Here is a 204,328-nt window from a genome sequence, read left to right on the forward strand (position 1 = left end):
CAAAGCAGAAGGCCTTCCTAAAGCACCCCTTCTCCGAGCAGCCTCCGGAAAGGGCGCATCCCACTGCGGCTCTGCGCCTTTCTTCTAAGACAGACGCCCGGCTATGCTTTCGCGCTCGCAGGTCCCTTGGCAGCCTCCAGCAGTGGCTCTCATGGAGAACGGTCGTAGAAATCAAAGCCAGTGCTGGCCTGCTCCTTTGCCTTCCCCAAGGAAGAAGCAACAGCGAACTCAGTGCTGCACTCTATACTTCCCTCCTGCGCTGCATCCTACATGCATTCGTGTTCTCCGAAACTCGGAGACTGAAGGGAAGGGCAATTGCTTCCCCAGAGAGCTGCAAGGGGACCAGGCAGCAGCAGCAGCACGGCTAACTGCTGTGGAACTTGCCACTGTGAATTTGGCACTACACGGTGCAGAACCCAGGGGCCCCTGTGGTGCCCTCCTTTCCTAGGGACTGCCTGGCTCTGCTGCGTCTCAAAGACACTGAGGATTAAAGCTGAATCCGCAGCAAGCCCGCCTGCAACCTTGCCCTCTCCACCCGACATTAATTTGTCCCTCTGAGGTCTGGGTAATATACTCCGAAATAATTGCACAAACAAGGCCTTAAAGGCAGTTGCCCCGGTCAGAGGCCTCTTTCCCATCAAACTGATATCAGCTCGCAGAGGCTGCAGTAAGAACCCGCATTTGAAGCTGTTCCTGTTTCTGCACGGTACAGGAAGGCAGCAGAGCCATTCGTGGCTGGCCCGATTGCCCCCGTGCAGCCAAGGGGAGAATCACCTGGCACAAGCGGGCCTTGCGGGTGAGGAATGCCTCCTGGAACGGCAGTGCCGCTGCCAACAGGCCCTCTGGCCAAGGAATGCCTCCGGGAATGGCAGCCGCGCTCGCTCCGTGCCGCTGCAGCCCGCGGGGCGATTCCCGAGGACGCTTCTGCCGTTGCCATGGCCCCGGTGGCAACGGAGCGTCACAGGCACCGCCGGGGCGGTGTCCAGGTGCCCAGGGCGGGGCTCAGAGGGCAGGGAACCCTGCTGGAGCCCCGCCCTCACCCCCTGCTGCACATGGGAACCCAGCACTGCCCGACAGCCGCACACGGGCTGTGCCCGAGGCGGGGCCCGCACGGCCCTGTGCCGCCGAGCCGCAGGGCCCTGCCCGGCAGCTGAGAAGGAGCCACTGAGGGAGCCCTCAGGGCCCAGGGCCAGAGCTGCAGCTGCTTTGTCCAAAGGCTCAGGGGCGTCCCATGAGCAAAGGTGGAAAGAAATTCACTGATGTGACTTGCACGTCTTGTGGCCCTTGAGCACTGATGGGAAACTCAGGGAGGCTATGTCCCGGTCCAAACAGGAGAGCCCCTGGACTGGGGCCTCTGCAACAAGAATTTCACATGTCAATTATTTGGTAAATGGGATAAAAAATCAAGACACCAGAACAAGCCAACTTATGTATATCATTTGCAAGTTCTTTATGATTCTTTCAAGTAGAGATAAGTCTTGAAAGACTTCATGTGAGAAAGCATTCTGCACACTGAGTAACTCCATCAGATGGGGAATGCAGTCTTAAATCCTCTCGGCCAAATAGACACAATTAATCTAAAAAAGTCAATTTTCCTGAGGCTCTCTCTTGGCACTGTGGTCTCTTCTCTGGCTGCAATCTGGGCCATACCTTTTTTTTCCCCCTCTTGAGTATTTTATCCCAGTGGCATTACTGCCATAGCTGATGGGCTCCTTTATGGCCAGCGGTGGGCACGTCTTGGTCTTATTTTTAAGGGAACTATTTCATTTCTGGCTAGGAAAAGGAAAGTGAAAAATGCTAGAAACCAACCACATAAAGTCAAGTTTTAAAATGATGGAAGGCAGTATGTAAATAAGTTGAGAGTGTTCCATCCTAACCTGTTTTTTCATTTCATTGTATTAATTCACGTTGGTTGATGCTCTGATACGAAAAATATCTTCCTTTCTTCTGCTGCTTCTGACATTTGAACATCGCTGTGAGAGGTTTTGGTTGTACTCTAGGGCCCTTGTGGAGCCCTTCCAGCACAGAATATTCTATGATTCTGTGACCTGGAGCAATGTTCCTGTGCTCGGCACTGCTGAGGGTGCATCTGGAATCCCGGGCCCACTTTTGGGACCGCACCGCGAGGCTGGGGCATGTCCAGAGATGGGCATGCAGCTGGTGCAGGCTCTGGAGCACAGGTGTGATGAGGAGCAGCTGAGGGAGCTGGGGGTGCTCAGCCTGGAGCAGAGGAGGCTCGGGAGGCATCCGCGGGAGTTGGCAGGTGCTGGCAGAGGCCACTGCTGTTCTCCCTTGCAGCCTGAAGGCAGCTGTGGCACCCGGCCTCAGGAGGGCTGAGTGGCTTTCCCGGGAGCTTCCTGCCGCATCCCACAGCACCAGGGCAGGGGCTGCTGCCCTGCTTTTGGGTAGAGAGGGCTTCAAAGGTGCCCGGGAAGAGGCCGGGGGTGCGGGGGGCCCAGGCAGGCAGCCCGGGGGCCGCCGGTGCCACAGAGGGAGAGGGAATTGTGTGTGGCCAAAGGGGGAAAGCTGCCAGCGGCGTCCGGCTGTGGGCAAGGCCTGTGGCCACCATGGAGCCGGGAGGGCTGCCGGGAAAGGGGACGGGGGCTGCTGCCCTGTGCCTGGAACCCTGCCAGCCCTGGGGCTGAAGCACCTGGGTGACACCAAATCCCGCCTGGCACACGGCGTGTCCCTGCAGCCCCGTGTGCCTTGGCAGAGCTCGGAAAGTGTGTGGGATACAGAACAGGCCCATTTCCTGCCTTTGCCGTAAATCCAGTGCATTTCCCGGCCTCCTTGGGATGTTCCCTATGGCACAGTGCCGTGACACACTTACAGGGCTGTGGGGAGAGAAGAAATCTGGAAGTCTTTCATGGAACAATACCCTGTTCTTTCCAGCCAGCTCAGTGGCTGCCCTTCATGAAGTGGGATCATTTGTGTTACCACACATTATTTTGAAAATGGACTGACATAGTTGGATTCTAGCTAGGAAATCTCAAACTTATCTCAGCTAGACTTATGGAACAAAATAATTTCTATATAAACCAGCATTTTTTTGTTCTAGTGTAATTGTGGAAAGCTGGGAAAGAAGAATCCAAATTCTTATGCTTGATCTTGACATCCTGCAAGTACAGCTATGGTATACTTCAAATAACTTCCTTACAGAGGGAAAATATCTTCTATTATTCAAATCCTTGCGATCGGATTTCAATTTATGACTAAACATTTGTATTTATATATTCTGTGTAGCTGAATCACAAGGCATGTGTGTATATTCAGCCTGGTGATGGTGGGAGTAACAGTGATAGAGAACTTAGGGAATGATCCAACCAGGAGCTGATGTGACCAAGGAATTATAATTGATGTCAGTAGTTTGAATTCTTGTCATCTACCTACATGATCCTAATGCTGACAGCCTGTGGAATGTGATGCATGGGCAACTAGTGGGAAATGATTATTTATTTTTTAATGGAACAGGTGGAGATTTCCTTTTCCACCTTAAAAACCCTCTGGAGCAACTATTTCTGCATTCTTCTGTTTGCTTGCTACGTTTTTTGGTTTTTTTTAATTGACCCAGACATACAACTTGACGAGCCAGCTGTGTCTGTTGTGCTGCACCCAGGTTTGGACTGTCTCCTAGCTATGAATTCCTTATGCTTTTATGTGAATGTTGAGCAGAAACATTCTTGAGCCCCATTTGGAATCGGGAGTATTAATGAAAGAGATGTACAATGTGGAGGAAAAATGGAAAGCTTTCACCTTTTAGTTGTATTTCTGCTGCTGTAACACTGGACTAGCATGGTGATAAATGAAGATTCCAGAATCTCTCACTGATACCAAGCATCCATGTTTTATTGACCATCTTATGACCATTACTGATAACTTGCTTTCATACTGAAATACAGTGGATTGTGGGGGAATACAGGGGAATATGACTGTAGTAAGGAAGCTGCTCAGCTGTGTTTGAGGCACAATGAAACTACTTGTGCCGATGAAACCTTTTGTTTAACAGTTCTTTGAACTTGACTCTAGATACCTTAATGTAGCGGGTTGAACCTGAGTTGATGGACAGTCTTTAGACTAACGACGCGTCTCACAACTTACATATTTAAACCGCTTGGAAAGGTGGGAATTGCCTTTTGTCCCAGCTCGCCTGCCGGAAGGTGGGGGTGGCCTCGGAGCCTCCGGGCCCCGCCGGGCCGGGCCGGGGCCTCTACCCCCCTCCCCTTTTCCCAACGCCGCAGCACGGACCCTGGATCTCTGGGGGAGGAACTATCCCAGAGCCGCAGGCAGCTAAAACCAGCCATAGTCTGCCACACAGCTAAACCCATCTGGCGCGACTTCTTGGGACTGGTGGGTCCCTCTCCTCTCCACGCGGAGCTGGTGGAGCCAGCAGGAGCCAGTGGAGCCTCCTTTCTGCAGCCAGCACACTTGGCGCTAAACTGAGGAAGACACCATGCAGCCAGCAGCACAGAGGGAGCGAGGCTTTCTTCCACTGTAAAGCCAGAACAAGAACACTCTTCAGCATGGTGGTTTCAGAGCCAGAGAGAAAGAGAAAGTGAGTCATGTGAGACAAAGCTGAAAATGGCAACCGGAGAAAAGAGGGTGGTGCCGCGTTTTTCGCGCGTAGCTTAAAAAAACTTTCTTGCCTGCCGTGGTAAGAAACTGTAATACCACAATCTGTTTGTCTCTTTAATCCATTTGAAGTACATGGGGGGATGGAGAATTCATGTGTGGCCCGTGAAGACTCTGAAGAGTGCCTATGCCAGGCTATATAGAAGCAGCGAGAGGCTTTTTAGAGACTTATGGCGAAGAAAGCCTTTGTGTTCGGGTCAAAATAACTTATCCTTAAAAAGATTAATAACCCCATGTGATGGCCCATGTTTGGCAGTGTAAAGGAACTGAGATTTTTCATGGAAGAGATGTTTTACACCACAGCAGATTGTTTCTTTCCGGGTGGGTCTGTTGTTGGTGGCAGTTTGGGAACCATGTGCAGCTGAAGAAAACCCTTTTTCCCTTAAGCATAAGAGAGAGACTTATCAAGAACTGTAACACTGACTAACATCCCATGTTCTGTTACCCTTTGTGTGAGTTGGATAAAAGGAGGAAAGTGCTGGAGAGTGGGAGGGGGTTTGCTTTAATTTCTTGTTATTTCTCTTTTAAGTCTATTAGTAATAAAACTCTTTCTTTGTTCTGCAGCTGTTTAAGGTTTGTGCCTGCTTTGCTTTCTCCTAGTTCTTATCTCACAGAAGGAAAATAAGTAAGTAATAGATATTTTGAACCAAACCACTGCACTTAATTAGTGTTTCTGCCCGGTTTCTGAACTAAGCCCACTACACTTATACAAATGGCGTTGATCCAAAACCTGTCAAAGTCAACTGAAAGGTGACTGTGGGACTTGGAGGGTTTGGGGTTTTTCTTTTTTTTCAGAGAAGCGTAACTTCCTTCAAAATAAAGACAAAAACGGCCTAGATCCCAGCAGACTCGCATTTCCTGACCTGCTTTCTGTCTCTTGCTGAATAGTCTTTGAAGTTTTTTTGGTTTTGGGGGGATGAGGCCCCATTTTTTACTTTACCAAGCCTTAATTATTTAGCTAAAGTTACAAATTAATTTAGATTTTATACTCTCTCTCATCTTCCTTTTGAACTTTTTCAGCATTTGCAACTGTTTCCCTTTCATATAGGTTTCTACTTTCTTTTTCAGACCTGGTGGGTTTTGGTGTTTTCTTCCTTTTGTGTTTCTCCAATGTTTCACTCCTTTTATCTCCTTCACTGTTTATTCCCCTGAACTGCTTTCTATCTTTCTGACCTCTTTCAGTAAATTTTAACTATCCAGCAAATCAAAGCCAACAGCAAATATTCTTGCATTCACAGGACAGCTGTTGTAAATAAATATAATTTCACTTGAAGGAATTGATAGGGACAGTGCCAACCACCCAAAATAAACCAAAGTTTGAGATGCTGGTGGGATGGACTGTTCATCAGAGAAATAAGAAATGACCTGTCATTTGGATTATTAATGTACTGTTCTTTACTAGTTTAGTACTGGTAAATATATATATTCATACTGTCTCTAAGGGTTACAGAAAGAAAATCCATTTTTCGTAGTAGCAGGATCCATGTGCCAAGCACATGGCCAGCTTTTACCTGCTCACAGCAATGTAATCCTTTTCCTCAAGGTCTTGTAACACTTGGCATGACATCAACTCCTGCTTAGGAGTAATAAAACCAAGAAAGCAGTAAACTAGGGCAGTACTTTTAGGAAAACACTAAAAAGAGGCGTCTGTCTCTTATGAAACTCAAGGTTTTTATGAAATATTTTTTGACAAGAGGAAAACATGGAGAGAGGCTATTTAGAAGAGCATGGCAAAATAAGGGAGAATGACTTCAAACTGAAAAAGGTTTAGATTAGGTATCAGGAATAAATTCTTGTGAGGATGATGAGGCACTGGAAGAGGTTGCTCAGAGAAGTTGTGGATGCCCCACTCCTGGAAGTGTCCAAGGCCAGGCTGGATGGGGCTCTGAGCAACTTGGTCTAGCGGAAGGTGCCCCTGCCCATGGCAGAGGGTTGGAACGAGATGATCTTTAAGGTCCCTCCCAACCCAAACCATTCTGTGATTCTATGGTCATAACTGCAGAATGGCAACCTTCTAATTTCATATTGGCCGGTTTTAAAGATACCGTTTGTTGTCATTTTCAATGTTGTTTCTCTGAAAAATGCAAGTGTAAAGTACATAATGTGAATGCTTCTTTTTCCTAGCAGTTGCCCCTTCATATTCCTCCTACAAATTACCGAATAGGAAGCTGAGAGATTTTTCAGCTTTATGGAATAAAGTTTTCCCATTTGTTATTTTTAGACTAAAAGTACTAAAGTCTCAACATAAAGAATGGATTCCTTAGAATGCACTTAGTATCTCTTAAAAACTCTGGAAAATGTTACTGTAAAAAGGGTAATATACCTGCTGTTCCAGCCTTTTCCCAGTTCTGAAATAAGGACTTGGTGAAGAATTAGTGAGACATTAAACAGGTGTTGAAACTTACATTAGTATTGTGCATAGTAAAAGTTGCTCAGCAATCTTTGATTTTATTAAATGGTCTCTTTCAGTAAGCAGAGGCTTCTGGAGTACTTTTTTTTTGCAAATTTTGGGAAAATCATCAGATAAATGGAGGACAGAGTCAATTCTTGATGTGAGCCACTTTTATCTTGTTTATTTCTTGTCTAGACTTTGTCCATTACCTGTAAGCAATGAAAATTTTCTGAAATTAGATGTTATAATCTTTTACAATAAAGCATACTTCTTGGAAAATAAGGCCTAATTTTGCTAGAAAAAGAAAGATAATTAATGAGCTGGTAGCTTATGCCTTCAAGACAAGTTGTTATTTGGTTACCTTTGTTGTATGAAAACAGATCACATAAGAATTGTACAGAATACTTCTAAAGATGTAATGCTTCTCTAAAGAGTTAATTTTCTAAAACAAGGAAACTGCTGTTTAAAATGCTTTAACTGCTGTTAAAGTTTGTTGTCTTTGTATATTTTAAATAGCGGGACTTTCGTCTTTTTTTTTTCTTTTTGGTAAGTTTTCCTTTGGGGAATACAAAATAGCTACTGTTCTAATAAATTATTTTCCTGAAAGCAAACTTCATTGCTTAGGTTGTTCCTATCAGAAGTGCAGGAATCAAACACTTGCACACTGAGGCTCCTTGACTTGGTCATGCAGCTATTCTCAGTTGCAGATGGGATGCAGAATAACTCATCTAAAACACAGAATCATTCTTGGTCTTATTCTGAGTTCTGGCCCAGGGCATGTGCTCACACCCACTGAACTCACTCACTGATGGGAACTGTTATCAGGTTCCAGGGAAACTTACAGTAACGGCAGTATTGGACCAGAAATAATTTTGGTTTTAACTGGTCCCTAATTTATCAGTCTAAAACTCAGCTGTCCTTAACTTTATTTTGCTTGCTGTAATGTTATCAGGCTGGTAGTTGCTTATATGGGGTTATCGGCTGCCCTCTAGTGAAGAGAAGGGAGAACTTCCTTAAAAAGAGCTGCACTGTAAGAGCCACAATTCAGGATGAATTCTAACAGAAGGTAAGACTAAAACCCATGATCAAACAGTAGTGATGGTCATGGAACACACTGTCTTTACATACAAAAAGAAATACGCCTAAAGTTAGGTAATTCCTCTCCTGAGAATTTTTGAGAACAGCTTAGTAACAACTTGATTTAATAATTTTAGATTGACTGGTGTAATGTAAAAGGTGTTAATCTGCTTTACCAGGATCTGAAATCTATGGGTGAGTGATGGTGGATCCAGTTCAGAATCTCTATGTCTCCTTCAGCTGCAACACTGAGGTGTTCCTTTGCCCTGGTGCAGTGCCCAAGTACAGCCAGACCATCAGGAACAGGGATGGAAGTCTGGGATGGATGCCTGGCTGACTCACCCAGATTCAAGATTCTGATATGTCAACAAAGCATGCATGGGATGGTAGCAGGCATTTTTAGATCCTGAGGGCCTTTTTGCACAGGGAAAAACCTAAGAAATTAGACTTGATTTTCTTGCAACTTAAAAAACAGTGATTGGTGTGTATATATATATTATATATATATTTACATATATATATATGTATATATATATATATTTATATGAAATAAAAGGAGAGAAAAGTCAGATTAATTAGAATTCCCCGTGCCTCTTTCTGGGTCTCCTGAAGTGGAGTTTTTGCGTGAATTAGACCTGTGTTTTGTTAGATAAATGCAATAGCCTTTCTGCATTCACACTAAGGAGAAACAAGCTCTTTTAGAACATATCGTATCTGCTCTACTCCAGCAGTCTGCCTTAAGGAAAGATTAATCCTTTCCCCAAGTGCCTCTTTCTGCCATTGACTTGAATTAAGATGTATTTCACAGCAGACCTGGGACCTCTGTCTGGATACTTGGTGCTTTCCAAATGGAAAACTTGGTGCTTATAGTAAATGTGCACAAGGGGGGTTCTGGTTTGTTGGGGCTTTCTGTGTGTTTGGGTGTATTTTTTAAGGTGGCAGACAGTGTTGTCTCAAATCTTAATGAGGATCCCAGCCATAGGGACAGGAGGCTCTCAGAGATAAAGCTGTAATTGCAGTTGTCTGCAAGGAAAGCATGGCACATGGTCAGTGAGAATTAGAACTATTGTAAAGCCACACTAGAAAAATAGTATGTCAATGCTTTAAATGCTTTCAAACATTCTTAAATAGATTCTAGCACTTCAGAATAATTGACTGCTCTCCCATATTGTACAATAATAGCCTATTTGTTTGCTTGATAATAACATCAAAATATGGGCAAATACATTTAAAAAGGGAGCTTATTTTTTCCAGACACTGGGGGAAACACTTGAATAATCTACAAGCAAAGTATTTTGCTTGTTTTACTTATTGAAAGAAAAGGGATTTTCTCTAACTTGCAGGACACCATTTGGGAGACTAAGGTTTAGTTCCTTTCACTTACTGCATGTGTACACTCAACCATCATTACCAATGAAGTGCTGCTTAGCTACTTAATAAATCTTTCCCTTCTGCTTGCTCAGAAAGTTTTTACTTAGACTACTTTAAAACCAAATGCTCGTGGTTTGTTTTGGATTGGGATGCTTTGACGGCATTTTGGTGAAAATGGATGCTTCTAAAGCTTCAGCATTAAAGCATTTTCCTTTAGGGTTAGCTAAGTTTAAGCAGTTTAACTGATTTCTTCAAGGGCTGCCAGGACAATTCAACGTGTGACATGCTGTGGCCTGGCTGTTAACACTGCTACACGTATCACATTGTTGGACTTTTCGAAGAGCCAAGTGTGGTTACTCAGCTTGTTCTCAGCAGGTGTTTGCAAATCAGTCACAGGTAAATAGGAACTCGTGTCCCAGTAGGAGCTGTGCTGCTGTACAGGAAATCTGCATCTGGGACTCCTCAGCAAAGCTGACTTTTCATCATTTCTGTTTACACAAAACTGCTGCCTTTGGATTGGTGTTCTTAACAGGCCAAAACTGAGCAGAGCTTATGAGCATTTTCTCTGTTTTTGCTTGTTTTCGTAGTAAATTCCAAAGTGATGCTACATTAGATGATGGCATCTCAGTCAGCAGATGCCAGATACTGCACCAGGAAGGGACAATGTAGGGATCACTCGTGCATGGCACTGTTTGACTGGCTCAGGGCAGAGTGAGGGCTGCTAATTACAGCTGTGCACAGCTGGAGTCAGCACCAGCTCCTTTCACTCCAGTCACACCTATCTCTGCATTTACCACAGCTGAGTGTGTGAGAAGGGATTGTTTCCCAGTCACGTTTTCTGTTCTGACTTTGCGGTTGTTTGCCAACAGACCCAATTCTGCCATGCTTAGGCCATTCTAATGAAGTGCAGACCTCGGCATAACTCAACAACCTTTCTTCAGGCTCAGATTTTAAGCAGAAAGTGCTAACAGTTTTTTTCCAATCATTATTTTTGAAGTAAATAACCAGCCTTTCCAAAAATTTCAAAGAACTGAACATGTTTGTACAGTAAAATTAAGTTCAGTAAAGGTAAAGTCAAAGCCACAAATTCCCAGAAATGGAGTTTGAGTGGTGGCTTGTACCAAGAGAACACCACCAAACAGTTCTATTTATCATAATGTTCACAACACCCTAAGAGGAAACAAATTGGGGGATGACTAAACAATTATGTATTCAAGTGGAAACATTAACGAAAAAAAGGTAACGAGAAGCCTTATTAATAAATGAAGACAATTTATTACTTCAAGTGTTAATGGTAAAAAAAATTCAGCACAGCTGTTGCATTTAAAAAAGTGAAACTACAATTAAGTACTATGTTCTAGTTCAATAAACAGATGAACCCAATGTTCTTTAAAATAGTTAAGCATTATACAGTACATCTTATGAAGACCCGTAAATTAAAGAACTACTTCTTAAATTTGGAGATTAAAAAAATTCTGCATTCACAGCTTTAGTTTCTTTTTTCTCCCACGCCCATCAGGAGTACCATCCATTTTGCGCTTCTGTGCCTGCAAGGTAAGATTTGATAGTGAGTTACTGTGATATAAAAAGGTTGTAAGCAAGCAATGTGTTTCAAAACAAAGCAGATGGAGAAGATTTACACTCTAGCAGCTTTAAAATGTGTTAAATTGCAGATGTGGCACATCTTTGCTTTTGTTTTTTATTCTCTGGAAAGAAAATAAATCTGGAAGAGCATGATTTCACAGAGGTAAAAAGTGTATAAAAGCAAATGCCATAAAGCTTCCTATTTATGAAAAGGTATTTAAAGGTTCTGTGAACAGGTCTAAGAAACTTAATAACCCATCACTATTAACCTTACTGATTTCTGCACATCTGCCAAGTAAGTTGTGCTTCTACGGTTTTGCTACAACAGCTCTAGGCAATGACCTGAACAACAAATAGAGGTAAGAAAATGGGTAAAGCTGGTATTTTATTTACAAAACTGGCCGGCATATTAGCAATACTTCTAATTTAGTCAGCAAAGAGAATTGTCAAGCATCTGTGCTGTTTTCCCAGTCTAGCTCTACAAGCCCATTTGTAAACACATCTGTGGCGATTTAGCAGATTATATAAATCAAAATGCCAAATACATCCCTGTACCTGTATAGGGTAAATCTATAGTGTACCAACCCAGTGATCCAAAACATAACAAGTTTATCTGCTCCAAAGCATGTGAGCTACACTTAAGAACCTTTTTTCCTTTATTTGACATCCACAACTGTACTAGCTGAACACCAACATGAACTTTAGGCAGCTTTTAACATTGCTCTCTTAAGTTGTCGTTGGTTTCAAATAACTTTAGATATCACTTGTCCTAGAGCTTTTTCACAGAAATGCTTTTTAAATCTTACTGAAGATGGTTTTGGTCCACGTTTCTTCTTTTCTGCCTTTTCCTTTTCTTCCAGTTCCATGTTTTCTCTTTCAATGAGAGTGATTAAAGTATTACACCTCCTTTGCAGCTCCTGCATTACACAACATATTCAATCAGTACCTTAGGCAGCCAATTACTGTAAAAATGCTCTTAGAATATTAAAAATGCTGGTGAGTAGGTAAGTGTTTCACTGGATCTTGTCAAGAGTAACAAAGAATGAAATGTTTCATGATACTTACTTACTGACTGGCTTCACAGGAATGGATTTGATCATGGATATTTGCTTTTTTAAAACGCATTTGTATTTAATTCAGTTTTGAACTTCTCCTCCCATTTTAGTTTAACTGCATTTGCCACCCATACAGTTGCTGGAAAGCTATAAAAAGGTAAAGCCTTGTTCCCAATGCACCTACCTCAGCATTTCAGCAGCAACTTAATTAAATATTAATTTCATTTAATATTGTCATAGGCATTCATGAACAAAAAAGAGCAATATATATATACCATTGCAGTTCTGGACTTGAGAAACCAATCAAATCTGAATTGCGGCGAGTTTCGGATACATTGTCTTAATTCATCATAGACATTTTCTTTATCAAATCCTAGTTTGTGAAGCATACAGATTAGAAAGCGATCCTCCTCTTCAGTGTAATTCTTCCCTTTATTAGTACCATAGGATATTCTTAGTTGGTGGAAAGGGGCTTTATATCTCCCAATCTGAACAAAACAAATAAGACCACATAAAGCTAAGAAATAGGTCAGAATTAGCATGGACGTCTTTTGTATGAAAGCAATACATCACATGAAGACAGAAAACTGGATCTTTAAGGATCTCCCATGCTAAGTCACCACAAGAAAAGGACTGTAGGTTCAGGACAGTGCAGTTATCAAAGATATCTAAACTGGCAAATTCTGGTTTAGACAGTACACAGCTTTGTAATCTTTTGACTAATGGCAGTCTTTCCCTACATTTGAAAACAGGTCAGGATTCAAAGGGCAACAATCCTTTTTAGCACAAATCCTCAGGAAATGGTAAAATCAGAGTGAGAGTGAAAAGGTACATGAGAGTTAGCACATGGTTCAGCTGCCTTCTGGTTTATTGAGTCCCACACTTATTCCCTAGAAGAGAACTAACTCAGCAAACCTGAAGAGGGGAGAAAATTCTGGTAAAATGTCTTAATTTACTACAAATCTCTTCACTACCAAATACTGCTTGGTGAAACACAGACAAGAACAAAAGCCTCCTCTGATGGGTAAGTCTAAGTGCTCTAAACAGATGTTGCTCTCTCATCTCTGTTTCTAGCTCCCTCCATCTCCTGCTATCTCTGTCTCTCTACCTACTCCCTCTATCCCTACCTGTTTCTACCTGTCTCCCTCTGTTTCTCTCTCTCTCCCCCCACTTTTCTCTCTCCATCTTTCTACCTCTCTCTCTCCCCCATCTCCTTCCCCATCTCTCTACCTCCCTCTCTCCCCCTCATCTCTTTACCCCTGTCTCTCCCACTCTCTCCATCTTCCTCCATTTCTCTCTCTCTCTCTCTCTCTCTCCCCATCCCTCTCTCTCTCCTATTTTCAGTTACATATATCCAGGAGGAGTTGTGCTCCTTCCCAAAGCCTGTACTATGTGGAGTTTGTTATACAGCACTCTGAACTGCATGCTATAATACAGAAGACTGTTACAAACGCCAGGGTACACCGTAACTCAGGCTTCTGTGGGATGGAAAAGCCACAGGAAGCATTTGCTGAGCGTTATGCAAAGAGGCCAATGTCATGCCCAAGGTATCTTCATACATCAGCAGCACTGACCAGACACGGGTCCTGCATCTCCCCTCACTGGCACCAGGAAGCAAAGCAGGAAACAAAGCAAACTCACCTTCGTATCAAGAGCCTTTTTTATGCTGATTCGTCTCTGAATTCTGGCTTCTCCTCTTTCAATCTGAGCCATGATTTTCTCTATGTCTTGGAGTTCATTGCATCTTTCCCAGAACACAGCTAAGAAAAGAACAACCGGTTAGTTTCTTATCGTGCATTGTAAAAGTCAGAGGTTTTACCTTAAAAAAGGATGTTAGCTGTTCCTTGCTTTTACCAGAGCTTACTGCTGTGTAACAACAGACATGCATTTAGCTGATAAGGAACCTTCCCTTCCTGCTACCATGTGCTGCAGTATTATAAATGCTTTTTAAGGCAGATAGATATAGGAATCTTTAGTTTAAATGAGGTGCAATACTGGTCAGAAAGATTTTTGTGTGTCAGTTTCCTTCTCATAGGAAAAAAAGCTTCTTCAAATGGAAATTGATGTAACAGAATACAGTTTTACCAAGAGAAGCAAGAGGGCAACTGAGTGGCTGAAGACAAGGAAGTGCCTAAAAGACAATTAGGTGTTTAAAGGGCTTTTGTAGAAGAGTTTTTCACATTTTCAAGCTGCTCTATACCTTTAGAAATGTAGTGCCAGGACCTTGTAGCTACACTACAGTGGAAAACATTTCCGGGACATGAAAGGTAAGTAGCCGAGTGGACTCAGGTTACAAAAACCAGTGGTCACTGTATGTTCAGTCATGATGTGTGTACTGTGTTCTGTTCTTGAGGAGGAGGAAAAGGTTAACTACCGGTTAGTAAATACAAGGAAAAGGGAAATCTCTCCAGCTAAGCATTGTTTCTCAGCATTTCGTTTTGCAAAAAATTAACAAGAACTGAAGACCCAGTTAGCTTTAGGATACAGTAAAGTAGCTCAGCAAGAGTTTACGTGTGCATTTTAGTACAGTCTTAATTACGCAGGCACTAAAGATGGTAAAAGCCAGATCAGCAGATCCAAATCCATCTGTATAATTTACCCCGAAAACCTTGAATAGCAGTGTAAGAAATTCTCAGCAGTTGCCATGCTCACAGGCAGCTCAAACAAGGCAAGCAGAGTTAGATACTCTCAGAACTGAGTACAGAATCAAGTTACCTGAATACTCAATTACTTCCTCTGGGGTTTTTCCTTCAACTTCTCGTGCTATATTTTCAATGTCATCACGGCCCCACTTCTCATTGGCTTTGATGAACTGGTTGAAATCTCTCTTATTCCAGTTAGTGAAGCCCTGTACAGCAATCAAGAGGAAACATTGCACAGAGGTCAGGATTTGTCAATCTTCAAATTTGATTCAACAGGTTTCTTTAAATTGCCTGTAACACTTCTGTCATTCCACAGTGTCAAACCTTTTCTTTCTCCGCAGTTTAATTTAGTAGAAAAACTGTTTTTATACTACAGTCACTATAGTCTCTCCATCTAAATATTGCATAATGATTAGCACTAGTTCTCTAGTTACCTAGTAATTTCTGGTAAGTTTTCAGCTGATAAATTAATCCCTCCTCCTAATATTCTCTGCATGGGATCACTTTCTAAGAAAAAAAATTGTTTAAGTGAAGCAAGCAGTGTCTACAACAGCTTTTGTTTTGTCAAAAAGTCCCCCCAAGTGCCTCACAGACACCATCAGCCATTGGTCACTCTCCCTCATGAGGACACTCAGCAGGGACACAAGTAGCACTGCTGAAGTTATGAGCTACCAAAGTAGGTTCATTTCATATTACCAATAATTTTTACAAGTAGTTGGAAGTAGCAAGTTCTGCCAGTCATGTTGTGACTTAGTCACAGCTTACTGGACTGTACTGATTCCTGACTTCTGTGATTCTGGTGTCTCCACAGTGAGCTGTTCCAGCTCATTACTATGCAAGCAAGAAATCCTGTCCTGTAATTTTTCCCCTGCCAAAATACAATGTGTAAATACAATATCCAAATAAGGCATATCAGGCATTCACCTGTTTTAAATTATTCAACTATACATGCTTGCTGATTATATACCTATTCAGCTCATACCCTCTTTTAAGGAGGGGCACTATCTACTACCAGGTATAGTTTAGGAAAACTGACCATTCAGACTCCAGGATTCACTTCCACATGGGTGTGAAACTGAGGCAGAAGATAAGCATTAAATAATGTGGAATGAAGCACGCCCAGCTCTGCAGCCAGTCTGCAAGGTCCCACAGCCTACAGCCAATCCAAGTGCACTAATTTGGTTAATGTTCTTAACCGATATCCAGACCTATGACAAACCTAATGCTAGAACTCTTTTCAGTCAGAACGAAAATTTGCAGATTTGTTAACTACAGCACATGTGAATCAGTGACCAAGAAATGTTCCCATAACACTGTAAAACACAAAACAAGCTTCAGCTGATTTCAGTCTCACTGAAGACCCAACAATACCTGGGTTAGAAGCTTCTCTTTTTCTTCTAGTTCTTCATCATTAAGAGGTTCAGCCTCATCAATCTTAAGCTGCTCTTCCTTTTGTGCTTGGGATGCATTTGGGAGATCAGGATTACGAGGTACCTGAAAGGTTTTGCACTTTGTAAAACTGAATTAACTTCTCAGAAATAATTGCTAATTGTCACTTTTTTGTTAATATGAACTACTAATTTCTTCAGCTGAACATTATTTTATTCAATTTAAATTATTGTGAAAGGCTGGAAAAGTACATCATCTCCTACTGTTGCAGTAAACTGTTCCAATGTGTGAATTTAAGAGAATCACCTAGAAGGGACTGGACCTTAAAGATCACCTCATTTCCAATGCCCTGCCATGGGCAGGGACACTGTCCACTTAGACCAGGCTGCTCAAAGCCTTGTCCAACAACCTGGCCTTGGACACTTCCAGGGATGGGACATCCACAGCTTCTCTGGGCAACCTGTGCCAGTGCCTCACCACACTCACAGTGAAGAATTTCTTCCCAATATCCCATCTAAACCTGCCCTCTGTCAGTTTAAAGCCATTCCTTTGTAAAAAGTCCCTCTCCAGCTTTCGTGTAAGCCCCCTTTAGGTACTGAAAGGCTGCAATCAGGTCATCCCAGAGCCTTTTCTTCTCCAGACTGAAAAACCCCAACTCTCAGCCTTTCCTCTTAACAGAGGTGCTCCATCCCTCTAGTGAAGGAAATTCTTCAGTTACCTTGTAACCAATTGTTTTCCTGTAGTAGAGAATCTCTTTTTCCAATAGTTCAAACAGGCGAGGAGGAAAGAACTGGAAGTCCTGTACATTTGGCTGTTTTGGAGGCCGTGGAGCCTGAAACACAAAGTTTGCATGTGGCTCCCTTTTGCATCCAGAATCTGCTTCCTTGTAAGAACTGATTTAAGTTTATGAGCAAACGAAAAGCTTTATTGTTACAAAAATGTACCGTCTTAACTTGGAGGGGGAGGGGAAAAGTCACACCATGCAAGAGACAATGACCACCACAAAGAATTCTAAAAGTAAAAGACCAGTGAGAGAAGGGGAAGAGAGGTCTTTTGGGAAGAGGAGGAGGAGGTGGCTGGGGAAAAAGTCACACATGTTTAAAGCATCAATAGGTAAGGAAAATTTACAGCTGCTTAAGTAAAAACCAGAAAAAACTTATCTTACCCTCCTAACATCTTACAAGTTTCATCCTGTTCTTACTTTTTTCTCACAGAAGTTTGTCTCCAGTAATTTGGAAATTTTTTCTAACTTTAAATAGTCTCTCCACTTTATAAAAATGAACAGAGCAGTTTTTATGACTAAAGACCAATTTTTTGCTTACAGTTTTAGCCATCTACCATGCACATTTCAACAATTTATTTCTTTTAATTAGTCAACTCACCTTGGGTGCTTTTGGTTCACTGACTCGAAGAGCCTCTCTGAAGTAAGCATCCACAGCATAATTGGCTTTTCTTTCTCTTTTAGGTGGTTCAATCCACTCTGTAAATGCCAACTATAAAAAACAAAACCCACCACCCCAAAAACCAAAAATTAAGTCTTGCAAAATCATGATTTTGCAAGCTACAAATTTTATATAAAATTAGATCTACATCTACTTCATTATGTTATAAATGTTTTTATTTAAAATATTATCATAGATGACACTGTATTTTACCCAATACCTCTTAAATAAATATGATTAAAACATGCAATTTAGTGCATTCCTCTGAAAGAAACTTAAAACATTACCTTCTGTTTTTCTCTGTAGTCTTCCCCTTCAAAATTATACACGCTAGATTCAGTATCCATAGTAAAATTCCTAAGGGAGCTTTCACCCATCTTTGAAAGTTTTTCGTTCATTTCCGCAGTCTTGGACGGGGGATACAGAAAAGAACAGTAGCCGTTTGGATGGTACTTCATTATTTAACATCTCATTCCCAGATAGAACGGGAGCCATTTTGGAAGGCACGTCATTATTAAACACCTCATTCCCAGAAAGGAGCCACTCTGCAAGGTACTTCATTTTAAAACATCCCATTGCCAGAAAGAAGAGGAGCCATTCTAGAAGGTACTTGACTATAAAACATCTTATTAACAACATCAGAAAAAACAAACATGATTGTGCAACACGAAAACCCTCCACAGCAAAACCCCTTTTCTCTCCAGCTTGGAACTGAGGTATCATCCAGAGACACACTATCTTGCCATCACATGTAAATCTACATGTGGGCTTCCCCTTTCCAAACCTTCTCACCTTCTTTGCCCCTCTTTCCAAAATGTGATCAATATCTTCATCTGTAATCTCACTGTCCTTTGAGGCAAACACATGTGTTGCTCCATGTCTGATCATTTGCAGCATTTCATCCTTTCCAAGTTTATTCAGGTTTTGATCCACCAATCTTCCTAAAGATAAAAACACTCGAGGATAGCAACTAACTAAAGAGTTTATGTTATGGAAGGGCAACACGTGATTTTTCTCCTCCTTGTATTTCCACATACAAGCTATGTATTACTGATTCCAAGCAAGTCAACCAACTTTTCTCCATCTATTAGAAAAAGGAAAGACATTCATTTTCCCGGTTTAAAGAAGAAGCTGAGTGCTTTAAAAAAACAAATCTGACTTTATCCACTTGTATGCATCTATCGCTAGGGAGGTAAGCAAAAAGTTAGCAAGGAAATACCTACTTCTACAGTAAAATAAATTTTCAAGTGGATGAGGCCTTTGCACCCTCTTTTCAGAGTTCAGCTGAGGCAAAAGCAACATTCCCACTGGTTCTTACTGGCTGATTCCACCATGGTTTACAATGGGAAAAGAGAATTGCATCCTAGACAGGAAGTGCCTTCATATACTTGCCTTGCTGGATGACTATGGAATCCAGGCGCAGTTTCATTTCCGCACGCTCCACTATCCTTTCCTCCACTGTATTATCTGTAATAAACCTGAACACCCGGACAGTCTTGGTCTGGCCAATTCTGTGCGCTCGATCCTGGCCGAAACAGTGACAAAAAGTTCAGTACTTGTCTTCCAGCATGACTCCATAATTAGGCTTAAGATTTTCTTTATTTCCAGCACACTAATTTACAAAACGGGTTACTTAAATGTTTACAGCTATCCACGGCTACCCAAAACATTACATTTTTATCTACTTTGCAAGTTTTGGGGTTTTTTGTCAGTAACATCGACAATGAGTCTGTCTCTATGTATCGTGGCTAAAAAATAGCAAGTTTTGGAGTTTTTTGTTAAATCACACAAGAGAGAAGACTTGGATGCACCTGACCTTAAGCAACCTTCTGTAAAAGCAAAGAATAAAGAAATCATCTTTGTACTGACCAAAACCTGCCTTTCTCAAAATCCTACAGTTGTGCCATGAGTAGTTCACGAAAAATACAATACCCTGCCTCTCATGACTAGGAAACATGAACCACTGTGAGAATCGGTATGCTCAAAATACACCTGTAGTGGCAGCTGGTCCTGTCTCACTTGAGCTTCTACACACCAGTTCCATCGTTATTTGAAGTAATTTTTGCTAGAGTATTTGAGACCCTACAGGTTAACTGAAGTCATTAAAGAGATTTCCAAGACTTGTCACTGAAAGGCCTCGTTTGTCCAAAAAAAAACCACTGGCAGTTTTTAAATAGCTTTGCTTTCTTAGGTGGTCACTAATCTCCTTGACATGTTTCCAGGATGGAGATGCATGCACATCTACTTTAAAAAAAATTAAAGATAGTTGCTAAAAGGAGATCCTTCAGTTACCATCACCATAGAAGCAGTTTTTGAAAAGTTTAATTCAACTTTTCTGTATTTCATTTTCAAGATCTCAGGAAAAACAGTGTAAACACGTTCACCTCCACTCCCTGCAATTGTAAAGCTTTAAAGCTTTATAGTTTTGGGACTAACAACCTAGATTTATTTCATTTTCACTTAAACAAGTAGGCTATTTTCATTAAATAACACTAAGAGGTGTAGCATACACCCAGCATTTCCCACTGCATAAAACATTTTATAACCCAAATATGAGTAAGGCCTAATGGAAACACAGTAGAAGCTGCACTTGAACTGAAAATTGGTCTTACAAATCCTACTCCTGGTGCTAAAATGGGAAAATACCAATTTATTTTGGAAGTACGCATTTCTAGCAACGTTCTCTGAGAAAGAAAAGAAAAATGAAGTTTCCATCTGGAATTTTACCATAGCCTGGAGGTCTACTTGTGGATTCCAGTCTGAATCATAGAGAATTACAACATCAGCAGTAGCCAGATTGATTCCAAGACCTCCTGCCCGTGTACTCAACATGAACACAAATTTTGAGCTGTCAGGATCGTTGAATGCATTAATGGAAGCCTAAATAAATGAGAAGAATGTATCAGTTGAACTAAATGTTTTACAAGTAGTATTTTTAAATACAACCCTTAAAATTGTGAATACCTGTCGTTCATTGTGAGGAGTTTGTCCATCCAGTCTGCAATATTCATAATTCCTCCACATACAGTAATCTTCCAAGATATCTAGGACTCTTGTCATCTGACTGAAGATTAGAACCCTTGAGCCTGTTTGGGTAAAAAGGTTTCTTATGCTTTCACCAAAACTTAAGATTTAACAAACTGCAAGTCTGCACTACCAGAAAAGGAAGGAGGGCAGTTCCATGTACTAAGAAGAAAAGTAGCTTGAATTTCAGACCCCAAACTACCATGCAGGGCTGCAGCTGCTGCTGTCACAGCATGTCCAAGCCATGTCTGTCTTACTCTGATATGTCACTGTCTAGTTAATGGCTGCCTTTTCCCTTTTGTTTTGTGTTGTACTCCTGAACAAAATGTTCCCAGACACAACAGAGTAAGATGGTAATACAAATACAAAACCATCATTGAGTATAAAGAATAAAATTTTGACGTATTTGTTTGGTTTGGATTTAAGATCTCTAGAAACAAAGTGAATTCTTCTTAAAGACTTGTCAGTTTACTTACCTGCCAAGAACAACTTAAAAAAAAAGAAGAGAAAAGTAAATGTTCAGTAATTTATGCATACATACACAACCATTTCCAGTCTACTGGAGAAATTTAAGTAAAACACAGGATATAACAAAGTTTCTACATCCTTTTGTCCTTTAGACTCAAGGGCTAATACTGAACTCTTTTGCTTAAGATGATAATTTGATTTGAGACCAGGCCAGTATTAATTACAACACTTCATCAATAAGCCTGATAGCAGAAAGAAACCAAGATCAAAAAAAGCACAGTAGCCACTGAATTGTTTGGTTTTTAATCTTGAGTTATATGGCCACAGCTGCTTGGATGATACCTAGATACAAAGTACACGTTACTTTTATGTTACTGAAGGCCGAGGTTTGGATGTGGTTTTGTTTTGCTGCAAAGTGTCCCCACTCACAAACTTACCTCCAACTCCTTTAGCAAAGCTACTTCAGTAACTTCAAAAAATAATGAGTTAAAAATTTATTCCAGAGTCAAAGACTCTGTGGCAAGTGAGTTTTATAGTAATCCATTTCAAAGCTTTGTCCCTACTATCAAATAACTTTAAAACAACTCAAGAGTTCCTCCATGTCCTCCTCAGGCGCTGCTCAAAATCACATCCAGCAAGAAACGCCGACATTTCACAAAGGATTTGACTTTAACCCTGCATGAGGACTCTGAATCTGAGATGGTCCTTCATGGCAAATCAAAGGTGTGGCTAAAATACTACATGATTATATTTCAAATAGCTAATAAGACTAGGAAAGAAAACCTAAAGCCCCAATCAAATGATATTTCTGTGGTCTCAGCTGGGATTAAAAAAAGGAAAAAAATAAAACACTTCAGCACAAAAAGCCATAATGGACTACCGATTCAAGCACGTATCATACTAGAAACCAACAATAATCCTGGCTAAAGTCTGCTGGTTTTTGCTCAGGATACACAGAAACATCACCGAACCAAAACGCTCTCAAAACAAGACATGTACCTTGTTCTTTCAATTTAGGTAGCAATTTGTCCAGAACTACCATTTTGCCACTGTTGGTGACCAAATGCATGTCTGTTGTGTAAGGTGGGCCAGGTTCTGCTCCATCAAAGAGGTAAGGGTGATTGCAGCATTTCCGCAGCTGCATCAGGATGTTCAACAGTCTCATCTTGTCCAGCTTCCCAGCCGAGTTCAGGATATCTATGTCCTTCATCAAGATTCGGGTATACCTACAGCAAAGAAAGGAAAAAACCTTCTGGTCATTAAAATGAAGTTGGTCTGTTTTTAAGCAACAAATGTTGTCAAAATCTCACCCTCCCCTCATTTCATCAGGTAAATCTTCTTGACATGCATGGTTCTGTCATCATAGCAGTGTCACAAAGAAATAGGCATAAACTGGGAGTACATCAGAGAGAATTAAACCAAGTTCCACACAACCTTCAAGTCACAGACAGCACATTCCTTCTGAGCCTTAACCACAGCCCAGTCAAGCATGTGCATTAATTACCATTCTCGCTGCATTTTGCTGAGGCCCACATAAATTTTAACTTCCTTCTTTGGAGGCAAGCTTTTCTCCACATCAGCCTTGATGCGACGGAGAAGGAATGGTCGTAGCACCTGGAAGAGGTTCGTCATGAAATGCATTTTGGAAACTGAAACACTCAGCAGGTCAATAGACAAAACACAGAGCAGATATTCTCTATTACAGATACCAGATCTATTATTAGACAATCTGAGAAAGCAACCTATATGGAGAGATTACTTGCTGTACATGGGATATACATGTGCTTTCTCTGGAAGACTCAAAGATTAGGTCAAAATCATCTTTCATATGGTTCTGTGTCCTTTGACTTAATTTTACTTGACTGAAAATTTCTGGAATAATCTCTTTTATCCTAACAGTCTATCATAAGCATTAGAAGAATTGTTTAGGATTTAACTTAGGTAAAAGTAACACTTGTACAAAAGGCAGAAGGACTCACCATATGAAGGCGCTCCACCAGTTTTTGATCCCCTAGACAGTTGTTTGTATCAAACCATGAATCAAAATCCTGTATCAACAAAATCATCAGTTTGTCAGAGCCTTCCTTTCAAGGTGCAATGGCATCACAATGGTGAACAAACACAACTCTTATATAGCCAGTAAGTAAAAGAACAAATGACCCTATTTGGACTATTTTTCTGAAAAGCTCTGTAACACAAACACTTCTAACTGTCAATCTATCATTTATCAGTAACTGACATCCCTAACTATATATATCCAGGTCTATTTTCAAATCTGGAAAACCAGCAAAATTAATTTGATTAGCAGAAATGAAGACTTACTTCAGCTGAGTTAAAGACATCTGGCAAAAGGAAGTTTAGAAGGGCCCAGAGTTCATGTAAGTTGTTCTGAAGTGGAGTTCCAGTTAATAGCAGCCGGTTGGTAGTCTTGAATTCCCTCACAATTTCTGATAACTGAAGGACATTGAGACATGAGCAAATATAAAAACATTACTAGTCCCCACACCACCACCTAATAACCCACACAAATCTCTTTTTCAGTGTAAAATAAATTACCTTTGATTTTTCATTTTTAATCCTGTGGGCTTCATCTATAACAAGGTATCTCCAGTTGAACTTTTTGAATACTGACTTCTCTTTGATAAGCATTTCATATGATGTTACACAGACATCCCATTCTCCAGGCAACAACACATCTCTCACAAAGGCAGCCTAGATAACAAAGTGACAGCTAGTTACTGAGGCTTTGTCAAATTAAAGCAAAAAGAACACAGTAGCACTGTTACAGTTTCCTATTTTAAGTCTCATGAGGTTTTGTTGGTCTACACAGTGTCCTGCCTTCATAAAAGGAGAAGCAAATCTTTGAACAAGAAATTATGAACATAAAGTGATGAAGCAATAGCTGGGCAACACACACATGAATTCTAAGCTGGTTATATCCCAACTAGGCAGCATTGTAGATCTTAAACCACTACAAATCCAAGTAATATCCTTCCCAGGGAAAGAATGGGAAAGAACAGCAAGATCACATGCTGGATTTCCACTACAAATCCAAGTAATATCCTCCCCAGGGAAAGAATGGGAAAGAACAGCAAGATCACATGCTGGATTTACACAGGAATACACAGGAAAAACCACCACATCCAAACTTACTCTCTGGTCTTTGTCACCGATCAAACAAACTGCTCGAAGTGTTGGTACCCATCTCTTGAACTCATTCATCCAGTTCTGCAGAGTGGACTTAGGAACTAACACCATGTGAGGTCCAGGAATGTTTCTGTAGTGTTTCATGTAGCCAAGAAGAGAAATTGTTTGCAGTGTCTTCCCAAGACCCTGTAAGACACATTAATGTGTTAGAAAAAAGAAAACCTCTCAGAAAACACCTTTAAGAAAACCCAAGAGTGAGCTTCGAGTACAGCATGGAAGGCACAGCAGCCTGAACAAATGAGGGAGATACAAAAAGGGGTTATCAAAGGCTTGGTTAGGAAAGGCTTGGATGGCTTCCCACATTTCATTAAAACAAAGTAGCAAGAGTAACATTTTCAAACCTTGGACTATAAAGTTAGAATTTTGCCTTACCTTTCAAGTAAGACACCTTGTTAAAAGTACAAGGAAGCATTATTTCCTAAAACTTTGTTTTGTAGACCATGGTGTATGCAGGTTATTTAGAGGTCAAATTTTACAAATTGGATTTAGGTGTTCTCTTAAACTTGAAATAAAGTGAATAATGAATTTTTAATTTATTCAATTAATTATGCATTAATATTAATGATGCCATCACCATAATATTATATATTATTAGTGCTTTATAATAGTAAATAAGTTCTTAATTCATTTTTAAAAGGAGGCTTCCACAGGCCAGCAATGACATCAGTTCCTGTGAGGAGAGAACCAAACAAGTGTAAAAAACTGCATATGTCAAAGAATAAAACAAATACTGAGCTTCTGGTAAAACATGGTGTCTTCAACATATAATTTTAACTAAAACAAAACTGAGGAAAACCTGAAAAATCAGATAATTCCTATAATTTAAGTAATTAAAAATATTATTCAAATTCACAGGAATTAAAAACCCTAAACACCATCAGCAGAAGTCATATTTTGTTCTAAAATTTGAGTCTTTGTCTTCAAAGACTACCAAAATCCACCTGGTACAAGATGTGGAAAAGTGCTTATAAGCTGTGTGAAAAGCATTAATAACTTCAAAACAATAAATACCTAAAAATAAACCAAAAATATTTAATAATATTTGATCTCTTCAACACAAGATGGATTTTGGAATACCACAAATCCAAGGACTCAAAGCTTCCCAAGTGTTTTCATTAAAACAAGCCTGCTCCACTTAGCCAAAAAAAAATCCTCTATTCGTAAGCATGCATGTTTAAGAAAATCCTTGATGTATTTAAAAGTGAAGCATGTTACTAAACAGTAATTTAAACTCCTTTGTCTCTAACTTATCTTTAAGTTTTATAATACAGAAATTACAAGATATGGGAAATGCAATACGCTGAAATTAATTTGATTTTAGATTTTTGTTTCTTCTTTTCTACTCTGTATGAAAAAGAGATACATCTAAACTTATTAAGGGGACAAAAACATCTGCCTATGAAACTACTACAATTTCTTCTGCATTCATCCCTTGTCTTTTGAGGGAAAAGATTAAAAACAGAAGCAAAAGCTACTATGGCCAGTGCCAACTGAAATGCCCATGGTCATGGGGTATGAGAAATTTTAACACAGCTCCCTAGCTACATCTATCTTTGCACTGTTTTTCCCAGAAAATTCCCACTGGTGTAGCTGTTCTGTGGAGATTACTCCATATAGGATACTCATATCCTGCCATCTACATGTGGCCCTAGCAACAGGAAGTGTTTCCACATTTGCTACTCTTTTCATATATGACACTCTACTCACAAGGGCAGCTTGAGAATACCATAACACAACACCTGCAGTTTAGAGAGAAAGAAAAGAGGACGTGTCATTTTGTGGAACAACTCCCCTCCACCAGCTTCATGTTCCTAAAGGTTGACAGATTCCCTTTCCATATGTCTATTTTTGAAATCTGCCTGCACAATTTATTAAAAGTGAGATACCTTTGACATTTTTAAAATTAGTGACTTTAAACACATAAGAAAAATAAGATTTAGCAAATTATGTATTGCATTTTGTGTTATTAAAACTCCCATATATATATACACACAGCTAGACTAAAATGGCATTGTACTGCATGTGTTCTTAAGTGATCCTAAACATGGGCTCTGTGCATACCATTTCATCTGCCAGGATGCCATTGATGCCATTTTCATACAGAGAAATGAGCCAGTTCAGTCCTCGGATCTGGTAATCACGCAGCTTTCCCCATTTCACATCTAAAAGACATCAAAGAATAGACTAAAAGATATACAAAAACTGAGGAAAGAGTTTCACCACCTCTTGTCTGCTAATTGACAGTGATTACCAAAGCTACAGAACAACATCAAGTAATAAATTCATGTAATAAATTCAAGGACAATGCAGAGTGGAGACAGCAACATGCTAATTTTGTTTCTGCAAGCTGCTGCAACAGCTTTGTTTTCTGCAAGAACCCAAAGCACATGGAAATTCTAACTCTATCACCACTGTCCAAATCAGAACACAGTCAAGCATTAAAGCAGAATACTGAATTCCATTAAATGAACTGGAAGCTGTTAGGTGATGTTAATTATACCAGAACATAGGTGAGATATGTAAAAATTATAAGATGACAGACTTAATAACTCTTTTCTATTAACTGAAATATAGCAACTGGATTTCTAAGGGACAAGACGCACTGGACCATCCTGCTAGCCTAACTGAAAATAAGCAGTTCCTCAATAATACATTTTGTACCATTAGATTGATGCTGGATATTTCCCCCCCACCCCTCCTGTCCCGCCAAATTATTTCATCATCCTTGTGGAACATGAAAATCAAGTTCATTCTAAACATTTTGAAGAAAAAGAAGAGGCGCAAGAAAAAAAAAAAAAAAGGAAACACACATGATGGAGATTCTTCAAATCGAGTGCAGACATTCGTTGTCTTGGAGCTTTCTGTTAACAGCTCCTCATCCTCTTCCTGCTCTGTTCTACGGTGCCGATAGCTGGAAAAGTCCAAGAAAGTAGTGTCTGGATAAACTGAAAAGACATCAGCTTGCTGCGAAATAAATCTAATGTACATTAATGGATATATTGCAATACAGAATGCGAACACCCAAAGAAATTTCTAGCAAGATTCTTCATTAGAATTCATGTTCAGCAGGCTCAAATATCAGCCCAAAGTGACTGGAAAGGGATCAATGTGTGCACCAGTACTGGCCTTTAACTGTAAGACAGGGAACAACACTGCATTTAAGTTCTGCTGCAGCTGCCAAACACTGGAGCCCTACAAGCTGCAATGAAGGCAATCCAAATTTCTAGACTTACAATTTTCAAGCTGCTGCAAGGTGTTGCATACTGACGTTCTTCACAAGCTCTTAAAATTTAGACGGCTGCTTTACTTTTCTGCCCCTGCTTTTTTTCATGCTGGAAAGCTTTAGCATCAACACAAATCTCTTGTAACTCCTTGAATTCTTAAGCAACCCTCAACTTACAGGTAGGCAGTTGAAAAAAAAGCATACACACTGACAAAGGACAAAAAACTTAGCAAGTTTAACTTCCACTTTTAAAGTACAATAAAATCTTAATTATAGTACAAGTTGGCCTATGTGTCATCACTCACTCGCCAGCTGACAGTAAATTCTGTTTCTCGTCCTTCTTTATTCGTGGACGTCCAGGTTTCATTTTTAAAGGTGAAGTTGGAGTTTTCTGAGCAGCAGGCTGAATGAAATGAGCAAAGAGCTCAGTCTGCTTCAACAGATACTCAAATCTGTTTGCTCTGTCTGTTTGCTGGTGACAAGGGAAAATTAAGTGGAACAAGTGTGAGACATTCCAGTATGTATTCATTCAAAAGAAAAAGCAAACAAATACTTTTAAAATATAGATTCACATTACTTTATACACATCACTACAACACCAAAGAAGAGATGAGTAACATCAATATACCTGCTGCTGACAGACTCAATACTTTTTTGGGGCCAAGGCTCATCTTTGCTATGCAGCAAGATCAAAGCTGCAAGACAGATCTGTGCCAAGACTGAAATCTGACTTTGGCACAAAGATTGCACAGGTCTCACTAAATAAGAGTCCCCTTAACAACTTTCTCCAATCAAAAGTGATAGTCCCGCTCCCAAAAATTTCCCCCACCTATCACACAAGAGATTCTTCATTGTACTCATTCATCTCTCACCAAACTGGCAACGACTGCTCCCTACTGCACCGGTGACCTGCCTGCTCAGTGAGATACAGAACCTCCCTGGGCTGTCAGATAAGCAACAGAGCTGGCATCAGAGGGCAGTGAGGGCAGAGCAGCTCATAGCCACAAGCCAGAACATCTATTTCAGTAGCACAGACCTTAGATATGCCCAGCCTAACTCATCAGGCTACCCCCTTTGATAGGAGTTGCTGCTTCTGCTGCACAAGAAAGATTACAGCAGACAGTATTAGTATTGAAAGGTTCAGCTTCTTAGAGACAGGTTCCATTTGGAATCAACACACCTTGCCAAGGCCACACCAAAACTTTGAACAGACAAACAAGCCAAAAACAGCTCCAAGGCTAACAGTAACCACTCTGACATTCTGCCAGCTATCACAGCACAACCTGGTATTTAGCAACTTGCAGCACAGCTACAGGAAGTCAGCTTTCTTAGTAAAAAGGAACATATGTTCCAGGGTTCTGCAAGAGCAATTGCAGCTCTGTGAGTGTTTTCCTCCTTAGAGCAAATAGATCCTGCACTATGGAAGAGACAGGAAGACAAAGTGTTAGAGAATAAAGAGACCACGAAAGAGACCTTGATGTACCACAGAGGACTCAGACTCACTCTAAGTGTGTTTTAAGCTTGAACGACACAGCTACAATCCACATCCACTAAAAGTAAGTTTTCCTGTCTATTCTTCATAGGTTTTGTTTGCTTACTTTGCAAGAGTTTCTGAGGTTTAAACTAGGTAAGATCTCACTACTATCCATATTGCACACCCTTATTTTTAAGTTCTTTTTTTACTGGCTGTACAAAAGAGAAGTAGAAGAAATGCAAACTGCATTGCAGAAGGTTCCTTGTTCTAAAATTTTAGTGAGGAATCTTCTGCAAGTTTTGGCTCTGCACACACATCTCCACACTTGCTTTAACTGCACTTAAGGATGTTCCTTTAAGGCACTAACAAACATTATCTGTGCCTTTTAGACAGGACACAGAAAAGAACAGGCTGTACTCTGCAACCCTGAGCTATCCCTATACCAACAGAGACACTTTTCCCATTTCCTTTTTCAGCGCATCTCTAAAACACAATTGCCCTTGTTATTGTGTCTGTCTAGAGACTAAAGGAGACAATTCCAAGTTCACTTCCTTCAGTGTGCCAGAAAGTAGCACAAAGAAACATGCAGAAGATGACTGGGTTATTTTCAGTGGCAAGAAACACAGGAAGCAGCAAATTATAAGAATCAGTTTCACTTTCCTATGAAGAAATTCCACATGGAGTCACAGACACTGGAATTACAAACAGGAAGAAAGGCAAACAGGGAGGAAGAGAGAGAGAAACTGTGATGAGATAGTGAGGAATGGGCGACTCCATCTCTTACATTGTAAAAACTAAAAAGACCCTATATTATTAAAAAAAAAAAAAGGAAAATAGCAAATTTTCTCCTTTCTAACCCGTGAAGCACAGAATCACTCCCATCTTCAAAAACCTGAGGTCTCTAATTAAAGCTTCACAAAGACATTCCTAGACAACCTTTCCATTTCTGACTGAGAAGCTGAATGCTCAACTCTTTATAATCCCTTTTGCCTACAGGATGGACTGCTCTACAGGTAACTTTAAAATGCTGGAAAGGAGAAGGGTCCAAGGAGCGTTTTTCTGGATTTTTTTTTTTGTTTCAAGCTACTTAAATATTTTTTAATACCTAGACAAAGCTTTAGAAATCCAGTTAAGATATTTCAAACAAGCAAACGGAAACTCAAATCTATTTTAAATAAGTGCATAAGTACTGAATAGCTGTACATAGTCCTAAATATTACATACCATTTTCTCTTCATACGTAGGATCTGTTTCCTGGATTTCTTTTTGTTTCGCCAGAGATGCATCATCAAAAGACTCCTGAAGTGAAAAAAATTAAACAGAAGTATTTCTGAAAAAGAGAAGATACCCATGTGAAGGAGAATAAGCTTGTTTCACATTGTATCAAAGCAGCAAAAGCTGGCTGTGGCACCTGATGTGGATAGATAGTAGTCAGCTCTCTATTATTTCCTATACAATTACCTGGAGATAGATCAAAGATCCCTGCCACAGGGTGAGGGACAGAGCTGAGTCTCTGTAATCCGATTTAGCTCCATCATTAAAGCAGCACATCAACGTGAATGAGGGAGACAGCTGTGGTCCAGGAGCTCAGCATGCCACCTCCAGGGTGCTGAGCCAACCCCTCCTGAAGCTGGCTCGGGGCAGACTATGAGAGCACCAGCTCCAGGCCTGAGGCGAGGGTAAATTCAAGGTTTTTGCCAGATTGCCCTGGTCCCTCATCATTCTGCATCAAAGGAACAAATCTAAGCAAGGACTGCAGTTTTGTCCTGAAAGCTGAGGAAGAACTTAGGAAACAGTATTTTTCCCCTATGTAGTTTACTAAATCAAATAATGTTTATTGCCCATGGTACTACTAACAACAGAAAAACCAGCTGGCTGGGAGAGGGCAGTCCTCCCTCATTCTCTTCCTGCCAAATCCTTAACATACTGCCTTCAATTACTCTTTCAGATCAGGGCTTTTTTATCCTTGTCTTTTCTGTCATTAGGTTAACTCTTTCCACATAATCTCCCATATGTATTTTTATCTTCTGTTGCTAAAACTAAAAGCAGTGAGATGATCCTTCCCTGATAAACAATGCTAAGGTAACATTACAAAATAACTCTTAAAGGATGAGAAAATGAAACAAATGAAATGCTTTCAAGTGTTTATTAACCATCTGTTTAACTGAGCCAAGTAGGAATGGAGCTAAATTCAATCTTTACTGGCCAATACAGAACAAAGAAACAGCAAAAGTAAGAATCAAATGAAACAAAGGCTGGCAAGAAACGGGATGTTTGTCGGTGGGCATTTCCTCACAAACCTCTGGCAGGTGAGACATGTATAAACAGAAAAATCCTAACACAAATGTTTCATTCAGTCAAAATATAAAGAACTGAGCATAAGAAGTTATGGCTAAAGCTCTTCTGAAGTCATAACCAAATCCTCTTACTCATCCCTCACTGGACTGAGCCAACACCCATCGAGCACAAGCAGAGGACCGTTGGAACTTCTGTTTGAACTTCCCCTTTCTCCTGCACCGCCAAACCTGGAAAGTGGAGCAGCACAGCCATCAAAGCTCATCATCTGCTGCGCAGATGACAAAGCCCTGCAGTTTAGCTGGAGACCAGGGAAAGCAGTCTTTCCGATGCTCACGACTATCAAGAAGGCATTCCAACTCCAACTTCACTGTATGCCAGGAAATCCTTTCTCAAGGTAAAAAAAGAACTTGGCAGCACAGAGAGCCCTCGCACACAGGCGCCTCGAGAGCAAGGGTTTCTCAGCCTCCACACGCTAAACTCCAGCCCGGAATTGCCCTATTTCTGCAGGTTCGAGCAAGAATTATTTCCCACAGTGCTTTGGCTACTTGCTCATCCGAAGAACATGGCAATTGCAAATTTATTTAGATCAAGTAGGTTGGACAGCCCAGCGTGACCCAGAGTACAAAACACCCAGCGCTGAAAGCAGGACCGACCAGTTTCCTGCTATCATTAAAGAAACAATGCTGCGATAGAATTAGCATCTCCAGGCAATCACTTCCAACCCCTTGAAATTTCTGGAATATACGCACCTGTTGCCAAAACAACCCCTCCACCAACCCTCACACCGTCTTTCGCCCCCCAACAACAACAACAACAAAAAGGAAAAAAAAAAAAAAGAGAAAAGTTTTGAAGCACTTCAGCAGAAGAGCATCGCTCGTGCTTTTTAGACGCCGGGCTGGCTCGCCGCTGGAGCAGGAAGCGCAAAGGCTGGGCAGGGTCTCGGGGAGCCAGGAGCGGAGGGAAAGCCTGCGGGTGCGCGGGGGGCTCCGCCGCCCCGTTTGGAAAACAAATACGCGGCGTGACCCGGCCGCAGCGCCTCCTTCCCCGTGTCCCGGCGGCAGGAAGAGCACGACTCCCGGGCCCCCTGCGCCGCGAGGAGGGGGCGCGGAGGGATGGGACACCCCCCCCCCCCCCCAGACACCCCCACCCCACCGGGCCGCGCTCCCGGCGGGAGGGAGGGCAGAAGAGACGGCGGCGGAGCCGGAGCGCGGCCCGGCTTTGCCAGGTGCGGCCCCGCGGCCGCTCCTCCATTGTCTCCCGCGGCCCCACGCGGCCCGGGGTGTCCCACCTGCCGCCGGGGAGTGGGGGGCCCCGCCGGCCCAAGCCGACTCACCTCCATCTTGATGTCGCCCCCGGCCAGGCCGGCGGCGCAGGGCGGCCCCGTCCCCACGGCCTCGCCGGTGGTGGCGCCCGGTGGCAGCGGCGGCGCGGGCGGCTCGTCCGGCTGCGGCGGCGGCTGCCCGGCGGACATGATCCCCGCCGCGAGGAAACGGCGCTCCGCCGAGGCTCGGGCTGGCGGCCGGCGGGCTACGGGCAGGGGCGGGCGGCAGCCGGAATCCCGGCGGAGGAGGAGGAAGAGGCGGCGGCGGCCTGCGGACCCGGTTCCCGGAGCGCGGCCGGCGGAGGGAACGAGGCCCGGCCCGGCCCGTCCCGGCGGGAGCCGCCAACCAGCGCGCAAGTCGCGCCGCGAGCCCGCGCTCGCGAGACTTCCCCCCTCGCGCGGCGGGGACGGCGGGGAGCGAGCAGCGTGCGCCGCCGCCGCTGGGGGCGCTGTGGGGCCCGCCCGGTCCGCACGCGGAGCGCCCGGGAAGCAGCCGTCTGGGATCTGCCGGGACCCCACCGAGCCCGCGGCGGCTGCTGAGGCCGGGCAGGGGGCGGAAGTCGTCTCTGTAACTGCGGGGTCCTCACATCCCCGTGACTCAGGGCCGTACAGGAGAGATCAGGTCAAGCCTGGGCAGGCATCAGGTTTCATACCCTGCGTAAGATCATAGCGTATCCTGAGTTGGAAGGTCATCGAGTTCAACTCCTGGCCTTGCACAGGACATCCTGAAGAGTCACACCCTGTGCCTGAGAGCATCGTCCAAACACTTCTTGAGCTCTGTCAGGCTGCTGCTGTGACCACTCCCCTGAGTAGCCTGTTCCAGTGCCCAGCCTCCCTCTGAGGGGAAGAACTTTTTCCTGACATCCAGCCTAAACCTCCCCAGTACAACTTCAGGCCATTGCCTCGGGGTCCTGTCACTTTCACCACAGAGAAGAGATCAGTGCCTGGCCCTCCTCTTCCCCTCACGAGCAAGCTGTAACTGCGATGAGGTCTCCCCTCAGTCTCCTCCAGGCTGAACAGAACAAGTCACCTCAGCTGCTCCTCATACAGCTTCCCCTCAGGGACCTTCACCATCTTCAATCCCCTCCAGGAAGGGCTCAGGAATCAGCCGAGGAGGCGAAGCCATGCTCTGGGTGAAGCCCAGCAGCAGCCCTGCTGTGCCACCTCATGGCTCCGGCACCTCCAGGTGGAAGCAGCAGTGGTGCGTGATTAAAGCAGGTGTCAGCAATGTGCTGTACAGCAAGTTACTGATGAGGCAGTTTCAGGTTGCTGCATGGGTTCCTCACCTCTCCATGAGTTCTGGGTAGAGGGGCTTGAGCAGTCACGAAAAGGGTGTCACAGAGCCACCCTCTCAAGTCCCCTTGCTCAGGTTGATGGAGCCAGACCAAGTTTGTAGGTACAGAAGTACAGTTTTGTAACCACCTGAATACAACACAGTGTCTGCTCCCAGCTTGAAGCATCATGGGCGGCAGCCCCCTGCTTTGGGATGTGATTGAGCAGATCGACACCTGCACTGCCTTTGCTTACAGTGCACCTCCTCACTGATAACCTGCCAGGTGCCACCTACCAGAGCATGCATCCCAGAACCCGAGAGTGCACAGAATGGGAAGAAACTGAGCAGGAAAGTCTGCTTAAGAGCACTACTATTGCACTCCAGGTGCTAACAGAGGCTGTCCAAAGGGCCAGACCTGAGCTAATCAGAATCAAAAGTCTCCTGACTGGTTCACAGTGTGGACAGTCAGGTTCTCCACATCATCCAAATTGCTCTATACATCTTCTCCTGCAGATTTGTCACACCTGTAGGTATTCCAGCAATATTCACAAGTGCTGTCAGTGTAGATGTAGCCACTGAGTGCACTCCACTGTTTGTGAAGCTGCATCTTCCACATCCTGAGAAACCACTGTAACCTGGAAGGTAGCAGCAAAAGAGACCATCTCCATGATGATTATTACAACATTCATTCCATTGTCTTTTATTACAGACATCCTTTAATATTTTTTTGAAGTTAAAATTACTAGCTTTGACATTTCCAAAAGACTGTGTCACTTTGTTTCTGCTGGAACTACTCAGAAGAATAAATTCCCAGAAAATCTCAATTTTCCTAGAATAGGATTTCTCAGCTCATCACAAATTTACTGACACATTTTCCCACTCCTTGTTGTCATCTTTTATCACAGATGAAAACCCAGTCCCTGAGCTTTGCTAAACCCTTTTCTCTCCATTCAGGGACACAGCTTGAACTTTTAAATACATGCAGCAGCAAATTATACTTAACTGTGTCAATTTAGCCACCTATACTCTTCCATCATAGTCTTGTGTCTGATGTGCCTCAGCTCCTGCCCCCTCTCCCAGAGCTGCTCCAGATAATGCAGTGCTCTCTGTGTGGTGAGGAGTGTAGATCAGGGTGGGAAGGGAGCTACACTCCCCCCCTTTCCCATTTTTCATTCTTTTGCCTCTCCTGCAAAGCACACAAACAAAACCACACATGGAGAATCAGTGGTAAAGGAAAATGGGGTAGAAGGCCCTTGGGAAGAAGTCAGGTATTTGAGAAGAATGGTGAGGATATTTCAGCACCTTTGACACCATCTCTTATAATCAGACTAAAATTGACAGGTAGGAGCTGGTTTGATGGAGCAGGGAGAAAAGCACAACCTCTGTCCAAATCTCACTGATCCTTGGCCATCCAGCAAAATAAAGCAGCACCATGCCAGGGGGTGGGGGTGTTGAGATATTTGTCTGCTTGGTATCAGAAAAGGTGAACATTCATCTCTTCTTCAACAGGCAAAATAATTGAAAAAATAAATCTTGCCAAAAGTTAAAAGACAAAAGGCTCTGGATTTCTTTTTGAATTTTTTGAAATCCTGAAAGCAGAGCAGAAGACTATGCAAACCGCCCGCCCCCCCGGGGGGAAACCAAAACAAAACCCCACCCAACAACAACAACCAAACCAAACCAAACCACCCCCCCCGAAAAAAATCCCAACCAAAGCAGGAAAGAGGACTTTCCGAGTTAACATGAAAATGTTCATGAACACACAAAATCATTATGACAGTCCATACAGAGCCCAAATATGAAGACCTTAAATTGAAAGCAACCAGTGGCATAAAGAAGTTCATGACAAAGGTTACTGAAGCACTGAACATCAACATATGGTCAAACACACAATACAGCTAGAAAACCCCCCTCAGCCAGTACAAACTGGTAGAGACAACTAATTATTAACATGCTTATGAAGTTAGTAAATAACAGTTTAATTACAGATTTTTGTCAAATCTCTCATGCGACACGTCTTTCAATTTTGTTGCATAGTCGTGCAACCATAACTTTAATTAGTATTCTTTAGATGGTTAAACAAGAAATTGAAACACCGCAAGTAATAGCAACTCTAAATGTTACTATTAGCTGTACAGCAATTATGCTAATAAGCATTGCTGAACATGTATCAACACTGTAATCCTTCCCAAAATTTGGGAAACAAAAGGAATGAAATAGAGTTGTTTGTGGTTACTCATCAGACATATGACAGTCATTTGGGTTCAAGAAGGTAAGAGAGGGGTGAGAGCTTGGTTTATGTTCAGATCCTAGGCGGCTTTTGCCTTTTTTTTTTAGTTTGCAATGCCAAAGCAAGATACTACCCCTGTGAGATGAAATACTGCCAGTTTTTCTAGTTCCTCACAAGGCTGATGTTGAGCTGGACTATTCCATCAAGAGTAAACACAATTAGACTTACTTCAAAGCCATCACTTCCGTCACTGTCACTTTTCTTCAAGCCTCAGATTAACAGTGCTGCAGGCAAGAGGTGGTGTGTACACACACACGGAGGATCGACAGTCAAAGAAACCATCAAAATCATGCTACATCTGTTAAAAAAAAAACAAAACAAAAAACCCCAAAACCCTCTGCCCCATCAGCAAAGGTCACTGTCATCATCTTCATCATAAATCGCAATGCATTGATTTTCATTATTAACAAAACTCATCCCCCACAAAAAAAAAACCAACACACGCAAATGATACCACACATTAATTTCAGTAGATTCCTTAATGCAATGGGAACGTTCTAGAGTTTACCACATGTAGGTGTATAAATTTCATCCATGTGCTCTTTACATTTTTGAGTACTGTGAAGTTGATATTGAGATGATGTTCAAATTACAGTGTAACCATCCTGGTAAAATTAACCTTTCATAGAAAATACATCTGCTGTGCTTAAACAAACTGTAATGAACATTTGTAAGCCTGCTGCATGTCTACCTTCAAAAAGTAGACTACAGTCTTTCAAAGACCAACAGTCTTTCAAATTGTGCCCAACCACAACCCAGTGAATATTTGGTAACAGCAACATGGCATGCACATAGCATATCAGACTCTGCTTGTGTCCATTTTAAAACAAGCCCTTTCATCAATAAAATTTACCCATGCAAAAAAAAAAAAAAAAAAAGACCCCATGTGGAGTGAGCTGCTGATACTCATTACAGACGTCCTCGAAGAACGGAGATTCTGTAACAAACAGCACTCTCACAGAAAAATCCCAGAATGAATAAAATGCTTTTAGATTTTATTTCTTTGCTGCTATGACTGAAAAGGCTCAACCAAAAGGCAAAAGTATGTATTTTTTCAATATGTAAAATACATTTTTATATAAAAAATAACACACAAACACTTTATTACACACACACAGATCCTTCCCTTTTCAAAATTCCCGATTCTCCTCCCTCTCAGGAACCAGGTTCTGCCCTGGCCCTGTTTCATTTAATGAAGTTCACTCTTCACCTTACAGCATTGCAACCAGAGGGAGACAGGGCAAGGGAAGGCTCTTTTGGAAAACTCACTTCCTCCATCTATTGGCACAGCAGTTAAGCCACCTGACTTAGAGAGTCACAGAATCAACTAGGTTGGAAAAGACCTTTGAGATCATCAAGAATTCCTCCTGCTGCTGTTATTCTTAGAGCAAAAAGGGATTTTAAGAAGTTGTATATAAACTTCCCGTGAAAGATAGGGATAAATCTGAAAAAGAGTTTTTTTAAGCAAGACGTAGCACTTTAACTTTTTTACTTTTCTGCTTTTCACTACATGGGCAGTTTTATCCTTTAAAATAATGTTTCTAGTTGGATTCCACATATCTATCTATCTGCCTCTACACCCAAATTTCATACATCGATGCCTCTGCCATAGCACCTTAATCTGATTTTTATGGTTTTCTTGCCTCCTATGCTGCTTTGTTTCTCCTCAGTTGTGATCTGGGCCAATTTTCCCCCTAAGTGTTTAGATACTCATGAAAGACTTTGAAAAACACTTTGACACTTAGCATTGACAAATATCTACTTTCCTGTAACTATAGTATCAAAACAGATACGACATACAGGGGCTTCCAAACAGTTTTTGTTGCAAAAATGATGGGCTCTCACGTGCTGCAGACTGTGGTTGTTTTGTGCCACATGTATTTCCTAAGCCCTTGGTTTTAGACATGAATATGCCTTTTGTATTCACCTATAGTCACTGCTTTGGAGTTACTGCTTTGTATACATCATCAAAATTCCTTTCTGCAGTTGTGATTATTCTGAATAACAGAGACTTGCTACATTAAAAAAAACCCTCCTGCTCACTCACAAAAACCAGAGCAGCTATTTTTTTTTCAACCCTCCTTTAATTAAAGAGAATAGTTGGGGGAAAAATCATGTCAGAAAGACACAGGAAATCAAAATAAGACTTCACCAAAGAACTAAGTGTCCTGGAGAAAATGTAACAGCATTTATTCAAATCATTATGATGAGGGGAGATAAAAACTACTAAGAGAAAAGTCTGACACTGTGTGTGCAGAGCAGATAATTTTAAATAATTTAAATTTTTTTGGTTTTGTTTTGGGTTTTTTTAAAGCAGAATAACATCCCATTTACAGAACAATAACTGCTTGCTTAATTTCACGTTTCCATCCTTATACACAATGCACCTACTAAAGGAAAATCTTAAGATCCTGGAACTATCCATTGGAAATTTATCCCTAAACTTAAAATGTTGGTGGGAACCAACATTTTCTGATCCTTGATCCCACACTTTAAAGACGGCCCTTCTGGTACACCAAATGCTCTACACAAAATACAGACCACAGATACCATTACAAAAAACTGGGAGTGAACAATAGAATTCACAGTGAGATGCAGCACAGCTCATAAAGGGTAGTACTGGGTATAGTTGCATCACAATCCTAAATTTTGTCCTATCTCTTTTACACAGAGGAAACAAACCCACCAACCCTCTCCAAAACGAAACTTTTACTTCAACTCTTGATATTGTTTTTAAGTAAACCACTTTCTCAGAGCTTGTTGGTGCTTCCCTGGTACTGGTCACAGGATTTGTGTCCCAGCTTCTAAGCTGAGCACTGGAATTGTGGGCAGCTGCACCCCATGGTGTATGAGGAGATCAGAGGCTAAATCCTGGTCCTGGGTGGCTCCTTTACTTTTTTCTTCTTTTTAAAAACTTCAAGGGCTGAGTCTGTTTTGTGCTTCCTCATATTGGGCTGTCAGTGAGTAGAGCTAAAGGTAAAAATCTCTTGAGGATCATCACTTCTTTAATTTATGAAGGAAAAAATATAGCTAAGACATAAGAAGTATTTCTTAGAATTTGGTTCCTAAACTTCTATTTACATAATTGAGTAGAAATTAGATTTTGAAAAAGTTCTTGAAACTTTCACTTACTTAAAGAGGACAGTGGTGCCTTGAATATTAAATTCTGCTGCTCAGAAGATCCTAAATGGACTTGCATACCTGGGGAATTTGAACCCTGTTACACATAATGCCATTTCAAATGCTGCTCTATGCCTAACTGGAGATTAGGGAGCTTAACTCTAAACACCATTTGTTTCCAACATTTGTGTTTCAAATATGATTAATTTAAAAAAATAATTAAATATGCACACCATGATTTATAGGTATTACTATGAAGATTACCTCAGCAAAGGGTTGAATCACTACTTTGATGCAATTAACTCCAGACTCCAATTGAGGTACACCAGCAGGCCAGTCTGAGGCATCTCCAAAACTCCCAGGCCTGCATCCTTCACCCCTAACACATAACGGAAAGAAAAAACCCCTAAACATTTCAGCTAGTCTGCATACTTTACAGGTGTGCAAAAACCAGCACAAGTGCACAGAAGCAAGTAGTGATTCTTCCCTCTAAAGTATGTTCCCTGATAAGTGCATAAAAATATGAAAATTTACATGTTTTGAAGTCTGGTAGGAATTCAGGGAAAATAAGGCATATTTCTATTTTCCTCCTCTTCTGGCCTTCTGATTAAAACAATCACGCTACCTTGTCCAAGCCCCACATACACACATTAAACCCAGGACCTCAAACAGCATTTATTAAAATCTTACTAGGATTGGTCTTTCTGAAAGTAAATGCGATGCATATTTTCTTTTTATTTTACTGCAGATACAACTTACCAGGAAAAGGCTTGGCAATGATGAGAGATCCTGGGAGAATTTTCAAGAGCGAATCATGATGATTACTACAAGTGGTGGCTTTATAACTGCAGGAAAACTTTGAGAGTCCCCATTTTACCAACTTGGTGTTTTATGTTCTCAACTGTACAGGTTTTTTTCTATTCTGTTTTAGCATATTAAAGTTAAATATTTTGTGTGTGTGCACAGCAGATTACACAACTGTACACTTCAGCTAACCTGCTTCTTAAAAAAAAAGCAGAAGCAAACACAGATCATCCCTTTCAAATAAAACATGGAAATTTTCTTTTAAAGACCATCTAGAAAGAACACCACTGGCATCAGAACAGTCTAGCTCTGTTTACCTAACGACGAGAAGTCAAAAACCTTTCAACTGGTCATGCATCCAATACCTGCTCTCCTCCCACTTTTGGTACTGAAAATTAACATCAGGGCTGCTGAACCATAAACATATACTGGAAAACTTAAAATGTCAAAGATGCTGTTCATAACCCTCTCAACACGTTTGCTTTTTATCCCACTCTCCACCTTGTCAGGTTGAGAGCTGAACTCAAAATATTTGTTCAGTTAAGGCAAAAAGCCAGAAATCTCATTGCTTGGGATTTGGTTCATCTACACCCAATCAACACAATGTTTTTGTGGAACACTTATTACACTACTTGCTAGACAAGTACCTTTTTTTTGTGGTCCCAGGCCATATTAGTACCCCAAGTAATAAAACAACAAGAAATGAACCTTTGAGAAGCAGTTTGGTGCAATACGCAGAGACCAAGAGCAGATGTAGGAAATATGAAGGATAATCTCCAAATTTAAGTTCACCTGTGGACAGTGCTGAGCTTCTTAAGAACTACAGGTGTGAAATATTTCAACAGATGAAGTGACACTATTGCTGTCCAAATTGCATGCTGATATTGTATGGCAAAACCTTCTCCTTGAGCAAATAAACATCCATTCACTTTTCATGACACAAACCTCTAAAGCTAAGGAGGGAATGGAAGTTTGGTCCAGGGCTGCTAAGTTTCCAAAGTACTTTTGCAAGACTACTACATATACATGTGTATATACATATATATATATATATATACACACACACACACACATAAAAATTTACTGCTGCAGTAATAGCTAAACTTAAATTTCACTGTGATAAAAATCTTGCTTGGCTCTTGGTGCACTGTGAAAGCTACAGAGGTGCCCATCACTCCCTAATTAGCTACAAGGAGCGATGAATTCTCAATTACTTAATCAAAACAGCCATAATGTAATTTGTCTGTACTCGCTAAGTGTGGCACTAAGTCACAACTGTCATACATGAATGGATTGTTATTATTTTTTTGCATAAATACAAATCTCAGTAAAGAAAAAAGACTAATGATCACATTTTCACCTTTTTCAATGTCTCATTACAAAGTTTTAGTGGAACAGAGCAGCCGTGTTTGCACCTGCACTTCATGACGTAATAGTGATTGTGTCACAGTGTGTAAAAGTGTGGCCATTGGAACTTACCAGATAATGAAATGTTCAGATCACGCCATGGAGTGATACCAAATCACTTCTCAAGTCAATCTTAGTGCACAAGGCACCAAGTTTTCTTTTGATTTTTAAGAGCAAGATGTTGTGTATTTGTAAGACATATTGCACATATATATTTGCAATTTATAATGACACATACAGCAATGAAAACTGTCTCTGCGACTGGTAACATATAGTTACCATACATATAGTTCGAGTGAAACCAGAAAAAACTCACCTATTTGAAAAAAGAACCCTTGACAAGCAACACTGACAAACGATTTCTGCACCAGTATCTATTAGAATTTCCACCAGCTTCCCTCCAAGTAGAGTACTATCGCAAAGCTAGTAACTGGAAGTGACACAGGGCTAATATCAATTTTGCTTGCTTTCTACCACCTCCAACTTCAGTAGTCACATTTTCAATTTTATATTCACATCCTCGGACCATCCAAGAGCTCAGACAGATCTGCACAGTGAAGCCCCTGTAGCTTCACTGGTGAAAATGAGATGTATCATCAAAAGTTAATATCATGCCTCTGATTCTGAACGTAAAGTGGACAGCATGTAAGTACAGAAAATGTATTACTGGAGTATGGGGGAGAAAACTGCTTAGAAATCTAATTAAAGAGGAATTGTAGACTGCTGCTTAAAAAATGTTTCACTGTCTGTACAGTGTGGAAACTCTTGTTTTCCTTAACAAAAGAAAGGGAAGAAGCCTAGAAATTAAGAGTGGATTCTCAATCATAATAACAATTAATGTTGTGAATCCTGCCAAATTTTAAATGAAGAAAGAGTAAGTGTAATCTGTAAACCAAGGACTGATATCAGCAAACTTAGAGCAAACTCACCTTCTATCACTAGCTCAGCAAGAGAGGCCAGCCTAGGAGACTGATTCTTTCAGGCACATCACTGCTCCTGGCTCCCAGAAGACTGGGAATTCACATTATTTGGCTTTTTGGTGCAGGGTTTTAAATGAGAGATTCATGTTGAAAATTATTCTAGCCATACATTTGCTTTTTGAGAGGTACTAGGAGGTAATCCACAATTCTGACAAAGTGTGGTTGGTATCCAGGCGCCTTCCCAGACACACTGGCATCCATTTGCTGCTTGACAGGACAGAGTTTACACATCAAAACCGAACAACTTGATTTATTTAAAATTCACCTCAAAATGCATTGTGTTTAGTTTCTTTTTTAAAATGAACATTCAAAGCATCAAAATATTACTAATTTAAAAAGAACCTTTGTTAAGAATAAGATAATTTACATACTGTAGATTGTGGCTGTGAGGGGAGAGAAACAACCGATGGTAGATTAGGCACAGTACGAAGGCCAACATGCCAGAAAACAATACAGCTTTATGCTCAACTTTTAAATGATCTAGACAAAATAAGACAATGGGGCAGGAAAATGAAACCAACCACTTACTTGAGGGCGTTCGTATAAAATAAAAGTGTTAGTAAGTTTTCTATCTTGACCTAGCTCATTCATGTATCTAAAGAACTCTATCTTCTTCCAAATAACAAAAAATGTTTCTAAACCAAGGCAGATTATTATTTGGAACTGGCATAGTAAAATAAAGGATCACAGTATACAGAGCTTAAAATCCTGTACCAGGAAAGAGCAACAAGTGGTTTACAAGGGGATCACTTAGGTATATTATCTAATTTTTAAAAACAGAGATATAAAATATCAGTTGCATAGGGATTTAAATATAAGGCCAAGCAGGAGATTAAAGTAAAATAGAGCTCATAAGAAGGGCACTATGGTGTCAAAACATAGTATTTTCATTTGAATTAATGTCTAATTCAAAATCACAGTATTTTGCTAGTACTACAAAAAGTGAATGTCAAACTGTCCCATTAATGTTGAACTGAAAACTGACATTAGAACTTCTAAACAGTACAAAAGTAAAGCTCATTGTCTAAACCTGATCAGTGTATTAGCACAACAGTGCTTGGTACGTACCTGATTTATATACTCTACCTTCTGTAAATAATATAAAGGTTATTTTTTGTTAATAAGTGTGAGATCACAATATTACTGCATGCCATCAGTGGTTTGCAGGCTTACTTGACATTTAATTATTCAGTCTTTGAAAGTGTAAGATCCCACCCTGCAGAATCTTCACCCATTGAACACAGAACACTGTCATTAATAAAATACAATAGAAGTTCCATCACTAACAACTAACATATAAGCCAGGATTTTAGGTCTAAACCCAGTACAGTTCATTATTATTAACTCACAGCAATTTTTTGTTAGGAAGGTAACCTGTAGACTTCCAAATAATCTTGTGTGTATTAAATATAAACAAGTATGTAACTAACGGTCGTCTCTTGGCATTTCAAGTAGATTATTCAATTGTGAAAGTATTTCTGCAAAATCAATTTTGAGTTGGTAAAATTAAGTTCAAATATTAATTTCCATATCTACATGTAGCTTAATTAACCTAACATTGTAAGGAATAGTAGTGTAAGGAAAAAAGAATTCTCCAGATGAATTAGGCATTAAGGTACATTAACTGGGAATACCTGAACCAACATTGTAACTGAAAAAGTGCATAAACATAGTAATACTACAAATGTGTTAACTACAGAACAAAAGGTTTTCTGAAAGCTAAGTGATATTATTTTACATGTTATTTACAGGCGGTGATTTTTCCAGACACCACAGAGCCAATTCATGATCTTAAAGTTCCTTTGATATATTCAAAGTGTCCTTTGGCTTCCATCCTATTCGGTGAAGAACTGATTCCCACCCTGGGAAATCAGGTACTGTACAGCCGAACAACACTGCCATTGTGGTTCTGTGATTCTTCAAAATTTGCTTCTTTCCGTTTTTTGAAGACAAGGCAGTGTTTTCACTTCACACTTTTCGTGGACGTCTCGGACTCCGTAGACTGTCTGCCATCAGTCCACGCCTCCCGCGTGCTCTTCAGGGCCAGCGTTTTCTGCTGGTCCACCACAACGTAATCAACCCTCTCGTCTGCCACGCTGCTGCCCGAGCCACTGCTCTTTTTCTGGGAACAGTGAGAAACAAGTTCAAATAAACTAACAACAAAAGAGCAAGTAGGTGTCCCAAACAGGTACAGAACAAGCACAGGTTTCTCTGAAAGGTCCAACACCCATTTGAGAAATGACCATTAAGATGACCTTGCTGAAGGCAATTTTGACCTCCTGATGGCAGCACTGCAAGAGCTGAACATCTGCTTACCTTACGAGGTGGGGTAGACTTTCCTGAATCTAGGTCCAGATCTAAATATTCCACTTGTTTATCTCCTTTAGGTTTTACCATAGGACTGCTTCCTCCATCAAGGCTGTTGCTTCCAAACAAATTCTGCAATCATAATATAAACAACCTCAGCTACAAATGTGCAACTAGTGGTCCTCATTATCAAATATCCTTACTATAAACTGCCAAAATGTAAAACGTTAAGGAAATGACTGAGACTCTTGCAATCACTTAAATCATGCAAATTTCATTGACCCTGTATGGCAAGGGGATACATTCTATGTCAAAACCGGGACAGAGTCAAAAGCCAGTGGGAAGAAAAAACCCAAAGACCACCCCCCAGATTTAAGGTTGCCACCAAACCCATCTGTGCCTTCCACTTAATGTCCCCTTCATATCAAGAAATAAGAACAGAGCATGTTCCGTTCTTTCTAAATGTAGTTGTCATATCTCAAATGTAGCATTACTTAAGCACAAACATTTTTATTTTGTTAAATTGTTGTTAAATACCTAAAATAATTTCAGCTTTACAGTAGCGGCAAAGCTTCAAATGAAACTTTCACATTTCATTCAAAAGTCATTATGGTTAAGCTGAAAATCAGAGTATTGTTCAATTGACAAGACCAAAATATTTAAACTTTGGAAAATATGTGTGGTGCTGCCGGAACTGAAGTTGCATTGTATGTACCTAAATTTCAATTAGCCCAGACTTTTACAACCTCACCTCCTCTGTCCTCTCCCAGCCTGATCCCTCCCTCTTAACAGGTGTTATAGGAACAGTACAATAGAAGGACTCTTCTCTAAAAGATAAAGAAAAAACAGGAAGACAGAGGGCAGCAGTCAGCAAAAAATGAAGAGGAAGGCAGAAGGAAAGACAGAAGGGTAAGGCTGAGAGCAACTTGAAAGAAAAAGCACAATATTGCTGATTTTATTAAATAAAACAGAAGTATGACACGTCCAAACAAGATGCTTCATAGCTGATGACAGAAAAAGATGAAGAAATACGGACTCCTTGCTAAGATTAGAGTTTGAACAAATACAAGTTCTCAGAAAGTCTATTTAATTGTCAGATTTTAAAACAAAGGCTGTGAGATATCTGGAAATGTTCTGGTTCTTTAGGAAATAAAATATTTAATGGGTTAAAGCTCAGTGAGCTGGGCTTTTTAAATTGAAGTTATCCATTATATCTGTATTGTCCAACTCATTTAATATGAAGTGGTAACAAGGACAAACACAAACAACTGATATGAAGTTCATTTTTGTTGCTCAAATTCACTGAACAAATTTCTGCATATTAAACACACAAAAATCAGATTCCATATCAATGTTTCCAACATAAATTTAAAACGCTGTTACTCTTTAAACAAAAAATAATCTGTTATTTCAAACAAACTAGGCAGGCAGAACATATGCATTAGGAAACAGAAACTTTAAATAAAAGCAAATGAAACCAAAAGGAAATCTGTAGAACGACCTTAAAGAAGGAGCAGTGTAAGCAAACAGAAGATATTTATGAGCTGGGGTATTAATTGTACCACCTTGGCATGGAAGTTAAGCCCCTGGAACAGCCGTAAGAATCAACAGAAACCTGTGGGTTGAACTGTGCAGGGAGAACCGTGGGCACAGGTGGGGCTAATCCCTGGTGTAAAATGGGATGTTTCTTGCACCTGTGGAACAGGACACCACCCATTACTTACCAATGGCCCTTGCAAGATAAGATTTAGCATCAGCAGCTCCCCCATGCCTGGTGCCTTTCCCCTGGGAAGCACAACTGCACTGTCAGGGACGGCACAAGGCATAGCTCGGGGCACTCTGCAGGCTCCGGAGCCTGCACCCCACCAGAGCTCCCGCAGGGAATGGCACAAGAGGGACCTGGGATGCGGCATCCAGAGGCAGCAGTGGTGAGCTGGGGGGCAGGGACACTGAAGGAGACTGGGAGGGGATCCAGAGCAGCAGGGGACAGGGAAGCGAACAGCATTGTGAGAGGGGAGCTCAGGGGCAGTGAGATGGGCCAGCACATGCCATATAAGAAGGCAGACACACAAACAGAACAAAAAAGGTGCTAGACAGGCCCTCCCCAAAGAAGGTCTCACATAAACGATTTAAAGATGAAAAATGCTGCTGTATTCCCTACAAAGAACCCAAACATGTGAATGCACTGAACAGGCTGGATGGGGCTTTGAACAACCCAGTCTAGTAGAAGGTGACCCTGCCCATGGCATGGGAGGCTGGAACAAGATGATTTTTAAGGTCCCTTCCAATCCAAACCATTCTATGATTCTATACTGGACAAAAAGCTGAGCTCAAGACACAGGTTTTCCTCCAGTGTTTTATGCATATTCTAAACCACATTTTAATTTAGGCCTAGGTCTACTGCTGTTGTCTTCCTTAAAACTACTGCTATGGGGTCTTCTTTTTCTCTCTCTCCTTCCCCTCACCAGAGAAAAACCACAGTGTGCATCATTAACTTTTCTTAACTAGCTGCACTCCATGCTGAGTATCTGAAGCTCCATTATCTGAGAAAATTCTTCCCCAAAGGGGAAAAAATACAGACAGTCAATACACAAAGACTCCTTCTATCCTCTTCTTTGAAAGAAGCCTAATAAAATACACATGGTTCAGTTTTTGTAGAATGTATACAACAAGTATCAATCCTTTTTTCCCCCTGTTCCTTCTACATTTCTTGGAAGATGTCCTTTTAATACAGCCTTTTTAAGCATGTCTCAGAGGTCCTAGGACAGTTTATTTCCCTTTATGTCATAATACTGAACTGGTGCACGGCCCAAGGACAAGGAATTACAAAGAAGGGACAAATTCTAGGAAAGAGGTGGAAAAAAAGTCATGTCCTGAACTGTTTTATACAATAGATATGTATATCAACCATTCTCTTTATGCTCTTCAGTGAAATCCTATCAAAATTACAGCTTTGCCATGGAGATTTTTTTACCATTCTGTTGATCTAGAAGTATAAAGGGAGTGATGTTGAGTGAAGGATCTGTGTTTGCATGATTTTAAAGTAAGGACTGCACAGGAAGAGAATAGTTAAGACGTAGATTTTACATACTGGGTCTTCAGTGGACTGATTTGGGTTCATGGATACATAATTCTCTTCACTGTCGTGCGAGTCACTGCTGGAAGTTGTGCTATGAACTGAATCCGGTCTGGGAGACACGGGAAACCTGGAGGAGCTAATTACCAGGAATTATTTTACAAACAATACATCTCGAATATCTTAAACCTCCTGGTAAACAACAAAAATAAGCATATTAGAGCTCAAATTCTCATTCAAGTTTACTAAAGTGTCACATTTTTTGGTTATAAACAGTCCCTTATATTTAACATCACAAAATAAAAATTCACACGGGCACACTTTATTTCCATATACAGATACACACACGCACACACATATGCACACATTTCCAAAGGAAACTTCAAGCTAAAAATATGATACAGATGTACACACATTTAGTAACACTCTAGTCAACAAAAATGATTAATCTGAATGAGGAAAAGCCAAGAAACTTACTCTCGTGCAAAGCTTCTGGTGATAGGAGATCTGACTGGGGCTTGTAATTCTTCCCATTCAGGCAGAGGTTTTATTTCTAGTGGAGCTGGTTTTGCTATGTAAGAAACAGACAATCTTAAAGCACAGAACATTCCTAAACAAACTTAAATTTAATAGCTTTTCACAGCCTAAGTACAGAAAATCCTCTATCTTTCAAATAGTAAATATTAGTAAGGAAAAGGAGTAAGGAAAAGGAGACACTGTTCCATTTTCAGAAAGACATGATATATTAACTTATGCTTTTAATCTTTCAAGGTAATGAAAAGACACATCAATTAAAAAAATTAAGATATAATATTAAAAAAACCCACTGCAATTTCTGAATTTGCTGCATATACTGGTACGTAGTAATTCTGTTTTGAAAAGAGATTCTGAAAGTGGCAGCGTCGTGTTCTGTCCTCGTTCTGCTGGGATGACTTGTTGAGTGGCAAGGCCAGGGCAGAGCTGATGGGCTGTTTCAGCAGAGCCAGCTCTGAGGACTTTTCTTGGCTCAGCGCCAGTTGTTATAACGCTAACTCTGTCCTCGCTGTGTACATGTGCCCTCACTGGTGAGGTTTCACAGCTCCAAGTGTGGGCAGAACCTGCAGCTAAGCCTAAGTCTGCAAAAGTGAGAAATAAGCCAACAGCAGGAAGAGCCTGGCTCACTTCAGTGCTCATCCACAGCCGAGCAGAGCAATGTGCCACTCATGACAGCTAACACTGCTCTCAAAAAAAGGGCCATTTTTAAATTCCATTTTCAGAACAGAACCACAAATAGACTATTAGCAAGAAGCACATTATCCCTCCCTCCAGCTTATATGTCTCACCCCTATTAAACATTAGGGAAAAAAAAAAAAAAAGTATAGAAAGACTTGTGGAAAAAAATATCACGGAGTCAAACTTCTGTCAACTTTATCCTCCCTAAAACCGTTTTTAGAAAACAAAATGTAATGTCATCATAAAAACAGCCCTTTCTCTCCTGCCCCTTGCCACCATGAGTTTTCTGCCTCTTGGCAGGTTCACTAAGATCAAGAGTCAGGCATGTAGTGACAGAACTGAATGTGACATAGGCAAGATGATAAAGCATGACTGACACAAAAATTGGTCAGCTTGGCTCAAGTCCTCTGTAAAGGTCTGAGACTACCTGGCAGGGATAAACAGTGGGCAAGGTACTGCTGCAGCAGAGACAGAGCCAGGACTTTGTCCAAAGCCCACCAAAATCAGCAGAAATATTTCATCCAGTTGCAGTGGGCTTTAAAACCAAAGGTAAGGATCAGTGATATTTCTGAGAGATTTTTAACATTGTTCATAATCTTCTCTACTTCTTGTAACTATATAAGGCACCAAATCAGCACCTTCAATAAAGCCCATCAAATTAATTGCAATCCTTGTTAACATACATAAATAGATGTCTGTACTAGTATATGATCAGAGGATCAATATTTTGCTTCATTTCAGGAGACCTAAGTGAACTCTGATTTCAGGTTATTGCCTAACAAAAGTTATTTCAAGTAACTTAAGAGTTATTATGTACAATTTACAAGTTATTATATACTTGCTTCTAAATCAACAGACAGAAGTCAATCCAAAATACGAACAGCTACAACTTAAGAGATCAGAACACACATGTTAATATCAAAGAAAAGTTTCCATGCACTGTTCAAGCCAGAAAGTTTTTAATTCCTTATATAGGAAACTGGTTGCTTGGCATGGAAAATGCATCCATGACCTTAGACTATAACAGAAAAGAATATGCCAGAATTAAAGTTACTCTAAAATAACAGTTCTCTTAATTTTTGCATCACTTATTTTTATAAAGCTCCATATACATACAGTGCTAAAGTACATACCCTTTCTTCTTGTAGTAAAGTCACCTATGGTTTGTGAATCAGTTCGCTCTAAACCATGTGGTTTAGGTCTTAAAATTTTAGGACTTTGACCTAATTGGCAAAAAGAAGACTCTCTTAATAATATTCTATTTATAAGTGGAAAACTGGAATTTTGTAAATAAACATCACAACCCCCTGCAGAAAGGTTAATGCCACAAGCATAAGCAAGCTGCTGAAGGAAATTTTACAGTCTAGCTGGGGCTCACACTAAGGGCTTAAGCACCAAACCAGAAACAAAGAAAACACTGCATGCAAGTAATAAATATATTGGAGGCAAGTGTAAAAGGTGTACAAAAAGGCTAAAAAGTGCATCAACAAATATTGTAACTGATTGTTACTACTAACTGGTTTCATTTAAAAAAATTAAAAATGCATATTTGAGGAATACCTAGCATGAAAGGAGAACAGTCATGTTTCAGATACAAGCTGAAGTACCCTCAGAGAAATTAAATCCTCCTTAGCACAAAATTACTTTGGAAATAATGACTCTTGGGAGTCTCTACTCCCATGGTACTCTTGGTAGGTCTTCTATCCACTGTGCATCTCCCACTTGAGATGCCCCAAGAATCTTTTTCCACAGTGCATTTGTTAAACTTGTTCCCCAGAGGTCTCCATCTGTCTGTACCAAACCCCACCACTCTGATCCTGCAGGTACAGTGGGATTTTCTTCCTGAGTTTCCAGCCTGCCCCCCTACCAAGGCACAACCCAACCTCCACCAGAAATGACCCTGGCATAAAAATACCAATCACCCCCCTACAGACAGCAATGCAAATCCCCTCTCAACAAGGATGTTCTTTAGCCAGCTTGACCAAACACTGCAAGGTCACACCATCTATTTCAAATAAACGTGATCAATAATGTCTAATAGCCCTAAGCTTTCATTAAAGTCTACCTGACGAAGTGTTAGCATTAAAAAAGGCAAGTGCCTTCAAGTGGTACACCAAGAAGCTATATGAATAAACCAAATGAATAGTTTAAGTCTGATTATGTTAGAAAGTTGCCCTACAGCACAAAATGGAAAAGGACTGGTACAGACTCAGGTGTGGGCTGGTACTCCCAGCAATGGGTGAGAATACTTTGTAAAAAATAAACTTGGCAACAAACACCAGAAGTTTGCAAATCTCTACCCCAAGGGCTTTGCATATGAAATGCTCTATTACTGTTATCACTGAAGTATTGGGAATAATCAAGTAACAACAAGAAAGGTAAATACAGAGGTTTTGTTCTGTATCTTAAATTCTACATAGTGCTTCTGAGAGACCATGCAGGTAAGATAAAATTTATTTATTCATTAGTAGTGCTGCATAGCAACTGCCTTAAAAAGAAAAGGACATGAAATTATTTTTACATAGACAGTTCTTTTCCAATTTCAAAATCAGATGCTCCTTTAAATGGCTCAATGTGCTGATGAAGAGTGAGCAGTTGGGCAATGCTGACCAAAGACACAGATTGTGAAGTGGAACACGAAGTATTTCTCACTGGAGCCAAGTCAAAAGCACGAGCCAGCATGTTGGTGTACTCAGTTCTGAGCTGATCCAATATTCTTAAGTCCCTTGCCTATAACTCTCTGATAAAAGCCTGCCTATTTAAAAAGACCAGGATCTTAAAATGGATTGAACAAATGTAGAAGTTCAAATTCAAACACTTTTTATTAAGGACAATTTGATTTGAATATCATTACCTGATCATAGTAATTTTGTATTTCACAGTTTTATAATCTGATTTAAAAGAAATCTGGCCCAATACAACTCAAATTAATATGCACTGATGTAAAAGCACAGATAGTAAGCACAGTGAGAAAACTAGCAGAGGTAACAGTTAATGAAATTATTTATTTATTAATAACCTCTGCTCTTATAACCAAACAGACTGAAGTGCCTGAAACCCATAATACAGAGATAAACTCAAGGAACTCAGGGCTGTGACTCATTATTTCTCCTTCTGTTAATGATGTTACATGGTCTAGTGCAGCCAACCTTCCTGAACTGGGATTAGCCCCATTTGTAAAACGTGGATATTTTGTAACTGACTGCTTCACACTTAATTTAGCACTTACCAGCTACTTTGAGATTTTCAGAAGAGCTATAAAAATAAATACAAGTCCCTTTAAAACTTCTGCATCAGACAAAAACATACAAAACTCACTGAGCTTTCATCTCTTGCTGCTGGAAGACTGTTCAACCTCAATAAATTCGGTGGCAAAACAGCTTGCTGTTACCAACCAGCCCGGATAATGTAATATCTCGAGTTTAATGCGTCACAGAGAATTAAAATATTTGTGCAGGGTGTTTTCTTTTTTCTCCCTACAAAACAAAAAACCAAAAGGCCTAATCTCTGTTGAGGAGCTTATACTGTGCAACAGGAAAGACCTGGCACCAGGCAAAGGAAAAGAGGAGGGGGGGATCAAAATCACAAATCTGAGGTTACATATTTGTGTAAGCGCAGAATTCTTTCACCCTGTTTTTTCCCATTTAAGAAGATAAAGTGACATGAGCCAGGGCACTGAAAGTCCTTAATAATATCCCTTGCTGACTTCAAAAGACAATTTTCCCCAAGGGCACACCCTTGTGTCTCTGAAAAGCAACAAACTAAATAAAATACGGAGGGGAAAGTGCTTCCCACCTGTACAGCACACTGGTCTCCCACATCTGTTCTATCCACAAATACTCACTAAAGGTAACGTGTCACGGGGCTGTTCTTCAAATCGGTGTAGTGACAGTAGGGCTCTATGGAGAGCTGGCTCCATACAGCATTCCAATGTCAGCAATACTGAGGAACACATTTCCTGTGGTTCCCACAGGCCCAGATTTACCTCATCTCACAAAATATAATACTTTTAACTTACACACCTATTCTGGGAAGGATAAATCTGGGTAAAGGAAAAAAAAAAGGTGTCATTTATGCAATTTTATTTTTTTTCTAACTGAAAAGGAAATAAATGTTGCGGCACCACTGGATGCAAACCTACACAGGAAAAAAAACCGAAATAAATTATGTCAAGTGAAACCAACCAAACAAGAAGTGAAAATTAGATGTTTTCACTGTTCAGTCAAGTCACCACCTGTGAAATGCAAAATGCTACAGCCATGAGAGAGAAGCTCAGCTTCTGCACATTCTATCAGATTGTACAAGGGCACTCTGAGCTGAAAAATCACTAATGAAGTCTATTTTTCTAACAAATGGCTGTTTGTACAAACTGCCAGGCACTGCAGGCGATCATGGCTGTGGCACTGGAGTGCACTCAGATGCACGAATTCTGCTCCTGACATTCGGGGCACGTCAATGCCGCCTTTGTCTGTGAAGTCACTGGGAGAAGGGTCCATTTCATGTGTTGGAGTTTGTTTCAAACAACACTTTAAACTGTAAAACCTTTTTGGTTTCTGCATCGGCTCTTGTTGTTTTCCATAAAACACTTGGAATATAATATTGGGGGGGAGAAAAGTTGTCCCACTGCAGTAAATTCCTGCATCTGTGTAGGTGGGTCCTAATGTTTTTGGTTTTGAGGACATAATGCTGAAGAGATTCATTTGTTCTCAGGCTACTGCTTTGAAACACCAGAACTAAACATGATTTCTGTTAAGGACACTTCTTTCCTGACTGGATGCTTGCTCCATGGCTTGCTGGCACAGGATTCCACGTCAGGAAATTGCAAACATACTCACAAAAGAGGCCAACTCTTTTGTTTAAATACCAGCTATTTAGGGCTTACAGTTTTAAGGTAAATATACTAACGTGACATAAAATTTGAGAAATGCATGATCTGCTAATGCTGCTTCCTGGCCAACAGGACTAATCCTCATGAGACAAGGAGATCAGATGTAGGAATGCTAAAGCAGTGCTGTGCTTGGGATAGGAGGAGGAGAGCAAAAGGAAAAACAAGCCACATAAATGCCCTGCATCCACACAAAAGTGCTTTCGGTGAGAAATAACTAACAGCAGTTTCTTGTTTCCATTAACAAAATACACATATTGCTCCCTTTTCTTCGTAATTAGATGGAACCGAATTTTGCACTGAGGTCCAAGAATTCCCATACTCAGAATCACTGTAGATTTTTCCTTGAAAAACAAGGCTGAAACTCACTGGTTTACTCCCACAGGGTTTACTATTTGCTTTTCAATTCTGCAGAATAAACTCCTGCTTTCCTTCTCTTCCTCACCCCAGTGAACCCTGATTCCCGAGTACATGGTCTTCAACACAGAGCTCTACAAATATCCTGAATTTGCTTTTTCATCTCTGTTTTTGTAAGACTGTTTCCTGCCAAGGTACTTCTAATTAGAAACATGTATTTAGTTATACAACATTCAATTGGATTTCCATACTAATATCCACCAACAAATAGGAATATCAATAATGTGCTTTGTTCTGGTTGGTGATAAGACATGGATGCTGATAACTATAGTCTCTTCAGAACAATAAAAACAAACTGAAATCAACTTATTCTTCAATGTTATGAAATATAAAAAGCAGTCACATAAAGAGGGGCTCTCCAGTCTTCTTAGACATCTTTATCGCCTCAAAATAACTTTTTACAGAGAACTGATACTTTGAATGTTCCAGAAATTAAGAATGAATTTGGAAAAAATACCTGATTATGAAGAAGCCCAACTGGATCTGATAGCTAAAGTTCACTGGTATTCCTAAAATATTTGGCAAATGCCATAAAACTACTCAGAGAATACCAAAGCTATTAATCACCAAAATACTATTTGACTGCTCTAATTTGTGAGTAACTCTAGGTGTCTGTATTTTAAAAGCCCCCAAAGCATGATGAACTGAAAGCATTCAATAACAAAGACTCTTTTAAAACCAAAGTACAGTGTTCTGGAGTGTTTATTGATTAGCAGTTTAATGCTGCACTAAGATTCGTGAAGTCCAACAGACTTCAAAAACAAAACACAGAAAAAATAACTGAATTTAAATTATTCACCAGAAAAGTAAAACTTAACATTAAGCCTGTTAAAAACCAATGGATAAGCATGATAATACGGGCATCAAAAACTATGTCTTCTTGAAAAAACTGATGACACAGCAAAGAAAAGAAAAATTTTAGGAAGAGAAATAAAAATAGAGCATTATTACCCATGTTCTCTTGTTCCTGCTCTACCTCATATCTTTGGAGTTTAAAGTTACTTAAAAAAAAAAACCCTAGCCCTAATCCCTAACCCTAATCATCCCTAGTACTAGTATAGAAGTATTGCAGTTTGTCTTCAGAAAACTGGTATGTTTAATTTTGTTACAATCATTGTGTCCAGCAAAGCGCAGCTTCCTCTGCAGCTGTGATACAGCCATCCAAATGAAATCTTTATTGAAATTATTTGTTGTTTCAAACTTTTGGAAGACAAATCACAGCTGCAAGTTAAGGACTGGTGCATCACAGCAAGGAGTTATGTAAACTTCATTTAAAGCCATTAAGTAAAAACTAGACTTGTACAAGTAATTTAGTACAGGCATGGAGGAAGCGTAATTTTCAGCTAAATGGGAGCTTGTGGAGGACAAAGAAGAAAAAAAAAATCAATAATTTTGTACTCAACTTGCTTTAGGAACTCTGAGGAAGCACCTAAACAGTCCCCAAAAGCTTAATTTTTTAAAATTCATAAATGGAACGAACAAGGGGTGTAGCTTCCAAGACAGAATAGAAGATTAAATGCATGGATTTCTTAAAAGCAAAATGAACAATACTTCTATTCAGAAAAGTCATCGCAAAAATTACAATTTCTTTTTCAACAGATCTTTAGTTCAGTTCTTGCTGCAGATTGAAATCACCATTCTCATATTTTCAATGCCTACTTGTCCTAAAGTCTCAGGACATAAGTGAACCTTTATTAAAGAATATGCAAGACAATGATGATAGTGTAGAACATTGCAGTGTTGCCAGTTCCTAATTATTATTGTTTTAAAAGAACTGTCAGCTCCCGCTGTCACAAATGCTCTAAGTGTTTCTCTGAAGTTTTATTTAAGGATGGCGTGCTGCTCCTGCTGTATCAGGACATGCAATATATTCACAGTGTCCAACTTAAATATTTACATGTTTGAGTGCCTAACAAGGAAACTGTTCATCAGGCTATTTATAACTACCTTCATGATTAATGAGGGTTCTTAATTTCCTTAACAACTACCTACTTTGCCTGGGATTTGTAGAGCATGCATGCTACACTGCAACAATGGGAGATTATTCCAGTCATCCAGAAGCATCACAGTGGGTCCTATGGGGACCAGAATGTGGCAGGTGCTTCCTGCCATGGGAAGGCTCTGTACACAATTACCTTTTCAAAGTGGGCCTGGGCTCTTTTATAAAGAAAACTGGAATTCTCTGTGAAGTTAATCCATTTGGGAGATGCTCATGAGGAGTGGTGGCAAAGATACAGCCACATTTTTAGAAGCAGTCCACGTATTTGTGGTTTAACCACACAAATTATGTCTTTTAACATATTAAATGAGAAAAAAACTATGAGAGAAACAACCAGATAAGATTTTTAACATTTTTAAAAACAATCACGATTTCCAACTCCATGAGAATTTTCTTCCTCTCCCTTGGTTTCTTTTGTTTGTTTGTTTTCTTGTTTTCAAGCTGCAACTGGGTATTTTCTTGGCATGAAAAGAAATGTGTGCATCACTCACTGCCTCTAAATCCAAGTTTACCACATGCTGGGCTGAAAATTACCAAGGGCCAAGCAGCAGCGGTCTCTTTTAAAGGCAATCATGTGGACTTAAGTTTTAGGAAGCCTCTCAGATTAGATGCTGATATACTTTTGTTGAAACATAAGCCTTAAAAAAAAAAAAAGTTCAAATGCACTACACTAACTATTGGTTATTTTTTCTATCAGCAAAATAATCTGTGCTGCCCCACCCAAAACTAGGACTGAAAATATTGTTCAAAATAATCTTGAATGCAATTAAACCCTAACAATATTTGGACAAATAGAGTTGCTATTCAAGACAAACGGAGCAAAGTACAGTACCATGCTGTCAGCTGGGAACCCTAAATTCTGTACCGCCTCTGTCAGCAACCTGCTGAGTGATCCTGAGGGCATCGTTCTATCTCAGCTCCCCATGACCCTGAACTAGGACCTGTGCTAAACAGAACTCTCCCAAAAAGTGCTTTTAAGTATTATTGATCAAAAAATTTACAAAAATGACATTTATATTTATTCATTCATTCATTCATTCCATTCATATATTATATTCAAATGAATGAGATTTAACTTTTGATTTTTATTCCATCATGGCCATGAATTGTTAATTCAGCCATATGCCCACTGTTCATGTATTTCTTTTCAGAACCTTAAAAAACCCACTTTGGTAGAAACATGCTATGACACGGAAGAAAGAAGTTACTGATTAAATGTAAGTTGGGCATCAAACTGAGATTCTGAGGAAGTAAACTCCCCCATCACCAATTCCATTGTTGACTTTACACTTTGGTTCAGATATTGAAAAACTGTATTTTATCAGTCAAGATGACAAGCACATGTTTCTTAAGAGATTTCAACCTTACAGATGGGATGGTGTTATATAGCTATAAGGACTTGTTCTGGATGGCTCCTAAACAGTTATTTAAAAAACCCCAACAAACTGGTTTTGTAGTTGTTTGGTCTTAAAGTCTTGTTTTAAGATGAGATACCCCTCTGCCCTAGCCATGGAAACAAATCCTGGGGCAGGAGGGGGTCACTGTCACGCCCAGAGGTCCACAGACACACCCATCTCTCAAATGCTGCATCATTGAAATGCTTCCTCCTGGCCGGTAAAAAACAATTCATACCTTTTTAGTTTTATTTTTGACCACGAACTTTTCCCTTGAAAAGAGAACCTGGTTGTTCTTTGCTGCCTTGTCTGTCTAGGGAGTCTTCCTTCACCTCGCTGCATTTGGGCACCTTTAATTGTACTGCTCCTTCTTGGACAAACAGTATTTTGAGGAAGGTGTGTCACCATCACAACAAAAGTCACTTTTGTTCTGTGTCAGAACCAGTCACTGTCTTTGAACAATTCAGGGAGTAAGACCCAGCTGCATGGGTGGATGCAATATTTTTTTCTGCTTGAAGCCTTTTACAAGCAAACACACTTCCAATTTAGCATCCATGCAACTGTGGCAAGCTAAAGCAGCCAAAAAGCAGAAATACAAAAATTAATATAGCCAATGGTCCTATGTAACTAAAGAAACAGCACCCTGAAAAAAACCAAACTAAAAAAGAGATTATTTTTGTCATTCAATTACAGGTGAATGCAGAAAAGCATCTGCCAAACACTCTCTGTTTTGTCCCAAGCAATACATCACTTACCTTTTGGTATGCTTCTCTAAAGAAAAAAGAAAGTGCTTTGATTCAAGTTATTGGGGCAGGAGGCCAACACTATGTTTTGAAATTACTTTCAAGACTTCCAGAAAGTACTGGAAGCTCCCCATATTTACAGAAGCAGCTGTGAGCTAGAGAAATGAAACTACACAAATCTGTATTGTAATCTCAAGGCTGTAGATATTTTTACTCATTATTACTTTTTAACCCATTTTCTGAAACCAAGCTCTCCTAGAGACCAGTGGAAAAAGAAACAGACTGGGGACATCAAAGAGCCTAAGGCTCTCACAGCTGGGCTGCACAAGTCCTCAGAAGAATGTCCACATACTTCAGGGAATTTTAGACCTATAACCTACATTTAGTTTACCTATGTCAGAATCACGACTTCTCTATACTTCTGCATAGTTGTAACTATTCTGAACAATTTGGAGAGTATTTATGATTTGATAAACTATCCTGAGTGTCAGTTGCTTATATCAGAACTGTGAAGAGCTTACATGGTACAGTCACTACTGCTGATGGACAGACTGCCAGATCCTTGCTGCCTGACACGTTATTCTTCAAAGACAGCACAACCAGAAGGGAGTGAGTCTCAGTTTCATCTCAGGTTGGCAAAACTGAACAGTAAAGGGAGAACAGAGACGCTGCCATCACTGAGCCTTCCATTTTCTACCCTTGTCGAACTATACTGCCTGTAAGCAGCAAGCCCTTAAACAAAAGGAAAACAGAGGAGGTGCTAAACACATACATTTGACAACAAAAAGCAGTGTATCCTTTCTTTATGTGCTGGCTTCACTGCATTATTTCTTTATCAAATGCATTTTTAGCACTGGATGGAACAAACCTCCCTGGCCCACAAGAACATGACTGAGCTAAAGCTAATGCTCATGTGAAAGGTGGTGGTGGTATTTCTAATAGCTTCCAAAAAGCTTGGAGGCAGTGCAAACACTGTTTTTTCAGCAATCTGTAACCAATAAAAAAAAGATAGAGGAGCTTCTTCTGGTAGAACATGAGATGTGCCCTCATAACACCTTACTCCCAACACATCTGATCTCTGCAGTACTTTAGAGAAATCTTCGGGAGAAGCACTGGTAGTCTTCAACAGAAGTTCTTGAACCAATGGCATATTAAACCTCCTCAACATTTAAAGGAGCAATAGCCAGAAGGTAAATATTTTATGTTCCATTTCCTCCCCTTCTGTGTCTGCCAAAGGTTTATTGAACACACAGGCCTTTCTGACGCTTTCTGTGCACTAATTTGTAGCAGAAGAGCATTGCAGTACATTTACATAAGCAGAAACAAACTGGTAATAGAAGCTGCTACAAGAACTTGAAAGCTGAAAAAGCAATGCAGAAGAATATAAAGCACACACTTATTTTAGTTAAGTAAAGGCCCACTTAAACAAAGGCTTTATCTAATTGAATCCAAAGGAACCTGCAGTTTTATTTTCCCAAAGGTATATCTGGAAGGAGTTGTGTGGAGATCTCAACTACTGAAATGGGAATATATCACCATCCTGATGTGTCATCAGATCTGCTCTTCACAACAATGGAAAACTCGCAGTGGTGCATTTGATAAAATTAGAGTGAGGCGGGGGGGTGTGTGTGTGTTACTAAGACCAAACCCTCAGTGATAAATCAGAATCATGACCATTCTTGGCAGCTCAAGATATTCACAAAACTTTTTTTTTCAGCCCCTAAGCATCTACTATACAATATTTACTTTTAGGGACAGTTTTACTTTAAAATCACTTTCTCTTGTAAATTATATTAAACAATTCTATTATTTTACAGTGATAACATCTTCCAAAAGTCTACAGGCAAAGATTTCACCCAGTAACTCTACACTCATTAGAAGGTATGTTAGCACATCTAAAAGTCCTTCCCCTGGTATTAGATACGTCTTTCTAGCTGTAAAGCATTTGAGGACGGGAGCAAAGCAGGAGCCTTACATGCCACTTTCTGAATGTGAAACACTAATTCAGTTCCAAAAAGAAAGATGCAAGAGCAACGATGCTGCCCCAGCAGACATCTGTGCGGTGGCTTTGCGCTGCCAACAGCAAAAGTGAGATGCTTTTCAACACATACATTTATTACTTTTGAAGGTCAAACATTTTATCAGTAAAATACACAAACTAGCCAGTCTGGGAAAATATTTTAAATCAGTTCAGTTCGGTTTATTCTGAGAATGTTTTCCAGTATCAACTTCCATCAATCTGTTCCTGTCCAGTATTTCTTAAGAACTAAGCAAAACTGCTGTCTGGTAACACAGAAACAATTAAACACAAGCAGAGAGCCAAAAGTCTTAAAAAAGGCCATGCCTCACTTTTTGAAGATGGACAGGCAGAATGAGACTTGGTACTTTCCATTTCACACCGCTCGTCTATCACAGTGATACTCTATTTTCCTTAATTACAGGCTGTTTTCACTTAGTGGTAAAAATACTAATTTAAAGGTTTAGTTAGCAAATATTTTGGACCATCTGGATATTTGCCATCACACTTTCCCACAATGAAGTCAGTCATTCTCAATGTAAATACTAATTTTTTCAAGTACATAAGATTAAACATAGGACTTACTCAAATGCAAAATAGGGCAGACATTTGACCTAATGTTCTTTAGTTCCCTCTTCTACAAGAAAGTAAGTTATCTTGTCTCAATAACTTAGTAGGGAAACAAGTTCTTTAAGCATTTCCCTGTATTTCTAGTAAGATGGCTGATAAAACATTTTAGAGAAACTGGAAAATCCAATCTATTTATCAGAGATTCTCTATACAAGTATCTCTCATAGACACATTGCAACCCAATTGTCTTGGTTCCTTAAGAAGTCTGGTGACCCAAATAACCCTTATTTTAAGGTAAAATAAACACATTATGCACCAGATCCAAGAGATTACTTTTTTAGAATAGATTTGAAGGGGCCCTCTAAAATGAGTGTGTGTACTGATCCTGTACCAAGCATTGTTATGGCCATAAATTTGTGTTCTACCCAATGCTTTGTATTCTCTCTCTGCATCACGAGTGTCTTCTATATATAAGGAGACACTTCTGAATCTTAGGAATTCAGTGACATTTTTTCATTAGTAACTACAGCAATAAAATCTAACCTTATGCCTTTATTTGGCATTGTTATTGTGATGTTTTAATAATGTTAAAAATACTCCTAGGGCTCCCCTGTGATTTGGTTATCTCATGGGATAAAAATCATTTGCCAAATAATTTCTAAAAACATGATCATTTGCCACAAATCAGAAGTTGAGAGAGCTATGTTATTTTCTTAGATGATAAAAATTAGCTTCTCTTGGACATTTTCCTCACCTTTTCTGTCTGGTTTGAGGTTCCGATCCACGGGCGGTGGCTCACATTCTGCAGCAGGTACCGACCGTCTGGGAGGGGTTTTTGGGCTGGACCTGAAACCCATGTGAGCAGGAGGAGGGACTTGCTTTCCAAATAATGGAAAATCAAACGTGCCTGGTATCATTGGTACATAGTTTGTTTCCTGGATGGGTTCAGTGAAGCTGCTGGAATGCTGTCGTGGAGGAGAGTTGGGATTCATTGGGACATAATTTTCATCTAGTTCTTCACTTGAAACACTTCCCACTGTCAACATGCTTCTGTTTTTCTAGAATTAACATATATTTCCTTTAACAAAATAAGTTATGCAATCAGCTGTGAATCATATGAGTCTTTTAACCTAATCTACTCAGATTAATATATTCTATTGAAACTGAAAAATCACAAACACTGCACAGCTTGCTTTGTTACTCAGGAACAAAGAGCATTCAAGCACTGTCACTGCTGCCTCTCATCAGATCAAGTCATACTTACAAAGTGGTTATGGAAGCCCTCCAATGAATTAGATCTGTCATTCGGAAACGTTCGTGGAATATCATAACAGTCTTGAGAACTAATTTCTAAAGAAACAAGAAGAGAAAGTGGCTATTTATCACCCCTGTTCCTGTCACTTGGCACAGGTATCCAGAGACTGTTGTTATTTACTGTCTGCTTCTGAGAGCACACAAACACACCTCCTGAAACTGTGGCCCTATCTATATTTGAGAGGACTGTGTTCACAAACAACCTTAGCGCTCATCAGTCACAACTTGAAGCTCTTACAGTGATGTTTTTCCATGAAGTAAAGAGAAATGAATTTTTGCTTTTAAAGAAGCAGCAGAGTCTATCTTTTAATTGAGCAGGTGTACTAACTTAGTGTAAGAGTGAGAATCTGGGCCCTCATGAAAAACCTATTCTAAAATAAACAAACAGCAGATGCAGTTTAAGGTCTGGAGAAAGGTTTTCTGACTGATGCCCTTTGCTTGGAAAGTGCTGATTCAACAGGATCCCATCTGTTGCAGGAACAAGTGAATCCCTTCTCAGCTCCCCAGTGTGGTCTCCAGGGGCTTTCAGTTGGAGTGAACTGCTGCAGAACCGAAGATCTCTCCCTTTTTGGAGTCCTGGATCTTGGCAGTCCCCATTAAGCAGGTCCTCAGCTCCATGGCTGGTTCTTTGTTGGACAGGGGTCTTTGTGAGACTCCTGGCTCCCAGGTGCTGCTCATCCGTGCAGGCAGCAGGCTGCCTTACCCTGTGGCAGGGACGCCCCTCTTCATGATGCCAGCATAGAAACTGGGCAAACTCTGGGGTTTATCCCCACCTTGCCCTGAAAAATACCTCTGAAGTTTTTTTGGGATTTTCACCACAGAGGAAAGATAAACAACTCTATCCTTAAGTACCAAATTTAAACAGTGTTTTCAGAAAGACTACTTTCCTGAGGCAGATAATCTCAGCTTTGAGAAAATAAGCAAAATAAATAAGCAAAAAAATAAGCAAAATAAGGATCTTTCATAGTGTTACTTTGTAATTTTAAAACACTAACAACCACCAATATTTTACACTCAGTCTACAAAATGAATGACAAATAGAACAATACTATCTGAGCATCTCTATGATCACACCTATTCTGTATACTGCCTCCTCTAAAATCCTTGAATTCATCCCTCATTTCAAACAATTCTCCTTTAAAATCACCTCTAACATTAGTATCAACTTTAACCAGCATAAAATTTCACTTTAAAAACAACACTGTAATACCCACCTGCTTCAGAAATCTGAAAGAAAATGGAACCCTTAGCCCAAGAGTGGTTAACAAGACAATACACAACGCAGCATATCTGGAGTACCAACGTTTAGGTGGCCACAAGGAACAACCTTAATTTTACTTAAAAACTGCAGTAAGCAAATCTATCACAAGGACAGAAAGAAAGGCTGGTGGCAATGATCATCAAATCAGGGTTGATCTCAAAGCTCTGGGTATACACCATATCCCACTGAGCTTCATGAAACACTTTCAGCTCCTGCAGACTGGACCACCCTTCACTAACCTCACTTTGGTCTTTCTGAAAGACTGATAATGGTAGTATTGAATTCAGTTATATGAGCTCATTACCAAATAAATATGTCTAGAACTTCAAATATTTTTAGCCAAGGCTGAATGCCACAGTGCAATGTGCATCCCTTACTGATGTTCTGTGCCTTGCTGTTCTGATGGTTTCCTTTAAAAATATCCTTTCCTCTTTCTTACGTATTTTAAACACTGTGAACACAGATCACTTTGTGAGGGGCTACACACTTGTTCCTACAGGCTAGAAATGCCCCTCACATCATTCAGCCCATTCGTATCTGTCGTATCACATAATTCAACACAAAAATTCTGCAGGACCACACATGGAATAATGGAATACTGACCTTTCCGGAAGACATTCAAATCTCCCGTTGAAATGGTGTTACTGCGCGAGGGTGGCGCTCCTGCGGCGGGGATGCAGTAGCTGCTGTCAGTGTCGGAAGCAGTGCGACTGATGCTACAGGTTTCCACAGGAGAGCGATCTGCCGCCTGGTGAGGTTTGGGTGGCCGAGGTGGAGGGATGTCTGGAATAGTCTCCAGTTTTGAAGTCTGAGACAATGTTCCCTCTGGGAAAGTTCGCGGGATCTGATAAGTACCTCCAGGTGTGGGGGGAATGTCATAGCTAATGGAGATGTGCCTCATCTGTGCGTCTAATGACGTTGCTGACGGGGTATTGAAAACATGCTGCTCTCCTTCTGCATCAGTCCCAGATGGAGATGCTGCCTTGGGCAAAACATCCTGGGAGTAACTCCTAGGCAGGTTGTAAAGGCTGGAGTCTGCCAGCGTCAGCACGGGGCGGGAAGGAGGGGAGTCGTAGACGCCCTGCTGCGGGAAGAAGCCGTTCACAATGTGCTTGCTCCCTGATGGAGCAGGGTTTTTGTGGGAGGGCAGGTTATCATTGCAGTCTGTTTCTGAAGAGCTGGATTTTGCAGAGTCACCATGAGATCTACATGTGAGATTGCGAGATTAGAATGTTGATGAACACATAGAGAAAAATAAACATTGCAAATCATAAACACAACGTTTATCATGTAACCAACTAAAAAGTCAACCAGTGTCTTCCAATTTTTTATTTTTATTTTTTTTAAATGAGGTGCAGGAACTTAATTATTAAACAAACAGTAGTACCTAAGGACCCTAAGTAGCTATATCCATACAAATCCATGCATGTGAAATACATAGCACAGTTGTGGAGCTTTACCAACAGCTCCACAACAGGTTGATGTTTCATAAAGCAAGTGATTTTCATGATGCCAGTTTGAAGCTGAGTTTGTTTGGGGGCTGGAGGTTTTTTTAATTCTTATTTTTTTAACCCATGCTGCAAACTAGCAGCACTTTATTGGCTTTGTTAAAGGTAAAAATAAGATGTTCAATACTTGGATTTGCAGTACTTGCTAGTTCTAATCCTTATGAACAAAATGTTAAGAGGAAAAAATATGACTGCTTGTAACCCCCCTAAATGCATGCCTGAAGTTATACTGACCATATAGGACTCATTTGAAATACGTAAGGAAAAGAGAAATAAGAGATAAGATCATAAATAGGAGGCAAATAGTATGTTCTTTGAGGAGAAAAAATCCATAGGTTGCATGTGCAACAGAGAGCTTTTGTCTTGAATGCAAATGAAGGCAGTGTTGTTAGATAAAGTTGCAGAGAAATTTACTTTTGATTTCTCAGGAAATTCTTTTATGAGAACAGCACTCATTAGTACTGGTACTAACCACTACCAGTAAACTTACATGGAAAGTAACCATCTTATAATAATTTTATTTCCTTTGTAAACCCCCCCATTTACCGTGCTCTAGGCAGACAAATTCTGTTATCAGTCTGGCTCCTTGCTTAAATGAAAGTCAAGACAGTGGCAAAATACTAACACTGGAGATGTTAGTGGTGTAGTTAAGGAAGTCCATACACTTTTTGATCAAACATACCATGATATTTCCTATTTTCATTACCTCAATACCATACCATTGTGTTAAGTTATACATGCATATGAAGACAGGAAATTCAGCCTCTGAATTTTAACTATTTTCAAAAGTCAGCATTAACCACTAATCACGATAAGAACACCATGTATAATTCTGAAAACACACAGTGCATAGTTGACAGGAACAGACTACTCCCGGTTTGGGGTTTTTTTCAATGACTTCTGTACTTCAGGAATTTTAATTTTTCCCTTTAGTACAGCTCAATAAAAAAATCAATTGGCTTAAACATTCCATTAACCATTGGTTATTACGATAAGTATTAAAGCATTTTTACACCTCAGTTTAAAATAATGGCAAAGCTGGATGTAACACAATGATAACTCCTCACTTTATAAGCAGAGGATGACTATGACATGAATTCAGTGTTATCACACATGGGCATCACATATGAGCAAATTATGGTAAGTGGCCAAACTATCCCTTACTCAGTGCTAGGACTGGACATCTCTTTCCACATACCAAAAAAAGAAAACTGTCCAGCCTGTTGATCCACAAGGACTGCGCATTAAGGTGCACAGAGAGGAGGTGGGGCAGTGAGGCAAGGGGAGCCCAGCAAAAAGCCAGCCTCCACATACTAAAAACCACTTGTTAACAGAGACCCAGGAAAAAGGTTTATAAAGTGTTTTAGTCTGAGGGGTAATCATCTCATTTTTGCAAATAACGTGTTCGGGCTGACTTGACCACTCATCCTTTTCAGCTGATTCTTTTCCCATCTGCAGGAATCAATATAACTGATTAAACAGAATATTATGAACAAAATGGCAGCAAAACTGCTTTTGTGTGCCAGCAATCTGGGACACCAACAGAGAAGAAAGCATAGAAAAAACAGGATAGACATAAAAATAAATAACAACCAGCTCTCTCTTTTCAGAAAATGGAAGCCAAAGTTACATAGTTTTTCTGTTAAAACTCACAGAACACCATGCAAGACGAGTCTCAAACAAACAATAATTTCAGGCAAGTTAATGGCTCTCTGATTAATTTCTCACACGTGTTCCAAGAATGGCTACTGTTCACTCACTGCAGTGGAATCTTTTTACTTTCAAAGTCTTCTAATAGCAGGTATTCCTGCCCTTCTTCTGAGAGAAAGGGTGACCCTTGGCTGGTTCATACACATAGGAAAGATGAGGAAGACAGCATTTAGTATTTCAATACACCTCTCGAATGAGCCAGAACAATAAGGGATTTGGAAGTAGTGTTTGGCTGCATTTTCTTATCTAGGATTCAAATACAAACCTTAAAAATCTCACTAAATGCTACAGTGAAACAATGTTCTTTCTCAAGTCAGCAGCGATTAGAGCATAAAACTATTTTAGATGAAATACTGCATGATTGTTACAGCTGCAATTGCTGCATCCAAGGCATTCTCACAACAGCATGTGGTGCACTCTGTGACACTGTAATGAATGCTGTCTGAAACACTACAGTCCTCAGAAATCCCAAAGAGGCAACTCAGATACTTCTATGTTTCACAGTTACTCCTCTCACCGATAAAAGAACCTCAAAGCCTTGAAATAAAAATCAATGGTTCCCAGATTACCTGTAAAGTAACATGCAGAATCAGAATAGAAAATGTTCCCTCTGCATATTGGACACTTTTAAGTCTAAAGGGAAAACATCATAGAAATCACCATTTAAGTAACAGTAGCTGCCTGTTTAAATACAGCTATTAAGCCTTGCACTTTACACCAACTCTGTATGAAATACACAGATAAATTGTTACAAGCCTGGAAATTAATAGGAAAATGATGCAGCCATTTGGTTTTCTTTCTTTGCCTGTAAGGATGTGGACTGGGGTAGAGTCCACTCTTACAAATCATCTTAGTAATGTGCTACACAGATACACGAAGCTCTCATTCTATAGGAAAATGTCTATATGCTCTATGCTGTGGTCCAAATCCAGCAGCTTACCCACTTTATCAGACATAAAACATAGGCAGTCCTTTTAGGTGGAACTGAAAGTCCAGTAAGACTGTTATTCTGAATGTTCATTACTACAGCCTTTTTTAATGAAAGGACACAGCTATTTAGTTACATAAAATAAACTAAGCCCATATAATATCCAAGTGATCGCAATGCCAATGTCTTCAAATATTCCTACAAAACCATCATTTATTTAAACAATCTCTAAACTCCCAAAGATTTTGTTCAGTTCTTTCAGTTCTCTAGGCATTGTATCTCCATTGGACTTTTTGCCTTGCCCTGTACCTTCTTCCTTGTGTCACCAGTGACTTCCTTGAGAAATTTTGCAGGCTAATCAGGGACTCTGTACTTTGCCATATTTTGTGCCCCCTTCTATGGTCTCCTCAGTCGCTACTTAACCCACACATCACATAACTGTGGAAGTCAGGTCAGAAAGTCAATTACACATCCCAACCTTCATAATTCCTAAAAACACCTTCATGCTGTGGTGGTAAAACTCTGCTGAGCCTGTCCCTCTCAGAAGGAAACGGGCACTCAGACACATTTCTGATGGGGCAGGGCACTGAAATCCAAGTCAATTTCTCTGCCAAGCTGCTCTGGAAGTGAAACCAAACTTAAAAGCTTTTGGCAGGAACACTGACATACCTCCTGGGCCCTATCAGCCTCTCAACATCACTAAACACTGAAACCTTTAACACTGGGTTTCCCCTTCTCCTGCAGGAGGTCCTGGGGCACACCATGCTGCCTGTAACCTGCACATTCCATACTCTGGGGGAACTGCAGGCGCATTCCCTTGTTTTAGAAGGAAGACTGTAAAGGGTGGATACTTTTCTACCACATAATCATCAGTAAATGGAGCCGGAAACTCCTCAGGCACAACAGAGCAAGATAAAGATGCCAAGGGAGCGCAGAACACATGGCACAGGAAAACTGGCAGAGCATCAAGGTGTTGATGCAGAAGGCACTGCCACTAAAAGGCATGGCCTAAGGAAGCATGAGAAATGCTCATGAAAACACTCTCAAAGGAAGCTTTCCTCAGCCTTCCACGTACTTGTCTGTAATCACAAAAAGAGTATGTTTTGTTTATTTTTCTGGAAGTACCCCAGCAGATTTTATTTGAAATTACTGCAGAAAAGAAGCTTGCCAGAGGGATTTATAAGGTTCTCCTACAGAATGCTCAAGGCTGGAAAGGACCTCTGGACACTATCTGCTGAGCTTTTCCAATACCTCTAAGCAAACCCTTCAAAATCAGGTAAGGCTCCTCAGGAGCTTGTCCAGTCAAGTTAATTTGTGGTTCTTTTAAACCATTTTTTTAAAAGAGGACAGATTCCAGTATGTCCCTAGGTAGCCTGCTCTAGGAATGGCCACCATGATCCATTCTGGCAAACCACAGTGATATTTCCCAGGCAGCTTCTATGAATATCATATCCTCCTATGCAGGAGGTGCTGTACATTTATTTAAGTTAGAAGTAGCAGTTGGAGAAATAAATAGAGATTCAATTCGGTAGAAGTTCTAAATTTTTCCTTCAAATTTCCTATTGCACACTTCTTTAAAGAACTGACTGTGTAGGTACTCTTTATTCAGTAAAAAATAAAGCTTATTTGAGCTTCCTTTTATATATCTGTTATTTGGAAAAAGCTGAAATGGATATGGAAGCTGAGTGGTTTCAGCCTCTGCATTCTTAGTTATCATAAAATAATTGGCTTTTTTCTTGTTTAAGAGTCTGACCCATGCTAGTAATAGTAAACAAATACCTCTTGAAGATCACGGTACTCAGTGATGTGGTAACCTTGCCGGTGATAATAAAATCAGCATGTTTTTAAAACCCCTTCCATGAAAGCCTTAACCGGCAAAACTGGGCCACCAAATGCCAGGAGGGAGAAAGGCTAAATTCATCCAGCTTTTTCTAGTCCTAGACTAGACTAAGCACACCAGATTGTGGCTAAAGAAAGGGTACTTCTCTGCTCTGTGCCATGCACCACTCCAAGCTACAATGAAATGCTTGGATTGCTGCATTACTGTGATACTTCTGGTGGCAATTGCAGTCCACACTTTTGGAGAATGCAATATGGATCTAGCACTGATCAAAAACTTACTATTGCAGGAAAAGGTTTAATGCATGGAAAGAAAAGAAGGAAAAGTTACAGGCAGCTTCCCCAAGTAGATCATGTGCATCCAAATGCTCAGTGGCTCGGCAATAAAAGAATGCTTTTAGCACAAACATTCTTGGCCTGTAATACAAACAAGTGTTATTAAGAAACAAAAGTCACCTACCTCATAGGTTCAGGTTTTTTACTTTGACAGTTTATTAGCAGTAAGTAGTCTTGAGGATCTTCTTGACCAGAGGAAGACTCCAGAGGGGGGACGTTAATAAGCCGATACGGAGAAGGAAGGGAAGATTCTGCTTGCATGGAAGGCGGTGAAGTGTTGATGGGCAAGGGTAACTCAGCAGATGGTTGTAAAGAACTAACTGGTGGCTTCACAGCATCTGCAAACACATAAGCAAAGAATTCTTTACACTATGAAGAAGTAGTTTTTCAACATTAAGAGAATTATTAAGAGAGGATGGGTTTTAGTTCAAATTTGTGAAATTGATGGACGTGAGAACATCTGGATGCTAACATTTGTTTCAGGGTATTTATATTCATATTTTAATCTTTGTATTTTCAAACTGCAATCAATTTCTTAAGTAAGCCTTGGAAATGGCGGTTCTGCCTTATTTAATGACTTATTTAACCCGCTTTCTGGCCACAGAAAGAACAAAGATGCTGACAGCTGCAGTAATACAGCTAAAACCACAAATCTGTTGTCTTAATCAAGAGCAGACAAAGGCCCATAAGTTATTACTTGAATATGGCAACCTGAGTCAGCAGTTACAAGTATTCTTTCCTTTTTGACCAAGGTCACTTCAGTGTTTGAGATTAGTCACCAGGCAAGACCTGGCCACTCTCAATATCTGAAAATCAACAGGAAAAGTGCGGCTTTTGCAATGAAAGATCCCTTACAACTACAAAAATATTGCAAAGGTACAACAGGTAACAAGTTCCACTAAGCCCCCTGATTACAACCCTAAGTATTTATTGTTGTGCAATAATTGAAGCAGTTGTGGCTGGGTTTGGTTTTGGTTTTCTCTTCTTGTTTTGTTTTGGCTTAGTTTGGCTTTCTTTTGGGCTGGGGGGAGAAGAGGTGTACTGTGAGGTTTTTTTAAAATAACCTTATCTTTCTAATTCTTATCTACTTCCGATCCATGTATATTCTAAAGTAACTTTTTTCCTTCCAAATACATGTATCCAGACTATTAAATTATCTGGGAGACTAGAAAATATCGACACCACACAACGTTAAATAATCATTTGACTTTTTCATTGTTTTAATGACACATTAACGAAGAACAACATAATTAAGCAAACCATTTCCCAATTATCAAGGCTCCCTTGTACTTGCAACTCATTGTACGTTCCAATTTGCTCATCCCAAGAATGGACGCTGATTATTAGCATTGTTTAAATGAACATATAATTATCCAATGCTCCTGCTCCTGCCAGGCTTACAGGCCAACTATGCACTACAAAGTAGCTTCATTCAGCTTCTGCTTCCCAGCACTACCCTGGGAAAAACCAGATGAGCAGCCCAGAACACAGCCCTCCTGCTTCCAGTTCTGTGTACGCCAGGTTCAAGTGATTTAGACGTGGAAATAGAAATAGCAGCAGTTGCTTTGAACTCCCATGGTACCTAAACAGGCTCAGAAATTAAATCCCACCACACCCATGTGGGTGGAAGAGTCTAGGTGTATGAAAATTCCTCAACTCAACCTACCTGAAAAGGTAGGATAGCCTAAAAAAAGTTATTATGAAGGGTTGTGGCTGACCTATTCATCAAACTAGTTAGCAGAAGAAAGGAAAAACCAGACTGTATCCAGGGATCACACACATAAAAATAAATGGATGCACCCAGGTCAGATAAATAATAGTATAGAGATGTTTATACTTCATAAAATCTTTACACATTACATTTCTTGAAACATATATTCCTGAAAATTCCTGACCATGTCCTATGGTTTAGAAAAATGGAGGAAAAAATATAAAATTCATTACATTAATTGTTCCCTGAGAAGTGTTACTTAAAATAGTCAATGTTTACTTAAATACCCTTGTCTTTATAATTCCTATGCTCTTCCTATTTATGTATACTCTAGAGTCACTTCTTTCTCCCTTTCAAATACAACAGTATTTGGATGCAAAAGCTACTAAAAAAGCAGTTTATTTTCTACAGGCTGAAATACAAAACATGAACAGCTTTCTATCATTTAGGAAATTCAAGAGCTTGAAGGAGCCTTTTTGAGGCACCTACTAATGTTTCTTGATTTCCCTGTTGCTGGGGTTCGACAGCAGGAAAAGGGAAGCGCCTGAGTAGATCTACCAGGAATGTACTTCTTGTTCCTGGAAAAGTGGTAGTGGGAGAAAAGACAAGCAGCTCTCTGCCCTGTCCCCTGCCTAACTGAGGAACACAAGTAAATTTATGCACCAGTAAGAGTGTGGAAGAAAGGTTTCCTGCCAAATACGTCATTCTTTGACCACACTTAGAGATGAGATCCTCAAGAGCTTCCCTGTGGCACAGTCCCCACCCCATTCCTGGTCCCTGGCTACACCAACCTTCATGTCATTGGAACTGCTCGGTGCCAAGTTCACACGAGGGGAAAAAAGAAATCAAACAGGATATCCCTGGGGCTTCCAGGGAAGATGGGTGTGTCAGTCAGCCCTCATGCAGTCAGGAGAGCCCAACAGGTACACAGTAAGATGCCTACGTGACCTGATGCAATTAAACAGACCATGCACTAGCATTCCCAGGAAGAGCAGCAAGACTCAAGGGTAACTTTCCAGGCAAAAATCAAATCAAGAACTTTGAAAGAGGACCAATGTATCCACCAAGTCTGATGTACTCCTCCAGCTTCTGGGGCACCCCAAGGCAGAGGCTGCTTCCACAGCCTCTGCTGACCAGCCTCTGACACACTGTTCTCTGAATTTCTCCTATTTCTTTGAGTGTCTTTATAATTTTTACCTTTACTACCATCCTGTGCCAGTGAGGTTCACACCTTATTTCACACAACATGAAAACCCACTTCCTTTTAGACCTGCTGCCTCATAGCTTCACTTGATACATTTCAGCTCCCATCTTCAGAGAAACAGTGAACAATTGCCTCCTACTCATAATTCCCATTCCCAACTTTACACAACTTTGTGGTAGTTTTTGCTGAGTTGGTGCTGCTTAAATTTTTCCTGGTGCAGAAGCCATTTCATTGCACCTCAGGTTTCCCTTTACCCTCACCTTTCCTAGCTCTGCTACTTTTTTTTTTTCCTGAGAAGGGAAACTAACTACTGCATACAAAGCACAAAAAAAAAAGTCTGGGGCACACTTTCTGATTTACAAAGACATAACAATGATTCATTCTGTTCCTATCCTAACCTTTCCCTTTCAATTGTTACTGAATATTAAAGGTGATGCTGTCCAGCTGTCTGGAAGGTTTATGATCTGTTCTCTGAGCAAGGATTTGGAGCCCATTAATGTTAATGGATCATTAGGGACACTTTCCTTCTGATGAGTTGCCTCATTTATTTTGACACAGATTATGCTTGATAAAATCCCTGATCCTCCTACAGATCTGTGTGGGGTTTGTTTGAGTCTGGGGTTTGTGTGGTTTGGTTGAGTATTGGGGTTTTTTCAGTGTATAGACCATTAACTATTAAAATACCAACTTTCTGATGTGAAACATCCTCATACAGGCATTTTCTATGTGTTAAATAGTGTGGGCTAATGCCTGATTTAAAGAGAAACTGAACTTGGTCTAAAGCACTTCAGATTATCTATATGCATTGATGCCATTTCAAATTTGCCTACAAGGGAAGCAGTAATGTTAAAGCTTTCATCACCGAGCAAATGAAGGCTGTTTGGCTATCTGCACCCTCTCAAATATTCTCTTCAGCCACGTACTCTGAAGCTGATATGAAGGAAAGTTTCTCTCCTAGCAGCCTATTATGATTTCAAAGAGTACAATCGTCAACTTGCTCCACTTTGGACTAGCAGATTTTTAGGGAAGGGGTCATCTGCACACCAAAGAGCGTTGTAAGTAATTTGGTTTGTTCCCAGAACTCAGACACTCGGACTGCTTTGAAATAACTGGGAGCTGGAAAAACAGCCAGAATATTTAACATGCAAATGAGTCTAACAAGAATCCTATTTTGTTTTTATAATTCCTGCATTCAGTACAGCTAGAACAAGCAGCTTTCTCAAAACAGGGCAAGAGTTTTATCTTTTCTCAGTTGGCTTCTTAAGAGCAGTTATAGGCTTCATCTTCACTAGAATTTATACTTTTTTCCTCATAACTATTTTCGTATCATATAAAATTAATGAGATAAAAGGAGCATTTTCTGAACAAGAATAATAAAAGGCTTCTCTTTCTTCCTTCTTAGCTATATAAAGTTTCTTTATTCCACCAGTTCCTATATATCTGTGCTTTGCATGCAACCTAGAAAAAGATCTGAGTGTGGGAGTTTCCATTTAGGATTGGGTTTGTATTTTGGTTTGGATTTTTTTGGTATTTTTTTTAATGAAAGCAAAAATTAAATTGTTTTCTACACTATGATATACAGTCACTTAATATCTAATTATGCAAAAACTGGCAATGTTCTCATAGTGAACAAACACAGAGGCCTCATTACAGCAAGCATTTCTTTAAATGTCAAAATTGCAATCAAAGTAAGAAAATGCATTCTTTGCACATTGTAGGTAGAAATATGAGAACAGAAATGGGATTTTCCCATTGCAACAGTGAATCAGCAACAGATGTGCAATGGCATGATTCTTCTATTCTTCTGAGATGTTTCATTCAATCCACTTACTATAATGCAGGTGTTATAACCAGTGGCCAACAAAATACCAGAGCAATAACTTCGTGCAAAAATTTACAGATACAATAGTAAGAGCCATAATTTAAAAAAACCAAACTTCATAACTTCAGCTGAAACCTTAAAAGAACTTCTTTGTTTGAGAGATCCTGGAATCAAAGGGCCACATGTGCATGCACAGAGCACAAGGACGTGTATGCTGGTGGGTGCTTTCTCTTTTCACACATTACCTCAACAGATGAGAGCCAGATCCAGCCCAGAAGGGGCACAGACACACGAGCCTGGGTTTGGGTTTTGGCATTAAGTGATCAGCTTGGCATCAATATGAAATCTATGCAGTAAAGCTCAATACTGAACCTTTCTGCTACACCCAGAGAAAGTCTTTTATAATGCTCTAATAAAAAGTTCCTGTGCATTTCATAGGTTTGTTTTCTTAGTTTAATATAATCTCACAGTATCTCTCTCTTTCTGAAGATGAACATGATACCCTATTTAAGGAATGAGGAACTCAGCACTGTACATTATGCCCAGGGCAACCCTGCCTCCTCCATCTGAACCAGAAACACAACCAACTGTTCCAGGTTCCATCACACACTGAAGTGTTTCCAGCTTTCAGAGTTAACATCTGAAATTTAGTACTTACTATCTGCAGTTCATATGTAATTTTAAGCTGCACTTTTGGTTACCCATTTAAAATTTGAAAATACCAAAAGCGTTTGCACTCAGAATTGACTCCCCCTCTCCACCTGTAATTTTCTTTTGAAGACTATTCATTTAAAAGGAGAAATAAGAGAAACATCTGTAGCCTGTTCTCCCCATCTTCAGATGGTACACAGGCTGGGTGACACAGGAAAAATAATCAAGGAGTCCTGTTATAGACTAACTTCTGTAAGTGCTCGTGAAGAGAAACAGTGCAGCCCACCACATTAAAAAGCTTGGGAATTCTTTTTCTTCACTGAAAAGGCCCAGAGCTTTCCTAGGCACAGCCTGGTGCTCTGACCACATGGTGACTTTTCCCAGCTGGGGTTCCAGCTTGGTGCCTGGGCTGTAGGAATCTCTGTGTTCCAGAGGCTTCCATCAATCCATGTGCTGCCTCCAAGCACCTCACGGCTTGAGCGACAGTAACCTGCAAAACACCTTTCCAACCCTTCTCCCAGTGACTCAAGTAATGTTAATAGTACAAGAGGTGTCCAGCAGGAACCAGAGAAAATTAATTACCTAGGCATAATAGATTCAGTCTATTTTTCAAGGAAGAGCAGAATCACCTTCCATGTGAACTTCTGTAACATGCAGCTGTCAGCTTAAGATAATGACCTCAAACGCTCAAGATTAAGATTCTGATCATACCCCGATAGTAAATTATTTTTAAATTATATGTATTTTTTCCTCACATCTCACAAGGGAAGACCTACCCTTGCAGATTTTGTGCTCTATTCATCATCATCATCTCACTTAACCACCTGTACTTTTACCACATCATCTGAAGCAGAAGATATCCTAGTCCTGTCTGCTGTCTTCTCTTTCTCCTTTGGATAACAGGCAATGATCATCTCAGCTTTGCCTCCTTTTACTCAGCTCAAGCCACCAGCTACCAGCTCTATCAAACCCTTGATTACTCCTATTAAATTTTGCCAGAAATCTCTAACATGTATTCATTCTTCACAGTCTATCATCACCTTCCTCTCAGTAATTTCACCTTTAAAGAAAATCATATTTGTATGTCTCAGTAGCCATTATCCCCCAAATGTCACTTACTCAAAGTAAGCAATCAAAAAAGCCCTCACAAAAGAGATGCCTTTATGCCCCTGTTCCTTCTAAACCTACTGCCTCAATTCTGTGACAACAGACCCACAACCCATCTCTGGAGCATTTCTCTTATATGCTTAACTCAGTTCTTTTGTGTTCTTTTTTACTGCAATCCAGGTCATCAGTCACCCATACTTCTGGCATGTCACCTTTGAGCCAACAATTCTTTCTAGTTAATCATATCAGAGAGATACAAAAACACCTCAACTCTTCATTAAGTACATCATCTCCATAGTGCAAACTTGTTGCAAATATTTTTTAAGCTTATTACTCAGTCATTGCACTTCTCTTTATAGTACTCCAGAGCCTTCCTTCCTTCATCTAAAAGGTCAGCTATTTCTCCTCACTTTTGAGCCTTTTAATGACCAAGGTCTCGAATATTCAACATATGCTATTGGGATGGCAATTTTGATTTGCCAAGTGTGCCAGCCCCTGTCAGCCACTTGTTAAAGCTGTCAAAGAAGAACATTTTTTATTTCTTACAGGCAGACCCTTCATGCAGGAAGGGCACCCTAAACACCTACAACAACCTCTATTTATTTATCAAAGACAAGGAATCAGGATGGGAAGGTGAAGTTATGTTCATCCTGTCAGTCTCTGGTATTGCATCCAAGCTGTGATCAACCTGCAGTGCACAGATTATCAGAACATCATTTTAAAAAAGCATGGTTACCCAAAAATACTCGTATTGTTTCGAAGGCAGAAAGGTATGAGGGCATACACCAGATAGCAGCAGCCTGAACAGAAACTTTGAAAGCATCGCGTGTGAAGCAAGCTGCAGCTCCTTCAAAGTATGGTCCTTAGGATGACAGAAACTTTTTTCACCACATTTTATTATTTGTGTAAATGTAATTGTAGATTTCAACGTCTTGTTCTTCCCTTTTTCCCTCTTCTGCTCTACCTTGTTATTTCTTCTGGTTTATTTTGCTATTTCTATATTTATTCAAATGAATTCATGCAAGTAACATGCTTGCATATAGTAAGATCATTTCCTCTTTCCCCTGCTCTGCCAAGCACACAATTCACTAAATTACAGAAACATGGAGTTGGATCACATATAAAATATTCATCCACTAAATTCTGGGGAAGGGCTTTCACAGCCTAGATATCCTTAGAAAGATTTTCTTTATCATTACATCACTCACTGAGAGAAAAACAAGTTACTTCTCTCTTCAGATAACAACTAATCATGTCCTGCTTATCACTGCTTTTTTTGAAAGTCAGTTCTTCCCTCAGCATTTTCTTCTCAGGAGAAAAAAAAATCCTTCAACTTTTCTTCTCATCAATCACTTTTAGAAAGCCACTTCCTCTATTTCTACCTTTCTTTAAACATTTATCCTCATCCTTCTGAAAGTTCAGGCCACAGTATTTCAGAGGACGTCTCCACAGCAGCAGGCACAGAATAGTCATTACCCAGGTCCATTCAGTCTCTCCATCCCAGATTGTCTCTCACTAGAGTTCAAAGCACACAAAACACTGGGGACACATTTTTGCCTTATAGTTCCATTTTAACCTCTAGATGATCTATTATATCATGATCTTACAGAGAAAATATGAATGATATAAGTGCAGTATGAAACTCTATGGCAAACCCAAACTCAATGCTCATGTATAGCTCCCCTCAACTTTGCATATGTGTTTTAAACAGATGCTACACAAAGAAATGTTTTACAGCTTCCATTTGAAAACAAGAAGCATTAGTTAAGAAAACATAAAAAGTACCCAGAAATTTATTTCTAAAAGATTCATTGACCTAATTTAAAATAAAAATTTCTTCCTGTTTCTGTCTTAAGTTTAAAATAACTAAATCACTGTGAACCCTTTCATAAAAGAAAGTCCCTATAAAAAGCCAAATATTGCATATATTGTAATTGTAATGCAATCATTACAAATTACCCTACACTATGACGCAACCAGAAATGTGAAGACTCAATGCTTGTAATTATGACTGAAGAACATAAATTTATCTACTCTACCCAAATACAAATGTAACATTGCAGATCTCCACAATGAACAGATTTCACATGTATAGATCAATTTCTAGTTGGAAGGTCAAAATAAAGCATTAGGTAAAAATGAGTACTCAAAATAATTTCCAATGAAATAAAAAAATCCCCAAACTTTACAGCACAGGAATCTCTGAATCTTCGCTATGCATGAAAGGAGCAGCTTAGAGCTACTCTGATCTTTATTTTTCTGGTCTCTCTACAGTTACGACTTTCTTCCTCATTTATCCCAACACCAAAACAGAAACTCCACATTTGTTTTCTAATAGCAGTAGCTACCACCATCTTGTAACATTTTTTACTTTAAAAACCCAAGGAGGAAATGGGCCTGGGCTTCAAAATGAACCCCAGCAGAAGCAATAGTGCAGTGGTGTCCCTGGTTCTTGATTGAGCTAAGGATGCCAATGACAGGACTCTCACAACACAACCCTTAATCAGTCTGGCAAGAGACATTTTGTCCAGCTTCAAAGAAAACTATATCTTCTTCTTCCACAGGCTAAAAGGAAGATTGGTTATGTCCCATACTCTTTTTGTTTAGTTCCAGACTAAAACAATACTTTTTTACTGTCTGAACTTCACCTGTTCTTTAACTTCCCAAAATAAACTGCAGGAGAACACAGATTTTATAAAGTACATTTATGACTTGCTCTTCCATTGGCAGGAAGATTCATCTTGGAAAAATAAGAACTTGGCAATAAAGACTCAGCAACTGATTTTCCCATTTTCCTTTTTTTAATTCTTCCTCAGTGCACTGCAAGGCATCGCTAAACCCACAAAACAGACAGTACTGTCAACTCTCAGTTGTGTGAAGGTGTTGGAACAGTTCAGCCAAAGCTAAAACGCCAAAGATGAAACATGCAATGAGAGTACAATGGGGAGAAGTTATCGATACAATTCACTGAAGCAAAAATCAGTTTGTGAGGGCACAGTTACATCTCTCCACATCCATAGCATGTTTCATCCTCAGTTCAATGACAGAAAACTAAGGGCTAACATTACACCAGCTCTCAGAGGAAAGGTCTGATGGTTTTGAGGTGACCCCACCTCTCTGTTCCACGCAATGGACACATGCTCCTTTGTGCTCTGACGAAGAGCTGCCAGGTGAACACATTTCCTCCTTAGATACCAGATTCCTAGGTTATCCCTGGAACCAAGGACTTCTGCCCACAGCTGCACTGGTGTATTACCCCCCTGCCCACCCCTCTCTGGAACACAGGGACACCTGGCAGGCTGAGCACTGAAATCACACGGCAGTCGCTCTCTGAGACGTGCTGCAGGTGCTCCGGGATGTGCTCAGGATGCCACGAAAACACGCTGGAACTGTCAAAACAAGCACCCTTCCCCAAATTTGCTATTAGAGTGGCAATTCATAGATGAGGTTTTCATGACAAAGTTGTAGTTCAAAACTGCAATAAGGAGAAAGAAAAGGGCCCCTTCTTCAGAACACACAACAGTATTTTCCAGTCACTTTTGAAGATTTGGCTGGAGCAAAGTGATGCAAGCCGCCTTTTTTGCCTCACCTCCCTCAACCCACAATCCTACAAAAAGCAGGGATTTAATTCTAGCCCCTTCAGTCAGGCATGCCTTATAACCCTATTACCACTTCTATTAAATCTTTTCTTGGAACTGTGCACAGAACTACAGCAAGTCATGTAACCCACTAATCTCCACAAGGAATGCAGGAATAATAAGTAAATGAATAAGAATGGATTCAGGACAAACAATGGCCACAAGGTATTTGCAAGGAATTAAACACACCGTCATGTTTCATACAAGCTGCCTTCACACAATATCTATTTTGGTAGGATTAGAGCTGGATAGTGCAAGTTATTTTTTGTTTATTTCAGATGATGGGGGGGTGGATTTTTTTCCCCCAAGTTTCAAAGCAGACAGAGAAATGGTAATATTAGAAACCTGACATTTTGCACTCATTCCTGCTTGCATAACCATATGTTTTTATACCAAATGGAATTCCTTTGATGATTATGAAGATCTACTGCTGTGCATGATTTTACTTAAGAGATTTTTCCTATACTCCCAAGACCTAACATGACACAGAACAGAAAAGCGTCATCCAAGTTCTACGGCACACTTAATTTGTAACAAATTCTGAATATCTCCCTCTGTTCTGCTTGCTTTTATTCAGGGTAACAAGGAAGTTTTAATGCCAATACACACAAGTTTTAAAACATATGCCAGCTAAAGATAGTCATCTGGTCTTTGAAACGTTCTTCACATGTAGGCACTGCACTTTCTTAGAAAAAGCAACAGAACTTACCCTCATCTGTAGGGTTGAACCCACAGATATCACAGATACATCGAACCCACTTATTCATCTCCTCCTCGCTGTCTGCTACCAAATAGAAAACTCGGTCTATAGTGTTGATATCAAAAATATAGCTGTTTTCAAACTCCTTTTTGTTGAATGTTAATCCAGCATCCACTTGTTGACACAAATTTAAGTCAATAATACGGATAGGCTTCTTGGCATGGTCATTTTTGTAGTATTCCAATACATCTGGATCCCCTGTTAAGCGGCCACTCCGAAGCACAAACCATCTTCTCTTCCATGCCTGGAAATTGGGGAGAGAAAAAAGGGAGAAAAATTAGAAGGAAGAAATCAGACTTTAAGACCTGTTGTGTATGGTTTCAACCTGGGTTGAACCCTGTACTAATAAGTAGTTCAATTTTTATTCTAAGAGGTTACACATCAGATACCCACATTTGACGTTATTTAGGTATTGTTACAGCAGTGGACTTGAGGATTAGTGAATTTGTATTTTAAATTTTATATCTTGGCTTTGTTTATAACAAGTGGATATATAAATTAAATCACTGTTTACAAAATGAGAAAGCATGAATACACTAAAGAAAAAGTGGGGTGGGGACCAGGAGAGGGGGGAAAAAAGCACACACAAAGGGCTTCTGAAGAAAGCTCTCAGAGGCATGGGAAAAACAAAATAGAATACATCTTTAAGTGCTCCATGGTGTTTTGTTTCCAATATCTGTTGTTTCAGGCTGATGCATTTTAACTGAATTTTTCACTGATACTCAACGATAGCGACCTGCATTTAAAGAACAGACAATGCTCACATTGTACACTCTCCTCAATGCCAGGGCACGTCTGCACTCAGAACCTCATCATATTCCTACAGTAGTACTTCTTACAGCAAAAGAGCAACATTATTATTTTTTGAAACTGTTAGAGAGATGGGGGTGGAGAGAATGACCAAATGTTATAGTTTTACCATGTAGACCTGGTCTTTGGGGAAGATACAGAAGAAATGAATTTGATAGTCTGACACTGTGCTTATTATACCAGCCCTCCTGATGCTGCAGAAAGACCCTGGTCTGAGAGAAAAGCAAAAGCAAAATGTCTCATTCTCTAACTAATCCTCAGCTGCCTTTCATCCTGTGGGCCTCCATCACCTGCCATAATTCTCATCAAAGACCTTAACTCAAACCATGCAACCAAGCTCAGCATACAGCTGTCCTGCTGCTTCCAACTGCATCTTTACTGCCCCACTTGGCTGCACTTTTGTTCCTCAGCAATACTGTGCTAGCAGCTTCTTTATATAGTGCCAGGATAATGGGCACAGTGGAAGAAAACAGACGTACTGTCATGGCCCACTACGAGAGCTGCACTGCTTTCACACTGAGAAGTCTGAAAGCAGAGCCCAGACACAGTGGGGAGCCATCACTGTGTCATCCATTTGCTCTTATACTTTTCAGCAAAGTTGGAGACCAAGGTAAATCAGTGCAGTAGCCAAGCCACTGTGCATTACCCCACAGAACCACACCACGCCCCAAGGCACTCCACCTGAAATTTCTTTAGGAAAGCCAAACAAGATGGTCAGCTAGTCCTTTGGAAGATTAAAAAAAAAACAGCAGAAGAAATGCATGAATAAGACAGGTGAGTGCATTTTCCTTTTGACCAGCCATGGCTGTGTCCTAACGAAGGAAAGAAATGGAATCAGCAAGGATGGTCCCAGAAGGGGTCAAGATGTGCGATGTCCTTTAAACACTGGGACAGCAGCTTTGAAAACAAGAGTTTCTTACTATGTATTAGGGAAAGATTCAGAGCCATTTTTGTGAGGCACAAGAGTGCATCCATTTAATTTTTTGTGGCTGCTACCTTCAAACAAACTTGTGGAAGGAGGACATAAGGGAGAAAGAGCAAGAACTCCACTGCCATCTCCGAGCTCTGAACGAGTGCCGTCAGCTTTGCCCCAGAGACTCACAAAACCCTCATTGTGAAGTAGGCATGCCTTTTCAGGGTATCAAGCTTAGAAAGCTATTATGAAAAGATAATACAGAGAACAGGAGAACGGGAAAAATGACAGACAGCTTAATTAAGGCTTGTGTTCCATTCTCCAACTACCAAAGCTCTAAAAGTTGGGTTTTTTTTAAATAATGTCTATACTTTACAAAACAATTGTATTTATTTTAGTTCTGAATAACAGCATCTGTCCTTAAATGCTGAACTGTGTGAATCAAGTCAAAGTCTCAAGCAACTATTTCCATGGTAGCAGTAAGTTTAACTGGATGAACAGTTAAAATGTAGAAGATATAAGAGATTAAACCCCTTCAATTTAGATTTCAGAAGTGAGTATATTCTAGTAGCACAGCTGGATAAGCACCATTTAACAGTGACCCAAAAACATTGGCAGAGTTTGTTTTGTTTCCCGTTTCCAAATCAAGTGACAACTTAGATGTTGGGATAACAGGAAACTTCAGTAGCGGAGGCTCTCTCTCTGGGCAAGGCCGATCACAGATAACTGCTACAAACTGCTTCAGAAACAAGCTTTATCTTTAACCTCAGCCTTCAGTCACTCAGATGAAATTTTCAAAGCAGAAATCAGGAGGAAAGAGATTCGAGATATGAGAGGAGCAAGAGCAGTTGAGAAGCATGATGCGTTTTGTCTCACAATTTGTGCAACAACAAAACCCCATGCAAAAAAACTCCATCAACTCTGTATCAACCAGGCGTGCCTCTTCTAAAAGTTTATTTCTTGTACTGTGTCAGGGAGTGAAAGGTTCTTAGCAATCCTGACAATTTCTGTTGAGTATTAATGAGTAAATAGGACTCTAAAACTGAGAAAAACCAACCAGCTAAAAAGAATTTCTTTGCAGCCCTTCAGGCTACAAACCAGCAACTATAAAGTATTTAAAACATTGAATTTAGCCTGCTAGCACCTGCTACTATTTTTGAAGAGTTTTCACATAGTGTATATGCGGACATTTATTTCAGTCCTATAGTGAGTCACACTCTCTGAAACTGGCACAGATTATATTCAAAACCAAAAGCAATTCCATAAACTACACACTAATAAGGCAGATACAAAGGTTCTCTGGATTACAGTACAAAGCACAATTTAGCAGCAGAATAAAGCTTAAAGCTAGACAAGTGAACTGACATCAGCACCCTTGCTAATCATAGTACAAAAGTCCTCTATACTTTGTCAAAGTGCAAAATGAGCTCACATAAATCACTCTTTGTTATTTGAAAATATCTGGGATTCTTAAAGCTTGATCTATTTTTAACATTTTGAGTATTTGTCGCTGCAATGAAAGCTGTGCACTGCCCCACTGAAGTATAGAATAGTGTGTTATTCGTGTTATATGTGCAAGGAAGAGCTTCTTCAGCAACAGCTTTCCAAAGAGAAATCTCTAAAAGAGAGAGTGCACATGTGCAAATACGTACTTATGCAAGTTTTATAATCTTTTTTTTTTTAACCCATTTGGTCATTTTTGTTTGAAAATTTTGTGTTTCCTCTTACAGAAGAGCATGCTACAAACTATTTCTCATAATCGCCCAAAAAGATGCAACCAATTTATGACACAGGACAATTAAAGATACCAATTATTTATCTGTCACATAACTGATGGTATTATAAGCCATACATTATCCAACACTGGTTTTCTGTGCTAGAAGTCAACTACTTTAAGTTTGAGAAGTCAAAAAAACAGCCAGTATACAATTTAAACATTTTGTACAGTTTTTTAATTTTGGGAAGAAAATTGAGCAAATTTTTTTTAAAAGAAAGATTTACTCAAATGTATAAAATGTGTTATTAATATAAAGAGGGTTTAAAAATACATTTTATAATTATACTAGCACTTAGTCACTAAACACTGCTTGCAGAGCAAATACCTAATTCAGAAGAAAAATGGCTCCTTTTGTAAGTTCTGTAAGGCAAACATCATGGCAATCAAGTTCACCAGAAGCCTGTGTAGGCTTTGTAAATTATTACAAAATACAGTTTAACAAGGTTTGCTGCTTTTCTCTGAGTCTAAGAAAGGCCTTGTGTGCCTCTCAGCTTGTTTTCTCCTCTGGGCTGCACAGCAGATCAGCTGGCCTAACACAGGACACCACCATGCCTGCCAAACATTGTCCTGCTTCTGTCATGAGACCATCGTATCATGAGACCATCATAACTATAGAAACGAGCTTGTTTGCTTGCTTTTGAGGGAGGCTGAAATGTGACAAGCTGCTCACCCATAGAGCATCAAATGATCAAAGGAACAGTGGAATTCTGTATTTTTCACACAGCATTTTAGTTTACGAAGTAAAACCAAGGTATTCCTACGATTAGGGTTTTATTTCCCTAAGGTATATGCAAACTACTGGTTTCAATGTGAATGAATGAGCTAAGAAATTGACAGAAAGCATCATGCAGCAGTGTTAGGGCTTAGTTGTGGTTTTTTTAACTACTCTAGCTAAAGTTGTATGCAGTACACAGAATTTACAATATATTCTATTTACAAGAGGCATACCTGTTGAAGAAGTTGTAGCTATACTTCCCTTAATCTTTACATTTAGCGATTATTTTCCCCTCCCCTCTCCTCATATTCACTCGAGATGTACCTCATTCAGCTGTTGGCTGTAGTTCAAAGATGTAGGAAATAGGGGATGTATGTGTAAATGGAAAGGGAAAGGAAGGAGGAAGGGGCAGGAAAGAGCAGATAATTTATATTTTTAAAAGGATTTAACCTTCCATTTAGATCCCCTTAAGCTGTTGCTCAAGAGGCCCAAATGATTACATGACACGTTTAAATAAAAGCTTAGAGATGTTAAATCAAAGACAGCTTTTTCTAGTCCATTTTTTACAGATTTTGCTCTCGCATGGCCGAGTAACTGCTTACTGATATACTGATCGGTTATCCTTCTGTAGCTTCCTACTGTTATTACCCACCATTCTAAGGTTGCTTAAAGCTGATTTTCCTCTTCTAGCACATTTGCCACCATTTTTCTTCTGGGTAGCATTAAGTAAAAAAAATCTTTCAAAACTGCTCCACACTGGCTAAGCTGAAGAGGATATCACTTATACCCCACTCCAGTAACACTGCTAATAAACCCAAGAATAAAATTACAAATCTCAGGCCTTCCTTCTCATCTCTCAAGTGAGCAGACATTTGTGCTTAGGTTTGCATCTCTGTACTCACAGAGTACTTTAAAAGGGCACTATTTGGCATCCTTGGCATCCTCTTTTCTCAGAGACGTCAACTAAGACCTGGCAGAAAGAAGTGACTTACCCAGGGGCACAAGGAAGATGCCAAAAAAATACCTGGTGTTTCATAAATGCGCAACAAGACATTTCATTGCTCCAAAATAACTTTTGAAGTAAACAGAAGGCAGAACATGAACCAGAGAGAAGTAGGAACAGCAAAAGACACAGCCTGAGGTGACTTCATTATGCTCTTGCGGACATTTAAGTCCTGTAGCTACTATTGAGCATTTTTCAATTGTCTGCTGGGATCAAGATTTAATTTTCTTTATGCTTTTTGCTCCCATCTATTTCATCTATTCCTCTCTTTCTACTTATTTTTCAGTGCAAATTTTAAACAGTGGAATTGGTACACGTCTTTGACAAACAACCAGAAGAAGGACCCCAAACAGAAGTGGAGTATTTCTGCTCCTTTTTGCCTCCACATTTCCAGTGTCCAGGTGTTCCAGTCATCGCAGAAGACAAACACACCTCTGGCACAGATTCACTGACTCGTGTGTTAGACCAGTGCTCTGCATCCCAGTAGAAGCTCAAATGAAACAAAACTAAAAGTGTTCCTTCACACTGTGGTTCTTTTTAAACCCTGTTTGTGGTCAGCATAGACCAACAACAACTATCACGGAGAAGCTTCATCCCACAAGGCACGTACTTGGGAGGACTGCCGGGAAGTATCAAAAAGAGGTCACATTAGGTAACGATACTTCAAGTGCAGGACTTTACTTTTTCCACTTGCTGCTCTTCTGGCTTGCACGACTAACTCCAACATGGTGAAATTGCAAAATTTCAAATGTTTTTGCTAAGAAATTAACGCTTGTAATTTCCCTATGTATTTCTATACAGATTTCTTATTTTGGGGTGTTTTAAAGAAAGCATTTTCTGTAAATCTTTTAAAACCTTTTTGGTTGGTTGGTTTTGTGGGTTTTTTCAATTGGTTTCTTTTTTACAGGCCATATCATGAGCACCAGGAACTGAAGAATATGTAATTACTAGTTATTTCTGAAACCCTTGTCATGTCACCAACTGCCAGTAGACATCCTCTTGTCCTCTTCCCTAAAAATTATGCCCTTTATTTTTCAAAACGTAAGACAGAACAACTAAACTGAGCACAAAAAAACCCAAAGGATGTTTAGTGTCTTAATTCTATACAGCAGAAACTGCAATTCCATGATTTGACAATAGTCCAAACATTCTACTTTTAGTAGTGCTTGATACTAAGAAATGCAAGCACATTGCTGGAAAACAAACAAATGTGATATGAGGAAAATACTGAATGTGTTATGACTTTCTTTAAATACTTAAGACTTGTTTTCCAGGAAGCACCATCCTTTCTCACTGAGCAAAATAAGGAAAAAACAGTCTCAGTGGAAGTTTCCACTCTCCTGGCCATCATCCTGATCATCTGTTCCGAATACACACAAGGCCAAAATTTCCTGTTTTCAAACTATTGTCACCATTTTCTAGTCTTGTGCTGTCGATTCTAACTTTAGCTTGTTAAATAAACAAAACACTGAAAATACAGCAGAACAATACTTCCACACACATTTACTGTGAGCTCTGTTTCATAACTGATGTTTCAGCACGTGAAGGAGTCTCCCTGCATTAATTAAAGCTCCAAAAAAGGTGCAAAATAAAATGCAGACAATGTAGCACAAACTGCTGCTTTATTTTGTGAATCTGAAACTAACTGAATATCTTCCAGTTATCCAATATCTCTCCATTTTGCATGGGAATTCTTAATTTTTTCTTGCCTTTTGCATCTTTTTTTTCCACATCCTTATCCCTACTCCCAATGTGCAGTTGTGCAGCCAGGTCTGTATCATCTAATTCACATTAAACCGATCCTTATTACAATTGGTTTCAGTAAATACTTTTCTGCAATATGCCAGAAATTTTCTAATGGCAATCACAAACTTACTCCTGCGCACCAGGGAATTATCACCATCTCTTCACCAAAGGACAACTTATTCAGACCTATACAGAGCAATAAAGCAGAAGCCCTGCAGCAGCAACAGGACCTGAGCCCTCATTTCACTGTCTCCAAACCAGGACCAGTGACCAGATCATCTCTCTATATTCCTACATCCTCTAATCCAATTAAAATGCCTAGAAAAGTTCCATTGGTTCTGACCTCTTGCAAACCCACCTTTTCACTTTTGGTTGTTCTCCTTCACCACCCATCCTGTATGGCCAAGACATAACTCCTAGGAACTTGCCAGGAACATGTTCCCCATCACTGATATGAGCTTTGCCATCTCCTCTCATTGCTCCTTCTCACTCCTTTGTCAGCAATGAAGACACAACACTGACATGGCATGAGGTTTGCCTCGGCACAAGAAGTATAGCTGCTTGCAGGTCCCTTACTCACACATCTACATGGTCTTTGGTTTGCTGCCTTGTTTTCCAGAATAATGTTTCCCTTTTTCTAAAATTTGGTCATTTCCTCTCTAATCATGAGCATGCTCTGATCATCCCCCTCTCAAGCCTTTCCCATATTCATCCTATTTGAAATAATGCTGCCAGGAGAATCTCCCTTCTCTCATTCTGATTACATCATCTTCTATTTAAAGTTCTCCATTTACTGACTTGCTTTATTGCACTTTTCATACCAGGTTCGGCTCATTTTTCCTTCTCCCCTACATCTCTCATCTTTCTTCTGAAGGCTTCCTGAACCAATAAGCAAGGGCAAGACATCTCCTTCCTTCAGATTCCTCCTAAAAATCAGCCTCTTTGACAGTGCTTGTGATCACCCAAACAAATTACAACCTGGCTTTGCATCACATGGATTTATTTAAGAAATAATGTTTTTGCGTATTCACCAGACAAAGGTTTGTTTGTTGTTATTTTTTTTTTAAGTTGCTTCAGACTTTTCATCAGCTTTTAATTAGAAGTCACTTCTCCGCACCAGTCTTAATCTAAGAAAGCAAACCATTCAGAGTAGGCTCTGCCCTGTTTTTAGAAGTCTCTGTACATTTCTTATCACAAGGATTACTACCATGCTGACAGGACCCCCTTAACAAGACAAGGCAGAGAAGACACCAGCCATGCAGTTTGACTTGAATTCCACTGAGCTCATGGGTGTAGGTTGCATGAAAGCAACACCCAGAAAAATAAAAAATTTAGTATTTTAAATATGTGAAAAATTCAAAGCTGAAAAGTCAAGCCGACACTCCACTGATACCAACAGCAGCTTGCCCACATAGGCTGGGGATTAACTATTTCACCATATATTTTAATCTCTTCATTCCTCATTTCCAAGGAGTACAGTAATTTTGAAGCAGTTTGTAACAAGTTGGGGAAAAAATTCCCATTTTTCCAGATCACAAGCCCAGTGCTTCTTGTAATATTTTGTACAAACTGGGTTTTGTTTTTTGCCCTTCTTATTCACCCATGTAGATATCTATCTTCATCATCTGTGAAAGACTTATACACAAGGAAAAGCAAGACAAGACACTAGAATCTTGTAAAAACCTGCAATTCCTAACAGGAGTTTGGATCCTCTAAAGGACACTGCAGTATGACGATACAACACATGCTTGCTTCACTGCTTCATGTTTGGATCACTCAAGCATGCTCATTTTGCAAACAATATAAGAGATTTCTACAGATGACAGGAGGCCAAGCACATAATCTCTTCAACAAAATATTCATAGGCTTAAGTCCTGTGCTTTGTATTCCCTATAAAAGAAAGGGGATTTGAGCTACAGAAGCATCAGTTTCTCCAGCTTCAATAGGGAATGATGAATTACAAGGGATTTAGCAATGAATTAAGGATGATGGTACAAAGATACCACAAAGATAATTTCTACAATTTGCCTCCCAAGTGACTAACCTGGTTTAACCTACCAGTTGTATTAAAGAAGCTCCTACCCATCCATTAACACACAGTCTCCAATGGAAATTCAGTCTCCAATGGAAATTCTGACTATGTTTTAAATAATCCCTACAAATTAAACTTAGGACATGTTGACACTCCATCCTTATCCATTCCTCATGAGAGCAAGGATGTACAGTTGCTGACATCTTTGCAAATCAAGTATATGCAGACCAAAGCAGGAGCCTCTCTTGCAAATGAGTCAGCCACTGCTCCAGCAATGAAAGGACTGATACTTACTCAAGCCATTTTCCTCAGGCACAGTAAAGGGAAAGCTAAAGGAAACCTATTGTTCTGCCAAAGCTTTACAGGGATAATCAGCACAGTCATTTTTATATACTGTGAGGCATTGCAAGGAATTCCTTATTCATATATAAGGAACATGGAATTCTTCCTCTTCATATAAAAAAGGGGAAGAATTAGGAATGGCAATCTGCATTTTAACACTAAAACTATTAACTTTCCCATTACAAATCACCATATCTGAAATGTGCAAGTGCAGAGATGGCAGGGAGAGTTGCTAAGAAAAGTAAAAGCTAAGATAAAATAAAAATCAACATTGTGTCTGATAAATACATTTTCACTTTACAGGGCTGAAAATATTTACCGATTAGGCTCCAGCAGTTTTTTCTGAGCAGAACTGACCTGAAGAACTCCAGAGAAAAATTAATTTCAAAATAAACAAGCACAAAGTCCAAATTCTTTGCAAGACACTATGATACATCAATTCCTTTCAGTATGCTCATTAACCCTGAGTTTCTATTGTAGCAAAAACATTGTTTTTCCAACAATGCAAACAATACTTTTAGATTCAAATAACTCACTGGCAGTAACAAAATGAATAAGAAATTCAGAAACCAGCAATATCACATATCAATAGCAATTTCAACTACATACCAGGATACTTGAAAATTAAGATGCTTCAATACAATTACTTGGATTAGCTTACAAAACACTCCTCCAGCTCTCATCAGCTCACATAAAAAAGTTTTCTATTCCTTACTGGACTGTAACAGTACCCTTGTGCTGTATATTATTGGGATGAACAGCTTTGTAAAACGTAACCACCACAACCAATTCACAGCCGTGTGAACAGCCAAGGAATTACAGACAGCTCTTCAATAACAGCACAAATACTAAGATAAACTGCATCTTTTAGAGGGCTGTATTAATATACCTAGCACATGCCCACAAAGTACTGAAGCAATACATCACAGACATCACAGAGCTTCTGCCTGCACTTCACGGCACATAACCTTTCTTTTGTTTTTTTTCCTTTTTTCTTTCTTTTTTTTTCTTTTTGAGCTAGTGATACAAGTGAACAAATGGGTAGAGAGGTTTAGGCTCTTGCTTCAGGAACAGAATTTACTGAGTCAAGTTGTAAATCAAAATGAAAGCTCTTTTTGAACAAAAAAAAATTCTAGCACAAAGATAACATTCTTTAAGGAAGCCCCTGTTTACTCACGCCAATTCATTCTCCACATACCTAAGTTACAAAGCAGAAAAGTAAGCAACATCAAGAACACATTCTTTGACTAGTTTACCTCTTCAAGTCTTCAGAAAATTTAAGCAATGTAGCCATTTCTGTAGTTGTGTCTACCCCAAAATAAGCAAAGCTTTCTTTTTCCTGCCGGCTTCCCACCTCACTCTACACCACCCTATCCTAGTAACCTTTGACCAACAGGAAGCAGACACAATGGACTGAAAATAACAGCAATTGTAAGATTTCAAATGATTTAATACATGAGGGGTGGGCTTAAGATTTGAAAAATTTCCCTTGCTTTGGTTTTTCAACAGTCGCTTAAAACATGTTATCTACATAGACTTAAAATGTTAGTTCAAAATCCTAGGTTGAATGGAGCTAAAAACTGTGAACTTTTATTGAGCACTACTAAAAGCACAGAGGTACAAATTCTTACATGCATTGAGATTTTAAGTCCTAGTCATTAGGCTGTTATATACAACTAACTTAGTTTTCCAGCAGTGTAAGCAAGAGCAGTAGAAATTTCTTAGAACATTATGTCTTTATTTAAAAATACTTTTATTTATTGGAGCTTTTAGATCAGAAATAGGTATATGTCCCATAGAATAAGAAGACATTCATGTAAGAAATGCAATCGTCCATTTTAACACTGCAGTTAAACCATGGTGATGGAAAGGCACAGGTCAGTTTGCTAATACAAAAAGGACTTTTGCTAACTCTGAGTAGCTGAGATGCACTTTGTGGTGTGGAAGGAAAGATCTTTACTCCACACATAAAAGCCCAAGCAATGATCCCATATATCTCCTTATTAACAGTAAAAAATTCATGTGCTTTAGATTGTACCAGCAGCTTGGCACAAACACCGGAGGGCTACAGATTCCAAAGTCCAAACAGGCAATTACAGCGTTTCTTTTTATTAGTTTTAATGTTTTTTGCCTTGCACCCCAAGTACCTGCTGATTATTATATTGCAAAGTCACAGTCACGTCCCAGGTTCCTCCTCTGCGGTTACACCACAACATGGAGAGGTCACAGTCAGAAGAACAGAAGCACCAACTCAGAGAGAGACCCACCTCTTGTACGAGAGCTATACTGTGTTTTCTGTGTAAAGGAAGGGGCAGGGGGTGGGATAAAGAGTCAGTATCATTTTTACACAGACTCCTGGTCCTGAGCACAAGACGACCAAACCCAAGGTTCTCCCACAATCAGAGAGGTTGGTAATGTCCTCTGCCTTGCAAACACCAAGCAAAATTTCAAGCTGCAAGTATTACATGGAATTGTCACAAGCATGCTGAAATGCAAGGTCATAATAAATTCCCAGCATTATTAATGTTCCAACATAATTCTGAGTACATTTGCTACCCCACGCACACACTTTATCAAGCATTCACTGCACCTCTATTGCACATTAGGCACTGCTCCATTTCATACACGTTTTAATAATGGAATTACAACAGAAACATTCTTTTCTTGGCAGGGGAAGCTCAGGCACTGCATCTCTGCAGGATAAGACTGGATCTACCTTGTCAATGCAGTATTTCATTAAGGTCTGCTAGAGCTCAAAATAACTACAGAGAAGCCCCTCATACCCCTCAGTATCCAACAACTTCCAAATACAAAACATCCAAGCAGGGCATGAGCAAGCTTCTGGGCACAGTAGCACAAGCCACCACTGACATGTTACAAGAGTAGCTTGAAGCACAAATAGTTCAACAAGGAAAGGAAATATGAGGTCCTCAGCCAGCCTGCAGTTTAAGAGTCCCTTGAAACCACTCTGTCTGCTAATAGGACCCTCCTCTTCCCTTCCCCCATTTTAAGACACAACCTGATGCCATCACACCAAGGAATAACAGAGAAAGGATATCCTGCCTAGATTTTCCATTATACAGATCAAATCATCAATCCAGAGAGGTCTTTGCTTACACATGGGATAAAAAGAAGATGCTTCCAACTGATAAACCCTGAGAGGAAGCAAGGTTGGCTCCATGACTATTTTTAAGTAGTTAGCATTCACACAATGGCCTAAAATTAATGGCCAACCCCCAGGGTCCATGAAACCTTCATTAAAAATAAAATGAAAATTAAAAATAGGGAGTTAGGATGTTTGAGAGGAGAAAAGCAAAAACAAAAGAACTAGAAGGTGACAGATATAATTATGCTTCTTCCCAGACTCACCTTCAATTCAGTTTGGATGCTAAATTTAAGTAAATTAAAAAATCGGAAGCTTTATGTCATTTTCTCGAAAAACTAAGCATTTCCTTCAACAACTGCTGGGAGAAATCTTTCTTCAACAGCTCTTGTCATTTTGACTAATACTCTTTTGCTGAAAGTATCATTTGATAAAAAGTAAGTCAACAGAGAAAAATAAAATTATCTTTATGTAGCTGTATTATCAAAGGAGGAACTTGTTTCCTAGCCCTCATTTCCAAGGCCAGATACCACAGCTGTGCTGCAGCTCCAGCTGAACAGCTCCCTACGTTTCACCACCTACCAGACAAAGGGCATTTAGTTTACCAAATGGGCAGTGTTACACATTTAGCTCAGTTAAAAGCATCCCACATCTAAGGCTTCATCTAAGTGTAAAAAAAGTCACGCTTTGTACATCTGGACAGATGATGAATACAAACATCTTTGGTATAATCTAAGGATAAATAATTTAACTGGCATCATTTCAACATTAAATTCACTAAAAATACATCTTATATCAGGCATTTCTCTGGATAAAGAACAAGATGAGGCAAAAGACCCTGTAAGATCATCCTTGTAATCTAGGAAATGCCCACAAACTGAAGACATTTTAAATATCACCATTCATCTCCACATTTTACTGCTAAGAAGGATTTCTTATTTTAAGCATTCATCCTTGTGGAGGTTGTTGTTCTTGTTCTTATTAATAACAGCATCCTTGTGATGACTAACTAAGAGACTCATGGAAAACAAAAATTTCTGATCTCACCACAAACTCTTCCCCTCCTCCTCTGTGAACTTGATAAAAAGTGAACAATTAGCCTGCTGTTTGCTCAGTACAGTGAGATTGTTCATTTCTTCATTTGTATCAGATCACATCACGGAATAGAGAAAAACATTAAAAATACTTTAAAGAAAAATATCTACCATTAAACTACCAACACAGCTCTGAGAATTTAAACCCCATCTGATTTTTATTATTTCTTTTGTAGTTTTGAGCATATTCAAGTGTTACAGCCCCTTTACCTTATCTGGTTTGCAAAGTACTTCGCATTTTTATGTTTTGCTCTTTGACATGAAAAGCAAGCACTGCATTATTCTTCTGCTTTTTTCATCTTTTTTCGTGAGAGTTTCATAACTGGTTTCATTTCACTATAAAAATGTTTAATTTTTAACTTATGGGCAGGAAAGAAACTCTAAAGCAGGACTCCTTGTTACTTTATTTGTTGTCTTTCTTATACACCTAAACGGCATCTACTTTGTTTACTGACTGGAAGCTCTTACCACTGCCAGCACTTCAGGAACAGTGTGACTGTGGAAAGGGAAAAACATGTTTTTCTACATTTTGTTTGTCATCTAACAGAATTATAAGGTACAGATGCAGAAGTTTCAAAATATTTTTAATAGTCGATAACCTCAAATGGACAAAACAATTCAGCAGGTACCTTATCTCAACTCCGAATTTAACCCTTCTCATTCTGGAGCCACTTATGAGTAATAATAACTCATAATGATGTAATGTAATAAGTAATAATGATTTGCTATGGCACTGGTTATTTTTCAATATCTGTATCATGACATTGAAAAAGTATATTCTATTTCTAACAATGATGTTTTTTAGTCCTTAAAATGGAAAGAGCTTTGAGACAACAGCAAGAGGCATGAAATCCGAAACAAGATTTAATTTTGTACAGTACCTTGTACAAAATTTTCCACTTCTTAAACTTATATATCACAACATTATTTATGTGAATCCAGTAAGGCACACTTTGATGATTTAAATTTGAACAGGTTGTTTTGCCTCTGCTGCAAGCCTCTTCCTCCCAGAAACCTGCAGAGCTGAAGCTGCTTATTCACAACTTGAATCATGAGAGAAGAACTAAGACTAGTAATAACAATGTCAAACCAGATTTTTGGAAATCAGTGAAGCAGAGTGACTGTATCTTCACTGTCACTGACTGCACAGGCAAGACACTACTAATGGCACTTTATTTGTACTGCTGCCCTCAGCTCCAGCCCCCAGCCAGGCAGGTGCCACTTCACTGGAGCTAATACATGACTTGAGAGCACTTGTAATGTTCGACAGGCAGAGAGGCCAAAGGCTGAGTGACATGGAAACAAAGGCATTCTCACTTTTGGTAACAGGCTGATGTGCCAGAGTGGCCAGAACGTCCATTCTTACACTCCCATTTAAAATTTTTTTATAGAAAGTAAGACATATTCCAGCAGATAGGGCAAGTCAACTCAGATTTTACTAAACCAAAATTACACCACGGGCCAGTGAAGATCAGAAGATTCTGAGGATGGGATGATGGCATGATATAGCCAGAGTGTTTAGATTCAAAAACAAACTTTAAAACATAAATACTGCTAGAACTGCTCACATCAGCTACTGATGGACACAATCCAAATTGTTTCAATCCAGAGAAAAATTATTTTGGTGATCAAAGTCTCTGAATCCAAGTAATAATAAAAAGCACTTATATTAATGTCTTGGCATCTTAACCAAAATATGCTGATCAATCAATTTGTTAGTCATTTCATGACTAATAAATAAGCATAACCAGTATTTAATGTATGCTTTCTACCTCTTACAACTCTGCTCAAACACTATAATAAAAGCATAGTTTAATGGTTCACAGTTTAATGGTTTGCCATACTATGAATTCCTCCCCACAGTGGCAGGGGTAGATGATTTTCTGCAATACCTTGTGCCTGAAATAGACGTACAAATTAAACACCTTCTGCCTGACAGCATGGGATGCAGCTTGGGGGAGAAGCTATAGGTGAACTTCTCTTAGCATTTAAAAGAGATATGACATCATACTGACAGAATTGTAAAAATTCCCACAGAATGTAAGAAAAGTTTCAGTGATTTTATCACACACAACAGAAATGAGCTGGCAGGGTAGAGGCATATACAAATGACTGCTTTCTCTTTGATTCACAATATTTAGATTGTTATTTCCAGACCAGGTAAAACAAATTGGTGTTATGATACTATTGTTAAGCTGCATGTATAAACATACTTATGCACCTTTGGAGGCAGGCCAGCCAGCTCAGCAAACACATTACAAAAGAAACAGCAAAGAGGTAGAGCACGAGCTGCTGCTCGGGTTCACCCACCAGGCTGTTATGGGAGGTGGGAAGGAAGAAAACAGCACAAAACAGTGGAGCAAAATATGTTGTGAACACACTATTTTAAGAAATGTGGCAAGTTTCTTGGAAAAAAAAAAGCTCAAGAGTTGGTTCATGCTTAGCAAAATAACTCCTGAACATTTGATACAGACAGACAATCAAGTATTTTCAATCACCTGGCTTAACCCGAGGCAAAAGAAACAAAGAAACAGCAGATACAGATTTCTTACAGTGAAAGGAAAATTGGTGGGCAAAGCACAAATTACCATCAGCAAAAATTTTAGCCAGTAGAAAAAAAACTATTTGTTTTCTTTAAGAACAAAGAATAAGGACAAAAAACACATTCTGGGTAACCCAGATCTTCCAATGCATTTTCTAAGGAGGAGGGCTCAGTCTTACCCCCCTCTCTTCTGCAACAGCTCAGGCACTTGACTCCAATTCTCCACTCTACCCAATATTTACCTAAAAAAATGACATTAAAAATACTTTTTTTCCTCATTCCAGTCAGGAGAGAAGTTTGGAGACAGGTCATTTACAGCTGTTTTCCAGGGGACTCAGTTTACAGATACAGAGTTGAAACAAGTATATCTGAACCAAGAGAGATTATGGATTTTTCAGCCATTACACCCAGCCTATATAAGCAGAAAAAGAGTTGTAACTTTTAAATAAGAAAGGCAGACTAACCAATACAGTCACAGATTAATCTCCCTAGCTTACCTTCTGTCTTGGTGATCCTGAAGTCACTTACCTGTTCCAACAGCCAACAGGGCTGAGGTATCAACCCTGGAGTTCATGTTCTAAGCACACGCAACATGCAGAAAGAAGAAAGCTGCATGAAGAAGTAAAGCCAGTAACTCATGCCCTTTGGAAAGGGTCTTGTGAGGTTTCTCATTCCTGATTTGCTCTCCTTCATTCACGGGAGACACTCTGGAAAGAGTAAGCTGGGTTGCACTCATACTAACAAAGGAAGTTTCTATTCTCATACTCAAAGCACTTGCCTTGTTTCATGGAAACACTCCATAATTTTATATTCTGTTCAGAGGAACAGGTCCTTCACTGGCAAAATACAGCTGCATAACAAGGCCTGACTTCGCCCTTAAAGTAAAAAGCAACTGCAAAGTAGTGCCATTAACAGAGTAGCCCCAAACATTTCAAGAAGCATCAGGACTTGACCAAGGTCTCCAATGTTGGGGAAGATGGAACCCAGAGAACCCGCCCAGTAACCTACACTCCAAAAAGGAGCTCTTGCAATAATTCATACTTGAGAGCAAGCTGAAGTTGAAATGGAAAATATTTTCGTAAGTACACACACCAGATATTGTAAAAATCAATTCACTTCAGTCTACAATACAGAAAGATAACTACAGAAAAATAACACTTTGTGAACAATTCAAAAGTTTTTTTTAAATGCAAAAAATTAGAACACTTGTCAATTCATTTATTTTCTAAAGTATTTGGTATTTGTCGTGGTTTGACAAAAACCAGGCTGTGCTAAACCAACACATTTGAGGAAACTTTACTTGATTTTGCATATAAATTATTGGCCTGCCTCTAATTTGCCTATCACTGATAGCCAGTATAACCCTGGATTTTAAAACCAATCACAAGATCATGTCTCCCATCATCAAGCTATGCCATTTTTAGTAAGCCAGAAAATGAAACCTGAAAACTTGATGTGCATTTGCTCTGCAGTTCACAATCCACACAATACTGGTGTCTGTAAACAGTACAAGTTTGTGATTTTGTTTATTGTCAAATACACATGAAAGAACATTCTCTTCACAGGTGTATATTGCCCCACTTCTTCACACACTGGAACAGGCTGTTGTCGTAGATTTTTGGTTTTGCACTGGCTTTTTTTATTTTTTTTTTTTTGACACCAGATCCAAAAAAGCTCCTAGACAAAGGTCACTTTCTTGCAGAACTGCCAAATAAATAAACCACACTTGACAACAGAATTCAGAAGATAACACATTGCTGGGGTTCCCTTGCCAAAAAATAGACTCTCTGTGCTTTTGTCTCACTGGATGTGCTTATTAGTGTCATACAGTACTTTCTCTAGGCAGAACTAGTAGAAGAACTGCTCAGGACTCAATGGAAATTACAAATCTTTCTTCTGTTTGTTCCCAAACTCCCAACAGATTAATTGGACTGTTTTTTAATACAGAAAAATCTGACTATACAGCAAGAGCGGTCACTACCAGTCAGAATAGCAGTCCTGACCTTTCAAACTTCTGGTCTAGCAACCCTTGCATTATAAATATTGTAACACTGTAGATCCAGATTAGAAATTTTGTAGCTTGCTAGCAAAAGCAAAGCTCAAATATAGGACTAGTCAAGCATAATACTTTTAATTTGAAATTCAGTGTTTTCAATGAGCTCCTTAAAACAAGCAGCATGTGAAGAAGTCAGGTAGGGTTTCTGTGCACCACCAGCTCTGGTATGAACATGTGCTGCCTGCCACACTGCTTGTACACAGGACAGGCAAGAGGATAAGGAGTGACACTCACACTACACCTTATCACAAAGGCAAAGCCAACCTGCAGGAAAAACACAGACACCCTATAAAACCAGAACAGCAATATATACATTGCAATGTTCCATAGGAAGTTACACAAAGCATATCCTTCCAACATTAACAGTACAGAATTTCACAAAGAACAGCAAAGCATGATAAAACTAACACAAGGCTGACAGTGATTTTAAGAGAAAACTTAAAATCATACAGAACCTTACTTTTAAACACAGAAAGATGGAACATCCTTCATCAGCCTCCAGCTGCTGCAACGATTATCCAGGAGAAAAACCCGGCAAGATATCCATTTCTGTCTCACTCCAAGGAGAGCACTATACTTATTTAGCATCAGCTCCCAACAGCAATACAACTGAAAGCTCCACAATCTGGTAGACTCCATGAAGTTTAATCATCTAATGAGATTACCTCATCCGTGTGTGGTTTCACAATGCAGTCTCAACGGTAGCCCATTATGCCAGTCCCCTGACACGCAGTATCAATCATGCTAATCAGCTTACTCTGCTATCACTCCTACGGAGACACACTGCCACGCACAGAAACCAAAAGCCGGCACAGTTTCTACCCCACAGGTTAAAAGGGATTGTGGAGAAAAAACACTGCTAGCTCCAAGCCTAAAATAAATGTCACTTCTATCCAGCAGGTTATGAGCCATGTTCCACTATTAAATTTTACATACATGTGCTATGTATTCTATACGACAGCACTCTCATGGAGAACATGAAGTTTACGTGTAACAATTTACATGTTTACAGTTAATAAATATCAAATTGGAAAAATCTTAAAGCTTCACAGAACATCAGTAGCTGCCTTTTCTGAAACACAAGCATCTTCCCCAGGTACCATCAAGTGGAGCTCTCAAAGCACAGGCCCCTGCCCGTTTTACTGTTACCAACATAAAAATGCTACAGTAATTAATGCTCTTCATTCACCAATGCCAGAAGCATCCAACCTCAAAGTAACATAAGGCATGTACAAATAAAACTTGTTCTATTTGACAGATGAGGGTAATGAGAAAACCTAAATATTACTGCTAAGTGTAGTCTGTATTTCGTGCTTTGGTTGCAAGTAGAAAAATAACCCTGAGTTTTGATGTTTTCCAAGGTAAGACAGGGATACAGCTGTTGTATATAAATAGTTAAAATAACCAGGGACACTACACAGCTCAAAAGACAAAGAGAATAAGCCCCTCCAGCATCAGGTTTTATACAAGAAAGATTAAGCAGCTTGCCCAAAGAAGTCATGGGCAAAAATCTAAGACATCCCCGTTAATTAGCACTACCTTATCATACTGGCTTTACCTGTTACACTTTTCCCAAAGCACCTGGAAATAGTGCCACCTGAATTTCAACACATCTTCATTCAATGAAGGAAATTAACACATAGTTAACAATACCACTTTTTTTTAATAGCTACATGAATCTAGACTTGACTGGGGAGTATAGAACAGGTCACCCTAACACCTTCTCTAGTGTCTCCTTTTACCATTAGGTGCTTTCAATAACGTGATGGAAAGGGAAGGGAAATTAGATAAATCATCACATTGAGCTTGAAAAATATAGAACCACTTAAAACTTGATACAACCTATAAGACGTAAGGATGTCAAATTAAAAAAAAAATATCAAAAAGACAAAAAAAAAGGAAAAATACACACACAACTAATACGAAGCAGCTTTACACACTTACAACCCTGATTATCAGCCCATTTTGCTGGGCCAAGCATCCCAAACTCCTCTGAAAGCAGTCCACTGCCAGAATACTTACTTAAAATGGAAATGAAAAATGGGAAAGACCAGCATGGCAATGTCAGGGCAATAAGGCTTCGGACCTTGTTATCCCAAATTAACTGCCTCGTAGGCCACTGACTCAGTTGGCCCAACAGAAGCCAGGATCAGACTTGGGACTCTTGTTTTGCTGAGCAGTCTTTTTTTTTAGAGATTAAGATACCAAAAAGTAACTTTGCGGAATTTGACATTCGAGACAAAACACATATCTTTGAAAATATCTACATTTTCTGCCCTACTTTTCCACAAGCATACTCAATTCAAGCAGTTCTATTTTTTAATAGGATATCATTTTTGCACATGCCAAAGTGAAGGCAAACAGCTCTAGTTCAAATAACTAAGTAAAGACTTACAAATAATTTACCCTTGCTACCCAAATATATACTAGCCCTTCAGAACAGAATATAAAATTGTTAATATAGTTTAAAAACCGCACAAAATCAAAACCATAGATACAAATTATCAATGCTTCTTCCACTGTTACAACAAAATAACTGAGCTGATACAAAGGAGACAAGACAGAGGGGGGGGAGGGAAAATGCACGTGCCTTGGCTACAAAGAGAAGTGTGCAAGAAAAATATAAATCTCTAATACTGTTTTACTTCATCTAAAGTATCAAATATTGGTATTAAAAGCAGCATTATTATTCTGCCACTAGTATAACACTGAAATCTACCTAGAAAGGGCAACTGCTAGTCTCAGTGAGCATGGAGTGCAAAAGTGCCTGTCTTTACACTGCTGAGCTGTTAATAGACTTAAATATTTAAATCTGCCCCATCCAGGAACTTTCTATTGTTTTCAAATGCAAACAATATTCCAAAAGTCTGAGACCAAGATTTTCCTTCCCACCCCCCACAAAAAGCTCCTGTTGAAAAACATTGAAAGGCTTTCCAGGGTCTCTCAGCCTTCCTACTGAAACAATTTAACAGGGATAGAGGACAAAGAAGGACATCTTGCTTAAACAAACCAGTAATTATCTAATTCTTACTCCTTTTCTCACACACAGCTTACGACAGAGATCCAGGACCAAAAGTCATTAGCACAACCAGTTAAAACATGATTTAGCTAAGACAATACTATAATGGGAGATGTTAGGCAACCTAAAACTTTGAAATTCATTGGATGGTCTATCTGTAACAAGATTCCTGCTGTTACAATGTTAGTTTTCATAGGATCCAAAATGCTAATTGAATGAAAAGTCAAAAAAAGTGTGAGTTGCACTCTCAGTGTGGAAAATAAACAACAAGAGATCAACTTTATATGAAGTTTGTTTTACCATGCATCCCAAGTTTGCTTAATGCCTCTGTGTGATATTCTATAAAATAGTCATTTGGATTAAAATAACTCTAAGCTCAGGTAGGAGAGTCACATAAAGCCCAGGGAAGCTGCATTAGGATGAGAGAACTCATTTCTAATAGCAGAGCACAGACTTTACTGGCTTTCTTGTTGGGGTTCCTCTCCCCTGCCACAGGGTCCTGGGAAAGGGGACCCTGGGGTAGAGGCATGGCCTAGGCATGGGGTGTCCCTGCTCCCTGGTCACATGTACCCTAATCCTGTTCCCCACTGGTTATTTTGTGTTCCCCTGCCCAGGAAGGACCCTGGTTGTCCCATTATTGCGCGGTTCTTCAGCAGTCCCCTGGCCATGCGGCTGGAGAATAAAGATCTCTGAAACTTCTATCAAGAATCAGTCCCTATTTCTTTCCACGGGCCTTGCTGTCTAATGCATGTTGCAGGAGACCCCACTGCAACACTTTCTGTCACTCATTTAGCAGTGGGACCATTTTCCTCCCACAATCATTTTCGTTATTCACAGCAGAAAGGCACATCATGGCCAGAAATAAGCACATTGTACTGCTGACTAGACCCAGCATCACAGAGATACCCAGGAAATTGCTCATTATCATGAAAGACCAGTGAATCACCAAGAGTGCTCAGAGGACAAAAAAGGGGGAAAAAATGTTGCCCTGGAAAAAAAAAAATCAAGCATATCAAGTCACTATTCACCTTTCTGCTCGTTTTTCTGGAGGATGTGGAATGGGGAGGAGGGATAGGAGAGAGCAGTAGGTAAGAATTCATGCATGCAGGTGACCAATCATTCAGAGTAGACTAAATTAAGAAATTGCCTTCCTTTTGCTAGAAACCAAGTGATAGATTCATGCAACTCCTGGATTTGCTTATTGTTGTTGATCTCCAAGGTCCTAAAACACTTCTCCTAGTGCAAGATAGGCATCTTAAAATTGCATGAACATGAAGCAACCAGTGAATGGAAAAGTGTGAAAGACAGGAAGAAACTGATTTTCAGTGCAGGACAAGTAGGAAATAGGGATTTGTGAACTGCAATTATAAAAATAATTTTAAAAAATTTTCCAAGTACTGCCACATATCAGGAAATTATTATCTCAAGCTTGGTATGCAAGACTATAATCATGCTTGATGCCTGGTAACTCCTTTTGGGTCATAAAAACATGCTATTTCTGGCACATTTCTCGTTGGTCAGAACCTACAGATTGCTCCACACTTCTAACCAGGGCATTGCAATGGGTGCAAATGTTGAAAGAAGGCTTTAAGAAATATCTTCCCACCTGACAGTAATTTCTTTCTGACTCCATTATGATGAAGCAGAGTGTGAAGCTGCACTGGAACTTACACCCACAGAAAACTTTAAAGATGAGAAAATGCTTCTGGAGGTGGACATTTGACCACATTACGTATGGGATTGGGGTTGTCTGGGTGTTTTTGTAATTTTGCATATTTAAAAGAGTCTGTCCTGGGAAAGTGCAGGTGCTCCTCAGGCCAGCATGCTTTCAAACCTCACCTACAGGATTTGTAATGGATGCAGTTCAGAACCACAAACCTCAACATATTCGCTCCCCGGCACCGCCAAGACCACGTCTGTAGAAAGGCATATCTCAGCCTGTCCTCGCAGCTCCTGCCCAGCACTCTGAACACACTCCCTGAACAGCATGAGACACACACACATATTTATATACAGGCTGATAAACACACTGCATCCCAACTGCTCCGAGCGAGGAAACTTGACTGCTTCTACTGAGCTTAGCCCCCGTCAGCCCTCTCAGACAGGCGGGCAGGGAACAACCATTACCAGGGGACAGACCAGCTGAAGAGTAAGGAGCTCCAGGGCGTTGTCTTACTAATAGTCAAAATAAAAAGCTGGCCTAGACAAGTCTTCAGAGGCAGCAGAGCTCTAGCAGAGTGAGCTCTAGACCCAAGATGTTGCTAATAACCAGCCTGAGATATCTTCTAATCTCTGTAGTGCAGATTCAGGGCTGAAAATAAAGGATAACATCTTTTTTTGGAACCTGCCTCCTGCCCCTAATTTCTGTTCTACATTATTACATACAGAGATATGGTATGCATACACCAGAAAAAACATGATTTTACAATTATAAATTACCAACATTTGGTAAGACAGTGATTTCAACCATTGTTCCAAGACTACCAAGTAGTCATTTGTTAACATATGAATTGAAACTACATGAGATTTCATGGTATAAATTTACAGTCAAAAAGAAAAACAGAACAGTCTCATTAATTTTACTTACTAAAAGCACACTTGAAATATTTCACAAAGTACAGCAAGTTTTATGGAAGAGGGGGAAGCACTGAAGTACACACATGAAATCAGAGACAAGACATATGTATAGGGTAAGCTGTTCCAGGTGCAAAATACCATGGAAGAAAGAGACCTGCAAGAAGAGGGAAAACTGATTAATCAGCTCCAAGACCTGATGAGTTAAAGCAGCATTAGCTAGCAGTAATACACAGTGTGTACTTGTGCAAAGCCCTGCCCACACAGGGCCAGCTCTGTGCCCTGTCCTGCTCTGGAGGGATTTGTGGGGTGGCACACACCTTGCCATCCACTGAACCTCCTTCTAGGGCCACAGTTTTTCTGAGGCCATTTGCAGGAAGGATGTCTGTACACACTGCACGTGGCTGCATCTTTGATACTTTGGCTTCCAGATTCCAACTTAAAATGGAAAGCTGGTTGTATTTATTTGTACTTGATCAGAGGTGCCTCTTAAGATCATAAAGAAAACAACTCTTGCTCATCCTCCAAGAATCTCCCCACAGCTGTGCACGGGTGCACACACACTTGCAGACATGTATCTTGAGAGGACAGGGAGAACAACAATTGATTTCCTGCAAGTGTAACATCCTGTTGTTTTTCCAAGGTGATCCAGAGAATTATCACAATCCCAGATGTTTACAGGGGGAAAGAGAAACTACAGCAACTCTGCACAGGATGAGACAGTTGACTGCCTAAGCACATTATTCTAAATGCAAATTCAAAGTTTCATTACTTTTTCTATAGAGGCTCTCTGTTCCAAACCCTGGAACGGCAAGCTGTAGGATATTAACAAGCATACATTTGAGTTTCCAGTCACTTCAAGTGTGTCTGAGGCAATGAACTTATACAAAGTATTTTTAGACTTCCTGCAATCAACTGTCCTCCCGGCATTGCTCAATATGACACAGTTGTCTGAGGGATGCAGTTGTGCTAACATACAGTTTAAAGTTTCATTTCTGTGTTTTCCATAAAATAAGTACTGGCAAATTTGCTCATCCAACAAGTTGAATCACAAGTGATTAAGGGTCATCTAAGCTACGCCATATTGTGTAAATGCTAATTAAATTATAAAAAGTAACTCATTTTATCTACAGAAGATAATTGTGTAAACTAAAAAAAAAAACTAGTAATGACTGGGCGTGTGTAGCAAAAATAGATGGCTAAATTCTGCACAGTAAAGTTTTGCCACTACAGAGTCTCACAAGCCTAAGGTTAGTCTTGCCTGGAGATAACCTACATCGTCTGTGACGGAAAACAAAGAAGAAAATGTTGCCTCAACTTTACACATCCTGCAGGATAGAAAAACTGATCTCTAAGAACTGTCCTGCTTCCTGGTGTAGGGCAGAAAATAATAAACAGTTGAATCATTTTGAGGAGGAGTTAGGAGAGGGTGACAGTTAGTATCATCTTGGAAACTTATGTGTCCAAGAAATAATCAAGATATATCAGTTCAAATATGGCAAGCCAGTCAGAATATTTCAATACAAGATGTTCTTGCAAGAAAATAAAATGGACAGGGTGATTACTGGAACAACCTAATTATTCAGCAGCATTGACTAACAAATCACTATTTGACGCAGCTCCAGACTATCCACTATTATAATAAATACTGTCATTAACCATGATTAAGCATTATCTCTTATGAAGACGCTTCAAATGAAGGAGCTTGCTAATTAGCTGTGTCCTACATCTCAGAGCCAACAAAGGAATCTTAGAAGTCTTCTGCTACCATTTGTAAAAATGGGTGACTAGGACTGGCCTAACAACACGTTGATGACACTTCTTCCATTAAGAAAACAAAAGATGCCATCAAGACGTGGTGCTATGATTTTAAACTGTTACTGATGCGTTTCTTTTGGACTGTGACTGCTCTTGGTGTACTTTAGCACTGTGACTGTCACTTACAGAAGAAACTGACTGCTACTTTTGGCGACTTCCTCAATTCATTATCTCCCCATTACTGCCATTACTATTAGAATACTAAGTCACAGAAATATTAATCACACTGCCAACTATTCAGACAAAAATTATAATAAGTTTCACAGACTAAAGCTGATGTAGAGACTTAACTGAATTGCCTTCGATTAAAGGCCCAGCTGAAATTACAATGCAAAAAAAGTAGTTCATTTTAAAGAGTCAGTTTTCACAGTAGTGTCCTGTTGCAAAGAAATTTAAATTCTTTCTGAAGAATGACATCAAAATGACCTCAGTTTCATGTTAATAAGAATGACTGTTTTCCTCAGTCTAAATGATATCAGACAAAGAATTTAAATGAAGGAAATAGTCTTGGGGAGGGGGGAATCCTCTAAAAATGGTGAAGAACTGAGCAAACCAATCAGAGTTACACTGAATGATTCAAGGCTGCTGAGGCTTACAACAACATGTACATGGGACAGTAGAGCATTGTATTCCTTTTTTCCAGTTATAATCTTCATCTTGATAAAACCAAGAATAGTTCAAGGAGTTAAAAATTAAGCCACATACAAAGCTAAGGATCCATTTTAGTAAGCATAGAAAACATTTCTTATTATGATAAAAATGGGTTGGATTAACTGTGTAAGCAAGAAGAAAAAAAAAGCTCTTTTGCCTCTTTCTCCTCTCCGCTTCTATGCAGCAAAACCAGCAGCTTCACAAATGGATTATCAAAAAAGAAGCTTTATTAATTTGAACAAATTTCATACATTGGGTAAACTGTAGAGGGTCCTTCACTGGGCAACACACATGCAAAAGCATTCAAGCATCTGTTTTATGCAACTGTTCCTTCTCTTTCATGTCACATGCAAGGAATTTTTCTGAAATACTATGTGAACGCAAGACTATTCTTGCTATCACCTGCAGGTCCAAAAGTAGCACAAGAATCTCAAAGAGACCTTGCCCACAGGTGCAAATTCCAAAATTTTGGTTATAGGCTACTGTTTTCACAACAACTTCAGTCCATGTTTAGACATCCAGCAGCCCAGCACAAACAGCAGTAGTTCCAAGAGCAAACCAAGTCTCAGCTTTTCAGAAGTCAAAAAGAAGAAAAGAAAAAAAAAACAAAACACCAGGCAAAACTCCAGTTGCCACACTGACTTTGGGTTTACATGTGCAAAATATCAACAGTGACAACAAAAGGCATTGCACGGAGTCCAAACTAACAACTCTTGCATTTGACACCTCTCAGCTGTCATGGTATTTAGCCAATTGACTCACATCAATCACTAGGAAATACACATTTATCTTATTTACTAGGGATGTGTTAGGAAAGACATAAGCCATGTTGTTGTTGTAATCCTGTCAATGTGAAATAAAACCAAGTTTGTAGAGTAAACAACTGAAAGGAGACAATATGAAGAGAAAGCACTGGCTCCTGAAGAGAAAGCAGCAACTCCTGTCAGACATCATGTTTCTTTTGTCTTAGATTATGAAAGGCTAAGAAATACTTCAACAGGAATTATGCAAGTATTTTAACAGGAAATTTTAATCTGAGACCTACAAATAATTAATTCAATAGTTATGGATAAGAGCAGAGCATAAACAAAACATTTTTGTTCATATTGAGGTGAAGCAAAGAGGTTGGTATTTATGCCATGAGTACACAAACTACTTGTAATAAAGCACAAGTGATACTCCTGGTACTCCTAAGAACTATTACCAAAAAATACATACACCAGGAGAAGCACACACAGAGGAAAAAATTTAAAACCACAAGACAGCTCAAAGTCACTTTTATGCCATCTGGTTTGACAGACAGGAAAGGTAGAAAACCTTGCCATCTCCCCAGTTGTCTCTGGGACATTTAATATTCTGTATTTTTTTTTTTTACTAAGCACACAGAAAGACTAAGTCGTACTGAAATAAATGACTGGGAACTATTTCACTTCTCTCTACAAATATTCTCATTCTGTATTACCATCAGATCCTGACACCTAAATAAGAAATCCTAGTTGTATTTCATATGGGCTGTTATAGATTTGCCACTCAGAACACACTTTGCAAATTATTCTCCAATGCTTTTAACTGGGTAGTTAAATGCAGCCAGAGGAAAGTGTTCGATCAAGCCTTACAAGACAAAAGCCAGTTACAGTTAAAACTGCATGTATAAGACACAAGAATTTATACAAATCAAGAAATATCTCACATCCCAGTCTTATAAGCACCTATCCCAAAGTCTACAGTTAAAAAACAAAACAAACAGAAAACCAAAAAAAAACACAGAACAAAAACCTTCACATGAGTGTTTACTACTGTTGGGTGAGCTTGAAAGCATAGTCAGAGCTAAGTTTCTCCTTTAAAGCAAAGTCAGTACAACAACTCCTAAAAGCAGAAATAGTGGAAGAGTTAAGTTTATTTTCAGTATGAGAACACCACTACCCAGAACATGACAGCAGCCAAGGTTAGTTCTATATTTTCTCACTTGAGGAGTGAACACCATTTATCTCTGGACAATACATTATCTCACCAAAGTTTCTTTAACACAGGTGCTGCACGAGGCAGGGAAAAAGTCTGTTCTTCACATGGAGGGAGACAAAGTGTGCAGGATGTCTGCAAAACACACTTTCCTTCCTCATTTCTCTTTGTCTTTCACAGTTTTTCTTAAAAGCATGGAGTGAGGCACTTGCCAGACCTAATGCACTAAGAAGAAATGAAATGTTTTGCAACAGCCTTGGTAAACTAGAAATCACAGTTTTGAACATAAACACAGATCATTTCAGTAGCACAGCAGTTTGAAAAAGCTACTGCAATAGCAAAGACTGTATTTCAATGTTTATTACAGTTGATCAACATTGTTTCAAGAAAAAGCATATTACCTACTGTAGTAAATCCTGTGTTCTACCACACAGTTTCTTTATATCCAAGTAAAGAGTCACTGAGAGTACAAGCAAAGAGAAATACCAGTTCTATGCCTGTGAAATGGGTTTATCAATTTAGGACATGAAATCCCAGTCAAGATGACTTCAGATTTCACATATTTTTTTTCACCCTAATTTAGTAACCTCTGTATTATTTTAGGCAAAATGCTTGATTTTTTCCAAAAAAGAAAAGGGAAACAGAAACTTTCAAGATAATAATGATGATAATAATCTGAGTTGCTACTTCTATTTATTGTACCAGTAGTAATCACGTGCAAAGAACTCCTGCTACAATTTTAAAAAGTCTGATTTTTATTATATGCTTATAGATGTACACCTGCCCTTTTGTTACACAGAGATCTACTGACCTTAAAAGCCAAGCCTGTTGAACAAGATGAAGCACGGTTGCTTAATGACTTAATGGAGGCAGACCATTAGCTTACAAATCAGCACTGCTCTGCCTAACCAGAGAGAAAGTAGAATTATCCCAGTGGGAGAGAAAGGGAGTCTAGTAAGGAGAATCCAGGAAATGTCAAGTGCACGATTTGGATATGCTGAAGAGAGCAGTACAGAAAGACCAGACATACCTTTGCCCTTGGTGCTGCCCCTCTCCATGGCTCACATCCCTGCCTGTGTGTTAGAGTGGTCTTCACATCCAGCTGCACATCCAGCACAGGCTGGCCCATAGCCAACTGAGTGACTTCAACTGCTCCATATTTATATGGCCACAGAAGGAATAGGCAAGGGACAGCTAGAGGAAATGCAGGGGGTTGCACTCTCTGCTCAGCAAGCTCCCTTTGGCAGCCAGTGGGCAGAGAGATGGGCAAGAGAGCTGCTTGCTCACACAGCACCAGCACTGGAGCGCTACCCATGCTGGCACCTGCTGTGCCACCTAACACAGAACACAGCTTGGTGCAAAACAAAAAAAGACAGAGAGACATCCCCCTCCCTGCTGGATAGCTGTCACTGTTCACGCAGCAAGGCACTTACAAGGCAACCACCTCCTCAGCCTCACCATTGAGCACCCTGCGCGGACACTTGACAAGCAGAACCTCCCCTTGGTAAAGGGTAAGATTAAAGAGATGGAGTTTCAAAAGGCCTTGGAAGTTTCAAAGAGTGATAAAATGCACCAAATTCCTGCAATAAATTATCTTGCACATTCTAAGCTATTTCCTGATACACGAGCTGTTCAGTCAAAAACTTAAAGGTCAAATTTGCATCAATAGCCTCGCCAAAAAGTTTTCTACAGAGAAAGGAAAGAAGGAGGAAAGGCTAAAGAAGCAGACATGAAAATAAGAAACCAGTATCTGTATTTTATGCAAAATAAAGTCATTTGCAGTGCAAAATCAGCCTGAAAGGGTGAGTTATTAGCCTGGTTTTAACCAATATGCTCTTATCTCTAAGTCTTTCTAATTAGCGATAGTTTTTCTCCAGTGTTATCCTTCTTTCTTTAAAAAGAGGGGAGAGGGATTAACAACTGTCTCTTTTAATCCTTCCTCACACTCCCACACAGAGACCTTTTTCTTCCTTAAGGACACTTCACAAGTACTTCATTATGTTCCATTTTTTTTTTTGTGCCCACTATATATAAAACAGCTACTTGCCATTTTTAACTCATTCAAGCTGCAGCCAAGCATCTTGCCACAGAAAATTAGGCACACTGCTGTTAAGAGAAAGGTCTCTGAATACTTAGAGCTATAATAGTATGCTTAAGCAAGCAAACACATGAAAATGCCAAACGTAATTTCTTACCTATGTCACTTGCAGATTTCTAATGAGCCCACATGGGTTTGATTTGCTTAGGTTGTTTTTTATATTTCCTTTAAATGAAGGAGAAATGGAAGCACCTGTATTTTCTAGGACCAGCACACCCCCAATAAGAAAACTGAAAATCTTAATTAGTCAAGCCTGTCTAGTTCATAATTAATGAAGAATGCACAACATGAAAAGGTTCCACATTCAACCATCTGGTATTTTAGTGAGATCACATTCATATTAAAGATGCTACAACACTCAGATGGGGAAGAATAAAAAAAGTACAGCCACATGTATGTCTTATTTTCACACCTCATACTGTCAATAAAGCCTTTCAAAACACTCTAAAGAAAAACCCTGTCTCTTAATGGAACCTGGCACTGTGATTTGCAAAGTAAACAGAACACATTTAAAGCTGTTACAATTTAGTACTAGTTTTGCAGTGATCAAACAATAATAAGCCATGCACAACTAATATCCAAGAAGAAGACTTCTCAGAAGCACAGTTTCCAGGCTGCCACTTCATCTTCCTCAGATTCTCCTCCTGAGAAAACCTGCAAGGTATGTACCCAGCATCACTTATGCCTGTCATACACCAGTGCAGCTGTGCCACCTGGTACTCGTGCAGAAAGGCTGAGCTCTGTTCAGCCCTTCTCCTCCCCAGAAGGAAGACCAAGAACCCAGCACATTCTTCACACCTTGCTTCAGCTTTTGTTGGGGTCCCTCCCCCCTGCCATGGAGCCCTGGGAGAGGGGCCCTGAGGGCACAGGCACGGGGTTTCCCTGCCCCTGCTCAGCCTCGTTCCCATTGGTTGGTTTGTGTTCCCTGCGCGGGCAGAAGGACCCTCGGGCCTCGTGACTGTAGCAGTTCCTCGGCAGAGCTCCGGCCATGCGGCTGGAGAAATAAACATCTCTGAAACATCTACCAAGAATCTGTCCACATATATATTTCCTTTCCACGGGACTCCTGGTTTGATATAGGCGTGTTACAGTATCCCCGCTGTAGCAAGCTTTCCCCTGTAAAGTCACCATTTTCCCTGGGACACAGATTTAGACCTAAGGAAAAAAACCCTGTTACCACCAGGTGCTGTGATCCACCAAAAAGCAATACTGAAATTCCCCAAGAGAACAGATTCAGCCCAGCTGACAGCAACTGTAGGTCTGAATGACATATTAAAAAGCAATCAAGCTGATTACATTATGCATCAAAACATGGTTAAGTGGTACAGTTTTGGTGCAATGTTAAAAGAACATCTGATCTTCCTCTGAAGAAATACAGTTTCGCTGTCAAGATACTGGCAAGAAAAAAAAGATAAAAAAACTGCAGTGGAAGAAACAGGATTTTATCAACAGTTTCTGGATTATAAGGCTAAGGCTTCCCACACCCAGCGAAAGCTTTAAGGAAACAAAGGGTGAATTTAATGACCTTACTTTAAGAAAATGGAAGAGACTGTAACATTACGAAGTTCTCCTATTCCTTTTGGCTTTTCTTGTTTGTATTCTTAGGTGCAAGTTATTCCCACCACTCCCTTCTCAGCAGGTGTAGGCTCACTTCTAAAGCTCCCAGTAAAGCACCTCTCCTCTGAAGCACAGTCTGCCTGCTGCAGGCCAGCTACTCCAGATTGCTATACTCAGAGCCCAAGATAAGAACGAAAGTTTCTGTATGAAGTAGGAGCATTCATCACATCAATAGAAGAGGAATCCAGCAAAGATAAGCAACAGCAGAGAAAGAAGTCCACCTGCACATCTTCTTCTACACCATTTTCCTTAAAGTGTCAATGTGCTGCTTTTGGCTGGGCTAGAGTTCATTTTTTTCATAGTAGCTGGTATGGGGTTATAATTTGGATTTGTGCTGGAAGCAGCTTTGATAATGAGGATGCTTTTTGTCACCGCTGAGCAGGGCTTACACAGAGCCAAGGCCTTTTCTGCCTCTCATCCCACTCGTGAGGGGGGGTGGGGATGCACAAGGAGATAGGAGGGGACACAGCCAGGACAGCTGACCCTGACTGACCAAAGGGATGTTTCAGGCCATGTAACACCATGCTCAGCATAGAAAGGGGAGGGAAGAAGACGGAAGGAGGGATGTTCGGTCTTCCCAAGTAACTGTTACACAGTTGCCAGCTGGGGTTAAATCAGGACAGTCATTCAAGGAGACTGCAGAGCTTCACTGTGGATGTGCTACGTTTCTGCTGCAGAAAGAAACAATATACACACACATTCCTGCCCAGCAACTACAAACTCTGGGTGCTGACCCACATGTAGAAGACCCACTTTGATGCAGAAAAGGGGGGAGTAGCTTAGGAGGAAAGGACACTGTCAGAACTTCACCTGCCTTTCCAAATGCAAAGGCTGCACTACACCCAAACAACAAACTTTTGATCCCTGGTAAATTCACTCTAATAGAGAAGCATCTGCTGGACACACCAAGTCAGACACCAACAAGATACCCCAAGTTCCTCAGCCAACAGTATTGTCTTAGGTTACAATGTAAGATGTAACCAAAAGCATGTATTCTATCACTGTCTGTTAAAACCGGGTGGGGCAGTGCTCTTTGTTTTTTCCATGACATATCTCTGATAACTCCCTCAGGAGAGATATTTTCTGTTACTGAGCTATCAAGCCTCACTGCCTGACCCATAAAATTACATCATCCCATTGTGAGATGCTCCGCCCAGGGGGAGGAACCAAACATTCCTACCTGGATATAATCTAAGGTTTGGAACACCACAGGCAGCTCTTATCTACTGGATTCCCAGAGGACAAGAGCTACGTAACCACCACTGGACCCTCAGAGGAAGACCAGACCCTTCTACAAGATCACCGCTTCAACAGAACCACATCTATCACTTCAGGAGGACTGCAGCCACCATTTAATCCGACTGCTACCACCACCCTGACCAACAGGGTGTCAGGTTGTACTCTGACTCTGTCAGGTTAAGCCAATATTTCTGTATTATTGCCCTGTTGTATATATTAGTAAAGAACTGTTATTCTCATATCTTTGCCTGAAAATCCCTTAATTTCAAAATTTTAATAATTTGGAGGGAAGGGGGTTACATTTTCTATCCAAGGGAGGCTCCTGCCTTCCTTAGTAGACACCTGTCTTTCAAAACCAAGACAAGGATCACAACATGCTGCGGATGACCTCAGATAGCTCTTGGTTATCCAAATTGACAGTATAGTGTTGTGATTTTAAATGGGAGCTCTCCTTCTATTTTTAATTGAAAACTTTCCAATGCAAGTTTCCTCTAAATTTTGGAAGCTTGACTAAAAGAGACAGTTTAAGTCAAAACAGCTGTAAAGAGAGATACATTATGAGTTTGTGCACACTTCTGGATACCTTTGCATTAGTACTTTTAACATGCTATGGCTTTTTCTTTGAAGGCCTAGAGAAACTTACAAAGCAATATTGTGAATATTAAACTTACGCTTGGATTCAATGCAGAGTAAAGATTAAATAGCAGTATAAAAGTATGCTTTGTTGGACCACCACCAAGTCTATCCGTGAACTTCGCAAAGCTACAGAACCATACTTCTGAGGCTCTGCTGTGGTAGCCCAGGGGGCACATGCATTCATTTGCCCTCAGGTGGTTTGCATCCACAGGTTAAAAAATACATGTCACTCACACAGCATTTGGACCAGCAAGAACTCATCACCCCACAGTCTGCTTTTAGAACTGCCTTTTTTCCTTTCATCTTTTCTGTTTTTAATGCCAAAGGGTTTTGCTGATTCCTCTTGTGAAGAGCAATGCCACAAAGTAGCTCCCAAGTCTAAGGCACTCCCTCATTGCAATTCCAAAAGGCAGACTTTTGTGGGCAGCCAAGAAGATACAAGAGTGTAACCATTAATGCAAGACTATTCTCCCAACATACTATTATCAGTCTGTGAGTCTTGTACACAGTCTTGTGTCACATCTGTGGAATAAAATTCAAATAAGTAATTTTCCAAGGAAGAAAAGAAAGATTATGTCCCACAAAGCTCTCTGCAGGTAGCAGAGGAGGGGAATCAATAAAGTTATTTGTCTCATTTCGTTCTTTCCTCATGAACGAAGGAAAAAGAACCACTGCTAATCAGCGATCAGTCCACCAGTTGCTGCAGATCGTGTAACTTTTGGTGTATACACTGATAATAATAAATGAGGAAATCCTCCAGAGCATAGAAGTGATTGTTATAAAAAATACATAGTTTCTCTACTCTAAGAATGCGCTAGTGTCTGTATGTTCTTAAATACTTTAAATTTTATTCCTGTAGAGGGTTCTTTCTGAGAAGGCTTGTCAATAGAAACACTGATTTCTGAACATATGGAGAGAAAGATGTAGACAATCTAAAATTTAAAGACCGAAAAAGAGCATTTGATTTCAGGCTTTCTAATTATTTTTTACATGATAGTATGAAATTCAAAGATGAAAGATTTTAAATAACAAAGCTATCTGGAAGCAAAGATTTTAGGGAACAACATGACAAAGGAAATGTATTTATAGGTTTGAAAATGGGGTGGGGGGAGGGAATCACTGAAGCAGCTGCACAGTTTTTGCACAGTGGACAAGAAAAAGCGATTTTAAAAGGAGGAAAAGGCAGACAGAGAAGAAAGTAAAGTAGTTAAAACCAAGGTTGCAGTACTTAACTTATTCCTGTCTCAGGCTATCATGAAAGTGTTGCTGGTTTTTGGTTTTACTTTAAAACTAGTGGGTTTTTTTCTCCCTACCTGATCCAGTTTTCATAAGTGCCTTTCCCAGTTTTCATAATTAAACCCATTAAATAAATAATTATTCGGCTATGACGCATGTTGCTATGGCAAGGGCTGCGATAGCAAAGATTTGAGCTTTTATGACTTCACTACAAAGTCACAGAGAAGCCTCTGAGCAAGAAAAATGTGTGGCAAAAAAGGCCATTTCCATTAACATCAACTGTGAGGAAAAACCCCGAGATGAAGTAGGTGGCTGCACTCTGAAGAGTGGTCTAAGGGCGAGTGTTTCATCTTTCACTCCAGCCTCTGCACCAAGCCATAGGAGGAAGAGAAATGTGACTGCTGACTGGCTCATCCTTCTGGTTTTGTCTGAAGGGTTCATTAGCGCAGCGCTCCAGCAGTGCGGGAGGCCCCAGGGCCACATCCATTCATCTGCCTGCTAACCCAAGAGTGCTCTTTTGCCTTTCAAAGTATCCATAAAAATACTGCAAGACTATGATCTTTAAAGAGCATGCACTCCTTGCCAGATAACTTTAAAGCAGCGCTTGAGGAAGATAAACACAAGAGCCTGGCTTCCCGTAGGAACACAGGCATCTCCGTTCCCACCAGCATCCAGCCCAGGTGGGAGAGACCCCGCAAGGTGCACAAGCAAAGCAGCAGTGCCAGCCCAAGGCAGAGGGGCAGGAACTTCTGGGGATTCCCTGGGGACAGTCAGACATACTTGGTGGTCTCCTTGGAAAGCTGTGCACGGACTAAGAGCCCCAGAGCAGGAGAGGGAGGTGCAGGGAGCAGCCTCCAGCCCTACACCCAACAGGGGGTAAGGTGAGGGGGGAGAAGAAAAGCTGCCCTCACATTACTGACCAAACTTCCTCCCCAAACAGTTACAAACCACTGTTGCTGAAGGCCATGACTTAGGAGAAAGAAGTGGCCACTCAGAGCATGGTGCCCTTGAGGTGACAAAGGCCACCACATGGACAGGCACAAACACCAGTTTCTAATGAGAAGCGTAACTCAGCTAAAGCAAGGTGCCTCTAATGAGTTACTATTTTTACCAGTAAATCTTGTCCTAAAAATATTTGCGTGGGGAGGGAAGAAAAAAACCAGGAGGATTTAGTGGGGTGTCAACTAAAAAACTTCTCATCAAATATATGCATGTATTTGAAAGCAAATAAACTGCTTTGATGCTGCTCTGTGGTGATGTCTACAACTCAACAGAGAGGACAGCCAGGCAGACTCTCACATTAAGGGAAGAGGTGGGAGATTCAAAACTAGAGATGAAGAAAGCACACACTTGTACTGAACTTTCAAAACAAGTTATTCCAGTTTAACATTTTTCTTCCTGAACTGACATAGCATAAATAAGAACCAATGAACTAATGAAATGCAAAGCTTATCCTGAAGCATGAAAGTATTATAATTGTGCTGTGCTTCGCTAATTTTAGAAGACGAAGAATTACTATATTATAATAAGTCAAATGTAAATATACAAGGCCATCCAATCACCCACAGTGCATGCAGACCACATTACTCAGTTCTTCTCTGCAACCTCTCAGAGGTTTAAGGCAGTAAGAGCAGCAAGCAATTCCTCTACTATCTCCAGTTTGCTAGATAAACCTATTCTGCTCCAGAGTAAGTTTAAAATTTACCAGTCACAATTTCCTTTACTTCAAGGCTGATCTTCTGCCTGTAGGTTTCTTGACACACAGGAATGTCAGACAGTGCAATAAAGAACTGTGAAGTCCAGCACCTTCACAGTGCTCCATGCCCCTCACTGGCTCCACCAGTACCTCTGGATCCCAGGGAAAGTCAGATTTTCATCCCTGTGGTACCCACACACTGGGCTAACGTCACTATAGTATGAAGACAGCAGTTTCTTATATGGCACACAAAATAATTGGACTGAAAATTCAAATAATGAAAAAAAAAGCCCAAACCACCGAAAACCCAAACTACTGAGAAGTTTCAAACAAGGGAACATTTTCCCTTCTAGCTATTATTTCCAGATAAAAATCACTGTGGGTCATGGCCTCTACTGCTATAAAACCAGCATTTTGCACGAATCTTCTTTCTGTAACACAGATTATAGAGGTCAGATAACTGCTCAGAAATATTGAGACACAAGACATGTGGTAAGCTATACATAAATATATGCTCACTATCTCCACTTTAAGTTACCCTAAAAAACTCTGAATAATCCATCCCAAGCAAACTATGATAAGCACATCAGGAAGGCTATCAAAATAGGAAAAGTCAGGAAACTCAAAGATTATGAAGCTACACTTCCTTCCAACCTTTTGAGAGAGTGGGGAGAGCAAAAGAAAAAAATAATCTGAAAATGTCAGTGGAGTTGTATTTTTAGTATTCTGATTAAATTTTATTATTGCTTTCATGTTAAAATTAAAATGTTTCATTTTTTACTATGACAGAAATAACAAATATTTCTATTTTATCAAAACATTTTTCTACAAAGGTCATTAAATCAATGGATTATAATTACTTCAATTCATCTAGATAGCAATTCTGATATAACTCTTGAGGGAAACTTCAAGTCTTTTGAGAAACTTCAGATTCTTAGAGATAAGTAAATATTAGATACTAATGTTCAAAAGGGACAACAAAAAGCAATTCTAAGCATCAAACCCCCAAACTTTTACAACAGACCTGATTCGATAGCTGAAGCAGTTCTCATGAACAAAACTGGCAAAAAATATATTAGCTGCAGAACTTGGTTCAAAACCAGACTAATTTCATGTTTCTCTGTTCAGCACAACAGCGACCAACTTACAGTAGCTCTGATTAACTGGCTCACTTGAAAAATTCTTTACTAGATTTTGCTTAGTATTAACTCATGAAGCTTAGTCTAAGAGGAAAAGAAAGTTATCCTTAGCAATGGAAGTGTTATCCTGAATGACTATTACATTCTTTTTACACTAGATCTTTTCAGTGAAAGAAGCTGTTCATAGTAGCTATAGTAGATGAAATACCAAAAACACTCCTGTGATGAACTCCAAAAGGTCACCAGAAGACCAAGAAGGCAGTGATCTTGGGAAAGGGGTTTAAAAAAAAGAAAAATAAGTCACCTCACTTGATACAAACTGTCCATCAACACAAACATTTTCACTACATTTCAGAACAACCCAGAAGACCATCAATAAGAAAATCTGCAACTCCCATTTGCCTCTGTCAGGAACTCAGGTCCCTTGGTTGATTTTTTAAATACAAAAGACTGGTATCATGATATTCTTTGAATGTGCCTAATTTCCCACAATCTGCAAAAAATTGATATCATCATTCTGAGGTGTGTCTGAAAAGCACAGAGATTTCAGGTGCCATTAGTGTGTCATAGCACAGGGCCATATTTTGCTAATGCTATGTAAGATATCACAGTACATTCACGTAGCTCTGCAGACTTTAACCACACTCACCCAACAAGACAGGCGAGTTTGGCTTATACAATACGTAAACAAGCCTTAGAGCAAACATGCAGTAGAACAAGTTGAAACATTGGTTACATTAGTTAAACCTCATTACACCTGAGTAGCCTCTTCATTTCCAGTTATTCCCATTAAGAACACTGCAGGTTAGCAAGATCAGAAAATAACAAGTCATCACCTTCTCCACCCCCCTCCCGGACTCCCCTTCCAGGAATACTTTGCACAGATTGATGCAGCAGAACAATTGGAGAGTGCACAAACTTGTCTGGACCACTTCCAACTTGCTTTTCTATCGATATGCAGACAGTTCTATCTTTTTCCCCCAATCAGGGTCATTGCAAAACTCAAAACATGCAGCCTGGTCAGTTTTAGCTCAACCAGCAGCAGCCCTTGGTGTCTTGATCTGTGTCACATCCTGGTGAGGAGGCTCATGCAACTATTTCCTCTTGGACAGCAACAGGCTTGGATTACATTATCATCAAATCACAGAATATTCTGAGTTGGAAGGGATGGCACATACAATACAGGGATTACCTCCTGTGCAGAGTAATTAATTCTGCTTTGTCATACATCATTCTTAGAGAATTTTTGACAGACTTGTGAAAATAGAAATCAGTAGGCCCAGTGGCCATATCACCACTGTAAATGTATCTTCCAGCTCCAAAACACTTCACACTTGCCTGACACAGTTTGGGAGAAAAGTAGCTGATAGAGACACAGTCCAGGGAAGACAAGACTGATGCTGTAGAAAGCACCCGAAGACACCAAAGCTTTCTACCCCATTCAGATGAAGGAACACATGTTGCGAATTCCATTGCCTTCAGGTTTTGTTATATTAAAAATAAAATTTAAAAAACCTAATTATTTTATTATTAGGGTAGTGAGATCATCAAATGAAAGAAATCTTGGCTTTACAGTTAAAATTGCATTCCTTCAGGGGTCAGCTTTCATATTTGTGTTTGCTTTTATATCTCAGTGGAATTCGAACCACGCATGCCTATTTGGGGCTTTACTGAAGGATGACCACAAAGAAACTTTACAGCTGATACAGAGGACAGCAGCTTATCTTGGCAGCACTCCCAAAAGAGCAGAGATAATTTCCCGTGCTCACCAGTCTGTATTCTGACAATTGTTCCTATGCACAAATTCAAGCCATTTTGGCCTTCATGGATCTCCATATGAGCAAACTACAAAGGAATCTCTTAATCTGCCCAGATTAGACTAAAAAAAAAGCAATTACACGTAAAGCCTGCTACATGCTTTCCAAACAGAGAAAGAGATGTTTTCCACCATGAAGTCTCCTGAAAAATATGTATGTAGTTCCTTCCCTCAGTATAGACATAAGAGCATTTCACAAAAATACACAAGTGAATAGAATAACCTCAAAAATCCTTTGTAACAGAAGAAATCAGTCTTGATTGAGAACAGAAAGAAAAAAATACCCTCTAGTTCTAACAGTTCAGAAAATAGTTTTATCACTTAATTCCAAACTTAGTTCAGAGTTTAAAACCAGAGATAGATCTACTAGAGCAGGCAGGAAAAATAATAAGTCTCTAGAGGTACAGTGCAGTTACAAATGGCTTTAAATACAACCTTCCAGGAGACTGGATTTTATGAATCTATGAAGAAAAATAGTTGCAGAATTTAGAGATATTAAGGCCAGTCCTGATTAGTATCCTTATCAATTATCTGGATGAGGGTATCAAGTGCAACCTCAGTAAGTTCACAGGTGACACCAAACTGAGTGGAAATGTTGATCTGCTGGAGGATAGGAAGGCTCTGCAAAGGGATCTGGACAGGCTGGATCAATGGGCCGAGGCCAATCGTGTGAGGTTCAACAAGGCCAAGTGCCAGGTCCTGCTCTTGGGCTGCAAAAACCCCAGGCAGAAACACAGGCTGGGGCAGAGTGGCTGGAAAACTGCCCAGTGGAAAAGGACCTGGGGGTGCTGGTCAACAGCAGCTGAACGTGAGCCAGCTGTGCCCAGGTGGCCAAGAAGGCCAATGGCATCCTGGCCTGGATCAGCAATAGTGTGGCCAGCAGGACCAGGGCCGTGATTGTCCCTCTGTACTCAGCACTGGTGAGGCCACACCTCGAGTGCTGTGTCCAGTTCTGGGCCCTTCACGACATGAAAGACATTGAGGTGCTGGAGCGTGTCCAGAGAAGGGCAATGGAGCTGGGAAGGGTCTGAGGGAGCACAAGTCCTGTGAGTGGCAGCTGAAAGAGCTGGAGCTCTGTAGCCTGGAGAAAAGGAGGTTCAGGGACCCCCAAGCAATATGTCCTTGCTATCACATACAATAATTATCCCAAACAAACTTTCTGAATTATGCCATTAAAATCTTAAAGATTTGCTTGGTTTTGTCTAATCTTCACAACACACCCTTGGGCAATTTCACCTGTGTGAAATTATCCTTGTAAATCAAAAGCCCAGTCCTGCAATCACTTCTGCATCTGGGGACCTTTTTCTACAGCTGAATGTTGAATACTACCAGAGAAAAAATGCAGTTCAGAAGAGTTACATTTAATAGCCTCAATGAACTCTTTTCCAATCAGTCTCTTTTTAACTATGTAGCCTGCAGTTTAGGGATCTCTTAAAAAAAAAAATTAATCAGTGTTGGATGCTGCAGTTCTTCATGAAAAGCCAAGATTAACACATTGAGTCAACAAGTTCTATTTTGAAATAGTTTAATTCACTAAGGAGATGACTGCTTTCCCCAAATGATGCAGACTTGTCTGCTGTTGTCTCAGCCAATTCAGAGGCTTGTTATTCACTACTCGGTTGATTTCAAAATCAGACTACCCCTTCAGAAAGTTGCAGAGACTATGACATCACATTTATGATAATTTATTGCACAATTACAGTGGCTACATCCCTGGATTTTATTTCATGGGAAAGCATGCTTCTATTGTAGTCTCAATCATTTTCTTGGCTTACACCTGTCCACAGAGTGACATGCTTTGGTATAAAGCTTCGCATGTTTTTTTTCATAATACTATAAAGGCTTTTAATAGCAACTTAAGGCTGCATAGTTCAATTGCCTAGAGAAATATTTGCACTTTACAATGAGACTTACTGAAATTTCACAAGCAATTCAGAAGCGCTGCTTAACAATTTACTAAAATTCGTACAACACTCCATCAGATTTCACCTTAATGCTACTTATGTCGTCTTAAAGAAATAAAAAGCCCAACATCCTTTGAGAAAGCAAGATTGTCATTGCCTCAGATGAATGGCAATAACGCAATCACTGAAATTCAATGCAAGAGTATAATTCAATAACCTCAAATTCAAATTGAAAGATTTACACACCACTGTGATGTTTATTGACTAGAACTGATAAAATAGTACTGTGGAACATTATAAGACAAAGTAATGCAAATGACTGCAAAATTGGGTTTTATTATACTTTGGTCAGTGTTATCTTCATTCTAATCAAAACACTTTATATTACAAGCTTAAAAGACAATAGTAGACAGGTCCTGTAATACCATAATTACAGGACGCAGCCCTTACTTTTTGGCTTCTGATTCAGCAAAACTTTCACCACACGGTGTAGAAAGGACACATAAGTATTTTCTACATTACTCAACATGGCATTTATTTGAATACGTACTATTAAGTTTCAAGAATTCCAAAACACATGTAGCAAAAAGATAAAAATATTTTCATGTAATTGTTTCCACATGGCACAGTATTATTATGAAAGAGGTTGTCATGATTTTAGACTGGAATATATTATTAACAGGATGCTGTCTTCTATCACACTATTTTCTTACCAATTCCCTAGAATGTACAACAGTACATTATCCAAATTGCACCCCCAAGAAAATTATTTTCATACTCCACATACAGAAAACTCATTTCAACCCCAACCATAGGAAAAAGTAACTCCTCCCACTATTGTGAGAAAAAAAGGGAATTCTTTCATCACACATAGGCAACCAGTGCAAGTAGGCAATGATGGCAGAAAGGATATCCAACTCAACCACGACTAAGATGAGCTCTCAGGTCCAAAATATCTCAAATTTATCTTTCTGAGGAACTTCATCCATTCATTTACTGACTAGATGAGAAAAAATGGCACAAGGGGAAGCCCCATCTCCCTGTGCATATGCAGCCTCCGCCAGAGCAAACTGGAACATGAGGCATTCCTATGACATGTAATAGCAGGGCTCTTTTGCTTCAATTGTCTTTTCTGAAACTGGTACTTAACTAGGCTAGAGTAATATTCTATGGCTTTGTCTTATTGGCACAACCTGCAAAATGGTTTCGGTAGGTTTTTTAGATCTTCTGCATGGAGAATATGCTTCCCATGCTATGCACAACACTGTCAGAAAAGTCAGGGTAAGCTGTAACTTAAGAAAAAGGTGTTCTCTGTCTCTCTCTTTTACAAGAAAGCACAATTAAGTCAGCATAATATTCAGGGTGTTCTTACCTCATCTAATCTGTCCTAAACATATTTGACTTATTCTCACCTTCTTGCCATCTTAGTAGGAAGAACCAGAGAGGGAAATGAGGAGGCACAGATGGGTAGGAAGGTACAAATGCAAAGTTGCCAAAACAAGGACTGGATCTTTCCTCTGCTGTCTCCATTTACCAAGTGAAGTCCATTTAACAGTTCCACAAGCAGCGCAGGAGCTGTATTGTTCAGCACATTGTGAGGCTGGTCTATGATGATTCAAGATGAATTTTCTTCATAAAGGACAGAAATCAGTAAAGAGAGTGCAAATGCAACAGGAGAGGTGGGGAGCCTCCATGGGTGTCAGCTGTGTCTTCTCTCCATCATTCTGGAGTCACAGTTGGTTGAAAAATAAAATAAAATAAAATAAAATAAAATAAAATAAAATAAAATAAAATATTTTCAAAGCTAAGAAAGAGAAGTAATAACATGAAAAATGAGGATGACACACTCTTATTTTGCAGCTTTTACAAATGCGGTCTAAGATGTACAGCAGGCTGATGGAGGCTGGCATGTGCTCTAAAGTATCCTGTGTTATCTTCTTGCCTTGCAGTGAAAGAATCCAAAAAATGAGGAAAGCCCGAGTGATAGACCAGGCAGCATTTCTCCCAAGTGACTGGTTAGGTGACACACACCATGTACCTCAGCACTGCACCTACCTGCCAGGTGTGAGAGAGCCAAGGGGCACCACCAACAGCAGCAAGACTTGAGGCAATCTGCCTGCTACTGTTATTAACTGCAGAAGCTCACAGCCCACTGTTTATATGCTGCTTTTATTATCCGCTACCATTCACCTGCTCAGCCTGATCAGCCCAGCAGCTCCATCAGTTTGGAAGATTGGAAAGACAAGGAAGTCAGCTGGCCACAGAAGCATGCAGTAAGCAGCTTATCCAACCTGTACCCAAGTGAATTAGCTTCCCAAACACACTGCCAGAGGGACCCCCTCCACCTTCATAAACACAATCTCAATGTTTGGAAAGGTGCCAGGAGTAAAATGTTTGTTTACTGCAGGCAGGAAGAGCTACCTATGATTCAGACATTAGGAAGTGACAGGAAGAACTAAATTATGCAATTTAAAAGTAGGAAAATAAACACAAAGTAGTTGCAATGAGAAGAAGGAGGAGGAGGAGGAAAGGATGAAGAGACACAAGTTTTGCATCTTTGCTCTCACTTCTGCAGGGCTGAAGCCATCATTGCAGCAGGAGGCCCCCATGGGATTCCTTCACCTTTTAACCCTCATTCTAGAGCCCCTAGCCAGGGACTTTCCTCCTCAGCACTGAGTAAGAAACATCTGTCCAGCTCAGTCTCCCAGTTGGAAAGGACAGACCACAGTCTTCCATATTCCCTATTTTACGTAAGCAGACTGAGATTTCAGAGAAGAGCATTCCACCTGCCCTCCCTTTAAACAACAACTACCCAAAGCAAAGGATCAAAGAGCTCATTTTCCAGCCAGCTAAGGGAGGTGGGAACAAGCTCTGTCCGATGCTGGTTGCAGAGACTGATAGGAAAACCTCTTCCCGTAAGCAGAAGGCAAGAGAAGCACCCCAATGGGAATAGCACTGCCTTCCCAGCAGTCGTTGGAAGCAATCTCAGCAGTGCTGCTTACAACTCTGCACCTCCTATCCACAGTTTGTTAGATCCCAGCAGAATTTTAAAGTTTCTTAAACAGCAGTAACAATCTGCACTATTAACACGCCCATGCCAAGGCTAAAACAGCAAACAAGCAGATTTGAATCACAGTGAGTTATGGCTGTACTGTAAGAAAACTCCACCAAAGAACACTCTCAAATTTATGTAATGATAGTGGTGCCTCCCTTATATTATCAGTAAAGATCTTCCTGTCACTCTCTTTATAGATCAGACAATAAACTCCTGCGCTTTTTTTTTCCTGGAGCTGCAGAGATTCATAGACAAACAGAGCCATCAGATCAAGGAAAAATTCAAAGGACTGTGAATTAACTTAGCACTGAAGTACACACCATAGCAGAAAACTCTGTAGTTACTTGTCCTGGGACAAAATTACCTTGGGATGAAACCAGGGTTAAGTTTCCCAATTTACACTAATGAATCACTTGTATGATACTCTTCAGTTTAGATCTTCCCCCTGCCCCATTTCTCCCTTCCCTGCTCCAAAACTCCAGAAAAGACAGGTTTTGTTTCAGTAATGGCTGACTCCTGAGTGAATACAAGTGTGTCCTCTCTGCTGACAGATCTTTGGTAGTGAAGAGTCATTTTAGTTATTTCTCATAGTCCTGAGAAGCTTATGCAATTTAACTTCATTTGTGCACACAGACATAACTAAGAGCATGACATGACCTCAGCTTTGAGCTTCAAGGGCATTATTTCACACTGAGTAACAAGCCATTAGACTGCAAAACTTAGTCACACAGCATGATGCAAATAATTTCAGCAACAATTGCATACAAACAGTGAATGGAAATGCAAGGACATGCAAGATTCAGGAAGATACACTTATTGACATCCCTACTCTTGAACTTACTGAAGTTATCTCCCTTAGCAACGGGGAAGGATTTTGTAAACAACAAGTTTATCTAATGCCACCATGAGAACATCACCCAGTGTAACATGTAATTGAAAGAAAAAACATGTCTGTCATGGAGAGCACCAAAAGAAGTAATAGAATTATGTAACAAGTAATAGATTCAAAAGGGATAAGTTTTTGTCAGTTTGCGGCTTAAATCTCAAATTAAGTTCATATAGATCACTACTTTCTAGGAAAGCAGAATTGCCAGATGGCATCACACTCATAGCCTACCTCTGACACTTCCTGCACATCAGCAGAACTAGGAAAAGACTGGATGGCACAAGTGAACCAAAGGAACCAGTTACAACATGACATTTTAGAAGTCTCCTCTTATCACTCCCCAGACCTCCAAGCATTCATGTTTACAGCTGGGGGATTCTCTCCAAGCCTCCCTGGAATCTTCTGCATTCCCAGTGTGGATACCACATGGCTCATTTGTCCTGGAAAACACCAGTCTCTTCTGTTTCAAACTACACTCCAATCACTCTCCTCATTCCCCCTGCCCTCTCTTTTTGTTTAATTAAGCAATGCAAAGACAAATTGTCAATGCACATCAAGTTCATACGTTACTCTGACATCCTCTTTCTTGGTTGTTTATTGATGAAACAAACATACCAATCCTTATAATAACCATTAGGAGGATCAAATAAATTATACTCACCATCTCTCTCCTAATAAGCTCCTTACTTTTCAGTCTTTGCTGAAAGGGACACACTTGCTGTCAGTATTTTACCCTATTTTTAAGGATCACAGATATGCATGCACATTTTTAAAAATCATAAATGTTTGTTAGGTTCTGTATAGGGACTTACGACTGGTTTCAAAATGGATTCCTTATAAAACAGCAATTCTCCCTGCACTATCCCAAAACCAGGTGCAGCTTCTCCACTACATCTGATCCTGCTTAAGAATCTACATGGAAACACAAATGTCAGAAAATTGTAACAGAAACATTCATTAAGTGTGATTGGGAACATTTGTCTAACACATTACGTGACTCAGTGCAGTTATTCTTCATACAAAGGCAAAATGACAAACTGACACATAATTTTCAGAATTGCCTTTTTTTTTATAAATGGGTATCATTCCATTTTGAAACTCAAAATCCATTTTTCATCTGATATCATTTGTGTATTTACCCTTTTAATAACCCTCCCAAATGGACTGTAATTAGTATGTGTTGATTGCATCAAAGGTCTGTTTGAAGACAGGGGTATTAACTGTCTTTGAAGAGCTTCCTGTATCCTTATTCTGTACCCCAAATCTAATCCTGGGAACTCCTACTGTCAGCAATAAACACCTACAGAGGATTTATTTTGCTTTTAAATCCCAAGCCCCAGACAACATAGCAAAATAAACCAAAGTCTAATTTTGTGTTGTTTTTCTTTTTCCCCCTTTTCCTTTGAGGCAGAAATACTGAAGAGCCTGGCGGTGGCTGTAGCCCCAGAGAGAAGAGCCTGCTGGCCTGCTCCACTGAAACCCATGGCATTCCTCCTGGGGTGGAGACAGGCTTACCCGGGAGGAAGGAGGGAGCACATCTGCCATCACCCTGCCCCAAGGCTGGCTGTGCTGGGAAGTGGGTGGGGAAGCAGATTTACTTTGTGACAGCCACTACCTCCACTGCCATGAAGCGCTTATCTGGTGTTGTTTTCACTTCTAAAGCAGCAGAACAACCCACATGTCACCAGCGAGCTGGCTGGAAAACTCTTGTGTGGGGAACAGGCAAAGGGACAAGGTTGCTTTTCTCCTGCTAGGCAAGGTTATCCCAATGCCTGGCCACCACCCCCAGCCACCAGGTACAGCCACAGGCCTGCACAGCACCCCACAGCAAGGTTTTTCATCTGAGCTAGCCAGCCTGTGGCAGAAGACAAAAATTACCTCATTTTTAAAAACACAAGAGAGGGAAAAGCTTTCCTAGAAAACCTCAGACAAAAGAACAAGCACAGCTCCTGAAAAAGCGTAGTTATTCCTAAAACACTCTGCCAAGAAATTGCTGTACAAAATAAAAAGAAGCAAAAGCTTTTCCTTTATTTCACTTCTTGATGTGGAGCCTAAACTCGTCTGTCCTGAAGTGAGAAGCTGGATCTTCGCACAGTTTCCTAGCTGCAGTATCACCTCTTTCTCCAGGTATGTTTTTAAACAGAATTATTTGTATTATGCACAGATATTATATATAGTAATACACAAGCCACAGGGACATAACTGCCTGACCTTTTTAATTACATGTTGCTGTGCCACCAGTTCCAAGAGAGACAACACTCATGCTGCCATTTACCCCAAATAACTGCCATTTACCAGGGAAAAAAAAGGGAAGAAAAATGCGTCACCATAACCTCAGGGAGTTTAATCATAAAGTTGTAATTTTGGGGCATAAAAAGCAATTAGATACATTCCTTCTCCTCAGTTAAAAAACAAAAACACACCAAGAAAAAGATGGTTAGAGAGTTCAACAGTTAAGACAGTCTCTTTCCTCTCACAGAAAGTTACCTTGTAAACATTTCACGCTGGATACTGCTTAGGGAGACAGTCAGATACTACGTAACATAAGAGTACTTTTCACAACTAAAAGCACTGTGGCACGTTTCGCAGAGCTTCAAAAGTTCATCCTGAGAAACAAAACCTTTGTCAACAGCTGGAAGCAAACACAAGTACAAAAAACATGCTACGTAACCTTTTATTGGAAGCCAGGGTACTTTTCTTTTTTTTTAAAAAAGCTCAAAAATACAACTAGCATATTGCACTGAACAATACTTACAAAGCTAACAATATTTGTGCAACTATGAACACTTTTCCTAAAGCAAACAAGCCAGAGAATTCATAAAAGAACCAATGTAGAAACCTAATCAAGAAATGATAAAGGGGGAATTGAAAATAAACAATACTTTATTGCAGCTGGGAGATGGCAGAATCCTCTCTCCACCCTTCCAAAAAAAAAAAAAAAAAAGAAAAGGAAAAGGGAAAGAAAAACATAGAAAACATAGTACTCCTTTGGAATTAGTTGTTTGCACATATAAGGAGATGAATTCACATTAGAATCTCTAAAACAGCAGCAAATTACACTGTACTACAATATTCACCTGCACACAACACTTACCCACCTTGACAAATTATCCCTTTCTGTGTGATCTTTCTGCCTGCCTTGCTCAAGTAATTTGCAAGACATAAGGTTTGTCCCTCCTAATGAAATACTGCAATGAAATTGCAACAGTTGAACTTGCTTCTATTGCCAATAAAATGATTACTCACTGAAGCACAGAAAACATTAAGGTAATTTTGAAAAGGTCTCAAGAAGTCTGTCACCGCAACACTGCAAAAGTGGGGATGAAAAAATAAGGAGGTGAATCTTAGCTCTACATCAAAACAAAATTTGCACCTCATCAGTTGCAATCCCCTTCTTGATTTAGGAAAGTATTTCACCCACTATAGGTCAGTGGCATCTACTTTTAGACTAGAAAAAAGTGAGAGCAGGACTAAAGAAGTATAAGACACTCAACCCAGAGTAATCTACAATCCACAAGTTTATCCTCTTCCTTAAAATAATTAAATTTTGAATCACTGATGTTCCTTTCACTTTTTTGCAAAGACTTCTATCAAAGCCATATCAAATTTAATGGGGAGTAAATGTTTTCTAAATGTCTGTAGAAGACTGCATTTGATTTGATTAATGTGATCCAAAAGTTAGGTCAAAAAAGACAAAAATAAGACATGCCTCAGAAGTGACCAAACCATCATTCCAAGATTTTTAAGACTTAAAGAGGGAGAGAAAAGGACACTAGAAAGAGTTCTGTTTGTCACTTTCTTCTCTCTCCAAATAAGGGACTGTTGAATACCAATAATTACCTCTCAGCTGAAAGAGTTACCAGCTCTACCAAAGGTTTCCAGAATTGATGCTCATTTTGGCAGTCAAGCTAAACGTCCAATAAAACATAATTTTAAAGCTAAACTGTCCAATAAAACATTCTTTTCTCAATTTATCCAACTAACATTTCACACAGCTGCTTTGGGCTGATGACTGACTAAAAGGCATGCAAAACAAGCTCATCTGAGTATAACTGGAAATAAAATTCATGGTAATTCATTATTTTCTCTTCTTTAGTACATATGTTACTTATACTTCATATTCAATGCTGCAAGACTCTGCACACATGGAGGAGTGGCCACTATACAGCACTAAGAAAGTGGGAGACACTGATTTCTATTCCTACTTCCTCTCCCTGCTCCCTGTTAGTTTCTCATTGAACTGTAATCCCCTGTGATTAGCTGCACTCAATCTCATTAACAGACTTATCAAAACACAGAAGCAGAGTGAAAGGGTATCTATAAACTGCTATACATCCAATTGAGAACTATCCACAAAAAGTCAGAATGTGATTGTTCCTTCATTTCTCAGCTACTGTGTTCTCAAATTATTATTTAACAGCTGTTAGGAAATATTTTTCACACCATTTAACATATTTAGAATATCTGTCTTATTTCATATGTCCAGTAGTTCACCTGCGTTTCAAGAGGAACAGGACAATTTCTGTTAATCAGGTCTCCAATTTTCCTATTTACACCAAGGAAAAAAAGCATTCAAGTGGTTCAGGTACCATCTGGCCACCCAAGCTCAGAAATGTTTAAATTAATAGTATGGTAAACTACATAAAAACTAAAATAACTGGTGGAAGATAATCTTACTATGCATATATTAGACTTCTTAATCTGTTTTATATGCTGGTGCCTGCTCTTACCCTCTGCAACCATCCTCTGGTAGTTAATTCAGAGCATGCACCGCAGGTCAAACACTAAGAGTGCTGCAGCTTTGGCAGCAAAGTCAACACCAGCTGCTGACATCCTGTCAAAGATGACAAACACTTGTATGATGAGTTCCATGCTCTTCAAGTGAGCCTTACACACCAACAGCAAGCTCAGGACGTAGCTACAGCCCTACAGTCATACCCAAGATCATATCAGCATCTTCAGCTGGCACACAAAACAACGCAACTTCCTTCTGTAATCAACAAAAACACTGTGTTTAGTCATGCTTTCAACTTCATGGTTAGGGTTTACTAACCCATCTTTGAAAGGATCAAAAGTCAGACTGTTGTTTTCTGACCAGCGCACAGCAGAATGGGAAGGTCAGAACTCCTTCCAGAAGGAAAGTTTTCTGCCTGAACACTAACTCCTGTGAGGTCTTCAGCAACTTCTTGAGTAGCACAAGCACAATCAAGTTCAGAATACAAAAGATGTCACATAATGTTACTTGATTATATTCATCTGTCTTTAGTTAACTTAACTTGACCCAGCTCCATGGGGACAGCACTGAATGATGTCAGACAAGATCATCTTGGTTTTTGGTTTTTTTTTTTTTCCTGTAAACCAACCAGCTCCTTAAATTTCCTCACTATGCTGATGAAAGGTCACAAAAAAAGCTTTAATGCAAACAGGTGTCTTCCAGAAAAAGGGCCTTGGTCAGGCACTGCAGCTTTTACCAAATTACAACTATTCTGCTGAATATAACATTTCTTAACACCGTTATATATCTTAGCACATTTAAATATTACTCAAGACAGAAGATGCACCTATGTGACTAGTGCCAAAGGGCAACTGCCAAACAAAACCACAGCAAAATATTCCACTTCTTACCTATGCTATCTGAGCCTTTAGTTTAAACATCAATAACTAGCTTAATAATCTGGCACCTTTTTAGTCACTCTCTACAACTGAAAAGATTAGAAAGTAAGAGAATGATATGTGTAGCCTTGTCTGAATCCTATCAGTGCCCCTTACATCCTAGGGAGATCAAGTCCATTTCTCATTTTTAAACTCCTTGCTTTTAAATAACAAAATGCACTATGAATAGGAATAGTCAAATAACCACAGGATTTTTAGTCATACTTGCATCAAAATTAAGGTTTCCTAATTTACTTTCAAAAAATCATCTTACGAACTCTAAGAAGAACAGGGAAGTCTATTAGATACAGAAAAATCTGAACCAATTTATCCCAAAAAGTGTTACGTCTACACAAGGTATTTTTGATGGAGTTTTACCTTTTATCCTATAAAATGTATTCCCCTATAAGTAGGACATATTAGAATCACAGAACAGTTAGGGTTGGAAGAGACCTCTGGAGATCATCCAGTCCAGCCCCCTGCCAAGGCAGGGTCACCTGGAGCAGGTCACACAGGAACATGTCCAGGTGGGGTTGGAATGTCTCCAGAGAGGGAGACTCCATGACCTCCCTGGGCAGCTGTTCCAGGGCTCTGCCACCCTCAGTGTGAAGTTCTTCCTCATGTTGAGGTGAAACTTCTTGCGGTTTTAGCTTATGGCCATTGCTCCTCATCCTGTCACTGAGCACCACTGAAAAGAGTCTGGCACCATCCTCTTGGCACCAACCTTTGAGATATTTATATGCATTGATGAGATTCCCTCAGAATACTGGGAATTATTATACTACATCAGTAGACTTTCTACAAACTGGTTCCATATACCAACCATCAACGCTAAGATTGTGATTTAAAGTGCATCCAGTTGCCCTATTGAGCCCTAGCCTACCCCAGACAAAAGTGTAGTCATTCTAGGAAAGAATTTAAGACTTATTCCCATTCCCTCAATCTTTTCTTTCTTGCTTTACCAAGGACAGCTGTGATTAAATATCTGGTGGTTTCATAGCAAAACAGCAGTAAAAAACCCTGTGTGCTGCCACCACAAAACATCAGCTATTTTAACTGGCACGTGCACAGCAGAGCTGCAACACAGCAGAAAACCATGAAGCCAAGGTTTACTATCATGTTTTAAAGGACAGATGCAGAGAAAGGGGCTTTCCAATTACATTTTTTAAAAATAAGGGGACAGAAAAATGACAGCAAGTTAAAGTGAGCACGTAAATGTTTGCAAAGTTGAAGGCAACAGAACAAGGGAAAAAAGAAAAACACACAAGAAGATAGCAGAAGCTGTGAAATTCAGCAGTCCTCTATCTCTCTGCACAAACAAGTTCTTTCATGTACTCGTGAAACCACAGCATAGGCTGTGGAGAGCTGTGCAGGATTTAGCCCCAGCTCCCTTTTCCTTCTCCTCTGCTAAATCTACAACTTGGACCCCCAACCAGCACCAAAAGTTACCTGTGCTTTCCTCAGACATCTGCTGCTGGAAATGACCAGTCTATTCCCTCAAACAAACTGTTCTGAACACCAGCTCCAGGGAACTGACAGCAGGTGCCAATGGCTGTCAGAATATCAACCAAAAACACATGAACAGGGCTTGGGAACAGAACTCCTAAGAGGGGAAACAGGCATTCATGGCATTAAGGCATACACAAGGAAATCTGATTATTCCACCTGCAGGACAGGGTTGGTTGGAGGGTTTTTACTTTTTTTAGCCTCAAAATGAGTATAAGCTAGCTGCAATACCATGTCCAACTGTTTCAAACTAAAAATTGAAGTCCCTGTGAAACAAATGTCTATCTACTAGCTTCAAAGTGCTCCTTTTCACCCTTCCTAGGAACTGAAACCATATTTGACTGCAATTTCAGACTTTTAATCTCCATTCCCAGGTGGTAACCTGGGTTTGCCCCAACACTTGCATGCAAGACCTAATAGAGCGCGAAGTTACAATTTTCCATATATACATGTGAAAAGTATGCATTGCAGAAAAGCAGTTTCCTATTGAAATCACTTTCCCATCTTTTCATCTGGTGCAGCCCCTTGAAATACCACCACCATAAAATATGGCTTTGGAAAAGGCAGCTCTCTGCTGTGCCTTCGCTTAAGCATAGAATTACAGGGAGCACCAGCCAACTCTCCAGCCAGTGCACTCAGCTAAAGTTCATCGTCTTAAGTACGTCAACTTTTTGTTTGCTTGAAGACCGCAACTGTAATGTCAAGGTCACTTTTAGGTCTTTGAAGGGAGCGTCAGCCTTCAGCCTACAACTGATCAAGCACTACAGACAACCAGGCGGAATTTTACTTTAAGTCCTTCTCTAAGCTGTACCTGTCTTTTACACATGCAAAAAAAGAGTCAAAAATTACATGCAAGATTTAAACTCACGACCTTACGGCCTACAATGCATGGAGATGTTAAACCAAATCATGCTAACATAAGCTTGTCTTACCTTATGTTAGCTGTATTATCACCCTGATACTCTGCCTACTCAAAAAGCAAGTGAAAATTAAGGAATTACCTCTTTAGGACAGAGAACCACTTGGCCAGTGCTGTAGTCATGGTTTTCCCTCAAAGGTTCTGGTGTAATTCCAGTATGGAAGTGGAGTTATAAATACACTGAAGGGGCAGTTACAAGGAAAAAAGCTGGCATATTTAGAGACTGAATTTTGAGATCAATTTAGGAGGGCAAACTCTGTCTTACAGACACCAACCTTCATGGGATTTAAAGTTTGAGCAGAAAATTTATTCAAAGTTTTAAAAAACATCAATAGTGCTCTTAATTTCTACACATTGGTAAAGAGGCATCCTGTGAATATACACACAGACATGGAGAATCAGCCAAAAATACAGTCCATGTCCAATTCAGCAGGGAAGCAGAACCCTGCTATGGCCCATCAGGATGTTCTCTTTGCAAGTCTGATCCTGTGTCCTTCGCACGTCTGATCCTGTGTCCTTTGCACAAACAGGATTTTTGTCACTGGGAACCAGAGAATGGACTAACCCCAATACTGGGTTTTTTATTTAAATAGAGTCTCATTTCACAAATTTCCTGGCATTTAAAAAACCACCCAGAACAGTTCTTTGAGAAGTGGCTGCTAATCGCTAATAGACAAAAATAACATGATCACGTTAGGATCTGTATTCACAGATTCTCAAATAAATCTGAAGGCTTAGCTTCTTAAAAAAACAAACCCAAAGAACCCCACCAAATCAAAAACACTGGGGGGAAAAAAAAAAAGAAGAAGAAAAAAAAAAAAAGGACAAAAAAAAAAAAAAAAAGCCCAACATTTTGTCCCAATTACACAGATGCCGCGAAACAAGCCGGGTGCCAATGGGAAAGGGCTCAGCCAGCAGCGATGACTCCTGGCATCACCCATCCCTCCTACGTGACCTGACAGCCTCCCCGGCGGCCCCGCAGCTCCGCTGTGCCCTGTCACGGAATCTGCCCGCTCAGCAAACACGCTCCATTTTCCTGCCAGCAGCGCGGTGTCCGCTCCGCCGCAGCCCCTGCGAGCGCAGCCACTGCCGAGTAACAGAGGGAACAACTTCGGGAAAGACACAGGCACTTCTCTCACAACTCCCTCCTCCTTTTTCCCGGTGCGGAGAGCAAGGGCAGAGCTCCCCCCGCCCCAGCGGGAGCGCTCCCGGGGCATCCCCGGCTCCCGCGGTCTCCGGGCCACCAACCCCAGGTGCGATCCCCCCGGGAGCGGCGCGGAACCGGGGCACTCCTCGCCCTCCCAGGGATCGGGCACCAGCGCCAGGACGGCAAGTGTTTACGTTTAAAAATACATATATACCGAGCCCGGACTCAGAGGGAAGAGGGGAAAACTCCGCCCCCTCCCTCACCCGACTCCCTTGGAAAGGCGATAAAAGCTAGGCTGAAACATCTGACCGCTCGGCACCCCTTTTTTAAGGAGAAAAAAAAATTAAAAAGAAAAAGAGAAAATAAAGGAAGTAGGAATAAAAGAAAAGGCAAAATAAAGGCTGGGGAAGCGGCACGGGACGTGCCGTGCAGAAGTCCCGGCTGGAACGGGGAGGCGGCCAGGAGGGCGGCTCGTCCGGGCCCGGCCGGGAGGGACTGCGCGGGGAGGCCGGGCCGGGCCGGCGGGAGCGGGAGGCGAGCGCAGAGCTCCCGCGGGAGAGAAGCGGGGAGGAAGGAAGGGAGTAAGGGGGAGAGCGGCTCGCGAGTGGGAGAGGGCACTCACGTAGCGTTTCAACTTCTTCTCCGGCGGGGACTTTCGGAGCCAGCCCGAGCAGACCACCTCCCCGCCGCTCATGGCTGCGCCGCTGTCCACCGGGGCGCTCCCTCCGCCTTCTGCTCCTTCTTTTCCTCAGGCAGCGGCTACGGCAGCGGCGCCCGGGCCGGCCCGGCCGAGGGAGCCGCGATCGGCGGCGGCAGCACCGCGCCCGGCCCAGCCTCCCGGGGCTGCGAGGCGAGGGGCGGGACGCGGAGCGGGGTGTGTGTGTCTGTCTGTCTGTCTCTCTCGCACAACAGCCCGCCGGAGCGGAGCGGCGAGCGGGGCTGAGCCGGGAGGGTCCCCCCTGCCGCCTCCTCCTCCCCAAGTCACACGGACATCGGGAGAGACGACAGGGGCAGCCACCGCCCCACCGCAACTTCGGCGTCCCGGGGCAGGATCCAGGATCCAGCCACCGCCCCGCGCCGGTGGCGCCGCCCCCGCACCTCCGGGACCCTCCCGCCGGGCAGGGCCGCGGGGGGCTTCGCTCCCTCCCACCCGCCCGCCGAGCTCAGCGCCGGCCGCCGCGGCTCCCCGGGTCGCTCCTTCCCCTTCTTCCTCCTTTCCCTGCGCTGGGAGGAGGGGATCGGCAGCACTCCTGCCTTCCCTTCCTCGCCTTCCCCTTCGCGGAGAGTGGCGGGGCGGGGGTCTGGCCCCGGGGCTGGGGCCGTGGCCGGGGGCTGGATCCGCTCCCTGCCGGCCAGCGAGGGAGGGGTTTGCCCTGGAATTCACGGCGCCGTGTCCCCCCCGAGCCCCCTTCCCCCCGGCGCCGAGCGGCGGTGCCGCCCCGGCCGACCCCGCCTGCCCCCGCCCAGCGCCGCCCCGAGCGCCGCGGCTCCCCCCGAAATTCCGCCGGAGCCTTTTCAAACAACAAGGGCTTGGAGGCAGGGAGGCGGGTAGGGAGCGACGGCCGGCGCTTCCAGAGGGATCCTGGGAGCTGTAGTCGGCGGCCGGCGGGGACTGCGGCGGCGCGGCCGGGAGCGGAGAGGACGGGGGCGAGGGACGGGCTCGGTCCCGACGGGGAGAGCAAATAAACAAAAGCCCAAGCAAGCAAGCAAGCAAACAAACAAACGCCAACCTAAAGATCCCTATTAAAACTGCATTAAAAACAGCGCGGCCAAAGTAAACTCCTCTTAGCAAGTCTGAAACTGTCTTAGCAAAAAAAGGGGAAAAAAAAGTAAAAAAAAATTAGTGGAAAGATCCAAGTCGTTCACCATCTCCACTGTGGGTGCTGTCTGTCTCTTCCACTCCGTCAGAAAAGATCTCTAAATAAATAATAGTAACAAATAAATTAATATAATCAACAAACAATACACTATTAAATAAATAATAATAATAGTACCCTTTTAACAAACATAATCATAATAATTTTTTTAAACAATTTTTTTTTAGATTAATAAACTGCAGGCTTCTGGAATGGGACCGCTGCTGTGTTGTTTAGCCCCAGTGCTCTTCCACTGAAGAGAAATAGTCCCCCTAGTGTGCCTTGGCTGAAGAGAGCCTGACGATGCTGCCATTCGTCCAGGTGTAAGTGCATTAAAAAGTTACAAAGCTGTGGTTGTAGCATATAGGGGCATTTGAAGAAATAACCGGAAAAAATACAGGAGGAAGCCCAGAGGTGTTAAAATCTATGCATCAATTTAAACATAAATCTTTTCACGGTAATTATGGCAGGTGAAGCATTATTAAGCATTAAAAGAAAGATCATCAAAGAAGATATTTTGCCAAAACCATATGAAATAAGAAAAGTGGTGAATGTCGGTCTTTAGCAATATTCAAAGCATGCAAATCCAAGCATCCAAACCATCCTCACGTGAATTTCTGCACACCATCATTTCAGCTGCCTCAGTGGAGCTGGTGGAGAGAGCAAAAAGTGATTTGGTTGGTAAACATGAACTCAAATTGTACTCTTAGGTTTAGATTTCAAGCTGGGTTTCAGTACAACTCTTTTGTTTAAACCACTAATGCCATTATTTAAGAATCTCAACATTTGAGATTATCCAAGTGCCAGATAAGACCACAAAATTTTCCAGTTTCCTTTAGAACACTGGAGATGATTTAGTATTTAGAACATGTAGAATCAGTGCGAACTAACTAAAAATGCCATTGGCACTAGGGCTTGTGACGTGATCCAATGGTTCATTTGAATCCCATTAATTAACCCATGCCTTGAGGGCCAATCAAAGAAAGCCTGTTTTGGCTTAAGCAGTCTCCATGGTGGCAGCAACCAAACAAGTTATCTGGTCCAGATAGGATTGTCCTATCAAGGACACAAGATTGTCCCTGAGGTCAAATTTCAAAACATTACATTTGTGTTCTAAAACACGCTGAAATCAGTATCAGCCTGGACTCCAGGATGAGTTTTCACATATTTGTTTGTCAATTTTGTGTGGGGGTTTCATCCCTGCCATGTAATGATAAAACATACAGTAGGGAAAATGAGTTAATGTCATAGTGATGAATAATAAACAATAAAACTTGCCTTTTAGACCATACTTAGTTGTTGAGCCTAGTCACAAGCCCCAAGACTGGACATAAAATGTTTTTATTGCATTGTGGAATTGAAGAAAACATAACACAGCAAAGCAAAATTTCCAAATGTTAAGATGTTGTCTCATGGACTGCTCCTCTCCTAGCCATGGCAGTGGATTTCCTTTTCTGCTCTCAGCCATTTGAGTTACCCATCCAAGGTTCTACTGGTGCCTTCACTTACCATCTCAGGAGAGGGCTGCACAGAGCTGTACCTTTCTTTCCAAGTTAGCGAACAGCTACCAAATCCAAGAATATTAATCCTGTGGATTTCTGTGCATATCCAGGAGTGCTCCGCAGTTCATAGTTTAGATACTCTATTAGGGTAAACTGAAGGCTAATGAAATGCATAAAGAGCACAATATTTAGGGCTGACTCTTAACACCTGCATATTTACAACTGTAAAACTGTATATGAAGAGAGTAGTGAAATAATTACACTAGTCAGTTCCTTCACGTGGAAAAATTTTTACACTTAGCCAGCCTAGGCTAGGGCATAATTTCCTGAAATTAAGGATAAAAGTCACAAAGGCCTCTGTCAAGAATAACTATTTAAGCTATACTTTTGTCCTGAAAGTTTAAACAACATTAAGCATGCCCAAAATTGAAATTCTCCTGCAATATGGCTGGTACTTGGAAGAACCAAACACCCTTCAGGGCTTGAACGACTGTAACCTTGTGTCAGAACATGACCACCCTCTCCCCTTGCTTTGTTCCTTCAGGTTATTTCTGTGCTGTTCCTTGGGCAGCCTGGAAGATAAAGGTGTTTTGAGCTCAATCATTTGCACTACAGAGGTCTTTGGTATTTGTGTAAAAGGGCTTTGAGGAAGAAGAGAGAAGGAAAAAGGATCTTTTTTCTTGGAGGAAAGGTTATTTTGTCTGTTTTTAACATGGACGTTGCAGCTGACAGCTGTTGGTGTTGAAGAAGAAGATGTGGCCAGCAGAACAGCTCGAGAAGGGAGCTCAGAAGGGATTCATCCTCTCTGCCTACAGTGCTGAATCCTGCTACCGCACTGTTGGGAATGTTGCCATTCCTGGATCCCACATAGCCCTTTCCATCCAAAACAGTCCCTGTGCTGTGACTGGATACCGTGACCAACCTGCAGTATACACAATGCTGAATAAAGTGCACTTCGACCGGCGAGGTGATGCCATGGTCACATGGAATGTGGCAACTACACACATGGGCACCGTGCTGCTCCTGCCTCCCAGCTGAGGAAGCACGTGCAAGATGTCTTGATTCCTCCACTGACCTTGTGTTCTTCCACAAGTGCATTCCAAAGTGTTTAAATGGGTTCTCCAAAATTTTGGAGTAGACTATTTATATATCTTGCCAGATAAAGTAGGTCATGTGGAAATCCATTTGCCTCTGGTTTGCTTGCCAAGTCGCCTTGACAAAGGGAACAGGAGCTGATAGAAGAGGAGATTAAATACACATGGGTTTGTTTTCAAAAATATAAATGACACTAATTTCTCATGGAAATAGCTTGGGAATTCTGGACTTGCATAATAAGATAGTGCTCACTACAGCTCCCAGCTTTGTGTCACACTTCTAGTATGAAAACCTAGGCATTCTTCTGTAGTTTCACCTTGCAGTCACAGACAGCTGTGGCTCCTGATAATGATCCCTAAACTCCTCTATGCCCCTTGCTTACATTTGAAAACAAAATTTGTATTTTAACAAAAAAAGAACCAAATGCTCTAATTAAAAAAAAAAAACAATGTAACAAAAAATTTTGTATGAAAACCTAGGCATTCTTCTGTAGTTTCACCTTGCAGTCACAGACAGCTGTGGCTCCTGATAATGATCCCTAAACTCCTCTATGCCACTTGCTTACATTTGAAAACAAAATTTGTACTTTGACAAAAAAAGAACCAAATGCTCTAATTAAAAAAAAAAATTAATGTAACAAAAAATTTTGCATGTCAGTCTGTATCCCAAAGTATCTTTAGGTGTTTATGTAACAATGAATCAGTGAAAAAAGAGAGATTCTTTTACGTTTGCAAAAATCTGCATTTATATATTTCTTTTCATCTCAAATACTTCCATTTTGATTTCAAAATTATTCCCAGCTAAATTTAATCTACATAGTTATTTTGGTCAGTTTGTGGATGACATTATCTACTGTTTCTTTCAGGCTGTATTTATTTAGACTATTTGGCAAAGAGATTGAGGAAAGTAATACAAAACACACATAATTAAAGGAGACGACTGTATGTCCACACACTTTAGAGCTGTTTACTGGTTGTTAAGCTACCTCATCTGTTCTCTGTGATTACTTTTATTATTGATGTAGGCAAATAAAGACAAGAGTATACTGCAGAACTCCTACAAAAAAAGGACCAGTTTTCAGTTCTGCATAGGTGTAACACATTGAGATTTCCTTCGTATATTCTGTGGAAAACTCTCATTCCCGATTCTGGAGTGGAAATTCACTGGCAAATGTTTGTCCTCTGTTTTTTTTTCACCAGGGGATCAGTTGACTACCTTACTTCATGCAAGGGAATTTCCCTTTTTTTCCTAGGCTAGTCAAGGAAGAAGGAGCAGGCTGGCTTGTTGGCCAGCCATGCAGAAACTTTGTCAGGTCTATGCTGTTAAAAAATTAATCGTAAGCTTTTCCCTCCATAAGGACAATACCTTTGCACATATGTACTGAAAATGTGTGGACTTCTTCTATCATAGGAAGCATTTTACAAGTTCAGCACAATGATTAAGCATTTAATCGTTCAGCCACCTTAGTTTTGGTCTTGTAACAGAAATAAAAATTACCATAGAGATGATCATGTTTCCAGGAAAAAAAAGTAATGCATGGTCAAATGAGACCCATACTCTAAAGCTGTGCATAGTCAAAGGAAGCATCAGCCAGGCTCTTTAGTTGAACATGGCTTGTCCTCCAAAAGCACAAGGTGGAACACCTCCAAAAAGAAAAATTTGTAGCAATGTAGAATCCTGGGGAACAAGTTAAGTCTAAGAGACAGCAAATATGGTAACACTGCAGGCTGGTGGTTTCTGTTACTGCTTAAAAAAGTAGGCTCATATCAGAGAATATTTTGGTTAGAGAGCCTTTTTATACAAAAATGTCAATAACTCTGCTTACAATGCAAGTGTAATAGTAAGTTATGTCAACTAGATATGCTTTTTCTTACCTTTCTTTGTCTGAACCTCCATGCTTAAACAGTTCATTACAACTGGCTTTTTGGAAGCAAAGTAGGGGAATCAAAAGATTACCTAGAAGTATCTGAAGAAAGAAGGAATATTGTCTGAATGCCAGGTACAAGAAGTATTTAGCTGAAGCTCCTCTCTTGCCCGAACAGATTCATCCAAGAACAATGCACAGCGCTCCCAATTTCAACTACTAAAATAATTTAAACCAAAAATGAGTCAGATGTATTGGAATACTTTGATACCCAATGGGAACAGATATTCCAATCCAAGGGAATTAGGCAGTAAAAAAAAAATTATTTTGCTGAGAGGCCCATCTAATGAACACACAAATAGCTCTGAACATTGCAAAAAAGCGAAGGACCTACCATCACAAGATGGAGACAGTGGCAAGGAGGTGCCTTTCTAACATGCTTTCAGGCTACGGAGTGACATATTAGGGCCAAAACTCACATTTTGGCATCTGGTGTTTTGCAGAGAAATTAGCACCACTACAAATTACCTTCCCTGCCGATTTGAGGATGCCTCCAGAAATGCTTCGCCCTCATTCTGTGCTGCTGCTGCTTTTCAGAAAGACAAATTTCCTTATCTTTTATCTTACTGAAAGAATAAGAAAGGCAAGGCAATAACACTTCCTGCTGGAGTGAGGGCAGTTTCAGGGGTAGTGCTGACACTTGCCTGCAGCTTCAGCCACAGGGATCCCTACTACAGTATTCCAACTAGCAGTGCCACTCAGCTAGGCTAGGATTCCTCTCCCTGTATCACCTACAGTGTGGGGTTTGCATATGCACCACTCACCTACACCTCCTTTGTAGTCAGTGAGAGATACAGGGAACTGGCAACTGGGACACATCTCATCTCTTCCAAAGGCAGATGGCTAAACCGATCAGGTGAATTTTGTTCTTGAAGCTCTTGTTTGTCTCCATTATCAATAAAACAGTCTAGACACCTCGCTCAGAGGAAGGCAGTCATGCTTGTGACATGTAAAGTTAGGGAAGATGCGAATCATAGCATGTGAGTGAGAAAAGCAGCCATGTTCTCAGTCCTGAATGTGGATTTATCTGTTTGTCTATTTATCTATCTATCTATCTATCTATCTATCTATCTATATCTATCTATCTATCTATCTATCTATCTCAGCTCAGTGCTTTTGAGAATTTTCATCAATAGCAGGGATGGGAGGTGTAATAAATTTACAGATTGGATTAAAAGACCTGAGAAGCAGAGCCAAACACTTTGCCTGAAGACAGGACAGCCAGGGCAGAGCACAGAGGTGAGATGTAGTTTTTGTGTTGGTGTTTATAAAATCTTTAGTGCTTTGGCCTGAGATTTCCAGAGCCTGAAGCTAATGAGATTTAAATGTGTTTCTACCATTATTATTATTTCATCACTCTCTGATATGTAATATCACTACAGAATTTTAAATACCCAAAATACAAAACAGGAAGGTGTACTTCTTTTCTGCCTTTCCAAATAGGGAGAAACAGATTTTTTTTTTCTTTGCAAAATGTTGATTATTTAATTTTGTTTTCTTTTAAGAGTTTTCACACTGGACTCTGGTCCCATCAGAAAAATCCTTTTTGTAGACCTGAATCTTTCAGGCTAAATCTGAGCTTTTCTGGCAGGAATTATTGTCTCATCAGGAAGGCACCATAGTGGAGCAAAGCAGACTGTCTCAGCTAAGTGAGTTTTAATTACATCTTCCAAACATTTCTGTACTCCTCAAACCACAAAGGAAAAATCAGACTGGAGCTGTGTGGTACCACTCTCAGGGAAGAAGAAACTCCTGGCCTCGGGGTCACACAGTGTCTGGGACAACACAAACACAAGTAAGGAAAATGGGATGGCAGGAGGACAGTGGAGTCACAGCAGCTTCCTCAGGATGCCTCAGGGCAAAAAGGGGGAGGAAGGGACAATTACAAGGAACTTTACAAGTGACATCAATGGTCAGGTTCAAAATTTAGGGATGTGGTTCATTTTCTCTTGCATTATTTCCAGTACTTCTGGATGACAGTCAGAGTTGTCAGTAATATGTGATGAGAGGAATCCGAGGAACAGTGGGAAGAAAAATTTGAGACAGGTATGAACTCATTCTTTCCAACACTGCAAAATTCAGATGAAGCCTGAAGAGTTCAGTAAAAGTCACTATGATAATAACTCTTCTTTCTTCTTGCCACAAAATAATGCCTCTTTGACAATTCTGACTGAAGCTGAGGTGTTAGGAGGCTTTGTCCCTTCTGCAGCTCCTCAGTCATGAAACAGAGTGCCACACACTCCCCTTGCTTCTTTCCAGGCACAAACAAATATTTTAATTTTAAAATAAGGGATGGGGAGAAATGCTTCTAAATTACAGGTGAATAAGTAGAATGTTCTACTTGTATTTAAAAGCAAAAATTTAGGTTTCTTAAAAATCACCTCCCATTTCTATCCCTCCACTTACCAGTGTCTTCTGAAGACTAACAATATCCCAGTTCACTGATCAGGCCATCACCTTGTCCACAAGGTCATCCAAGGTGGTAAGAAATAAAAATACTTCTTACTTGATCGGCCACACAATTTGCGTATTGATAGATGAACAGTCAACATGAACAATTCATAGCAAAATTGCCACAATTAGCAAAAAAATGAATTTAACTGTTCAAAGGAAACTTTTGACCAAGTGTAAGAGCTACATTTGACCCCCAAATGTTTTCTACTTATTGATTCACCTACCTCTACTAGAAATAATTACATCGTGTTTTAAAGGATTTAGTGTCACCATTTTGTCTAGAATATAAATCTTGTGCCTATCTGTAAGCTATCCATGTTTGCTGTGGACTTTCACAGACAGACAGCTCTTTGTGGTTTTTGAAATGTAAGATTTTAGCAAAGGATTTGGTATTTTAGGGATGAAACATTTATTCTTACGGACTCTTAAAGCATAGCTGTAGCTTGAATCAGTTGCTTCACTTGCTGTGAGCTGGAATCAGTTCCAGAACAGTAGTTTTTGCAGGCAGACAGGCACAGGCATTCCTGCCATGCAGCATCTATTACATAAGTGCTATAGGAAAAAGGCACTCAGTTCTCACGTTCATCCTAGGGCCATGGGTATAGGACTCAGGTATCATTAAGGTTTTTCATCACATGCACTGAATACTTCACAAAACGTTCCTCTGGTGGGTTGTTTTTTATTTTTCCTGAGGAGAAAACAAAACATTTAAAGTTAGTATGTGAAAAAAACAATTCAAATAACAATTTTGCTAAGTAGTGATTAACGGTGTTATTTCAGGGGTACCACCTACTAGAATTCTCTATAAATGTTATTGTAAATTTTTTTAATGCTCCTTCTTCCTGGTGTTTTTAGATTTCTTGAAAGTTTCCTCTGGGTATTCCTGTTCCTCTAGAAGCTGGATGTGTTGCCAGTGTTTCCTTTAGAAATCAGTGATGCAAACAAAATCCTCATGGAAAACAGAGAGAAGGCTGCAAATGGAAGGTGAGCTGTGGTAAACTCACCTCCTCAGAGAATGGGGAAACTCATTTATACTTTATTGTTTCTTAATATTTCTAATGTGTTAATTTCTTAATTTCTTTCTTAATATTTCTAATATGTGAATTTTCTACATAGAGGCAGCAGCACAAGGCTTTTCAGTGACATAACTCAAGTTTTGCCTTCCCACAGATAAGGACAAGAATGACTTAGACAGTTTTCATCCTCAGGAGCAGCATCCTCTAGTTTAGCAGGAGAAGTAGACTGCATGTCCAGAAGGAGGAAGACTCAGCTGGAAATTTCAGGCATCTGGGAAACAGTTTGGGGAGTGAGAGAGAGCAGGTAACACAAAATACCTCCACTTCAGCTTTCAAACCTTTGGACAGAAACAGACTTCAAGAGACAAAAAATCCTTTTTATTTTCTTCATTGTTGGCAGTGAGCACACAACTTTAGTTCCACCAAGGCTCTTCTAGGAAAGGAGCGGCTTTGGTGTGCCTTTTCTAGCTCCTGCAGCATCCCTCGCCTGTGTGCTGTGGGAGGGAGGTGCCTTGTCACATGCAGTGGTACCATTTCTCTCTTCCTGGCCCAGCTGTTGGTGCATTTACAGTGGGAAAAAAGGAGATCTCAAAATTAACTAATTAATTAATCCCATTTGAGAAGCACCCAACATACCTAACTGAGCAAAGGCAGCTAGAGTAATGGTGACAATAAGCTAAAGTCTAATTTGTTACGCGCATATGCAACCTTGATAAAGAGCTATTTACGATGTAAGCAAAGGTTAACAGTAACTTGAAATCACTTCATGTGATAAGGTGAAAATTATTATAACCTCACCTGCATCTTAGGACCTTGATTACTTTTATGTCTGCCCATGATTATACATCTCCATCTCCATGGAGGAATCAGGCTCTTTACTGCAAAATACCGAAATTTGCACCCCCACATTTTGTTCAATAATGGTTTTGTTTGCAAGAAGTTGTTCTGTTCTGGGTAAACAATTAAACTCTTTCATACTCTGGTCCAATACAGCACATGCTTCCCTTTGAAAATGATCCAGATTCTATGCTAAAATTTTCTGGCTGAAAATTGAAGATCATACAAACTGTATAAAGTTCATATTTTTTTACGAATGTGTAATTAGAGGTTCCCATAACACAGGTTTATGAAATGTGAGCTGTTTCTGACTAGTAATGTCAAAGTTGTTCCAATGGCTTATTTTCATTAGTTGCAACATCCTGTAATCTTAATAAGAACACAATGCCTTAAATATCTAATAAAAACAGAGCATGAAAGCATGAAAGAAAATGATTTAAGAGTCTACTGATATTAAGGGTCAGCAGTGATTTTGCTTTAATTTTATTCTGTACCAATCTAGATGTAGCATTCCCAAACCACATTGCAGGCAAGTAAGGAACATGTATTTTTTTAGGACAACTAAATGCTGTTATTAGTCAAGCAAAGAGAAAGACAAGGCAAAAATCAAAACTTAAAAGTAAGGATGGGAGAAAGTAAACAGAGCTGTAAGCTGAAGGGGAGAGCAGTACTCATATTGCCCATGGGATTTTTTGTCTTAGGTCATGAATTTTTTGAGGTGGGGAATGTCTGCCCTGCCCTGCGTTCACATAAGCAACCAGAAGAGATGCACTTGCAAATATACATATTTATTCTACTTAACACACTGTATGCGAAAAGCCCAAATGCAAGGGGACTGTAAACTTAAACCACTAAAAGGTTCATGCACAACTATGAATCTGGTCTTACATGACCATATCTCTGTACTGCTGTTTCCACAAAGCCCCAGCCAGAATCTCAGCATATAGGAAGAAATGCCCTGCAAGTTGTTGAAGCTAGTGGGAACTGAAGTTATTTTGCACTATACTAAACCAAGGGAGAAAAGTGCATGACATTTTTCTCAAAGCTGCATGAAAAGAAAGTGTAGATTTAAATAAGAGACCATATCGTGGTGCAAAGTTTGGTCTTTTGGTCTAAACAAGCTGTAACTCAGCTTTTAATGATTGCCATTTCCTACGTTTCTCTGAGGGAAAACAGCAAAACAAGAAAGAAAGATGCTGTGTTTGCTGTTTCCTGGTCAAAGTGCCTAGACAGCGCCAGAGATGGGGAAGTGAAATTGCTTGGGATAAATGGATCACACATTAAAAATATTACAGAATGTGGTTGAAATGCCTCAGATCACAGTCTTCCATTTAGACTCCCAGTTGCTGCATGGTGTACCTGGGTCTGTTTGCAGACACAAACACAAGCTTGCACCAAGTTGTGATCAGGCTTTTTTGGAATTTGTGACCTTCAGCTCCAGAAACATGGCCTTGGTAAGGTAAGAAGAGCAGCTCCCCTAGCTTGCCTGTAGAGAGGGAACCAATAAACACCAAGTAGTTTGGATGCCTTCCTGCAGAGTGCAGGGCTCTGCATACATGTGATACAATTACAGTGCAACTTCTAACACCATCACTCATAAACCACCATCAACCAAGGCAGCCCTCTGACATCAGGAAAGCCCATATATCATGGGAATCAGCAGCACAGCTTTGGCAAAACAACACGGTGTAGAACATCAGCAACTTTCTAAGAGATCCAGTAGAGTGAGTTTCACTTTGATTTACAAATCATTGCAATTGGGTAGAACACCACCAAGATGCATGTGTGAGTATATCTATAACTGTATTCCTGTAATCTTCTGGAGCATTACAGAAGGAACTTTGCCCTGTATAATCTCCTGGGCTTAAAAGCCTTTTCAGTATCTGCAGGCATAATGATCTTAGAAGACTGAAATAGTCAATACTATTTATTTATGTTTTTTTCCTACACTGAAACAATTAATGAAGGTTTGCAAAACCTTTGTGGTCATATTGTTCTGGACATGGAGACCTGCTAGTGCTGATGCAGCAGTGCAGCTCATGGGAGGGGAGGTATGTATCCATAATCCACATTTCCTTGGTGGTAGGGAATATACTATGGGATAATTAAAATTGTAGCTGTGCATGATGCCAAATGATACTCAAACAATTAAGGGCTATTGCGGCATGCCAGTACTAAGAGTAGTAGATTTATGTGATGTGCATTGCTTTTTATCATTTATAGATCTTTCCACACAGGAGTAAGGCAGTGGTAACCACATAGCCTTTCTCCTCATACAGGGGGAATAGAGGCTGTGCTGCCTTTGCATCCAGGTTTTCAGGACTCCTCCTTCTGTCCCACTGAATTCCCTGTACCCTGAGGTCTACTGTGGCATATAGGGCCTAGGAGGCAAATTGATGTAAGAAGATATGTAGGTGACTTCTGAAGAGGCTGTGCAGAGCTGGAGGAGCTCCAGGGCAGCTTTGTGCCACAGCTTTCACTGGAAGGTGAAATGTCTGTCCAGGATGGATTGACCAAACCCAAAGAGAACAGGAAGAAAAGGCAGACGGTCCCTCATATGATCTTTGAATCTCAGTGAGGCCATGTCATCCTAGTGGTACCATGAGCCTTTACAATGCCATAATAGCTTTTGGTTTAGTATCAGACACTGGCACAGGTCACCCAGGGAAGTTGTGGATGCCCCGTCCTTGGAAGTATTCTAGGCCTGGTTGAGTGGGGCTCTGAGCATCCGGGTCTAGTGGGAGGTGTGGTGGGGGAATTGGAGCCAGATGACATTTAAGGTCCGTTCCAATTCATACCATTCTGTGATTTTACAATTGTCTCCATAGAAGAAAATTAACACTGTGTCAAACACAGTTTCACCCACAGAAGGCTTAAAAATTAATACCCGTATTCCTAGCAGTTGTATGGGCTTTGGGGTGCACACCGGCAGTGCATTCACACACACTGCAAACCCCTGGCAGTGGAGGGTTTCACAAGTGAAAGCTAAAATCTGGGGACAATGCCAGAGGAGAAACATCTTTTCGAAGAAGCAGACAGCTCCAGGAAGCAGCAAATCTCTTTGAGCTTTGAAGTGGGTAAAATATACCAGAAATGTGAATATCCTGGGGCCCAGATTGCACCTGATTTGAACAGGGATAAAGCACTAAGTGATGTATCCACAAAATGGATGCATTTCTCCCTGGCAAGATGGATTTGCTCTTTTTTTTCTCATTCAAGTCATCAGTTCTTTTAGGTGAAAGAGATCAACACTGGGCTTTTTGGAACTGACTCATAAATAGCAAAAATCCAACATAATATGGATTTTCCAATGATAATCACATCATTAATGAATAAGCACTTCTATACCATTTTGGAGAACTGCCACCATTAGGAAGTCTGTTTTCTTCAGAAGGAAGACTATTCACTGGGAAAGGAAAGGCAATTATTTTGCCTAAATGATCATGACTGTTTCTTTTGACAAGCACTATAACAATTTCTGGCATGGTCCTTGAACCAAATGAAAACCTAGCTGGAATATCTTGTCGCTGAATGCTTGGAGTATAATTTTCTATCCTGAATTTTTATTTTAGATCACTACTGGAATTGAAAAAATTAATGCTGTCTTCTTTCTTCCTAAAATGTACTAGCTAGGATCTCAGGGCTTCCCAGTGTCTTTCTTCTCCTCGTACCACCTGGAGAAAATTTTGGACGTTTATTTACTGCGAGGGGGAGAGTAATTTTCAGGCCCTTTTAACACAGAAATTTCTGTTTAGTACAACCATGCAAAGTAATTAGCAAGTATTCCTGATGGGAGATCATTTGAGACTATCTCACACCATCTGTACTGCAGACCTCATTAGCAGCAACACATCTAGGAATCTCATTAATTATGTGTATTTAAAACACACAATTGAAGAAGCAGTGAACCATTTTAAAGCCCTACCTGACATTTCTCTGCTAGTAACAGTACCCTTTTCTCACTTTAAAAATTGTGCTTCATAAATTGCATAAGCTTTGTATGAGCTTTTTAGGTAAGTTCTCTCCATGTAAATTCACTGAAACGCAACAACTCATGTCCCCTTTTAACCGGGGGAACAGGAGCAGATCAACCTATCACTACCTGGCTGCATTTATGCCAAGCAGCCCTGGGCCTGCCTGAGCATCTCTGTACTCCTGAGTGTCCCCAAGAAAAAAGGGTGTAGGAGAGCACAGAGAAATGGGCCCTTGACTCTTCTGTGCCCAAGAGCAAGTGATTGCAGTCATAAGCAATGAAGCAATGTTGTTGCAAAGAAAATCTCAGCAGAAAATACTATAATAATAACAATAATAATAGATTTTTACTGTCAAACAACCTGAGATTCTGCAGAGTGATCACAAAACTGTGTCAGCTACAGTTTTCTTCTCCCAAAGTTTTTCCATTTCTCCCATCAGCTGTTTGTAGAGGAATGCTTTGCTACAAGAAGCCAAGGGAGGAAGGTAACCTCCAGTGACTTGTACATTAGATGAAACCCAGCCCAGTCATGCGCAACTCTCACAAGACATTTTCTTTGGGGCATGATAAACTTTTTGACTCCTATTTCTTGACTAGAAGTGGGAAGATGCAGGACAGATTCTGCTGTAAAAAGAGTTGCAAAAGCAACCAACTACTTTGCAATTTGCTTCCCACCCTCTTCCTTCTGCTCAGCATCCCCAATCCCTGTGAAAGTGTACCGAACCACAATAGTAATGACAAAACCAACAATAAATAGCAACTCCTTCACACACAACCCTGTGAAATTATAGAAAGCAAGCCAAAGCTTTAGAGGACAGAAAAAAATGGGGCCAGAACAAAAAGCAGATGGAAATGCAGTTAATGGAGAGGAATATGTTTCTGATATGGAAAGGCAGCCTTGCCTTTGATCAAAAATATCTGCACTTTCAATAGAAACCAGAGTTAGGGTGTGAATTGTGAGCCAATGTGTCATAAGAAAACGTATTTTGCTTAGGTAGTTCCCAAGGGTTATTTACCTTGAATGATCAGTGCCGTCCACTGATCATTCTCTGCAGTTTCTTCTGCACCTCTAACATGATTGCCTGAAAGAAATATTTGTAATAACATATCTGAGTTTTATTTTCCATTAAGGAAACAGTAAATAATGTAATAGGTTTCTGAACTGATATGCATAGGAAAGGAATGACTTCTCTGGGACAGGATTATTTTCTATTTCTTTCCCTGCATGTGCAAGTCTGTCCAGTTCCAGTAATGAGTGTGGAGCTGAAAAACAGTGTTTGTTGCCTAATCTTGTACTTCTGTGTTCTTCCAGAGGCATGTCAGCATGTGGATATTTGATTGTCCCAACTTCCACTCTTCTCCAAAAAGGTCTGAGATTCCTTGGTTGTGGAGAAAAGTTTGGAAAGATGACTCCTATGTCCCATATGGATCTATAATTATTATTAATTTTTTATTAAATTGGCCTTTCGGTTTCGAAATACTTTAAGTTAGCAAAGTTATTTTCCCACACATTTCTTTGCCTCCTCTTTCATAATTAGGGTGGGAGGGAAGAAAGGGAGGAAGGCAGAGAGTGAAATTTCATTTCACTTCTGTGTGAGAGCCATGCAAGGGGAAAGGCTGGTGATGGAGACTCCTTCCTCCTCATTGCCTTCACACACATAAAGGCCAGGCTTTGGCACCTAAAGCAGAATCAATCATGGTAACAATTTACTGAAAAACATGATGAAATTAGATCCTTAAATCTGACAGTCCCTGGTGCTTGAAATTAATTAAAATATATTTTATTTCATGCAATAGCATGCACTAGATTTTTCTCCCTCCCTCAAAAATACAAAAATAATAGGAGGCAGCTTCCCATCAGCCAGAGCAAAAGATGCTTTATATCTTTGGACCTCAGTTCCAGGCACCAGCACATTCCAGATTCTACTGGCTTTTTGGCTCATGGTACACAGTCTCTTTATTGCTTGAGTTAATCTACTGGCTGGATTAAAGCCTTGTGTTTAAATCTGGGAGCAAAATGAACAAAGAGAAATCCAAGAAGAAATTCAGCAAAACATGACACGGAGGTGAAATCTTGTTTTCCACATATAGGGCCAAATGTGAAGTCAGTGGAGTAGCTTTAAACATACAGTGGTGGAGCTGAAGGCAGAATTTGGCCCTTGAAGCTGTGGATTACTTGGTTTGGAAGAGAATTCTGGTTGCTCCGTTGCAGCTTGGCTCTGACAAAATATGACTTCTGGACCTCGTCCCAACAAGATGGGAATTATTTCAAACAATAATCATTTTGTTTGCATAGCTTGGGATTTCACTCAGTTATAAATACATATTTTAAATTAAATTTCACTTGGAAAACAATGATTAAAGGAACAAACTATTCCTTAAACTTGGGGTATTTTTGGTGAAATTTAGAACTAAGGGTGGGGTCCATTGAGCCCAAAGCACCGCTTAGTTTTTGCCATGACCACAACAATGTGATGTTCAATCTCAAGCAGAGAATAAGTTTGGCCTCACCATTTTCTTTGCCTTTCCTGTAACAAGGCAAAAAATTCACAGGCAGCAAAGGCACAAAGTTTGTTGTTTTTCTCTCTCTCCCCACTCAGCGAGGACAGACAAACCGTGGCTTTCAAAACACTTCATCTGTGGACCACACACAGCCTGAGGTTAATGCTATTATTGTTCCTTTGTCAGGCCTTCCTTGTCTGCTCTGCCAAATGAATTGCCAGTTTCTCTATTAAATAGGATTCTTTTCCAGTAGCTATCTCCCTTAACCTCAAAATTACCTCCTTCCCTAGTGCAGAAAGATCAGCTGTGTAGTCTTGTCCCTTAGTGAAAAGGCAGAGACAAGATTTCACCAAGGGATATTATGGAGTGTTACCTGAACCTCTTACAGAAAAGGCAAACAAAAAAAAGAGCAAACCCCCATATTTTTCCTCTCTTTGGGGCTGGAGAGTAAGTGTATGGTACTCAGGTTGAACTCTGGCTCCCCCAACCTCTTTAACTGACCCTTCAGAAAGTAAAGCTTGACTTTTTTTTACAAAATATTAGATTTTCTCTTAGATTAATACTTATATATGAGATACAAGAACTGTCTAGAAAGCCTTTCTGCTTTCTGGGATTTTTCAAGGGATGAGCAGGATGGTTACCTAAAAGAAAGATTTCTGACTCTGCGTGCAGAGTAGCTGTCACTTAATGCATCCTTGGTCATTGTCAGCGTTTCAAAGACTCCAGAAGATTCCTTAAAATAACTACAGTACTATCATTATCTTCCCTTGTTCAGTTTTCAGTTCACTGCTCCTATGTTCATATTGCCTCTCCTCATTTTCCTAGGACTATGAGAAGAAGTCCTGGGGTCCAACTTTCACTTTTTATTCTCTGTACAGTAAATTTTCTTCTGCTGCAGTCTTTTTTTTAGCCTTCCCTTTGTCTTCCTCTTTTCTGTCACCAGTTTTGTTTTCCTAACTGCTTATTAACCCCTCACTTAGTAGCTGTGCCCAGAAGGACTGGGCTAATAAATGTACAGTCACGATCTAATCAGATCAAGATCTGATTTCTTCCTTTTGTTGACTGGCAGGTGACACTTAAATATTTCCTTTCAGGCTCACACAAGGAGGTGGAAAATACTTGTTTCTTTCATCTGAGGTTTGTGTCATACGGAAAGATAATATCCTATTTTTTAAAGGGTTTGCCGTGTGAAAGCATGGTGTATTCCCAAGAAAAGTTATTTTTGCTGTGTTTTATTACCCCAGAAAGAAAACCAACATGCCAAATTAGGTTGGAAATGCTCAGATGAAAGCCAAACTAAGTGGATTACTCTGTTTATTCTGGTTAATGATGCTGTGCTCTGAAACCTGCTCTGTTCTGGGAAGAGGGGATGCAAGGGCAGCTGTGGAGTGAATCTGCTGGCTCTACCACCACAAGAAGGGCCACACCCCAGTCCACCCTCTTCTTACTCCTCTGCCACCTCCTGCACTGGCTGTTCCTTGCAGAACATGAGCATTTCTCAGCCATGATGGTTCGGGGGCAGAGGAAGAGGCTCAGCTACATGGGATGGAGATGGGCAATTCAGCACCTCTGCCATTGCATCAAAGCAAACACACCCAGACTGAGCCACAAGGGAATGGCAAGGGAGGTTCACATCTCTGCTTCTGCACTGAAGAAAGCAGAAACACACAGAGCCCACAGAGACAAAAGAATGTTTCTTGGCATGCCTTAAACTGGGGTCACTCAGCACCTTCTGCTAGAAACCCATGAAAAACTCCATGGGTTAAAACCCATGAAAATAGCCAGAGGAAGACTTTTGATGACTGAGTAATAGTCAGCATTTCAAACATATATGATTCAAAGGATACAATACTCCAGATAAGGTCTGTGTTTAAATAGCAAACCTCAGCATAATGCACATGCAAAAAAGCTGTTAAAAAATGACATCTGTGGTTTGCACAGGTATCTGGCAACACACTATTTTTAAGTCAGTTTTCCAGAGAGAAAATGAACAGTGAAATGTGGGTTTGTAGTGTCAAAGTTTCCCAAGCGGTCAAATCAACTGGCTATCACACTGAGGGGATGACACTTCCTCAAGCAGCATTCAGCAGAAGAGAACCTAAAGGAATTGCCCCTTCTCTCCATTGTGGGAGTATGCACCACTGACGGAAAGGGGTCTTACACAGTGGGATCCACAAACTGCTTTTTCTCCCGCCTGAGACAAAACAAACCAAAGCAAATTCCTCAGAACAGAATAATCTACATGTGTCACTGGGTGATGAGACTTTCCCCCTGCAAGACAAATGCATGACAAATTGTACTAGGGAAGGCAGACAGCCAGGCTCCAGGCTGTGCTATGACAGCGCTGAACCAAACACATGGGGAAAGAAATTTTGGGGGCATCTACAACAAAATATGGACTGTTCTGAACTTCTGCAAGCAAATAATTAATGCCATAGTATTCAATAAGAAGTTTCTGTGTGAAGGAAGCTTATATTTATAGATGTTCTATGTATAGAGGTACAGATGTAGAACAGAAGAGTTGTATGGAATAGTGGGAGTTTCTCCTTCTCAATTAGCTGATTTGCAGATGACTACCACAAGAACAACAGGGCAGGGATGAGAGCTTGTTTTTATCACACCCATCTGCAAAACACAATATATTTTTCTGAGAATCCAGCTGTTGTTAAAATCCTATTGGAGAGTTGAAGATACTGCAGAGATGTCACTTTGATGGCCTCAGCAGAAACATTCATAGTATAGGAGGTCAGAAGAAAAAGTCTGGATATGGACAGCAGACACCTGTTTCTTGAAGGAGGAAGGAAGTGGTGAGGGGTTTGAGCCTGCCATTTCCTGATGGAAACTGCACACTGGATCACAGAGACAGCTTGTGGCTGCTCAGTCCCCAACAGGAACACAGCTGGACCCAGCCTCAAGAGCCTCCAAACAGGATCTTCTCTTCTGAGAAGGGAGCCTGGAAAAGCATCAGGCAGAGAGAACATACCAGAAAGTTTTCTGTGAACAGTAAACAAAAAATTGATCTCTCCTGGTCCTGTGCAGCTGTGTAGATGTCTGGGGTCTGGTGAACCCGCTAGATGAGAGGAGCTGCTCTCTCTGAGGAGATATGAGCAGAGGAATTGTAACAACTGCATGAATTTTTGAGACTGTGTGCAAATAACTTCTGTTAAGCAGAGTGACCTGTACCCAGGATGAGGTGAGGTGAGGTGAGGTGAAGTGCAGTGAAGAACAGAACACCAACTGCCATCCCTGAGTATGAGCAAGTGGCTGCTATACAACAACACATGTATTACCAAAAAGGGCAGGGAACACTATTGAGGCGTCTGAAACAAGGAGTCTAAATCAAAGGTTAGGACCCTAACCCTAAACCTTTACCCTAACCTAACCCTAATCCTAACCTTAATGCTAACCCCTAACCCTAACTATAAATAGTTTGTCATAGCAACGTGGGAGGGGACAACCAGTGGAGAAGTGAAAGCAGCTTATTTGATAATGATTATAATGAGAAATCTTTGTGCAGCTAACATAGCAGAGTACTACAGAAAGGGCATAAGGGGAATTGAGGGAAACAAAAGGAAAAACAAACACTTATGGAAAATATATCTGAATGTGAATGTAGAGAATACAAGGAGTTGGCAGTTATTAGAAAGGAAGGTACTATGTTATCACAGTATTTTATCTCCAGACTCATCTCAGGTAGACATCTAAGCAAGGGTCATGCCATAAAGAGAAGCAAGGGAGTAAGGGCTGTCAAATTTACATCCAGTAGCCTAAATTAATTTTTATGATTTTAGAAATATTTTTTTTTTTCCCCCTTCAGTAGCCACTTAATCTAATAAAGCTTGCCTGACAATATGTTAGCTTCCATTTACATGGATGGTCTTGTAGGAGAGTCATTCTGCAGTCAGGTAATTGTGGGGAATCTCGAAATGTACAGATCTATGTAAGCAAACTGAACCTAGGTAAGTGTCTATATTCTTAGTGGATAAAAGCTCTTGGCAACCTTGAAGCAAAGGGAAGTGTTCTGGCTGTAAAAATGGATGAGGCCAGCATTTTTTAATTTCTCACTTTTTAAGAGATCTTTTCCAAAGGACTAAGTATGTCTCTTGCAAGCAGTGGAATGCAGCTTAAAATGCAGTGTTGCAATAAGCATCTATCTAGTCTGGGAAAACAGGTTATGTTTTTAGACTTATTAGCAAAAAGTGTATTAATTAACCCATTTTAAAATACTGTTTAGCCTCCTGCATGAATAATGACAGGAACAAATTTAAAATATTAGGCTTATGAATAGATAACATATTTTCTAAATGCTTGACTGTAGGGGGAGCTGAACTTTCCTTTGCAACTGATTAGTACATGTTATAAAACTATGGAGTTTTTAATCTGAAAGACAAAAGAGATAAGCCAGGATACAATGAAGGAATAATCTGGAAAATTCCAGGTTTATTTGTGTTTCTCCCTCCTCCCTTCCTTTGGCTGATGGTGGTCTGCAATCCTCTGAACCCGTATCTCCTGCTGATGCAAATGCAGTGGGGATTGACTCCTCCCATCCTGGCAGGCAATCAACATCAAAGGGCTTCTTCCAGTTTGCACCTTGTAGAACTGGCTTTGTCACTGTCAAAAGATGAATTTACTGGAAGGCAAAATCCCAAATTAAATAAAAACTAACACTTGTGATTAAGGAACCTCGGCATTTGCAGTGCAGAAGTATAATCAGTGCATCAAACGCATCTGGAAGGTTTGTCCAGGAGGAGACACTGGAATGTGAATGTGGACTAGGCTAGGCCATTATAAACTTGAAGAATGTAGGTCAGGCGTATTGCAAATCTGTTATCACATCTTTTTTCCAGAAACAAGATGAGAACATTTAAAAAATAAAAGCCAAACAAATCCTTTGGGTCAATGATTGAGGTTACACGGTGGTTGAATTTTACTCCAAGATCAAAGTCCATCATTTACAGTAAATGATCTTTTATTTATGTAGTGAGCTGTTGATCAGCATTTCACATCTGATGTCTTTATCAGCAGTTTCTTGTTTTCCTTAATCCTCTCCCTTCTGCACTGTATATCACCAGAAGAAACTATTTTCTAAAAAAACTTGCTGTTTTCTCTGAGTGTCACATAAGTTGAAAGCAGAGAAATGGTGGATGATCCTGGTCACTGATGCTGTCACAGTGTCTAGGAATGGAGGCTCTTAGTTAGAAACTTGTAATGGTATGTCCGTGGATCATTGCCATTTTTCATGTTTGTGGTTGTCTGAGCAGGGCCGTTTTTGCTGTCTGCAGCCAGGCCCACTCCCAGCAGATGGGAAATTAAAGTTCATTGTTTCCCAGAGCACAGATGGTCATTCTCTTCCTAGCGCTCATCTCTGAAGATGTTAGGCAGATGGGAATGGACCTTTTAGGTATCTTTTGATAGTTGTATTATAGTTGTATCATTCTAGCCTGCTTCTTGCTCTCTGGTGGGTATGCCAAGGAGTGGGGAAGTTAGACTACAGACCTGTGAGACAGAGAGACATTTCACAGATCCTCCCATTCATGGCACTGCTCCTCATGTCTCTCATCCCAGCCTTGTCAAACTTGGATATTCCCTTCAGCACTACCTCTCTGAGTAGAAGCCCTGAGAATGACAAGGCTGGTTCCTGTCCAGCATCTAAGAGAGGTGTAAGTGATAACAGCCCCTGAGAGATGTCAGTTCTCCAGAACAGATTTCTGAGGCCTAAATCACCAAAAATCAAGATGTTTTGTGCAGATTCAAGGAACCAGTTTCTTCTCAAGCACCAACCAGTACAACACCCAAGTGCTCTGAGCCAAGAGGTTATTTACCCCCAAATTTCTTCAGGCTCTAGAACAGCAGGAGTTAGAGGTGCACAAGCCCAATTCCTCATGTTCCCTATCAAAAGCTTGACTTTCTTGTTGTGCAGAAATGTATAATGAGGTGTAATTTGAGTTTAGTGAAAATTTTGTGTGCTGATAGCTTTTATCCGGTATTTTTCCTTTTCCCCCCAATGGTAAACATTGCAGTAATAATTATAGCAGCAGAGTGGATATTAGTCTTGTCTGCAAAGGCTTCAAGTACTGAAAAATATACCTGAGACATTAGGAAGTAAAAGAGGGTGTAGTCTATTTTAAAAGGCAGCTATCCAGTTCCAGGTGGTTGGAGGGCAAGATCAGAGCATTCATTCAGGATGTGGGTGGTCTGGACTGAGAGCTGAACTCTGTGCAAGGGAGTGGACTGCACAGTGGGAGAAAGAAAGCTTGAATTTATTACTTTTTTACTTTATTCCTTTAAGTAGAAGTTATTAATGGAATATCGGTAAAGCCAAAGCTGCTGGTAGAGCTGGCAATGCATAGTTTAAAATTACTGAAGGTATTTAAGACAACCTTGGGAGAAAAAAACATAGAGGACAATAATTTTGAAATCAGAAGTAGCTGTGGGGTAAGCACTCAGCTCTGAAACAATCCTGAATTTTGGAAAATCTGGATCCAAATGTATTGGGATATGGCAAGCTATATTTCCTATTAAAAATATTTATTTTACATCCCCAGGGGCCTTCCCGTGCTTGTTTCATTTATAGAGCACAAGGAATTATTTAGGAGGGGCAGGGTAGGCATCTTCCTCTGGTGATGGCATAACAGGACCCCCAAAATAAAGGGGGTGTTGGGAGTGCTACAGTGGTGTAATTTAGCAAAATCAACTTTCTGGCTAATAAGTATGTGTTCCAACCCATTACTCATAGGCAAAATATTCCATAATCATATTACTGGTTTTACAAGCAAAGTCTTTTCAACCACATTTTAGTCTGGTAGGCACTTTTCCGTCAAAGAGAGGAAATGCATTTTTTGCTTTAATTTAAAAAGTAATAATAGTTGTATTTTTGCTCTCCATTGAACATTTATACCTGAGTTTGTGATGCACCAGAGATGGGAGCAGGTTCATGACTTCTGCAGCACTGCTGGGAAACTGGACCAAAGCCCCTGCCAAGATCACTGAAAAAACACCTATTTTTAGTGGCACCAATCCCATGTATGACAAAACAGAGTCTGAACCATTATACTTTCAAGGTCACTAAAGACAGCAAATAGAGAAAATGAAGAAAAAATTATTCTAGAGTAGCTTCATTGGAACAAGTGAATAACAACATTTTACATGTAATATACCCTTTCAAGGTCAGCTATAATTAGTTTCAAATGTTTAACCTACTGGAAGAAAGTTTAAGATTGGAATTTTGTTTAGAAAAATAGAAAGCAATGCTACCTAAATTTCTGGGGAAACAGTATGTTTGAGTATGCTATATTTAGTATTGTTTATTTTTTATGAACTATTTCCAAACAAAGTTATAGATGGAACAGGGAGGATGTGGTCTCTCCATCCTTGAAGATACCAGCTCCACACAGCCCCTTGCTCACCTCTCGCCAGGTGGGACAGGGTGGGGAATGGGAAGGGCAAAAGGGAGAAAACATGTGTTTTGTGATAAAGACAAATGAACAGGTAAAACAAAAGCTGTGTGTGTTAAGTAGACAAAAATAAGGAATTCCTTTACCACTTCCCGTGGACAGGCAGGTGTGCAGCCACCCCAGGAAAGCAGGGCTCCATCACACATAATGGTGACTTGGGAAGACAAACACCTTATCCCCAAAGTTCTCCCTTGCTCCTCCTTCCTCCCAGGTTTTATTGTTGAGCACATCATGTGTCCCAGCTGTGTCTCCTCCCAGTGCCCTACAGCCACTGGTGGGGCAGCATGAAAAACAGAAACCCTCAACACTGTGCAAGCTCTGCTCAGCAACAGCTAAAACATGGGGGTGTCATCAACACTGTTTTGGTCACAAATCCAAAAGAGAGCACCATGCAAGCTACCACAAGGAAGATTAACTCCATCCCAGCCCAACCCAGTGTATTGGTTCTTTTTATGACCATAGTGCTTATCTTCCTCAACCATCTCCTAATGTCATTTTACATTCAGTCAGCAAAACCAGGACTTTATAGTTATTCCAGCATTTTTATTTTGTTTAAACTGCAATTCCAATGAGCTAGTTGTGTAATTTTTTTAATGATTTCTTTCAGTGAATTGGATATATCCAGCAACTCTGCAGTTGTAAAAGTTTCTGCCAAAAGAAACCCCGTAGCCGACTGGCGTCACACGTCACAGCTCCAGCCAGAGGAATTCTCAGCTACTGGCTCATTTCCATTCTCCATTGCATCCCTATAAACCAGGAGTCAGTTATCTCAGGTTCAAAGGGTGTAAGCAGAAACTGAAACTGGGTTTAGGATGATCCCTTCCAATCTGACCCATCCTGTAATTCTGTTACTTGTTATGATGACTAGAAGTAGTATTGCTTAAAGAAAAAAAAGCAAAGAAAATTAGGAGGCACTCAAGGGAAAACAGAGAAAAGGCAATTGGGGCAGACAAGCAAAGACCAAACAATAACATGAGAGAATATTTAGCTATGGTGTGCAGCAGTGGAAGGCTGTTGGATGGCTGAAGGCAACTGGAACATCCCAAGGAGAGAAACCTAGTGATTGCAGCTTCCTCCTGCGGTTTATCGCCTGATATATAATGCCTTGAATACATTAGGTATTACAGGCTCATTCACCACAAATGTGCTTTAATGGAACCAAGGGTCAAGGGCAAAATGAACGCTGAAGAGAAGGGATGGTGTAAGTGTGGAAGCAGGGAGATGGTTATTTCTATTTTGGCTTAAATTAAAAGGGTGCTATGTCTCTGTGTATGCACAGCTTTTCAAGTGCAGGATTTCCGGGTTTATGGGCATAGGGTTTTCATAAAGCTCCATGAAAAAATTCTAGATATACTAGCTAAACACTAAAAGATGGTTTAACACTAACAAAACAAATCAAAACAAAACAAGATGCTAAAAGGCGCAATCCATCCCTCTTGAGAGAGTGTTGCAATATTTAGCCACAGAAAGAGGGAACTTAAGCATGCAATAGGAGCTTTATCACAAGCTATTTCATTTTGCTTTGTCAATTTAATTCAGATTTTTAATGTACCTTTCTGAAAATCTTGAGAAAACTGTATGTAGAATAGTTAGCAAGAGACTTTTTGCAACTGGGACTTTATGAGATGTCAGAGAAATAAATGTGGAGAAGACGCCAGAGATCACTGGGGTCTCCAGCTGAGTCACTGAAAAAACTATGAGCAAATACTATGGGAACCACTAAGTCCCCTTAGAAGCTGTGTGCCCATTTCTAACTTGCTGCATGCAAAAGGAGCTCAAAGAAAAAATTCCATATTTATGAAATCTGAATTCACTTCAGAATATTTTAATAACAATAATAGCTTGATTAAGTGAAAATATGACGCTCTAAAATGAGTTATCTTAATAGTGTATAATTTCCCTTTTGAAGCTTTGCCTAGAAAGGAGTTAATCCTCATGGACCAAAGAACACAACATGCGTAGGAACGGCCTTTTGAATGGTTATTCATTTCTGCAATGTTAATGACACACAAGCAATTGTGCAGGGCCCACCCACACAATGAAGACAGAAAATATCAAACTCCCTCAAACCCAGGTATTGTCAAAACTTAGACTGCCTATACAACTGCTGTTCAGCCCCCTTCCACGCAGGCTTTGTGGCAAATTCATTGGTTCTATGGATATAAATTGTTCTTTTACAGCAAAGTCTGCCACTTAGTACAGAATTGCTTGTTCAGGGAACTCAATAGCTGTAAGATATTTAGTCTTCCCAATTTAGCCAGTGACTTACTTATTATCCATCACCTGAAGCCTACACAGAATCTCTGCTCTGAAGGGAAGCTGCAGGAAGGATAATGATCATGCCCCTGCAGAAGGTACCATAATGTGCACAAGAGGACTAAATTAGGGATGCTCACAACAACTTCAAGAGTTTTTGAGCATTTCAGCACTTCCTAAATATATTTCATCCAATGATCTGGTTTCTGGATGTTATTTCCTGGGGTCTTTTTTGGTCTGAAGACCCAGTCACAAGCCAGCATCAAGAACAGGGCTGAATTCTGATATGCACTGCTCACAGAGAATTGAACAAGTATGTTAATAACAGGAGAAGATTTATGATGGGGGTTATCCTTTCCACATATATCCTGCATCAAAGTGATGAAGTAGAAGAAATTGCCAAGCACAATCAGCCCCAGTCTCTCTATTCACATCCCTTGAGAAGATGTGTGTTCACATAGGTCCAAGCTGACTAAATGCTGCTCCTCAGGTCTGATCTGGGATCACAACTACCCAAGAAAACAAAGCTGAACCAAAATTTCACAGCCACCAAAAAGGAGAATTTGCTCTCTCCTCCATCCCCACCTCTTCTCCTCCATCTTCCTGCTTGCACAATGCGGTTTGTATTTCTATACTTTACATCTTTGGATTTCAGGCAATGACTTGTGCAAGACATATTATCTCACCACTGGTGTCACAAAAGCTCATATTTATAGGGATTTATTCCTTGGCCACCTCAGAAGGAAATGATCTAATTACAGACTAATATAGTAGGATCATTACTATGTTAGCTGCCCAAGCCTTCTCGTTATAAACCCCCTTTTTGTATTGTCTGTAATTTGGCAGTTTTAACTCCTTGACCTGACTTCTTTCATCCCATGAGGTTTCTTCAGTCTTTTTTTTTTTAATAAAATTTTCTGCCAAAACCCATGCTAATTTCCAAGAATACAGCTGAAGAGAGAGATGTTGTTTTCCTGACACTAAATCTTCCATAGGAAAACTCTGGCCCACACATAGTAGGGAGTAGCAATTTGGGGTGCAGGATTGCTGTTTGAAAATCAAAAGCAATCTACTGATGCAAAAAAATGTCTGGAAAAACAGTAGTTTGCACGTGTTTAGTAGAGACTGGCCAGAACTTTGTAACATCACTCTTCAGAGATGGTGCCTACAATGAGCTCTCTTGACTTCATAAGGTTTTCTGTGGCAGGAAGGTTTCCAACCCAAAACCATGAATAATTGTTCCTCCAGATTGAGTTGTAGGTCTATGCAGCAGATTTAAAGTCTTGAGCCTCCTGATAAATCCTGTTACTGTCGGTACAAGTACACAGTTGAATTTTACTTGTTTGCACTTTCCACAGGCTTAAGAAATTTGGCATAAAAAGTCTCCTTTAAAAAAACCCCAGCAGTATAAAACCTATGCAAAGTGAGTATTATTATCCCATTATAGAGATTTGCATCTGAGATACATGAAGTTTAAAGCCTTTTAAGTATCCACTGGTTTTTGGGTATCCAGCCAAGAAGTAAAATTTAATTTTTCACTTTATTTTTTAATTTTTCTGAGCACATGGCTTGACACAGCTGTAGCTGTGTGTTCCCTGACTCCTGCAAACCTGTTTCAGGTCTCAGGCATTCAAAGAATAGGGAAAGATAATGATTACCTGTGAAAAACACGGGAAAGAGAAGTGATCACCCACAGCCCCTATGTGACCTTGCGTTACAGGGAGGACTGCAGCTCGGATGGGGAAGGGACTTTCTGACCGAGGACTGACAGTAATATCCTTTTAACACGGTGTTTCTTTAAAGTTACCCATCAAGATTAAATGATGCAGTAGTCATACTCATTTCCCAAAAGGTCTTTGGTCAGACCTATTTCAATGGCAGCTTGTTCTTTGTGAGATTTTCTCTTGTTTGATTGTATGAACAAACATACTATGAAATTATTAGTATATTTTATCTTGAAAATATAACCACTGCACAGCAATTATAGCAGATACTTGCATAGCAACGATGTTATGCAGATACAAAGATAATAATGATTTCATAAGATCAAACCTTTCATTGTGATGTGTTATAGAACAGTTAATACCTTTTATTTTTAAAAACCCAAAGTCTAGCTACAGAAATCACTATTACACTGTGAACTTGGGCACTGGAAAAAGTTGATGACAACTACATGTAATGTTACTCACACGGTATTAAAAAACTAGCAGAGGAAATAAAAAAAGTGAAAAATATTTTCTTTAAAACTGTTGATGCATTCTGACAAACACACAGAATCACTTGTAATTAAGATAAACACAGCATCCTCTGAGTGCTGCTGTGCTTACAGATCTCGCAAATAGCACATATGGTTTGTACTTTTATCAAGTACAAGCTTAGACCTCTTTCTCCTAATGAGTAATTCTATGTGTAGTAGTTGGGAGCAAAACAAGACTAAGTTAAATACACTCTGGCTGTCTTAACTCAGAATTTCCTTGTATTTACGGATTTATATTAAATCCCTAAGGTTATTTTAAAATTGTTTTCAGTGTTATTTTATCATTAATCTTATTATCATCCAAAAAACTGGCTGCAAATTATTGCTTTGAGGATTGGCAAACACATTTGTACAGCTTGAAACAATTTATTGAAAACATGTTGCTTACTTAAGAGAACATGCTGTCTTTAAATGCTGCTGGTAAGAAATGTTCATTTCTTGGATTTCCATTCTATTTATGGACTCTGAAGGCAGGAGAAAATTTTAATATGCACCTGAAGGTTGCATATGTTTTTAGGATCACCTTATTTTAACCTCAAGGGATCTTCCTTGTCCATCAGGCTCCTCAGTGCACAGCACACAAGCCAAGGTAACACGCCTTTGCAAAATATTTGATCTCTTCTCCAAAGGAGAAACATGTAACCAGTTCTGTTGTAAACTGTGGAACTGTGGTTTAATAATGAGAAGATTTTAGTCTCAGATCAACAGAACAATCACTTTTAGCCAAATGTATTTCTGTGAACACAATACATACAATAAACATTGATTTATGGTAATGCATTTCCTTACTTTTCACCCTGATATCTCTGAATCCCTATAACACTTCAGTCATTTGTACATTTACATAACTCCCTAAGATGAAATATCTTGTAACATGAAATATCTTTGCTATTTCATAGCTGGTGAAAAGGAGGTACAGCCTGAGTTACACAGAAGCATACCAAGTAGAACAAAACTATGAACCCCCCAAATGGTGAGTCACAGTAAAGTTTCCTTTCCTCTGTGTAATGGAAGCTCCAGGGGCTGGATCTACTCCCTGGCCATTACAAGCATGAGAGCTCTATGCTCTCCCACAGCATGCTCGATAACTCTCCTCCCCTCTGTGGGCTCATGGTGGGTGTCCTGCCAGGAGGACCTGGGGGGACAGTCTAAGACTTTCCCTGATTACCAGCTAAGGCAGCAAAATAAAACACTCTGTCCATTCCAGATTTTTTAAAAAAGAAATCGTCACTTTCCAGAAAACAGCTTATTTCAGATGTTATTTTTAATTGAGACCTAATCCTTACTAATTTATATTGCCCTATATGAAGGTTTTCAGACATTTATGTGATTTTCTTCTGCAGTGGTAAATCCTGATACTTCTGTCATCCATGCAAGCAGCAAACACAGAGGCTTTTCACCTCTTTCTACTTTCCTGGTCTTCCACTGATGAAGTACCTCGTCATCTGCATTTCCCTAGAACACAAAAGCCCAGAGTTTTTCATTATGAACGGTTTCTTATCCTTTCCTTAACTTGGGAAGGGGAAGAAAGGTAGGACAGAAAACTCTGGAGTTTTCAGTGTGTGCAAAAATTCTAAGCTTTTAACAAAAGTTCAGCCCCCAGAGCATCTTCTAGCAGGATGGAAGAAATTTATTGACTTTCATTGGGAAAATTTTGCTACAACACTTTTAGGTCAAAATTTAAAAAAAAAAGTAATCTCAATTTCTGTATATTCATCTATCTGGTTAGATCTGAAGTTCTGCCTGTATGTCTGTCTGTACTCAAATTTCATACAGGAAGAAATATAAATCCTTTCTCCAGACCGAAGAGAAGAAGGAGCTGGCTCACTCAAAAACTCAGCTAGAATCCCACATTTCTAGCTTGCTTTCCCATGCGGTCCCTTGTTTCAAATTCACGAAGGTTGGATCCAAAAGCCCAGCAGTCCAAGTTGATTCTCCTATATTAATACATCTTTTTTAATATCCAGTTTTAAATGAGGAGAGTGACATATGTGCTTAGGCATTCAGAACAGCTTCCTTCTAAAATTAAATATAGCTGTCTTGTAAAAAATTGAACTTTGGAAACATGATAGATAGAAAGATTCCCATGACCACAGTATGCAGAACTTACAGTCACAGTCAGACACCAAAGCTCCTGCCTTTACACCCACACCAGGGTCTTTTTCATTGCAATTATTTTCCAAATAACTAATTGCCTGCTAAGTGGTAAATAAGCAATTTACACTTTCTCCTTTATCCTTCATGGGGCAGCTGACATAATGTTGAGAGCACACCTACCAGCTTAACCAACAGCAACGGTTTTGGTCAGGTCCCTCCATCCCAGTTTCCCAGGGATAAGAGGTGTACGTAATGACTTCTTTTCTGTTTCATTCTAACGTCTGCCATGTTCTACTTAAGATCTGATTCAGCATCTCCTGACAGGAAACTATTTCTTGCTTAGATTAATCACAGAGAGTTTAGCCATGTTTTTGTCAGTGCCGTGTCTCCAGAAAGCTGGGATTTTGTACAGAAACTGCACAACCACTGGCAAAAACTCTGCAGCAAGACTTGCACTTATATGTCACTTCTGGGTCCCCAGTAGGACCCGAGCGCCTGGATGTTTGTTTGCCTGAGTGCTTGAAAAGGAAAGTCAGCATTTTGGAGTTCTATTTGTACTCTGCTGGAGCCTCCTTTCTTCTATCCTGAGCAGCACGTCTCTTTCCAAAGCTCCTGCCCACGCAGGGGGCCATGCTGTCCCCGCCACCGCCTGTCACCAAGTGCCAATGCCACACCAAGTTAAACGCTGTGGGAGCCACAGCTTAGCACGCAGATTGATCCAGACAGGTAAGAGATTTCTCAAAGACAACAGCAGGTTTGTATTTCTGGCACTTTTCCCTCCCCCTAGACTTTTCTGTCAAACTTCTCACTTGAAAAGAATCCAAAGAACTGTTACAGAAACCTAAGAAAACCTTCACCCATTTGTTATTTACTCACCTACAACCAGTAAGAGACAGATTATGGTAACAAGATCATCAGACTTTTGAAGATCAGTGGTCAGGTTTTCACAAACTATGTTTGCAGCATATATTTGTTTGGCAACATATAAACCAGTCACACAAAACCAACTGATCTCAATTCCTACCAAGTAAATAGAGAGTTTACTTTCTAATCACCTCGTTAGGTCAGCGCTATTCCCTCACATACAATTACATGGATATAGGCACTAAAAAGAGTTCACCTAGATTCTTCTTTAAGGTCAAGCCTGGAAATTTATGGTAGCTGTTCAAATTCTGTGAGCTTTAGATCTTCGTGGAAACCCACCAGCGCAGCCCTCCCTCCACCAGCTATGGAATAAGCCTGGGGAATACAACCTCCTTTGTCAGTGGTCTAAATTAGGCAAAGTGAGTACTTTGATTCTCTTCACATGCCCAGTTTCTGCTTTATGGTTACTGTGATTTAAAACTCCTTTACAAAGCCTACTTGTTGGTATAAATACTCAAAATAAGGAGAAATGGAGCCAATTACATCCTGTTGACTAAAGGTTATTTTAGTCAGCATTAAGCACTCCCCCAAGTTATTTTATGAAGTGTTTTAAATAAACATATTTTGTAGGTTTTATAAATTTACCTTATTTTCTTAAGACATTATGGTTTTCTTGGTTTTCTTTTAATTCTTCCTGAGTTTTCTGTGTATCAATTATCATGGGCAACTTTCCAAAAGTGTTATGCAAGGTGATTTCGGATTCCGTTCCAGGAGCTTCATCCATGTATCTATTTTCCTTCTCAACAGTTAATTCTTTCCTTCCTGCCTCTGATTTGAAATACAAGACCTCTTTCTCCTTTCCCTGGAAGTCCATGTTAACTTGATCCCCACTCCAAATTTGCAAGATAAGGCTCCATTGCTGTCAGCTTTACTCCTTTCACAGTTATAGTTGTCTTGCTTAGATTATATACCTGGTATACACTGTATGCATATAAATTTTATGCATTCAACTGAATGTTTATTGTCACCTTTTCCCACAACAGCCCAAAAAAGGAAATGACAAGTTCAGAAAGATACCATACTCAGCAAACAGTTTCTAAAAATGCTGACAGGAGCTTGGATGGGACATGAGGGTACACATGCAGAATAAAGGCCTGCTATGCTGAAGGGAATACCAGTCCTCCCAGCAGATCCTAGGAAGGGGCTGAGCTCCACAACAAAATGGTTGGGCTTTCCTGGGCAGAATGTAGTAGTAGTAAAGCATTTCAGTCCAACCACAAGCAAGCAATCCAAGCATTCCTACTACTTAGGTTGTGGTCAGGCAAGCAGAACGAAGTGTTCAAGGAAAGGAAACACCTTAAATAGGCTGAAATGCCCAAGTATTTTTGCTGAATAACAAGCACTGCCTGGAGGACACCATCCTTACTAGCAGCTCTGGCTTGGCTTTGGTTACCATATAAAGAATCTCCCAGAGCTCAGTATGGTTTCAGGAACTCACATGTTATATAAACGTGCAGTCTCCTTCCCTAAAGCCACATCACCAGGCACTGGAGATGAGAAGCCCAAAAATAATATTTTGGAAAGAGCATTGCCAATTCACCCTTCATGTGAACAGCTTTCTCACTTGCTTGCCTTGAGGTATTAAAAGCTATGATATGAAAGCCCTCCAGGCAATCTTTCCCTCCTAGTATTGTTAGCTTGTACTTTTACTAATTCTGGTCTGCTGTGAGGGCCTCCATCACTTCCCAGACAGAGCTCTGGTTTCAATTAGTGCACTGACATCTTATTCCTGGGCTATAGCTTTTTCTAAATCTGCAGTTTTCTTCTTACAAACTATTCTGTTTCTTTGACTCACTTTTCTCCCCTCAAAATGTATCTGCTTGGCAAAAAAATGTTTCCCTTCTGTGTGTCAATAATTTCTAACTGGGTGCTTCATCTTTTGTTTGTTGTTTCAACGAGGCACAGTCCAGAGAAGAAATGATGTTTCCTGTTCACAAAAAAACCCCCAACAAAACCCAGTGCAAAGCCACTATTAGTCCTCCACTCCTCAGGGCCACCTGCAAGCCACCAGACCATGAGGTCCTTTTCCATCCCACTGTGTGTAATCATGGAATGTGCCTCCTTGTGCTCCTACTCCAGAAGCAAATCCTGCACTAGGTGTGTGAAGCTTCTTGTAGTAGCTACTGCACACTCAACGGGGAAAGCTGAGCCTGGGGGCACTACTGAGGCCATATGGTACTTTTTCCAACGGAGGAGAAAAAAAGCATAGACATGATGATAGGTTAGCAAAGAAGCCTTGAGAAACACAATAAACATCAGACCTGTCTGGGTAGGTGAAAATACAAATCAAAGATGAAAGCTGCTGCTTCAGGCAGGTGTACTGGAACAGGTACGTGGAGGAGGGAGCGTGGTACCCGTGAGTAGCTGAACTAAAATAACCCCCAGCTCCAGTGGAGCTGAGTGGGAAGAGGACTGTGAAGCTCACAGTGCTGGGAGAAGGTAACTGCTGGGACATGAAATGCAAAGCGAGGTAGCAGAGTCACATTACATAAGACAAGTTTTCATCTTTAAGCTGCAGAATTCTCTTACTCTGAAAACATCCAGAAAAACCTTAACCCACCACCATTTTGAATAATAGTACCCAAGTGACCTAGGATGCCAGGCTTTCCCAGAGTACCTCAGACTACCCACAAATGGCCTTTTAGTGCTGTATGAGCACCACAAACCCATGCCCTTTCAAACTAATACTGCTGGTAGGATGAATCTGGTAAATCCTTAATCTTTAAAAAAATATACCCCAAACCCAAAATACTGTAAGAGGAGGAGGGAGAAAGAGTTTATTACATGAGAATGCAGATCAAAACAATTTTCTGTACCTACAGGGGTTTGAGAAAAAAATACAACAAGACATAGCTTTCAATGAGGTGTCATTGATGAATGACTTCTGGGTTATTTGTGTAGAAGTACTAAGCGCTAAGTCTCATCTTGATAAATCAGTTCAAATTCCACTAGTGCTATTAATAAATTGAGAGCAGGTCAGCTCCATTCTTAATGTTATTATTATAGTGCCTTCTGCCTGCTAATGCAAGTTTTGACATCTTCTTCACACCTTAGTATGAGACAAAGATACATGTGTCTCCTCAGTGAATTAATTAGCAGGATTTTGCATCCCACCACTCTCTTCTTGCACTGCTTCAGCTTGCTGAAGGGGACATCTATAACATGTGAAGGACGAGGGTATAGCACTATGATAAAACTGAGTCAAATTAACAAACCAGCCCTTCTAGAAACAGAAGGCTTCCCTCTCCCCTTCCGCAATATCCTCTTCTCAGCCTTTCCCTTTGCTCTCCAGCTGTGCAGGTCACCCACCCCCTCCCTTGTGCTGACACCAGCACTCGTCCAAGTGCAAAGTAAGTTGATGCAATTTACTATCCCAGCAGAACTTAAAAAACCCCAAGAAAAAACAACAACAAAAAGACCCAACACCACATACCACACTGTTTTGAAAACAAGCCAGAATATCTGTGGGAACATTCAGCAGAACAGAAAGGCATTTAAGTGTTTTAAATTGATTTAAATGCAGTCACAAATGCCAAAGCCAGCCCAAGGTGAGAAGAGGGGAGAGGATAGTATCTCTCCCTTCTGATAGCTGCCAGTTGCAAATTTGGCTCATCCACTTACAAAACTTTATCTTAAGACTCTAGGACACATTAGTGGGCTTAAGAATCATTAAAACTACCAGTTAGTCTGATTTTTAATTTGACTTGGTCTAATTAGTTCCTACACACAAGTAGTAGTAATTCTCCACATCTTCACTGTGCTGGTCAATGCTCAGCAGCAGAATGGGCTGGTCATTAGAATTTATTATGCATCTTAAAAATAGTCAACTTCTACTTGTAATATGAAACATTCTTAAGATGATACAAGAATTAAATTTTTTTCATAATGTGCTGATGAACTTACACCTTCTGAAACACAAGCAGGTTCTGGTTGGTGTGAGAACTCTACTCCTTACAGATTAATTTTAAGGATGTGTGACAGAAAGAAAGAGAGAGAAAGTACAGATAACGACTGAGAAGAAACAGTTTCTACAGATTCTTAGAGATCATTTCAAAGAGAAGGGGGACTGAAGAACATACTGAAAGATACACTGGAATTTAGAAATCTTAATACGAGTGCTGGCATGCCAGTCCGAGGGCCTTTTTCTGTTTAGAAAAAAAACCCCACAGTAGAGTCAACAACAAAAAATTAGAAATTTCTACAAGGCTATGCACTAAGTTTGCCAATAACACAATTTTATACACACAAAACTAAGATGTAAAAACTATATGTAAAGGTGTATTGGCCAGACACTGTCACACACATGGTCCCTGCTCTGCAGTTTACAAAGTGCTCACAAGGCATGCACCCAAAACCAAATGGCTTTATGTAAACTGCATATTTCAGCCCCAAAATTTAAAGTGGTGATTAAACTAAACATTCAGCAACTTCCTATCTCTGCATTAATCAAATATTAAGCAGACTCAGGAATGAGATGATGTGGTACAAAGCTTTATTCCCATGTGTTTAATCTTCCCTGAGAATTCACAAATGGTTGAGGCATGACCAAGATTTGCAGGTGTTTATAGGCTTTGGTTCTCACTTGGCAGCCCCTGCTGTGGCCTCAGAGCACCTTGCAAGAACTAAAAACACCCCATCAATCACCCTTCCTTCCTTCCTTCCTTCCTTCCTGTAGGTAGGCCTAAATTACCTGGCTTGGATGACTGAGCTGAAGGGAGGTGAAACAGAAGCACAGCAACCAAGGAAAGCTCCCTGGAGGAGCTGAATGCTTCATGACAAAACATTCCGAGTCTGTGGTCATCCTTGCACCTCTTCTGACACACAGTTCCAAAGCCAAGGCCCAGCTCACAAACTCTGGCTCCTATATGCAAATCTCCTACACTTGCTGCACAGGTGTGTGGCCATGGTGTAACACACCTGCTGCACATGGCCACACATGCGACAGGACAACCATCCCAGGCTAATCCCAGAGTGGGCTTGGAACAGCAACACAGCCAACAGATGGGAAGAGGACCCTGTCAGCATACAGGACATCAGTGTGATGATCTCAGAGTGACCTGCACTGCTCAGCAGGCAATCTGCAGCAGGTTTGGACCAGATGGGGCTCTTCAGGGTGTGATCTTGGTTCTCGCTAATGGAAATAATCACGCCTGGCTGTCTCAAGTGCATGGATCACTGCGGAGGATAGGATAAGACTCAAACCCCTAACCAGAAGCAGATGGAAACATTTATTATTGTGGTGGTTCTGCACACAGAGAGTGGAGGGGGTCTAAAGAGTCTGAATGCTGGAAGCTGACAGCATCCCTCTGTGGTGGGGGAACGTTACAGAGGAGGCAAATTATCTCAAGCACACTCCTCTTTTCCAGCAAGAAATAGAGCTCAGCTTTTGTCCTCTGTTATTATATCAGGAGTTCCCAGTTAAATAGCAGTAATATTTAAACAGTTTTTGTCTTCATTGGGAAGACATGAGGAGAAAAGGGTACTATCTTATTCTGTCTTATCTTATTTCCTTACTATTACTGCTCATAAAAATGTACTCCAGATTTTGAGACACTGTGAAGCTTTGTCTTGTGACAGCATATAAATATATATGTGAGCTGGGCATTTTAATAATTATCTCTGGCAGCCTCCCTCCCTCATTTACTGCTCCTCCCCAAAAGAGATTCATAACAGGAAAGGTTTTATTTTATACCTGAACATGGAATAAAATGCTCACCAACTGCTTTAAGAAAAAAGATCAAATCCTTAGATTACTTTATCATATAGGCTACACATTCTTCAGTGGCTGTAGAAATCACTTAACACTTTAATCAAGTATAAAGAGCGATAATCTCTCACTCTTGCAAAGATTCCTGTTACTATTGAATGGAAGCTATCAGTAAAAACAATGCAATGGGAAAATACCAGGCTCAGTAGGAGTTGGCAAGCACCAGACATAACTGTGGGAGTGACTCCCACAGTGGGCTCTGGCTAAGATATGCCAGTTATGCATTCTTATTTTATCTTCATTGTAAACGGGGGTTCTGACAAACACCCTTCCCCCATTATTGAACTAATGAAGCACAGTGTTATTTTGAAGCTGCAAACCAAAATTATTGGCAAGGGAGGTTTTTCTTACTGTTAATTAAAGCTAATCAGTAATAGCTAATTTTATTTTGTACCTTTAGACCAATATTTCCCCTGGAAAATGGGAACTCAAGTGCCTTATATGTATAAAAAGGTACTCTCCCTCATCCCAGATACCTAGGCGGTGGTCCCACATCTGAGAGAGGTGATGATCTGGAGAAGGAAGACATCCCACCAGCAGCTGAAGGGGAAGCCCAGCAGACCCACCGGCCCCTAGTCCTTCAGCCTTGCCTTTGCTCACCCCCTGCCCAGCTCTGGCACTGCAGCAGCATTGCCTTGGTCAGCTTTCTCACCGCAGCAGGAGTAACAAATTGCAGAACAGTTGGGGTTCCAAGGGACCCCTGGAGATCACCTACTCCAACCCCTTATTCAGTTTATAGCTGCATTTCAAAAATCCAGCACAATGTTTCTGGCCTGTCAGAAACTGTAATCTCTCTAAGCATCCCAGGTGAACAGAATCACACCTGAGACCAAGCTGGCCTCACTTTTTCACTTACTATAGGAGAGATGGATTGAAATGAGCAAGTTTAGCTCCCTAACATCTGCTCAGCAAATGCTCACATAAATCAAGACGGAGAATATAGTGTATTTGCCACACCCTGAATAGCAATAGTCATGCAAGATGAAGAGTGGAGTGAAATCCTGGATTTGCTGAAGTCCATTGCAAGACTCCCATTTAATTTCAGGCAGGCCAGGGTTTTAATGCAGATTGTTACCATATGGTAGATTTTAAGACCAACTGACAAATGCAATTAAAGGCAGAAAAGAATTAACTGTTAAAATAGCTACATTAATTAACTGCATTCATATTACCAAAACCCAATACACAAAATTCATGTATCTCCCAGCAACACCTATGACTACTCTCTGAAAAGACCTGTTTTCACTTAGAAAAAACTGAAATTCCTCTAATCAAGAAATATTCTCCCCCAAGCAAGTAGATTTTTCATATCAGCTTGACTTTTAAGCACAGAAAGATGCTATTTTTAATGGTAATATAGTTTATTTAAATATGTTAACTTACTCATGGCTTAGACCTTTCCCCCTTTTTAAATTTTAATTCTAATAGAAAAGATTCTGTTCAAATAGCAAGGACAAAAATTGGGAGTTGTTCTTGAGGTAATACAGTGGTCTCCTAAATTCAAACCAAACATCAGTTAATGCAATAAGCCTAGAGGTAATACTACAAGTCCATGCTCAGCAACATAGTGTGGCTGCTAGGGTTTTTTTTCCTTAAGTCCTTCCAAATAATTTAATAAAGGCATTGCCTCCAGACAGTTATTCTTAAATTAATCCAACACTGAGATGAATTACTACAACTCATGCTTCTCTCAGTATGATTGTTTCAGATGGCCTGTGTATTTAGGAAGATTAACATACAACAGTCACATTATTAAAATTCTTCTGTTATCCTAAGGGAGAATTAAAACATCTTTTTCTCCTATAGGCAGCATCTTCATGCTGCAGATATAAGGTTAACAGTTCAGTGAGCTACTAAGAATGAACTGAGTTGGGCGAAGTGTCTCTCACCATGCTGCCCAGCAGTCCAAGGCACAAATTTGAGATATGCTTGTTTATTTTGAAACGTATGAGTGGGTCTGTTTCTACTTTCTTATTGGCTCCATCTAATTTTCTCACAAAGTGAGTAAAGGGACTTTTAAGCTGCTGGCCACAAAATCCATTTGACATCTCAAAGACAAGTCTTTCTTCCTAATGCAGTATCACCCATAGTGACTCTAGAATTCCAGCTTTGGTAAACTATCTCATGCCCAATTTGGCTCTGAGGCAAAGGCAGACCTTAAAAGGTGATTAATAAAAATGCTTTTTTAGCCACTGCTGATAAGATTCTGGCTACATAAAAAGAGGCAGGAACCACCTTGATTATACCATACCACAGAGATGCTTAAGATACTTGTAGCATCAGCACTCAGCCATTTATCCTGACAGTCCTGGCACCAGCTACTCCAAGAGGGATGTTGATCATCAACTACATTAAATACCTTCTCTTAGCTCTTCAATGCAAAGGAGACACTACAGTACTGCTGTGCCTCCAAACTGCAGGTAAATGTTAGTTTAGCATTTCTTGCAGGCTCCTGCTTTACATTCTTTTCCCCCAAAACTATTTATAGCAGAACTTCAGCCACACAGTGACTTCGAAGAAACCCTACATTCCTAAGCCCAGCCCAGTGCTCCACAGCACAAAACTTTTAAGACAACACCTAATAATTTGATGGGAATATCCACTAACACATAGCAGCTTCATTAGTGCTCTCTACTGGATAAACACATAATTACTCCAAAATTAACATAGCACATCAGGGGCCTCAGTAACCGAGTGGAGTAAAACTACTTGCATATAAGTGATAATGCTTGGAATATATTTATAAAATCTTATGCCTCTCAAAGGAAGTTAAAACCTTACATAAGGATGCAACAAAGGATGTACAGAAGTCCTTTGAAACAAAACACAGCTGAAGTTGCAACTCTGATCTCTGAAATAGGACAATTAGAGAAAAAGATTGTACAATTAGGCAAGACTGTCCAAGAATACTCGAGTCAGGGCAGTTTTAATCAGAAATATTCCTTGCTGTTGTTCACATACTATATGCATATGCACAGATTAATTTACAGCTAACAACTGTGGAACTTGATTTCAGAAATTCCTCTGCCCTCAAAAGCAGTTATGCATTTGGAAGTCACAAAACAATTTGCTTCATCACTGTTCATACCCTGCTAATACACGGCAAGCTTCTACTTGGCAATCAGACTAAGTGGTGTCTCTTAGTTCACTGACTCCCACATGAACAAAACCAAGTCAAGGTTTCTGTTATCCCTCACCATCACCACCAGTGTCCGTGTGGCTCCATCTGAATGAAGACAGTTGTAATTTACTATTCCCTCCAGCCAACACAGAACCACCAAGCCCCACCACCAGCAGAATGCTTGTGCTGCCCTGGAGTGCAACATTATTCAGAGACAAACATAAAATACCTAACTTGGCACTGAATCATTAATGGTTGGAGCACCTGCAACCACAAACCTTTGCATAAAAATGAGCAGTTATTGGCCTTTGTGAGAACCTCTTAATAATGCAATTCCCTAAAAATACCTGAAGCAAACCTACCCCTAAACTACCCCCTTCTAACAGTGGCCATAAAGATTTCTTAGCAGATGTTCTTACAAGTGCTGAAGACACAGAAAAGATTTTACAGTAACTGATACTTGCCTGAATTTTTAAATGGAGAACTGAGACATTACAGAAAGTCACTTCTCGTTATATACATGCAATAATTAACTCTAAATTTTTTAATTGCATTTTTGTTACCCTATGTTTGATACATTTGGGAATTTAGTTTATCACAGTAGCACTTAGAAACTAACCAAGAAAGAAACTGTTACATGCAGTCCTGTATTGGCGTGAATGCAGTGTAGAAGATACATCTGCGTCCTGGAGACGTTAGCATCAGCCAACAAGGGACACGAATGAGGAGGGGGAGAGTGGATGTGAAGAGGAAAAACACCGCAACACTGCTGAAGCCATAGCAGGAAACATTTTGTAAGTATGATTTCCACCAAATTTGTTTAGGCGAGAGTAAGACAAAAGGAAGTTCCCAGGTGAATGGGGCAAAATGGGTTAAAACCACTACTAAACACAGAGCTGCTGAGAAAATTCACCAAATGACAATTTTCTCTAATTTGTGATACTGCAGTTTCTCCTAGGCAGGCAGACTCCTTGGTTGCATCCCTTCAGTTTTTCATGAGTCAAAGTAGGTGGGGAGTAAAGAGAATAGTCTTGCTGGGACCTAGTGATCTGAAGGGTAATAGGCATCCTAAAAAAAATCTGGGGTTAAGGAGGTTTCAAGGACAAGGCTATCTACAACTTGAAATAATACACTTATCACATCAAATTAGACTAATTGTTATTACACACACCCACACCTCTTTATGCAAGAAATTGTGCATGATCCTTTAAAAAAGTGGGGACAATATGCAAGGCAGAAAATTATTTGGAAAAAATTAAACAGCTATTTCCAAAGGAAATTAAGTTAAAAAGACAAACCCCAAAATACTTAGTTTTGCGTAAAAAAAAATTGCTTAAATAAGATGCAGAGGGATAGGCTGGGCATATAGTTCAAATAATAAAAACACAAATAGGTCACAATTACCTTGACCAAGTGATTGCTATACTTTTTTCCCACGTTTTTTCCTTATAGTATACATGACATGTGAAGTTGGTATGGTTTTGCTTAAACAAAGCAAACTCTTTTTGGTCCCAAAAATAGTAGGAAATCCACAGTTTTGCATACCCACACACTCTGAAGTTCTTGCTTACATTTCTTTCCAGCTTCTCCTTCTCCTGCTTAAAAATCCTCTGGTTGTTTTCCTTTCATCAAATCCTCTCCGAAGCTAAGCATTCATGTCCATTTCCCAGAACATGAGTCGGGGAATGTGAGCTGCTACTCTATAGTTCATCCTGGTCTTTCCCACTCAGCAAATCCTTAGCACTAAAGGGAACCAAATAAGCTGGAGATGAGCTGACTGGAGCTCAAAAGCAGCCTTGTAAAATAAGCAGTTAAAACCTTGCTTGCTTGAAGTGCCTCCTGACTTGTGGCTCACTCTGTGCATTCACAACTGGAGAAATATTGACCACAATGCACAAACTCCACACTGGATTTGCTCCCAAGCAAACGAGAAGTTGCAGAAATATTCTGCTTCTTGATACCCCCAATGAAAGCAAATGGTCATCATCTACGACTACACTTAAGCCTGTGATCTGTGAACAGAGGGTGCACTTCAGGCTTAGTGGACTAATTGCATCTTTGTCTTTCCATCCATGCCTTCCACCGTAACACACCCTGTGGGAGAGCAGCACTACTGTTGTAGGCTGCTATGCAACCTCACACTGACACTGCCTTGGATCCTGCTCCAGGAACTGATTCTTCTTCTGCAGAAACGTTTGTAACTGCATTTAAAAAAAGATCATCCTTACACGTCTTCTTTCACATCAAATCCCCAAATGCAAAACACAGCAGACCAATCCAAGTGATGAAATCATCCACCTAGTTCTTCGTTGATATGGCAGCCAGTTCCCTCCCCAAGGAATTGTGCATAGCTGCCGTTTTCATGGCCTCAGCAGTAGGAAACACCTCTTGCAGACCTGGGATGTTTAAAGCACAGCACACAACCAGCAGCTCCTACTGGAGCCAAAGCATTTACTTAAAAAAATTTTAAAATATTCTTAGGTTCTTTATTATGGTAAAGCTTGATCTATCCTTTCCCTTGGCAGTTAACAGATTCAAGTTACTTAATCAAAGCAAAATCGAAACAGCTCAGGCCAAGAATAATTCTTCAATTAGCCTGAATAGGAGTTGGATGAAGGGGAGGTTCTCACGATTTTCTCCTCACAGGCAGTACCAGACTTAATCCGGAGACCACATAAAGGCAGCTGTTTCTAATGCCGGAGGGAGCTGTGGGCAGCCAACTCGAGGAGACTCAACTTCAAACTACATATTCCAAGGGTAACCCAAACCTTTCCCTTCCCTCTCACACAGTACACCACCCAGCACTAATTCACAGATTATTAACTGGCCTGTTAATTGTTTGAGTTTCCTAGGTATTTATGCAGTCAAGAAAAACAACCAAACCCAAAAGCCTTCTTTCAGCTTTTAGTCTGGGCAAACTTGAGGAAAAATACAGAAAAGTTGAAAACAGCTTTTGAGAATCATGTCTTTATTTACCAGTGGCCTGAATGTTTCTGTGCCATAACTTCCATGTTCATTGAGAAAGGCTGCATTTTAACCAACTATGACGTCCTTTATTATTGCAAAAAGTTGAAGTCATTTCATCTTCTTTGAAGTATCACCAATTGAGAAGACAACTCAAATGAAACAGTGTCATATCCCGGCATCATAACTACACAGGAAATCCCGCTACTTCATTCTCCAGATACAGTTGGACCATCAAGAGTTCACAGATGACTTATTTTCCATGTTTTTGTGTGAGATCCTTCAAGCTGAGATTTACAGATAAAATATACAATTAAAAAACCCCAAACCACCACTGTTATATTTTACTAGAACATCTATCTTCCCTCTCAAGTCAAGCACATGAAAACTTACGTACTTCGAGACACCTTTTGAAGCATTTAAAATATATATATTTTGACTTCTTTATGCAGCCCAACACATGTACAGTCATTTTGCCCCATCAACTTTTAAAAATTGATATGAAATACTATTAAAAATTTATGCCAGTTTACAAGATTTAAGAATAGGCATACTGCAAAAATGGTTTCAACTGCAGTTCAGTAAATCAAACACCAGGAAAGATACAGCAAGAAAATTAATAACTTTCCTCTGAGAAGCTGAGCACTAAATATTGCAATTCTTTAGAGAACAGCTGAGAAAGGGTGAGTCAGTTGAAAAATGGTACTAACCTTTAAAGCCAAGTACTAACACATCCCCGTGTCTGGCAAGGGATATGCCCTCCCCTCCAAACTGGAATGGCTTTGCATTTCTGCAAACCACTTAAGGCTGACACCTCTTGTTTTGTCATTTAATATACACTGTAGCAAAACAAACAGCAAAACAGTTCACAGCCCTTGGACCAAATTTTGTAAGAACTCTGAGTAAACAGAGATCCAAAACAGAGTCATGCAGCATAAAGTTAAGGACAACAGTCTATATTCACAGAGTAAAAGAAACTGTAATTATAAACTGGTCAGTTTTGATACCTGTTCCCATCAAGTTAAAACTCTTTCCAAGACTATACCCTAGAGAAGTTGTCTCCAAAGTGAGGTGCATGCACACCAAGACAATCCATTTGGGTGCAAGAAGAAAGTATATTTTGTAGAATTAACGAACAAAATTTTAAATAATTTAAAAATAGTCTTTATTTCACTTCTCCCATACTCTTTCAATTTCTACTCCTGTGTATGTACATAATATATTATAGTAGTACACATATAATTTATAAATTAATAAATATACATATACTGGGTGCACACGCAAGAGCTTTTAGTGATACAGGTGTGCAATCAGAAGTTTGGAGACCACTGGCCTCGAGGATGCTGTTATGATACTACAGCTGCTTGCACAATCACATATCCTGTTGCTGAATTCATTTTTTAGTATCAACCTGAAATACTCTCCTCAGCAGTGTATTTTCGATATGCCTACTGAGATGTTTTTCCTTCAAAATATAAATGGATATAATGATACAATGGAAACTTTTGAAGGATCAGGCTCAGCTAACACAAGACATTGTTGACAAAGTATCCTTTGGTGGAATAACACTAAAGTTATAGCAGTGAAATTAAAACGTGCAACTTTTAAATCAGATTAGAGCCATCTTGTCCTTTCTGCATTTGTCTCATTTCAGTTCAACAGCAGCTCTTCTTCGCCACCCGTTATCCCTCCTCCCCACACCAACTTTATGAGGAAACACCCATCCACCCACCCACTGTTGTTTCTTTTGACATGTCTATTAAAGCACTTTTATATTACCTGCATTGGAAATAAAAAAAAAAAGGGAACAAGAACTGTGTGTCCTGAACCCACATTCCTATCTAGAATCCTGCAGATTTAGAAGAGGACTTTCTGTTTCAAATAAGGAGGGAGTATATTGTGTTTAAAAACGTTCATCTGTGCTTCACTCTGGGTAGTTTTGGTTGTTGTGCCTTTGATCTGGATATTTTAGTTCAAGCAAAAGCAGATTCCCAGTGAATTGGGGAATGTGTGTGTGCACTTTAACACAAAAGCTTGTGTGGTAAGGCAGTGCCACACTACACCCCACAGCTGGAACACCAAGCACAGCCAGAGGTTGTGTTGGACACAACCCAGACAGCACCACACAATTCTGGTTCTCTGTCACATTCGACCCCACACCTCTGTGATTTAAGAACATATTACTCATAGCTCTGAATTCAGATTTAGGTAGACCTATGATGACTGGCTGCAGGGAACATGAAAGCCTTGAAGATTGTCTATTCTGATCTCATTTACATCATAGATCATTTGCTCACCCTTTGAAAATGTCCAATGATTTCCATTTGATTACAGCCTACTGAGGATACCAAGTGCTACAGCTCATTACATCTCATTGAAGGTTGTTACCCAGGGAAATCAGTCTTGTGTTATAAACTGAGTACATTTCTTTGGTTCACAACTCCTCCTAGCTTCCACTTGCCATAATTTGGTAATTTTTACGCCTCATTTCCCTATATCAGAGACCAACACCACTCAAAACAGAGCAGTTAACCTTTGTTGTTATGTCACAGTTTAGTATTCCCTTTATTTACCCTTGAATGTTTGAGCCTTAAAAACAAAACTGGCAATGTGGAAAGACAGGAAACCCAACAAAAGAGCAAAATCTAGGAAGGGACTAGAAGGGACCTCTGGTTTATCAAGTCTAGTTGCTTCCTATTCAGACACCACTTTGCATTTAATTTCTTTCATAGACATACTTGGCTCTTCCTTCAAAGTAAGGCTCTGCCCAGAAGGCTGTTCCAGAATTAGGAACTTGGTTTCTAATCTAAATTTTATTTACAGAAAGTTTATACCCACTTGCTTTTGTTCCAACACTCTCAGCTCCCAGAGCTTCTGCCCTTTGCCTGTCACTTGTACAAAAAAAGTGTTCTGACTCCAGGAACAAACTTACTGCTACAGATTAAAAAAAATTTAGGCTTACCCATGAAATTAAACTTCCAGGGCATAGAGAAGATAAAATATTTAGCTTTCCAGAGAAGGGAACAAAGAAAAAACAAATGGAAAAAAAGCTAGCCAGAAAGTGTTGATTTGTTTGTTTATCCAAAGAAGCCTCTCCTCATCCTGGATAAATGGGCTCATAGACATTGTAATCACATGTTATATGGGAGATGTTCACAGTAATCCACTGTGATGCTCCACATGAAGAAACTGTACAAAATTAACTGCACAGAAGAAAGTTAGTACAACTCCAGTGACCATTAAAACAAAGACCAAATCACAGTCTGTCTTGGTAGAAGCAAATATGATTTTAAAAGACATATCACCCTTGAGTTTGGTACAACTGTGTCTCTTTCATGAAAGGAAACAACAAAAAACCCTAAGCTTCTGAAACAGTCTCATGTATTTTGTATCTTTCTATTGATTCAACTTGGAAAACAAATTAAGAATGGAGCAAAAAAGGTAAATAAATAAACCATCCAGCATTCACAACAACAGAAATCAAAGCACCGTATGTACATTTTTCTCTCATGTCCAGAAGATAGAGGCATGCAACACCATTACTCTAAACAATAAAAAAGGTGCACATTTCAGAGCATGAAATAATTCTCCACTTCCACTAGGTTTATTGAAGCCTTCCAAGGTGGGTATCTATGACTCACCAGCCGAGGACAGCTGTCAAGTCAGCAAGCAGACTTGCAAAAAGGTATCCTGAATTTTAAAATCTACTTGTAAAACCCCAAGCAACTGCATTGACAGAAGTCAACAAGGTGAAAGAAGTTATTTTCAGTTTCCGACATCCATCATTTTGCACCTAAGCAGATCCTACTTGATTGGCATTATTCTCATGTAAATTTTCCATATTTAACACCTAATTTAGAACAGGCAAACAAGGGTGCAGAAAGCCTTCTAAGAGCTCATGAAATAAATATAGTACAACAGGTATACAAAAGTGTCCTGGGTTGCAGTGTATTCTATTACCATCCTCATGAGATGCTGAAACCAGGTGGGGCAGTGTTTCCTTGCCTCCTCCCCCCAGACTATCTTTCTGTTAATGGCCTATCATTGTCCTGCCGCACGACTCAGAGGTAACTCCCTCCGGACTATCTTCTGTTAATGAGCCTAATCAACACTTGGCCTCATGACTCATCATCCCATTGTGAGATGCTCCACCCAGAGGGAGGAACCAAGCAAGCATTCCATCCTGGATATAATCTGAGATTCTGAACACCACAGACACCTTTTCCACTGGATTTATAGAGGACAGGAGCTACATAGCCACCACTGGACCTTCCAAGGAAGACCAGACCCTTCTACAGGATCACTGCTTCAACAGAACCACATCCACCACTTCAGGAGGACTGCAGCCACCGTTCTACTGGACTGCTATCACCACCCTGACTAACAGGGTGTCAGGTTGTATCCTGACTCTGTCAGTTTGAACCAGGGTTTTCTTTTTTTCTTTTTCCTTTTCTTTAATTTTCCTATTAAATTGTTACTCTGACTTGGTGCCTCCCACTGGTTTGTTTTCAAACTAGTACAAAAAGACATATTGAATTTTTTTTTAGGTAGGCTGCATAATTTGTATTTTCACTGTGAGAACATAAAAACAAAACTGATCTTTACAAAACTATGATTTCATATAAAGTAAGACCACTTGCCCCTGCTTCTACTTACTAGTAGCTTAAAATGAACAGTAAATTGACACAGAGACACAAAATACTCCCAATGGTAATGCAAAGAGTAGACAGCTTTTTAGTGTGTCCTCAAATCTGGGAGAGAAAAGCCAAATTAACCTGTCTTATAAAACATTTTCAAACCAGAGCAAACTGGCAGAGAAGCCTAAAAGGAAATAAAAAAGCCCTCTTAGACTGAAAGTTACAGAATTTCAAAGCAAAGTGAGCTTTCTAAAAAAGCCTCATCCAAGTACAACGAAATGAGAACGTGCCTCATGCTGGTCTCAAAACATTCCATGTTTTTGTGGCTGAACTCCTGGTTCAGAGACCTACAGCTGAGATAGCAATGAAAAGAGCAGGCCAAAGCCAAGATATCACAAACTGTCACAAGAAGGCTTGGAAAGTATTAAAAAATACAACAACAACAACAAAAATCCCGAAAAACAAATCATTAAAGTGAGCTGCTCTAGCTTTCTTGAGTATAACATCTGAACCTATAGTAAATAGCATAGTTTTAGTGATAATACAAAAATAGCTTGCAAGCTAAGTTACCTTTCAGACTAAACTCCATATATTTAGAATCATATGAACAAGACCTCACTCTCTCATGTTTTTTAAAAGCATTTTCTAAAAAATTTGCTTATTTTTATACAGTTATGCTAAAACCTGCCAGGTCCGCATACTTTTTAAGGACACACTTTGTCACCTAATAGAATATAAAAACACAGCAAAAACAGTGCAGAATTTTGTAAAAATACTTTAAATAAATTTACGCTTCACTCTACTCAAGAATTAATCACTGGGTTCAACAGTTTAAGTCCTTTACTTATGTTATCCTCATTGCACATCAAAACCAAAGTTGCTATTTCTGCCAAGACTCAAAGGAGCAGATCCTCAATCTCTGCTGGCCTAATGAGCAAACACTGCCCCTTAGGCAGAATAATTTTGGGCTCCTGCAGACAAAAAAAAAAAAAAAAAAAATCCTGAACTCACCAAAAAGTTCTCACTACCAGCAAAATCCGAAGGCAAAACTTCAAAAGATTCTTATAAGCAAAGATCCTCAGCAAATATCAATACAGGCAGCTTTTCTCTGACTTCACAAATACAGCTCCATTTTTATGATCAGGTTTTTTCAGCAGTACAGGCCATGAAAGTTATAGATCACTAGGTATGTATATTTTTTAATCAAAAAATAAAGGGCAACACTTATTGAATTTCAAACTAACAGATTTTTACTTCCAGAAACCTAAAAGCTCTCTATAAATGTCTTGATTTCTAATGCTGACAAAAAATAATTTACTACTAAGACATTTTTCTCATTTTCTGCAGCCTCAGAGAGTTTAAGTTACGGTACTGCAAGGCACATACAGAATCTCTTCCTTTCCAATACTCAGCAGATATATTCCCTGAAATAATTTAAAAATCCTCAAAACAATTAGAAATGCTACAAAGTTAACAATTTCTATTTAAAAACATTGCTCCTACACAACATGCACTTTTTTGGATAGCAACTTAGCAAATATTTATAAATTGTTTCTTTTCATTTACACTGGAAATAGACAGAATTTTTAACCTGGAAAGTACTGTACCATGTCACATTTAAGTTATTGCCTTCATTACAAATTGCATCATCTCTGAAAATCCACAAAGCACTGGATTTGAAAATAAGCAGTGGGTGAGAGACTACAGATGCAGTTTAACCCATCTGAAAATGAGTTTCCACATAAAGCAATACCATCAGAGTAAAAAATGAACTTTCTTCATTCAGTGGATGATGACAAGAGAAACTGATGTAAGTGCATTTGTTCAGTTTAATGCAATGTCATTAGCATCTACCTAAAAAAATCTTAATTTTCTGTCTTTTGGGCAAGCATATCTTACTATGAAAGCAACTGAACTTTTAAGAGGTAGGTTTTTTCCATTATGCACTTATTTATTTCAAATAAAACATAACCAAAGAAACACCAATATTTGCTTTTGGACAAGGATCAAGTCTCAAAGCTTGGTACAATATCTGACAGAGTTCAGTATTTTATTTGTCCTCAGCAGTACTGGGCTGCTTTGGAACCAGTGTATTCCAGGTTGTCTTCATAGTCAAAAGACCAATCTACCGACGGTACTGAACCCACCCCCTCCTCCTCCACCTGTGGGCCCACAACTTCCCGGGGGATCATTGTCATCAAATCCATTGGGTCGGAAAGAGCAAGAGGCTGAGGCAGCTTGAAGCGCTTGTGTTCGAGCACTAAGCTCTTGCTCCTGAAATGAAAGAATAAAGACAATTAAAAAAAAAAAAAAAAAACAAACCAATGCACAACCTCATGCCCTTGAAACAGCTTTTAAAGCAGCATCACTAATTTCTAGTGAACAGCTTTACTGCACTTTCAAGTTGAACATCCACAGCCCATCTGAGATGTACAATTTCGCTATTGTCAGTAAACATAAGTGAAACAAAATAAAATCCATCTGAGTTCATGCTAAATTGTGTTTTATAGTAACATGGGATGTCACTAGAACATGAATCTGCTGATCAGAAGCTAACAAAACAGGTTTTGATATATGTTTCATATGAGTTTTCATCCTGGCAATTTTCAAATGCTCTTGGTCGCAAAATTGAAAGGTAAAACCTTAAAATCAATGTTAATTACTTCAAAGACACTTTTTCATTCCACTCAATCGACAGCACAGAGTAACAACATACTCAGATAAAAGGCCAAAAGATGGACAAGCTATCTAGCTTCTATTCACTACAGCTTTTCAGCTTTCAAGGATTATTGCTATGCTAACTATTATAACATTAGTAAGTCTCTGCAATTCTCAAGCACTTCATAAAAATCAGAGTAAACCACCGGAAAATGTACCTGCACAAGTGGAAGGAACATGAAAGCTCTGCCTCCTGCCAGCTGCTTTTTCAGCTGAATGCTCCTGAGGCTTCTTAAGACATCTAAGAAGGGGATGAGCACAGCCTTTCCCTCATTAGACATATCATGCACTATTTTGTCTCTGGCCAACTAGTTCAATAAACCCTGCAGTAATTTTGAATCTTTAGTATACCTTTCTCGAATTGGCCAAGAGCTTAAAAAATAAAGGGAGAGAAGGCAGGTCCTGGGCTCTGGAAGACTAACAGGAAAAAGACAGTGGACCTGGCAACAAATGAAGTATTCCAGTGCTAAGGCTCATACCAATAGCCTCCTTCACATGACACTTCATCACTACACACCTCCCTAAAGGCAGTGGAAGCAAACTTTAGAACAGGGTTTTAGTAACTACAGGGGTCACCTTCAATTCTTCCTGACAGTATTATACTACCATGAAAGCACTAAACTGAAGTCTTGTCCACATACTTTCACATGTGCTAAAAATAGTCCTTGTGAGTTTAAATTACTTTGCCCTCTTCAAAAACACAGCCTAAGTTTAAAACTATTGTACACTACTATGGACTGAAATGCATACTCATTTTCAAAATTATGTAATATATTTGGAGGACACCATCTACACAAATGCACTGGCCATATTCCTGAAGACAGTATTACGCTGTCTCCAGCAATATATGGATTCATAGCTGTCTGGCTAACTGTATGTCACACCAAAAACGAAGCAAGTTTACTAGGAATAACAAGGAAATATTAAAAACTCAATTGTAGTGCCAGAAATCAACCGCAATTTTTGATTAAAATAGCAGACCTTGCATAAATAGCCTGTATAGTTGAAAAACTACACTACTAAACTGTTTAGCTTACAGCACTGGCATTTTTACAAGCAATAGCCTTATTTCTAAAAATGTTGAATATTTTCATATTGATTATATTTATCCCAACAAACACTACATCAGGTAAGTAAAACGTGATAGTCCCTTTAGTTCTCTGGACTGAGAATAATGGAGAGCATCCTCCCTTGCTTTCCACTTGTTCCCAGAGAGGGTTTTTAAATTTGTTTTAAATAGAGTGGGAGCTACCCATATTGCAGGTTTAGATATTTAAAGTGAAAACATCTTCATTTACCATGTGGTAAACTGATATGCAATAGCAAAACAAAAGCAGTAAGATAAAGAATTTTTTTTAAACATATCTTCTAAAAAAAGTAAAGGCTTTCTCAGGACAGAAAAATATATTCTTGACTTAGCTGAAAAACACTAGTTTAGAACTCTGAACCAACAGTGAAATATGGCATCTTAAAATTAGAATAATCTAATTCAGTGAATCGCAGTATTAGCATTAATTTGAGAAAAACAGTAACTGAGCACTTGTAATGAGCCTCAATTAAAATGAGAAAAAGGTCAGGAGCTCAGCAACACTGAGATTAATAAAACACTACAAAGAAAGCCAATACTGAAGAATTCAAAAGTGAAAGGTAGGTAAAGATCTAAGAACAAACAAAAAAACCCTAAAAAGCAAACAAAAATGATACGCTTGGAAAATATTTTTCATTTTGAGGAGATTACAATTAAAAAACGGAAAATACCCACCAAATAGGACAAGGAGTGATGGTTTTAAACTAAAAGAAGGTAGAGTTAGACTAAATATAAGGAATGAATTCTTTCTGAGGCTGGTGAAGCACTGGAACGTGTTGCCCAGAGAAGTGGTAAATGCCCCATCCCTGGAAACATTCAAGGCCAGGCAGGATAGGACTTTGAAGTTGAAGATGTCCCTGCTCATTGCAGGGGGTTGGACTAGATGGCCTTTGAAGGTCCCTTCCAACCCAAGCTATTCTGTGATCAGAGATCACTGCTACAGAAGCCAAGACAAAGTCAAGACAAGATGCGGCACATATGCAAAGACAGGACATAAATGCTTTAGCCACACAGCTTGAAAATAGCAACAGAGTTGCAATTTAAGCTCTCAGTTCTCCTGTTCATGTTTGTAGAATACCTGCAGCAGATTTTCCACACTGAGATTTAGCTCATTTTTTCTAAGTTAAATTTACCTAGTTCTTCTAATTTGAGTTGGCCTATAACCCTTACAAGGAACAGCTTAACCCATCAAAGAGTACACAGTAAAACACACTTTTACTCCTAGAACATCCAAAAATAGTAGCAATGCTCAAACAAAAACATATCAAAGTGTGGAGAACACTGCTTTTTTCTAATAGTAAACAAAAAGGTTGCCACAGCCAGGTGAAACTCTCAGACCACAGGGAATGTGCTGCTGGCAGTGCTGGTCCCACAGAGGATATGACATAGGCAGGAAAGGGAAAATGGAATCTAGTCACCCACATCTTGTCATCATTTCAGTTGTCAGGCACTTGGGTAAGCACAGTTCTGCAAGTAAAACTTCACTACAAATGAAAATGCACTAGTAAGAACACCACTCAGAAGTTTTTAAGTATACTTAAGCCACTCTTGTAATTTAGTAAAGGCAATGAAAGTTTGAACTGTTTGAAGCCTCTCCCATCTGGAACTACAAGTGGTTAAATGACCTAAACTCAAAGTTTAAACTGAAATGCGTTTATGCCATTTTCCTTGACAATTCCCATCTAACAGTGACAATCTTACTATGAAACCTGTCCAGCAACACCAAGATGGAAGCCAGACTAGTGATTTATAAGGTTAACATACTAGAATACTTAAAAAGCTACCTTGTTCTTTCCTTTAGACTGCCTCTTGTGAGGCTTAAGGAGACACTCTTTCCACAGAGTTTCCATCTTACCTGCAAGTACAGTTTGTTATCTTTTGTAATTGCATCCATGAGGTCTTTTTGTAGAGGAGGGTCTCCATTTACCCAGAGGCCATTTGCTGGATTGGTGTTGAAGCCACAGGTGCTGTTTTGCTTTTTGTAAAACAGAACATAAGCAGTGTCCTTTGGAAATCTACTGGTGATTTTCTGGACTGACTGAAATGAGGTAAATGTTACTCTGCTGTCATTGAACAGAAACCATTCTCTTGGCATCTCAGTGTCCAGCTCATTTTCTACAACAGTACAAGGACTCTCCTCTGTAAACAACTTACCCTGAGGAGAAACTAAAGAAAGAGCTGTAGACTGGTGGCAGAGCCCTGAAGGCCCTGAGCCAGTAACATTTCTAGCATATGAATAATAATGTCCACTTTCAGAGGATACACCAGAATGCACCACCACAGAGCTTAACACATAGGGCACCAATTGTGGGCAGGTCACTTCATCAGCACCTGAGGGCTTCAGTTTTTTAGCAAGGTTTTCTCCAGTATCAGAAATCTCCACACCAACAGACCAGCCTCCTGAAACAACGGCTAAAGGGGATGTTGCTCTTTTCACTGGCAGCTCCAATACAAGTGGTAGAGAAACATTGTCCAAGATTTTGCGCCTTATGTGACACTTTGGATCATATGAAAATCTCAAAAGAGTGAGAATGAGGTATTCAGGTTCCTCAATGATTTGCATAGTTTTTTCAGCATTCTGTAGAGAGGCACACTTTTCACAATAATACTTATTGTCTCCACTAAGGATCTCAGGTGCCAGAAAGTAATTGAGTAAGTCTGTAACTGACAGGGTATTTTTACCTACTAGACTCTGAGACATATCCCCATTATTTTGAACTTTGAGTTCAGAAATTGTGGTATTCTCAGAGTTTGGCTCATTAGAAAAATCTTCTATGGTTCCTTCATTCATTATTGTGTCACATCCATGATTTACTTCCAAATTACTGAGAGGTGTTTCTGCAGCAGGACTGGTTGCTAAAGTACTACTTTGCGCCACATAGTCATCTTTCACTTCAGAATGTTCCATACATTTTGGGTCAACATTCTCTAAGGAAGTTGGAGGACAGAAAGCTAAAGAGAGATCTGTGAAAGCTTCTTCCTTTTGAGACATACTTTTGCAGTTCAAACAGCATATGTTAGTCTTCAATTTTCCTCCAAACATCTTCTCTATCAGAGTTCTTTCCTCACTTCCCATACAAGGTGCTTCAGTAAATACTTGTGTTTTATGGACAGCTTCTCGTGCCTGGGATTCTTCTTTCATGATACTTTCAGAACTCTTGGCTGAAGACAATGCTTTCAAAGTTCTCTCTTCTTCATGCAACCTGAAGACAAAGAAAAATAAATCCAAGTAACTGTGCTATTTTCCAAATACTGCCACACTATTTCACATTATTTTTTCCAGCTGAGCTAAAAAATATAGATGGTTAAGTTGCTCGAAGTGTCTTACACTAAAAAATCTGTTAGTTATTTTTTATACAAGCAAGCTGAACCATAGAGGTCTGTGCTATCCAAAACAGAGTATGAGAGGCACAAAAGCATTTATTGTGGGTCTCATTATATATAACAGAACACGATGGATATAATGAAAGAACTGGCAAGTATTAAAAGAACCTAACAATGTTTTTATTATTTACCATTACACTGTCTTAGTAAATCAGCTCTCGAGTTGACTGGTCCTGTATGTCAGATTTTGTAAGACAGTAAGTAGCTATTTATCTACTGCCAGACTACTTCTGAAGAAAATGTCAGAATTCTGCAGCCAGGAAAGTTAAGAAAATACAGCAAGAAAATCCAAACCAAAAAAGAAACCCAAGACAAGGGGAAAAAATAAAAGAACACTATTTCACTATTGAGATAAATTTCTCCAGAAGTGGAATGTGTCTTAAAGTAATATTGCTTAAGCCACATCTCAGCAAGCCAAAAATAAAGAGGGTTATTAACAAATTTAGGTATTACTGCTCTATCTCTGCCACAGTTAATTGCTTGCTTAATTAACTGGTTATAATGACATGTACATCTCTGTGACTTTTTTACCCTGTATGAAATACAGCTATCTCCACCAACACAAAATTCCAGAAGCACAACCAAACTGCTTTCAGCAACCACATTAATTTAAGAACAGGACCACGACTCGAACATAACACCCATGTTTAAGTTTGTAAAAGTGGCACATTGTTACCACCATAGCCTGTTTTTAATTATGTGGATTCAAGATGGCATCCAGACTTTACCACAGATTAAACCCATGAAGAAAAGTAGTTCACAGACCATACAGAAGACCAGAGAAGGACAGGAATGAGGTTGAGAATTCCTGATCCCCATTCAGCAGTGGAACTGTTACACAACTGCTCCTAAGAGTTCAACATTAAGTGGTAAGGCTGTAGATTCATTCCCATTAATGGCACCATAACCATACCTGTCTAGCAGGAATCTGAGATATTCTGAGCAATCCTGCTGGGATCGAGGGGTGAACCATGGTGGTCTGGAAGCTTCAAAGAAAATTCTAGGAGCATATGCCTCCCTCTGTTCAAGTGAGAGGAGGACAGGCAAGGTTACATAGGAACTACTTAAAAAATTGGTTATATTATTTTAATATTAACAGCTGAACTTTGGACTACATTATCCCAGAGTAGCTGAATGAAACACATGGTACACAAACATTTATACAACTTAATTATATGAAGGGAGAACCATTAATTTTGTAGCAATTGTCTCTAGTAAAGATAAAAATAGTTCATCCTGCTGGCAAATATTAATGTTTAGTGAGTGCAAGCCAGATATTATGCATAATAGCAGCTACTGTTCTTGCTGGTGAGTTAAAAAACCTGTTTGCTTTCTTGAGAACACCAGTACTTCATAAGTATCCATTTATTTTGAAGCTCATCTGGCCTCATTCCCTTCACAAGTTTATTGCATTATTTAAGGAGAACAGAAGTGTCTTGTGCCTTTCTAGCATTAGCAGAATGTTTTGAACATTCTAATAATGTTCACATTAGAATTTGAACTACAATAAAATATAGTGTAAAAATCACTGAAGAAGGTCACAGCTTACCCTAGAAAGATACATAAAATCAGCTTGTATATCAACTCAGGTCTTATTTAGATTTCCTCACTCTTGCTTCTCAAAGAAAACCTATCACTGCCTTTTTATAAAAACAACAAAATGCCAACATCTTCCACTTAGAAAAATGTGTATTTCATAAGTCCATCCACACCATCTGAGCATCTGAAGGCAGACTCATTCCCATACAAAACTATAATATTTATACTTGGTATACTCAAGAGGACTCCCATGGCATCATGTTTGTTTCTCAATTTTGGTATATAGATCTAGGCTTAAAGAAAAGCAATGGAAAGAAAGAGATGGAAAACTGACATACCTGGGTATGGGCCAAAAACGCAAAAAGATGCTGTAATTTTCTCATTAGGGAATTACAGCCATTTAGATTCAGAGATAAAACATGTCTTCTGAAACTGAAATGAAAGAAAGACATCAGCTTCCTCGCTAGACTTCTAACAATGCAGTTATCATTCCAGCTCAGATAATTACTTCAAATTGAAAGAAAACAAAACATGTAACACTTCCCTTTAATCCTGGGACTCTGCTCTAATGCACATACAAAATTACTGTACAGTAAGACTAACACTGCAAAATACCTATGTCTTTAAGCATTTAAAAGTGTAGGAATGGGCTGCAGAGAAATTTTTTTAGTACCTTCCAGATTATAACAAAACATCACCAAAAACTTTTACAATACTGCAGTGAGCAAGGACAGTGAGGAAAAAACGACTTGTCTTTTGACACTGGGCAGAAGGATCAGGATTTTTAGTGGCTAAAATTGCAGTTTCCAGAGCTGGACTTGAACAAAGCAATCAGTAACTGAGTGCAAAAAACTCCACTCAGATCCGGCAAGCTGAGAGACCCCAGGATATGTTGCTATTCTGTGAAAATCAAGAGCGCAGTAACTGCAAGAATTATTTGCAATGAAAAGAGGTGTTAAGAAGCACTTACTCTGTAGCCATAAAAAGTGCCTGAATAACACTGTTCATGTAGCAAGTATTTCCTAGATTTATTAGGCCTGTCTTCCCAGTTTCAGATTTTCCAGAAAGTCTAGATAAACAAGATGGCAAAGAACTGGATTGAGAAGTCCAGGCACTCTGACTGAGAATCAACTTAATCTTCTCTTCAGTGGGTTTGGGCATATCCTACAAGAGAAACATTTAACACACTTAATAGGTTTTTGTATTTGTTTCTATAATAGAATACTGCTGAATGGCAGGACCTATCTCCCCCTGCTTCTCAGTTCTGCTTCAGGGTCTTCCTGCTGCCCCTGATAGCCTAGGGAGATACAACAGCCCTCCCTGCCCTTGTTCCCTCCCCTCCCCTCAACCTTCTCCTTCAAAGCTTTATATTTATTCTGTATTTCAAACAGAGGGTTGACATGAGACTGTGTGGTTAGCTCTTTTCTTCACGTGGAAGCTCTAAAAAATTTAGATCTGTGCAACTACAGCTTCATGTCTGGGAAAACAAAAAACATTCCACCCTCTTAACATTCCTAATGTACCTTAATAGCTTCCAGAATGGGTTCATAGAGCTCTGGAAACCCTGAATAATGATACATCATACAGTGTATCAACTCAGTCAACTGCATCAAAAAGGCTGTACTGGAAGGCAAGCCATCTCTTTTGAAGGAGTGAACCAAACTGACCACATGCGGGACAATCTGAATGGGAAAACAAAGAAACAAAAAGGTGTTAACTGCATTTTCTCATTGTTTTTTTCTTCTACAAAATACTTCATTGAACTTCATTGGTTTATGCATGCCAAATGACAGGGGATCTTTTGTTATTAAATAAGAAGTGGTTGAAAAACAATGACTTGAAAAACACACATTCTTTACACATGACAATTTTCAAAGCAGCACAATTAATTATTCAGTGCTCTCTTTAGCTCACATAGCAAGTTTTGGCACTTTATGAATTTAGAAGGTGCATGCTAAGATTTTAAATAGTCGAGTGTCCAAAAGTACTCATCTTATTAAGGATATTAACTGCAAACATTTTGCTTTTGTGCCACCACTATCAGTTTAGTATCCTATTCTAAATTCACAGATACGGTTTTTAAAACAAACCTCTCAATTTTCCTACAACAGAATCTAATGCTTGGAATCCCAAGCCACTGAATACATTCCTGCTATTCCTGCAAGGAGGAAACTGGCCCATAGCTCCACCTAGTGAGGCACCTCAGCTACCATGAACCACGACCACGCCAGGTACTATGAGCTGGAAGTTCACCAAAGCCATGGTAATCTCTTTCGAGGTTTAGTTCAGATTCAGGACTAATTTAAATTGGGTCAGATTAGACTCAGAAATGTTTACTTCATCTCCTTCCTCTTCTTCAGCACAGCTCTCTATTTTTAAATGCACGAGACATAAGTCCTAAGATATCAAGTAGAAATTTACTTCAAAGCAATTCACAAAAAGTAGGGACTTCTCACTGTGAACCAAAGTATTTCAGACACCTTTGCCAGTTTCCAAGTGATCAAAATTGATTAACTGTGAAAGAAATTGAGAGAATAATTTCTCATCATTAATTACTACCAAACAATTTGTAAGCTAAAGACATGAAATACAGAACAGTAATGATAAGAATACAGGAATTTGAGGAAGGTATACCAATTACAAGAACTGATATAGTTCAAAACACCAGAGTAAAAGGGGCCAGGTGCAAAATACTGGTTTGCCACTTTTTCAAATATTGGTTATTCTCTGAGTATAAAAAATATTTTTACATCTCTGATAAATAAACTCTGCTCTTTAGGTAAGCAAGATATCCACTGTTTAAAAAGAAAAACAAAGATGAAGTGTTCACTGTACCACAAGTCAATAGTGAAAGCTATTGCAATGAAAAAATTCCATCTTCCACTTTATAAATGTGGGTACATAGCAATGAGAAAGCGACTACTGGGCTCCAAGAAGGAGATTTGTGTCAAGTAGATCTGAGATACGGTAATTCTGCACAGACAAAGCAGATGGGAAGAACAGAAAAAGTAGAGGTTCTCAGTTCTGTCAAAGAGAGTCATATTCTGCAGGCTGGGTAATACTGAAAGTTACACTTTGAATAAACACAGAATTACCACTTCTGACCTGAGGCTGCAATAAACTTTTGTACATCAGTAGAGTTTTGATCATCATAAGTTCTACATCATAAGTGCAAGACTGCTTCTGCTATAAAAATACCAAACTAATTTATGCTAATGATGCTCAAGTGTAAGGAGGGGGAATGTAATCTCAGATGCATTACCAAGTAAATTCATTTCTATTTATCAAATATGCATTTGACCCTTTCACAATCAGACCATTTGTTATAAAGAAGTAAACAAGCACTTTAAGTGAAGGAAAATATTACAGAATATTAAATTATAGTAGTAGCACAAAAAATGATAGTGAAGAAAATTGTTTAAAATAGAGCAAAAATGCTCATGAAATCTTGAAGGGAGGTATTTATGCAGTACAGCATGCAGCCTCCAACAGAAATTCTTGTTAAATCAAATTCCTTTCTAGAATAAGCTATCTCATATTTTACATTTTTTCTAATGTTTTGTCTCTCTTAGGAAAAAAGAAGAAAAGCAAGACAGTAAATATATGAAATATTTATGTTTTGAGCATATTTAAGGCTACTTGGCTTGTGACTCAAATTTCTATCCTAAACCAAGATTAGGGCAGTGAAGAAACTTCAGACATCTCTCGTTAAAAAGCAATGTAACAGGCATAAGGCAATTGACATTAACCAAAGGGTTTGATATCCCTTCAGAGCCTCGGGGACAGCTTAGAAACAATGTGCCAGGTTGTTACTATTAAATCTCAGACATATTTCTCTTAAACTTTAAGTTGAACACCTTTCTGTAGTAATACAAACAGCCACTGTCACACCCTCCTATCTGTAGCCTTAACTAATGAAATGCATTTTGGAGAGGGGCCATTAAAAATGGTGTCCTTTAATTTGTCCATGAACATTGACACAGACAGCACAGCTTTCTGGAAGGGAAGTACTTCTTGGTCTCACAAGCCTATTCAGGGTGACTAGGTTACATAGAGCAGATAACTGGTTATCTGTTTTCCCCATCAGCTGTCCTCAAAAACCTACTTGCAGGCCAACTTTATCAGCCAGTTACACGCACATAAAATGGATTTCCAGAAGCATGCAGTCGAAATGTGGTGCACAGATACTACTGCCTGAAATAAGTACATACAAGGAAAGACAATGCTTGCTTCCAGTTATATAAGAAGTGGTTGAATCTGGAAGCTAAAAAGCCTTCCTTGTGACCATGGGAATCTGATTCTAGGACCTTCCAACAGAAATCCAAGCACATCAATTCTGTTGCTCTTTACACCCATTTCAGAAATCACACAGTGAGTGACATTTCAAATCACTGAAAAACAGTTATTTAGTAACTCACCAAATGGAAAGCTTCTGGAGAATGCTGGAAGCTAAGTAACATGTGGGAAAGGACAGCAAGGGCACCAGGCCTCACTAGAGGAAACCAAAGTCGATTAAAGACCTAAAAAAACCCACATTTATTTCAGGAAATCTGCAAAGTAAAATTTCAGTAAACACAGAAACAAATCTTCGAACACACAACCAATTTGAAACAGACAAAATCATTACATGCAAATGACAGCTATAGATGCATTTACATCATATTTTCAGAATAAGAAGAAACTGTATGTTGCAATAAAAAAAGATGCTACACAATTGCATAGGTGTTAGCAATTCGTTTCCCTCTCCCTCAGTTTTGAATGCTCTTGTCCAACATACCAGTTCGATCTTAAGCAGAGTGACATCAATGAGGATGGTAAATTTCTGGACTGCGGCCAATCCCTTCAGCAGTGCAATCACCCATGTTTCCACATGCTGAGCCAGAGGCCAGGATAGCCAGTCAATCATTCTGCAAGGCAATTGGAGAACAAAAAAAAAATTAAAAAAACGAATATGCCCCTAACTTTAATCTCAATGAAAAAGATACTCTATATTACCTTGTTACAGGCTTATACAATAAGACTCACAATAACTAATGCAGGAGTGTTATGCAAGTGGTAAATTAATTTTGATTATATCTCAAGTAATTTAAGTTTGAAATTAATAATGATTTATTTAATATATTTGAAGCAAATATGCATCCCCAAAAATACATAACCATATAAAAGCCAGTCTTTTGTATTGTTTCTTGTTAAGTCTAGAAAATGCACCCTGATTTTATAAACACTAAGCTAACATCTGGGAAAAACTTACTACTGAAAAAGTGCCTGTGCCTGGTAACTTCCCCTCTTACACCTTTTACCCCAAAGCAGACCAAAACTGACCATTAAGGAAACCTCTTCAACTTACAACTACACTCCTGGAAGCCAGCTTAAATACTCTTAATGGTAAAATCTAGTAATTTTAAATACACTGAGCAGTCTGGAGTCTACATGCATCTCAAAAGGAAGAATTTCGCTTGGGCTAAGAAAAAAGCTGAGTACCTAGAAAATATAGTGAAATATCAGGAACAGAAACCAGAGGTATTCTATCCTTCTAAATTAATAGTCAATTTATACTGATCCTTAAGGCAGACAAGCAGATTAGCTGAAGCAATTCTAAGACACAGACAATATTGTAAGGGAGTGCCAGCTAAAACATGAAGTTTAGGCTTTGTTCTTCTGAGATTTTACTTGGCAATATTTTGAATTTTCTTTAATTGACAAGACCCCCTTCATCAAACAAGATGAGGCAGCACTAATTAAGTTGAAGGAAAAACTTTCTACCACAAGAGTGGACAGATACTGAGACAAGTTATTTTATATATATATATATATATATATGTATGTGTATATATATATATACACACATATACGTATCTTAGAATTAGGTACTATCTGCACATATAAAATTCAATGGTTTCCCTAAAAAAAGGGATCTTTAGAACTGCCTTTTTAACAAACAAGCACAAATCTTCTTCCATGTTACTACAAAAAAAAATTTGCAAAGAAACATGGCGACATGGTAATAATTGCTCTGAACTTACACAAAGCTCTCATTTCCTCAAGATGTTAAATGCGAACATGTTTACCCTGAGCAACTTTCTCATGTACTTTCTAAAACAATCAAAAACACAGGCCCAAACTATTTTTGTTTGCAATAACCTCAACCTAAAAAAAACCTCCACAACTCATAGCCCAATCATCTTCAAATCTTCCCCTCCCTGATTTGTAGGCTTGCTATTTTTCAGCAGTGGCAGAAACATATGCACAGCTAATTTAAGCCTAACGAAAATATATTTCGTTTTCTTAACTGTTGAGACAAGTATTCTGTAGAGCCCTACATCATCTATCATCTGACTGTTAATCTTGACAGTTAATGCCTTTGAGAGCAGAAACAAAAGCCAGAAGAAGAAACAGAAGTGAACTCGCAGACCTGCTTGAGACTGTCCCAAAATGGATCAAATCTTAGACCTGGTAGGTGAAGATTAGGTATTTTGGCTGCATTTACTTGGCTTCTGCTCGTTTGCAATCAATGACTGCATTTTTAATACAGAGGCAGATAGTAGTATGGGCCATGATGATCATGAATATAAACATAGGATGCTTTTTTGGGTTTGACCAGATTAAGAGAACCTTAAAAGCCTCAAGAGGACCTTCTGCCTCATACCACCCTAAAATGAGCAGGTCTTTTACCCATATATGTGCCTAATAAGGACGGTATTTTTGCTATCTTCAAATAGAAAAATAAGTTATTTGCGCAATCTCAGACAGTAACTTTTTTCACAAAATATCTTATTCACCACATCAAAGAATCTGGAACCTCAGGTTTGAATCACTGAGATTAGAAAAAAACCCCCAAAATAGCAACAGACGATCCTCAGACCATCTGGCACCCCCAATAAATTACAAGTATTTTACAGTATTTTACATTTTTTCCAATAGGACAGAGCACGTGGTTATACCTGCAGTTTTTCTTAGCAAAATTTTCAGTTTCTCTTAACAAAGATACTTGGGTTGAAGTGCAAAGAAACATTACACTTGTCAGGATCCTGAGTACAGCTAGTCCATTTTCCCCCAGAGTTCTGAAGTAGACCCTTAAAGTAGCCATATACCCTCAAGGAGATTCAACAATTTTCTGCTTTTCCTCACTGATGATTCAGGTAAGGTTTCATGAGACAGCTGAGTGAATCAAAAACAGCTCATGCCAAAAGCCAAGTACCCTTTTTAACACTGTCCTGTGTCTAATATACTGCCCCCTCTGAATAAACTCAATTTATGAGTCTGTTAAATATAAATTATTTACTACTCTGTATTCAACTTTAGACAGACTTTGCAGTGCCATGAAGTTGTACTTAGGAAGTGAGCAACAAGGTCTCTAATTTACAGTCACCAAAGCTCTGCTGACTCTCATCAGACCTTGCTGTGCCTGGAGTTCTGCATCTCCTGGGAATGCTGCCTGATGATTGCGTTGTCATTTGGTATTCCAGACATTCCAGCTGCATTAACCTCTTTACAATTGCTCCACTAAGCCAGAAGAGAGTAATAACTGCAAAGGGCTGCCAGAGGTAGAGAAAGAAGCTGGATGCAGTGTTGACATGAGAATATCCAGAAACAAAACCAACAAGGTTCCATGGAACAAAGCTAGAGGCTGTTGAGATTGAGTATTACCTCAAAAAATGAACAAAGCAAGTAAGATTGCCCGTCCCTTTCCAAACAAGAGAAAAACTAACCCACTACATGGCTAGTAGTAAAAAAAGAGCTCTTACACGATAATAACAGCTCCTGTTGTAACCAAAGCTCAGCACTGCATTAATTCCCTAAGCAGAGGCACACAGCGAAGCCATTCTTAGGCTACAGTTATATGATCATACTGTGTTGATGCAGCAATGCAACATAAATGTTAAAATTACAGTAACTTGAAAATTAATCACCAGCACACTACTGGCAAATTATTAGTATGCCCAAATCCAGAATCCCCCAGCTCTGACATTTAGACTGGGCACACAGCTTTGCTGACATCTCTTCAGTGAAGGAAATTCTTTTAAAATCCCTAAACAACATGTCTTACTCCAAATTGTATTACTAGTGCTGCTTCTTTTCACTATGTTTTCGACTGAAATACAGCTTCTCAACTTACTGTATACACAAGAAATGTTTTCAGTGTGAAAAAGCCCTCAGTATTTCACCAAGATATTCAAGTGCTACACTACATGAATGCCTAAGTACTGCACTACACTCAGATGGATGTACTTAAAAGTAATAATATTGCAGACATTAAACTCTTAGTTTAAGACAAATTTCTAAGAGTCCCCTACTTAACTGCACTACCCATTTTTCTACCCTTCAGTGCTCAATAACAGCTTCTTCAATGGTCTTCATCCTTCTATCACTGTCGTCTTTCTACGTCACTGTTATTCACATATCCGAAGATACTAACCAAGATTGCAATCTGAATCCCAGTCTGTTAACACTGCTACTCATCTCCACCACGTTTACTCAAGGTTAGATAATATGCAATTGCTTTTACATCATTCCTATTCTTCTGTCATTCAAAGAACATCCAAAAAACCTAAGAGGGTTTGAGTAAAAAGGGTAATAGAGACTGTTCTCTGTGAATCCTACTAAAAAATTGTGATGATATCTAAGCAGAAAAAACCCTCAAAACTAAGCAGTAGAACTCATTTTGAACTGCCTCCTCTCTTCAGAGCAGGAGACGATGGTTAAAACAATCATGTGAGAATTCTACCCTGCTTCTTGGAAAAGCAGAAAGGTTCATCTCCTGAAAACAAGGCCTTGTTTCTCAGCTTGACTGCAAACCCCATGAAGCTTCCTACTTATGCCATCTTCCAGAAGGTAGGAAACCTCACTCAAGAGGCCATCTAGGAGGAACACAGGTGTTTCCTCTTAGTTTTTATTTAACTCTCTTCATCCACCTCAGTAGGGCTGGAGAATGAAGCCACAATAGCAATGAAGGCAGCAACCCTAAACTGAAACCATGCCAGTAACATCCACAGCATCATATAACTATCTATCTATATATACATATATATATACACACATACAGATCTCTTTATAACCTTCACATGCCAAAAGCATGTCTTGGAATACCATCTTAAAAGTTCCTCTTTTCTATGTTTTTGTTTGGTTGTTTTTTTAATGGAACCTAAGTAACAAATAACGTCCAAAAAGGCAAGATTAAGAGACTTCTCTCCCTTCACAATGAAATACATTACCTGCACAGAGCTTGAGTCATACTTGCATCTTTCACATTAGGATCTGTAGTAAGGCTCCTGATGAGTACTGTAATCATCTGCAATGGTATGTGCTGCACAAGACTTGCCAGTGCAACAGAAGGTTCGAATGAAGTATCTGTAATAGGTGAACAAGACATAATGTAAGGAACTAAAAAGAAAACCCCACAAAAAAAAGTAAGCTTTATGTTCTATCCTACAACTTCGCCATAGTTTGAAAGTGACAATAAATCTATCCTACATCTTGCATTGTATTATCACAAATGAAACCAAAATTAAAATATTTCAATGAATTAAGGACAACGAACAGCACTGAATTACAAACTCCTTTAGTTCATTTCATATCCATGCAAGAAAGTGACCATCTGACAACTTCCTCCTCCTCCTCTACCCTAAGTGGAATTGATAAGTAGGTTTTGTATTTTTCTAAAAAGAAGTACTGTAAGTTGTTTATTATACATCATGTTAAGCCTAGGGATTTAGTGCAGATGGTATTCCTCATGTCCTATCTCAACAACTCTCTGCTAACCATACCACTTATGGCAAAATGCAATGTTAAGTTTCCCAGGCACCTCAACAGCAAAGGCACTTTCCAATGGGAACTAACATAGTACTTCAGAGATTTCAGAAGTCAGAAAGAACCTATTTACAATCACATTTCCATTACTCAGGCACTAGATTCTTCCTAAAAGAGCAAAGGTCTATATATTGCTTTTATATATATTATGTATACGTATTTATAAATCCCAACTTGGTAAACAGTTCCAAGGAGCAAGGAGGAATAGCAGCTTTTCACTGAATCATAGAATTGTGTTAGAAGGGTCCTCTGGAGATCACGTAGCCCGACTTCCCTGCTAAGGCAGGGTCACCTGGAGCAGGTAAAACAGGAACATGCCCAGGTCGGTTTGGAATGTCTCCAGAGACGGAGACTCCATGACCACCCCGGGCAGCCTGTTCCAGGGCTCTGCCACCCTCAATCTAAAGTTCTTCCTCATGTTAAGGTGAAACTTGTATTTTAGTTAATGGCCCTTGCTCCTTGTCATGTTGCTGGGCACCAAAGAGTCTGACACCAACCTCTTAGCAACAGCCTTTGAGATATTTATATGCATTTTACTACTAACAGCTTTAAATCTTTCTAACACAGCACCCAAAAACTTCATTTCAGTATCTCATTTAAAGCACCGCACCAGGAGTTTTTCCAAACACGATCCTGCTCTGCAGCAAAATAAATCACTATTTCCATTCTAGCTTTTAGGGGTGGGCAAGAAATAAAAAAGGCTTTGCTTTCTCTACCATCAAAAAGTTGCCTTTTAATATCTGGGTGAGAAAGCAGTGGCTCCCAGGCGATGCCTGCAGAGCGCCCATCGCTTGCGCTAAGGCTTTTGCTTTTCCCTGGATAACCCACGCCCCCATTACTCCGCGCCGCTCTCACTCACCCGCGGCGGAGATGACAGCGAAGAGCTCCTGCAGGGAGGGCAGCAGCGTGTCCGGCTCGGCCTTCCAGACGCTCCTCAACAGCGCGCTGACCTGGGTCACCTGCGAGACGTAAAGGCGCAACTCGGCCTCCCGGGTGCCCTGACTCTGGAAGTGGGCGATGCTGCGTACCAGCTGCTGGCAGAAGGCGAGCGACAGCTTCCTGCCGCGGGGCAGGCACTGCGGGAAGTCACCCAGCAGCTGGCAGAGGCGGGCACAGAGCGGCGGCGCCGGCCGCTCGCACACCAGGCGCAGCGCCTCCACCTGCAGCAGCTCGAAGAGCTCCAGCACCGAGGGGCAGCTCATGATGAGGCGCAGCCCCGCCTGGATGTAGTCGAGGATGGCGGGATCGCGGTTGCTCAGCTCGCCGTAGCCGCGCTGCAGGAGCCCGAGGACGAGCCCGCGGTTGAAGAACGCCTCGAACTCGGCGCGGTGGAAGCGGCCGTAGGCGTCCAGCACCTGCCGCCCCACCTGCCGCTGGAAGGGGTCGGGGCCCTGCAGCACTAGCCGGGTGCCGAGCGCGAACATGGCGCGGCACTGCGCCTGGCTCAGCGGCGTCTCCGCCGACTCCACCACGCGCCGCACGATCACCCGCTTCAGCGGCAGCGGGTGCGACGAGCTCACCAGCCCCTCCAGGATCTTGTCCATGGCTCCGGGCGCATCGGCCGAGCGGCGGCGGCGG

At 40.1% G+C, this 204,328-nt stretch overlaps 4 protein-coding genes across 14 annotated transcripts; 1 reads left to right on the forward strand and 3 right to left on the reverse strand.

Moving 5' to 3' along the window:
• Positions 1-10,721: 10,721 nt before the first annotated feature.
• SMARCA5 (SWI/SNF related, matrix associated, actin dependent regulator of chromatin, subfamily a, member 5) lies at positions 10,722-32,925 on the reverse strand. The gene is made up of 24 exons (XM_042051935.1): positions 32,609-32,925; positions 30,202-30,276; positions 27,809-27,975; positions 27,091-27,191; positions 26,342-26,442; positions 24,227-24,406; positions 23,630-23,785; positions 23,396-23,527; positions 23,053-23,121; positions 22,578-22,687; positions 22,073-22,299; positions 20,546-20,667; positions 20,309-20,461; positions 18,974-19,106; positions 18,374-18,522; positions 17,869-17,988; positions 17,522-17,632; positions 16,858-16,971; positions 16,122-16,244; positions 14,824-14,956; positions 13,750-13,868; positions 12,384-12,596; positions 11,860-11,970; positions 10,722-11,016 (listed from the first exon to the last, which is right to left on the reverse strand). The coding sequence occupies exons 1-24, from the start codon at positions 32,744-32,746 to the stop codon at positions 10,951-10,953; spliced, it is 3,123 nt and encodes a 1,040-aa protein (XP_041907869.1). The 5' UTR covers positions 32,747-32,925; the 3' UTR covers positions 10,722-10,950.
• A 9,767-nt stretch (positions 32,926-42,692) lies between these two features.
• Positions 42,693-136,690, reverse strand: GAB1 (GRB2 associated binding protein 1). 11 transcript variants are annotated; one of them, XM_042051912.1, is made up of 11 exons: positions 136,202-136,690; positions 80,829-81,123; positions 70,111-70,324; positions 64,269-64,870; positions 62,355-62,440; positions 61,845-62,148; positions 50,199-50,288; positions 48,331-48,424; positions 47,869-47,992; positions 44,787-44,909; positions 42,693-44,592 (listed from the first exon to the last, which is right to left on the reverse strand). In XM_042051912.1, the coding sequence occupies exons 1-11, from the start codon at positions 136,271-136,273 to the stop codon at positions 44,434-44,436; spliced, it is 2,163 nt and encodes a 720-aa protein (XP_041907846.1). In that variant the 5' UTR covers positions 136,274-136,690; the 3' UTR covers positions 42,693-44,433. The 11 variants fall into 11 exon arrangements, with proteins under 11 accessions (XP_041907846.1, XP_041907842.1, XP_041907840.1 ...); XM_042051908.1 differs by lacking the exon at positions 136,202-136,690 and adding an exon at positions 110,064-110,177 and having other exon boundaries at positions 61,845-62,055; XM_042051906.1 differs by lacking the exons at positions 47,869-47,992; positions 136,202-136,690 and adding exons at positions 45,529-45,604; positions 110,064-110,177.
• LOC121676036 (extensin-like) lies at positions 136,272-137,265 on the forward strand. Its single transcript, XM_042051948.1, has 2 exons — positions 136,272-136,331; positions 136,492-137,265. The coding sequence occupies exons 1-2, from the start codon at positions 136,272-136,274 to the stop codon at positions 137,263-137,265; spliced, it is 834 nt and encodes a 277-aa protein (XP_041907882.1).
• A 46,976-nt stretch (positions 137,266-184,241) lies between these two features.
• Positions 184,242-204,322, reverse strand: USP38 (ubiquitin specific peptidase 38). Its single transcript, XM_042051937.1, has 10 exons — positions 203,610-204,322; positions 202,156-202,291; positions 197,721-197,850; positions 197,362-197,463; positions 194,467-194,625; positions 193,914-194,107; positions 193,282-193,375; positions 192,318-192,424; positions 189,876-191,223; positions 184,242-186,489 (listed from the first exon to the last, which is right to left on the reverse strand). Exons 1-10 carry the CDS (start codon positions 204,292-204,294, stop codon positions 186,328-186,330), a joined length of 3,117 nt encoding a protein of 1,038 aa, XP_041907871.1. The 5' UTR covers positions 204,295-204,322; the 3' UTR covers positions 184,242-186,327.
• Between the last annotated feature and the right edge of the window lie 6 nt (positions 204,323-204,328).

Source organism: Corvus kubaryi, unplaced genomic scaffold (genome assembly GCF_017639235.1).
Source record: "Corvus kubaryi isolate FWS band 111438036 unplaced genomic scaffold, C.kubaryi_AGA036_p1.0 77, whole genome shotgun sequence".
Taxonomy (NCBI): domain Eukaryota; kingdom Metazoa; phylum Chordata; class Aves; order Passeriformes; family Corvidae; genus Corvus; species Corvus kubaryi.

What these genes read in the sequence shown, in the direction of transcription:
- SMARCA5 (XM_042051935.1), bottom strand. Translation starts at nt 32,746, where the DNA reads ATGTCCGCCGGGCAGCCGCCGCCGCAGCCGGACGAGCCGCCCGCGCCG. An exon ending in TCAAGTCCAGAACTGCAATG is followed by an intron (nt 11,971 to 12,383) that starts GTATATATATAT and finishes TGTGTAATGCAG; the next exon opens with GAGCTGCAAAGGAGGTGTAA. An exon ending in GTGGACCAAAACCATCTTCA is followed by an intron (nt 11,017 to 11,859) that starts GTAAGATTTAAA and finishes CTTACCTTGCAG; the next exon opens with GCACAGAAGCGCAAAATGGA.
- GAB1 (XM_042051905.1), bottom strand. Translation starts at nt 110,162, where the DNA reads ATGGGCCAGCCTGTGCTGGATGTGCAGCTGGATGTGAAGACCACTCTA. An exon ending in AAAAAACCTGAACCTATGAG is followed by an intron (nt 64,871 to 70,110) that starts GTAGGTGACTTT and finishes TCTCACATGTAG; the next exon opens with ATCTCATGGTGACTCTGCAA. An exon ending in TTTGAATGTCTTCCGGAAAG is followed by an intron (nt 62,441 to 64,268) that starts GTCAGTATTCCA and finishes TTGTTTCTTTAG; the next exon opens with AAATTAGTTCTCAAGACTGT.
- LOC121676036 (XM_042051948.1), top strand. Translation starts at nt 136,272, where the DNA reads ATGGCTGCGCCGCTGTCCACCGGGGCGCTCCCTCCGCCTTCTGCTCCT. An exon ending in CTGCTCCTTCTTTTCCTCAG is followed by an intron (nt 136,332 to 136,491) that starts GCAGCGGCTACG and finishes CTCGCACAACAG; the next exon opens with CCCGCCGGAGCGGAGCGGCG.
- USP38 (XM_042051937.1), bottom strand. Translation starts at nt 204,294, where the DNA reads ATGGACAAGATCCTGGAGGGGCTGGTGAGCTCGTCGCACCCGCTGCCG. An exon ending in CCATTCTGGAAGCTATTAAG is followed by an intron (nt 194,108 to 194,466) that starts GTACATTAGGAA and finishes TTTCTCTTGTAG; the next exon opens with GATATGCCCAAACCCACTGA. An exon ending in CTCAGATTCCTGCTAGACAG is followed by an intron (nt 191,224 to 192,317) that starts GTATGGTTATGG and finishes CTTTGTCTTCAG; the next exon opens with GTTGCATGAAGAAGAGAGAA.